This window comes from Microtus oregoni, unplaced genomic scaffold, assembly GCF_018167655.1.
Source record: "Microtus oregoni isolate MIOR12 unplaced genomic scaffold, Mior012 000023F_ref0000262, whole genome shotgun sequence".
Taxonomy (NCBI): domain Eukaryota; kingdom Metazoa; phylum Chordata; class Mammalia; order Rodentia; family Cricetidae; genus Microtus; species Microtus oregoni.
In genome coordinates this window covers 19,641,640-19,929,997 of record NW_024543082.1, presented here as the reverse complement: position 1 = coordinate 19,929,997, position 288,358 = coordinate 19,641,640, and the positions used below count along the sequence as shown (strand labels likewise).

Genomic DNA, 288,358 nt, shown 5'->3' with positions numbered 1-288,358 from the left:
CAGTAAGTGTTTTGTCAGATTCATGTGCCATGCACACACACGCAAACATGTATGCGCGCACACACACACATGCACGAATGCACACACTCACACACAGATACCAAAGGCACTCTTGTAGATTTTAAGCCATGGCTTGCAAATTAGGCACTCCCAAATTAAGTTCAGAGAGTAAACTATTTTTTTAATTGCTGCAACATTTAAACAGTGTGAGGACCCAGATTTTTGGCTTCTCTTGAAAGACTGGAATATGTGCAGCGCTGGACTCAGCAGCAATTAGCAAGAAGTGGGTAGCAGCTGCGCTGCTTAGATGGCCACCTGCTCCCCAGCTTGGTCACCTCTACCACTCTCATTTGGGTGAGCATATAACTTGTCCAAATAGGGCACTTTTGAGGGTGAAGGAGGTGCCATTTGTAATTACCTGGACCACAGGCATAAACCAGGGCTGTTGTGTCCAACAAGGACATATTACTTCCCTGTCACTTGCTTCATCTTTCTTTGTGCCCTTTTATTTAGGATTTGTCTCTTAAAATCTGGTAGCCTCATGAAGAGAGAGACGTATAAAATGAAGAATTGAAGGTTGAAAAGAAACCAAAGCTATTCCAAACAATATTTCAAATAAGCTGCAGGGCTGGTGAGATGGCTCGGGGGCTGCAGATGTGCGGGGCTGGTGAGATGGCTCAGGGGCTGCAGATGTGCAGAGTTGATGAGATGGCTCAGGGGCTTCAGATGTGCAGGGTTGATGAGATGGCTCAGGGGCTGCAGATGTGCGGGGCTGGTGAGATGACTGGGGGCTACAGATGTGCGGGGCTGGTGAGATGGCTGGGGGCTGCAGATGTTCAGGATGGTGAGATGGCTCAGGGGCTACAGATGTGCAGGTTGGTGAGATGTCTGGGGGCTGCAGATGTGCAGAGTTGATGAGATGGCTCAGGGGCTGCAGATGTGCAGGCTGGTGAGGTGACTCGGGCTGCAGATGTGCAGAGTTGATGAGATGGCTGGGGGCTGCAGATGTGCAGGCTGGTGAGATGGCTGGGGGCTGCAGATGTGCAGAGTTGATGAGATGGCGGGGGGCTGCAGATGTGCGGGGCTGGGGCTGGTGAGATGGCTGGGGGCTGCAGATGTGCGGGGCTGGTGAGATGGCTGGGGGCTGCAGATATGCAGGCTGATGAGATGGCTCAGGGGCTACAGATGTGCAGGCTGGTGAGATGGCTCAGGGGCTGCAGATGTGCGGGGCTGGTGAGATGGCTGGGGGCTGCAGATGTGCGGGGCTGGTGAGATGGCTCAGGGGCTGCAGGTGTGCAGGCTGGTGAGGTAGCTCAGGGGCTGCAGATGTGCAGGGGCGGGTGAGATGGCTCAGGGGCTGCAGATGTGCAGGGGCTGGTGAGATGGCTCAGGGGCTGCAGATGTTCAGGCTGGTGAGATGGCTGGGGGCTGCAGATGTGCAGGGGCTGGTGAGATGGCTCAGGGGCTGCAGATGTGCAGGTTGGTGAGATGGCTCAGGGGCTGCAGTTGTGCGGTGTTGATGAGATGGCTGGGGGCTGCAGATGTGCAGGTTGGTGAGATGGCTCAGGGGCTACAGATGTGCGGGGCTGGTGAGATGGCTCAGGGGCTGCAGATGTGCGGGGCTGGTGAGATGGCTGGGGGCTACAGATGTGCAGGCTGGTGAGATGGCTCAGGGGCTGCAGATGTGCAGGGGCTGGTGAGATGGCTCAGGGGCTGCAGATGTGCAGGTTGGTGAGATGGCTCAGGGGCTGCAGAGGCTTGCTACCAAATCTGATGATTCGAGTTTGAGCCCTGGAACCCATGCGGTGGAAGGAGCGAGCCAACTCCACTAGCTGTTCCCTGTGACCTGCACACTCCCACTGTGTGGTCTGTGGATGTGCAGCACACACCCACAGTAAAATAGCTAAATGAAATGAACACCAATTCCACCAAACCTATGAAGAATAGCGTACTCACTCAGAGCTGCTCCGTTTTAAATGTGACCTTCTAGGCTCCCTATGTATAGGTCAGGGATGCACACAGCACTGCCAGTTTTAATAAGCTGAAAGCCCATAGTGACAAGCACGACTAATCAAACTGCAGAGAACAGCCTGTTTCTAATCAGGGAAGCACAGGATGGACACTCAAATGCATTTCTCAGTTAGCTTCATGTTGCCTCCATGGGGGGAAATCCCCGATAAGACAGTTGCTTCACATTCTAGCCTACAGCCTTTGATGGTCTTTGAACTTCTTATTAAATGTCTTTAATTATATTTAGTATCGGCTTTAAAATGTTTTCTCTTTACTTAGCTAGAAAACAAAATATCCCTGTCCCCTCCCCAAATGCATAAGAAACCTCAGCTCCTATTGATCACTTGAAATAGTCAGGGTTATTGTTGCTGTGATGAAACACCGTGACCAAAAAGCAAGTTGGGGAGGAAAAGGTTTATTAGGCTAACACTTCCACAGCACTGCTCACCACTGAAGAAAGTCAGGACAGGAAAACTCAAATGGGAGAATCCTAGAGGCAGGAGCTGACGCAGAGGCCATGGTGGGGTGCCATTTGCTGGCTTGCTTAGCCTGCTTGCTTATAGAACCCAGGACCACCAGGCCAGGGGTGGCCCCATCCACAATGGGCTGACAATAGGCCGAGCTCTCCCCAATCAGTAATTAATTAAGACAATGACTTACAGCCAGATCTTATGGATGCATTTTCTCAATTAAGGTTCCCTTCTTTCAGATAACTCATTTGTTGGTTGACAAAAGTCCAGCCAGCAAACCTCTGCATTAATCTGAGTAATTCACAGCTTCAGACCCTTTCAGCCATCTTCAGGATGTGACTAGTTTCGAGCTGTGCAGGGCTGTGGGACCGGCAGCTGTTGACTGACAAGTCATGTTGAACACCCGTAGGCATCGCATGGTAATGTGGACACATCTGCCAGACCATCTGTAGGCATCGCATGGTACTGTGGACACATCTGCCAGGCCACCTGTAGGCATCACATGGTACTGTGGACACATCTGTCAGGCCACCTGTAGGCATCACATGGTACTGTGGACACATCTGTCAGGCCACCTGTAGGCATCGCAATGGACTGTGGACACATCTGCCAGGCCACCTGTAGGCATCGCATGGTACTGTGGACACATCTGCCAGGCCACCTGTAGGCATCACATGGTACTGTGGACACATCTGTCAGGCCACCTGTAGGCATTGCAATGGACTGTGGACACATCTGTCAGGCCACCTGTAGGTATCACAGGGTACTGTGGACACATCTGTCAGGCCACCTGTAGGCATCGCATGGTACTGTGGACACATCTGTCAGGCCACCTGTAGGCATCACATGGTACTGTGGACACATCTGTCAGGCCACCTGTAGGCATCGCAATGGACTGTGGACACATCTGCCAGGCCACCTGTAGGCACTGCATGGTACTGTGGACACATCTGTCAGGCCACCTGTAGGCATCACATGGTACTGTGGACACATCTGTCAGGCCACCTGTAGGCATCGCAATGGACTGTGGACACATCTGCCAGGCCACCTGTAGGCACTGCATGGTACTGTGGACACATCTGCCAGGCCACCTGTAGGCATCGCATGGTACTGTGGACACATCTGCCAGGCCAACTCTCCCACTGCGATAGTTCCATCGCTTCTTTTGTTGACTCTCTCAGTATCCTCAACTCCGAAACCAGTCAAAATAAAATGGAGGAAGAGATGGAGAGAAAGATATTGAGACAGGCTCTTGCTATGTGGGTCAGGCTGGTCTTGAACTCGTCTTCCTTCCCTGTCTCCGAAGTGTTGGACTCACAGGCAGGTGCCAGAACTCAGAACTAAGAATTTGCTACAAAGATGAATAGTTGTGCTTTACTCTGGGAAGCGAGACTTTAACCCGGCAGTTGAGAAGCAACAATTTCTGGAAGACTTTCAGGCAAGCCCAAACCACCCTTCTACTGAACCTTGGTTTACAACATGGGGAGAACAGCCCCTCCCAGGCATACTTCTAGGGTCACTGAGCTACGCAATGCTCCAAAGGGGCCACTACGGTGACTCAGGGAGTAAAGGCACTTGCCCAAGTCTGAGTCTGAGTCCTAGAATCTACAAGGTGGAAGGAGAGAGCGCCTGAGAGCTGTCCTCGCCACACGAGTTAGGACATATTTGGAAACACACACAGGCAGGGATCGACAACTGCTCCAGAGACTGTGCTGAACATCTGTTACTGTGTGAAGTAGCATGGCCTGAGGGCCACCAGTCATGTAACGTAGAGAGGCCGGTAAAGTATATTGAGTAACGTTCCTTCAAATCCAACATGGAAATTTCTTTAGATACTAAATGATAAAATCTGGAGCAAGTTTTTTTCCCACGAGAAAACTTTAGGACAGTCCCTGTACCATGGAAATTTAATACTTTAGTAAATTTACTCCCACTAACAAAAAAATCAACACATAGTGGAGGCTTTTTGTTTTTTTTTTTTAATTAAAAATGTTTATTGGCTATTGCCCTTAATACATTTAAAACATAAAAGAATTTTTTCAAATGTGCTAATAAGAAAAAGATCCAGGGACCTGGACAATGTTTAACAGAATTTTCAGTGTTTTGGGCATAAATAAAACTCATAAATTTATATGGATTCTTGGATATTTACTAGTAATCCTTCAATAATGGGTTTGGCATTGACCAAGAATACAAACACAAACAAGTACAAAATACATTCAATAGCGATCACTGAGAACACAAACTGTCTCCATAGTATCCTTTGCATTCATGAGAAGTCATCATACCACTAAATGGAAAAACCAAGTTGAGTTTCTAACACATAAGAATACAATTAACTACATAATTATTACATACAATGTTCAGTAATGCCCATTATAAAATTGAAGCCAATAAAATATAAGAAATGCATTTCTTGTATCTTCAAAAAAAGATTTTAAATTGTTATTTTTATAAAAATTACATGTATATACATGTTTTGAGTATTCTATAGAAAAACTGATAAACATAGAAAAGCACACACACACAACAACAACAAATAAACAAAAACCCTGTCATGATACCAACAAAACTATAGAATCAAGAGAACCCAGGAAGGACAACCAGACTCAGATCCTGCAGCTGCCAACCACCAACTCTGCAAACCACAGACCAAACTTCCTGATGCATTAAAAAAAAAAAAAAAAACAACTCCAGTCACTTCCCACCCAGCACGCCTTGGTGCAGGGGCTCCCAGACTGCCAGCCTAAAGAAAGATTTCATCTGGGAAACAGAGCAAGTACTTGGAAAATGAGCGTCAATGTTGACCAGGAGAAGGACTAAGCAAAGCTGGTTCCATCTGTAGGAGAAATCACTCTGGGAGAGAAGACTAGGAAGTCAATGTGAAACAGTCAACTGAGAAGAAGAGAGGCTCTATGTACTCTGCTGAATTCTGGAGGGGGCATGGTCAAGGCTTGCAGTAAGAATTCAAATTACAGCTTCCCCAGAGATGGATAGGACTAGATTTGGAAAATTCCTTTCATGATATCCTTCCATTTCCTCAGAAATACCCAAACAACATGCAGAATGAAGGCTACTTTCAATGTTTGTGAACCAGTGCTGGTCCTCAAAGTCATGAAGAATTCCAAACAGAGATCATGTTCAAGACAAAGTCTGCCTGGATTATTTGACTCTGATGATTTACAACCAGAATGTCTTGCCATGTTTTTAAACAAGGAAAAGTTGACCCTGGAGGAGACATTCTGCTTTACTAAATCAAAACATGCTGAAGTTAAACTGAACCCTAAAAAGAAGATTCTAGAGATTCTCCCTAAAACCGTGTCTGCATTTGCCCAAAAGTCCCTGAGAGCATGAGGAGAAACAAAAACCCCCTGTTCGAATCAGTCAGGTTTCTCTCCAGGCCCCAGCTGTGCCTCTCCCCCACCCATCTCAGCAGTTCCTAGACCCTCACCATCCTTTCAAAACTCTCTCACATCTAATGCCTTGTCTTCAACTAAACAAATCTCTATCTACTTGTGGAATAAGCTGAGAAAGTTTTAAAGTCATGGTTCATATCATTCTGGTCCACTGAGGTCTCCAGCAGGCCTTCCTCCGCACCGCCATGGGCAGTCCGAGGCAGGTGCTCTTCATTCCCGCCATCAACACTGAAAGCTCAGGTCTTGGATTCTTTGTTCTCCCATTCTCAAGACATCTGTCTGCGGATGAGTTCTTTCAACTGTACCAGAGTGTCACTTTTTAGTGCTTCCCGGATGGAGCAGAAAAATCTGAAGTAGTGTTCAAAGTTGTGCATCATGAGCAGGACGCCGGCCAGGAGCTCGTTGGTCACCAGCAGATGGTGGATGTATGCGCGAGTGTGATTCTTACAGCAGTAACAGGAGCACCCGCTCACGAGCGGGCTGAAGTCTTCCTGGTACCTGAGAAAGACAGAATCCAGAAGTGAAGAGACTAAGAAATTGACAACTAAGGTCTGGGTAGCCAGGGATACACAGAGAAAGCATGTCTCGAAAAAACAAACAAAAAAAGGAAATCTACAACCCAGGCTACTTACTCCACTGGAGAGATGGCTAAGGTAAAAATAGTCTCGCTGGGTACCCGCTCAAGGCGTGCTCTGACAGACACAACCTTACAAGTCTGCAGCCTGAGACAGTCACAATAGTCACTCATCAGTGCAAAGGCACGTGGTGTTCGGGCAGAGGATGCTCCACTCATGGGCACTAGTGTCAGCAGCCACCACATCCACCGGTTTAGCCAGTCTCTGCCTCTTCTCTTGGCAATGACCATTCTGACTACCCTTTTACAGATGCAGACGACTGCTGCGTATTTAGGAGGGCTCTGGTGGAATCCCTTGCCTAAAGGCTTGAGTCTGGCCTCTATAACTCAACTGGGCATGCTGTTTACTATCCAGCTATGCACGTGTTTCTCATTCATTAACCAAAGATACTAACAGTCCACCTCCTGGAACTGTGAGGTTATTAAAGGAGCTAATACAGCAAAAAGGATCGAACCCTGATATTACACTTGTTACCTAAATATTATACTTAGGTAACACTAAATATTAGACTTCTGTTACCTTTCATTGCCTACTAAGGTACATGACTTTTCCAAGATAATATAATCAAATGCATTAGTAGGTATTTGTCCCCAAAACTTTAACCTAGCACCGAAAATAAGCATATATATCACCCTAACATTTATATGAAAGACAATAGTCTTGGCTACTTTAAAGAAAATATTAAAAGATATAGATGTTATCACTTCAGACCCACAATCATGAAATAGGATATAAACAGGATGTACGAATTTTACAATCTTTCCGTTATTAGATAACCATGAAAAGTCAGAGCTCCTAAAACATCTTCTTATATAAATCAAACACACTAGTGCTATGCTCACAGAGCAACCACGTTCTGAGGCTGGTGACTACCACTTTTAGTCAAATGTTAAGTTACAAGACAACTCAATTCCATTCCTTTTGTTTTTAAGACAAGATTTCCTACATAGTTCCAGCTGGCCCAGAATTTGCTCAATAGATCAAGGCTGGTCTCAAACTTAGAGCTCCATCTGCCTCTTCCAACATGCTGGATTAGAGGTGAACCCACCATGACCCTCCTCGGTTCATTCTTCACTGATAGCTGATTTAGAACCTGTATATAGTCAAGGGGACTTGAGCTCTTTCCAATGTACAAGCTACACTGTGTCTGACTCTCAATCCTCATTTTGCTCCGCTGTTACTTAAAGTAATCAGAATAGGAAAAAAAAAAAAATCAAGCAATGGATTCAGCTTCTTTCAGACAGCTTTTCTAAAGCAATAGTTATCTAGCTTAGTGTTCTGACAAGACAAAGTACCCGAAGTCATCTGCAGAGGAAAAATGGTTTTCTGGAACCATATTTGAGAAGGCCTAAGTAATGTCCAACTATAAATATTTTACGAAGTCATAAACTGAAAAGGGAACAGTTACATAAACTTAAGACCGTCCGAAACTAAAAAGTCAGAAATCAAAACCTAAACTTCAAAAAATTTCTTACTTTTTCTCTTTCAGATTAATTTCAAATGATGTCATTTCTTGGTTGCACCCAGCTGCTTCAATTTTCTTTATTTGATCCAAGCATTTTATTTCTTCTTGGATTCCATTTTGCTGCAATACTGAAGAGAAACCAATAAAAAGTCTTGAACGATCAGATAAGAAGTGCACACTGGAAAAATTTTAATCTAGTTATAATTTCACAACCTTTGACCCTATAACTCCATTCTTAGAATTATCTAAGGAAATCACCTAAGAAAAAACAAACAGCAGTACATTCCTGGATGGCCAAGGACTATTATCTACACCATCAAGACAACGAAGATATCTGAAAAGTCCAAGCTAATCATGGATCCAAGTATGTGATATATAATCTTGTCATAAAGGAATGATTTTAAAAAGAAAAGCGGTGGGGGGTATCCCTATGACTTATCACGATGGATTTGTGACAGCACACAGTCCAAGCAGATTAACGTAGAACACGGCTTTAGTTTACGTCTTCTGTTTGGGACCTCTGGCCTTCCAAGGAACCCACAGTACCCTTGAGCTCCTTGCTTAATGGAGGAGCATGTCCTTCAACTTCAACAGAAATCCAGCTCGCTCCAACACAGGAAGTAGAGAAGAGGTAAGCAGGAAAGCAATGAGAGCAATCCGTGAGGGTCCAGATAGCCAGATGGTTCTAGAATAATTTTAGTAAACCGAGACGAGCACTGAGCACAAAAATGCTATGGGATGGGATTGTTCACACCAACTGTGTGCTGAGATGGGAACACAATAAAGCTCTGGCATTTTGGAAAATCCTGGTCACTTAGGGGAAAAGCTGGCAACTTTCTTTAAACTCTTCGCTAGGTAAAATTCCACAGATTTTATAGTATACGCAGACACAAATAGGATTAAAGGGTTGAAAATAAAGTAAGAGGGAGAAAAGGAAGCTGGAGGGGACTGTGCAGGCCACTCATCCCTGAAGACAGGCTTCAGGGCAGCAGCCCATGGCCCATGACTGGGTGGGTCCTCTTCCCTACCATGTGCATCAGGATCTGAAATTGCTTGTCTTGACTTTGAAATAACAATAAAAGAAAACGGCAGCACTTCAAAGAAATATGAGCAGAAGAAAGCAGCTTTCAGATCTCAGAGAAGCAAAGGTGACACGAGCAGCCCATGACAGTGAGATCCCTGGGAGTTAATTGCATGGGGCTTGCAGGAGGGAGACAAGAAATCTTTCGTGGATAAAAAAATAAATTAACTTTTCCTAAGCTGCTCAAAGGTTTCCTTTCCTTAGATTTTCATTACGATTTACCCTGAATTTTTTTCCCCCGAGCTGTGAACAAAGGAGGTCTTGTTTTTGCAGACCACAAAAGTCCTATCTATATTGATGACCTACACGTGTAGTATTAAGTGCCTTGCCCTAGGTGCCAATATCTCAGGGAACACAAGGAAAAAAAAAAATCAAGATGGACCTTTATGAAAGGCTGGTGCTATGTGTACATATTTGTGACTTGGGCCAAAAAGTCATGGGAAATGGGAGAAAGCTAAGAGTGAGGTGAATGTCAAAGACCCACATGTCTCTTCAGGATTCAGCTGGCAATCAAAGGTGAAAGTCAGGGCACAACCCCGCTCAGTCACTTGATATGGAAAAAAACTCTCAAACAGGTCCACTCCTCTTTCAATACAATCGAGCACTTCGTCGGGCCGGCTGACTCCGCAGATGAGCCTGGAAAGACAGTTGGGACAACAACGTAAGTCAATGGCCACGAAGAAATCAGAAAACGCTACCACATCAACGGGGCGTATGAAAAACAGCAGCCAAACTCAAGCTCAGGGTGGCAGGGACATGGCTGTGTTGCTTTAGGCAGTTCCTTTACACCCTGTTCTCTGGCTCTTCATTATAAAGAGCTCCACGAAACCATCATGAGGCCCAAGGAGGCAGTGGAAAAGCAAACAGTATCATTTCTAACTCTTTCCACTCCCATCTTTCTGGTCCACCTCCCTGGCCACAGACTGAACTTTACCCCCCATCTAAACACTGCATAGATACTTTTAAAAGAATATAATTTGTTTTATTTCTCCATTTTTGAGTGTATTTTACAAATTCATTTAACAGCTCCTCTTGTTCTCAGGATTTCAGCACTCACACCAGGATCTAAGACTTTCTTTGTATTTTCTTTGCTAACGAAAAGTCCGCACTGGGAAATGAAATGGTATCTTCTAAGGGAAGGGCTACGGCAGTTTGGGAGCATGAATAATTTTCAAGAGGGTTTGGACAGGAAGGCAAGGCTCGGAGAAGCGTGAGATCAGGACTGGCTAGCTGCAACTACTCCTCTTGTTAAAGTTTGTTTTTCTGCCCACAGACCTTTCCATGAATCAGGGCAGAGAAGCTTTTAGACTTTCTGATTTCTTAGAAGAGTTTTTAACAATGCGTTTATGTAATACTAAGCAAGCAGAACCCTTCTATGTATGCCAGCTTTCCTGAATACAGCCTCCTTCCAGTCCTGTGAGGCTTTAGAACTCCACTCCAACTGAAGCTGGCATTTTACACACTTACAGAAAAACAATCCCAGCTTTCAAATTCAGAAAGAGACATCTGTGAAGACTTAGCACAACAAAGTGCAGAAAATGACTAGAAAAGCTCACGCTGAGCTATTCATCTGTAGCAGGGAAGGGGGGGATGCTAAAAACTGGGGCGCGCATGTGTGTGTGCCTGAATGTGTGTGTGTCTGTATATGCACACGATGGCTGTGAGAACGTGTTCTAGGGAATCTTCACACCCAAGTACACAGGTATCAGTCACTAAGCTGTCTCTATGATGCAGGCACACAATTATATTAGGCTCTCAAAAAGTACTAAGATTACACATGTCCTGTTTAATAGCCTTGAAAATTAAATAGCATCTCAGAGCCAAATTTCCCAATATATCACTGGTTAAAAAGCAAGAATATTCACATTAAGGATATAAGACTAAACAGAAAACTTTTTAAAACTGACATATAAAATTGTATGTATTTTTCACAAACAATGTATTTTGGAATTTGTAGACATGAAATGGGTCAATCTAGCCAAATAACAAATCTCATACAATTACTGTTTTCCTGGTGACAATACTTAATTCATCAGACTACACAACAAACCCATGGCATTTACCCCTCTGATTTAGCTGGAAGTACATATCCTTTGGGCAGCATCTTACCCACCTCCATGCTCCTGCTCGCCCCCACCTCTGAGAGCTCAACTTCAAGGAGAGGGACATTTTCAGACCCGACAAGAGTGAGGTCACACACAGGCGCCCTCTTTCTGAGCCTGCTTTATTTCATCCAATGTCATGACCTTTAGGGTCACCTATGGTTTTTGGTTTTGGCGTCTGTATATTTAATAAAGCAGGAAAATGCAGGCTATAGCTCAGCTGGTCAAGTGCTTGGCTAACATTCACAAAGCTCTGGGCTCCATCCCCAGCGCCGGAGCAATGGCACACGCCTGTAATCCCAGCACTCGGGAGGCAGAGGTCAGAAGATTCATAGCAAGTTTGAGGCCAGCCTGGACTACACAAGATTCCACAGAAGTAAAAATAAATACATTAAGAAAATTTAGGTACTAGTATGGCATCAGCTGCTCTGAAATCCAGACTAGCCTCTCATCTCTGTTACCACTGCAGTATTCAAAAGAACCAACCCTATGAGCTTCATCAATTCAAAAAACAAAACACCACCACTCACTGCTTGCCACAAAAGCAGAAACTTCTCGAAGGTCCTTACTAACAGAGCATATCCTCATGCGACTAAGCATACGGACTTCAACATGCCTTGACTTAAACGAGAATGGCACATGACTTTACACCTGTCTCCAGGTACCATGTCACAACAAATAAAAAGGAGTGTCTGTATTTGCCTCAAGGATGAGAGGACACAGAATGAGAGACACATTTGTTCTCGGTTATAATAATCAAACTCATCTCATGCCAATTCTCCCTGAAACCAGGAGAGCAGCTTCGAAGAAAACTGCCCAGCTGGCCGAGAATAAGACAGGAAGAACCAAGACATGGAAAGCGCCCTGTGTAGACCACATCACACCGTCACCAGCACCCCTGTCACCTCTCACGAGGCTGGCCTACATCCTAACCCAGCACTGGCCTTGGTTTGTCCTCTGGCAGCTCTGCAGTGACTGACGACAGCAAGTGCAGCCTGGTTTCTGTGACTGTTGGATTCCCTTGAAAGCCGTCCAGAAGGAAGCCCCCCACAGGCCGCTTGGCTGTCTCTCGTGCGGACCTCAACCTCTCTTCCATCACATCTCCACCTTCAATCACTCCAATGATCACACTTTTCTGAAGGACCTGAGAGAAGAAAGAATTGAACGCCTTTAACCATTACAAGAACCCAAGACCTGTTTGCGTGAATTTTTCATCGAAGTCCAACAGACAGAAGAAAGAGGTCTTTGAAAGTACTATAGATGTGCACTCTAAGAACCTTTAGGGCTCTAATGAACACACTGTAAAAAGAGGTTTTGCTAGCAGCCAGGCAACAGCTAAGAGTCCTGTGGGAGGGCTGCTCTACCACTGCCGCCACCATTGGACACTATAACCTATAAGACCCACTCCGCTGCCCAAACCCACCCAGCCCATCATCACCTGGACAACCACCCCTACCAAGATCAGCAGCCCCTAAAGGCACAAGCACCACCCATATCATTTGGAAGAAAAGCAGTCTCCCTGCAAACAGCCCTCTCCAGCAACATCAGCAGACCCTATTGGCACCTGTGCCACCCACACCAGATAGAACAGGCACAGGCAAAACCCACACCAGTTGGAAGAACAGACCCCATAGGCACAAGTAAAGCCCACACTAGCCAGAAGAACTGAAATACATGCTACAACTAGGCATCCAAACCCTCACAAACCTCAGCTGAGACAACCTACTCAACCGGACAACTAGCCAATTCCCGGAACCCATGGCCATTCAGTACAAAGACAATAAAGAACAAAAGACCATCTAATAAAGACATCACAAGAATCAACACCCATACCTATAATTATCCCAAACTCAGATGGGTAAACAGCAGTGTAAGAATACATCCAATAACATCAAGAGCAATACGGCACTATCAGAACCTAGTGGTTCAACAACAGCAGGATCTGAACATCCCAATGCAGATGAAGCAGAAAATGACCTTAAAAATAGCTTTATGAGATGATAGAGGCCCTTAAAAGGAAATGAAAAATTCTCTTAAAGAAGTGGGAGGAAAAGACAAAAAAAAAAAATTGGAAATCAGTAAATCCTTTAAGAAACCCCAAAACAAAAAAACAAAGAAACAAACAAGTGAAGGAAGCAGTTCAAGACTTGAAACTTGAAATAGAGGCAATCAAGAAAACACAAACTGAGGGAATTCTGGAAATGGAAAATCTGAGTAAGAGAACAGGACTTAGAGATGCAAACATAACCAACAGAATACAAGAAGTGGAAGAGAGGAACTCAGGGTTGAAGATACAATAGAGAAAATCTTAAATTCAACAAATTCTTAACATAAATCTGGGACACCATGAACAGAACAAACCTAAGAATAATAGGGACAGAAGAAAGAGACAAAGTCCAGCTCAAAGACACAGAAAATATATTCAACAAATCATAGAAGAAAACTTTCCCAACCTAAAGGACATGCCTATAAAGATACAAGAAGCTTACAGAATACCAAATAGACTGAACAACAACAAAAAAGTCCCCCTCGCCACAAAATAATCAAAGCACTAAACATGCAGAATAAAGAAAGAATACTAAGTGCTATAAAGGAAAAATGCCAAGTAACATATAAACACAGACCTATCAGAATTAGACCCAACTTCTCAATGGAGACCAAAAACCAGAAGGTCCTAGAGAGATGTTTTGCAGACACTAAGAGACCACAGATGCCAGACTACTACAGCCAACAAAACTTTCAATCACCATAGATGGAAAAAACAAGATTCTGCCAGACAAAAAATTAACAGAGAAGTAAGGGATCTAATGGATGTTATGACTCAAATGGACTTAACAGATATCTATAGACCACTTCGCCCAAACACAAAAGAATATATGGCACCTCATGGAACTGTCTCTAAAATTAACCACAGAAGCTGGGCAGTGGTGGTGCACGCCTTTAATCCCAGCACTCGGGAGACAGAGGCAGGCGGATCTCTGTGAGTTCGAGGCCAGCCTGGTCTACAAGAGCTAGTTCCAGGACAGGAACCAAAAACTACGGAGAAACCCTGTCTCGAAAAAAATCAAAAATAAATAAATAAATAAATAAATAAATAAATAAATAAAATAAATAAACCAGAGTCAGTCACAAAGCAAATCTCAACAAATACAAAATAATCTCCTGTATTTTATTGGATTACCAAGGCTTAAAGTTAGAATTCAATAGCAACATTAACTGCAGAAAGCCTACAAACTCATGTGGTGCAGGACAATTCTGTATTCTGTCAATTATGCTTTAAATAAATGCTGATTGGCCAGTAGCCAGGTAGAAAGTTTAGGTGGGACAACCAGACAGGAAGTAGAGGTGGGGCAATGAAAACAGGAGAATTCTGGGAAGGAGGAAGCCCTTTCTTCCCCAGTCCTGTCTAGACACTGAAGAAGCAGGATGTGACCTACCCCACTGCAAAAGGTACCGAGCCATTTGGCTAACATAGATAAAAATAATGGGTTAATATAAGTTATAAGAGGTAATAAGAAGCCTGAGCTAATGGGCCAATCAGTTTATAACTTATATAGACTTCTGTGTAATTTCTTTGGGGCTTACCGGCTGGACAGAAACCCAACAACTCACGGAAACTGAAAAACGCTCAATTGAATCACCACTGGGTCAAGGAAGAAATAAAGAAAGAAACCATAGACTTCCTAGAATTCAAAAATGAAGGCACAACATACCCAAACTTATGGGACACAATGAAAGCATTGTTAAGAAGGAAGCTCAAAACACTAAGTTCCGCATAAAGAAGCTGGAGAAATCTCATACTATTGGTTTAGCAGCCACCTGAAAGCTCTAGAACAAAAAGAAGCAGACTCACCCACGAGGAGCAGACAAGAGGAAACAAGCTGAGGGCAGAAATCGATAAAATAGAAACAAAGAACAATACAAATAATCAATGAAACAAAGTGTTGATTCTTTGAGAAAAATCACCAAGACAGACAAACCCTTGTGCAAACTAACCAAAAGGCAGAGAATATCCAAATTAAGAAGACAAAACAAAACAAAAAAATCAGAAATGAAAATGGGGACATAACAGACATTGTGGAAATCCAGAGACTCATTAGGTCATACTTCAAAACCCTGTACTCTACAAAATTGGACAATTTTCTGGATACCACATACCAAAATTAAATCAAGACCAGATAAACAATTTAAGTAGACCTATAACTCCTAAGGAAAAAAAAGTTATTAAAAAAGTCTCCTAATCAAAAAAAGCCTGACTAATTCAGTAGATGCTGGGCAGAATGCCACCACTTCCTTTTTCCGCTTCCATAGCAGATAAAGCTAAAAGACAACTCCCTTCCTGTAGCCCTGGGTTTTATTTATTTTAGTACACCCATCCTAGGGATTATCTGAGAAATAAAAAAAAATGGCCAAAACAGAACGTGGCAGAGCTTCAGTACTGAATGGTATAAAGAAGAAGATTCATAGCCAGGCAGTGGTGGCACACACGTTTAATCCCAAGCATTTGGGAAGCAGAGGCAGGCGAATCTCTGAGTTCAAAGTCAGACTGGTTTACAGAACATGTTCCAGGATAGTCAGGGCTACACAGAGAAACCTTATCTCAAAAGACAAAAAGAAACAAAAAATAATCAAGCAAACAACCACCACCAACAACAAAAGAAAGAGCATGATCCAGAAAGGAATCCCAAGAAAAGATGTTTGCATGCACAGAGCAGACGGTGGACAGGCCTGCCCCTTCACACCACTACCACAGTTTTGTGTAGGAATCTCCTGTTCATGGACACGAGCAGTTTGGCTGTGTACTTACTGTACTGTTTAAAATGGAACACTTAAGAAAGGAGGCACTATTAGCAATGTCAAGACATGAGCACTCAGGATACAGAAAGGTCAGAAAGGTGCCCAACACTTACTGGCCCTGACTTCTGCCTCACGTCCCACGTGCTGAGTGCTGGCAACAGGAATGAGCACCAAGTCGGCCTGATCAGTCCCTTTGCTTCCCTGCCTCCTTCGCCAGCTCACTAACCGTGCTCACAAATGCTGCAATTTACTGGTACAGCCTCATCTTTATCAGCTCGTCACAACACTTCACTACGGGCTCACGGTATGTCAGACGCTCTGTGATACGATACAGATACAAAACCAGCATGCAAAAGCAGAGTTTATGGAAACTATAGCTTAATAAAAGCAAATGCGTAAAGAAACTGGTGTGGTATGGTATGGTTGGGCTACAGCACAGCACACGCGTATTAAAGGGGTAACAAAGGATGATGGGAGGTTCCCGGAAGAGTCAGGGAAGTTCCATAAATTGGTGAGTGAATAAATGGACCTGGTGGAAGCCAGAGAGGGACTATGCCTGGAGATGAAAGGATAATCCCAGGGAAGATAGGTGGCCCAAAGTGAAACAGCGAATGCTTCAAGGAACTGAAGTCATTCCTAGAGAGCAGACGGCCAGTCACAGGGTACATAGTCATGAGCAGACGGCCATCACAGGGTACACAGTCATGAGCAGACGGCCATCACAGGGTACACAGTCATGAGCAGACGGTCATCACAGGGTACATAGTCATGATGAGCAGACGGCCATCACAGGGTACATAGTCATGATGAGCAGACGGCCATCACAGGGTACATAGTCATGATGAGCAGACGGTCATCACAGGGTACATAGTCATGAGCAGACGGCCATCACAGGGTACATAGTCCATGATGAGCAGGGCAGGTGACAGCAGACAGTGAGAAGTGAAGAAACACTGGATTCCTTAGCAAAGGAGGCAGTGGCTCATCCGTGCTTTACACAGGCATCTTCTGGAAAGCAAAGATGAAGACCAGACAGAAACGAGAGCAGAAGCAGCTAAAACAGCTCAGAGGTAACCACGAACCCAAGAGACGGGTACAACAGCAGGTGTGAGAAGGGACAGATCTGAGGCGTGTTTACAGAGACAGGAGGAAGGAGGTAGACAACCGGTCAGTAACGTGCATGATCAGTAAATCTAAAGTGTAAACTCCTAGGCCGAGGAACTTGGTGAATGCCATAGGCCAAGCTAAGTATTGAGGGTGACTAGGTCTGAGGAAACGAGACCAGGAGTCCAGCTGCCCAGACCTGAACATTCTAATGCAACTCAGCTACAGTCCAGGATGTATGGAGTTATAACTCTCACGGCGAGTAGAAGGAAACTGACAGTATATACATGTTCAAAACTGCTCACCAAATAATGAAAACCAAGGGAAGGCAGTTTGGGGACAATGTATGGCACAGTGAAAAGAACCCACCATGGAATCCTGGAGAAGGAACTTCCCAGGATCAGCAAAGAAAAACAGGAAAGAGACAAAAAAGTGAGCAGGGAAGCAGGCGGAGAACAGCTAAGGCGCAAAGATGCAGAAGGGAGGCGAGCGTTTCCAGAGCAGCTAGCGGGCGGCCTCACCTCAGACTCTTCCTGTAGTTGCAAACAGCTGTCCAGGAACTGAAGGGACCGGTCCACAGACTTCCTGGCCCTTTTTATGGAAGTTGCTTCTGCAAAAGATGCCTCGCCATCTGAGAGGCACTGGAACCAGTCCGGCTGCAGGGCCTCCTGAATGGCCATGAACTTGGAAACGGTCATTTCCACTCGACCTCCAAAACCCCACACAGACACAGACTGCGTGGAGCAAGAGATGAGGAATTACCAAGAGTAACATGAACATAAAAAGGAACCAGGAAAGCGGGACATGGCGATTCCTAACAGCTGCAGAGAGGAGACAACTCAGGACCCTGGACAGGTGAGTAAGAGATTCACCACACTTTTTCTAAGGACTTATGGCCCTGAGAACATCTTTCAGTGGTCAAGCAATCCAACTCCTGAACTATCCCCAGAGACTTCTTCACCACGCCTCTCTGGTGCAGTTCTCCCTATCTCCTCCCCCGACTCAAGCCCACGGAACTAGACTCTGAGGCCTTCCAAACTCCCACCACAGTCTATTTTAGCTTCCTAGCTTCCTCCTACCTCCCTGTCTGGCTAAGATATTCTGTATGCATCCTCGAGGGAACAGAGTTTTCATATTCCCTCCGCTAATGCATGCACTTTAGATGTCCTGGACACAATTCATGGTTCCCTCCTCTAAGCTCCTGCAGCAATTTATATCTACACGAATAAAACATATCATTTTAAACAAGTTCTAATTAAAAATCAGAAGCTCAATTGAAAACAGTATTCATGCCAAGTGGTAGTAGCAATACACTTTAACCTCCATACTTGGGAGGCAGAGGCAGACAGATCTCTGAAGCATTAATTTAATTAATCTTATCAATAAAAACCAGGAGTCAGAAATTGGGATTAAAAACCTGAAAGATCAAAGAGGCAGATGAACAGCCACCAGCTACTTCCTACCTCTTGTTTCTCATCCAAAAGGGTTGAGATCGTGTCTCTCTCTCCAGTCCTCCAAACCTCTACGGTCGGCTGGAGGCTGGCTCCACCCTCTCTGACTCTAAGCAAACTTTATGTGTCAGAATACAATCAAAATATCACAATAGATCTCTGTGAGTTCAAGGCCAGTCTGCTCTACATACAGCCTAAGATAGAGAGAAACCCTGTCTCGAAAGGAAAAAACAAACCACACCACACCAAACCAAAAGCCAGCCTTGAAAATGAAAATACATCAGGAGGAAGTGACTGTGGTTGCCAGGCAGTGGTGAGCACTGAGCCTGGCCCAATGTTGTATGAAGGCGTGGGGCAAACAGAGCTTCAGATACCATTCTCCACTCGCTACAACCTCTGACTAGAGATCCAGCCTTTCAATCCTGATCTACCAGCAGCAGTACTGACCGAGGCTCCATGCTACAGGGTACACCTTCATAACTCACCGGCAACTCTCCTGCTCTTCCCGGAGTGAAAGAATCACACGCACAACGTCACATCCAAAGACTGCATTACTCTCCTCTCAGCAATTTCCCATTTGGCAGGTACTTGACCTTCTTCTACTCTCTAAGCCAGTGGTTCTCAACCTTCCTAATGCTGTAACCCTTTCATACAGTTCCTCATGTTAATGGTATCCCCCAACCATAAAATTATTTTTGTTGCTACTTCGTAAGTGTCATTTTGCTACTGTTACGAATCGTAATGCAGATATCTGATATGCGACCCCTGTGGAAGGGTTGTTTGAGGCCCACAGGCTGAGGACCACTGCTCTCAGTGTTCCCAACACAGAAATGCTGAGGATCTGTTGCCCAACTTAACTCATCTTCAAGCAGCCCTCCTCAGTCTTTCTAAACCCTCACACTCTGTTAAATCCTGACCACATACAGAGGGCATGAAGGAATCGTGGAGCATTTGAGGTCCCGGGGACCAGGCTGAGAACGTACCTTATTTGTTACATAACCAGATGGGCCGGGGCTGACTGGATCGTGCAGGGAGCAGTAGAAGAGAGATTCTGGCATGCCTGTGTAGACACAAAAAGACCCATTCAGAGTGCTGTGGGAAAAAGCTTTCTGGCATGCCAGCACATGCTGGTAGATGAAGCAACTCTAATCTCATCGAACAGCTGGAACCTCATCTTGGATTTATAGAAGGCCTGGGAAAGGAAGAAAATTATTTGAGACCTTCCAACCCAAAAGAATTAAATGTAAAGATCCACACGATACAAACATGACACAAACCTAGAAATACACAAGAGAAAATTCAATTGAGAAATGGCATCCATGACACTGGAATGTGGACAAGCCTATAAGGCATTCCCTGATCACTGACTGATGTTGGAGGACCCAGCTCACTGTGGTAGTGCCATCACAGGCTAAACGAGCCATGCCGATCAAGCAAGCAAGCAGTGCTTGTCTGGGACCTCTGCTTCAGTAAAATATAAAATGGAGATGGGTTAATTCTAGATGTAAGAGTTAGCTAGCAATATGCTTAAGTAATTAGCCAAGCAGTAATCAATTAATATAGTTTCTGTGTGGTTATTTTGGGAGTCTGGGTGGCTGGGAACACACAAATGGCCTCATACAACAGCCACCTGTAACTCAGGCTCCAGGGGATCTAACATGGTCTTCTGACTTCTAAGGCCAGTAAGCTTGCACGTGGTGCACACACACACATGCAGACAAAACATCCAGACACATAAAATACTTTTAAAAAAATGATTAGTAAACCATGGATACTTAAATTCATATGGTACTCCACATTTCCCATAGGATTTCACTTAAAAAAGGAGAAAGAAACAAATTTAAAAAGTTAACAGCCCCGGCGGTGTCCCACCTCATTTGCTAAGCTTCAGTCATTACGATGATCTCTGGCAAGTGCACGCGAGCCATGGGCAGTAGACTCTGAAGCTTGCTGTTTTTGCTCTTTACTCCTGGCTCTTTTGGGGCGGGCCCATCACCCAGCTCCCACATAATCACACAGAATCTTATTCTTACTTACAAATGCCCAGCCTTTGTTTGGCTTGTTTCTAACAAGCTTCTCTTATATCTTAAATTATCCCATCTATCTTTTGCCTCTGGGCTTTTATCTTTCTCTATTTCTGTACACCTTACTTTCACCCATACTCCATGGCTGGCTGGGTGGCTGGCTACCTACATTTTTCTCTCCTTATTCTCTTGCTGCTCCTTCTTCCAGATTGTTCCTCCTATTTGTTCTCTGCCTGCCAGCCCCGCCTCACTGTTGGCCATTCAGCTCTTTATTAGACCATCAGGTGTTTTAGACAGGCAAAGAATCACAGCTTCACAGAGTTAAACAAAAGCTGGTGATTGCAACTGTTCTCAGCTTATGGAGACTGAGATTTCAGAACCCCCTCTTCTGAGCGATCAAGGCACCATGAAGCTTCCTTCTAAAGAGAAGATGGATGACCAAGGATACAGGAGCCATTTACTTAACAAAGCCTAGATGTTGGGGGAACTAAGGAGAAAGTGGTCCACAGAAGACCCGGTTCCACAGCTGCTACAACTAAGGTTTTCCTCAAACTAAATAAATGGGCACACACATCTGCACATAAAGTTCTACTTCCGGAACAAAAGATACTAACCCATCAGAACACATGAATGAGGCTCATGCAGGAGCTCTGGAGTGTATGTATCCTATGGTCTGTGCTCTGGAGTGTATGTATCCTATGGTCTGTGCTCTAGTGAGCTCTGGAGTGTATGTATCCTATGGTCTGTGCTCTAGTGTGCTCTGGAGTGTATGTATCCTATGGTCTGTGCTCTAGTGTGCTCTGGAGTGTATGTATCCTATGGTCTGTGCTCTAGTGTGCTCTGGAGTCTATGTATCCTATGCTCTGTGCTCTAGTCTTTGGAGCATTGGCCCCACCCATTTACCGTAACCACTGGCTAACACCTAATCCAACCAGACACCTCCTTATCTTCTTCAAGAATTCTTTATTCTGACCCCTTTCTTATGTACCCAGAGCAGGTTATATGCCCCCTGTGATCTGTTATAATATATGTATATAACCCTGACTCTACAAAGCATTAAGAATCATGTGTTTTCCACTGAACCTTCAATCCCCAATGCTTCGCCAAAGACAATTATTTAAAAAGAAGAACATGTATGAGTCACAGTTAAGTCAGCAGGACCAACAAACTCCAAACTGACACATCACAAATCACATATACACGTGATTTAAATAGTCGTTACCTATAAAGCTTCCGACTCCTTTTTTATATTCTGCCAAGACCTCATGATGTTCTGCTCTGTAAGAAAAACAGAAAAATGCACAGCATAGCAATGGAAATGGATCACTCTTTAGCTACTCTGTACAGCACCAAAAACTCTCTCTTCTCCTCACCCAAATAAACTACACGACAGTGAATGCCACCCTCAACAACAAAACACATCGCTTTTCAAGATGTGCAACCAGCAGGGCTGGGTTAGTTAGTTAAAATGAAGGTATACAATTTGCCAGGGGTACAAAAGAAACATAGACAAAACAACTGCTTCAGAACATCTGGATTTCCTTCCATTTTCTTGTCCTTTTAAAATCACTATTAACACAATAACTCAGTCACTTGTCATACAACAGTTTCAATTAAACAGTTTTTCTGATTTCATCTTTAAAATCTATAAACTATGCATGTGAGAAAAAAGAAGAAAGAAAAGAAACCTTCCTCTCTGCTGCATCTAAGGGCTGGATACCTGAATGATTAGGTTCAGCACTCACAAGGTTGACAGTGTGAGCTGGACCATGGCTGGGACCCCATGGATATTATGCAGTGTGTGATGTGTCAGGTGTGGGGCAGAGCCAGTCCTGGTATAGAGAAGACAGCCTGGAATGTCCACTGTGCAGTCCCCTGCTTTGCCCAGGTTTTGTATTTTTCCTAGACGGCAGCCATTAACGACTTTGACGAGACTCAGCTTCATCTTTAGGGATTCTTCCAGGTTCTGAGAAGAAATCAGCATTAAATTTAGAAGGCAATTCTTGGCATCGAAAGGCTAAGTACTTTGCAAAGAAAGCAATATGCACATAAATGAATGGCTGCGTGTCTGTTACCTCCAGCTCACATCTTTCTGTCTGATCAGGATCAGGACAAGGTGTAAAAAAGGACCAGGATTCTTTCTCCAAAGTCCCATAACAAAATGGTAACAGTAAGTTTGACACGCATTAACATTTCATTTGTATTTTAATAAACAGAGCTTGCCTGAAGATCGGAGAGACAAACAGCCCCACTGGTCAGCCTTACAGACCAGGCAGTGAAAGTACACACCTTTAATCCCAGGAGCCACACTAGCAGCCACAGTGCATGGGCGGGCGGTGCACGCCTTTAATCCCAGTACAAAACGGAGGAGGCAGCTCTCAGCCTCAGTCTCATTCTGAGACTCCTGGAGGCAGGACCGCCATTTCAGACTGAGGCAGAGTAAGAGCCAGTGACTGGCTGCTTTTTTTCTGGTCTTCAGGTTGAACTCCAATATCTATCTGAGTTTTTATTAATCATGCTTCATTTTATTAACTGTCTATGAGTGTGTGTGTGTGCGTGCTTGCACATGTGCACGTGCTTTTGTAGAAGCTGATGAAACAAAGCAAATGAAAGGCCTGAAATAGAAATTAGCCTGGCGGTGGTGATGCATTCCTTTAATCCAGACACTCGGGAGGCAGAGGCAGGAGGATCTCTGTGAGTTCGAGGCCAGCCTGGTCTACAGAACTAGTTCATGGCAGGCTCCAGAGCCACACAGAAACCCTGTCTTGAAAAACCAAAACCAAACAAACAGACAAAAGAAAAGAAAAAGAAAGGTTAATTGTCAAAGAAAGGCACGTGAGGTCACTCTGCCTTGAAAACATGCAAGGGAGGACCATACTCTTTAGAGCACATGTTACTTACTAATTTGAACCACATTTCTTTCTCCAACTTGAGAAAATATTAAGCAATATTTTTCCCTTCTATTAGTGTTGTTCAATAAAAAAGATTCCAAAACAGTATAATGAATATACATCATAGACTGACCAGCATAAAGTAACAGATTATCTGCAAAGTGGGATTGTATTCCAGTTCGTTCATATCAAGATGAGAAACCATGTGAGCATGTAAGTGATCTATGAGTGATTTCATAATGGGAAAGGTAAAACTTTTTAAGAAAAAAATACAGATACTCTTTCTAACTTCTATAGATACACCAAGAGGATTTGAAAAAAACAACAGAAAACATTATTTATAGCATGTTGTTAAATAATTAGTACTCAGTGTGAAAAGTTATGAGCTTTTAAGATGCACAGGAGGGCTAGGGAGATGGATGGCTCAGTGGGTAAAGGTGCTTTCTGCCAAGTTTGCCAACCTAGGTTTAATCTCCCTTGTAAAGGGGGAAGAACAGAACTTACTCTACAGAGTTGACCTTTGACCTCCACATATGTGTCACAGCACCTACACACAGACAAGCACACACTTTTTAAAATTTAAATGTCACTGGACATATCAACATTTTATAAACACTACATTTCATCACTACTTGTCATTTGGAGCAGGCCAAGATTGTGTGCATTTGACTGTATGAGGCCAGCAAGGAACCCCAACTCCCCAGGATCCACCTGTTCAGCACCCCAGTGGGGAGCTACATACAGGTGCATAATGGCCATGTCAGGCATTTCCATGGGTGCTGGAGACCCAAACCCAGGTCCTCATGCTTGCAGAGCAAACACACACTGATTCATCTTCTCAGCCCTATATGGCATTGAGATGCAGTTTAAAACACCAGCCCTCTGAAGACAGCCACCAGTTCTTAGACGCAGAGATTGACTTTTGTGTGATACAGTTCTTTAGCTGGGATGGTTAAACTTACAAGAAAATAGAATATGATTTCAAAAAGGTAACTGCATATTGTCAGTGAGTCTGCTTTGTGATGATGGATGGAATATGGAGAAATCTAAGGACAAACCAGTTGTGGTGGTGAAAGCCCAGTCCCAGATGCAAGCTGAGGCAGGGGATAGTGACTCCATGGCTCTGTGGGTTCCACGGTGAGAGCCCGTCTCCAGAAATAAAAAGGAGCAGAGCACTGGTGGCACAAGTCTTTAATCCTAGCGCTCGGGAGGCAGAGGCAGGCGGATCGCTGTGAGTTCGAGGCCAGCCTGGTCTACAAGAGCTAGTTCCAGGACAGGCTCCAAAAACTAGAGAGAAACCCTGTCTTGAAAAACAACAACAACAAAAGAAACAAAATAGAAAAAGAAACAAAAATGAAAAAAAGACAGCACTATTTTATCACATTTATTCGCGCGTGCGTGTGTGTATACATGCAAGTACATGAACACATGCAAATGTATACTACAGCTCAGTGTGGACATTAGTGCATAGCCTGAAGAACTCAGTTCCTCCTTCTACCACGCAGGGTCTCAAAAATCAAACTCAGGTCATAGGTACGCTTTGGCAAGCACCTTTACGCACTGAACCATATTACTGGCCCTAGAAAATGCACCTTAGCCAGAAATCAACATTTAAAACACAAACAGATTTATTTTCAGAGCTAGAAGAAGCAATACTTCCTATCTTCATTCACTGTCCAATATTAGATATGTTTTCCTAATTGTAACATTTTTATATACAAGTCTTTATTATGAATTAATGCATATAATATAGACATAAATATACACTGACGTATATGGGTTTTGATTTTTGACCTCTTTTTGTTTGTCTTAAATAATGTACCAATGACCGGGCTATGGCAGCTGCTGAGAAGAAACAGCTCCCATGCATAAATCACAGGATTTCTCTGGCCCGTTGTATCCACAAGAAAGCTGTACCTACACAACAGCCTCCAGCAACTACAAGGCATAGTTTTTAAAACACAATTTGGGAGTGACATAAACCAGTAACACAAACAAAGTTGACGATGCAGACTAATGTCTCCACAACACCAAGCGGTTCTACTGGCTTTATCACCGTCCCCTCCCTTTGCACTCACTGTGAATCTCTTCTGTTGCCGGTTTTGTCTTTTTCCTCTCACTCCCACAGATAAAGTTTCTGGAGGTCTTTCGGAGGAACCCTGAGCCTGTAGGGAAACTGACAACACCCTGCCCTAGCAACTGCTAGTTAGTGCCATTCTCCTGCATCTGTCAGGAGAGAAAGAATTTTTAAATGCCTCTTGAATAGATTGTCTTTATGGAAAGATGTCCCAAATTTGGTAACTGAATGCAGCAAGCTCAGATAGATGATCAGACTTCGGGGAGGGGGCATATTTCCTTCATCATCTCCATACAGCGTCAACATTTACACATGTGCAGAAACCAACTATGAAGGACCTCCATCTTCTCCATACAGCGTCAACAGTTATACATGTACAGAAACAAACTATGAAGGACCTCCATCTTCTCCATACAGCGTCAACAGTTACACATGTACAGAAACAAACTGTGAAGGACCTCCATCTTCCATACAGCGTCAACAGTTATACAAGCACAGAAACCAACTATGAAGGACTTCTGAACAACATGACGCACTGCACTGACTCACAGATGATGGATGCTATAATATTCTAAATACTTCAAATTTTTACACTATTTGGTAGGGGGAGAAATATACTGACAATTCTAAACTTTATTAGGTACACGTGTTAAGTCTGGAAATAGTCATCAAGGAAATGAATGACAGAATATACAATATCCAAACATGTTTGAAAGGAATCCAGAAGTTTAAAGAAAATTTCAATTATCCCATGAAGGTTAAAAAAAAGCATATCAAAAATAGAAAATGCGGGGCTGGGGCATCGGTTCAGTGGTTCGGAGCACTTGTTATCTGTGCAGAGGACCCAATGCCACTTATAAGCCTGTAACTGCAGTTCCAGCTGGGTTTCTTTTTCTCATTTGAGGGTGCCATGCATGCTTGTGATGCACATACATGTGTGCAGGCAAAAAGAGTCACACACAGAAAATAAAAGTAACTCTAAAAAAGAAAAGAAAAAATATCCAGCAGAAAGTGGTGGCACACGTCTTTAATCCCAGCACCTGAGAAACAGAGAGGCTGTCAAATCTCTGCGAGTTTCAGGCCAGACAGGGATACATAATGAGACGCTGTCTGGGGGGAGGGGAGGGCAAATGGTAAGTCTGAATGTTATTGATCACAACAAAGCTAGACTAATCTCATCCATCAAAAGGCCTAACATCAGCAGTAGCTACATTTATTAGGTATTTACTGTTGTGCTTTATACATTAACTCCATTAACCCTCATACCATATCCAACAGAGCCTATTCTCTCCGGCCTCCTATAAATTAGTTAAGTGACGTTAACAAAGTCACTGTCACGGTTTGAATAAGAATGGCCCCTATAGGCTCACACATTTGAATGCTTCGTCACCAGGGAGTAGCCCTATCTGCAAGGATTAGGAATGAGGTGGGGTGTGGCTGGAGGGAGTACGTCACTGGGGGTGTGCTCTGAGGTTCCAAAGCCCTCAGCTACTGCTGCAGTGTGCCTGCTATGATGTAAATGGTTTAAAACTCTCAAACTGTAGGCTTTCTTTTGTAAAAGCTTCTTTGGTTATGGTGTCTCTTCACAACAATAGAACACCGACGAAGGTAGTTACCAGAGCTGGTCCTGAAACTACAGAAGTCTCCTTATAGAGACCATAACATAGGCTTAGGAGAAACTCAATTTGTCAAGCAGCACATGAAACGTTTCCATCTTAACTGTGATATTACCCATTTTGCTACAGTGTTATTGCTTTTTCCTATCTCCCTCCTTCACCTCTAATCCATTATCCCAGTCTCTATAGCAATGGTTCTCAACCTGTGGGTTGTGACCCCTGGGGGGGGGAGGGGCAAATGACTCACAGGGATTGCCTAAGACCATCAGAAAACACAGATATTTACATTATGTTTCATTGAAGTAACAAAATTAGTTAAGAAGTAGCAACAAAAAAAATTGATAATTGGGGGTCATCACAACGTGGGGAACTGTGTAAAGGGTCTCAGCATTAGGATGGTTGAGAACCACACTGCCCTATAGCCTTTCTAAATGGACACATACTATATTATGGTCACCTCTCTGAACTCGGCATTTCTTTCAGGAAAAGATGGGCAGCTCTCCCAAAGAACAGCCATGAAACTAACTCTTCCAAATGACCCGCTGTTGTGACAGAGTAAGGTCTCCATGTCACACACCTGTTCAGCCACCTTCTTTCCTCTGTTAGAGGACAGAAGCTAGGATATAGGGGCACGGCCTTCCTTAGCATATTCCCAAGTTAAAGTTTGGTTTACATTTCCTGGTACAATGTCTGCACACACTGATTTTTCAATCATTACCATACTCCCAGGGTGTAGGTTCTATAGGACCCAGCCTAGACAAGCTCTATATAGAGGTCTGAGTCTCAGTAGCTTACCCCAAGGCAATACCTGAGACAACAAACTGAGTCTACCCAGGCACCACCCTGGAAGAGAACATCCAAAGGGAATTCCTAATGTTCCAACATCTGTTGGAACACACCCATTGCTTTTCACCAAGACACTGCTAGACAAATGTCAGAATATCAGGGGTCTAAACGTTAGAAATCCCTCACCCCCTACCACTATAAAAACCCAACTCTAACTGAGCTTGGGGCTCTCCGATCCCTCCAATACGTTGGACACACGGAGAGACCGAGTTTGCAAACTTGTGTAAGAATAAAAGCTCTTTGTTTTTACATACAGGACTCAGTATCCTGGTTGGTTTTGGGGGGGGGGGTTCCATTTTTGTTAGCAGTAAACTCAATGGCCAACAAGTAGCTGGGTCCAAATCTCCAGTTCTAAATTTCTGACCCGCCTGGAAAGTACATACACCTTCAGTGAACTGTTCCTCACAACATCCAGGCTTGGCTATTGAGGTTCAGTTTTCTCTTAGTTCCGTTAGCCATCATTGGAGCTTTAGACCTTACTGTTTTTATGCCTTCTCAAGTACCTGGTAAATTCAGAAAAACTTCCGGCTGAGCAGCTCACCCTCGGACAGGGACCGGGAGAAAAGAGGCCCCTTTCTCTCTAAGATGTGTATGTCCGGCAATCTCACTGAGGAGACTCGGAGCGGGCGGAAGCCTAGACCAACAGGAAATCAGGAAATAACAAGGTGGGAGTAAGACGGAAATGCAAGCAAGAAAATGAGTGCGACTCACCCGCTCTCATTAAGGAAAAGAGACACTCACCCGTGGATTACAACACTCCGTACCGCCAGGACCCTTAAACTCCTTGCCGGAGATAACACGTGTTCCGCTCGCTGTGATAACACGTGTTCCGCTCGCACAGCTCGCGGTCCACTGAACCACCGCCTCTGATGCAGAACCAATCAGAATGTTCTGTGTCATCACCAAGCGCCACACATAGGCAAAGGCCCTGCTAAAGCAAACCCAGCGAGACCCACCGATGCCATGGTAACTGGGGCAATGAGAGCTGCGCGCGCAATGCCTCCTGGGAGGAGTAGTTCCAGAATGTCCGACCCTTGTCTAACTGGTAGGTGGTGGAACTACAACTCCCAGCGCCACCCAAATGCAGCCTGTGACGAGGAGCAGTTGTCATTGTTGTGGCCTAAGTCTAGGCCTGAACTTGAAAATATACTGCTGGCGTCCCAAGAAAGGTCTTCAAAGAAGAAAATGGAGCTGAGTCGCTGGAAACGGCTTTCAAGGAAGCTGAATGCCAAGGTGATCCCAATCGGAAGCTTTGAGAAACACGGGTCGGCCCTAGGCGTCACACTGTCCTGAAAGCCTGCCGCTTCCCTCCCAGCGGTTTCTCACTCTTATCCTTACCTGGCCTTGCCTGACCTGGAGCCTGCACAGCTTTGAGAGTGTGGTTTTAGGAGCCTTAGGGTCTGTGTACTCTGGTGGGCAAAAACCTGTAAGGATTGTTCCCATCTAAGCGGAGAGGTCTACTAGTGCCCATTAGGGTAAGGGAAATTTGCCCCTCATCCTTACCTCCACTAGCAGTTTTAGGAAATTTTCTGCACATTTCTTCCCCTCCCTTTCAAATCTTAGGTAAGGGAATTTTGAAAGGAAGAAAACAAGTCACATTAAGTTCACTGCTGTTATCCCTTATACCCCCCCCCTTCCAGTTTTACATCAGACATCTAAAATGAACCCAGAATTCCAAGTGGTTTTATCTCAGTTCTTTATCCATATGGTTATTTCTAAATTCCACCAGCGTTCAGCGATAGATCCTTCCTTTATCTGTTACCTCTTCTGTACACTAGTTCCTAAAGACACACACACTCAAAATCTGACAAAAGCGGTTTTAAACTTGGAACAGACAAAAGTGACGTGCAAAGTCACAGCCATACCAAGTGCGCTTTCCAGAATACCTTTTTAACAGTCACAAAAATAAGTGCTTTAGGTGTAAATGAGAGCATTGAGACGGAGAGGCGTCAGCTTCCAGCTGCAGAGCAGCTTCACCAGCTGTTTTTACCCCTCAGTTACCGTTTCCTGTAAAAAGAAAGACAACCCTCGAGATGTGTGGCTTTTGTGGGGGCCCGGGGCAGCCATTCTTGTGGGCTCTTCTAAATATAGAAACAGTGTACACAGGGTACCTTCCACTTAGTGAAAATCGTGTTCCTGATGCTAAAGGGCAGAGGCCAGAGCATTCGAGAGTGAGAACTGAGGCCGCTTCACCTGCAAAGTAGCAGTTGCGTGATAGTGGCCCAAAATAGCTTCTGAATATAGATTTGATGATGAAAGGTAAAAAATTGGGGACAACTTAGAACTACAAAAAGAGGGATTTTTTTCTTCTTTTTTTTTTTGCTGATAGTGCTCATTATTACTGTCTAGAGGATAAAGGAAGTAAAAACACAAGAGCGCCTTGAAATTCAGCTGTGTTTGAATAGGATCGGTTCGCTCTTTGTTGCAGTGGCAGTTACGCAGCAGAATAGCTGCATTATTGTGTGTAAGGTGAGCTGAAGGCGGAGTGTTAGGGAAATGAAAGCGACCATCATGCCTTTCCTACCAACTTCCACGTGCCAGTTACTTTGCTCTCCCATCATTTTTATTTTCAAATACCTGATTTTTTTTTCAAAGCAAATAACTCTGTTTGCTCAATGATTATTAGAGAGAGAGAGTTCTGTAAGCTTCTGGGAGTCACAGAGGATACAGAGGAGGATCCATGAGGCCTGATTTTTTGTTTCAAATTAATATTTCATCTGGGTAGAGATCATTTTCTTCATTATATGCTTGGTGCAAGTGTACAAGTTGAGTGATATAATCCTGTTTTACACCCCCACTCCTTTTAGACCAAATGTCATCTCAGTTGTAGGAAGTACAGGAAGGCATCTGGATACTTGTGCAAAGAGGAAAGAAATTACCACAGTCTTTAAGCAGAAAATGACTCAGGTGAATTAACCAGTGTTAGTATGGGTTTCACGAGGAGTGGTACATGTAGCATTTCTGCATCTTGACTCTTAGCATTGGAGAACTCAAAAATACAATGCTGATGCCTAGACTGTTGATCAGTTACGGTTCAAGGTGGGTTACACAAGAGTAACACAGATGTCCTGGACAAGACTTCCTGTTTCTCCTGCGTGGTTCAGTGTGCTCTCATTGCTAGTTGGTGCTGAACTTGCCAATGGAAAGTTTGGAGGAAGGGATGAAGGATATGTTTCCTCGTGTGTTAGTGGGAAGGATGTTGACAAAGCGGTTGCTGCGCATTAATACTTTGTTTCTATTCTCTGCAGTCTGCATTTGACACCGACAGTGTGGAACACTGGGTTAAGGTAAGGCTTTTCACAATCAGAACAGAGAGATGCGAGAGTCGGACATAAGGACAGATCTCCAGTGTTCATGTGCGTGCCTGTTGTTATCCCACATGATTGTGTATGTTACCCCAATTCTATATTTTTAACATCTTTTATTATTCCGTTGGTTTTCATGAGAGAGCTTAAGTAGAAATGACGAGAAAACACATAGTCTTACCTTTCATCTGGCATGCCCATCTCATAAAGAGGCCAAAGGAGTAAGAAAAGAGAGGCCTTGGGAGAGAATGCTGTAGCCTTCTTCAGACACGAGGAAGACTATTCTGTAGTTACTTTAATATGGGGACCCATTGGCAAGAGCAACATGGCTATCACCAGAATTCTCTAAAGTCTAGAACAATCCAAAAGTGGAGTGAGAGTTTTTATAAAGAGACATGTTCTCCATCGCTAGAGTATTGGAGTACAGTGCTATGTTGTTTGTATTTTAGTAAAATACATCTTGCCTGAAGACCATAGGCAAAGCTAAAGCCACTAGAGGCCAGGCGATGGTGGTGCACACCTTTAATCCCAGCACTCAGGAGGCAGAGGCAGGTGGATCTCTGTGATTCTGAGGCCAGTCTGGTCTACAGAGCAAGTTCTAGGACAGACTCCAAACCTACACAGAGAAACCCTGTCTTGCAAAAACAAAAACAAAAAAACCATAGGGAATATAAAATGAGAGGAGAGAGAGGTTTAGTCTGCTTAGTCTGCAGTTGCCCAGCCTTGTTAGAGGTAAGATTTCTCTGGTGGCTTGGCTGCTTTGCTTTTCTGGTTTTCGGGTTGAACCCCAATATCTCACTCTGGCTTGTTATTATTCGTGCTACATTGGAGTAAACTCTAAAATTTCACTTAATGTTCAGCTAATAAAGAATATGTTTGGGCATCCATTGAGAGGGAGTTGGTTTAGATAACTCCCATAGAAACTGAAACTGTTATTATACATGACTTCCTGACCGATGACATCCTCCAGTCATGAGATGTTTGTTTTTAATTTAGGTGCTATTTGAATTAACAGTGCCTTTAAAACACTTCAGGGGTACACCCCTCAGTGCCAGCCTAGCAGTTCGCTGTAATCAGTTTATTTGTGTAGCACATGGTTCAAAATCATGTAATATTTTCCAGAGAATATTCTGTCTTAGTTGACAGGCATTGTGGGCATCAGGCAAGATAGATCCCAGGCTACCTGTACTTTGCTTTTAGCTATTTATTCATTTTGTTACTATTTGTTAAGTGCCTACCAAATACAAGCTCAGTGTATTGTGTACTAGTGCTAAAATGAGACACAGACCAGAGTCTATAGCCCAGCGGTGCCTGAAAAACCTACTTAGAGCTGGTAAGAGACCTAAAGATATAAGGGAAGCATATGGTGGGAGGCATTAATGTCGATGGGGCTAGGGGACTTCCTGACCACTGCAGAAGCTCTGTCTCAAAAGACAGCCAAAGTAGATTGCATCATGAGTGCCAGCCTCTGGAAGACCACTTAACCTCTAGTAAACCTAGCTTGCCTCTCAGTGTCCAGGGTCCTAGTACTGAGTTCCTGCAGGGCTCAATCACACGCCTACTTACCACTTCTTTCAGAGGGGGAGATTTAATGAGAACTCAAGGATAAAATTCCATTTTGTCTTGTTTCAATGATTGTTCTCCTTCATATAGCTGTCAGCAATCTGGACTCGGATTTTTATCATTTCCCTAAATCGTCTGCACTGGCTTTTCCTCCATCCTGCCTTCAAATCTCCCATCTTGAAAAATCAATAAGTTCTTATTTGACCCTGCAGTCTTTTCTGATTGTAGAATGATTTTATTTTCTTATCCAGATATATAATGTGAGCTCTGGGCTTTTATATTTTCGTTATTCTCTCCTGTCATAATTATTATTGCTTAGTCTCGCTTCTTATTCAGTCAGCAGTAACACACACACTCCATTTATTTCACTTTCCATTCCACAAACTGCTACCAGAAATGACTTCCTGACCAAATCCAGTCACCGTGGGCAGCTGTCAAATGTCTCTAGTCTAATTTGATAGAGCTGTGGCATCTGTTTTAGACACCCTCTAGTCCACTCTCTTTGTTCATTGGACTGTTTTCTCTGGATTCTCCTTTTACCTCTCTGTTTTACCTTTCTGATTTTACTCCATAATATATCACATCTCTGGATATACCCTGGATAGTCGCAGTCTTTCCTCCTAAACCCCCCAAATCCACTTGAGTGGCCCACCCTTTTCAACACAGCTGAGAATTCGTTCAGGGGAAAGATGAAGATAGAGAAAGGCCTCTCTTTAGAACAGCAAAGGAAGGTTTCCCAGTTGTCTCATGGATTTAGCTGAAGCAAGTAACCATAATTTTTTTTATGATACAAAGAAAATTGGTAGATTAAATGGATCCAAGCTTGAGAATCACCACTGCGAAAGTGAAGGGACGGGGGTTTGGGAATAAGACAGTAGCTTAATGTTCACATGAGTAGGAAGGAAAAGACGGTACTCCTTGAAGCCCCTGTGTATGAAGGAGAGAATGAAAGACTTGCTTGGGTCCAGTTTCAGCATTGAGGAATGAAACGTGGAAACAGGATGACGATGTTGGCGGGTGGTTAACAGCGTTTATTTGGTTCAGTAATGAAACATCCTGTCAGCATGGTTCAGGTTAAGTGGGCTGCCAAAGCAGAATTATGGGAAGTGCTGTGGTCCAGCAGACCTTGAGACTGAGATGTTGATGAGCATCCACAGAGATGAAGAAATCATGGGGAATCGGGCAGGTGCTTGGCTAGCACTAAATGTGGTGGTACTCTGTGATTTATAATTCATCTTTAGCCTGTCTGGCTCATCTTACTCCAGTACATCCTCCTGCTTGACTGACCTTCCTAAACACGTGTTCTGTGTGCTATCGGATACTGTCTCCTCCAGGTGGGCATCTGAGGTCCTCTGTCAATCAGACTGTGTCAGTTTATCTGAAACAGCCCATGTACTGCACTCTGCATCCCTCCTCTCCCCCAGGTCTTTCTCCTTCCCCTCCATCAAGCAGGTCTTCCCTGTGCTTTGCTACTTGCTGATGCCTCAGCCTCGAATGTCTGCTACCTCTGAGACATGATCTAGATCCTCTCCGTACAACTCAGCTTCAGTTGCCCACACCCTCACCCCGTCCTCGAATTATGTTATGTACACATTTATTAATAAAACACAAAACACTTGATTTTATAAAGAGTGACTTTTAAAAGAACTGGCACTTTCTAAACTATATAAAACATAGGCAGATGAGGATACGTTAAGCTCCTGTTTGTATCATCTGGTCTTAAGGAAATGAAATAGTATTTTGTAAAGGAACTTTTATGGAACATAGCTTTTAACTAATAGCCTTCTTTTTAGGACTGGAAAGATGGCTCAGTCATTTAAGCGTTTGTCTTATAAGCATGGGACCCTGAGTTAGGTTGCCAGAATCCATGTAAAAGACCAGACGTGGTGGTGGTTTAATTCCAGCTAGGGAAGCAGAGACAGGTGGATCCCAGGGGCCCCCATCCAGCAGAGCCTAATTGGTGGCTCCAATCCAGTGAATGAAGAACAGTACTCAAGGTCGTCCTCTGTCCTGCACATAGGTGCACACACACCTACGCTCACACACACAACACACACAGCCTATTTTCGGATCACCCTGTCTTATTTGAACTTTCTAATAATGAACCGTTTGTGTCTGTCTCCCTTAGCATTCACTGGGTCGCTGGGGACAGAACTAGTCTCCCACCGGGACACACTGAAAGGGCAGGAGTAAGTGGACACAAACGAGTGAAACGCGCTCCAGACCCCTCTTAGCTCTTATGCATTCATTCTGGGGTAAAAAGATAATATTTAAGACAAAGTACTTAAAACACTATTCCAATCCTTAGTATTGTCTAGTGAGTATTTTAAATGCTTCTTTAAAACATTTCTTTTTACTGAGTTGCCATTTCCAGACCCTTTTCAAAGTATCAAGACTAGTTTTCTCCTATTTCCCGATCTCACTACTGTCTTCTAATAAGAACCCGGAGAGATGGCTCATGGGGTGAAGAAGGCACTTGCCGCCAAGCCCTAACCACCTGAGTTTGATTCCTGGGACCCCATTGTGAAAGGAGAGAACTGACTTGTGCAAGTGATCCTTTGCCATCCATCCACACATAAATAGAAATGAAATGTATGTAATAAAGTTTCCTCCAAAAGCATGTCATTTGATTATCTCTTGGATTCATAGTCTAGAGAATTAAATCAAGTCTAAAAATCTCTTGTTTCTTTTTCTTTTATAGGTGTTCATTTAAAAATTAAAGTTAATAACTTTATCTGTGTTTCTTTTGCATGAGTGCATATGCAAGCATAAACAGTATATATAAAGTCATTTTTCTGCTGAGCCTTGGTGGCGCACACCTTTAATCTCAGCACTCTGGAGGCAGAGGCAGGCGGATCTTTGTGAGTTCAAGGCCAGCTTGGTCTTCAGAGCAAGTTCCAGGACTGGCTCCATAGCTCCTGGGAAACCCTGTCTGAAAAAAAAGTCATTTTTTTAGAAGTTAAGGGTAGGCCTATGTCAATGTAATCATAATCAATGCCATAACATAAATTCAGATAACCCATGGCCTCTGAGAATTAACATGGGGGAGCAGTCTCTATAGTGAGGCCTGGTGTCTCCCAACTCAGCTCTGATGAGATCATGTTATTCTGTCTTATAGCACTCCTGTGCCCACTTCCTGTGCCCAGATTTTATCTTTGACTTTTAAACTTTACTTCTCTGCTGACATCCAAACCTGACACAGGCAACGCGAGAATTAGGTAGCTCATCCTATAGCAAGTTTTTGCAAAGTTGTCACCAAGCTTTCTACCAAGGGCACGAGGCAAAGTCATTTCAAAATAGGTCAGGAGCACTATAAACACAGTAGTGCAGCATCTTTGAGTAAATCTCTAAGCCACCTCTTCCTTTACTAAGTATTTCCTGTACAATGACCGAGTCCCAGCAAGACTCTGGTTGCTAGGGCTTCTGTGTGAAGAGGAACAATCCTGATGATGCTCTGTTTGGAGGCTGCACGAGAGAGAGAGAGAGAGAGAGAGAGAGAGAGAGAGAGAGAGAGATGACTGCAGTGTGGTTGACACAAAGGGAGCTGGTGAAATGCAGAGCCCACAAAGGGGTAGGGGCTCAGGACGTTGAAGCACACTGTAAGAACTTGTCCTAGTGCTAATGGAAATATCGAAGAGTTTGGGATATGGCTTTCATGAGAAAGCGACCAGTTCCTACTGTAAAGGCTGTTGCAGAAAAGCCGTTAGGAAACTGTCACTCCTCAATGGAGCTGAGAGCTGTGGAGGTGCTGTGAAGGGGCAGTTTGTAAATGTGAAACGTTTCAAACATGTATGAGGAGGGAGGGAAGGAAGGAGAGAGGAAGAGCATGGAAGAGAGAGAAATGGGCAGAGAGATGAAAGAGAGAAAGAGAGGCAGAGAGACTGACTTCAGGTTAAGGAAGACTCCAAAGTTTTCACCTGAAGAACTAACTGATCATGAGTTGTCATTTACCAGTGCCAGTCTGAAGAGTGTGCGCTCAGGAAGAACTCCGGAATGCAGCTCTGTGCGGACACAGATACAGGCTTTGCCTTTGAAGTAAAATGTTCCCTGCTCTATCCAAAGTCACGATGCTTTGCTCAGCTCCTCATTCCCTTACCTGATCCCATGAATCGGGTCATGCTTTTATTAAACCCTTGTTGAGTTAGAACAGTCTGGATGACTACAGTGGTACCTGTCTATCTCAGTTTTATTGAACCTGTGACTTGCCTAATACACAGTGGCGACCCCTTTTAGCCATAGTAATCTGAGGCTTCAGCCTGTGGTTCCCAGTGGCACAGAAATTGATATCACATGTTTGCTCGGAATTAAGTATTCAGGTTTCAGGATCCCATTGCCTATGCCTTAAACAAAAGTTACCCAAAGGGGATCAGAGAGGTAATAGGAATGTGATCAAAGTATGTTACATATGTATAAATGTGTCATAATGGAACCACTATTTTGGACAATTAATACATGCTAATAAAAATAAAGTTTTATTATTGTGCGTGTGTGTGTGTGTAGGCAGATGTACATGTGTGCGTGTGTGTAGGTAGATGTACGTGTGTGTGTGTAGGCAGATGTACGTGTGTGTGTGTAGGCAGATGTATGTGTGTGTGTGTGTGTGTAGGCAGATGTACATGTGTGTGTGTGTAGGCAGATGTACATGCGTGTGTGTGTGTGGGCAGATGTACGTGTGTGTGTGTGTGTAGGCAGATGTACATGTGTGCGTGTGTGTAGGCAGATGTACGTGTGTGTGTGTGTAGGCAGATGTATGTGTGTGTGTGTGTGTAGGCAGATGTACATGTGTGTGTGTGTAGGCAGATGTACATGCGTGTGTGTGTGTGGGCAGATGTACATGTGTGTGTGTGTAGGCAGATGTACGTGTGTGTGTGTAGGCAGATGTACATGTGTGTGTAGGTATACACATACAGTGGTACATGTGTGAAGGTCGGTTCTCTCCTGCCACCTTGTGGGGTCTGGGGATGAAGCTCAGGTTGTTGCCTGCACGCTAGCACCTCTCATCAGCCCTGTTTTCCACTTACCTAAGCCTAAACGACATTCTTGTAAACATCAGGAATGCTGGCTAGAACTTGATGAACTGCTGCATTTAAGTCAACATTACAGACAAAACTAAAATACTGCCTAGTGTTCCAACAAAAATGGGAAAATTAAAGAATCATACTAGCTGCTAGAAAAGCAGCTTCTCAAATTCTTTAGCCCTAAACAAGGTTACTATCATTTAATGGATTTATTTCTTTTCCTTTTTTCCTGTTATTTTTAAGAGAGTGGAGAAAGCATCGGAATTTGCCCTTTCAAATGAATATTTTACCAGAAATGCAGATTTACCTGGAATGCTTTGGCGACACACAGTAGATCTGGGGACATGTGAGCAAGCAGAGTATCATGATGACGTCTATGAAGAAGGTGAGGGGATGCATTTGCTGGTGTGATGTTAGCAATTCTTAGAGCATAGCTCGGCACTCACTGAAAAACATGGAGTGAAGGCTGCTCTCACCCGCATTCTTAGCTCCTAACCTTTGTTTCTCTACTGCCCTGAAGCTGATTCTGAAGTTAGCTCCATTACTATATGTAAGACTCTCTCTCTCTCTCTGTGTGTGTGTGTGTGTGTGTGTGTCTGTCTGTCTGTCTGTCTGCCTGCCCACATACTAGTGTCTGCATGTTTATGAAGATGCCAGAGGAAGCCAGGGGCATCAGGTTCCCTGGAGCTGGAGACCCAGGTGGTTACGAGCTGCCTGGTATGGGTGCTAGGAAGTGAGCTTGGATCCCTTGCAAGAGCAATCTATACTTCTCTTAGCCATCTCCCCAGCCCCACAAGGCTGTATTTAAAGCCCACTTTGTTTTCTAAATCTGTAGCAGCCACTGGCAGAGGTAGTTTGATATACTAGTTAACTTGTGAGTGGTGTAAGGTGTTGGTCCTACGGCACAGATGGTAGCATGTTAATTTAATCTGGTTTTCTACTAGTGTATAGACATCAAGTTTATAAACCAATTTAATTCCTTGTAAAGAGGCTCTAAAAACATTTTAACTTTCTTATCTCCTCAAAGTTCCCTTTATTTGGGGACAGGAACTTCAGCATTTTGATTACTGAATTACTGAAGAACTAAGTACCACCTAGGAATTCAAGGGACTGGGTGGAACCTGCAAAGGAGACTGGAAGGAGAGCCTCCAGGGAAGGGGGAAGTCAAAGGTCTGTGCCCTGCAAGCCAGCTTCTGTTTGGATTATTTACATCCCCAATTATTTCATTATCTCTTCATTTATTCCATGCATGCACATTGAAGTCTTGCTCCACGACATTAGGCACTAGAAGATTTTATTATGAACAAGGAAAGTAAAGCTGTGCTTTCGTGGAGTACGCACTCTAGTGTAGGAATGAAGAGAATGAAAAGCAAATTATCAGGTAGTAGTCTATTCAGAGCATCCCAGATAGAGGGCAAGGGGGTGTGAAGAGCTTAAAGTACAGACAAGCTTGGAGTACATGAGGAGCTGAAGGAAAGCCCTTGAGGCTGGTGCTTCCAGTAGACATGAGCATAAAGGAATGAGCAGGAGATACATCACATAGGTCATGATAGGTCTTAATAAGTTCTGGGAAAGAACTTAGATTTTATTCTGATTTTAATAGGAGGGGACAGAAGTATAAGGGGCCTGTGATTTATAGGGAAGCTGTTGGAGGGGTTTGGGTGAAAAGGTGATGTGGAATGTCTTCCTGTATGCTGTGGATATGTGCTGCTCTCATTGCTTGATAAATAAAGCTGGTTTGGCCTGTAGCAAGGCAAGATAGGGGTAGGTAGAAATCCAATCAGAGATAGAGAAGAAGGACAGAGTCTGGGAGATGCTGCCAGCCATCTGCCGAGGAAGCAAGACATGTAGAAAATGAGGTAACAAGTGACAAGCTACATGACAAAGCACAGGTAAGAAATATCGGTTAATTTAAATGTAAGAGCTAGCTAGTAATAAGCCTGAGCAATCGGCCCAACTTTTATAACTAATATAAGCCTTTGAGTGTTTATTTGGAAACTGGCAGGCAGGAGAGAAACCTCCATATACAAAAAGTGATAATGACTAGTCTCAAGTAGTTGGTAATTCCAGCAGTAGAGGAAATCTATGCTTTAAGAGTCTTGCTCACCCCACCTTCCACCCAGTAACCATACACGATACACTTTAAGAGCCCTCAGAAACCTTACAGTTGAAGGAAATATTGTCTTACTCCATTCCCCAAGCTTTCTAGCCCATGGACTTTTTTTTTGGTGGGGAGAGGTATTTTATCCCTATAACACCTACTGTCCCAAGAAACTACTAGTCCATACCAACCTGTGCTGTTTTATGGGCTGAGCACACTTTACAAAGGTTTGTTTTTGTTCTTTTCTCATTAGCTCAATTAATATTCTACCATAACTAGTGCTCTGGGGAGCACACTGTGAAAATCTCTGCTTTTTTACTCACCCTCCCCAACAGTGTAAGGAACTGTATAGTATAACGTCCAAAGGAAGTGCTCTTTACACTGTATAGTATAACGTCCAAAGGAAGTGCACTTTACACTGTATAGTATAACGTCCAAAGGAAGTGCTCTTTACACTGTATAGTATAACGTCCAAAGGAAGTGCTCTTTACACTGTATAGTATAACGTCCAAAGGAAGTGCTCTTTACACTGTATAGTATAACGTCCAAAGGAAGTGCTCTTTACACTGTATAGTATAACGTCCAAAGGAAGTGCACTTTACACTGCATAGTATAACGTCCAAAGGAAGTGCTCTTTACACTGTATAGTATAACGTCCAAAGGAAGTGCTCTTTACAGTAAGTGGCGTTAGTAGACACAGTTGTTTTACATTCTAATTATGCAATAAAGTGCAACTTGTTGTACATGGGTTAATAATTGTCAGCTCCCTTTCTATGCCTTCTTGTATCATATTTGTTATACTTCATTTCTACTGCTGTCCTCCCCAGGTACCTTCCAGGACCCTTAGTGGATGCCTGAGATTGTAGATAATGCCAAGCCCTAGAGTTGTTTGATATACTTACATAGTCATGGTAAAATTTACTTCATAAATTAATCACAATAAGAGATTGATAACAAAATAATAAAACCAAACAATTATAATAAGCAGTAGACTTATGTGCATATCATCTCTCTTCAAGTATCTTCTTATACTGTACTCCCACTGTTCTTGTGATGATGTGCTGACATGGTACCTGAGCGGTGTGATGCGGTGAGGTGAATGACCAAAGCATTAGGCTGTTACCTGAGGGTTCCTTGGACACTGTCACTACATTATCACGCCAGGCAATCAGTCTAACAAATGAGGTGACAACTAATCTGTTTTAACTGATGACAAAGAGTGTGACTGGTGTGGATGCCGGACAAAGGAACGACTCACATCCCAGGTGGAATGGCATAGACAGAACTTACTTTACTGCGCTAGTAAACTAAATGCAACTCAGAACTTAGGAACTATTTCTGGATTTTCCATGTGATGGTTGTGGACTTTAGTTGACTTAGGTAACTAAAACTGGAAAATGGAACTACAGATAAAGGGCCACTATTATCATTTGTTTTCTTCTATTTTTATCTATACTAAACATTTTTACATCTGTTATTATATAGAAATGCCTAATTACATCAGAACTCTGAGATAATAGTAACAGTGGTGGAGGTAACACTAAAGGAGACGTTTTCCTCCTTTGAAATGCCCATGCCGTAGACTGGGGAAGAGCTTTTTGATAATGATAAAAATGATAAAAATAATGTAAAATAGTGTGAACATTTTCTCCTGCATCTACATGTAATTTTCTTTCTTTCATTTATTTTTTTGTTTGTTTTTTTATTCTTGCATGAGTTTATGAGTACCACATGGCATGTGACTACCAGCAGAGGCCAGGTCTGTCTCCTGGAACTGGAGTTACAGATGGTTGTGAGCTGGCCTGTAGTCCTGAGAACTGACTCAGATCCTCTGTGACAGCAGCAAGTTCTTGTGACCTCTGAGCCATCTCTGCAGCCCCCTGCGAAGATTTTCATAATGCCACAGAAATGGGAGCTGGCTTTCAACACACGACACTCTGACTTTCCTTTGAGCTCGGGGTCTCTCCTTGCTCTTCAGCTTCCCTGGTTCTACCTTACCTCATCAACTTCTAAAACATTGATTTCCTGGGTTTTTATCGTTTTTAGCTCTTCTCTATCTGCTTTCTCCATCTGATAATATCATCCTGTCCTGAGACTTCAGACATCATCTGTATGCTTATAACTCTCATTCGGTTCTTCAGTTTGGACCCATTCCATGAAATCTCAAGTATTGCCACCAGTATCAACTTGACCTTCCAATTTGGTTATCTCATGAACATCTCACACCTGATATCACAAAGTCTTCCCCCAAACCTGCTGCTTCTTTGTCCTTCACGCTTCTCAGTAAATGTATCTCTATTCTTCCAGTTAAGCTAAGCACTCTGAAGATTTCTCTTCCTTCATTCCCTGTTTATCAGCAAATCATATCAACTTCATCTCAATATTTTCTAGACTGTAGCCATGTTTAATTGCTCTACTGTGAAACCAAACCATTATCACCTCTTTACAGTCTATAGTACTCATCTCCTTAGCTAACATCTTCTTTGCTTACCCCATACCGTCTATTTTAACAGAGAAGTCAAAGTGATCCTCTTAAAATGCATCGCTTTTTGCCCTGGAAAGATTCCCAGCACCCGAATGACAGCTGACAACCGCCTGTAGCTCCAGCTCTAGGGCGTCTGACTCTAGGGTACTCTTCTCACCTCTGAAGGCATCAGGCACTTAGACAGCGCACAGACACACATGCTGGCAAAACCCTCATACTTAAAAATAAAGAAAATTTAAAAATAAATAAATTTAAAAACAAAACAAAAATCAGGCTTGGTAGCACACATCTTTAATCCTAGTACTACAGGGGCAGAGGCAGATGGGTCTCTGTGAGTTCAAGGTCAGCATGGTCTAAATAGTGAATTTCAGGTCAGCCAGAGCTACACAGTGAGGTCCTGTCTCAAAAGGGGAGAGGGGTGCTTTTTACTCACAACCCTCCTGCACTTCTCATGCTTTAGAGTAGCAGACAAAGTACCTCTAAATAGAAGGGTTTCAGCTTCAAGACTTCTGACATTTGGGGACAGATTATTTTTGCTATGTGGAAGCTATCTTGTGAGCAGGGTGTTTAGCAGCTTCCTAGTCTCAACACACTGGATACTGTCGTCACTTGCCCTCTTTGTGACAACCAGAAATGACTGTATTTCAGATGAGGGTTAAGATCACCCTCACTGATCAGCACTGCACTCAGCACAGTGGTCACCTCCTCCATCTCATCTGTCCAGCCCTCCTTTGTGCAGCCACACTGCCCTGCTAGTGACTTTTCCAGCCCTCTAGACACTCATGAAGTAGGACCTTTGACCGTGCTCTCCCCCTGCATGGTGCAATATTTCCTTATATATCAGCATGGCTCACTCCCTCTTTTGCTCAGGTATCTTCTTTTTGGCCACCCAACTTAAAACTACAACAATCAGTCTCCATTTCTTGGTTCCTTGCGTTGTCTTTATCTTGTTGGTTTTGTCATTTCCCCTGATCAGACTGTTAGCTTCATGTTGGTAACATTTCCTCTGGTCAGACTGTTAGCTTCATGTTGGTAACATTTCCCCTGATCAGACTGTTAGCTTCATGTTGGTAACATTTCCTCTGATCAGACTGTTAGCTTCATGTTGGTGACATTTCCAGTAATCGGACTGTTAGCTTCATGTTGGTGACATTTCCTCTGGTCAGACTGTTAGCTTCATGTTGGTAACATTTCCCCTGATCAGACTGTTAGCTTCATGTTGGTAACATTTCCTCTGATCAGACTGTTAGCTTCATGTTGGTGACATTTCCAGTAATCGGACTGTTAGCTTCATGTTGGTGACATTTCCTCTGGTCAGACTGTTAGCTTCATGTTGGTAACATTTCCCCTGATCAGACTGTTAGCTTCATGTTGGTAACATTTCCTCTGATCAGACTGTTAGCTTCATGTTGGTGACATTTCCAGTAATCGGACTGTTAGCTTCATGTTGGTGACATTTCCTCTGGTCAGACTGTTAGCTTCATGTTGGTAACATTTCCCCTGATCAGACTGTTAGCTTCATGTTGGTAACATTTCCTCTGATCAGACTGTTAGCTTCATGTTGGTAACATTTCCTCTGATCAGACTGTTAGCTTCATGTTGGTGACATTTCCAGTAATCGGACTGTTAGCTTCATATTGGTGACATTTCCCCTGATCAGACTGTTGGCTTCATGTTGGTGACATTTCCCTTGATTGGACTGTTAGCTTCATGTTGGTGACATTTTCCCTGATCGGACTGTTAGCTTCATGTTGGTAACATTTCTTTTTCCTGTTTTGTTCCTTATTCTATTCATTATGCCTTGTCACATAATGGATGTTGAGGTGATAATGACGGAATGGATGAATAAATGGAAACAGCAATAGAGGAACCTGTAAGTCACTGAAACTATGAAAAACTAAAAGATGTTTTTGTTCTATTGATAGCTCAGGAGCTCGTCAATGACTGGTTAGACAATAAACTTAAGCAAGAGTTAGCAAGTGATGGAGAAGGGGAGAACACTGTGCCAAGCAGCCCTCCTGTGCCCGATGCCCATGGCCATCTGAAGTATGACAAGTTTGATGGTAAGAACTTATCTGGTTCTTCTAAGCTTTAACATCTAATGAATGTTCCTAAAAAATGTTATTTATTGTTTTAAATAATAAATAATACATTTGGCTCATGTATGTTTTGTTTATCTTTGTGAGTTTAATTTTTCTTGATTGGGTATAAATCTTCTTTGCTATATCCCTAGTAAGTTCCTATTGCTTTTTAAAATTAAAATATTCTATTATTTATAATTTTGCCTATGAATTTATATAGCAATTAAAAGTGTCTCTTGCCCATATATCATTAGATAACTATTTACTCTGTCAGAGAAGACACTTAAATATTCACATATCATTTTATAATTATAAAAATGCTACTTATGTTTTGATTCATTTTCACATATAAAAGAGGCTATTTCTCTTCTTGGGATTTTTCCTTTCTTTTCTTCTTTTGTACAAATTGTCAGACAAATGAAATAACGGACTCATAAGGGGGTTCTCTATTGTACATTAAGGTTTAGGGTGGTTTTTTTTATTTTATTTTTGTTTTCCTATGAGGATGGATTTGTGGAGGACAGCTATCCACACCTGATTCAGAGCCTTGCTGAAACAAGCTCGTGGCATTGCTGTTGTTAGGACTCTATAAAAATCCCAGCTAGGGAATCATAGTCATGAGCTCGGAAAGCTAGAAGAATACTTTAATTTCACCTCGTCTAACAGTCAGTGTCTGCAGTCAGTAGGCAAACACACACTAACCCTACAGTGATTGCTACTTCACTAATGTTCAAATGGCTTAAAGTTAAGACTGGCCATGCCTGGCCTGGGTAAGGGTGTGGGGGAACTGGGACACTGTCACAGGACTGGTGGGATGTAGAATTGCATTCCACTTTGGATGGCAGTTTGATAATTTCTTTAAAAGTTTAGTCTGTACACATCATAACCTGTACCCACAGTATAGCTATTCTATCTCAGCTAGTTGAAGAAAATGGATAAAAACCAGGCCTAAAGGCTACCATACGCTAGGGTAAGAGCTGTACTTCTGAGCTATAGCCTGGGGTCAGTTGAGGGTTGATTTTAAGCAGGAGAGTTTTGAGGTTGTTTAGGTTTTAGATCTGACTATGAAGAGGTTCTTAGTGACTTGGCTGAAAGCATTTCCTGATGAAGGTGCATGCTGAGGGCCACACTCATCAACTGGCATTGCTACTTCGTACTTGTCAATACAACTTTGTATTTTTCAGAATTTTTATGTAAATACGAATATTATTTTTTAATTCCCTTTTGCTGTTCTTTACTCCTAGACTTATGTGGCTATTTGGAGGAAGAAGAGGAGAGTGCCACTGCTCAGCAATTTATAGAGCATCTGCTCCATAAAGAGGTGCTGGATTCTGAGATGGTGGAGGAGCTCGGAAGGGAGGAAAACCAAGGCAAGAGGCGGCAGAAGGACCCTCGTCTTACCATGGAGATGAGACATAAGCAGGTGGGAGGGAAAACAAAATTAAAATGGATAACAGGAAGCAGTCTTTGTGTAACACATTTAATAAGCTTAAATAAAGACTTGGGCTTTATTATGAAAAGGGTGCCATCTGTGGTTTGGTAAGGAAGAATAAAAATAAAATATAAGAACTTCAGAAGAAAAATAATTCTCATAAACTGAGAGTAGGAAACAATTTATTTAAGAAATAACCAAAATTAGAGTAATTGATTTTGACCAGTTGAGTGCTGAACTAAACTTTATTAGTGTGAACGTGGCACTCCGATTATAAATATGTAGATTGCATTTGCTCCAATTTGGTCTTTGAATGGTGACATTAATATATTATCATGAATATTCTGCTGGATATTATAAGGATAATTCTTTTCTAGACAACTAAAATTCACTCATTTTGTGATTATAATTTGAAAAGGAGGACAGATCTGAATTAAATCTAGTTCAGCTGTTTTGAATTGGAAAGGCATATGGGAACTTTCCTTCCTCCCAAAGGACTAGTAGGTAATAGAGGAAAAGGCAGTCTCCATGCCTTGCAAAGGAGTTTTGGGAACTCAGAATGACCCTGGCTTTGCCATATGACCAGGATCAAGACTGAATTCGCACTATTACCTATAGATGTGTGGGCTCTCTTTTTACATAACTAGATTTCTGATTACACATTTTGAAAATTCACTGTTTTAAACCATTAAAGTATGGGAATGTTGGAAAAATAGGGAGAAGTAGGAACCTGGTTTGACAGAAGGGATGAGAGAAAGTTCAGTAAGACATATGCCTATTGCCTGTAAGTCTCAGAAAGCTAGAGGGTGAAAAGGGGTAAAGTTAAGAGGAGAGCCAGGAGCTGAAGGATTAGTGTTGAGAAGGATGAATGTGCTTGTTTAGAATTATCCACAAAGGTCTTGCTTTTGGCTTCCAGATGTGACATACTGAAATAAAGACAGAAATGAGTGGAGCCCTGCAGTGTTCTTTAGGGCACTGGATTACTGTTCTGTCCCGCAGAGTGTGGCTACCATAATGGATCATTGTTCTTTCCTAAAAGATTGCTAAAGTGCAGAGTCTAGGGGGAAGTAATCTTATATATACACAGGACAAACTTGAAAATGGGACATCATTTCTAAATAAGAATCCAAAGCTGGAGCTCTGACCCTTCCATTGCGCTCAGCTTTTCCATCACACAGGTCACCCCAGATGCTGAGAGTCCTCTTCATCTGACTATTTGTATGGGTTTTCACCCAGGAAGCAAATAAATTACCTTATTTTTCAATAAACAGTGGGGTTCTGGGTGAGAATGTTGCAAACTGATTGTATTCTGAACTTCAAAATGTGTGTGTCCTATTTCCCTGTCCATTCTACTTGTGGTTTTTCTAAGGTAAAAGAAAATCGCTTACGGCGCGAGAAGCAGCTGGAGTTGCAGAGAAGGGAGAATGCCGTGAAGAAAGCAGCCTTCCTGGAGGCTCAGTGTCTAGTGCAGGAAGAGAAGAGAAGGAAGGCTCTGCTGGCCAAGAAAGAGAAGGAAGAGGTCCAGAGAGAGATGGTAAAGCTGCGCAGGGAGATACTGGAGAGAAGACGCACGGTGGGGGACGCATGGAAAGCGTAAGCCAGTGTGATGAGCATTGTGGAGGATGTACTCTCAAGTGTTAAAAATGTTCTAACATTGCAAACACTGCACACAGAAGAGGAGAACACCTCCTGCTCCACCATCGTAACAAATCCCTTTCATTTTTCCATGTTTCCTCCTGGTTATGATCTCCTTACATATTTAATTATAGTCATCAAGTACATTTAATTTGTCATTTTGCTGTACCAAACAGGCCTAGAGTCCTGAATGTATGTACTATCCCCCTGGATTGCTGGACCATACCATATGCTGGCCCTGTCCTATACTGAATGTATGTACTATCCCCCTGGATTGCTGGACCATACCATATGCTGGCCCTGTCCTATACTGAATGTATGTACTATCCCCCTGGATTGCTGGACCATACCATATGCTGGCCCTGTCCTATACTGAATGTATGTACTATCCCCCTGGATTGCTGGACCATACCATATGCTGGCCCTGTCCTATACTGAATGTATGTACTATCCCCCTGGATTGCTGGACCATACCATATGCTGGCCCTGTCCTATACTGAATGTATGTACTATCCCCCTGGATTGCTGGACCATACCATATGCTGGCCCTGTCCTATACTGAATGTATGTACTATCCCCCTGGATTGCTGGACCATAATATATGCTGGCCCTGTCCTATACTGCTAAGCACTTTGGCTATCTAAAATGTTTTGCCAACAGAGCTTGAAAGATGGCTCAGTAGTTAAAAGCACTTACTGTTTTTCTGGAAGACCTGAGTTCTCCTAGAAATCACAACCACCTGTTGACATTAGCACCAGGGAATCTGATGCCCTCTTCTGGCCTCCACAAGCCCTGCACTTATTCATAAATCCACACACAGACTCACACACAAACACATGATTAAAAACAAAATAAATCATTTAAAAACTTACCAATATAATAATGCAATGAACATCTTTATTCCTAGAACATTGTCATTCCTTTTAATTACATATAGAATATTTAATACATAATATATAATATATATGTGCATATATATATATATATATTTTTTTTTTCCAAAGCATGGATTCTCTATGTAGCCTTGGCTGTCCTGGAACTTGCTGTATAGACCAGGCTGGCCTCGAACTCATGCTGATTCACCTGCCTCTGCCTCCCAAGTGCTGGGGTTAAAGGTCTGTGCCACAACTGCCTGGACTAAATTATATTTTTTAGGATAAATTCTTATGACTGTAATTAGTGGGTTAAATGGTATAGATCTCTTGAAACATTGACAAATTATTTGGAAAGTTAGTTGTACTTGTTTATGGTGTCACCAGCTGTGGGCCAGTTTAACACACTCTTCTCTATACTGGGAAGTTTTTTGTTTCTTTTTTTTTTTTTTCCATGCTTAATAGGCAACCCTGCAACTGGTTTGTTCTTCTCTGGTTGCATAAGACTTTAAAGGTGAAACATATTTCCTTATTCCTTTTGTGTGGTTAGTAATCGCCCCCTGTGCTGCTGTGACTTGCACTAGGGTCTTATTTTCTAATGATCATAACAAGTGATTGGCTTACTGAAAAAGAAGAAGACTATCTGACATAAGAGGAAAATGACAATAGCCCTCACAGGAGGTAGTATGTTATCCATCCTCATGCAGAAAATGGGCTTCACAGGTGAAGTAACTGACATATTTATTCTGAGAAATAGCATTGATACCCGAACTGCAGGACCCTTCCAGCAGCGTGACTCAAGTGTCTGACTCCTCAGACTGAGCCAGAAAGTCCTATTAGGTAATCCTTCCCGCTCCCCGCCCCATCAGCCCGCACAGCACCCCTGCCCCCCTCCTCCCCCCCGTGTTCTTGATTGCTCTCATTCTGCCCAGTTTCAAACAGCTCAGCAGTGGACGTGTGCTCTACCCCCTCAAGTGCCGGGCTCAGGCCTCCTCCAAATGCTGCTCTCTGCAGAAAGCAATCACGGGTGTTTTAGTGAGGTCAACCCTGCTCTTCAGATTGCTGCTGAGCCTTGGAAAACAAGCCCCATTTGATGGTAGCGGGATCCTCTGTCCCGTTCACAGCGGGCACTCAGCACTGTTCACTGGGCAGTCAGTTCCTGTCAGAGCTAAGTCCTGCCCGTGGTTGTAGTGACACAGACAGTGTACTAGGTGGATGGACTGACGTGAACTTTCCAGATATCAATTTGGCAATAAATAACAAGAGTCATCAAGTGGTATTTCCCTTTGACACGGGACTTCCAGCGCTAGGGAAACTGCCTTAAGAACTGACCAGAAATGTGAAGATTTTTATACCATAATAACTAAAACAGCATAATTTATAGTTATAAACAAATGCTTCAGAATTATTAGATAATGATTGTACAGTGAAGCTGGATTGGCATGTTCTTGTTTATTTCTGGGTGGAAATATAAATGGCTCTTCTACCTCTCCAACTTGCACAATTAAGCAGATACTGTTTCCATGATAGATACATATCCTGATGTTATTTTAAAACTCGGACCCCTGTTCTGGAACTATTGTGTGTTTATTTATTGACTTGTGGTATTTGCTGTCTCACCAAAGGCCTTGCCTTTGCAATCTGCTATTCCATCCCAAGTCCTAGAACTGCATTTCTCTAATGCCCTCCATGACATGACTAGACCCATCCAATATAACATTATTCCAGCACTAGTATTTTGGGAAGATTCAGTAAGATTTTATTGTTGATAGGTGTTTCCTTTTTTCTTATTTGTAAGTTATCCTGAATCTTCTTTACTGCATAAAGTATCTCCTTTAACGATTTATTAATTACAAAAGGAACAAACAATAGCTTTGGCGATAAAGAGATGGCTCAGCAGTAAAGTGTACTTGTTGGTCTTCCAGAAGACTGGAGTTCAGTTCCCAGTACCCACATTAGAGTGCTCCATAACGAGAGGAGCTGGTGCCTTCATGAGGCCTTTAAGGGCACCTGCACACATGTGGCCTACACTCACACAGATACATAAATAAAAATACTTGTGAAAGTAACAAAACAATAGACTTACACTGGATAATCAGTAAAACAGGCTGGTATCAGCAATAAGACATAATATTGTGTGATACATGAAAATGAACGATACAGTGTCTGGATTCTGGATTCTTCTCTACTTGAATTTCTACATTTGTAAAGTTCCTGAAAGTCTAGGTGATTACCTGACTAGGTGATTCCAAGCTGATATGGGTTTCCACACCATGTGCTCCACATCATTAATGGTGCATGCTTTATGTGTATAATCTGTAACTGACTCCAATAAAAAGATAACATTGGGAGCTGGGGGTAGCTCAGTTGGTAGAATGCTTACCTAACATGCACAAAGCCCTGGTTTGATCCCCAGTTCTGCATAAAAGTAATGGCACACGCCTGTCACTCCCCATTTGGAGGAAGGAGGATCAGGAGTTCAAGGACAGCCAGGGCTACGTGAGACGACCTCAAAAAAAAAAAAAAAAAACCAGGCAGGTCTCCAAGCACACTTGAGCTGGTAACTGAAGGACAATGGCCTGTGGGAGGAAAGAGGATGGAGGTCGGAAGATTCTCTAGATTCTCTTCTCTCCTTAGTAATTTAGATTCTATTAAATCTGAAAAAGTCCATCATAGGAATCTCATTCCTTTTTTTACTTAAGGATTCATTTAGCACTCTAATAAGAACAGATGGGGCTGGGGAGAAGGATCTGGGGGAAAAGTACATTTCACAAGCTTGCCAACTTGAGTTCAATCCCCAGAACCAACTAAAGACCCAGTGCTGTTAGAAGTTGTTCTGGATCCCATAGAAAGAGACCACCACTCCAACTGAAGTGTCTGGGCAAGACTTTAATTTTGGTCAAGAAAAAGGGTTTGTCTATTTGGAAAAGTGGACACACTGATCAGGAAGCACATTTGGATTTTACTCTAACTCAGGTGGTGGCTAATTTCCCCCACTGACCAGGGTCCAGCCTCACAATTGTATTCAGTCAGCTCGTCTAAAGAGAGGAGAGGGAGAGGAGCTGCTGCTCAGAGGAGGAAGGGTCCCTGCTTTAGACCAGCAAATTCCTACCAGGGGGTCTTTTTGTAAACAAAGGTTTACTGGATAGGGGGGATAAAACATTTGTAAAAAAAAAATCTTACCAAGTGGGGGATGTGTAAAAAGATTTTAATTCCTTGTCCTAAATAAAAAGTTTGATAGTATTTGATAGAAAGGACTCATATTTGATATTTCTAATCCCAGCACTCCTACAGCAAGATGAGTAGCAAAGACAGGACAGATACCCTGAATAGGAAGTGCAGTGGCAGAAACAAGAGACACTCTGCCTCAAAACACAGTGGAAGAGAACCAGCTCCCCCAAAGTTGTTTTCTGATCCTCCACCTCCCTCTGTCTCTGGGTGTCTGTCTCTCTCTCTCTCTCTCTCTCTCTCTCTCTCTCTCTCTCTCTCACACACACACACACACACACACACACACACACACACACAAACACACTCACTAAGTTTTTTAGAAGGAAAAAGAAAACTTCTGTCTACATTACAGAGTACTTTATAGGTACCGACAAACTGATTATTGTATAGATCAGTAGTAATGTCAATAAAAATGCCTCATTAAAGCATCTACTGGGCTGTTTGTCAAAGTACTTAATAAGTTTATTTTGTTTATATTATATGTTACAAAATAACAAACTAAATTTTTTTTGATTCACCTTACTCTGGAATATTCAGTATGCATTCATTCCAGTACAGTAGGCTATAATTACTTATTACTAACTGTAATAACTATTTTAAAAATTATTACTAATAGAGAAAAAAAGAGACAAGAAGATTCTCAGCGGGATCCAGAAGAAAAATTGGTGGAAAGTGCTCATGTTTATCTGGATGAAGAAGAAGTTGCAAAAGAAAGAAAAAGAAAGATGAGAGAGATCCTTATCCAGACTTTCAAAGAAAATCTCCAGGTGAGAATTACAGCGCCTCTCCTTCAGTGGCCTGGAGCATGAACAACAGGGTGCTCCCTCAGAGATGGAGTGAAGTCCGCTGGGTATGGTGAGTCATGCCTGTCATCCCATCTCTTGTGAGACTGAGGCAGAAGGATTGCTACAAGTTCTAGGCCAGCTTGGGCTACATAGTGAATTCAAGTATAGTTGGAGCTCCATGGTGAGACCATATCTCAAAAAAGCTAGCTAGCTAGATAGATAGATAGATATATAGACAAACAGACAGACAGACAGACAGACAGACAAAGTCCTTGAGATTTATCTTAAATACCTAAACCAGCCCCACCATTTGTTCCCGTCTGCCTGCTGACCTGGCCCACTGGTCAGTGCATCAGGTCCCTATTGTGAGATGTTCTGCTAAGCTGTAGAAGTGTTGGGTGACTGAGAGCTGTGCTTGGTATTCCTTCTGGATAACATCTTTGAAATGGCTTTTTTCCCCTTTCTTGATTTTGAGACAGGGTTTCTCTGTGTAACAGCCTGGCTGTCCTGGAACTCACTTTGTAGACCAGGCTGGCCTCGAGCTCCCAGAGACCCAAGTGCTGGGATTAAAGGCATACTGGAATAACTTTTAACTACTGCCCTTTGGCTCTTTCTGAGCAGTGGGTTTCTGCTTGGACAGTCTTAAGGACACTTATGTCTGCATTATGCAAATGTCACAAGAACAACTCTGTCACGTGCCCTTTAGTATCTGAAATCCAAACATGATGATAACTTGTGTCCATTCTCTCACTAATGACAGATCTACTTTTTATTTTTCCTTTGTTTTACTTTCTTTAGAAGTATTTTTATTGAAACAAAAACTAATGATTTCTCAAAGCTTTTAAATTTTTATTTTTATTTCCAAAGAGCTAGTATAGTAAGTAGATGGTTGAATAATCTATTCAAGGAAGGTTACTTAGCTCAACTTAATGAGACCTATGTCCTTTGCACCTATAACTAACTTTATATTGACAAATACGTATGTTCTATATCAGTTACTTTAGAATCATGTGACCAAAATACCTGACAGGAAAAATGATGTGAAGAAGAAAAGCTTCGCTTTGGGCGATGGTTTCAGAGGGCTCACTCCATGATCCTGGGCATTAAAGTAGAACATCATGGCAGCAGGAGCATTGGGTAGAGGACAGCTATTTACATCACAGAAGACAGGAAACAGCCAGCCTCAAAACGGCTAGAGCTGTGCCCTCAATATCTTGCCCTACTGACTTATTTCTCCATCTAGGGCCCCACTTCCAAATTTCCAGAACCTCCCAAAATAGCGCCACCAGCTGTGGACCAGACATTCAGAACACGAGCCTCTGGGGGCATCAGACTCAAACCGTAACAGCTTCTCAGGTTATTTAAGCAGCTTTTTCGATGAAGGGCAATTGATCAAAGTATGAATTAGGGATTATAGCATTTCATATAAAATGAATTACTTGGCAGATTTGTAAATGAGATGGTTGGATGAGAAAAGATAAATATGTATATTTTCTAGCCTCACAACACCTACATTAGGGCTCCAGGCATTGCTAAAATTCATGAAAGTTAATAGAATGAATACATAAATGAGTGGATTTAACAGGAGAAAAGAGAGTAGGAAGATGCTGAGGGAGCTTGACAAATGTAGGAACAGACTTAATAAGGTCCTTAAAATCAATAAAAGAATTTGTGATATGGATAACTAAGATAAAAGGAAAAAGGTAGTCAACATGAGTTATTAAAAGATGAACATATTTTATGGTGACATCCTTGATTGATGGGAAGGAAGTTATCATTATTCCAATATTTAAAATTTAATCAAAGTTTTAATTTACGAAGTAGAAGGAAATGTTGAGAGTTAGGACTAGCATGTGAGAAAGATTAACAGGGACTCTTAGGTTCTGCGTCCTTCAAGAGATACGTGTGATTAGTGTATGCTTCTAGAACAACAGTAAAGATTGCTAAGAAAAAGTAGGAAATGGGCTAAGCACAGTGCCTCACACCTGACCCAGCACTTGGGAAGCAGGGGCATCCCTGGGGTGTAAAGCCAGCCTTGTGTACATATTGAGTTTTGGACAGCCAGGGCTACACACACACACACACACACACACACACACACACACACCCCACACACACACGAAGAGAGGTCTGGAGAGATGGCCCTGTGATTAAGAGCACATAGACTACCCTACCAGAGGACTCAGCTTCAGTTCTCGGTACCCACATGGTGGCCCACAACTGTCTGTAACTCCTCTTTCAGGGGATCCCACACCGTCTTCTGGCCTCCACAGGCACAGGCATGTAAGTGTTGTATAGATATATACTCATACCATAAAATAATAAGAGAAAATAGGAAAAGAACTGATATTCAGGGTATCTTGAGATGGCACAAGGGAGGCATGCCAGCATAAGATATGTGTTCTTTAAAATTTTAATTTAAAATTTACAGTGGATTCTATTCTACAGTTTTTTTAAAAAAAATCCCGGCAGGTGGTGGTAGCGTACACCTTTAATCCCTGCACTTGGGAGGCAGAGGTGGGTGGATCACTTAGGAGGCAGAGGCAGGTAGAGCTCTGTGAGTTCAGGCCAACTTGGTGTACAGAATGAGCCAGGGCTATTACACAGAGAAACCCTGTCTCAAAAAAAAATCCTATGTGTTGTATATATAATAAATATATTTTAGATGGAACTAGAGAGTTAACAATGAAACTAATGTCCCACCTAAATCTGATTGCTTTGTTTAAAAAGGATGTGTCAGTGTATTTAGAAGGTAAGAGTGACGACACTTGAATGAATGGTCCTTGTTTTGCCACAGATTTTTTTTCTCATACATTATTGTTTAAGGTTCTGTATTGAAGGCTGATTTCAGTGTATAGAAAAGTTATAAAAATTACCTAGATAGTTTGAATCCCCACCATCAGACCTTTCCAGTGTTGAACAAATCTAGTGGTCAGTTAGAAAGTTGTTTCCCCTGAGAGAGACCCTGTTAGAACATCACCTACATGGTGTATGCAATTACTGATTTTATATACAGTCTATTGACTTGTTGTTCAGTCCTTCTTTGCTATAATGTAGTTCGAGCATTGCTAATCCAAGAGCTGGGTGTTATGGGGCACACATATGTTCTCAGCACTGGGAAGGCAGGGTAGGAGAATCAGGAAGTCAAGGCCATTTTTTTGATACGTGCTACGTTAGAGGCCAACCTGAACTGTGTAAACTGTCTCCTAAACAATTATAGGAGCAAATCTAACTACAGTACAATATTTGTGTATTTTTTTTACTTTTAGCCTTACAGTTTTCAGTCAAAATACTTTTTTTTCCAATATTGTTTACGTTCTTCTCTTCCCCTCAGTGTGGCTGCATTATTTATGATGATACGGGTCTTGAACCTCTAACTTGGTATTTCTGCAGTGTGTTCTGAAACACAGTAAACACAATCTACCATCCTGACTCCTCATACTTTTACATAGACGTGGCTGGAAATAGGATAGCATTTTTTAAAAATTTATTTATTTATTTAAGATTTCTGCCTCCTCCCACCACCGCCTCCCATTTCCCTCCCCCTCCTCCAATCAAGTCCCCCTCCCTCGTCAGCCCAAAGAGCAATCAGGGTTCCCTGCCCTGTGGGAAGTCCAAGGACCACCCACCTCCATGCAGGTCTAGTAAGGTGAGGATCCAAACTGCCTAGGCTCCCACAAAGCCAGTACGTGTAGTAGGATCAAAAACCCATTGCCATTGTTCTTGAGTTCTCAGTAGTCCTCATTGTCCACTATGTTCAGCGAGTCCGGTTTTATCCCAGGCTTTTTCAGGCCCAGGCCAGCTGGCCTTTAGGATAGCTTTTTGTTAAATTCCAGGACAGGTCTGGTTTAAAGGAGCCCAAAGCTGCTTTCACCAGCCGCGAGATGAACAAGAGGAAATGTCCTTTGACTCGCATCAGGGCAAGATAACAGGCTGTGTATTCAGCATATTTCACAACACAGACCTGATAGAAATATTCATATAGAATATTATCATGGGGTGCAGAAATAACTTAGCTATTAAGAATACTGGCTGCTCTTCCAGAGGATCTGGGTTCAATTCCTAGCACCCACATGACAGCTCACAACTCTCTGTTAACTCCAGTTCCAGGGGATCTGACACTCTCACACCAATACACATAAAATAAATAAGTTATTTTTTTTTAAAAAAAAGAATATTATTGAGAAGACTTTAAGGAATCTCTTTCTAGGAGTCGCTCCAGTCTAGGTCTCCATCATTGTTTATGCTTTGATTCTGGATTTTAGTTGTACCTCTAAATTCTTAACATTTCATCTTAAGCCATTTAGTTAGTTAGTTAGTTAGTTAGTTAGTCAGTCTTGGGGTTTTTTGCTGACTGGCAGCTCGCTATGTAACCCAAGCTGGGCTCAGACCCAAAGCAGCCCACTTGCCTTGGCTGTCCCGGGGCTGGTGGGCCAGAAAACTGATAGACTTGTGTGAGACTCTGCCCCCCACCCATCTCAGTGCACACATTCAAGTATGGCGGCCCTCATGTCATTCCTCCCAGTCTCCTCAGCTTCCCCCTCATTCTGTCAGCAGCTTGTTTTTGGACAGCGACTTTCCAGTAGAGTCAATCCTATTTTCTCTTTGATCTGGCAGCGAAATCTCTTAGGGAGATTGAGCAATTCATGTGTCGTAGCTAATTAGCAGAAACAACATGGGATTAACTATGAAATCTTAACACTGTTTGGAAAGTGCCTTCTTAATTCTCTATTCTGAAATACATTTTTGTTTAATATGATTAGCAACTCTGTGATCCCTTCTGCTTGGGAAGGTGGCAGAAAACAATGGAGCATGGGGTGATATTAGCCTAAATCTGTGTTCTCTGGGGAGAAGGTTTGGATGTGTGTATTTGGTGAGGTTTTTCTGCTAGAGGGTAAGATAGTAATGACCCACAGGAATTGTTTTTAATATTATGCCTGTGGTGTAGAGCTTTCCAAAAATCCCCCCTAAACTAGACCAAGAAGACATGGTAATGGGGGGGGTGGGAGACCTTGCTTTTTTTTTCCTGGCAGGATGCTGGAAACTGTAGTTAAGTAGAACCTCATTTGTGCAGTATGGTTCCTTTCCAAAGATCTTACTGTTATCAGAATGCCCACAGAGCACAAAAACAGCCACTGTCCTCTGTAGTGTCAGGGGAGGGGGCCTCTTTGCAGATCAGCTATAGAGAAAGAGAGATGCCAAAGCGTGCGTGAAGCATGTGGAGATTGGTGAAACCCTGCCCCCAGGCTTATTGCCAAAGGCACTGTGTGGGCTACATTTGCTAAGGTGTTGGAGACATGTATGCATTACTTTTATAGAGTGAATTTTACAGAAAATTTCCCACTAAAATTTTTATCAGTTTCGGCACAGAGTTTTCTTGTCATTTTTTCCTCATCTCACCCCACAAGCAACCCAACTGCCCATTTTCATGAGTGAACTGGAGCATAGAGCAGTATTTGATCCTTAAAAGTGCTATAGGCCCAGAGAGAGGTTCCTGTTCATCAGCAATGTTTGTTCTCAGTGCTAGATCTTGAACCAAGGCCTCATGCAGTTTCGGCAGGTACTCCAGCAACACCTGTTCTTCAATATGTTTGGTTTTGTTGTTGCTTGTTTTATTTTCTGAAAAGAATATATTAATTAGAATCTATATCCAGTAACTGACGGAAGCAGATGCAGTGATCCACAGCTGAGCACTGGGCTGAGCTCCTGGAGTTCAGGTAAAGAGAAGAAGGAGGGATCATATGAGCAAGGGGTCAAGAGCATGATGGGAAAACCACAGAGACAGCTGACCTGAGCTAGTGGGAGCTCACACACTATGGACTGACAGCGGGGAACCTGCATGAGACTGAACTAGACCCTCTGAATGTGGGTGACAGTCATGCGGCCTGATCTGTTGAGGGGGGCCCTGGGAGTCACCAGGACCTATCCCAGGTGCATGAACTAGCTTTTTGGAACCTATTTCCTATGGTGGGATCCCTTGCTCAGTCTTGATACAGGAGGGAGGGGGCTTAGTCCTGCCTCACGTTGGTATCCCAGACCTTGTTGACTCCCCAAGGAAGGCCTTATCTTCTCTGAGGAGTGGATAGGGGATAGAAAAGGGAAGGGGGCTGGAGAAGTAGAGGGAGGTAGAACTGGGGTTGGTATGAAAAAATGAAAAGCAAATTTTTTAAATAAAAAATATGGAAAAAATTAAAGAGAAAGCCTATGCCATAAGTCCAGGCCAGTCTCTAAAAATTTACAGAGTAGAATAATTTTTTAAACACTAGGCATTTCTGGTGAATATTTATAAAAATCTCCTGTGGGTGAGGACAATGACATCTCTCGTCTTATTGTTGGGCCACCCTGGAGCTGAAACAAGCATTTGCCTGATGTACTCTGAGATAAGATGTGTTCTTAGCATCATTTATGTGTGTGAGCGCCAGGTCTGGAGGACATGAAGCAGAAAAAAGGGGTTGGTGGGGGATGAGAGCATCTCAAAGGAAAAGAGAAGGCCATGAAAAGGGGCGATCAGTCTCTCCTAAAGATATGGTGGGATTCTGAAATGTAGTCCAAGCTCTGCTGGGAAAGGAGCCCTGTCCTGGAGTGCTCAGGCTGTAAGCTACACCGTGTAAGACTAACCAATTGTTTCCTGAAAATATTTCTTCTGGACCAATGCAGAATAACAGCTCAATAAGTACAGTATTGTTGATTGGACTTCTTAACAGCATGAAGAATTTACCACACATCCATATGTCACCTATACATTCTGACACATTTATGGGTAAAATGCTCCGGTGTCTGCGTCTGGCATTTATGTTTAAACTCTGCAGGTGGGGAAAAGGTGCAGGAAGACAGACGGAGCCCTTGATTGGCAACAGTGTTGATAAGTTGTAAAGCCGAGTGAAGGTTTATTCTTCCGCTGTGCTTGTGGATATGCTTGTTAAATTTCTGAAAATAAGTTTAGGAGAAGAAAGAATGAGGTTGAATATAGAAATGTCTCCTGGTAGAGGTGTTCCGACTTTAGGCCTCTGGAGTTTTTCGTGGCACCTGACAGCTTGCTCTTCTCTGAATGGTGGGGGATGAAGAGACAGGAGTGGGTCATCCCAGGAGTCAAGGCTGTGCCGCCCACTGCAGACTGACCTCACTGTGGTAAAGATCCTTTTCCAAGCCCCAGGTTCTTTGTGCCTCCCATGTGCTTTTTCCTACAAACAGCCATCTCTGAAGGAAAAGAAGGCCTGGAAGATTTCTTCCAGTTGCAGAGTGGAATGTCTGTTCCTTTCACAGTGGGAGCAGAAAGGAGTCCCTAGGGCGTTCATGGGCGAGCAGCCTTCTTCCTAACATTCGACCTCAGCCAAGGCCCCTAGCCGACTGGCCGACTGGCCGCACCACAGTTAGCTCCATTCAGCAACAATAAATTGTAAACTTGTTGACATTTTCGTCCTCTTTACAATTCATTGTTTATTTTTCCATGACAGAGAATTTTGATGCAATTATCACCGAGCTTTCTGACAAAAGGGGAATAGCTGAAGAATTTTGATGAGTTACCCACTTCATTAATCAGAACAAGCATCTCTGGTGACAGGGTTAGAATTACAATGAAGATTAGATAGCAAATTGCTGTTCCACCTAGTGTCAATCATCCGCAGTGACAGCAGTGTGATTACACTTCAGGGAAGAGCTTTTCTTGCCAACAGAGCGAGGGCAACTGCAGTGCAGGTAATAGATTTAGCGGGGTGGGCTGTCATTTCTTCTCCGAGTGGAGTCGTTAGAAACCAAATGCTGTCTTGTGGAAGATTTTAAGGGGAAGACAGCACTGCGCTTTAAAACTTCCTCTCACATCACAGCATTGTATTTGGAAAATCATTACAGATGCATACTTAGGTACAGCTCATCCCCACAGTGCTTTACCATACCAAGCCGATCACTGCAGCTTGATAGAGATGGTAGGAGCTAGGGGAGAATGTGTGATTATAGTTGGAATTCATCGGCAAGAAAAGTCAGATACAGAGACGAGTGCAGTAAGGAGATAAAGAGGGGCCACGTTGGCTACATGGCTAGTTAAGTTTGAATTCTCCTGGCTTAAACAGAATGCACTATGCACTCCTCTTCCAACTCGGATGTGCTTCTAAATAGCTCTCGTTACAAAGAGCAAAAGGCTAGGGCACCATTGTAGTGCTAACCATCGGTTCTCAACCTGTGGGTCACAACCCCTTTGAGGGTGGCCTCAGATATTTACATGACAGTCTATAACAGTGGCAAATTACAGTTATTGTTTTAAAAATAATATGGTTTATGGTTGGGGCTCACCACAACATGAGGATCTGTACTGAAGGGTCACAGAATTAGGACGCTTGAGAACCACTGTTCTAGACTGTGAACTGATCAGGAGAAGCAGGCAATTTCCTGGGGCTACAGAGGGCGACCTCTGATCCTCATTGTCACCTTGCCTGGATTTAGAATCACCTAGGAGACACACCTAGGCAAAAGTGCTCCGTGAGGTTTAAGGGAGAGGGAAGAGCCATCCATGGATTGTCCCAAGCAAATCAAAAGGAGAAAGCCAGCTTAGACAGCATTCATTCCTCCCTGCCTCCTGACTGTGGGCACAGTGTGGCTGGATGCCCCAACTGCACCTACTGCTTGGCCACTGTAGCTGTCGTCCTTTCCCTGCCATGGTAGATGTGCCCTCGGACCAGGGCCCAAGTAAACCCTCTCTTAAATTGCTTTTGCCAAGAATATTGTCACAGCAATAAGAAAAGTGACTAACATCAGAGTGGAGGGAACAAACAGATGTGGGAGTGTGCCACTTGTCCTTCCAAGTCAGACGAGAGTACCAGGGTTTTCTTCATGCAGGTTCGTCAGACTCGTGTTTACCTAAATAGTGTTTGCTATGGATCAAGAATAGCTAAACAGCTATCCTCAATTCATTCTTTATTTTTAATCTAAATTTTAATGAGATTGCTTTTGAGCAAGCAGGGGGGGAAACCCAGTAGCAAATTTATTTCAGTAAAGCAGTGTTCCAGGAGTCTGTCACTGGGCTATTGTTAACTTCTGCATAATGGGGCCCACACCAGACTTTTAAAACCCACCCTTTGCTCCCAGGGTCTTAACCCTGGGACTTTAAAGGAGCATACTGACTATAGAGTTTAGAAACTCCAGCTTTGCTCTCCTAAATTCAGTAAGTTTCTAGCAAATGCTGTTGTACTGTGGTAAGCTGTGTGTTGTTTGCTTTCGATTCAAAGCAGAGAATGTGCCTTCCACTGTTGGGATAGACTAATTACCTAATAGATTAGAGTCACCAGGATGCCAAAATGTTTGAGTTTTGGCCTTGGAATTAACACTAATGCTTTACTTTGTGAATTTAATCATCCAGCATTAGTCTACTTAAGTTTTAATTTGATGAGGTGGCTCATAAGAATACTTACAATTTTGATTTTATCATAATCTAAGAATTAATAAATAGTATGTGTAGAACAGTAAAGGACTAGTAGTATAGCCTAGTTGTATGTCGTTTGCTTATGTGCACAGAATCAATAAACAAATGAGTAAATGAACAGTTAAAAGTGTAATGGTACACAGAAGTTACTGTGAACTTTATGATGAGAGAGATAAAAATGCAAGGACGTGGGCTGGAAAGATGGTCAGCAGTTGAGAGCACTGACTGCTCTTCCACAGGACCCAGGTTAGACTGTAGCACCCACATGGTGCCTCACAACCATCTGTAACTCCAGTTCCAGGAGATCCAGTACCCCCTTCTGGCCTCCAAGGACACCAGGCACTCAAGTGGTACACAGGCTTACATATGCAGGCAAAACATCCATGCACATTGAACTTGTACTTTCAGAGGACCAGCATTTGTTCCCAGTATCCACATGATGGCTTTCCATGATCCTTAAATCCTGTCTCAGGGAATCCATGGTCCTCTTCTGAGCTCCATGGACACCAGGCACCCTCGTCATGCACATACATGCAGGCACAACACTCATACACAGAAAAATTGAATAAATAAATTTAAAAAGGCATTTAAGATGCTGTATTCTATAAGCTAGAGAAGGAAATAACAACGGGAAAGAAAAAAAAGCAAACCTCCATCCTGACAGCCTAGTGTACCCAATCACAGGTGAAGGTGAATCTTGTATCCAGCAAGTCTCTCCTTTCCCTCTTCTACCTCCTTTCTTTCCTCATCTTGTGCCTCCCCGGTGTATCTGAGTTGAGATTCTACAAAATGTGCCCTCATTTGAAGTGATAAAAAAGGGAATAAATAAGGGCTTTGTTTAGGTTGTTTGTGGTTTCTCTTGATGAAATATTATAATACTATATGTTATCTAAATGGGAATGTAACTATATCCTATAAGAAAAAATGGTTCTGGCCAAGTAGCATATTTCCAAGAAGTCTAGCATATGCTTCTTTATATTTTTATTGGTCTTTTAAACTTTTTATTTATTGTGTGTGTACATGATGTATTTAGGTGGGCATACACTTAAAAGTCCTGGTTAGTTCGTTGTCAGTCTGACACAGTTGAAGAACTGCCTCCATAGATGGCCTGTGGGCATGTCTGTGAGACATTTTCTTGATTGCTGACAGATGTAGGAGGGCCCACCCTGCTATGGGTGGTACCATCCCTAGGTAAGTGTGCCTGGGCAGTATAAGAAAGGCAGCTGAATGGGAACCTGGATGGAAGCCAGTGGCAGCATCCCTCCGTGTCCTCCGCTTCAGTTCCTACGTCCAGGCTCCTGCATCACGTTCCTGCGCTGGCTTCCCTCAGTGATGGACTGTAACTCATAAACCAAATAAGCCCTTCCTTCCTCTAAGCTGCTTTCAGTCTTGGCATTTGTCACAGCAACAGAGAACAAACTAGCACTGTGAAGTCAGTTCTCTCCTCTGGGGGTTCTAGAAGGACTCAGGTTGTCAGGCTTGCGGGACAACCAGCTGAGGCATCTCACTAGCCCCAGGCTTTTATTTCTGTTTCCTGTTTCCCTATAACCTTCCAAAAGTAGAGAATATTTCTTCAACAACTTTGTTTAGAGTTCCCAAACTGAAACACAGTGGCAGGTGTTTAGTAAATGTTGAAATAGTATCCCTTAAGTATTTTTACAAATAAGGAAGCAGTGAATTAGGCTAAAGTCTTTGAAATCCATCCTTCTCATAAAAGCCTCGTCCTGTGATGTTACTTTCTGTTTGATCTCACGCTTAGCTCTCCTGTCAGGTTTGTCATTCCCAGGAAAGGGTACTGTTCCCTTCTCTCCGGAGTGCCCCGTCTCGTGGGGATCAGTAAACTTGAGATTCCGATAATGTGTAGTGAGCGCCTTGGTGGAAGAATGCCCGGAATACAGTGTGAGGAGCGCCTAGAGTTAGCCATAGGACTGTCCCTGGGAAGTAAGTGCTGAAGTGGACAGAGAAGGACACAGTGTGGTTTGTGCTGAGACCGGGAGGTGGCAGGAGACTGATCTAGAAAGAAGAGAATGTTTTTATGAAGATCTAGTATATAGACAAGGCCTGAGTGCAGTGGTTTTCTCCTTAGGCCTGGATCACAAGTAAAGTATGTCTGGGGACTTGGTTAGGGCATAATTTGCTATTGGCTGCATAGGTACGTGGTAGCCTGGGCATCTCTAGGCCTTCTCCTCAAAACCCCAATCACATGATTAGGGGTAGCCCACGTAGGGTTGTCATTTTTAGCTCTCTTGTTTTCAAGGAACAGAGGCCCCATTCTGTTCCACTGAGAACTCATGAAGGACGTGAGTGCTGCTCAAAACAGGATTGAACTAAAGGCTGACTTACTATTTGAAGCTCCAAGACATCCTAGCGGGGCAGGTCATGTTGGAATCAGCTCTGTCAAGCTCCTCAAGGCCTCTAGTTCATGTCTAAGATTTGACCTGCTATCTCAGTTTACCACAGGACCAGTGCCTTGTAATGAGAATTAAATATTTAGTTTAACTCACGAAGCTTTGGGTGCCCCAGATGCCTGCTTAGATAGTTATCATTCCTCTAAGCATGAAAGAGCTGAGCTTCGTTCCATTCCTTCCGAATCACAGGTCGCAGATTTGTTCAGAGAAGTGTGGTGGGAAAATCTGAGGACAGGGCTGTCAATGTTGCATAGTTGAAACACAAAAGCTGATTGGTGGTGGTTTTCCAAATGTTTCCACTTCAGTGTCAAAAACGGTATTTCTCTGCCTGGCACAAGCTGATTCTGGATCATAGGATAAAGCTGGGGAAAGCTGGGACCCTGTCTGACTGGAAGCTTCAACTGAAGGTCCTGCGAGCCTGGAGAGACCATGCACGATCTCAGAAGCTGAAGCGGGAGACCCAAGCCTTGGAAAATGACCTTAGGGAAGAGAACAGGTACATTATATAGACCCTGGCGTGCTTACCAGGGCATCTTCCCTCGGAAGAGCCTGGAAGCCAACTCCAGAAAGGCTGCCCACGAGAACCAGCTATGATCCAGTGATCTGTTCTCCCGTGCTACCCCAGCTAGAGAGACTTCACTGAGAACTAGAAGCAGAGCGGGTATGGGATGCAAATGCACTGACGGAGCTTGCTCCCTTTCGTAGAGGAGAGACTGGGCTTCCATTGCTGAGGAACAGCGCCGCACCTTGTACCATCTCACAGTTCTGAGGCGGGAGTTGGTGTGTATGCCAATGATCCTCATTGATGGAGTCGCTGTCTGCACATAGAATGCTAATTAAGGACGCAGGGAACATCCATCTGGGAGGGCTAACCTGCCAAGAGTGGTTCCTCCCACAGTGCTGCCTTTTGTTCCACACCTTATTTAGAGGTTTCTGGCGCTTTTATATCAAGTCCCTCTTTGCTGGTGCTGTCTCACACAGACTTCATTGTCAAATGAAGCTTTTTTTTTTAAATTTCATCATCTTAAAATTAAATACATTTTCTGCTTCATTTCCAAGTTTAACCTTGCATGGTGTGTGTGTGTGTGTGTGTGTGAGTGTGTGTGTGTGTGTGTGTGTGTGTGTGTGATTTTTGTTTTGTTGTTGCTTAGTAATGCTGGCTGTTGAACCCAGGGCTTTTCATATTTTCCTACCGGGCTCCACACCCTCAGCCCATCACCTTTTTATTCTAAAATCAATGTCACTGAAGTAGAAGGAAGCGTTATGTTCTTATGTGTAATCATCACTGACAACTCTGTCATTCATTCCAGGATGAGGAATTCAGTGAATGGTGTGTGGAAGAGTTGCTCCATTGAAAGCATAGCTGATAAGCCCGCTGATAGGTGGTATCAGACCCTGGGAGGGCACATAGGCATCTGGCACATGGTCCGCTGTCCTCAAATAACTCAGCTCTGTGAGAAAAGCAGTATCTAAAGACAGTGCAGGTGCTCAGCATATTGTACAGCAGGGAATGTGTTCCCTTCTGCTGCGAAGAACGCGACAGAGGGAAATGTCGCTGTCCGGGTAGATGCCTCAGATCGTGTAGACCAGGCTTCATCAGGATGGATGTGGAGCCATCTGGGTTGGCTGGAGATAAACGCCAATGTGACCTTGCTTGTTTGCTTGTTCTCCCTCTATAGTCCTTTGCTTTTACTCTGTGTGCTTGTGTGTGAGCTCACACGCGTACATATGTGCCACATGTATGCAGAAGCCCGTAGAAGTCCTAAGAGGCCATCAGATCCCCGGGAACTGGAGCTACAGGTGATTGTGAGCCTCCATGGCAGTTCCGGGATCTGAACTTGGATCCTCTGAAAGGGCAGCTAGTGCTCTTATCTCTTGACCCTCTCTTGCCCCCATGAAAAGCTTTATATGCTGGGACAAAGTGTTAGTTGGTTTAAGTGTTAGTTGGTTTTAAGGTGAATTTCTAAGCTTTCCAATCAGGAGGATAACCCGTTTGGATCATACAGTGGGGTGCATCTCCAGTGAAAGGGCCAGTGGAGAAGACTCTGCTTTAATCTGTTTCCAGAATCCCAGGGCCTAGTGCTTGGTGTAAGGAGCTGTGAAACCGAATGATGGGCGTTTGCTGGGTAAAGAATGCAAACTGGAGACCGTGTAAGGGCACAGGGTGGAAAGCGCAGTGTTAAAGCTGCCTGTAAGACTTGCATGCCAGAAGAAAAATCTGGAGAACTCAGGATTCCATTCCAGTTAAATAGTTCAAATAGTAAAGGCACTAAATGGATATTTTATAATAGTATAATGTGCCATTCTTTTTAAGATCTCAGAACCTTTAGTTTGATATCTGAATTATTTTCAGGTACCTATTTTTAAATGTTCAGAATGGGTCCTAAAATTTGTTTCACTGCTGAAGTTAGACAATATTTAACTTATAATACTTTTTTTTTTACTATAAAGCTTTAGAACAACACATATCCTAGAGCAGGATGGCACCTTAGGATCGTCTGATCCAGGCCCTCATTCCATGAATGAGGAAGAGAAAGCCCTGAGATTAGAAGTGACTGTCACAGAGCCAGGTGGAGCAAGTGGGTGCTGCTGAAACCACTTGTCTGATATTCCCATGTGAGCTGAATCCCCATCCCTGGTTTCTGCACCCACAGTGGTTTTGTTCGCTGAGGTTTCTCCTCACGGTCTGCTCCCCTGCAGGACCCGGCCTTGTGGGCTTTCTTCTGTTCTTCCCACTCCTCTCTAAAGTAACAGCAAATCCCTGTGTTCTCATTCATAATTTAGTAACCTCCTTCTTCCCAGGCCTATGCACAGTCTCACCTCCACTCCAAAGGTTCATCCACTTAGCCTACAAATGCATCTTGCTTTTCCTACTAGGAATTGTGGTCGTTCTATTTCCATCTTCCTCTTTTCTTTCAGAAGTAGTGATGGTGTTGGGTGTGATGGTGCATGCCTATAATCCTAGCATTTGGGAGGGCAAGGGCAGGGTGATGTGGAGTTGGAAGTCACTCTTAGCATATAGCCAGTTTGAGGTCAACCTGGGTTACATGAGACCTAGTCCCAAAAAAATTAAATTAAAAAAAAAGGTTATTGTGACTAATGGCTTCACTAAATTTCCATATAATACCATACTATAGTTTCAGCATCGTAAACATTTCTGGACTCGTTTGCTTAGGCAATGCCATAGAACTCTATTACAGACACCTTTGATGTGGTGGCAATGAAATTTTAACAGTGTCAATTTCCATAGCAGCTACACTTTCACAGGTTGGCTTCGTGTCCACTACTCCTTATAGTTCCAGGCAGCTCTGCAGAAAAATGGGAATAAGCAGGGTTTGAGTTCCGTGTCATCTGCTGGCTCTTCGGCCCTGTTCTCCTGCTCTCTCTGGACTTTTCTAGGAAGCACCTGCCCTAGGATGTCCCAGCCACCGTCCACATGTCCTGGGCTGCCATCTTCACAGCGGTCCTCTGGCTCTGCCTGGAACATGCCTTAATCTCTCCTGTCAGTTCCCAAGCCCCCCACTTCTTTTCTCCTATAGCCCTTGATCGTCTGTAATTCTTCATTTCTGAGTTCAGCCTTCTGTGGGCAGTCCTATACAGAGCAGTTCTGTCAATTATGTTCAGTCGCCTTCGCGTCTGTGCTTGCCCGGGTTCCCTGGTGAGTGGCCGGAAGCCACGTGGCATCTGTATCTGGGGAAGCCCCTAAACAGGATCTGTCAGAGGACCAGACTCGCATTGCCTGGTTCACTTGAAAAACTCCCTTAATAGCAGGGCGGTGGTGGTGCACGCCTTTAATCCCAGCACTCGGGAGGCAGAGGCAGGTGGATCTCTGTGAGTTTGAGGCCAGCCTGGTCTACAGAGCTAGGTCCAGGACAGGCTCCAAAACCACAGAGAAACCCTGTCTCAAAAAACCAAAAAAAAAAAAAAAAAAAAAAAAAAAAGAAAAACTCCCTTAAACAAAACTGTCTTCTATCCCGTTTCCCTGGGGGCTACCTAGTGCATTATTGGACGCATTAGCGTGCTCTTGCCTGTTCCTGCTGAAGCTGCTCATCCCAAATGCAGCGGCTCCTGTCACTGCTGTTCTGTTCTGCATCAGGTCTCGGCACTTAGTCAGATCACTGGCATGCAGTTATTTATCCTCACCCATTTCCTTCTGAAAAATTCAGGACACAGGGCCAGGGAAATGGCCCAGGCAGTAAAGGCACTTGCCATCCAGCCTGGAGACCGGAGGTCATCCCTAGAACCCACACTGTGGAAGGAGAACTGACTCCTGCCAAGTTTTCCTCTGACCTCCACACGCTCATTGGAACCCCCAGCAAGAAAAGAATGCAAACATTAAGAAGCAGTTTAGATATCCAATAGTCTTGCTGTGAGATAGCATTATTACTCTTATCTATGGATTTCATTCTATATTTTGTTTTATTTATTTAAGGTAACAAAAGAAAAAAGAGGTAGGCAGGGCAGCGTTCTCAGCGCCATTCCTGAGGACAAATCGGCAGCTCAGAGACCTTCGGCACTTGCCCACTATCCAAGGTCTGCTTGAAGTTCTCCTGACTTTGAGGCTCTACGTTACACACCTCTCACTAAAAGCACTATTAGAGGTGTTGATCCTGGACAACACAGTTCATACTTGAATTCCTATTTAAGTCGTTCCTGTTCTGTGCTCTTAGGGCCTTTAGAGACAGCCTTTCTTTGCAGGCAGTTATGTAATTATGATGATCAATTTCTATGTTCTTGCTAGAAGTGTTCTGATTTAGCTCACGAGCATATTGGGACAGGCTGTTTTCCATAAGGCACTCTGTCCTTCCTTGTCGTTCCTGGGAACTATGTCTCGAGCCTTTTCTTCAGGTGGATTTACCTAAGCGATTGCATCTCACTGCGGTTTTAGGAAAACGAGGTGATTTCATAAGAAAGGGAGGCAACCACCTCCCTTTCAGAACTAGCTATATTTTTAGTGCAATCTTTTAAAAAAATATGGAAGTTGGTTCATATGGGACATTGTCACTATGCCAGAACGAAGTGCAGAGCAGCAGGCATGGAAACAGACTTTCTGGTTTCTGTGTCTGTTTTCTGCCCTTCCACCTTAGCTCACAAATACGGAAGTCCTGCCTGCACTCCAGATCTCCTGTGCAGCCATCATAGATGGCTCTCAGCACTGGAAAAAGTGTGCCTTTCTTCTCTCTTTCTCACCTTCTTGGTCTCGATGGAGTTCCAGAGATGGTTTCCCTGTGGCTTTTGTAGTATCTAAAGAATTGAACTGATGGCCAACGGCCCAGTGCTGCTTTGGGCTGTTTATACTGTAAAAATAATGTTAGCACACCAGGTGCCTCTCACACCCACCCTTCTTGAAAAGATTGATGTAAGCTGGATTTCACATTAGTCAGCCTCACCAGCAAGCATCTTCTGCCCTAAAATTTATGAATTTTGCTCCCTGGAGAAAGCTACAGGTTTGTGTTGTCTCCCTACTTAGTCTTTGCAGCTTTCCCTGCAATTTAGCTTACTGCCTCTTCTAAAAATTGTATCAAGTCAGTCTCGTTAGATACTTATTTATTTCCATTATAGTAAAATACATACATGTTTATTATGACTTATAATATGCTTTTATTATAGAAACTATCTGCCAGCCACCAAGTATTTGTCAGCCATCATCAACTTAATAATCAACCATTATAAAGATCAATTAAATATAATGACATATGCTGTCGGAAAGTGTCCTGGACACTCTCCTGCCGCTGCAGCAGAATAGCATAGGCCAAATAACTTTAGAACTATAGAAGTGTATTTGGTTCCTAGTTCTGGGACTTAGAAGCTCAGAGCACACACAGTACTGGCATGACAAGGGCAAGCAAGCACACACTGGACAGACGGGAGGTGGGGTTCTCACCCTTTTCATCGGTAACCCGTCTCCATAACAACAGCATCAGTCTGCTCCTAGGGGCACAGCCTTTATGACCTGATCAGCCGTTTTCAGGTTGTGACTGGTAGAACACTAGAACACCTGCTACGGCCCCCAGCTCCTTAGTTAACTTTCCAGGGCCCCGCCTCTTCCTGTTGTCAAAGTAGAAGTTAAGGCTCCACATTCTTAGGTGTGTTGAAACCATGGCAGCTGAGGTGCTTGTATCTCAGGGCTGGGTTAGAACAGAAATAGCCATGCGTTTCTGGTAGCAGGGGGAATACTATTTGGAGAAACCTTGTTTCCTATATAGATATCAGAAACAAAATACACACACACATTCATTTGAGTTTACATATAAGTTTCAATATTGTTACAGTGTAACATTTTTCACTGTAGGTAACCAGAGAAGGTCATGTAAACATTTTTAAAAACTATAGAAATGGGGCTGGAGAGATGACTCGGCAGTTAAAAGTACTTAATGCTCTTGCAAAGGACCTGGATTCAGTTTGGGGCACCCTGGTGTGAGGTGGGTGGGTCATATCCTTCTCTAATTACAGCTCCAGAGGGATCTGACGTCCTCTTCTGGCATCTGTGGGTACTGCATGCATGCATATGGTCCAAATATGTATTTACATGCAGACAAAACAGTCATATACAAAAGTAAACAAGTCATTGCCGGGCAGTGGTAGCACATGCCTTTAATCCCAGCACTTGGGTGGCAGAAGCAGGTGGATCTCTGGGAGTTCGAGGCCAGCCTGGTCTACAAGAACTAGTTCCAGGACAGGAACCAAAAACTACAGAGAAACCCTGTCTCGAAAATCCAAAAAATAAAAAAGTAAAAACAAAAGTAAACAAGTCTTATTTTTTATCTCTAGAAATCTAGAAATGTTCTCCCTATGCACTGATTTAAATCATTATGATTTTCTTGATAGTACTTCAGAGTGTATGTATAATGTTTAATATGAAGAGCTATGCAAACAGTGCTGTGGAGAACTCAGTTATGTTTACAAGATAAAATCAATAAGGCAAATAAGCAATATTGGATTTTGTCTCCAAATGGACACTTGATGCCACATAATCAATCATATAATAAGTTCCAAAGTCACAGTGATGCCCATCTCCCAATACATAAATACAAGAAATCTCTAGGCTTGAATCCAGCGTGCGTGTGTGCGTGTGTGTGTGTGTGTGTGTGTGTGTGTGTGTGTGTGTGTGTGTTGTGCACGCAGATGTGGTGTTTACATGTGTGCAGATGGAGGCCCAAGGTCACTTCAGTGTCTTCTGTATGAAGTCAGGGTCTCTTTCTGAAGCTGGCACTCTTCTAGTCTGGCTCACCAGTTCGCTCTAAGGATTCCGCCTTCCCATTTTCTGCGTTTTGAGATTACAGAGAGGCCGCCACACCTACCTGGTGTCTGTGTGGCCTCTGGGGACCTGAACTCCAGTCCACACACTCATGTAGCCAATGCCTTACTTGCAGAGCCTTCTCCTCAGCCCCAAGACTTGAATTCTTAACCAACTTCCACCATGATGTCTCCTGGGATTGACTCCTATGGCGAAATCAATAATGTCTACTCCCAACTCTAGCAGCCAGGGTCACTAATGTTTACAAAGGTCACAGGAGCCCGGAGGAACTCTTTCTTAGGTGATGAATGAGCTCTGAGAGCTGGAGCCTGGCCTGTGCCCTCACATGTGCCTAGTGCTTCAGGGCTTTGACGAATGCAAGCTCGGCCGTGACTTTCTCCCCGTGCAGGTCCTTAACAAGATCATCTTCAGGATTTGACGTAGACTTTGATAAGTCTTTTCTGCTGTTTGTTTATTTGTATTTTTGGAACAGGGTTTCTCTGTGTAACAGCCCTGGCTGTCCTGGAACTTGCTCTGTATACCAGGCTGGCCTCAAACCCACAGAGATCCACCTCCCTCTGCCTTCCAAGTATTAGGATTAAAGACATGCACCACCACGCCCAGTGATAAGTTCTAATTATTGGCTTCACTAAGTGATATGACTAGTCTATGGAGTTTTCTCCTAACCTACCTGCCTTAGATTTCCACCTGTCTGAATATGTTTCCCCAACGCATCCTTCTTTTCAATAGTTACATGTATATATACTATAAATCAGTATGTCTTATTGGGAAGTTAGAATGAATAATACAACCACTTTTTCTTCTTAAAGGTATATGCTGAGCTATTGATGCCTTTGATTAGAGTCCACTCTGAGGAATGTAAAGTAATTCTATTTAGTTTACTATAACATGACAAGATGGAGCATTTCAGGAACTTCTTTGGTCTTATGTTTCATTTGTATTATCAGCTAACACTATACATGGCTTCTTCTTCTTCTTTTTTTAACGGACATACTTTGTCTCTTAGAAAACAGCAGCTGGCCACCGAGTTTAACCGGAAACAACTTATCCGATACTGCTTTGCTGAATGGCAGCGTTGGCATGGTTCAGAAGTTAGAAAGAGGGAGCTGGCACTAGCCAAGGAGCAAACTCGGAAGAAAATGGAAGAGCTGCTGAAGGCAGCCTCCCTCGGGAAACTCAATTCCAATGGGTCATCGGGTATCCATTGTCTTGCAGAGACAACAGCCGAGGTGGACCTGCCAGTGGGAAGTGGAGAGGTACATTGTTCCCTTTGTTTGGGCTTCATGTTTGTTATGGGTTTGCATCTGAGCTTTGCACTTTCATGGCAGCTGGCATGAGAGTGCCCTGTCTAAGCTATGCAGAGGTTAGGGCTGCTACAGTGCACAAAGCTTATGCACAGCCATGCAGGCTGTGATTATTTCCTTGACCGGAATATTTTTTTTTAATAGTCATACGTCAGTATTGGGCTAGCCGGAAGTTGCTAAGGACATGATAGAGAAGGGATTTGGAACAGGTAAGTGAAAGGCCTTTGGAAAGAGAGGGGTAAAGCTTGCTGACAACTTTTGAGCCCCCATTTGTTCTTCACACATTTCCTTTTTGGATAAGCTTGTGATATAATGTATTCTTAACTTTTATTTTTCTAATAAGAAAGTTGTTCATACTAATTGTGACAATTTGATAGGAGAAAAATCACCAAGAATTTTTTTTTTTTTTTTAAATCAAGCGGTGATGGTATGTACCTGTAACTGCAATCTCCAAGTCAGTCTGGGCTGTTTAGTGAGTTCAAGGCCAGTCTCAATAAATAACCACATCTATTATTCCATTATCTGGAGGTAACAGGAAGTACAGTTATCTATTCTTTTCTCTATTGAGGCATGTATAAATTTCTTATTGTTAATATTTTATTTAGCTTTAAATTCCACTCAACTAGGTCACTGAAGAAGTCCAGCCTGCCATAACCAGGAAAAGGAAGGCTTGTCGGTTTTTTGCTTGTGAGACCTGGTCTCTTACAGTACAGCCTGGCCTAAGATGCACTGCAGCAAAGGCTGGCCTTGACCTCCTGACCTACCTCCTAAAATGCACTAGCAAAGGCTGGCCTTGACCTCCTGACCTACCTCCTAAGATGCACTGCAGCAAAGGCTGGCCTTGACCTCCTGACCCACCTCCGCTTCCCAAGTGTTGGTATTATGCAAGGTTGTTCTATGGGGTTTGTTTGGTTTGGTTTTTTTTTTTAATATGAATGTAACTATTTTATTTTCTTATAAACATCTTTTGGATTTGGTAAATAGAACATGGACATTTTATATTACTAAATATATCTTAGCCATAGTTCTTCTTTAAGAGTAGCTCTCAGAGCTAGACCTACTAATCAGAATTTCTGGGAATGGGGCAGCAGTAATTTCAGTTCTGCAGGTGAATTCAGTACCCACCCTGGTTATGGACCGCAGCTCTCTGCTGTCATTTTGTAATGCAAACATGACATTGTATGGTGAACCTAAGTTAGAAGTAGTTAACTCATAGGTGGCTGAAATTTAACTTATTTTCAGTTTGTCGTTATTTCAAACAGTGTTTCACTGGACATCCCGTTAGTAACTAGTCTTTACATATATACATAATGCTTTTCTTAGAGTGAGTATTTTAAGACAGAATATATATTCTATTTTTATCCTATGTTTTTTATCATTTGCATTTTTATTGCTAGTGAAGTTAAGCATTTTTATATTGCTGTATATACATAAAGATATGGCTATAGAAAGATAGGCATAAGTAAGTCACCTTTGTTCCTTTTTCTACTAGTGGACGTGTCTCTTTATTCATAGGAGTTCTTTAGACTTTTAGGAATATTGATACTTTTGTTATTATGTGTGCTGAAGACGGTTTTTCTCCTGGTCATCTGCCTTTCCGGTTTGGTTGGAGTTTGGTGTTGTGCCTAGCTGTTCATTTCTTATGAGGTCACTCCTAGCAGTTTGTCTTCCTCTGTTGCACTTGTCTTGTTAGAAAGCCTTAGGAGAGGATCCTCTGCCTCCACCCTGTGCGAAGTGCTGCTAAGTGCTTAACTCAGGCACATAAAATTAAATTGGGCACCTGAGGGGCTCAGCCTTGCCTTATACCCTGATTGCTCTGAGCAAGCAGGATGGCTTCCATTTAAGGTACTCTCCGCAAAGAAGGAGCCCAAGAATGCTTATTGGGGCTTATGTAACATCCTGGGCCCTTCCCCCAGGCATTTTATCTACCTTCATATTAGCTAGATAATTTCATCTCTATTGAGACCCAGAAAAGATTTATATCTTAAGAAATAGCTGAATGGAACCCTTTTTTCTTATCAAGTTCTACTGTTGTTAACTTTAAATGAAAAAAGTCAGCAAAAATACCTTTCCTGTGTAAAACAAAAAAAAATGCTGTATAATATACATATATTTCTATGTATATATGTGCATATATATATTTCAGAAAAAGCCTCCAAGTTCCAAACTAAAGAAGAAAAAGTTTTATCAAGAAAATAATTTTGTGAAAAAAAAATAGAACAAAAGAAAACAAGGGACTAAAATAGGCCTTAGAGTTCACGGAATAACTCCATCTTTTCTGGGATGTACAGTAAAACACGAGCAAATTAAATGCCTTAAAAGATCTCGAAATTATCAGTTAGCTGGTAGGTAATTTCCTCTGAGTAGACCGGGCTGTGCAGTTCTTTTCCAGCAAGTACAAACTGTACCATTAGGCTTTTGTTTCATTCTCCTGTTGTTACCTTCAGAAGTTGCCATGATCCAAAAGAAGCTTTGGTGCTGTACTCAAGGCTTTTATGCAGTCTTGCTGGGCTAATAAGGGGTCATTACCACAAGGTTTAAAAGCACCTAACACATCTACCCTGCTTGATGCTAAATTACATAAGCAGGGTTCTCATGAATAAACGTCCACTGACATTTCTAAAATAAAAGGTTATTTTTAAAGTCTTTAGCATGTCAGGGTTTCCATGGATCACATCTCTCACGTCAACTGAGTCTTAGAAAGCAGTTCCATCATCACGAGCAGTGCTTCTGAGTCCCTGAGGATGGTACCCGTTAGTGCTGAAGGCTTCTAACACGGGACAGCCCATGGCTTTCCCTGCCATTGCGCATGGTATAATTGTAGCTGATCACATCACGGACTCAAACATTCTAACTTGACATGAATTTTGGCCAGAATAAGTTTTGCCGTTAGGAATGCTTCTTTCCTTCCCCCTGGGTAATGTCATTGAGCATGAGTCCTGCCTATAAATGAAGTTTACATCTTTGAAAGGTATTAGGTTGTATGCTAATACAAGGTATTTAGATAAAGCTGTTCTTATGTAGAGCAGATATTTGCTTAGCCCTGGCTTTCCACAAACCTCCCCCAAACAGATAGTTGGGAAAGAACTGGAGATTAGCCTCAAAATCAGAACTAGGGTTGAAATTTGTATTCTATTTAAGGATGAATTTAGTAGAGATGGAACAGGCCTTGAAAGAACAGATCTGTTGCATCTTAAGAAATAACTGAAAGTAACCTTTTTTTCTTACCAAGTTCTTACTGTTATTACCTTTAAATGAAAAGGTCAGCAAAAAGTATTTTTTCTGTGCAAAACCAAAATTTGCAATATAATAAACTTACATACATAAATTTAGAGTTAAGAATACATATATACATGCATACATATGTTTAGCCTTACGACATACATACATATATACAGACATGTTTAGACCTAAGAGAAAGCCTCTAAGTATCTGAAGTGAAAAAGAAAATTTTCAAACATTCTTGAAGAAAAAAATATATCCTGTGCCATAAAAAAGGTCAGATTTCTGTAAATTTTAGTGTCAGTTTTACATTTAAAAAGTTATATATTGTAAGAAATAAACTTGTCTAGTTACAAAATGAACTTGAGAAAATCCTAAGAGGATGTTGGACATGGCACTACATGCCCATATAGTAAAGCACTTTAGCAAGGGGAAGCAAGAGGGTCATTAGCTCAAGGCCAGCCTGAGCTACTCGAAGTACTCTCCCATAAAAGCCAAAGGACTCTTCCAGCTCATTGTAGATGCCTTGGCCCATGACAACAGCCCCCACAGCTCTGCCCACATTCCACTCGTGATGGGGAGCCCAGCATGCATTCTCAGTGGCTTACAGCACTACACTCGTGGTGTCTGAGATACCCAGACATAGATAGCAGGGCATCTCTACCTGAGGTGTAGCACACTTGTGCCATTGAACAGAACAACACTAATGAGACCAAGCCAGGATCTCAGCTCATAAGTTTGAGTTAGAATATTACCGTTTTCCTCAGGTCACCATCATGCCCACTTGGTGGGAAAAGCCACCCGTGGTGAGCAGGAGTTGTATGCGGAGCCATTCCCCAGGAAGAACAACCGAGGGTGATATTAAGGGTCCCCTCCCAGATGTCTGTGGGAGCACACCTGGCACACAGCAGCCCAAGACTCCAGATGCTAAGACTGCTAAACAGCCCAGTAGCCATGAAAAGCCTGGGACCACTAGCCAGGAAGCAGAGCCTGTTTGTGAGGGGCCTTCCCACCGTCGCCATGTCTACCAGCAACAGCTGATTGAGAAGCAAAAGAAGAAACTCAAGGAGCAGCAGAAGCTCATTCAGCAGCTGAAGGAAGAACAGCGGTTGGCTGAGGCCCGGTGGGCAGCTGAGCGTGCCACAGCAGTCACAAAAGCACAGAGTCGCCTTCTGTCCAGTCCCAGAGGAGCGGAGGAGCCGCCAGGAACCTGCCAGAAGCTTCTGAAGTAGGTCGGCAGTCTCAGAGCACCCCCTGAACTTGCTAGAGGGGGTTTCCTTTGAGAAAGAGAGGCTGCTGAGTATCTTTGCTTGGCTCTTACTCTTCTATGTCTTTATGTGGTCTGTCCACTCAGAAAGCCAAGAAGCCTCATGGATTCTGACTTGCCCGTGTGAGGTGTCCATAGGTATTTAAAGCAGAGGGCTGCCTAGATGGATACACTGTATAGTGAGCACTGGGAGGTAGCTGCCTTTGGGAGAGGAACTTTGTAACTGTGTAGGGAAAGAGAAGAATGCTTGTTCTAACTCGATTCCTGAGTTTCTGATTATGCTTAGTGCTCAGAAGCCAGGGCAGACAACATGGACCCCATGGACCAGCCACAGGGCTGGATAATTTCCTCGCTTGATCGAAGTAAAATTTTGTACCTCCAGGCTTGGAATAGGAGTTCTACATTGCCTCAAAGTCTCTTAAGACAATTTCAGGTGTGCCTGAGTCATACTTTGGCGTGTGATGAAGGTCATTAGATCAGAAGATGAGGGTGGGGTCTTTCTTATGCCGACTCAAGTCTGGGTATAGCACTTCATCCTTAACTCAGAGTTCAGGTGAACTTTGTATAGCGTTTTGGGTTCCTTGGATGCGAAGACTTTGAAGGAAGCCAATTATCGATTTAAATTGTTTTTCTTTTCTTTTTCTCCGTATTTTCTTCCAGTTCATCTGTTCTCTCCCCAAGGTGTGAAGACAGTAGGACTGATTCCAGAAATTCTCTTTCTGCATCCAAAAGGAACCTGGCAGCACCCCATCCCTTACTGAAAGGTAAGGCGGTCCTGGTGGCTTTCATGATGGTGGCCTTTTCCGCTGGAGTAATGTCGGAGCATTTGTCTGGGACTGCAAGCTTCCAGCTCATGGGCTTTGAGATGTGGTAAAGCCTTCTGAAAACCTAAGCTCTATCACATGGGGGAAATGGAATGCACAGGGAGCCTCTACTACTCTCCTCCTCCCTTTCCCTTTTGCCAACCCTGGTGGCTTCCCCAGCTAACACATGTGTGTGTTTGTGCACGCGCTTACACACATAAACACACAGAGTATGGGGAGCACACCATTTTTCTCTAATTTGAGATCTGTATTGTGGAAAATGGAGGGATTACTCAATTGAAAACTCTGAGTAGCAACTAAGGCTAAACATCAATAAAGTTCATCTGCCATTATACTCCATCAGTGCCAAAATACTGAAGAGTTCATAGCAATTCAAGTCAAGTTATGCTGTCATTTTATGGTGCATTATCTTAATGGTAGCATTTTGGTAATGAGATATATAAACCAGATAGTTTAATTTGATGGCATTTTAGGTGCACATGGAATTCTTTGTTTAAAGACTAAATAGTGCTTTGGGAGTAGAGGCATTCCTCAGGACCCACCTAGTAGTTCTGCTAGTTGATTTTATCACATAGCTGCCCTACACACACACACACACACACACACACACACACACACATACACACACACACATACACACACACACACACATACACACACATACACACACATACACACACACACACATACACACACACGTTCACACACACACACATACACACACACATACACACAGTGGGGAGTATTTTGACAATTACATTGAGTTTTTTTAAGTTATGGCAAAATTGCCACGCTAGCAAGAAGTAATGGCATCTGAGATACGTAGTAGTCAGTTCCTGTCAATGAAGAGACTGGCTGGCTGCGTATCAGATGTCTGTCTGCAGGACAGCAGCTGTTGCTGGTTGCCTACTACTTAGGCTGATCTGGAGATGTCCAGTTCATTGTGATAAGTTTTTGAAATTATTGTTTGATCAATGACTTAGTTATTTTAGAATCCCAGTCTGTTTTTCAAGTAGACTTTAATGATTCAGTCTAGAAAAGATGGGGGAGATGAATTGCCGAGACGCTGCTTCTCGGGCTCTTTACTTTAATCCTCCGTCTATTTCTGCCTCCTGTGCCACCACCACTAGTCCTTTGTGGCAAAGCAGACACTTAATATCCGTAAGAAATAGCTTGGTGAGTTTTTTGTTTATTAATTCTTAAAACTTGGCTTAAATTTTCTTCTCTGTAACACGACCCAAGGAACTGGAAGTAACCATTGGCTGGCTTTGCGTGCAAAACTCAGTCTCCTGCTGCCCATGCCCCCGCCTGCGCCAGCCCCGGCTGATTATAGTCATATTATCAGACCATCTTGCACATTTGTTTCTTTTGGATCGATATTTAATAAACTGTCAAGAACAGGAGTCTGACACTCAAATTCATTCTGATGCCAGTTCTCCAAATGCCTGGTTCACTTCCATTTCCGGCCCATCTGGGTGCCTGGGTCTTAAAACTACTTTGAAATGTATTCACCCTGACCCCAACTTTAGGTTTTCTTGTTGTTGTGCACACACATGCACAGCGGCTTCAGAACAATGCGAGCCTCACTTAAAGTGAGAGTGAAGGGATTTCTCTACTCTCTAAGTACTTGTTAGCTGTAGTTACATTTTTCTTTGTTCATCAGCGATATACAAAAATTATGACTTCTGAGTTTCATATACTAGAAGTCCACCATCCAGGAATATTGTCTTATTTCAACCAATAGAAATATATTCTAAAGTAATATGAAACCAAAAATGTAATGAATGTGTAACTTGTTCATCATTGCTGATGTTAGATCTTTAACCTGTTGAGTTCAATCAGCTCCATATGTCAGGATGTTCAATTACAAGAAAGCTCTAATGATAACTCTGATTGGGACTAGAATATGGAGACATTTTACAGAGTGCTTCATACGTTTTTTATATTGGACGATGTTACTATTTTTCAGCCATGGAAGAGAGAGCAATTCAACGAGCTGAACGTAGGCGGATCTTGGCAGAAAAGAAGAAAAAACAAGAAGAAGACAAATTGGTAATAAATTCAGGATGCAAACTGAGGCAAGAAAAGTGATTTGTTCAGATTTCAAAAACTGGGACCTTGCTTGTCCATGCCTCCTAAGATAGTAGAGTTAGAACAACCTCAGAAAGGCTGGAGGCCTGCCCCTTTGAATTCAGTGTTAGAAAATTAGGGAGGTTGTATGTAGCATCATTGGCAGAACAGAACGGAAATGTTACAGAAGTGAATAACAGCTAGCAGACTGGAAGGGTCACAGATAACCACAGTTAGTACACTGTAGATAGATGTCTGACCCACTGACTTCGTGAAAAACGGTCATCTTCCAAAGTCTGACCTACTGTCAGAAGGAAAGTCTGCATCTACAAGAAAAACTTAACAATTCTGTTTGGAGTGGGCTAAGCAGACATCACCACACCATACTTCTGTTTCACAAGTGAAAGTAAGAACTGAAAATAGTCATTTTATCCTGAAAGCAGAGTGGCCATATTCATGTACAGTGTCCCCTTCGGCAGAAGAAGGTCCCTTTTAGAGAGACCCCTAAGTTACAGGGAATGTTGAGTGTTCCCCTCCTGCTACAAACGCATAGTCCAGGGGCAGGCCTGGCTCCTGATAGGTACTTGACTGCCTCACCACAGAAGACTTTCCTTTCCCACTCAGGAAGGGTTCTCGGTTTTCTTATCTCATTCAGGCTCAGTTAAAGGCCCAAGAGGAAGAACGCCAGAAGAAGGATGCAGAAGAAAAGCAAGCTCAGCTGGAGAGAAAACGAGAGGAAAAGAGACTGAAGACAATGGTTAGTAGTCTTTCTGAAGTCTGTAGGCAGCTGCCTCTGTTGGGGCTGACTGCTAGTGATCCGGTGGCTCCGTCTCCTCACTTGTGCGCTGGCCATGGGGTACTTAGGCATAGGATGCGCTCAGCAGATGTGGTGAGTGAATAGAGCAATGAGCGATTAGAAGGAAATGTGCTTCAGGGGACTTGGAAAGCAAGCTGTTAGATGCTGGCTGAGAAGCATCTAACCTCTGGAGGAAAGCAAGCTGTTAGATGCTGGCTGAGAAGCATCTAACCTCTGGAGGAAACATAGCAGAGTATTTGCTGTGTTGGTGGCACACAGAATAAAAAGTCAGGAAGTCACATGAGGCAAACTCCACAAAGATTTTTGAGACAGTAGAAGCATTTCCATTCCTTGCTAAATCAACATAAGAAATCTCTAAAAGCAGCTGTTTCTCCCCTTAAAAACTGGGGAGCTATTCTAAAACACATTCCCCAACGTGTGTTATACTCCATGGCATCCCAGTCGCTCCTGAAATAGCAGGCCGCTTTGAGAAAGTATAAATTCGGTAGTCAAATGGTTTTGGAAAATGCTGTTTAAGATAAACAAAGTTCCTTAATTAGTTGACTTCCCAAAACTTTTGACATCCTACCAGACATGAGTCTCCAGAAAAGAGACACAATATGCCAAAGTCAATAGACAAATCTGACTACAGACCACCTTTTATAAAGCACCCCGTGACATGCCACAAAACAATTTGAGGCCATACTACTGCAAAACAACAAAATAACTGTAAAAAACCATACTGTGTAACAGATGTGTCTCTCATAGCTGCTCACTGTAGAAAACTTGAGAAATACAAAGGAGAGAAAAAAATATCCGAGCTCAGCACTAAGAATTAACTCCTCTTTATTTTAACATCTTGGCGTCTCCACACTGGGCCTTTTTCTGTGTGCATCTCTTTGTTAATAGACTGCTCATTGTCTGCCTGTAGGTATAGATAGCTCTGTTAATAGACTGATCAGTCTGCCTGTAGGTATAGATAGCTGTAAACTGTTGTCTTTTTCTTCTTTAGACTCTACCATCAGTATATCCAGAATTCTTTGGGGCTTCCTAATTTATATAGTGATGTTCTTTTAAAAATCTTTATTTTGGATTAATGCAGATTTACAAAATAATTGTAAGGAGAGTATCGGCTGTGTCTTTCTTGTCTAATGCTACCCAATATCACCATGAAGTATTCATTAGCAGTCAGAGTGAACACATTACTGCAGACATTGTTTTTCCAAGAGTATTCAAGAACTACTTTGGGACAGAGGCGCAGCAGCGGCGGCGCCAGACGCACAGAGGCGCAGCGGCAGCGGCGCCAGACGCACAGAGGCGCAGCGGCGGCGGCGCCAGAAGCGGCTGGCGCAGCGGCGGCAGCACGGCGGCGGCGCCAGACACGGCTGAGCAGCGGCCAGACCCAAGCGGCTGGGACAGGCCTGCAATAAGGAGAGCAGATCGCCCTACTACAATTGAATCAAAGAGGTAGGCCTTTGGTTGGCCAGGTCACTGGCACAAGGGGAGCCTGGTCCTGTCCTGAAGATCCGTCGGAGGGGTGAGAGGGTTCTTGGCCTGCAGCAGGAACCACGAAAGAGAGTGAGGGCATTTTGTAAGCTGAGCCCTTGGCCAGCAGGGAAACCTGATCCGGTTTCTAAAGGATCCATTGGATAGGATCAATAGGAGGAGATGGGCAGGCGCCAAGGCAAGAACTCACCCAATAATCCGAAAAACAACATGAAAACATCAGAACCCAATGATCTTACAACAGAAGTATTTGAACAACCTAACACAGAAGAAGTGGAAAAAATCGACTTTATGAAGATAATAGAGTCCCTTAAACAACATGTAAAAAATGCCCTTATAGAAATGGATGAGAAGTATAACAAAAAGTTTGAAGAAATGAGTAAATACGTACATGATACCCTGGGAAACCAAGAAAAAACCATCAAACAGGTAATGGAAACAGTTCAAGAATTGAAAACTGAAATGAAGGCAAAGAAGAAAATACAAACTGAGGACCAGCTGGATATGGAAAATCTAGGCCAACGAGCAGAGTCTACAGAAACAAGCATAATCAATAGAATACAAGAGCTAGAAGAAAGACTCTCAGATGCTGAGGACACCATAGAGAAAATAAACGAACAGATCAAAGAAAACAGCAAAGCCAACAAATTCTCAACACAAAACATTCAGGAACTATGGGACACAATAAAAAAACCAAACCTAAGAATAATAGGAATAGAAGAAGGAGAAGAGTCACAGCTCAAAGGCTCAGAAAATATTTTCAACAAAATTATGGAAGAAAACTTTCCCAACTTAAAGAAAGATATTCATTTAAATATTCAAGAAGCATACAGAACACCAAACAGACTGGATCAAAGAAAAACATCTCCTCGCCATATAATAATCAAAACACAAAATATACAGGTTAAAGAAAGAATATTAAGAGCTGCAAAAGAAAAAGGGCAAGTAACTTATAAAGGTAAACCGATCAGACTTACACCTGACTTCTCGATGGAAACTATGAAAGCCAGAAGGTCCTGGATAGAGGTTCTGCAGAAGCTAAGAGACCATGGATGCAAACCCAAATTACTATACCCAGCCAAGCTATCGTTCACTATCAACGGAGAAAACAAGACATTCCAGGATAAGAACAAATTTAAACAATACGTAGCCACAAATCCAGCCCTACAGAAAGTAATAGAAGGAAAATCGCAACCCAAGGAATCCAACACTGCCAACACTGCCTACAATAACCCAGGCATCTAATGACCCTTCACGAGCACATCTCAAAGAAAGGAGACACACAATCTCTACTACCAAAAGCAATAAGAATAACCGGAGTAAACAACCACTGGTCATTAATATCACTTAATATTAATGGGCTCAATTCACCTATAAAAAGGCACAGGCTAAAAGATTGGATACGAAAACAGGATCCAACATTCTGCTGTTTGCAAGAAACACATCTCAACCACAAAGACAGGCACCTACTCAGAGTAAAGGGTTGGGAAAAGGTGTTTCAAGCAAATGGTCCTAAGAAAAAAGCAGGTGTGGCCATACTAATTTCTAACAAAACTGACTTCAAACTAAAATCAATCAGAAGAGACCGAGACGGTCACTTTATACTCATAACAGGAACAATTCATCAGGAGGACGTCTCAATCCTGAATATATACGCCCCCAATATAAAAGCACCTACTTATGTAAAAGAAATATTACTAGAACTCAAGGCAGACATCAAACCACACACACTAGTAGTAGGAGACTTCAACACACCTCTCTCTCCAAGGGACAGGTCAATCAGACAGAAACCTAATAGAGAATTAAGAGAATTATTGGAGGTAATGAAGCAAATGGACTTAACAGACATATATAGAACATTCCACCCAAATAGGAAAGAATATACCTTCTTCTCTGCAGCTCATGGAACCTTCTCAAAAATTGACCACATACTCGGAAACAAAGGAAACCTCCACAGATACAAAAAAATATCAGTGTCCACCTGTGTCTTATCAGATCATCACGGATTAAAGTTAGAAGGCAACAACCACGCTGCCCCCAAAAAACCGACAAACTCATGGAAACTGAACAGTCAACTACTGAACCACACCTGGGTCAAGGAAGAAATCAAGAAAGAAATTAAAGTCTTCCTTGAATTTATTGAAAATAAAGGGACAACATACTCAAACCTATGGGACACAATGAAAGCAGTGCTAAGAGGAAAGTTCATAGCACTAAGTGCCCACTTAAAGAAAACGGAGAATGCATACATTGGGGACTTAAAAACACACCTGAAAGCTCTAGAAAAAAAAGAAGCAGACGCGCCCAGGAGAAGTAGAAGACTGGAAATAATAAAACTGAGGGCTGAAATCAACAAAATAGAAACACAGAAAACAGTCCAAAGAATCAATGAAACAAAAAGCTGGTTCTTGGAGAAAATCAACAAGATCGACAAACCCCTATCCAAACTAATTAAACGATAGAGAGAGAACACGCAAATAAATAAGATCAGAAATGAAAAGGGGGACATAACCACAGACACAGAGGAAATTCAGAGAATCATTAGATCTTACTACAAAAGCCTGTATGCCACAAAACTGGAAAATACAAAAGAAATGGACATTTTTTTAAATAAGTATCATATACCAAAGCTAAACCAAGACCAGGTGAATGATCTAAATAGACCGGTTTCTCGCGAAGAATTAGAAATGGTTATCAAAAATCTCCCTTCGAAAAAAAGCCCAGGACCAGATGGTTTCAATGCAGAATTCTACCAGAATTTCCAAGAAGAATTAATACCTATACTCCTTAAGGTATTTCACAATATAGAATCAGAAGAGTCATTACCAAATTCCTTTTATGAAGCTACAGTTACCCTGATACCAAAACCACAAAAAGACCCAACCAAGAAAGAGAATTACAGACCGATCTCACTCATGAACATCGACGCAAAAATCTTCAATAAAATACTGGCAAACCGAATCCAAGAACACATAAGAAAAATTATCCATTATGATCAAGTAGGCTTCATCCCAGAGATGCAGGGCTGGTTCAACATACGCAAATCTATCAATGTAATCCACCATATAAATAAACTGAAAGAAAAAAACCATATGATCATTTCACTAGATGCGGAAAAAGCATTCGACAAAATTCAACACCCCTTTATGATAAAGGTCTTGGAGAGAATAGGGATACAAGGGTCCTACCTAAATATAATAAAAGCTATTTACAGCAAGCCAACAGCTAACATTAAATTAAACGGAGAAAAACTCAAAGCCATCCCACTAAAATCAGGAACACGACAAGGATGTCCACTCTCGCCATACCTCTTCAATATAGTGCTTGAAATTCTAGCAATAGCAATAAGACAACATAAGGAGATCAAGGGGATTCGTATTGGAAAGGAAGAAGTTAAGCTTTCGTTATTTGCAGATGATATGATAGTGTACATAAGCGACCCCAAAAATTCTACCAAAGAACTCCTACAGCTGATAAACAGCTTTAGTAACGTGGCAGGATACAAGATCAACTCCAAAAAATCAGTTGCCTTCCTATACACCAAGGATAAGGAAGCAGAGAGGGAAATCAGAGAAGCATCACCTATCACGATAGCCACAAATAGCATAAAATACCTTGGGGTAACCCTGACCAAGGAAGTGAAAGATCTACTTGACAAGAACTATAAGTCTTTGAAGAAAGAAATTGAAGAAGACACCAGAAAATGGAAAGACCTCCCTTGCTCTTGGATTGGGAGGACCAACATAGTAAAAATGGCATTTCTACCAAAAGCAATCTATAGATTCAATGCAATCCCCATCAAAATCCCATCAAAATTCTTCACAGATCTGGAGAAGACAATAATCAACTTTATATGGAAAAACAAAAAACCCAGGATAGCCAAAACAATCTTATACAATAAAGGTTTGTCTGGAGGCATTACCATCCCTGACTTCAAACTCTATTACAGAGCTACAGTATTGAAAACAGCTTGGTATTGGCATAAAAACAGAGAAGTCGACCAATGGAATCGAATAGAAGACCCTGACATTAACCCACAAACCTATGAACACCTGATCTTCGATAAAGGAGCTAAAAGTATACAATGGAAAAAAGAGAGCATCTTCAACAAATGGTGCTGGCAAAACTGGATGTCAATCTGTAGAAGAATGAAAATAGATCCATATCTATCACCATGCACAAAACTCAAATCCAAATGGATTAAAGACCTCAATATCAGTCCGAACACACTGAACCTGATAGAAGAGAAAGTGGGAAGTACTCTACAGCACATGGGCACAGGAGACCACTTCCTATGTATAACCCCAGCAGCACAGACACTAAGGGCATCATTGAATAAATGGGACTTCCTGAGGCTGAGAAGCTTCTGTAAAGCAAAGGACACTGTCACTAAGACAAAAAGACAACCCACTGACTGGGAGAAGATCTTCACCAACCCTGCAACTGACAAAGGTTTGATCTCCAAAATATATAAAGAACTCAAGAAACTAGACCGTAAAAGGCTAATCAACCCAATTATAAAATGGGGCACTGATCTGAACAGAGAATTCTCAACAGAAGAACTTCAAATGGCCAAAAGACACTTAAGGTCATGCTCAACTTCCTTAGCGATCAGGGAAATGCAAATCAAGACAACTTTAAGATACCACCTTACACCTGTCAGAATGGCTAAAATAAAAAACACCAATGATAGCCTTTGCTGGAGAGGTTGTGGAGAAAGGGGTACACTCACCCATTGCTGGTGGGAATGCAAACTTGTGCAACCACTCTGGAAAGCAGTGTTTCGGTTTCTCAGGAAATTCGGGATCAACCTACCCCTGGATCCAGCAATACCACTCTTGGGAATATACCCAAGAGAGGCCCTATCATACAACAAAAGTATATGCTCAACTATGTTCATGGCAGCATTGTTTGTAATAGCCAGAACCTGGAAACAACCTAGATGCCCTTCAACGGAAGAATGGATGAAGAAAGTATGGAATATATACATATTAGAGTATTACTCAGCAGTAAAAAACAAGGACTTCTTGAATTTTGCATACAAATGGATGGAAATAGAAAACACTATCCTGAGTGAGGGAAGCCGGACCCAAAAAGAGGAACATGGGATGTACTCACTCATATTTGGTTTCTAGCCATAAATAAAGGACATTGAGCCTATAATTCATGTTCCTAGAGAAGCTAAATAAGGTGAATCCAAAGACAAACACATAGGCATCCTCAGGAATATTAACCTTCATCAGGCGATGAAAGGAGACAGAGACAGAGACCCACACGGGAGCACCGGACAGAAATCTCAAGGTCCAAATCAGGAACAGAAGGAGACGGAGCACGAGCAAGGAACTCAGGACCACGAGGGGTGCACCCACACACTAAGACAATGGGGATGTTCTATTGGGATCTCACCAAGGCCAGCTGGCCTAGGTCTGAAAAAGCATGGGATAAATCCGGACTAGCTGAACATAGCGGACAATGAGGAATACTGAGAATTCAAGAACAATTGCAGTGGGTTTTTGATCCTACTGCACGTACTGGCTTTGTGGGAGCCTAGGCAGTTTGAATGCTCACCTTACGAGACCTGGATAGAGGTGGGCAGTCCTTGGGCTTCCCACAGGTCAGGGAACCCTGATTGCTCTTCGAGCAGATGAGGGGGGGGGACTTGATCGGGGGAGGGGGAGGGAAATGGGAAGCGGTTGTGGGGACGAGGCAGAAATCCTTAATAAATAAATAAATTAAAAAAAAAAAAGAACTACTTTGGGATGTCACATCCCTGTCTTGTTCCCTTAGTGTGCTCTGGGCTGTGACAGTTTCTGTCTTTCCTCATTTGTCCTGATTTTTCTGAAGATTTCAGAAACGTCCCTCCATGTGTGTGTGGCATTTTTCTGACAATTACTCTTCACTGGTGGCTTTCTGTGGTGACACTTGGTCCTTCTTAAACACGTGGCAGTGTTGTACACGAGCCCAGATGAAGCCTATCTTTTGATGGCTACTTGATGACCTGAGTTAGCCGCAGTGCCTAAGAGGTCTCATTACTGAGTTCCCAGTTGTTCCTCCTCTTCACACTCTATCCTCTGAAAGAGATTTGTTAAAGGCAGAGAGAGGGAACAGTTCAGTTCCATCCCCTCCCTAGAGCGAATACTAGGAACTCTGTAAATCAAACTGGCTGCTTCCTTCATTTATTTATTCAGTCATCATGTATATAACTATGGATTCATGTATATTTATTTTGTACTTTGGATGATGAAAAATACTGTTATTAACTTTATTGTTTAAATTACGGTTTGATTGGCTTTGGGAGCTCTTTGAGGCTGGCTCCTGGTTAGGTATGCCTCCATTCTTCTGTGCTTTCTGGATACCTTACTCTCTGGAGCTTTTCCTCTCATATTTTCACTGCCAAGCCCCAGAAGCAGACATTTTTTCTAAGATGCTTTAGTTCTATGTGGTATCTGGAAAAGAAGGTCTGGGCACTGAGCACTGAGTTACTCCTGGAACGTTCCTGATTCTGGAATGTTGGAAGACAGGGACAGATGATATACATACATGCATGCATGCATGCATACATACATAATGCCATGCATATACAACTGACTATAACCATTTCCTCATATCTAATTAAAGTGAACTCATACAAATGTCTCCAGCTCTAATCCAGGACCAGAGAATTTATTACAGCCATCCATCTTGTTTGCTTACAAATGTCCTCTCTGACAATCTGAACCTTAACTCCAGTCTGTTCAAATGTATATGATTTGTTATAATGAGTTCAGGGGTAGCCTAAACTCTGTCTCAAAATCTGCTTCAGATCTATTCATTCATTTGGGACCTTTAAACTGTGGATGTTATGTTTCCTGTGGCTTATTATATGTTGTCATCCTTGAGTATTCCTTATATATTCAATTAATTGAGAATTTTTATTATAAAAGGATGTCGAATTTTATCTAATTGTTTTCCATCTATTGAGATGATTATGGAATAATAATAATATTTACTGATGTGTATAGATTGAACTGTCCTTTCATTCCTAGAATAAAGTTTACTTGATTGTGGTATATGATACTTCCTTGAACTTGGTCTGCTACTGTTTTGTTGAAGATTTAAAAGGTGATATTCATCAGGAATTTTGACAATATTTTCCATTCTTGCATCACCTTTGATTTGGTTTAGACTAAGGCTGGCCTCACAAAATGAGTTTGAAAGTGTTTTTTTCCTCTTCAGCATTCTGGAAGAAAGTTGGTCATGGTGTTTACCAGAACAGAAAGCAAACTATAAGTATCTGATGTGGAATCTCTCTGCTAGCAAACATTTTTGTTATTTTAAAGCTATTAACATAAGAGTGACATTGACATAATTGAATTAAATATTCTGTCTCCAACTGTGGTACTTGCCCTCCCTTTCTCTCTTTGCCTTTCTTCTCTGATTTTAATAAGCATCTTTATGATCCTACCTTATCTCCTCTACTGAGGGACTTACTTTTCTTTTAAGATTATTTTTAGTGTTATCTAGAGTTTAATAATCTCCATCCACCTGCAAATCACGTACTTCCTGTATCATCCGAGAGCCTTACATTCTTGGATTTCGTGGCGTTTCTCCCGCCAGGTTACTGCTGTCGTGTGTGTCGTATTTTCTTGTATTCTGCTGCGAATACTAGTGCTTTGCTGAACTGACTTACACACTTGTCTCCTTGTGGTATTAGTGACAGGACTGTTGGGTTTTGCTTTCCATATCTAGTGTTCTTTATTTCTTTGTACAGATCTGAATTCTAATCTTTGTCGTACATTTATGAATTTTAACAGTCTGTGGGGCAGGGCTTCTGGCAGCAGAGTCCTTCAGCATCTAAGCTGCTTCCATCCTTCCAGAGAGCCTCAGTCCTGTGTCCTTACAGGACCTTTTCTCTGGTGCAGGTTCATGAGGGTGGAGTATCTTAGGACACTTTTCCTGTGGGGTCATCTACTCCTCCTTCTTATGTAACTCATCCACTGGCATAGGACACTTTTCCTGTGGGGTCATCTACTCCTCCTTCTTATGTAACTCATCCACTGGCATGGGTCGTCGACTGGCACATTAGAGTTAGAGTTTCAGCATAAGGACTTGGGTCTTTAACAGTGGACCAGAGGAGTTTCTTCAAGACTGCCTCATGCTTACCTTCTTGAATACGATTCGTCCAGATGTGGTTTATTTGTTAGGTTGCTTGCCTTGCTTAGTAGTTTTAAGCTTCTTCGATATAGTTTTGTGTTTTTTCAAAAAATTTAAAAATGCTTTTACACATTGTTCTTCAAATATTCCAGCTGCCTCTCTTGATTCTCCTTCTGGATTCCCAGTCATGCAGGTGTATTTTTTCAGCTGTACAGTTTTTCACTTTGCAACTTCACAGTTACTATGACTTCCTTGCTCATATTTTCAGGTCGCCCGGCTCTTCTTCAGCTATTTCATCTAGTCATTGCTAACTGAAGGCCTCTTCATTTCTGTCACCTCGTTTTTAACGTCTGTTTTGAACCTTAGGATTTTCATGGCTCCTGCATTTACCTACCTGACATTGAATGATGTCCACCTTTTCCACTGGAGTCTCTAACACTGTCCACGTTATTTAAAATTCTGATAGCGTCATCATCTTTGTCATATCCGTGTCTTGTTCTGGTGATTGTTTTATCTTTCCAGAAATTATTCTTATCTTTTGGCATATTGTTGTTGAAAGCCAGACATTTGCTTAGAGCAACAAAAACTTAAGTATGTAGGGCTTTATTGTGGAGATCTGTGTTAATCTAGGCAGGAATCAGGCTTTGTTTGATGTTTGTTGTTGCTGTGGTTACTACCATTGGCTTTTGTTGTTGCTATGGACACCAGAGACTTCACTTTTTCAGTGCCTTTGGTTTTGGGTCTTCACTTTGTGCTGCTCTGCAGAGGCCATGTCCTTTCCAGGTCCTCCCACTTTGTAACAGTGTTTGTAAGTAGATGCTGAGGTGGGGGTGGGGGAAGCAGGCCCTCTGGCTCTGGAGTTTCTGCTCCTGCTGTACACGTTGAGCTGTCATTGTCACCTCACTTCCCTCCTTGCTCTGTGACTGAAGACCTTCCTCCTTTCCCTGCAGCGGCGGCGGTGGTTGCTTGAGGGAAGGGATCTCATCTGGTAGCCTTCCCAAAGTGCCCTCCCTAGCTACAGTGGAGGCTCCCCACTGTTCTCAGGTGCTCCCTGCTCCCTGCGGAGAGAGTTTCATTCTCAGAGGAAGAATGCTCTGGGCTGCTGTGCAGTAAAAAGCACTGGCTGCTCTTCCAGAGGACCCAGGGTTCAATTCCAGCACCCACATGGCAGCTCACAACTGTCTGTAACTTCAGTTCCAAGAAATCCAACACCCTCAATTGCAGGCAAAACACCAATGCACATAAAAATAAAAGTAAATAAAGTAAAAAACAAAGAATGCTCTGGCAGATTTCGGCCTGTTGCTCCTCTCTCCTCTCTCCCAGCCAGACTGTGTGAAATGTGAAAACATTTGGGGTTCAGAGGGGAAGTGAACACAAGACTGGGACCACTCTCAGGAGCCTTACCCTTTGCCCAGTGCTCACCCTCAATCCAAGCACTTCACCAAAATTTCAACTCTAGCAACTCAGTACCTGGTAATTTTTGCATTCTCAGGTAAGCAGACACTTCGATGCCTCCTTAATAGTGACTGTCCCCCCAGTTTGGGGGACAATTACATGCCTCAGATCAATTCACAAAAAGACATTAGCTCTGTTCTCTGTCCAGCTTTATTCTTGTTGGAAGCAAAATGCTTGAACAGATGAAAAATGGCTGAAAAGAAGTTTACTGGCCAGAAGAGTGTTTTATCTCACTGTACCAAGCCCAAACCTTTCCTTTTTAGAAATGCCAGCCCATAGCGACAGACACAAAGCCTTTTCATGTAGACCAGCTTCCATTCACTCCGGAACCACCTAAATCTGAGATCGGTGCATTTGCAGAGAGGCTGTGATGGAGCCTTCCGTGAGAGTGATTTCAGCTCTAGAGCACATGTGTCCGGTGTCTCCTTTGCCTTCTGTGTGAGCATGCTGTGCACAGTGTGCTTGCCCACTTGTTTGTCACGTGGTCTTACTACTTTTGAGGCATCATCTTCTGCACAACAGCTCCTGGCTTCCTTGTAGACTTCCTAAAGCTGACCCAGATACACAGCCTCCAAGGCCATGGTGATGCTATTCCTATAGACAACAAAAACTTGGTGGCATTCCTGAACCAGTACCTGCTGTGACTTCTCTGTCAATTGCACATGGCTGGCTGTCCTTGAAGGAAATGTGGTTTAACTTCTTTTAGTTGGCAGAGTTTTTCTGCTCATTGAATTTATCAGCAGACCGTCCAGCAGAGGTACCGTATTTTCTAATTAGATGAGCAATCCTACTATTGCTATGACAGATTGATTCAGGGACAATCACATATATTTCTCTGCATACAAAATGTAATATAAGATAAGCCCAGTCATGTGTGTGGAAAAGGACATGTGCCTTAGTTTGGTTTTGTATTGCTATGATAAAGACCATAACCAAAAGCAGCTTGGGGAAGAAGAGTTTGCTTGACTCATGGGTTACAGACCATTATTAGGGAAGCCAAGGCAGGAACCAAAGCAGAGATAATGGAGGACTGCCGCTTACTGGCATGCTCCTCATTGCGTGCTCACCCTGCTTTCTTATGTACCACCAGGACCACTTGCCCAGGGGTGGCCCTGCCCACAGTGAGATGTGCCCTCCCATGTTGTGGAATATTATTTTTACTAGGCAAATCTGTGTTACATTTGTTTATTCTGCAAAACGTTACTTTAACTGTATAAAGGTGTGTTACTTTAACTGTATAAAGGTGTGTTACTTTAACTGTATAAAGGTGTGTTACTTTAACTGTATAAAGGTGTGTTACTTTAACTGTATAAAGGTGTGTTACTTTAACTGTATAAAGGTGTGTTACTTTAACTGTATAAAGGTGTGTTACTTTAACTGTATAAAGGTGTGTTACTTTAACTGTATAAAGGTGTGTTACTTTAACTGTATAAAGGTGTGTTACTTTAACTGTATAAAGGTGTGTTACTTTAACTGTATAAAGGTGTGTTACTTTAACTGTATAAAGGTGTGTTACTTTAACTGTATAAAGGTGTGTTACTTTAACTGCATAAAGGTGTGTTACTTTAACTGCATAAAGGTGTGTTACTTTAACTGCATAAAGGTGTGTTACTTTAACTGCATAAAGGTGTGTTACTTTAACTGCATAAAGGTGTGTTACTTTAACTGCATAAAGGTGTGTTACTTTAACTGTATAAAGGTGTGTTACTTTAACTGTATAAAGGTGTGTTACTTTAACTGTATAAAGGTGTGTTACTTTAACTGTATAAAGGTGTGTTACTTTAACTGTATAAAGGTGTGTTACTTTAACTGTATAAAGGTGTGTTACTTTAACTGTATAAAGGTGTGTTACTTTAACTGTATAAAGGTGTGTTACTTTAACTGTATAAAGGTGTGTTACTTTAACTGTATAAAGGTGTGTTACTTTAACTGTATAAAGGTGTGTTACTTTAACTGTATAAAGGTGTGTTACTTTAACTGTATAAAGGTGTGTTACTTTAACTGTATAAAGGTGTGTTACTTTAACTGTATAAAGGTGTGTTACTTTAACTGTATAAAGGTGTGTTACTTTAACTGTATAAAGGTGTGTTACTTTAACTGTATAAAGGTGTGTTACTTTAACTGTATAAAGGTGTGTTACTTTAACTGTATAAAGGTGTGTTACTTTAACTGTATAAAGGTGTGTTACTTTAACTGTATAAAGGTGTGTTACTTTAACTGTATAAAGGTGTGTTACTTTAACTGTATAAAGGTGTGTTACTTTAACTGTATAAAGGTGTGTTACTTTAACTGTATAAAGGTGTGTTACTTTAACTGTATAAAGGTGTGTTACTTTAACTGTATAAAGGTGTGTTACTTTAACTGTATAAAGGTGTGTTACTTTAACTGTATAAAGGTGTGTTACTTTAACTGTATAAAGGTGTGTTACTTTAACTGTATAAAGGTGTGTTACTTTAACTGTATAAAGGTGTGTTACTTTAACTGTATAAAGGTGTGTTACTTTAACTGTATAAAGGTGTGTTACTTTAACTGTATAAAGGTGTGTTACTTTTATTTATGCTGCATTTTTTCACCTTGACTGCCTAAGGCACCTGATTGGTCTAATAAAGAGCTGAATGACCAATAGCTAGGCAGAAGAGGGATAGGTGAGGCTGGTGGGCATAGAGAGTAAATAGGAAGAGAAATCTAGAAAGAAAAAGAGAAATGAGAGGAGGAGGAGGAGGAGAGAACAAGGGACCCCCCAACACCCCCCAGAGCAAGAAGCCAGGCATCCACAGCCAGCAGATGCCAGGAGCAGTGAAAGTAAGATAGATAGATAGATAGATAGATAAGATAGATAAGATAGAAAGAAAACTTAGAAGCCCTGAGGCAAAAGGTAGATGAAGAGAAACGGGTCAATTTAAGTTAAAAGAACTAGCCAGATGAGAACTAAGTGAAGGCTGAGCGTTGTGTCATGATTTGGGAGCTGGTTGGTGGCCCAAAAGAAAAAGTGGTACTCTCGCACCTCTATTCAAGACAATGTGCCACTGACTTGCCTACAGACAATCTGATAGAGACATTTTCTCAGCGGAGGGTCCTCTTCCCAGATATCTCTAGCTAGTGTCAAGTTGGCAAAAGACTGATCAAGACAATGTGTAATGTTAAGCTTTAGGACAAGGGAAGTCTTCAGGGAAAAGACCATGATAAAATAAAATATCTTCTTATGTGCTAGTCTTTGCTCTGGGTGTTGGAACAGAGCAGTAAGGACAGACATCATCCCTGCGTTTAGAAACCACCTATGCCGTTTGAAAAAGAGGTAATGGGGTCAACACCTAAAGAAGTAGGCAGGGGAGAGTCGTGCGGGAAACAAAATGGGAAAACTCTTCTGAGCAGATGGTATTTGAGCTGCTGGACACAGAGGAGGCCTCCGCAAGACACACAAATGCATGTCAGATACCTGTTAGGCACACACAGCTGACAGAAGCTTGACCATCAGGACGGGAATATGGAATCTAGAAATTTCAAGTATGTCGGTGTTTTTCACACTCTGGAAGTGACTAGAATCAATCTGGCAGGGGCATTGTCTGGACAGAGATGAAAGCTCAGGGCCACAGCCAGAGGACCCAGGAGAATCTACAGTCACAACACTGAGAAATGTGTTTGTGTGAGGGGAGGAGTAGGGGACCCAACAAAGTGTGACTGAGCACAGTTCTGAAGGAGACAAGTGACTCTTTAATTTAGAAACATAGGCATCGTTCATGGCCTGGTCGAGAGCGCCTTCTGTGGAGACTTGGGATTTTCCAGTGAAATGAGGCTAGGTGAGGAATAGAGGGTGTATTGAATCCCGTGGGTCAAAGGGACTTTTGTTAGTGCTTATATTTTGGTTTTATTTGCTTTTATTTAAATTGACATATTTAGCATGTTTCTGTTTTGATTCCCATGATCCAGTGTGAAGATATTAGTGTCAGACGGTGTTGAGTGCCCTATACTTCCTGTAACATACTTGTGATCCTTGATCTTTCTCTCAAGACATAGTGGATGATACAGATAAACATTTAGATGAGACATTGTTTTCGGACATCATTGGTATTTATGCAAAATATAATTTAAATCAGAAAGAAACTCATATTTAATATTGCTTCTTAACCCAAGGGAACTATGTGCTCTTTAAAACCCTTGTGTAGATCCCCAATGTAAATGCTTTCTCAAAGCAGAATCGTACCATGTCAGTGTCTCAGCCGAGTGCATGCAGCTGCCATCCACTTCCTGTACAAAGAAGTGGAAGATAAATGTGAGTGTATGCAAGTGGGTTCTTTAGACCGAGTCCAAGGGCTTCTCCAGAGGGCGGAAATCAGGCTCTGGTGTCCATCTGCAAGCCACCATTGGTGCAGGAACAGTTCCCTCCATGTGGAAACACCCCATTTCTGTCTCCTCGTTTATTCTTTTTTTTAAGATTTATTTATTTATTTATCATGTGTACAACATTCTGCCTCCATGTATGCCCGCACGCCAGAGGAGGGTGCCAGATCTCATTACAGATGGTTGTGAGCTACCATGTGGTTGCTGGGAACTGAACTCAGGACCTTTGGAAGAGCAGCCAGTGCTCTTAACCTCTGAGCCATCTCTCCAGCCCTCCTCGTTTATTCTTTACCCTCCTTTTACTACTCATGAAGAAATGCTTGTCTATGGTTTTTATATCTGCCTTCCATTCAAGAAGGATCTTGAGTGTCTGAAATAAAGACTATAAAGGTTATTTTGATGTAATGTCCTAAAGAATGTGGACATTTTGTTTTTAGGAGCTTGTAGATGTGTGATTGAATTGGAAGATGAGAACACTCCCCGTTCCGTCTTAGAAATACTCCGATTCTGTTTCTCTCTTTCCCTCTCTCTTCCCCTTCCCTCCCTGCTGCTTCTTGCAGAAGGCTCAGGCACACAAAGTAGCTTGTTGAATCAACCTTTTTACCACTGTCCTTTTTATGACATGAAATTAGGGAATGAAAAAGGAACTTGAATGCTGTCGGATTTCTGCCCCACAAGTGACGACTGTGAGGCAGTCTGCAGTCTGCCCGCAAAGCTCTGCCTTGCTATATTTCAGGAGACTTTTCTCTTCCACCTCCACCTCAGGCTGCTTTTACTAAAAGAAAATAGATAGATAAGGGTATCTGTAGAGTGACCATTGCGTTCCTATCGTCTTTCTCAGGCACACCACTCACAGGTGTATGCCTTCTGTGAGAAGCACAAGGTGTCTTTTGTCTCAGGCAACCACCAGGGGTAGTTAATCTTTCTACTCGGGACAGAAGGCTGTTTGATGATGATAAATACTTTTAGCTTATATCTGGACTTACTGTTCACTTAGGAAGGAAAAACAACTCGGTGCTAAGAATACTCTTCTAGACTTCCAGTGGGGTTGTCATTTGACCATCATTATTTATATACAAGGCTCTACGTCATAACTCTAGTAAAGGTGTACATTGCTGGGTTTTCTGTAGTAATAAGGGAAAATTCCTGATTTTTCTCTTGACTTTTTAGTAATGAGGGGAGTAAAGCTCATTTCTATGAACATTATTGAATAAACCTAAGAATACATAGATTGACATAGAGCACACAACCAACTTTTTCTAATCCTTTTAGCAATATTCTTTAAATGTTTGTTTGTTTAGGCACACATACGTGCATTCACCCATGAGTGCGTGCATGCATGTGTGTGTATATGTGTTCCAGAGTTCTAGTATAATAACCAGCACACTATTTTATTAGTGGTTATGTGTTAAACTCATTGACTTTTTAGTTAAATAAAATTCTTCAGATTTTTTTAATCATGGAACTTTTCGCTTCTTTTTTTTTCCCCCAGAAAGAACTAGAGAAACTGAAGAGAATGAAGAGAAATCAAGAGCTGGAAGCAGTAGCCAAAGATCACTATGAAAAGGTCTTGCTAAGGAAGAAAGGCCTGGAGCCCTGGAAGAGGCTGAGAATGCACAGCAAGGAAAGCATGGAGGTACGCCATCCTCTCATACCCCAAACCGGAAAGCAGACCTTTCGCGGATACATGCTTTCGCCTAGAGAGTGGTTAGTGCTTTTAAAGAGCCAGAGAAATGCCAGGTGTTGGGTGGTGCACACCTTTAATCCCAGCACTCGGAGGCAGAGACAAGCAGATCTCTGAATTTGAGGCCAGCCTCGTCTACAGAGCGATTTCCAGGACAGGCTCCAAAGCTACACAGAGAAACCCTGTCTCACAAAAACAAAATGAAACAAAACAAAAAGCAGAAAGATAACTGGTTTGAGTACGTACATTTCTGTTTTCAGTAAGAGTTTGATTTGGTTATCTAGATACTTGTAATTTAAGGGGTTTTGGGAACTAGGGTGGTTTTATTAGAGATCACCACTGCAGGAGGAATAGAGGCGACTCAGTTTTAGCATGGTTTACAGCAGAAAGTGGGAAGTGGCTGGATCCCTATGATAAAGTCCATAGACAACCCCGAAATCTCAGTCCGTTACAATTCATGCTCAATTCTCAGGAGTCTGCAGGCCAGTATAGGTTCTGTCCCAGTCTCTCCCTAGTCCTGCGCACTGGATCTGGAGCTACTTGGGTTGTGCCTTCCGCCTAGCAATTAACGAGCCGATGGACCAGCCCTGTTGTGAACCGCTGCTGTCCATCACCAGGACTTGGCTCTGGAACCCTTGCTTTCAAGGTCCTCATGACCCCCATCACGACTGAGCACAGACTGTACAGTAGGTCATGAGTAAAATTTATTGCAAAATAAAATAGAGGACACCCTCCCAGGGGTGGGAGTCTACAGTGGCCAGAAAGACCACACTGTCCCACTTCAGTTTAAGGCAGGTATTCAATTTCTAAAGGCTATAAAAAAATACCTAAATACACATATACATAATGAAAATAGAATAAATAATAGATAACTTTTTTTATTAGTGACAGTCTGCTCGTTTGGAATGTCATGTCTCTTTCCAGGGCAGAAGTTATGTTCAAATCCCATTCTTCATTCTTTTGAGTGATAATCAGCCCCATAGCTCTAGGCCATGGATTTATAAACTGCTCATTATGACGTGAAGGTTCATTCCCAGTGTCCTCCAGGCTGCTAATTTAACTAGCTACTAACACTGCCCACTAGTGTTTCAATGAACAGAGCACAGTCACATGGCCAGGCTCAAGGTCACTAAGAAGGAATGAAGCTCCATCTACTCCACTGGGAGGTTCTGTAAAATTACATTGCGAAGAGTACATAATGCTATTACAGAGAACAGCAATCTGCTCTGCCACAGGGATCCCTGAAATCCAACACCAATGAAATGTCTCAAATTCCCCTGACAAATTTGCCCAGGACTTAGAACAGGGCATTCAAGTCAATGATCAAGAAGTTCAAAACAGATGGAATGTTAGTCTGCATTTGGCTGCCAGGGCTGCGTATGTCATATAGAGTCCCCTGTGATGACCGCTCTGGCCAGTAAATACCACTTCGAGGAGATCTGCTTGGATGAAACAGGTTCCCAGTGCTGGGTGACTAGATGAGACCTGGGAAACGTGTCACTGTCTATAGAGGTCTCTTCTCCTGTCAAAGGAACACAACAGTCTCTCTTTTACACATAAAAGCTAAGTTATATGTATTTATACTCCCGGCCACTTAAATTGGTAAGACATTAAAATATTCATCATGTTATTTTTGAATCAATGGTTTGTGGTTTATTGATAATGTCTAAATTTCAATCCTGGTGACAGTTCATTCTATAACACTAATTGAAAGCATCGGCATTTCCTCATTAGACATGGTTAAGTACATAGTAAAGAGCCGTCTGGAATTGCTGTCCAGGTTCCAGGAGAGCAAACTAAGAGCACTGCCAGCCCCCAGGCCAGGGTTAGTGGACATCAAGTGATGTCGTGGAAGCTGCTTATTCCATTTCCATAACCAGCGAATGCCTGCGACCTCCAGGGAGTCAGCACCCTGTGAATCTGTGACCTCCACAGAACAAGGCCAGTAGACTATAGGCAACTCAAGATTATTATATACAATCCACATAACTATCTATACCTGCTATGTACTATCATTTCCTAGCTGTGTATGTTCCCTTAAGTGATTTAAAATTTAAGGAATGGTGTTCCTCTTTTCATTCAAACATTTTCCAGGTAGCAGAAGAACATTACTCTTCGGCTCTTCAACGAAAATGCCTGCTCACTTGGTTCCAGTACAGCCAGGAAGCTCTGGCTGTGAGAACAGCCCAGGCTGATCAGCTGTATTCCCATCTACTGTGTAGAAGAGTCCTCCGAAGCTGGTTCCAGGTATGGACACAGGGAAAGGACTTTAAATGCATCTCCTTGAGCCATGTGAGATGACACATGCTTATGATCTCAGCACTTGGGAAGCTGAGGCAGGAGGACCACCATTAATTCAGGGCTAGTCTAGAGTATATAGTAAGACCTTGCCTCAGAAAATCAAAACTAAGTAAATACATCTCCTTGCTCAACTCCCCGATAAAGAAACTGAATAGCCTTCATAATGCCAGTCACTTTGGTTTTCCAAAAAGAGTCACAAATCCAGTTCATTCCTTTAAAATGTTGTCAACTTTGGTTAGTATTAAATCCCAAGCACATGATGCTTTTCCCATAAAGTCTATGTGTTTATATTATAACGAATCCTTACTTCATCTTTTGTGTTTTATAGTCCTTGGGTTGTTTGTTTGTTTTTGTTTTGGTCACATAGTACTTAGGTTGATTTTTAAACCTCTAATCAATCTTACACCCGTTTATACCCCTGAATTGCTGTTATTGTTATAGTACACTGCAGAAGATATTATTTTGGGCCTTATTATCTTTCAGCCTTTTACATCTTTTACTGTTTCACTTTATATGTTGTTTTGGTTCTCTCCCATTTGTTTTTGCTTGTTTGCTTGTTTTGTTTTTTACTTACTGTACTTGTCCACTGATACTATATTTCTCTCATCTTTAACTGTGTCTTCACCCACTAGTATGTCGATGATCTGGAGAAAGAAGTAAGAAAACTCTGTGCCCACTTACTGCAGAAGAAGGTTTTCAGGGCCTGGTTGACCATGGTCAGGGAGATGAAGATCGAATCCCAGAGGAAACTTGAGATTGCAGCAGAACACTGTGACAGGTAAGGCTTGGCACTTGTGCCCACTGACTCTCCAGCTACCTGTACCATATTCTACTGCTGCTGTAAAAAGCTGAGGTGGAGGCTGCGAGAGCTGGGCCCTCCCAACTCACAGGCAAGAATAGCACCAGAAATCAACCGTAAAATTACGAGGAAGCCTGTCCTAGCCACCTAGGGCTGGCAGGGACCGAATGTGAGCATCATGGGACATATCTGGACATATGTGTTCCTTATTAGTCACACAGTTTCATTTTCTAGGGATTTTTTAATGTGTATGATACAAATGTGTGAGTACCACATGCATGCATGGTGGCCACAGAGGTCAGAAGAGGGCATCGGATCTAGAGTGTTGTGAGCCACCATGTGGGTGCTAGAAACCAAGCACGAGCCCTCTGCAAGAGCAACAAGTACCCTTAACACAGAGTTTTGTGTTTTAGTTTGACTTTTTAAACATTGTGAAATACAGCACAAATTTAAGTGTGTAATCCATACAGAGGCAGTAATTACTAGACACCCGTGTCACAACTGAGGTCAAAGTTGAACATCACTGTCCCACAGGCCCCTTCCTCATCACAAGTCCCTCCTCCAGCTAAGGACATTTGTACAGTGACAGAGCATGTAGTCCCTCCTAAGCACGTAGCCTGTGACTCCATGGGATAGCTTCTCCTTGTTTTGAATTGTGTGTGTAAATGTATTATTAGTTAATGTTTAAAATACAATTAAGTCTTATTTGTGGAGAAATAATGTAATCCACACAAATATAAACAAGTGTGTATGTGTTCTCTGACTAGAACTTCCCTAGGCATTTGTACGTTCTGAGATTGGACAGGAAAACCCTTTCTGATGGTCAGGTGTCACTCCTGGGAAGCAGTTAGTGTAGTGTGCATTTGCAGCAGCCCCTCTGAGACATGGAGGCTTGTGGGGTGTGGAGTCACCCTCTCCTCCCGGCCTCACATTTATTTTTGGATGGTTTGTTTTCTCTGTGTATATGCATATCTCTTGCACAGCTTGTACACCAGGACATCCACTCCTAGCAAAAACTGTTTGTTCTTGGAATCAGTGGGCAGGGAATAGACTAACAAGTGTGTTATAATTTGGTCCAAATAAAGAGAACTATGCAATAACTGACAGTGTCCAAGGGACTTAGCTTTGAATACATGTGTCTGCTGCAGAGGAAGGCTAGGATTCAGTGTGTGACTCTGGATTCATAACCTTTGAATCTTCTGTCATAGGGCTGAGATGGCATTTACCTAGTGGGTAAAGGTGCCTGCCACCAAGCCTGATGACCCCAGTTCACTGTGGGTCCTTTAACCTACAGTCATAGTGTGGCGTGTGCACACCCATTTACATACATACACACAACACATGATAAATAAATAAAACCTTTAAAATGAGTAAGAACAGAATTTGCCTTCAGGGCTGCTGTGAGGACCAAACAAGGAAACAGTAATGTATTAATGCAGGGCTCAGCCCAATCCCAGCGGGTTGATCCAAGTTCCGTGCCTGTGGATGTGGATCCTGCCTCAGTTGTCTCTCTCGGCCTGAGAATTCATTTGGGGTTTTCACAGGCCATGTCTTATGATCACTGTAATGACCCCGGGGGAACAGCGTACGCCGCATGTACAAATAACACACAGCAGGCAGCTCCCTGGACTCCGCACAGGGTTTTCTCGCTCTAAGTCACCCTGCTCTTTATACATCTGCCCTCTCATTTTCCTTTGTCACTGCCATGTGTAAGCTGTGAGACAGGACAGCAAGACAGTGCTCCTTTTCAGGGTCTGGAGTGTGAAGACTCTGCAGTCAACAGGAAACGAAGCTCGCCTGCTAGGACTGTGTCTCTCCCACTTTGTTCCTTGTTTCTGGCTCCTCTGTTTCTGCCCCACTGACCTCGTACTCTGCCCCTCAGAGGCAAAGTTCACCTCAGCTTTTGGGCACAGTCTCATCCTTGGCGCCATTCAGCTCTGCCCAGGTGGCACCCACTGCCCAGCAGCCTGCTCAGTATATCTAGCCATTTCTGTGCTCTGTTTATTTCCCTAGAGCAAGCAGAGATTTCCGGAGAGCAGAATAGGAAGAGCCAAAGTCTAAGAGTCAGAAATCCTGGAGTATAGTTAGGAGGGAGGTGGGCCCTAGAGGCGACCACGGGAATCTCCGGTGGGCTGAGTGGGTAGACACTGAATGCAGGGAAGCAGCTCTGCTCATCGGGACCTCCTTGTTTTAAAAGTAATCTTTTTGCCAACAAAAGCCAACATTATCTAAAACATCAGTCAACCAACAGCCATAGAATTAATGACTGAGGTGCATTCTGGGGCTTCGTTAGCTGGCCAAGAGACCAGAGCAAATATCACTGCCTCAAGGTTTACAAACAGCCGCAACCCTGTGCCTGTGTTCCAACTGTAATTGTGCGACTCCTCGCCTTCCCTCAAGGCCTGCATTCTCCAGTTCAGAGGCAGTGCCTTTCAACACCTCGGGTGTTCCTCCCTCACTGTCCCTTCCCACAGCGCTGACTCTGACAGGCTAGCTGCTTAAATGGGCAGGCATTAGGCCTCACCCCAGCATGCCCAGTGCAGAGCTGGTGTAGGCACTGGTCAGTCCCCAAAAGGCAACATGCTTCCCAAGGACAGCACTGTTTCAGCATGTGCCTGCCCCCATCACCATCTTTCCATACTTGGTATTTAGCATATTTTTTTCTCAACTGAATTAGAGATGCTTTCTGTTGTAGATGGGGGTGCACTTACCAGGCAAGCTTTAAATTAGGCCTCAGTGCCCTAAATTAGCTCTTCCGGATAGAGTTTACCTTGATGGCTGTCTGCCCACCCATCACAACTCCTGGTCCAGGTTGGTCAGTGACAGGCTGTGAGCAGATGAACCAAGAGGTCCCAAAGCCTGCACTGTCAGCACGGGGCTCTGTGCAAATGGCAACTGATTACAGTTATCCCCGTCCATCCTCCTTTAATACACTGTGTACTGTTGGAATTCCCATTGATTTCCACCTCTCCTTTAATAGCACTCTGTACTGTTGGAATTCCCATTGATTTCCACCTCTCCCCTTTTCTCCTTAAAGGAAGCTTCTCAGTGTCATGCTTCAGACATGGAAGGCATTTGTAAAATTTACCAAAGAAGAAAGGGTGAAAGAGGAACGGCGAGACCAACTTCGTCGGAAGGTGGCTGACATCCTTCCAGACTTCCAGATACTGACACCATTGTGACAGCTGTGTACCAATAGCTACGTGCTTGTCCTCAAGGAAGTCTTTGGTGCCAGGATCCATGAAGGTTATCTCCACCCACCCACACACCTACCTGAATCTGGTTTACTTTCTAGAATGTATAGGCCAGCGGGATTATCTCGGGAAATTGTTCTTGATCTTTCCTGGGTTGTTAGGCAGCTGTCTATCACAGTGGGGTCATCCAAAGGAGCAGTCTAGAGCACTACTGTTCTGTGTATTTTATATATTTTTAGTATAATAAAGTTTAAAAAAGATGAGGGTTTGTCTGCCTGGACTTGTGAAGAAAGATGTGTCCTTATCACTTACTGTGAGGTGCTGGTTAAGTGGAAGACTGGATGGAAACAGAAAGCAGAGAGGACCTAGAAAAGAAGGGAGGGGCAGCCTATGTTCTATGACCACAGCATGAGTGACAAGTGCCCGACAGAGCCCAGCCTACCCAATGGCACACACAGTTAAAAGGTACTCTACACAGCTGCAGCGCAGCACAGCGGCCCATCCTGAGTTCAGAGCATCTAGGACGCCCAAGCACCTTGCTGAGCATGTCGGAAACTCCAAACGCTAATAACAGCTCCAGCGAGGACCACCCAGCCCCTCATCAAAATGCCTAGCCATGCTCCCAACTGCAGCTTCTAAGTAATCCATCTGCTTTGTCTGCTTGGCCTGGCAACTTAGACTGAATTCAAAGAATGTTCTAATATTTAGGATTCTATAAAGATTGATCAAATGTTCCCTTCTGTGAACTTTTTTACACAGAATCATCTGCTAGGAATTTTTCCCATTATAAAACATATCTTTATTATGACAAATTCAAACAGTCTACAAACGCGCACAGTAAAATGAGAAAGATGGTGGTGCTCAGGACATCTGAACTGGTAGACTAGTGAGCGTGCTTGATTCAGCATCGTCCTGAAGCTACCTAGCCGCAGTGCAGTGCAGACTCTGGTCCTTTTGTCATGAAAGATGTGGAGGGTGGGCTGAGAGACAACAGAACGGCAGAACCGCAACCCAGCCACACACCTTCTTCTTTAACATCACCATGCGGCTGTCATCCAAAAACACAAGTACTTTGAAGACCAATGGCCACAAGAAAAATGGGACTGAAGTCATATTTATTCTCATTCCATCTAAACCACTGTTTATAATTATAGCACAATCATGAAAACAACTAAACACAAATCAAAGCCACACACAAATATTAATTTAATGACAAGCCTGCAGAAAAGGCTGAGTTCTTTCAATAAACATGCCCTAAGTAAGTCATATAAAGTTAAGTTTTCCATCTTAAACTTTATCTGGCTTCACCCCCAACACCAACCAGAAATGGCTTCTCTGGGACACATATTTTGACTAGGCCACAGTACCAGCTTATAGACCCTTCTGCAAGGATCAGACTCCTGACGGGCCATGATGAAGATATGGTCTGAAACATGACTGCTAACTGCTGCCTTTATAAACAGTATCTGATCTACAGAACCAGGGAGGAAAAGAGGAAGGTGAAGTTCAGGGTCAGCGAAGGACCACGGGTGGGGACGAAGTTGTCAGGAGGTCATGCAGCTTAGGGTTTTCTTAAGGCAAACCATTTCAGGACACACCAAGAATCACCAACTGTTTCTGTAAAGAAAGCACTTTATTTCCTTTTAAACAACTTGTCACAGGACTTTATTTTGCACAAATGGCAGTGTTTAGTAAAACATTTAAAAGGCTTTGCTTCTGAGCTGAGGTGGCAGGCCGTGGACACAGGCACAAAAGAAGTGCAGCTGTCCCCTCAGCCTCCAGCCTGTTGATGGGCCATCCATATTAAATATTGAATTTAATGTTAAATTCATTCCCGGATTTCTCTTAGTCTAACATCAGATCCTGAAATTAGATCAGATGCAAAGGTCCCTGAGCCCTAACAAATCATCATCAAATCACCAGCCCCTGGCACCATGAACGGAGCTTGTCAATGGCTTTGCCTGAAAAAAATCCAAGTTCTACTTGGATCATTAGAACAAACCATCTCTGGTTTTAAAGCTTTGCCTTTTAGATATGAATTTCTAAAGGTGAACTGTGCCCCAAGAAGGCTCAAGCCCAGTGTAGAGCAAGGCTGCTTCGCTCACCATTCCCCGCTGTCCCACAGTGGATGCTCAGAGCCAGCTCCAGTGCAGCAGGACATGGGGAGTTCCATGTGGTGCTCAGTTTAGTTAACATGGTTTTCACTCTTGCCTACACGACCTCTGCGTGTTTAAACTGCTGCTAAGCAGACCAGATTCCAAGCAGGTGCCTCCAGCGCAAGTCACATCCACTACTTGTCTGGAAGAAGGTCTCATTTTTAAAAAGTATGGCTAACAGAAAGTGAAGTCACAGAAGCCCACTCAGCTGCTTTAAAGAGATGGGCGAGTGCACAGAACGTTTCTTCTAAACTTTGAGGGTGAAGCTCTGCGTCTACAGCTTTTTGCTTCTGTCGGTTGAGCTTTCTATAAAAAGCAGATGTCCTACCAAAGGAAGTAAGTCTGTTGGGCAGATATCAGCATTACACAGGCTCTTACTGGCGTTGTGTTTTCTGGCAGTGGAAGGTTCTGGTATACAAAGTTTCCTCTTGCTAAAAATATTAGAAGTATCAAGGACTATTGCATAAGAGAAGTTTTCAGCATCTTCCTTCTAGGTAGACGGCAAGCAATGCGTTCACCAAAGGAAAGCGCCACTGGGAGAGCAGAGGTTTACAATCTCCTAGACAGCCATGTGGCTGAAGAAATAGACAGCACTGTCCCTGAAATACATCTAGGGCTTCATTTTAGTGGAGAATACCAATGTCTACAACAGAATCCCACCAACAAGTGGCAATCATAAGAAAGCTCAAAAGTCTAGGAATATATGCTGATGGGGGAAGAGTCTTCTGTTTTGTGTTAATTTCATTGGTTAAATAAAGAGACTGCCTTGGCCCATTTGATAGGCCAACCCTTAGGTGGGTGGAGTAAAAAGAACAGAATGCTGACAGAAAGAAGCTGAGTCAAGGAGTCGCCATGATTCTCCTACCGGACACAGACGCAGGTTAAGATCTTCCCTGGTAAGACACCTCGTGGTGTTACAGGGATATTAGAAATGGGTTAGATCAATATGTAAGAGCTAGCCAATAAGAGGCTGGAACTAATGGGCCAGGCAGTGTTTAAAAGAATACAGTTTCTGTGTAATTATTCCGGGGCATAAGCTAGTCATGTGGGCGGCCGGGTGCCGGGGATGCAGCCCCGCTGCTCCTATTACTACAATATGCCAAAGCTACCCTGGGGCCTAGCGGAAGCTGCTTATAGACAGCCCCTGGTGTAATGTCTTCTAAAAACAAGCCCTTCAGAAGGCTGAGTATGTATTTCCTGCTTTCCCTCTATGAAGCAACAAAGCCAAGGCAAATTTAAGGTCTCACAAATGACCTTTGATCTTTGGGATCCCAGAACAGTATGTGTGTAAAAACCAAACACATCAAGAGGGAGTTTTCCTCATATTAATCTCCCATCTCTGCCAGAAAGACGGCCCATTCTGCAGGAACATACAGTCTTTCCTATGTTCCAGCTCAGCATCGAGAGTTAGGAAGAGCAGTCAGGTGTCCACTGTCAGAAAGTGAACAAACCCAGTTCTTCTCTCCTAGACACTTTCAGTAGGGAAGAGTGAATGGGAAGGCTGAAAGATCCACAAAACAAGGATCTTCTCACAGGGCTGACTTTCTGAAACCCTCCCATCAGTTCACCAGGAACTTAAACTCGGGGCTAGAGAGGTGACTCAGCAGTTAGCAGCACAGGCTGCTCTTCCGGAGGAGCCAAGTTTAGTTCTCAGCACCCACAGCAGGCAGATCACAGATGCGTGTAACTCCAGCTCTAAGAGAGCTCTCTGGCCTTCACACACACACACACACACACACACACACACACACACACACACAAGAAAATCTAAAAAGAAAACCTAAGCATCTTCATTTCATTCCAGTGAGCCAAAGAGCCGAAAATGAGTCCTCCCAACAGCAGGCGGGGAACTGGCCCTTGATGGCAAACTGAGGAAGGCAGTGGTCATCCCCACTCTCCCAGTGACGGGTCTTGCTGCAGCACTCACCATCACATCTGCACTGCTGCTGGAAACGAGGCAGGCTACAAATACTGACTATATGATTTCTATAAATGTTGGCAGCAGCCAGACATTCAGAGTTGGCTATATACCTGGCATTCAAGAGACATGAAAACTACCAATTTCTGCCCACATAGACTGTCTGACATTACTACCATCTCTCTTACCTAAAACCCACACAGAAATTAGTTGTATCCAAGCCAACTTTCATTCTAAATGAGTGTCTGACTCTATGCCAGGGACAGGCATCGCTGAAGAAACTGCAAACACCCCCAGGCTCTCTCTAGTGAACCCCAGTAGAATATGGAGTCTAGTGTTCGTTAACAATAGATCTCTGGGGAGAGCAATGACAACCCTGGATGAATATGTGGCGCCTGTCTTCAGGAGAGCCCTGGCTAGTGGCGACTCTAAGGGTGGCCCCTGCTGCAAAGGACAGGGCTAATCCAGAGGTGGTGGTATTTCCTCTCAACGCTCACAAGCAGGCACAAAAGGGAAAATGCAGCACTGTTTCCCATCTCTGAGCAACAAGGCCAAGGCAAATTTAAGGTCTCAGAAATTATCTTTGATCTGGGATCCCAGAACAGTACATGTGTAAAAACCAAAGACGTCAAGAAGGAGCAGAAAGACAGCGCATTCTGCGGGAACACACAGTCTTTCCTACGTTACAGCTCTGGGACACAGAGGAGCAGCGCAGCGTCGGGAGTTAGGAAGAGCAGTCAGGTGTCCATTGTCAGAAAGCGCACATACCGGTTCTTCTCTCCTAGACACTTTCAGTAGGGAAGGGGGAGCAAGCAGCAATGTGGATGTGGGAAGCTGTCAGTCACCCCAAGAGCTCATGCCAGGCGCATGTTCCCATTGTGTGCTATAAACCTACAGCACTAGATATACATGAATAATAAAAAATCAAGCCCTTGATATTAATCAGCCTCCCTAGGCAGGAGGGGGTAGCATGTTCTCCCAGGACAGTCTCCTCCCGTCCAGCCACCATCACCCACCAGTGTGCTAGCACCTCACCAGGTGAAATGGGAAGGAGGAAAGAAATTAATGTTTGTTAGCATTAGAGTAAATCTAAAATGATCCATCAGCAAACACTCGTCACTTAAACTGCTGCCCACTGCACACAGCGTAGATAGTAAGACGAGATGACCAGCATCGAGCCTCTTGTCACCCCCGGTCCTGAGGAGAAAGGTCTGTCACTAAGAACTTCTATAACTGTACACACCGATTGTCTTAATAATATTGGCTTCAATGTTCTGATCTACAGGCTGCTTCACGGCCTTCCTCAGATGGCCCTCATGGCTGCTCCAGGAGGTAGCTAGGCAGCAGAGGCCCCCATCAGAGGAACCTGAGACTCGGGAAAGCCGCTCTACCAAGGGGTCATATGGCTCTTAAGAACTGAGAGGAGGACTAGGAACTATCCTATGAACACTCCTCCTCAGATGAACAGGCAGAAACTCCTTCTACTGGCCTGTGCCTGAGTAATGCACATCCCTGACAGCTTCTGGTGACTGAGTCAGAAGGTGACCGGAAAGGAACGGCTCTACGCCTGCAGCTTCAGTATCAATATCCCTTAAGTTATGAAGTCAGAGGAAATGACCTTTTCTTCAGTCCTGTCTTCAAACCTGAGCACGGCCCTACACGTCTGAGAAGACGGTGATGAAGATGAACCCTTCGTGGATACCGAAGTGTGAAATGGACAGGACAGAGAAAGGAGTATCCCTCAGGCTGCACGGAAGGCACTTCAGACAATGTCCTCAGCAGGGGCGTGGGCAGTGTGTGCGCCCAGGGTGGAGAACTGGTACCAATTGCGCAGGAAGCCCCTGTTGTACTGGCCTGTGTCCACGATGAGCCCACAGAGGAGCCGGCGGCCCGTCTTCTGCCGAAGGGCCTGCTGGACTTCCCTCTCGGTCACATTGTAGCTGATGTTTATCAACTGGATGAGGAAGATGTAGGCCATGCCAGCGGTGATGATCACGGAGTACCACACACAGGTGAAGGACAGAGCCGAGCTGTGTTGGAGAAGGAAGCCTTTCTGAACATCTGTACTCTTTAGTAAGGACCTGAGCATCCTCTCCTCTGATTAGAGGATATCACAGTAGCTTCAGAATACCAATGCCCAGTTGAACCTTTTAGATTTTCCTTTGGATTCTTAGTACATAGTTTCCCAGCATGTTATATTTAGCAAAGGCTGTTTCATTATACTTTGTAGCACTTGTTCAATAAATGAGCAATTCCTAAGCTGTGTCTAACTCAGGAGGAAATAGAGGTTCCAGGAGGTCATTACTGCTGTGCTCTAGGAAGTTGGAGAAAGAAATCTAAGAACAGGGCTATGTTCTGTCTACAGTCTAGCGCTAACTGAGTACTACAAGGACAACTCTCAACATTAACAGCCCTTTATGTATATGTAGGAGCCAGGCTGGAGCTATGGCACAGGGTTTCAGAGTGCTTGCTGCGCTTCCAGAAAACATGAGGTCAGTTCCCAGCACCCTAGTAAGTTAGCTCAAACCACCTGTGACTCTGGTTCTAGGGACTTGTATGCCCCCTTCTGGCCTCTGGGAGCAGCCACATATACTTGACATTTGTAAATTAAATAAAAAATTTCAAAAATAAAAAAAGAGCTATAGGAACCTAATATTTCAAACTAAATCACACAGGGCAGGAAAACATCTTCAAGGCTCATTCACAAACTATGGGCTGGGGGCTGTCTCTCAGAATAATCAAAGATCAGGCCATGTTCATTTACACATGCACGGTGAAGAGTTAGCTGGGAAGAAACCACAGACTCTTCATGTGTGAAGTTAAACAGGACCTCACAGATTACAAATCTGAAAGTTCACCATGAGCTGAGGGGACAGCAATCACCACATAAAGTGGGGTGAGACATAATGGTGGGACTGGGCACCTCCTTCACCCCACGAAGCAAACAGACACTTTGCATTACTTATCACCCTTGTGTTGGCCAAGAATTTCAGAGTGACTATCCATATGTCTAAAGTATAAAGTTACCACAAGGAGAGAGGGTTAATAATCTCTCTAAAATACCTGCAATGTCCAAACCTAGAGTAGGGAGCTCTGATCTCTGCAAAGACTAATGAGGACTAACAACACACAGGGTGTCTGGGTAGCAGAAGCAGAAGCTGCTCTGAGAACAAGGAGTGAGAAGGAAGAAAAGAACCAAACCAGAGGCCATAGAGCGCCCATGCTGAGGGAAGGGGGAAGGAACAAACAGTATGGGCAAGGAGCACCCTTGGTGTGGGGGGATGGGAGTGATGAGACATTCTTGGTGTGTGGGGGGAACACTGTTGGGGGGGGCAAGAGCACCCTTCATGTGTGGGGGTGGGAGGAGCAGGACACACATGAGCATGGAAATCTGCAGTTTATAAATGGGTTCCCACCTAATGATGCCTGGGGAACCTTGACCTAGAAAACACAGTAATCATGAGTGGTGAACAAACCATGAGAGGTTAGAGAGAAGAGAAAGGTTACAGAGATATGAGCAACTCTCCAAAGGATCCAGCTGCGACCTCAGGCACACAGGAACTTCTCAGCTGCGGGAGTTCCTGGTAAAGCCAAAGCCTGTTTGTTTGCCTGTTGAGACAGGGTCTCTCTATGTGGCCCTGGCTGTCTTGGAATGTGATTTGTAGAACAAGCTGTCCTTGAACTCTGAGATATGCACCTGCTTCAGCACCCCAAGTGCTCGGATTAAAGGTATATGCCATCAATGATGCTTCTGACATTATCCCAGAACACACCCATCACCACTGCACAGCTTTGATTGCAATTTTAGGGATGTCCAGCATCTCCAAAGCCTGCCCTATGCTTGACTGAAAACAGCTAACTTAAGAGCAAATAATGGTCTGTTTCTGGCAACAATTATTTCTTCCTCACTGACCCTCTTAACAGAATGTTCCATAACTTACCTGTAATTTGCGTAAACTCCAGGACAGTAGAAGAGGGCTGTAAAGAGGCTTCTGTCCCTACAAATGGTGTTCAAGGTCAGCGATATCCCGTACACCGAAGTGAGCAAGAAGATCAAAAGGGCAAGTATAAATGCTTGATGATTTGATTCTCCAACGCAGCTGTTTATCCTCAAAACAGCAGAGGGGGAAAACACATTTGAAAATGTCTCATATAACCCACACGATATACAAGAAAGCCTTTAAAATAGAGACAGTAGGACGTTCAGTTATGAAACCCTAAGTCATCTTAGGTTTCAGTTTAGGGAAATAAAACCCTGTCTGCTGTGTGACAAAGTCTTATATTCTCTATGGAAAAGTAGAACCATTATCCCTTAGTCTGAAGCCATGACTAATCAAAAAAGCAGAACCCAGCTAGCAAATCTACCCATCTAAATATAGTGCTTATACATACATAAACATGCATAGGCACATATGGGTTTTTATGTAGTACTGGGGGTTGAACCTGGTTCACTGTGCGTATTAGGCAAACACTCTACCATTGGGCTGTACCCCTAAGCCCTGATCCTAAATATTAATAAGTGAGGTCGATCACCCAGATATGAGGAAAGTTGAGACTAAGCAGTATGAAAACTTTAAAGGTGCAGTCAGAAACACTGCACAAAACTGGAAACTGTTCACTGTGCATGAGAGCAACAAAAGGACTCGGTGCAGTTAAAACTGTGCACAGCATGGAGAACAGGATATTAGGAAGCAGGTCGGGTTAAAAAAAAAAAAGGCCCTATGTCATGGCCTCTGTGAAGGCAGGGTACACAGGTCAGCTCTCTTCTGCCCAAGCATCCCAGGATGCTCAGTGGCCAGAGGTTTCAGATTCTACAAACGAGGACCTAGAAATGGCCAACACACTTGCATGCACAAGCACCCATTGGGGATAAATGAAAAGTTCATGTGTTAAACTAAAAACAACCCTTTACACCTAAAGACAAGTCCCAGAAAAGAGGTGTCCCTGTCCTAAGGCCATGCACTTGGCCATTTCAATGCCCCCCTAACCCCCAACCCCCCCACCCCCCGCATTTCCGGCGCTCACTCTCTCCGTTCTCTGCAGGCCTAAGGTGTAGTTCCTTAGACAGAGCCCCTGAGAGCAGCACAGGCGCACACCTGCTGCTGACAGCATTCAGAGCTGAGTCCTGCTTGCTCCCTTCAGCTCAGCATCACCCAGAGGGGCCTGTTGCCACCAGCCAGCTTGAAGGTACAAAACAAAGTCTATCTCCGGGCAGAAAACCAATTAAGGGATATCTGATAAGACCTCAACTACAATGGTGTATGGCAATCCCTGTTTGCAAAAAAAATGATTAAGGGTGTACAGCCAGAAAACAGTAGTCACCTGGAAACAGGAACCACGTGTGCTCATAGGCGAGCATGTACGTGTGTACACTTACGTGTGGAAACAGAGGTTGATGTTGGTGTCTTCCTCAAACATTCTCCACCATATTTTTTGAGTCAGGGTCTCTCATGGAACCAACAACTTGCTAATCCAGCTAGACGGGATGGCCTGCAAGCCCCAGTGATCTTCCTGCCTCTGCCTTCCCAGTGCTGGGATTGAAAGCACATGGCCTTTGTATTCGGATGCTGAGGGACCCCGGGTCCTCATGCTTGCATAGCAAGGATTCTACGAACTTAGCCATCTCCACAGCCCCTGATAAATTATTCTTCTTTTTTCAATCCACCAAAAAAAAAAAAAAAAAAAAAAAAACTGGAAGGAAAAGGGGGAGGGTGGGGAGCCACTCCCAAAGTTTTTCTGCTCATCCCTTCAGGAAATTGAAGGGACTAAATCTGTGAAACTCAGGAACCTGGTGACTAAGCGGGAACATCCTCACAGCCTACAAATATCTACAAGGTGTAAAACTGGGGAAAGAGACGTTTCAGGACAGCACAGAGGAAGATCAAATATGGGTAGCCTATGAACTTATTTTCAGAGCTTCCAGATTTTTCCAACATACCAGACACAATGATGATCCATTCTCCTTACACAGATGCCACATATCCGGCAGTGCCATGCCCGGGCGGGCCGTACTAGCTGACACTTGGCACACCAGTCCTCCTTCACCTTGGCAGGGCTGTCAAGTGCCACCCTGGAGGAGCCTTTAATATCATCCTTCAGCGTGCGGTTGTTGAGGCTCCCTGAGGGATCTGTTCCAGGGAACCCTTTGGTCTTCTCTTGCCCTTTTTTGATCAGGCATTCGATTTGGCTGTTGCTGGGGCATTTGTCACTGCAAGCTGGATTGCTGAGGTAGCCTGGATCCTTCTTGGCTCGGTACAAGGCTAAGAGTATTAGGAATAACCCGAAGGTAAGGAGAGCCAGCTGGGTGGGCCCTACCCGCCCTTTGGGGACCACTTCCCGCAGGAACACATAGTACATGTAACCCAGTGAGAATAGTCCAAGGCTGAGGAAAAACAGTGTCTGCTCTTTCCTTCTGTGAGTGAGGTAGTAGTACCAGAGCGCCAGCACGGGAAGGGAGGTCAGAACCACCACCCCCAGCAGGAAATGCCAGGAAGCCACGTGAAGGAAAACTGGCAAAAGCACGAGTGGAGGGACGATGCTAATATTAACTTTTCTGGCTCCTCTAAGCCAAGGAATTCGGAGGCGATCAGAAATTGTATCTGTGATTCTTTCGCAAGTCTCTGGCCGCATTGATTTACAGGTAAGCCATCTATTCAGAGAGAGCAGAACAATGTGCTTCACAGGGATTTGGTGAATTAAAAACTACAGGGCCCCAGATGTCAAACAGCAGCATAAATGATAGAACACTAAAAGCCAACATTTCATTCCCTCGCTGCTAAGCCAAGCTTTTCAGATTCAAGTATCATTTTTTTTGAATAGGAAGATGATGTTTATAACTGTAACAACCAGCATTCTTCCTTAAATACACAGGTATATGCACATATTCCACACAAATGTCTAGACCTGAGTGGGTAGGCAGACACTCAAATGAATCTTTTTGTAAAAGTTGACAGTGAAAATTCAAAAAGTATTACATAAGTGGCAGTGCTCTTCCAATGAACTTGGAAAAGCCCAGGGGACGGACACCAAAGGGGCCTAGCGGAACGGTGTGGTCTGTACTTAGCCTGGTCAGCTGGTAAAGAAGGAAGGCGCTGTTGCAGCCAAGAGAAACGGATGCAGCTCAAAGCCTGCCCTGCGCCCCGGAGGAGCCAGGCTGTGACAGACAGGTGGCCACATAAGCAGGGACTAAAAAGAACTGTGTCTGCTGACTCTGCACAGCTAGGCAGGCTGCTGTTTAAATGCTCCACTTTTAAAACCTAATCCTCAACACATGAGCACGAGGTGATGAGGCTGGTGGGCATGGTGGCTCACACCTTTATTTACAGGTGCATGAAGGCCTGAGGCAGGAGGATTACTGATCCCGGCAACTTAAGGTCAGAGTCAACAATACAGTGAGGCCTTCAGGGGGGTGGTCTTGTAAGAGGTGATTTGGTCATGACAGGAGTCCTCATGAATGGGATTAGACCCTTTATAAAGGAGGCCAAAGGAGCCTATTGATTTCACCGCATGAAGACGTGGCACGAACACACCATGTATGAAGCAGATGGCTTCGTGTCCTAGAGTTTTGTGGAAGGGTAATGGGACTAAATATTGATAGAAACCTCTAATCAAAGTGTCCAGGGTTTCTGCACAGTTTCTCTTGGATGCTTATGTTCATATGAGAGGCTGGGAGGTGGCTCGGTGGGCAAAGCGCTTGCCATACAAACATGAGGACATGGGTTTAGATTCCCGGTCCCTGTGTAAAAAGGCAGGTGTGATGGTATGTGTTTGTAACCCCAGCACTAAGGAGGTGGACCTCCAGAGTTTACTGGCTATACACTCTATCCAGTCAGTGAGCTCCAGATTCAGTGAAGAAAACTTGTTTCAGAAATTAGGGTGGTGGATCTATAGCATAAGACATCTGACACATCTTCTTTCAGCTACACATAAATACATATACAAGCAATAATTAATAATAATAATAATGGTGACTTTAGGGGCTAATAAGGGTAACTTCAGTTGACAAAGTATTTGCATGACAGCAAGAGGGCTGAGTTTGCATCCCCAGCACCCATGTGAAAATCTGGACAAGGGGCTAGCAAGATGACCCAGCGGATAAGGGTGCTTGCCACCATGGCAGATGACTTGAGTTATGCTGTGAATACCATTGGTTTGGGGCCTGCGATAGGGTAGAACAGAGCTAGGCAGGGAAAACTAAACTGAATGCTGGGAGAAGGCAGAGTTGAGAGAAGCCATGCAGCCACTGCCAGAGACAGACATGCTGTAACCTTGCCGGTAAGTCACGAGCCTCATGGTAAAATATAAAATAATGGAAATGGGTTAAATTAAGATGTAAAAGCTAGCCAACAAGAAGTTAGATCTAATAGGCCAGTGATTTAATTAATACAGTTTCTATGGGGTTATTTCGGGAGTCTGGGCAGCCGGGAAAAACACAAGCGACCTCCATACTACAAGGGTCCACAGGGTAGAAGGAGAAAACCAACTCTGGCAGGTTGTCTTCTGACCTATGCATAAAAACCATGGGACATACATTGGCTATACAAGCACATACATTATAAAAACAGAGAGGCATGGTTGTGTGAGCTTATATTCCTAGTGCTGCTGGGCAGGCAGCTGCAGACAGGAGATTCCTGGAGATTGCTGGTCAGCTAGTCTGGCCAACTGAGGAAGCCTAGGCTCAGTGAGAGGCACAGTCTGAAAAAATACAGCAGAAAAACAACTCAGAAAGACACCTGACACCAACCACTGTCCACAAGGAGCCCACACGTGTACATCCACATACAACACATGACCTTACAGACATCATGTTTACAACCAGGCAGTGGTGGCACATGAGAGGCAGGACAGTCTCTGTGAGTTCGAGGCCAGCCTGGTCTACAGAGCAAGTTCCAAGACAGCCACGGCTACACAGAGAAACCCTGTCTTGGAAATGTCTCAGAAAACCAACAGACAAAACCAAAGCAAAAGACACAATGTAAAACCAAAGGGCAAACGGCACCTCAAGATCTGGAAAGTTCTCAGCCTTCTTAGCTTGTTTATACAATAACAACTGTGGGGGCTGGAAAGATGGCTCAGTGGTTAGGAGCACCGACTGCTCTTCTAGAGGACCCTGGTTCAGTTCCCAGCACCCACATGGCAGCTCACAATAACAGCTGGGAAAGCCTGTGTGAAAAGAGTCCATCATCAGATGACAATGGCTCAGCCCTGTGCTGTTAATCAAGACAATGGGAGGATGACCCTTAAAGCAGTTGAGACTGCGGTTGTATTCCTATCATAAGCTTAGAATGCTTGGGCCTTGAGGGCACCATGGTTTGAGAGCAAGTGGCTCAGAACACCCCTGAAATCTCAGGGCTCACTGGTAGTCACATAAAGTCTCTGCTTCCTACAGTCTGGTGTAGTGTCTTACAGAAACCCCAGGTGTGGTTCCTGAAAAGCCAGGTACAGTGGAGATTGCAGCGGCCACTACTTTCAAGGACACCAATGGTAAACTTGGGTGGCATCGTATGTTCCCAATTCTACAGCCTCACAGAATACAGGAGTTGTGGGGACATGGTTATATGCATATAAGTGTCAAAGAATGTTCCAGAGTGCATCAAGGCCAAGGCTAAGAAGTGCCACAGAGTGGAGTCACCCCACAAAGTCCTCACTAGGGTGTTGTCTTGTGTACTCATGGGCCTGGGACCACGGCACAGAACCTCACTAGGCAATGCCTGGTAAAGCTGCAGGCTAATAACTGACCAAGACCCCAGAATGGTGGACCTAGCAGCACACCATCCCTGTGCAGGAACGAGACTCTGACCCATGAGAACTGAGTCGTGAGCTGCACCCACAGGAGCCCAACTTTCAGATCTGTGTGTCTGGAAGGTAGGCTTATAGTTAAGACTTGCGTTGTTACACAGAAAAACCCTGTCTCCAAAAAAACAAACAGAAAAAGACTTGTCATTTGCCCTGTGGGAATGGGACCTGTCCTCCCCTTTTTCTTTCCCATTTCCCATTTCTCATTTTTTGCCATGGAAATGTCTTTTCAATGAATGTTTCACTATTGTGTTTTCAAAGTACGTAACTGTTATTTCTTCTCTGTTTATGTGTACATGTGTTTTGCCTGCATGTATATATGTGTATCGTGTGTGCCTCGTGACCACTGAGGTCAGAGGAGGTGTTGGATCCCTTGGGACTGGAATTATAGGCAGCTGTAAGCTGTCATGTGTATAGTGGGAATTGAACCTTGGTCCTCTGCAGCAGCAGGAAGTGCTCTTTGCCTCCCTTCTGCCCACAGCCTGTTACCCACAGGCCTGAAGCTGAAGGACACTGTATGGGTTAGACAGTGCCACTCAGACCACTGTCCAGACTTAACATGTCTATGCCGACACTTGCACAATTAAACATTTGAGGCTGTTGGGATGTAAGGAACGTCTTTTGATTGTAAAGATACTCATTGGTGGGACCAGAGGTAGACTGCTAAGATTTAAATATTTGTGGCCCACTAAAGTTCATTTAGTTCAAACCTAATCCACATCTTATTATAGGATCTTATTAAGAGGCAGGGCTCTTAGGAAGTGATGAAGTCAACAGGGTGGAGCAGGAATGAGATTAACATCCACACAAAAGATCAAGGCAGGCAGGTCATCCATCCCTTTTGCCATGTGGGGATGTAGCAAGATGATGCCATCTATGAGGAAGAGGGTTCACACCAGATACTAAATCTGCCAGCACCTTTGACCTTGGATTTCTCCACCTCCAGAACTGCAGGCTTCCTCATCTACCATCTGTACCCACTCTGGAGGATTTGGTCGCAGCAGCCTAAGTGGACTAAGACAAGCAAGAACGTTAAGGTAGGTTATGCAAAAATAACTTTAGACAGTTCTTTTGAGCAGGTCTGAACCGTAAAGTGAGTGGGAAATGATGACCTGGAGTCACAGAGCAGCAGGGTCAGGGGAAAGCGGGAAGCACAGCTGTCTCCAGGCCTCGAGGGCCAGAAGAGACCAAGAGTCAGCAAAGTTAATGGAGAAGCCACAGCCCTGAGTGACAGTTTCTCCAGCCATTAGTGCAAAGTGCTCTATTTTCTCAGTATGGATTTCAGACTAAGTCTAAAGAAGCTATATTTAAGGCTACCTATTTAAAAAGACTATAGAAAAAGACAAGGAACAATTATAAAGAGGTTATGGGCTTAAGAGTGAAGCTTGACAGGAGAGTGCTGTGGTCCCCAGGGAGAGCGTTTTCATGGCTAGACTAACAACCTACAGTGACTCTGTAACCAAAAGGGGCTGCTTCTGGGAAAAGTGTGTCCCCAACACCCCTCTTCCTCGCACATCATGCTTTCCATAAGTAGACGTTTAAAAATAAAGATTTAGAAAAAAAAATGGTGAAAACCAGTTCACTGTCGCTCGATACAAAATGGTTTTCACTAACGCTAAAAAGTCTCCCTCTAGATAGCAAGTTCCATCGATGAGATCCTGGTGAAGGTAAAGGCCAAAGATAAGACAACAGTACAGACAAGATGGTATTGTTGCTTACATAAAACAGTCCTCTCTGTGGGGCATACATGACCTTTCTCCCTGGAAACAAGGGGTGAACCAAGAGCAGAAAACAATCTTTCAACCTCCAAGACCCACGTGACCTAGCGGGAATGATGCCTTTCATGGGCTCCGCTAAGACCACTGGAAATGTAACAACTTCCTGGATTGTTCATTTAAACTTGCAGTTGGGCTGGTTTGTGCTCTTTATTTAACACATTTAATTTGCCTACTCTCCCTTGTTCTGCGTGTTCTCCCCATGCTCATCCTGTAAGAAGAAAACTGTTCAAGTCCTCGAGAACTGAACTGGACAGCCGTGGACTGCTACCTACCTCATTTTTACAAAATCCTCACACGACATCAAAAACTATTCTCTATTTTCGATCCTTTGGAATAGAACCAAGAGCAAATTCTAGCACTCTGGAAGGCAACCCTGAAAGAATACACGGTACATCTCAACAGCAGCAGTTGGGTCAGCATCTGAAAACTGTATGCTTACCTGTCACAGCCTTCATCGAGGTCTTGACAATCACACAAACAAGCAGCCACGTGGTTCTTTTCCCCATTTCGATCAATATACTCACAGCAGCACAGGGGCTCCAACTCAGGTTCTTCGGTTTTCTTTTTTTTTACTGGCTTCATACTGCCCTTCAGTGTTTGCACCTGTCACCATGAGCCATCAGAAGCTCTCAGAAGGCAAAGGCGGCAACAACTCAACTCACATCCTGTAAACACATCCTCGCTTGTGATTAACGCCAACGCCTGAGCAATAAAAAAATGAAAAGAAAGGGGGGGAGGGGTCCTGTTTCCATCAGGTTTTCCCGGCTCCGCGTGGCCTGAAAGAGGGCTCCTTGACTCCTGGGGCTCTGAGTGTCTTCACCTCCCTTCCTAGCCCAGAAGCACCTGGGTACCAACCGTTCCCATGGCGACAGCCGACCACGCGGCCCGGGACAGCAGGGCTAGGGCGGCCCAGTTCACCTGCGGGTGCCGGCTGGGTAGAGCCGGGCGGTCCCCACCCCGAGGCTGTGCGCCGTGGAAACTCACCCTCGCAGGTGCAGGCAGCGACGCCTCGGCGCTTCAACCATCCACCCGCCCCGGGCTGCCAGGAGTCCCCGGCAGCCCCGAGGTCTCCGTCCAGCCCACTCTAAACCAGCGCTCCGAGGGCGTGGGCGGGCCTGGAGAATGACCTTGGCTGAGAAGTTACCTGCCCTCCGACGGAGGCGGGGACCGGGAGGAGGACCGGCTCCTCTGGGCGCGGCAGCGTCTGGGACCCAGCACCGCCGGCTCGGGCGTGCAGGGTGGAGTCGCCCACCTGTCTGCACCGCCGGTGTGCGCGCGCCTGCCTTGCGATCCAGTCGCCCCCGGCCGCCGCTCCGCAGGTCGGCGCGCGCTTCCGGGTGCCCCGCCCCCGGCGCCGGGATCCCGCCGCCCCGCACGTGCGCCGCCTGCCCACGAGGCCCCTCCCCCGCCGCGCTCCGGGCCACCCCGCACCTGCGCCGGGCCCTCGGGGTGCAGCCGGGCTAAGGGATGGGACCTAGGCATTTGCGCGCTGCGGGAGTTGGCCGGCCACCAGCCGTCCTCCTGCGCCCGCAACAGGCGTTGGGTTCGATCTGCACCGCCGTGTTCTGGGGTGCCACCCCACTAGTCGCCCACCTCCCTTTAGGCCAGCTGCTGCTCCCAAGTCCCGGCTTATCCAACTTGCTCAGGCTCTTGAGTCCTGGAGGTTGGGTCTGCATTCCAGTCAGGCCTCTCTGGTACTTCTGCTTCAGTAGTGTGCATATTTGCAATGAAATTGCCCAGAGAGTCCTCTTTGGGTTTTATAGCTGCACAAATCAGTGAGAACTGTGGGCCTACCTCAGGCTTTCTAGGTTTGGTTTTTAAGCAGAAGCAGAAGAAAAATTACAACTTAGATATTTTGGGTTTTATTGAAGTCAGACTACATAACATTCAGATTTATTAAGTCTGCATACATATTTAGTCTTTTATCTACAAAGTAACGTTGGTAATCCTTGAGGTATATTATAAAGTAGTTTGAGAGAAACCACAAAAAAACATTCACTTCGACGGTTAACATTTTTCTAAATTTAACCATTTCAGATTTCTGATCCAGTCACTCCTGCTCTCAGCGAGAAACTTTGTATGTCCTTAACAAAAGCGAACAAAACGAACAGGAGTTACCACTCTGCACCCCCTCCAGGTAGATTAGTTGGGGTTCATCCAGAGAAACCCACTTCCCTCCAGTCCGTATTTTCTTTTTTTTTTTTAACAGGCATATCAAAAACTGTTGTCAGCAATGCCATTTGACTTTGGTGACATATTGCACTAAAGGTAATGGTTGTTCAAATAATAAGAATATATGTGCCAGGCAGTGGAGGCTCACACCTTTAATCCCAGTACTCGGGAGGCAGAGGCAGGCAGATCTCTGTGAGTTCGAGGCCAGCCTGGTCTACAATAGTGAGTTCTAGGACAGCCAGAGCTGTTGAGAAGCCCTGTCTAATATATATACGAAGAAAGGCCTCTAGAGAACAAAACAATTATGTCCTAGACTTTTCCTAAATCCTGGGGATTGGAGCTGATGTCAGGTCACAACGTCATGATTTTCACAAACCCCTTGTGCTGAGGCAACTGCCTGAGCAGCTTTCCTGAAATCCCGAGTTTGTGCCTCTCAACTTCAGCCAGTGTGCAAGGACCCCACAGTCTTTATTGTAGCCCAGCGTGTAACTTGCCAACGACACAGCCTACACACATGTGTAGAGAATGAAACTATATAGCAGCTACTGAAAAAGGATGGATTATTTTCAACCAGGTGGGTCACTTCCATCATCGGGCCCTGCTAGGCTGAATCCAAGCATAGTTCATGGATTCATTTGCTCTTTCATGAAATGCCCAGATTTTATCATAATCTTCTGGCTTCTAAAACTAAAAATAGTTCACTCTGAGGTATCCTACACCTCATCTCTGGTACATATAAGATTGTGTGTGTGTGTGTGTGTGTGTGTTCCTTCATTAAGATACAACATGGCCCATGAATCTTTCAGACAACACAGAGTTTCAAAGGGTTTGACCACTGACCCTGCATGCCAAATCAATGAAGAGACTGTAGCATTTAAAGATACAAACTTGGAATGTTTGTGCCTAAAAAAAAAAAAAATGTTTCTGTAGCTTTTGGGGCTCTTAAACTCAGTGATGAACACAACTCACAGACCACTGGGCACACAGGGCCTCTGTGCTAACAGATAAATTTAGAAGGTCAAGTTACAAGCCTCAGCATAGGAAAAAATGCCGCCGTGCCCAGGGTGTCTCCCTTCCCTTTTGTGTCACAGATTTCAATTCCAAAATATATTTCATGGTTCACTGGAGAAATTCACAGCTTAAAAATATCTATAAGAAGTGAAAAGATAGAGTCTTAAGGCTATTGGAGAGAAACCACTTGGTAAGTGTTATTTAAATAAGGCTTTCCTAGTAGAAATCCAGACATAAAATATCAGAACTGTTCTCGTGACAGTGACAGCCTCCATCCTCGGTCCCTTCCAGGTCCAGGTGTCCGATTTCCGCAGCTCGGCGCTAGCTCTCCACAGCCGCCCCAGTCTTGTTCTTGTTTAGTAAATCGAAGGTCTTCTGAAGCATAACGAGTGAGCTCTTCAGCTGCAAACAACATGACCAAAAATTCAGACTGCAATTTTTACTGCTACTTCACTCCAAAGGTTTTTTCTTTATGTTGATGCTCAAATAGAACTTGACCATCCAGTACCTGATTCTGCTGCATGAACAGGTGCCGGAGGGTCTCGTTGTGTGTATTTGCTCTTACTCTTTTGGCTCTTTTTGGTCTGACTTTTGGGGGGTCCCACCACCCAGCTCCCAAATCCCACACAGAGGCTTAGTCCTAGTTTTGAGTGCCTGGCCTTCGCTTGACTTGTTTCTTACCAGTTTTTCTTAAATTATCCCGGGCTACGTTTTGCCTCTGGGCTTTTTCCTTTTCTTCTGTGTATCTTATTTTCACTCTGACCGCAAGGCTGCCTATATGGGTGAGTGGCCCCTGATGTCCTCCTCCTTCTCCTTGTGCTCTTGTTGTGCTGTCTTTCTTCCCAGGTGTCTCCTCCTATTTATTCTCTGCCTGCCAACCCCGCCTACCCTTTCTCCTGCCTGGCTATCGGCCATTCAGCTCTTTATTGAACCATCAGGTGTTTTAGACAGGTGAAGAATCAGAGCTTCACGGAGTCAAACAAATGCCTCATTAACAAGAGTAACACACCTTAAAATAATTTTCCATAATGAGGGCAGTTCTTTCGAGAAAGTCTGTCTTACTATCTAAAGGGAACGCCTTGGTTTCCTAGAGGTTTCTCAAGGCTCAGTGGTCTCTTCACACTCCCCTCAACACCTCGAGCCCTGCGGCTAAGCCATCTAGCATCCTCTCCACAGTCCTAAAACTTCCCCATACCACCGACCCCATAGAAGTTTCCCGAAGACCCTGTCTCTGAACTCCGGGATCACTATCCTACCTCAGATTTCCATCCTCCTTTTAAAAACAAAAATTGACTTCTCTGATAAAATTAAAAGCAACATGAGACCAAGAAACATATCTTATTCCTTACTGTATTCGCTCATGTGTTCATTCAACAAACCTGGTGTGTCTGTTTCATGCTGGACACAATGCTAAGTGTGGAGTGCATAATGCTGAGCCAAGATGTTCCTAGACCTAGCCACGAAGAGCACAGGGGTTCAGCACAGCACGATTTATAGATGGGGTTATTGAGAAAGAAGGAAAGTTTCCCTTCTTTACAAGGCATGGTCATCCACCGAGAGGAAAGCATGAGAGAGAAGTGAGAATGATGAGGAGGCAGGGGAGAGTTACTAAGCAACCATAGAGAAGGTCCATCTAAAGACAGCCCAGCTGAGGACCTGCCCATTCACACCCCTGAGGACTGGCCTACCTGTTCCAACATCACTATGGAATCTTGGAGCACTCCTTTTAAACGGTGAGCCTGATCTTTGTTCTTTTGAATATTTTCTGTTCTTGAGAACCTATCAGCGACTAAACTGGAAGAGAAAAAAAATTCTAAAAATGGTGAAAATAGCTGCTGACCTTATTTATAGAAATTATTGTGTCCCATGGATTGCAAACAAAGCACATCAAAGCTGCCACCACCACAAAAAAATAAAATAAAAAGTAAAATAAAACTAAGCACGTGTGACTATAAGATATAGCAGACCAGAATTCCTAAAATTAAATTTCCAGTGACAAAGAAACAGGTGGCAACAACAGGCAGGGCTGGGGAGGGGAACTTACTTTAAAGATCTCTCTTCGTGGAGGTGAAGCCGGTAGAAGGACTGAGCGGCATGTTCTATCTTTGACAACTTCAGAAACAGCGTCACGTTCAGCAGAACTAGCAACAGCAAACTGAGCAGAACCAATGACAGCTCGTTAACCCGCACTGAGCTGCACTGCAGGCTGCAGAGGCGGCCGGGCACCCAGGTGGTAGAGGCAGGAGGATCTACTGTGATTCAAGACCACAGACAACCTGGGCTACAAAGCCAGACCCCGCCTCCTCCTCCACCTCCCCAAATGAAGAAAATAAACAATATATATGCCAAAGCTCCCAACTCTATATGATCTAGGTGATTTTCTAGTTATTTAAATCGTCCCCATTTCGTTCTATAAAATAATTATCTTCAAGTATTCCATGGCTATGTAATGGGATAGCGATGGAACCGACTAGAGTGGTGAGAACAGCCCTTCAAGAATCTCAGCTCACAGGTCGCCTCTGACCCCCGGCCTCTCTTCTCTGCTGGAACCCAGCCAGTGCTGCGCAGCTACGGGTTTAGAATCTACCAGGTAAGCTTTCAGCGTCTATTTTTGTGTTATGTTGGCTTAAGCAATTACACACCCATAATACTGCATTTTAGAAGTGAAATGAAGATCAATATGCTGCTGATTTTAGGGACATCACAATGTTATCTTTTATTCCCAGTAGAAGCAAAAATGTGCATATATATGTATATATACATATATGCGTGTGTGCTGAATATATATTTGCATATTCAGCAAGTATATATGTATCTATATATTCAGCAAGACTTTCTTCTTGTTAATCTTGAATAAAGGAAGTACCAGATAAACCCTAATATATATTAATAATGATAAATATAAAATTTTTACATGCAAATGTAATGTTGTGTTTTTAACAGCAGACTTTCAAATTAATATAGACCTCATTACATATGTATATAAACTGGCAAGTAGTATCATATGTCTTCACTTATTTTGTTTTGTTAAAAGATTTATGTACCTCACATTGGACATATTGGGTCTGAGGGTATAGCTCAGTGGTAGAGTACTTATGTAGCATGAACAGAACCCTGGGTTTGATTCCAGAGAGCACAGAAAATTAAAAAGTATATAGATACATATGGTGTGTGAAAAACTAAAAGTAACAGGAGAATCAAATCTGTGAAATTATCATGGCACTGAAGTGATGTATGTGGACACACACATACATACATATTTCCAGATTTGAATATAAATGCATTTTTCTACAAAGTAATATAATGGTATTTGTCATTCAAAACTAAACTGATTTAATTAGAATCTGAAAACCTTTCCTAAAACTCAAAGGGAAATCTGAGAGCAGTGGTGTATGCAGGGTATCCCAGCATAAAGGAGGCTGAGGCAGGAGGATCACGAGATAGTTCAAGGGTAGCCTAGACTTCATAGTAACAAAAAACACACTAATGAGGATAACAAAGTATTTCCTGCTTGTTCTGAGATCTGTAGTAAGGAAAACAGCTAAGAGCCTCATTCCAAAATTATCACCCAGTCTGTCACTGGTCAGAACCATTTATACCATCAAGGGGACTCCCCCAAGGTCCCCATGCAGCCATGTACAATTAGAGTTCTTAGGTGTGACTTCATGGGTAGGTTCCTATAGTGTACCCCAAAGTTCTGACTAATTGCCTAATAATGTTTTTCATGCTGTGATGCTTAGATCATTCATATGTAGGGTGTGTGCTTTAAGGTTCATCACCAGCTGCTCTTCCAGGGGTTTGGTGTCCAGCACCCACATGGCTGCTCACAATTCTCTGTAACTCCAGGCCCAGGGGATCCAGCACCCTCTTCTGGCCTCCTTAGTTACCAGGCATGCACGTGATGCACAGAAGGACACGCAGGCAAATACCCATACACATAAACATAAACTTTAAAAAATTGTTAAATGTATTAAAAACTCTTGGTCACTATTCAAAGTCTACTGAATCGGCCTTTGAAATCAGGGCTGAAAATCTGCATTTTATCCCACTCTTAACTAATCCCTATTCACATAAACATGGGAACCACTGACCTAGTTAAGCAAAGTAGAAGGATTTTATGTGAATATGACCAACATGTATTTTCTTTAAATTTATGGAACTTCCCATAAAACCCCACAGAGTCCATAGAAATGAGTCAAAATGTTTTTCTTAAAAATGCTTAGTGTATATTTTATATTCCCTTAAATTTTACAATTCTGAAAAATCATACATCAAAAGCTATCACACCCAAACCTGTCAGACTGTTTCTATGAGTCAGCAACAGTCAATAGTGACCATTTCTACCCAGCAAAACACAACAAATGCAGGAGCTGTTGAGATGACACAGTGGTTAAGGACACTGACTGCTCTGTCGAGCACCAGGGTTTCGTTCCCAGCACCCACAGAACAGCTCACAACCGGCTGTAGCTCCAGTTCCAAGGGACCCATGCCCTCTTCTGCCCTCCAAAGGCACTGCACACACAGACACAGAGGAAAAGTACTAATAGACACGAAATAAGAATAAATCCTAAAAAAGAAAAAAAAAGAAAGAGAGAGAGAGAGAGAGAGAGAGAGAGAGAGAGAGAGAGAGCGGGGCTGGAGAGATGGCTAGAGGTAAGAGCACTGGCTGCTCTTCCAGAGATCAATTCCCAGCAACCATATGGTGGCTCACAACCATCTGTAATGAGATCTGGTGCCCTCTTCTGACCTGCAGACATGCATGCAGGCAGAACACTGTATATATAATAAAAAATTTTAAAAAACAAGTAAGTACAATGAATACTCACAAAATACTCATCACCACAATCAGAGCAGTGTCGCAGCTGTCCACGGTCTTTCTCTTTCCTGTAGGCGAAAGTGGGAGTGAGAACTGTGAACACTGCTGAAAGTTAATAATCATCCAAAATCAACCTGAAAAAAATATGTCATTTGTAAAGACAAAATGATTTAGGGTGAAGTCTCTGCACTTTTTATTTTTTAGACTCATGATACCCTGGGTAAAATGTGAAACAAACCTAAAAGGAGATAAGCCATGGCAGTTCTTCAAATTTGAAACATGTTACAAATTAATTTACTATGAAATTAAATAATACATAGCACATGATGTAATGCTAAGAACATTGAGCTTATCTAATATAACGCTATTCTCCTTTAAAAAAAAGTGACCAATCACTGTGACCCAAAAACTTATGTTTCAAAATTAAAAAGCTATTGATGTTAATCAGTGATTGGACACAGTTACACAAACTTAAAAGTCTAATGGGGACATGGTAATGTAGGGGACAGAGGGGCAGACAGCTTCATGGTAATGTAGGGGACAGAGGGGCTGACAGCTTCATGGTAATGTAGGGGACAGAGGGGCTGACAGCTTCATGGTAATGTAAGGGGACAGAGGGGCTGACAGCTTCAGGGCTGTGGAGGGAATAAAGTATAGGGAAAAGTCTGCGAAAACGAAAATCACGTTCCACCTCTGCAGTTTGCCTAGGCTAGCCCCGACAGTACACTCAGAGCTAAACATCAGGTATCTGTACACGTTAAGCAGGAAATAAGTAAGCTGCCCAGAGCTTGGATTTAGTGACTCATTGGTGACAGTAGCCAGCTGGACAGCACAGACAGCTGAAGGGACAGCTCTAAGCAGCCCCAACCAACTACTGTTATGAAGGGATCTGGTACAGTGCCATCAGACTTGAGATTTTATTTAAATATCCTTTTTTTTTTCCTTCCTTTTTGAGGCAGCATTTCAGTATGTAATTCTGGCTGTCCTGGAACTCACGAGGTAGACCAGCTGGCCTCAAACTCACCGAGATCTGCCTGCCTCCGTCTGAGTGCTGGAACTAAAGGCATGGACCAGTACAGTCAGCCTGAAACTTTTAAATGCTCTGTGGACCAAACAAAATACTCTACTGGCCACATGCCTGCCATGTCCCAACTCTTCCTTTAGGCTTCTACATAGCCGTCACTAAGAAACTCAGAGTATATTAAATATTATCCAAAAGGAGAGCAAGGTAGACTTCCTTAAATGACATTCTTCGTGAACAAGAGACACCTCGTGCATCCTGAGGCTAAAATCTTTTACCTGTAACATCCCCTTTGACCTCGAAGCCCACATCTATAGAAGAACGCTGGGAGGGCAGCTTAGGAACTGTTTCTGCTGTTCGATTCAAGGTCCGCCTTCTCCGTCGTAGGCTACTGAGTTTTCCAGGGTCTTCGATGGATTGATTTAACACAGACTCTTCCATTAATAAATCTGATTCTAAGGTGAAAATTTTAAAACAATAGGATAAGGAGGAAGCCTTCTCAGCTGTAAGACCTAGGCTGTGTGTGTGTGTGTGTGTGTGTGTGTGTGTGTGTGTGTCCATGCATGGGTGCATGCACAGGTTTGCTTGTTTGAGCCTTGATAATCTTTTCTAATCATATGTTAGGTTTTACAGACTAGATTCAAACTTTATTCTTAATTAAAAGCTTTGGAGACTACAATGACCCTATAATGAGGCTTCATTATTCTAGGAAGAATGTTTATCAATAAATGATGGGATCATCAGTGGAAACTCACTAGTGCTATATTAAATATTAACATAATGGCTTCAGTTATGGAAACAACAGCTCCACATACTTCCATGAGGTCATTAGAAAGCATTCCAAAATAGAGCCCAGTGTTTCCTAACCCTAAAGCGAAGAGAAACATGTAGACGTTCTAAGGTTTGCAAAGGAACATTCTGGCAAGGGGATCTTCAAACAACCTAAAAATCCCATTTTTTTTTGTCATTTATTTCAACCCTTTCCTTTCTCAGTTTTTCATCCAAATCTCATTATCCAATAGCCAAGCTCATGTTTAAGCTTCATTTTCTCTGTTGCTGATGAGAAGTTTAATAATGAAACAGTCAAAGGGAAAAGAGCTGGAGGACAAATGACCAACAAAATAAACCATGCAGCCTAAGTCGCTCAAGCTGATTGGCCTCAGCTTTTCCTTCAGTAAAATTAATTATGTTCACATATGTGTGGTGTTCCCTCATGGATTTATTAAGAATATCCCAGAACAACAGCGCATTGCTTCTCACATCATCTACCAGTACCCCCTCCACCAAATCCATAGGAACAGAGTGCCATTGCCAAGTGGGCCTACATAAGCCCAGGAAAGCTGCGGCCAAGAAGGCGGGTGTGGGCCTGGGGCTCTGCAGACGTGAGAGAGGGTGAGTGACTCCATAACCAATTTTGTAATCCCAAACTGTGGTCAGCCTCCTGCCTCCTTGCAAAGGCAAGCAGTGTGTGATCTTGAAGAAGTCACTTAACCCTACTTTGATTTCCTCTGTAGTCAAATGGGAAACACCAATCATAGCTACACCTCACAGGGCTTCTGTGAGTATGAAATGCTCACACTGTGATGTACATTTTAATTCTGTGGCGGGCATAAAACAAGCATTAAATAAGCATCGTTAGCAATAATAACTGAGATTTTAAAACCGCACAATTGACAGAGCAAGTGAGGAGCGGAAGCCACTTCCGTGAGCATCATTCCAGCCTTGTCACCTGGACCCTCCGTGTCCTAAACACGCGACCTGGACACAAACAGATGGAGCAAAACTTTACAGACCGAGCTGTTTGAAGTAGCTCTCCAGCGAACTCCAGGAATTCTTCTCAATTAAAGACTTGATAATGCCCCATGGTTGTTTCCTGTATTTCACGTCTGTGGAAACTCTAATAGGATGAGAAGAGACAGACTTTAGCCAGCAGAAGAGACCAGGTGAGTTCAGGGGAGTATGGCCATAGACTACTTTAGCTATCCCACTGCAACAAAACGTAAGGTTACATTCTGTGGAAAGCCAAAAGAATGAAATGTCATTACTATTATAAAATAAAAATTTGTTCTTCTTTTAAAACCATTGTGAGATGCTACTAACCTCATCAAATTATAATATTCTACCCTCACCAAAATAGCAATGAAAGCTTCAATAAATGCTAAGAAATTAAGTCGGCAGTAATGGCATATGCCTTTAATCCCAGCACTTGAGAGGAAGAGGCAGGTGGATCTCTATGAGTTTGAGACCAGCCAAGTCTATTGAGCAAGTTCCAGGACAGCCAGGGCTACACAGAGAAACTCTGCCTTGAAATACAAAAAGGAAGGAAGGAAGGAAGGAAGGAAGGAAGGAAGGAAGGAAGGAAGGAGAGAGGGGGAGAGAGAGAGGGAGAGGAGAGAGGGAGAGAGAAGGAGAGAGGGAAACAGGGAGGGAGAGAGAATTAAATAAATTTCTAAATGCCTGGGAGGGGTCATCAGATCTCTTGATCACACACTAGCTGAAAGTAGTTCTATTCCTTAACTCCGAGCAAAGCCTGTGACGGCCACCGCTCTTCAAGGCCGCAGCATTCTTTACTGCCCACTGCAGCTGAGTCCCTTACTGCTCACCACACCTTCCCGTGGAACTCCTGGCCCCTGTGACCCTTAGACTTGGTCATGTGACTTGTTGTGGCCAGTTCTATGGCTTTTTCTTCCTGTGGCAACTGAAGAACTCTTGTTCTAGACTGTGCAGCCCCAGAATCTCAAAGCTTTTATCAGTTTCAGTCTTAGTGAGGACTTCTACACTTCTGATCACTGCTGGACATGTAAATTAGGCAAGAAGTAAAGTTTTGTTGTGCTTGACTAAGAATTCAAGGCTAATGTTATGCAGCATACTGTGGACTACTTTAAAACATACACTTGCGATTGCTCACCTCAGCCTGCATCTCTGCTTTGCAGATCGGACGATACAGTATCTATTCAGCGTATAGAAGTAGTCGTGGTAGGGAACGTCATGTGTCAGGACTTCTGAATCTACTAAATAAAATTGTGCTTCCCGGCTTTCCTTATACAGTGTCTGCCAAAATAAGATGCAAATGCCTATTTTCAATATTTTTATGTTCTCAGCTATTTAGAACAAATATACTGAAGTTCTTAATGACAAGCTAGGACTGAATGAGAAATAAGTGGCAGAGTCTTCCTGTCTTTATTGGCTATAATGTATTTTAAGTTAAAATTAAATTGACAATTCAAATTCAATTGAATAATGCAAGGGCCACAACTCCCACATTCTCTGAAGTTTAACAGAACCAAATGTCAACGGGGGGGGGGGGGGGATGGGGGGGATAAATGATGCAACTAGACCAAACATCACTTTCCCTGAACAGGACATGGGGAGCTGTCAGGTGAACCTTTCTCATTTTAACAGCCTTCCACCTGTCCTTGAAGGAGGAAAGACTGACTGCTAAACTTATGGAAGATTCTCCTATGCCGAAAGACTGATCTCTTCATATCTGTGACAATCTCTTAAAATGGTGTGTAAGACAGGAAGTCACATTCTCTTTGCCCCAATGGAGAAAACTGCAGCAGCACCCCACCTTCAGGAGTTCATGCACTTCATATCACAAGCCTGCTGCTCAGACTGGCCAAACATGCTCTGCTCTGGGCCAGTACCGCACTAGTCCTGAAGAAGACTATGGGCTTGTACTTAGTTTTTAAAACCCTTGTTTTCCTGTGCGTCACTGCAGTTACCTAGCTCTTTGGCTTCCTCCCTGACATGATCCTATAAATTAGATTTTAGAAGTGTTTGTTTTAAAATTTTCTATTATGGTCAAGCGGTGGTGGCACACGCCTTTAATCCCAGCCCTTGGGAGGCAGAAGCAGGTGGATCTCTGTAAATTCATGGCAAGCCTGGCTGACACAGCAAGTTCTAGGCAGGTGGTCTATTTGACCAGGGGTGGGAGGGTGTGCTTTCTAGGCTTTGAAGCCCTTTCTAACCTGTGACAGTTCATCATCCCTGCCAGGTTTTGGGTGAAATTGTCTCATAAACTGTTGCCTGTGACAGGCCACATCTCTCCTGCTGCAGGCATGACCCCTCCAGAACCCTGAGAGAGTCACTCACCTGCTTCTCTGTGGCAGCAGTGTATTTCCCCGTAAGTGGATTACTGAGGACTATAGTGTAGGTCATGGTTCTCAGCTGATCGCCTCCAGACTCAACTGTCCAGGGTGTAGATACCACATCTAATCAGAGCAAACAGAGAGACTTTAAGATGAACCCAGGGTGCAGTTGGAGAATTATATAAATGTTTACAAGCAGAATCTGTCCAAGTTTTACAACCACATTAGAAAAGGAAGCATCACACACCCAAGAGTTGACCATTCACGACATGCTATAAATATAACAGGCTTAGGTGCTGTGGGACAATGGTCTTGTACTTTGTAAAGATTTGTCAGTGTGTTATTTTAATAAAACACTGATTGGCCAGTAGCCAGGCAGAAAGTATAGATGGGTCAACCAGAACAGGAGAATTCTGGGAAGAGGAAAGGCTCAGTCTGCAGTTGTCACACAGACACAGAGGAAACAAAATGAGAATGCCTCGCTGATAAAAGGTACCAAGCCACATGGCTAACACAGACAAGAATTATGGGCTAATTTAAGATGTAAGAATTAGTTAATAAAAAGCCTGAGCTAATAGGCCAACCAGTTTTAAATAATGTAGACCTCTGTGTGTTTCTTTGGGACTGAATGGCTTGGGACTGGGCAGGACAGAAACCTCTGTCAACATTTAGGCATCATTCATTCAAAAACATATATACACTAAAGCAAAGAAAACTAGCCAACAATTCACAATCCCAGAGAACCTAGACAACAATGAGGACACTAAGAGAGAAATACATAAATCTAATCTACATGGGAAGTAGAAAAAGACAAGATCTCCTGAGTAAATTGGGAGCATGGGGACCATGGGGGAGAGTTGAAAGGGGAGGGGAGCAGAGAAAAATGTATAGCTAAATAAAATCAATAATTAAATAGAAGCCATTTCTTCTTAAAAATGTATACTTAATTTTAAAGAACTTTTTCAGATTATCTGGTCATATATAAGCCTACTCCAAGAAAACACAAATAATCTACTGCTAATCAGAAATAGGATCAGCAGTGATCATTGAATCCTGTTATTGAAAGTCCATACTATTGAAATAAAGCAACCATCAAGATCTATTTTCCCATGCTTGTTACACTTGGATCTTTAGCATGCTACCAACAACGCCTACTGAATCATTATTTGCCAGAATATCCTCTGATAAGCATCATATTGGAAAAGACAGTCCTCAATACTAAAGTAAAGTTCTTTATCAGATAAAACATCAAGAATGAAATTTTGGGCTGGATAGATGGCTCAGAGATTAAGAACACTGACAGTTCTTCCAGAGGTCCTGAGCTCAATTCCCAACAACCACATGGTGGCTCACAACCACCTATGATGAGATCTGTTGCCCCCTTCTGGTGTGCAGTCAAACATGCAGACAGAACACTGTATACATAATAAATAAATGAATAAATAAATCTTGAAAAAAAGGGAATGAAATTATAAGAAAAGAACAACAGACAAAAGGATAGATACATTGTGTCATTTTTATGGAGCTAATGTAAAAATGAAAAAGACAGAAATTGCTGAATACTTTAAGAATCATTTGTTTTTGATAAACACAAACAATTTAAATGGGTGAAACTTCACACCCAACAGGGTGGCTATTATGTAATACTAGAAGTAAGGAGTGTTGATGGCTCTGTGGCATAGCAGTCTCTATGCACTGCTAGTAGGACTGTAAAACGGTACAGTTATAAAATGCAGAATGGCTGAGCCTCAAAAAAATAATAAAGTTACCCTTGGATGTAACAAACTGCCTCTAGACAACTAATATACAGAGAACAGAGTTCAAAGTGAGGACTCAAGGAGGTATCTGCATATTACTGGCCAGAGCAGTGTTTCTTTCAGAGTAGCTAACAGTTATAAACACAGAGTGTCACTAATGGATGAATGCACACACAGAATATGGTATTATATATGCATACATGGATATAATTCTGCCTTTAAAAGAGGTGGGATTCTGCTACATGTCCCTTATGGATGGATGGATTTGAAGACATAATGTTATGTGTAAAACTTCTCAGTAAAAGGCAAATGTTAGAGACTTTCATTTATATGAAGTAGCCTGAGTAGTTAAATTCATAACTATAAAAGATGGAATGGGGTTCCTTAGGGACTAGGGAGGGACAAATGGAGAGCTGTTGTTTATAGGTTCAGAGTTTCTATTTGGGTTAACAACAAAAGTCTGGAGCTGAATTGGTGATGGTCACACAATGAATGTACGGAACGCCTCTGAACTGTGTGTTGAGAAACAGCAAGCTTCATATCATGTGTGTTTCCCAACAACTTTAAAATCTGAGCCCAGGTAAGGTAAATATGGATGTTATTATACCAGTCATGCAGCTTCTCTGAAGGTTTACATTTATCTAAATGAAAAATATTATAAATTGACTTTTTAATTAGAATGATGCTATGCAACTGTAAATAGAAATCAAAGAGACTGCCAATTTAAAAGTTTCTTATTAAAATAAATTAGATCTATGGGGCTGGTGAAATGGCTCAGGAGATATTTTATTTTTTCGCCATGATAAAATACCATGACCCAAAGCCCCCAATAACATACTTCCTCCACCAAGAAGACTATACCACCTAAAATTCTACAGCCTCTGCAAACAGCACCACCAACTGGAGACCTGGTATTCAAATGCCAGTGGGGGGCATTTCTCATTCAAACCATTATAACAGGTAAAGGTACTTGGCATCAACCCTGCTAATCCAAGTTTGATTTTCTGAACCCCCGTGGTAGAAAAAGAAAACTCTCTCTCTCTCTCTCTCTCTCTCTCTCTCTCTCTCTCTCTCTCTCTCTCACACACACACACACACACACAGAGGCACTAGCACGCACACGTATGCATGCACATTGTGAAAAACTAGAAGAAAAAGAAAGAAAGACAACTTTAATTACCAGGTAGAAAGTTCTAAGAATAACTATGGATTTTAGTGACAAGCAAATTATCCTTTGGAGAAAAGCCTCTTGACTCATTCCAGGACTACCCTGTAGTGTGCCTATAACTGCCAGACTTTGAGGAAGCTGGAAGCCTTTGATCCCAAAGCTATTCATGACACCAGAGAGTGGACATAGTCATCCATGATGAAGCCAGATGGGCACTAGACAACAAATGCAGTTGTGCTTCAAGAAGCAAACTCCGCTCCATACCGTCTCTACTGACCAGCGGTGCTTCCTGGACATAAAGAGGACAGCATCCCAGCAACAACCATTGCTTAGCAACTATGGGATGAACCATTCCTGACTCTTCACAAGTATCAAGTCCTCCAGATAGAAGTGAATAGTAAAGTACAAAATGGATTCAAAAGAGATACAGTTAAGTTAAACATGAGCCACTGGGCAGAGGATGACATACACCTCCGAGACATTCCATGTTTTTAATGGAAAATAGAAAATATATTCTCAAAGTCATGAAACACAGGATATAATCACAAAGTTCCATATCAACAGAATCCCTTTGCTACTCTACTGTGGAGAAGAGCATTCATTTTTGGTCCTGGATTCGCTATCATTGATCTTACCTATGAATATATACTTGTGCTTTTGTGGATGATTCAAATAACCTAATGGTTAACAAAAATCCTTAGGTTATAGAATTGATTCACTGACCATGTCAAATGGCTTACCTTGTAAAAATGTCTACTGCTATGGTGTTCTAATTTTATATGGTTGACTTGCAGCATTAAAAAAATATTTGGAACAATTGATATAAATTCATTTTTAAACTTACTATAAACTTATTTGACCTATTTAATGAAGAAGAACTTTTATCACACGAGCAGTGAAATTCTCCTGAGAGTGTTATCAGCTCTATAAAACTATTATCTCATAAGCTATAACTTATAAACATAACTATAAAACATCATATCATAGGTACTGTGATCAAAGGGCACAGCTCCATCATTTTCACATAGGAAGCACAGAGACACTAGTACTCCAACTAAGATGGGAAACTTCTTATCTGCATCTGAAGGCAGCCTTCCCAGGCTTTACCCATCTAACCCTCATCACAGGAACCATGAGCACACTGACTTCCATGTCTCGGTCAAGCAATTACACATCATGCACGCTTTGCATCTAGTTTCTTTTGCTTAACACTGTGTCTGTGAGGCCCACTCACAGTTGTAGGTGGGGGTTCTGTGGGAACCCAAATGTGAGCCTATTCCACCTTGTCTGAAGGTCAAAAAGTTTGAGCTTTTTATAGCTCTTTCAAAGTTGTTGACAGGGCTGGAGAGATGGCTCAGTGGTTAAGAGCATTGCCTGCTCTTCCAAAGGTCCTGAGTTCAATTCCCAGCAACCAACATGGTGGCTCACAACCATCCGTAATGGGGTCTGGTGCCCTCTTCTGGCCTGCAGGCACACACACACAGACAGAACACTCTATACATAATAAATAAATAAATAAATAAATAAATAAATAAATAAATAAAATATTTAAAAAAAAAGTTGTTGACAAGTGTGGCTACAAAACAAGAAATACCGACCTGGGGTGTGGTCACTTGGTGTTCTGGACTTTAAGAGGGCCTGTAGAGGTAGATCTGCTCCACCCTGACCAAAGGTCAGAGAAGTCAAGCTTGCTTCTGCTCCTTCTTTTGAAATGGAGGTTTGACTTAGGGAGTGATTGCCTGCAGGATACTTGATCTAGGGTGTGTTCACTATCCTAAACATCTAATGCTTTGCTCAGGAATTAATGGTCTGATGTCTCAAGTGTGGAAGCAAGTAACTACTTTGGTTGTCCTTTGTGTCATGTTACAGCAGTCTTTTACTTTCTCCCCACCCCCTTCTGTGTTGGAGTATAAAAGAGTATGATAAATAAATGCAGGCAAGTTTCAGCATTCAGGATCCACTGGGTTGGCCTCCCGGTACTATCTTGTGTTTCTGTGTTTCTTTCTTATCTCTATTCCTCCCTACCTAACATTTCTAATCCCCACACCCCTACCCTGGAACAGACAAACCCGCTTGTGGCTAGGATTGCAGCAGAAGTCACCCCAAAAAGGCATTTCAAGACAGAGTTCACTGTTATTTGCATTAGTATATGGAATTCTTTAATGGAAAAATAATATAATTTTGTCACTCTATTAATGATGGATGTTTGAGATCATAAATGATGTTTCCATAATCCCAGTAATTGTCAGAGTACACACACACAATTCTGATGAGGGTGTACTTTAGATGGAAGGACAGAGACACTACAGGCCGTTTGACCAAGTGATTGCTTCAGTGTATACTCCACATGAATCCAGTTGTCACTGGAACCCTTTCCAATAGGGTCCAACTCCACTGAATGGGTACATTGATGAATAACTGCAATTTTTAAAGGGTATGAATATAACCTTAAGTAGCACTTACCTAATTAAACAATTATATTGTTCACATGTGAATTTAACTAAACATTTAAATCATAGTTTTAAAACCAACACTTTAGGGGTTGAAGAGATGGCAGTTAAGAATAGTTAAGAGTGCCAGGTGGGGGTGGTGCACGCCTTTAATCCCAACACTCAGGAGGCAGAGGCAGGCAGATCTCCGTGAGTTTGAGTCCAGCCTGGTCTACAAGAGCTAGTTCCAGGACAGGCTCCAAAGCTACAGAGAAACTCTGTCTCGAAAAACAAAAACAACAACAACAAAAACAAAAACAGTTAAGAACACTGACTGCTCTATCAGAAGACCTGGGTTCAATTCCCAGCACCCACATGGCAGCTTACAACTGTCTGTAACTTCAATTCCTAGGTACCAACACCCTCACACAGATATACATGTAGGCAAAATACCAATGCATATAAAATAAAGATAAATAAATTATTAAAAAAAAGTAAAATCAATACCTTAAAATCAAAGTGTATCTAATGCCTCCCCACAAAATCAGTCCCAAACCTCTAAGGATAATCCTCCCAAACTCATTGTTAGATAAGAACAGAAGACCAACCTATTATATTTCTAGAAGTAGTAAATCTCTGCATAAAGTGTGAGCTAGTGAAGAGCAGTTCAAACATTCTCTCAGCACTCATGTGAAAAACGCGGTTGATATAAAGTCTTCCTTGAAGATCTTTCTCCGGAATATTTTCTAGAAAAACAAAACACAAACCAGAGGAGAAGAAATTAAGAAAAGACAATTTCAATATTTGAGGGAGAACTGTGTTTTATTTTGGCCTTGATACAAAAAGTTTTTAAATGTGATTATCCTGCTTCAGAATAATAAAAATACTACAAATTGGAAGATATATATGTGCATATTCATATATATAACATAAGCATATGTGCATGACTAAATAAGACCACCATCTCCAATTATTAAAATCCAAAATACACAGAAATACTTAACTAGAATAATATTGAACTCCTTCTATAAGATACCATGCATATGAATGTTTAATATGTGATAAAAGAAATAGTAATTATCAGAGCCATTTCAAGTCATACCACCAAATACATTCGGAAGATATTAAGTAGCCAGTGATTCTATTTGCTGCGTGCACTAACTCACTGGTCCAATGATCTCACTTGGTTTACCAGACAGGTATCACCATATTCATAGTGTATTCTGTGGAGGCTCGAAAATGTGAGACTATTTCCATGTTGACCAAAAGTCAGGGAGTTGGAACTTACCTCTACTTTCTTCAAGGTTATTGTGCTTCTACCTCAAACAAAGGTCCCACCTAGTAGTTGAACAGGAGTTCTGCTCCCTCAAGGTTATTGTCAACAGGAAGAGGTATTTTTGTCGAGGTATATCCCCAACAGCATTCTCAGTGCTCTACATTACAATGGGAATAACAACTCCTCCTAAAAAAGTATTCGCCAAAGCTGAATAATGTTCAGTAGAACAGTACTTGGTCTACCTGGGAACTTGATAGTTAGGTATCTGCTGAAAATTACTGCAGCAAATGAAGTAATGTCTGTTCACCCCTTCTGATGTTCCATTAGACATCTCTCTGTCAGTGTTCCCATGGCCATCTCTCTGTCAGTGTTCCCATGGTCAGCTCTCTGTCACTATTCCCATGGTCAGCTCTCTGTCACTATTCCCATGGTCAGCTCTCTGTCAGTGTTCCCATGGTCAGCTCTCTGTCAGTGTTCCCACGGTCATCTCTCTGTCAGTGTTCCCACGGTCAGCTCTCTGTCAGTGTTCCCATGGTCAGCTCTCTGTCAGTGTTCCTGTGGTCATCTCTCTGTCAGTGTTCCCACGGTCATCTCTCTGTCACTGTTCCCATGGTCAGCTTTCTGTCAGTGTTCTCATGGTCATCTCTCTGTCAGTGTTCCCATGGTCAGCTCTCTGTCAGTGTTCCCATGGTCATCTCTCTGTCACTGTTCCCATGGTCATCTCTCTGTCAGTGTTCCCACGGTCATCTCTCTGTCAGTGTTCCCATGGTCATCTCTCTGTCAGTGTTCCCGTGGTCATCTCTCTGTCAGTGTTCCCGTGGTCATCTCTCTGTCAGTGTTCCCATGGTCAGCTGTCAGTGTTCCCATGGTCAGCTCTCTGTCAGTGTTCCCACGGTCATCTCTCTGTCAGTGTTCCCACGGTCATCTCTATGTCAGTGTTCCCGTGGTCATCTCTATGTCAGTGTTCCCGTGGTCATCTCTATGTCAGTGTTCCTGTGGTCATCTCTGTCAGTGTTCCCGTGGTCATCTCTATGTAAGTGTTCCTGTGGTCATCTCTGTTAGTGTTCCCGTGATCATCACAATGTTCCCATGGTCATCTCTATGTCAATATTCACATATGTGATCATGTCTATGTCAGTGTTCCCGTGGTCATCTCTCTGTCAGTGTTCCCACGGTCATCTCTATGTCAGTGTCAGTGTTCCCGTGGTCATCTCTATGTCAATGTTCCCGTGGTCATCTCTATGTCAGTGTTCCTGTGGTCATCTCTGTCAGTGTTCCCGTGGTCATGTCTATGTAAGTGTTCCTGTGGTCATCTCTGTTAGTGTTCCCGTGGTCATCACAGTGTTCCCATGGTCATCTCTATGTCAATATTCACATATGTGATCATGTCTATGTCAGTGTTCCCGTGGTCATCTCTATGTCAGTGTTCCTGTGGTCATCTCTGTCAGTGTTCCCGTGGTCATGTCTATGTAAGTGTTCCTGTGGTCATCTCTGTTAGTGTTCACGTGCTCATCTCAGTGTTCCCATGGTCATCTCTATGTCAATATTCACATATGTGATCATGTCTATGTCAGAAACTGTGCCAACCACCTTCCAGCATGGATCCTTCTCGGCCTTATGCAGTCCTCTGAAAGGACTTCTTCCTCTATGGGGAGAAAGGTGTGGTGGAGAGACAGCTGTCAAGATATCAAGATCAGGAATGACTGCTCTGAAATTTGAACCCACTCCAGCACACAAAAAGTGCCCTGTGTTTTATATAGCCAGAAAGAGTCTAACTGAAAAAAACTATTTTTAAAAATGGGGAAAAATGGAAAGGAAAAGAGCAGGAATCGAAGCCTGGTGCACAATGAAAATAGTGGAAATACAACACAAAATTTTACTGATCTGAGGACAGTGACTGGTTATTATTTCAAGCCTTACCCTCCACCAATACACAATAAAAAACCATGACAAGAGCTCCAAACATCAGAAACCAAACTCCAAGGGTTATCTGTGTGAAGAATCTGTCAATATTAACCTACGGGAACCAGTGTGGTTCAACAAAAGACATGGTCTACAAACCAGAAAAGCATCTAAGCTTGCCCCCACCACTATTGTTTGCTCCCTCACTATTGATTTGTGTGTAGAGAATTTACAAACGCCATGTAGATATCAATTTACCCTCTTCTTATAAAAACACTATTTATCGGCAGAACAATTCACTGAAATCTCAAAGAGCTCCTTGGGTGTAGAAATCATCCCTGAAATTAGGCAATTTGCTAAAGTTTCATAAGATAGCCTCCCTGCTAGGCTCTTGAGCTTTCACTGACACAGAAGTATTATATGTCCATGATGAAAATAACTCGAATATTCACAAAGGAAGCAAACAAAAATTCAATGGGATTTCTTCAGGAGAGTCCTTCTATCCATCCCAAAATGCTACATTGCACTTAGTTATTTTCTCTCTTTAGCCAGCTCTAATCTCAGGCTCTAATCAAGCCTTCTCAGGATTAGGCTTCTTTGCTACGTCCTTGAACCCTGGAAGAGCGCTAGCCATGTTTTTTCACATAATGACCTTCAGTCATGGCTTGCTGGTGTCCTCCCTGAAAACACTAGAGTAGTGGGCTTGAAGACTACTGAAAGTGTGAAATGCTCTTGGCTCCTGTGAATAATGCAGTTCTAACAAGGGATGCTAGAAGCAGCTCTGGCTTTTATCTAAGGGGCACATACCCTGGAAAAGACTAATGTGCCTAAGCCTTCTAGATCGCCCACATCCCCATTAAAATCTGCTGGGTTGTTTCCTTGTTTGCTTGATGATAGCCATTCTAACTGGGGTGGGACAGAATCTCAATGTAATTATTTTAGGTTGGTTGGTTTTGGAGTGGGGGTGGTGTTTGTGTTTTGTTTGTGTGTTTGTTTGAAGCAGAGTTTCTTATAGCACAAGCTGGCCTCAAACTTACTGTGGTTGAGGATGACCTTGAACTTCTGACCTTTCGGCCTCTGACTCCCTATTTGTGGGACTGCAGGCCTGTGTCACTGTGCAATGCTGGGACCAAATCCAGGGCTTGGGGGGATGTGCTAGGCAAGCCCTCTGGCAAATGAGCTCCGCTCTCTAACCCATCAATGCAGCCTCCCCAAGAGGCGTTGAAGATTTTCACGTGTATTTATTGGCCATTTGTACTTTTTTATTTGAAAAGTTGTTTTGGGTTCATTTGTTCATTTATCAACTGAATCGCTTGCTCTCTGGCTATTTAGTTTTTAAATATTTTCTGGATATTAATCGCTGTTGGATACGGAAAAGACTCTTCCTACTCTGTACGATGTCTTATCACTCTATTGATTTTCTTTTGCTGTACAAATTTTTTAAAGTTGAATGCACAGCTAATATTTTCTTTACACCTAGAAACAGTCATTTCTCTCTCTCTCTCTTTTTTTTTTTTTTTTTTTTTGGTTTTTCGAGACAGGGTTTCTCTTAAGGGGCCCGATTTTATAACTTCGAAAAGTGAGTCTCTTATTCAGAACGAAAACAGAAAGATTACACTTATGTACACTCTTCTGTACAGTATTTTCATATTTCTCCTAAGCAACATTAGGTTTTAGGTTCTGAATTATGACTGATAAAAGTATAATTTACTATAGCAGTATCAGAAATTAATAATATATTCTGCATGGAAATAAGTACATAAAATAAAGTTTCTGCTTTGGGTTACTCATTTATGAGATTCCTTTTTTTTTTTTTTTTTTTTTTTTTTTTGAGACAACGTTTCTCTGTAGCTTTGGAACCTGTCCTGGAACTAGCTCTTGTAGACCAGGCTGGCCTTGAACTCAAGAGACTCTCTCTTTGCCTCCCAAGGGCTTGGATTAAAGGCGTGCACCACCACTGCCCGGCTCATTTATGAAATTCTTGACATTTCAATTCCCTCCAAAGAACAATACCAATAATACTGCTGTAGCACAGTAAGTTGACAGGTGGTGTTCTTTAAATGAAGGAAGGACACTGCTTAACTCAGGAGCAGGGACTGGAGAGGTGGTTGCTCTTTCAGAGGATGTCAGTTTGGATCCTAGTATTCACATTGGGTAACTCACAACCAGCTCCAGGAGATCCAAGGACCCCCGTACCTCTGTGGACACCAGCAATTGCACACAAAGATAAACACAAATACACATTTTTTACAGTATCAGTTTGAAGGTAGCAGTAGAAATTATTTGGAATGAGGCAGATAAATGCAGGGGAAATAAGGTAACCCAAACTCACAACACATACTGCCAGCTGTTTTGAGAATATATAGCTATGTCCTACAAAGGTAAGGTTTGAGCTGGGGAGGGCAGACAGATTCTCTCCATGAGACAGTACCGTGATGCTCTGTTTTAATTGGTTTGTCTGGAATGGAGGATTCTAGAGAGAATCTCTATATCAAAATAATCTCGTGTTCTTTCCCCTAAATCACAGCATAAATGTGATATGAAAGGCAGGGCTGGATTTTCTTATTTTTCTGTCTGCTCAAAAACAGATCAAAGTGCTCCATTTTAGCCAGCGTGGTGGTGCAGGCATAATCCCAGCACTCAGGATAGGGTAGGAGGGTCCTGGAAGCCCGAGACTAGCCTGAGCTCTATGACCAGTTTCAGGACAGCCAGGGCTATACAAAAAGGCAGTGTCAACAAATGATGACAACAAACCTAACCCACGTTTTGTTTAAAGAGAGTTCCACCCAGCCAGCCTCCATCAATGCCCCAACCTCCTGAGTTGGTCTCCTTCATTTGGCCTTCCCTACTTCTCCCCTATTTCATCTCCTGCCAATGCCTCATTACTTTACAACCTGAGAAAAGAGACAAACATAGAGCCATCATCAGGCTCACTTGAAAGATCTGATGAGCCTGAGATCTGAAACCCATCTAGGGAAAACAGTAGGATCACCCAAATTATTATCTAATGATAATCTAGTAGGAAAAAATCACCCCTACACCTTAAGGACACTTTAGGGAAACACCATGGAAATGCTTGCTGCAGAACCAGGCACTTTCTAAAGAGGCAACAAAAACAGCACAGAGTGGCCAGGGTCCATGTGCAGTAACCACACACTATTACCTTCTGTTATTCCTAGATGGGTGTACAGCTTTCAAGTTTTAGTGTTGTTTTTCTAGGAACTCAATAACGAAGCGATGTTTTAAGGACAATTCTTAAGAGCAGATTTAATGACAGAGAAAATGATTCCTTGCTTTGTTGTCACTGGCCTGTTTGGCCACTGGGTGCCAGACTAGATCTTCCTAGAGGCCCAAGTTCAGGCAGGCAGGGCATGACTAATTCGTGCCCACACATTCTAAAGCGCAGTAGCACGAGACCTAGTAAGGCCATGCTACTCATCATTCCTGTCCTGCCTACTGTACTGATGACAAAGACCTTCATATTTTCAGGAAAGACTTCTCATGAAACCTACTGGATAATATGGCACACCACAGGTTGTGGACACGTAGAGTAGGGAGCATGGTTTGCCGGTAAGTTTGCCATAAAACATCTTTTTGTTGTTGTTATTTTATTCTCAACTATTCCCTGCCTCCTTCTTCCTCCTGCCCCACCTCCTGAGCATGCTCTGTGGAAAGAGCAAGAAGGTAGCTTTCCACAGCCAGTTAGAGTGGCCTCACCAGAAGGCAGCTCTGCTGGGCCTGACCTATGACTTTTGCCCTAAGAACTGTAAGGAATTACATTGTTCTCTGAACCACGGGAACTGAAGTATCTGTCATGGCAGCCTATGCTGCCTAATATAATGTGTAAGCGTGGAAGGAGCATACCAGGCAGGCTCACTACATGTGTCCTGTCTTATGAAGCCTAGGTACCCTCTGCAGCCCCTGCTGCTCCATGGCTGATCTCTCCTCATCCTCCTTTCCAGCTCGCTCGGCAGCCTTGTTACCTCTGGCACATCTAATGTAAGTAGATTAGCCTCTAACTTGGCCACCGTCAGTGTTAATGGTCTCTCTGACTTGTTCTTTGTGTCTTTTCCCAATTTTATTACTGTAGGGATATCAGGAAGGATGCTATTTCTTGAGCCCGTGCAACAACATAAAGAATACAATAAAAACACAGCCAGAGAACAACCCATTTGCTACCCAGAAGGCCTTTTTTTCAGTAAAGATTCTGGTTACTCAACATCAGGAGAGTCTAGCTAAATCTATTGGTCTTCTAACACCAAATGGCTTATTTTTCACATTTCATTTATTTATTGTGGGAGGGCACATGGGCCATTGCTCTTTTGCAGGGTCAAAGGACAACCTGCAGGAGTCTGTTTTCTCTTTCATCGTGTGGATTCCAAGGACTGAACTTAGCTTATTTGGTTTAGTGACAAGTCCCTTTGCCCACAGAGCCACATCACTGGCTCCGTTAGGTTATTTTTAAAAACCATGTAGTATATTATTAGCAATTTACTTTGTAAAAAAAATTCTACTACAGAATGTTCTTTAAAAGTAATATGAACCAGGTGGTGTTTGCACAAGCCTTTCATCCCAGCACTTGGGAGGCAGAGGCAAGTGGATCTCTGTGATAGCATACAGAACTAGTTCCAGGACAGCCAGGGCTACACAGAGAACCCTGTCTCAAAAAATAAAGTAAAACAAAATTAAGAATTCAATGGAAATTTATTCTATAGAGACAGTTCAGAAGTAATAATGAGAATGTGATCATGGGTCTGCCTTCAAAGTTATTTTAAAATATTTCTCAAAAATAACTGATACAGATTGAAATAATAATTTTCTAAGTAATCTTTTAAATAAAAAGAATTGCTTCTAGACATTTTATTTCCTACTGGAAGCCACACAGTAATTTAAGTTAATATTCATCTCAGAATATGTACCTGCCACTATGACTACTTGCTTTTAAATACGTGTGTGTGTGTGTGTGTGTGTGTGTGTGTGTGTGTGTGTGTAAGTATAAAGTCAGGCTTGCAGAGCCTTTGTTAAGATGTATGTTTGTTTGAAGCAGGGTGTCACTATGTGCCTGGAACTCATTACGTAGACCAGTCTAGCTTCAAACACACAGAGACTCTCCTGCCTCCACTTCCTAAATTCTGGGATTCAGTTGCACACCACCACATCCAGCAGGTATCCTTTTTTACAAAGAAGAAAGAGAAAGAAGAATTTGGGAAATCCTGGACACAGTGCTCATGACTTTAAGCCCAGCAGTGGCAGAGGCAGAAGGATCTCTGACTTCAGCAGTACTAAAAAGTAAGTTCCAGGCTGTCTGCCAGTGAGAATCTATCTCCAATAACAATTATAATAGTAATAATTTCGGAACTACTTTAGTTAAGTGAAAAGAACACAGGACTCAAGGTCTTGTCCTCAGTCCAACCTCTGTGCAGTTAACTAGCTATACGTGTTCAAACCAAAACTCTCCGTTTCTTCTTTCTCTGTGGGTATGCAGAGGTAGATTAAACACACAGACAATGGGAACATCTTACCCCAGTCAGTCTGCAGGAGCGGCATAGAGACTTTCTGTTAACAGATTTGCTTTTCACTGTTACTACTGCATAAAAGTGTAATGTGTGTGTTCATGTATGTTCGTGTGTGTGCACATGTTTGCAAGTGTCTGTGAGGTCCAGAAAACAACTTTCTGTGTGGTTCCTCGGGAGACATCCACCTTTATTTTTTGAGACAAGGTCTCATCTCTCATTGGGACCTGGAGCTTGCTGAATAGGCTAGGTTGTCTGGCCGGTGAGACCAAGGATCTGCCTGTCTCTTTGTTGTTGGGAGTACAGACCCTCACCACCACGGTCACCAAAGTTGGGTCTGTCTTGTGGACACTTGGGGTTGAACGCAACGTTGCTTGCACTGAGATATCTCACTGTGCCCCAACTCGCTATTCCCGAGAGCTTGGAATTATAAGCCAACCTAGTGGAGACTTTCAAATTCCAGGCTTTGAGAGAAATGAAGATGGGCCAGACTGACAAGAGGTTCTCCTGTGTTCCCTACACACTCATTCCTTTGCTGGGTCTCTTTAGTGCGAGGCTGCCACAATCAAATTCCCACTCTGCACACACCTAACACAAGGGTAAACATTAGAACACATGCCTGGAATTTTGTTGAGGTTTGAATTCTTTACCTTCATCAACAGAATCTGAAGTGCTGCTTTTGTCCCGAGAAAGGTACTCATTTTTATTCAAGTCCAGCGATTTGGAGGGCGCTCTACTTAACCTCTTTCCCGAAGCTAGCGAAGGGCTTTTTTTCAAAGGTTTCTCACTCTGGGGCTCTTCTTTTCCTAATCCCTAAAAGACAAACAATTTGGTTAAAAAATAAAAAAACTTATTTGAAGCTTAGGTCTTACAGTAAGAACTTTAATATTAAATACTAGGAGTAAAGGCTTAGAATGCTGCTTTTTGAAAACTATTTACAGCACTCTGTTGAGACTGACTGCTACCCTTGACATGTTAGTAGGTAATAAATGTCTTCCTCAAGTGTTCTCAGGCAGTAATGAATGGCAGATTTATGAAGAATATCATATAGAAGGAATTCAGAGGAAGTTGGAAGCAGAGGGAAAGGGGAAAAAAATAAGGAACAATCAGGTCTTTTGGTGGGCAAGGGAGAGAAGCCAAACCCAGCTTGTTTCCTTAGCCGGTGCCCACTTCTCACCTATCTCTCAAAATCAATAACTAAAATAGAAATGGAAAGAAAATAGAGAGGAGTCACCTAGGAAGCGGGGTGGTGGTGGCGGCGCACGCCTTTAATCCCAGTACTCGGGAGGCAGAGGTAGGAGGATCTCTGTGAGTTCGGGGCCAGCCTGGTCTACAGAGGTAGTTCCAGGACAGGCTCAAAAGCTACAGAGAAACCCTATCTCGAAAAAGAAAAAAAGAAAAAGAAAAAAGAAAAGATAAAGAAGTCACCTAGGAGTATGGTGGGGGAGGAGCGAGGGACTTCATAACAAACTGGTCCTACTATCGAGAGACTAAGAGATAAGAAATTAAAATATATACCAAAATATGAAACATATACTGTTTGGGCATGTTTAATAAGGACATGTCATTTTGATAGTAATTAAATGATAGACATTCAATATAAATGCTCGTGTTGTGTTATCACTCAAATAGAACTAACCATAATTAGTAAAATAAGAATATGTATTAACTATACAGAAAACTTTCTTTTTGGACTGTGTGTACGCAGATGAAAGAGCACACAAAACATATGTCCAGCTCTTTTCCTTTCTGCGCTAGGAGATGCTTACCTAGCACTGAACAGACTCAGCTCCAGGGAGGACACAGGTTTCCACTGGCCATCTGGGAAACTAGGTGGCAAGTGGGACCCAGGACACAATCACTAACGAGTTAGACTACCCTACCCAGAGAACCGGCTCTTCAAGCAGAGAGTACAGCTGAAATCACGAGGGGACTGTTTGGGAGTTCCACAGGAGAGAGCTGTTTGGCCACCCAGCAGAGCCAGGGCCGCTCCACACACGTATTTCTCCTCTGTTAACTAAGTTATACCTCCTATTATAGGATCATAGATACCTGCGTGAAAGGCAAGAAATGTTGGCATTTGGTTTATTTTATTTTATTTATTTTTATTTTTATTATTATTATTTTTTTTTTTTTTGGATTTTCGAGACAGGGTTTCTCCGTAGCTTTTGGTTCCTGTCCTGGAACTAGCTCTTGTAGACCAGGCTGGCCTCGAACTCACAGAGATCTGCCTGCCTCTGCCTCCTGAGTGCTGGGATTAAAGGCGTGCTCCACCACCGCCCGGCTTTGGCTAATTTTATAATGAGCATGTTTCCACTTGGAAAACAGCTATTTCTGACTTTTGTTATTTTCAATGTATGAAAATAAAAACAGCAGACAAAGCGAAATACAGACATTTGCTGACCTCTGAGACCCGAGAATCTCACCATCATGCACCTTGGAAAAAAGACCCAGCTTCCAGGGCTTGAAAACCTCTGTCCTGAACATCAACAAGGGTCTACTACACTCCTACGTTCTGTTCGCTATGAAGAAAACAGGCAGCTTCTTTTAGGGACAGAACTGGAGGCAAGAACCGGCAGGCTAAGGATTCCAAGAGGAGCCACAGAAGACAGGGGACGCAGGAAGGACTGAAAGACTAGAGTCTGAGAACCCTCTCCTCAAAGCTGGACTTTGGCAAATGGATCAGGGGACTGTAGGAAGCCCCCAGCTTGTTACCTCCCCTGACTAAGTGTTTCACATGTAACAATAACTTCCAGAATGGCGTCCCTCTTGCATGAGTAGATCTCTGAGTATCTATTCCCGGAAACGTTTTATAAAAGTAGGCTGATGTAGGTGTATGATGAAGGATGGTCTTCTAAAACAAGTGTAGAACTCAAGGGCTTTCTATGTGAATAAATTTTGTGCCAGTATTTTCCCAACAATTTCCCAGAGGAGATGCTAGGTGCACCCTAAGGGGGCTGGGAAAAAAAAGAACCATTGCTGACCACATTCAGGCTCACTTAACGAATGCTAGGAACTGTTCTCAGTACCTTCATAGCTACCAATTCATTTTTTTTTTCTTTTGGGGAAGGAGGTTCTTGAGACAGGGTTTCTTTGTGTAGCCTTGGCTGTTGTAGAACTAGCTCTGTGGATCAGGCTGACCTTGAACTCAGAGAGATCCACCTGCCTCTGCCTCAGTGTTGGGATAAAAGGCATGTGCCAACACCACCCAGCTTCATTTATCATTATTTTAGAAATCCTATGAGTCTCTACCCTCACTTTATAATTGAGACAACAAACGTAAGTTTAAGTTTAATTAGCTTACTTAGTACCGCGCCATTAGCAAGTGACAGCGGCAGGTTCTGAGGCCCCAGTGCCGCTCTAAAAACCTGTCACCCAGCTGCAGGCCCAAACAAGAAAAGCTGTGTTGAAGCACTCAACGCTTAGAAGATGGTCTCTAAACACCATGTTCTCCACTAAGAAAATGGCTCATCACATAAATAACATGTCTGTGGTAGAAAACGCACAAATGTGCATGGGACACACAGTTATGCCAGGAAAACGAATAAACAAACAAAAAGCATAAGAGATTACTGGCCATGTAAAAAAGACAGGAGCCCTCTGAAGGGGCTGTCACTGGCAGAGGGTCACACTGAATATCCAATAACAAGAGCAGCAATGAGCCAGGTGGGGATGGCAGTGCCTACAGCCCTAGCTCTGTGGAGAGCGAGGAAGGGGGCTCGCCGATTGATGCCAGTCTAAGGTACATGGCAAGAGCCTGTCTTAAAGAGTCAAAGTAATCATGACTGCAGGTGATGGAAACTCAATACAATTTAAAACTAATACACTTAGGGTACTTCCCAGCTAACTGAGAAGCCCAGGCACTAGCTGGACTGCCATCTTCAATGTGCTACCTAAGGAGTTTCTACTAAAAAGGAAAAAGAAAGGGTTCTCTGTGACCCGACCGCGCTCAAAGGTTCATCTCTCCCCATCCAAACCAGACTTTCTCCACCACGTGCGTTCCTTCACCGGGGGGAAGTTCTGCTGGCTACAGATTGCTGTGTCTGGTTATGTTTTTAACAGTACTATTGTCTTACTCTATGCTGGCAGGGACCTGCTGGGTGCACTGAGCAATAGCCGTCTTTGAAGAACACCACTTTCCCACATAACCTCTGCTTCTTAGAAGCATACACGCTTCCTAATATAGAGCAGCAGCCAGACATCCCAAGCTTCCCAACACTTTGAATGCATTGCATGTTTTACTGGCTCTCCTGTTATGATTACCGCATATCAGTCTCGGGTGTAGTTTTTTTGGGAGCAACATATACTGACCCTTTTTGGCGAGTTTCCATCCAGGGACTCGGTCTCTGAGACTCGGCTAACTGACTCCTGTGGAAAGCCGATGGCCTTGGAGAACTTTTCATCCCTTTCCCCAGAGTCCTCCACAATGCTTCTTCCTGGACTTCTGTAGGAAACAGCATTACAGAAGCAGAAGGTCATGTCTAGCCACACAGGCCTTGGTGCTTCTCTCTGAGGTCTTGGCTGGCCTAAATCAACTCAACAAAGAATAGGTTGTCATGCTGTAACCAGCTCCAGTTATGACAAGTGGTCCTCTTAGAGACACCAGCTGACTTTATTCTTTTTTTTTTTTTTTTTTTTTTTTTTTTGGTTTTTCGAGACAGGGTTTCTCTGTGGCTTTGGAGCCTGTCCTGGAACTAGCTCTTGTAGACCAGGCTGGTCTCGAACTCACAGAGATCCGCCTGCCTCTGCCTCCCGAGTGCTGGGATTAAAGGTGTGCGCCACCACCGCCCGGCTGCTGACTTTATTCTTGAAAATAAAACATATGCCCCTATGCAAATCCATACATTTCAGAAACCACTAAAAGTATAATGAAGCACAAAGTAGCCCCAGCCTAGCTGGTCAGTAGCACGTGCTTGTTTAAGGTCAAGTTGTAAAACCAGAGCTTCAAAGGCTTAGGGAAAAAGATGGTTTTGGTACCCGAAGACAGTCTTACAAGTCTTGCTTCTGAGGTAGTCTCTGTGAAGGTAGCCAGGCCGTCTGGGAGGCAGAAGCTGCTCACTTCTGAATAGAATGCCCTTCAGTCGGGGTGGGGGTGGGGGGAAGGATGGAACGTGGGAAAGGGAGTGGGTCCTTCCCTCTGAGATCTAGTTTGCATTTCCTCCAGCTGAGAGTCAAGCAATCAAAACTGCTGGAGAAGAGCCAGGTTTGGTCGCACACACCTTTAATTCCAGTGCTCAGGGGGCAGAGGAAGAAGGATCTCTATGAATTTAGGGTCAGTCTGGTCAACAGAACCGCTGAATTCCAGGACAGCCAGGGATACACAAATCCTATCTCAAAAAACTGACAAAAACACTCCCTGCAAAGACAGTATAGTTAGTTCTAAAGACATCTCAAACAAGGATGCTCAAACAAACCATCTACGGTAGTGAGGATGAGAATGTTTATGGCCCGAGAGTTAACTGGGCTGACAGTTCTCTCATCCCCAAATCTAAACAATACATGCATAAAGTCACACTATACTATTCCAAAAGAAAATTAAGTGAAATAAGTAAGCCAGCTCATATATTCTCACCATTGGGGATGGAGAGAAAAAAAATAAGGATCCTTGAAATAGCCCTCCATGTGAGTATAGAGATCTCAAAATCTAAGGATGATGAAAGTAAGAAAAGAGAAAAAGAAAAGAAACAGGGAAAAAAAATAATGAGACTTAAAAAAAGAATATGGAGAGCTGAGAAAATAAAGGCTTGGAACAGACTTGCTGTTTTCAGAAGAAGAGCAAGCAAGAGGGAATTGGGCATGGGGGTCCTGCTACATGTTCTTAGAAAACAGTAAACAGGAGAAGAGAATACAGGTTTACTGGTGACCTCAAATGTGTGTGAAATACTTGCTCATAATTCTTATTCTTTCCTGATTCAGAGACTACAAAATTCACAAGTTGACAGAGACCGAAAAACCACTGAATCTAACTGTCTCGTGTTCACAGATGACTAAAATGAGCATCAGAAATGTCCAAAGATCTGCCTGAGATATCTTAGCTATAAACCACAATCCAGATCCCATTGACTACAATCCAAGGTCTCTGCATTAGTAAGCTGATTTTCGACACAGTTTTGATACCCAAGACTAGTAAACTTTATGATGACATCAATGCAATGGGAAAAATTGAACTTTATGGAAAAGTAATAAAATATACATGAGCAATCATGTGAAAAAAGATTATAAAATATTGATGTAAGTTGAGACGATACAGGTTTGAGCAGCAGAAGAGAAGACTGCCCAGGGAAGGAAAGCATTTGTGCATGTATTAAGACTTTCAACACATCTGCATTATCAGATGTGGAGGGCTAGAGACATGGCTCGGCCGTTAACAGCTAGACTCAGAATCAAAACATCAAGAGCTGGTCTTTCTGTCTTGGCTTCTCTCACTAAGCAGAATGTTTGCTATGAAATTTTAATGTATTACCCTTGGGTTTTTCTTTTATTTTTTATTTTTTTAAATCTTTTTGCTATGGTCTCAATTAACATTGGATACAGCACGTTTTTATTTGTACAGTTTATAAAATGTTCACACTTCTTAATGAATGTATGTCAAAATGATCTTTCCCTACTAATTTCTTTCTCACTCTGTAGCACCACATGGCCCCTGCATTATCACTGCTCTGTCTCCACGGCACCGTCAGCTCCTTCCACTAATGTGGTCCATATTTACTGAGTGCCAAGCACATGTCACCGCATTAGCGAGTCCTCAAGGAGAAGTTATGGAACCACCCATCCCTTACACTGCTCTACTGTCTCCTGGAAGCTCCAAGACCTCACCAGCTCCTACTCCAGATCCTTAATAAAAATGATTTCTAAAATTAATCATTAAAAGTCAATCCTAAGAGTCACAGCTTCATCAAAATGCCTTCGTGTCCACTTTTGCTTGCCAATATAACAAATGATTCTCCTCTCTCCCAACTTAAACCTTACTCTGCCAACAAGGCACACTGCACCAAATGATAAATTAATAGAAACTCAGAATTAGAAGAACCTAAAATAATTCCATTTTAATGGTTCACAATACACCTTGACATTTTAAGTCACCCCACTGTACCTTGGCTGCACATTTTCTTCTATTGATAAGGACAAGTTTTCCATTTCTTCAGCATTTAAGCCCAGCTCCGTGCCATAGTTCTGCTGGAGCAGCTGCCAGAACTCCTGTCTGGTCAGGCTCTACGATAAGAGAAACATTGCATGGGTATTGGAAAATACAACAGATAACATAATAGTAATTTAAAGCACAAAGGTTAAAGTAAGGATGGCATGAACATTCAAAGTGTGGCTGTGGTAAATTTTTGGCCTATTTGTCCCCATATTTTCTGTTTTCTATAAAAATAGGTTACTGAGGGTTGGGCATATAGCTTAGTGATACAGAGCTGCGTAGCATCCACAAGGCTCTGAGCTCAATCCCCAGTGCTGCAAAAGAAAAGTTAATTGCAGTAGGGTTGCACACCTTTAATCCCAGCACTCAGGGAGGCAGAGACAGGCATATCTCTGTGAGTTCAAGGCCAGTCTGGTCTACAGAGTGAGTTTCAGGATAGCCAGGGCTGTTACACAGAAAAACCTTGTCTTGAAAACAAAACAAAAGAAAGAAAGAAAGAAAGAAAGAAAGAAAAGAAAAGAAAAAGAAAGAGATGTTAATTCTGCCCATCTGCTAAGAGTTGCTAGAGGAAAGCTGGAGAGAGGGCTCCATGGATAGGGCTGCTCTGCTGGAAGACCTGGGTTTGACTCCCAGCTCCCATGTGATGGTTCACAACTGTCTACAACTCCAGTTCCAGGGAACCTTCTGGCCATCTCAGGCAAACAAATGGTGCACAGGCCTACATGCAGGCAAAAAATTAGTAAGTAAAGAGCTGATACAAGAAATGGATACACAGATATAGACAATGTTCCTCCTGAGATGGCGCTGAACTGTGTTGTCAGGCTTGGGCTCACGCTATTCTCCAGAGCAATCAGAATGAAAAGGCACATGCCACTTAGAAAATGGTGAAAAAACAGAGTAGTTACTGGACATGTGAACTAAAATGCTGAAAGTGTTCTTTTTAGAAAAGTTAAGCTATTTATCACTTCTGGCAATTACTTATCTAAAATCCACACAACCTACGATCACCACACAGAGTTCTAGATGTCAACTCAGAATCAAAACTTCCAATTCACCATTGTATCTGCGTATTTTAAGCATTTTTAGAACTCTATACACCAGTGAGCTCTAAATTTTATTTCCCCCAAATAGAAAATGCTAGAAAACCATCTTCAGAGTACTAATTTACTTTTAATAAAGTCCAGCTTGCATACAGATGGCACCTCAGAGTTAATATCACCAAATACAACAAAGACGGCTACGTGGATCAGAGTACTGACTGCTCTGTCAGTACTCCAAAGTTCAGACCCTCGCTCTGAATTAGGCAGCTCACAAACATCTGTAATTCTTGCTCCAAAGGGATCCCCCTTCTGGACTCCCCACACACACACACACACACTAAAGAAAATTCTTTTTTTTTTTTTTTTTGGATTTTCGAGACAGGGTTTATCCGTAGCTTTTGGTTCCTGTCCTGGAACTAGCTCTTGTAGACCAGACCGGCCTCGAACTCACAGAAATCCGCCTGCCTCTGCCTCCTGAGTGCTGGGATTAAAGGCGTGCGCCACCACTGCTGGGCTAAAGAAAATTCTTAATCGTGCCAGGCGGTGGTGGCATATGCCTTTAATCCCAGCAAAGGCAGAGGCAGGTGATCTCTGTGAGTTCAAGGCCAGCCTGGTTTACAGAATGAGTTCCAGGACAGCTGGATCTACACAGAAAAACCCTGTCTCAAGAAAAAAAACAAAACAAAACAAAAAACTTAGTCACCAAGTCTAAAAAGCTCTAAGCTGTATAGCAAAACAAAAACATCATATTCTAGTAACTAACAGACTGGATTCTAGAAGTATTACATTTAATTATATGATTAAGCAAGACAAGAGAAAGCCAGCATGCTACTTGAAGCAACTGTCAACAAGATCTTTCATCCATTCCACAGCTATTTATGGGGAATGAAATGTGTGCTATAATACTAGATTCTAATGGCATAAAAAATCTCTGCATCAAGTACTTCTAATATATTTGACGTGATATAGTGCACCATTAAATAAGACACATATATTCATGTGTTGATGAACTAGTAGACTCAATAGGATAGGGAAAAGAAAAGGAAGAAAATATTACTGAGGATCAGGGTGGCCAGATGATACTCCACAGTGGAGAGGGGGCTTCTGGGTAAGATGAAGGAAAGATAGATGTGGGGAAGGAGAACTGAGAAGAGATGGGGAATAAGGTCTGTTAGAAAGCCAGAAAATCCTCTGTCAGCTGATTGGAGAAACATTTTAAAGCTAGGAGGCAGACTATAAAAGTATTTAACGGGGTCAAATGTATAAATGCCCTGAATGCAGCCCTGAGAGTCCCTACACCAACACCACTTCTGTCCCCTCTTCCAGGACCTTTCCCCCCTGCCAGCAGCTGTGCCTCCATCCTCCTTTCACTGGCTGAGCTTCATTACATTTCATGGAGCGGGCTCTTAAGAGGAAAACTGTGCTTTCAACTGCTGTCTGCTGGCCACGAGAACACTTTATAGCAATTCAGATGTTATCATCCACATTTCGAAATGTCAAGAAATATTCACCCAATAACTACAGCAAAGGAGTCGAGCTACGAAACAACAACAACCAAAAGATGAGCCTCTTTGTTTGGAGCTAATCATATCAACCCAGAGTGGGAATCTCAGTTTGGCCAACTCTAACTGAAATGACACATCCAGAAAGTGGAACATTTATAATGTTAACTATTTACTAGAACTATCTCTTTACTGGATGGAGTCATCTGAAGCAGAATATCCAGGGAAAAAAAGACAAAAGCCCATGAGTGACAGTTAAGGAACTACCGTCCTTGGTCCTAAAGGAACTTGACTTCTACCCCAGAGATTCATGTGCGGACTCTGTCTTCATAGCAATAATTCATACTTTGAATTAACTAAGTCTTCCAAAGACACCGTCTTTGAAACAGCATCATAAAGGGTGGTTAGCATTTCCAAAAGAAGACAGCACACCTCTGTTCGATTATTAACCTGTCACAAAACTTTTTTTTGAAATAACAGACATTTCTAAAGATAAAAACTAAAGCAAACAACAAATCGGTGGTGAACACTCGGCTTCCTAATTGTCAAAGAAATGCAACTTGCAGGTAAAATGCCAAAAACAAAATGCTATTTGAGTTAATTAGCAAGATAATTTCAACATACATTTAGATCCATTATGTATGTATGTAAATACATACTTGGTTAATGGAAAACAAAACAAGATTCATTCAATTCATGGTGTTGTAATTTGCTAGTTTGTTAAAAAGGTCTGTTTTCGCAAGGCTGTCCAGCTGTCACAGAAGCGTTGCTATTGACAATCACACTGTTCAAACATGCCCCGTCTCATAGTCGCAACTTTTGCAGTGTTTAGCAGCTGAACCTTGAGGGGGGAAAAATGACCTAAATGTTACACGCAAGCTGACCACGTACCTGCAAAGGATCGGCTCCGGGCTCAGCCTGCAGATACTTGAGCAAAATAAAGATGAACCAGGCAGTAATCGGATAGGACTCAGAGTCAGCAGATCAATTTCTGGCCCAGAAAACTTTGTATTCTAAGTATTCTGTGAAATCTTTATCCACGGTGGAGCTTCAAAAATTTGATAACAGCTAAGCAAAATCACTACTTCAATTTTCTATTCTGTTAGGAGGCACTTTGCCATGGAAAAGTCAAGCTGAGTACAGTGAGAAGTCTCAGCTGTTGCTTCCGGTTGCGAGCCCCAGCCCTCTTTCCTGGGAGCTGGTCGGAACGTCAGCTCAAGTCACACCTCACTCCACAGGTTCCTAAGCCACGCCTACTAGAAGAGGCTAGGTAAACAGTGTTTTATTAAAGGGACAGTTCCTAATTTCTTCCGTCTGACACACAGATTGGAGAACTGGCTGCAAATGAAAAGATCTCAGGTGTGCTCTAATGGGAAAACCTACTGCAATGTTATTTTAGTCCCACGTGATATCAGTTATGCTAAAACTTCAACTTCCCCATGACAACACTTTTGAATTTAACTCTAGAAAATCATTAATATCTGTTCCTATATCACTTTCTGACCAGTATTTCCACCAGACTCTTGCCTTGACAACTAGCACAGACCCTACACTCCTGAGTAGCACAGGAGGAACTAGCACAGACGCTACGCTGCTGAGTACCACAGGAGGAACGTCAGGGAGGAACAGGAAGGACGAGCTATTTAGGTGGAGCACTGAGCCTGTCTTTCGTCACTGACAAGTCTAAGGTGACGTCTTGCTTACTCAATTCTTCCCTTGAAAATAATTCTGGCTTTAGTTCATTCAGAATAATCTCCTGGCAGAGTTCTGGTCTATAATAAATAGGACAGAATCTCATCTACCAATTCAAATTTCTCCCAAGAAGAAATGTTTTAAATCGAAAAATCATGATTTGCCCTAATTCCTACCAATTCACTCCCTTAATTTAGTCAAGTGTACAGACAGGCCAAATGTTACTTGATGAACTACAGAGAGCATCTTTTTAGAACACTGGAGTCTTTACCAGAACGGTGCTAAAGCAGCCTACCCACTCACTGCTGTGAGTCTGATGTGCTGGCACATGCCTCTAATTCCAGCATTCGAGAAGCAGAAACAGGTAGCTCTCCCATTCTGCAGAGAACATGGTGAGTTCCAGGACAGCCAGAGCTACATAATAGAAAGACCCTATCTAAAAAACAAAATGATTCCACTTCCTTCTGTGAAGGAGGGACACTGGGGGCCAGCTTTCACTGTGAAATTTGGGTGTGTTGTCCTAGGTCCTCATTGGTTGAAACTGTAGGTTTATATACTTCCTCTGCTCACTAAATAACTGTGAGAGAGTTTATCTGTAATTGATAAACATGTACCTCTTTCACTGACTACAAAACTTCTTAGAGAAAACAAACTTACTCGTAAAGAGAACATAACTAAACTTAGTATGCTTAAAGGAGAAAATAGACCCCTATCCCCCCCCCTCCAAAAAAAAGTTGGATGCTTAAGGAAGCCCAGGATACAATGGGTAAGTAGAAGAGGCATGGACATCAAAGAGGTTCAGGGAAATAACAGAGTGAAGAGAAAAATCCAGAAAGACTGACATCCTTCCTCATGGAGAAATAGATGAAGGTGCCAATCACTGCTGAGGAGTAAGATGAGCAGGTGACTAGTAATGTGTGGTGAATGCCAGCATCCGACCACGGTGCTCAGGAGTAAGATGAACAGGTGACTAGCAATGTGTGGTGAATACCAGCATCCGACCACGGTGCTGAGGAGTAAGATGAGCAGGTGACTAGCAATGTGTGGTGAATACCAGCGTCCGACCATGGTGCTGAGGAGTAAGATGAGCAGGTGACTAGCAATGTGTGGCGAATGCCAGCATCCGACTGTGGCGCTGCCTGGCACTCGGGTCACTATGACAAAAGTGTGTGTGCTCTGAGGCTGAAGGAGTAGCCAGGTCATGGAGAGCTCGGTGTGCCAGGCTGAGCCACACGACCACACTGTGAGGCATCGCCTCATGGCTTCATGCAGAAAAGGAATGAAGTTTGAGCTGTGCTCCCAAAAGACACTTTTAAAAGTCTGCTCGACAACCCCAAGGACAGTTTAGAGTGTTAGAAGGAGCCATGTGGGCGAAGGGTAAGGACTTCGATGACAGTAGACATGACTGGCAAAGAAGATGTAAGAAACGAGGATTTGTCCAAGGATTTGTTTTGATGACTGGGCTGAAAATAGGTGAGCAGTTCTGCCAACCAAAAAGGCCGATATAGGAATCCATATTGTCTTAGTTAGGCTTTCTATTGCTGTAAAGAGACACCATTACCATGGCAAATCTTACAAAGGAAAACTTTTAATTGGAGGTGGCTTACAGTTTCCGAGGTTTAGTCCACTCTCACCATGGTGGGACATGGTAGCATGCAGACAGACATGGTGTTGGAGAAGGAACTCAGAGTTCTACACATTGAGCTGCAGGCAGCAGAAGGAGATGCTATGTGCTACACTGGGCATATGTTGAGCATAAGAGACCTCAAAGCCCACCCCCACAGTGACACACTTCTTCCAAAAGGCCACCCCTCTAATAGCCCCACTCCCTAGGGGACAAGAATTTAAAGCACGAGTCTATGGGGGCCATACCTATTCAACCACCATGTATAGTTTTACCCTTTAGGCTATCATGTAGCAAATATAATTAAAATTGCAATTTTGCTGGGTATTTTTTTAAATAAGGCAGGTTTAAATGCTGCATTTATAAGATTTAAACTACCAGGAAAGTAACTTAAGTGCCACAGGATCACCTCTGCAGAACTAGGACTGTGACATAGAGAAAACCTGTCTAGAAAAAAAATTCCACTTTCAGGGTGCACTTTTGAATTTTTTATCTTTTTGTGTTTGATGTGTGTGTTCAGCTGTGTGTGTGAGTGTGTGTGTGTGAGTGTGTGTGTGTGTGTACCACTGCATGTATATAGAGGTCAGAAGACAATCTCAGGTGAAGCCTTGCCTTATATTCCAAATGAGGCAGGGTCTCTGGTTGCCTGCTGTGTATGCTGGGCTATCTGGCCTGTGAGCTTCCAGGAATTCCCTGTCTCCATCTCTTATACTGTGATTGACACTGTGGAATCACAGACCTGTGCTACTGCGTCCTGGACACACAGTTCTGTGTCCTCCCTCGGTGAGCTCTGAGGATCCAACCTCAGGTACTCAGTAAAGAGCAGGAGCAAAGCATTTTATCCATTGATACCTCTCTCCAGCTCAAGCACTCTTAAATTCTAAGGAGAGCTGGCTTCCTGGGGCCCACAGGAAAGCTTGATTATATGTGAAATCTGCCTAACCAGCAGTAATCCTAAATCCAATGACAAAGTATAAAAGATATAACTGGGTTTTAACAACAAAACCTTTTGATTTTTCACACTTGTTATTGCTGAGAGCCATATGTATATGTTTACACATACATGTGCTCCTGGATTATTAATTCAATTATTTAAATAGTTTCTTTATACATTATTTTTAAAATAAGTTTCTTATAGTTTAAAAATGAACTAAACTCGCTGCTGCCTGTAGATCAGGATGTAAAGTTCTCAGCACCAGGGCCGTGCCTTCCTCTGTGCCGCCATGTTCCCCACCATGATGATGATGGACTAAGGCTCTGAAACTGTGAGTGTAGTCTTCACTCTTCGTCAAGAAAGCTTCTCTTTGCCATAGGTGGGAACCACTACAGAAAACTACAACCAACCAATATGCAAAGTTGTGGAGCCCAGTCCCAACGGCTACATCTACAAAACACTCACACCCAAGGCTCAGGGAACAATGCGGAAGAGGGGGCAGAAAGATCGTAAGAGTCGGAGGATCAGGGCGTTTGTTGTGAGAGGGTGTCTCCTGATAATATAGGAAGCCATACCAGTAAAGTTTCCCTAACACGACAGTCCACACGCGTGACACCCATGGCCTTGCTGAACTGCTAGAAGGAGAGCCTATGAGGCCTCAGTCCTACACAAAGAACTACAGGCCACTGAGTAAAACTGAGAGGGGGAGAGGTGGTAGAGCATTGGTTGCCCAGTGCCAAACGGTCAACCCTGAAAACATACATACAAGTAATACTCTACGGACTCAACAGGTTTTATATGGGACTTCTAAGTATATGCAAACACATATATGTATACAATAACAACTGATGAATAAGGAAGCCATCCATGGAGGAGAGTGGAAAGGATTCTTGGGAGGACTGGAAGGAAGGGAAGGGAAGGGAAGGGAAGGGAAGGGAAGGGAAGGGAGAAATGTTGAAATTAAAGTAAAGGGAGGAAATGAATTAAGTATATACTTAATTTAGGTTGAACCCTGAGGGTTCTGAAACAATTTTTCCCCTCCTTTGGATTTTCCCTTGAATAAAAGGAATTGCAATATTTTATAAATTAGGGATACTTCTTATTTAGACACTAAATCCTTACAACTCTGATAAATTCAGACACTTAGACTGTGTTTATTGAACATCCGATATATGTCATATTCAGCTTCTTACCCAAGCTGGAATGCTATAGACAGGAAGGACACATGGTTGCTATTGACTCTGACCAAAACATTGTACCTGACAGGCGGAGACTGTGTGCAGTAAGTGGAGACGGATGTCACCGGCTGTGTGGTAACACTGAGCTTTGTCACTGAATACATGACAGTGAACAAGATAGACATGGCCTTTGCCCTCTAGGTGTTTACAGCCCAAGCAAGAAGAATGAAAACCAAGAGTTGGAATTGCAGCAGGTATTATAAAGGAGAAATGCAAAATGGAAAGAAAGATGAAGGCTACTTCCGATTTATTTAGGAGACTCAGGACAAGGGATAGGAAATTAGGGAGTACAAGTTGCAGGCAGAGCAGGTTTGAAGACTAGTGCACACTCAAAAAAAGCAGAGCATTTAAGAGAAGATATTGAAACATTTGAGCCATAGCTGGAGAGGTGGGCTGGGCCCAGATTATGCAGTCCCCATGTAAACTTTTGGGGCAATAGTTATTAAACAAGAAGCTAAAATAAGTCCCCATTATCACAAAATAAAATAAAATAAAAAGTAACAAGAAACAAGCCAGTCTCAGGCATGTATTTTAAAAGCACAACTTTGGCTGTAGTATTGTTGAGGATTGGACAAACTCTCTAGAAAGGGCCATATAGTAAATGTATGCTTGGTGAGCCATATGGTTTCTCTTGCAAATGCTCAACTCTGCTAGTGTCGTGTGAAAACATAAACAAATGAGAATGGCTGCGTTCCAATAAAACTTTATTTATGGGCACCGAACTCAGAATTTCACATGACTGACAAGTATCAAGAAGTGTTATTCTTTTGTGTGGTGTGTGTGTGTGTGTGTGTGTGTGTGTGTGTGTGTGTGCGTTAGCCATTAAAAATGTAAATAAACTGGGCTTGGTGGCATTTGGGAGGCAAAGGCAGGAAGATTACAAGTTCAAGGCCAACCTGGCCTGCAAGGTGAACCACTGTCTCAAAAATCAAAAGCCGCGCGGTGGTGGCACACGCCTTTAATGCCAGCACTTGGGAGGCAGAGGCAGGCGGTTCTCTGTGAGTTCGAGACCAGCCTGGTCTACAAGAGCTAGTTCCAGGACAGGCTCCAAAACCACATAGAAACCCTGCCTCGAAAAAAAAAAATCAAACCAAAAAAGCACACGAGATAGGACTGACTCGCTGGCTCCAGTAAGGGAGATGGCCTGGTTTAAACAGGCAAATGAGCTGACAACGGAGTGGAGAAGAGCCTGGGCCTTATCCCGAGCTATAGCTGCACAATTCCTGACAAAAGCCTGAGAAAGCAAGGACTGTTTCACATCATCTGGCCCCTGAGTCCCAGAAACTCAGTGTGCTGTTTAGACGTGCTAAGCAGGGCTAAGTGCAAAGGCTGTAGAAACTGAAATGCTGTAAATCACTTCGAAATCAAGCAAGTTGACACATAAACATGTATCTAGACATTGAAGATGCTTGTCATGAGTTAATATTGAAAATACACCATCCTTCCAGAAGTAGTGTAGTAAGTCTTGAGTTGGAAAAAGAAATACTTCTATTAAAAACATTTTTTTCATCTTTCAATGAGATCTCATATATTCCAGGTTGACCTAGAATTTCCTATGTAGCTTAGGAGGACCCTGAACTTCTGATGCCCTCATATACATGTCCCCAGTGCTGAGATTACAGGGACTCAGTACCTTGTACATACCCGGAAACTACTAGCTGAGCTACACCCCAGCTCTACAGACATTCTTTTTCAAAGGCACTAGTACAGGTCTAGCTCTCTCTCTCTCTTCTGCAGATTTGACTGGAAAAGTAAATGAAACAAATGCAAAAGCTTGCTGCTTAAACATAATTAAATAAAAATGTTCTTCTATGTCAGGTAAAGTGGTGCACGCCTTTAATCCCAGCAGTCAGGAGGCAGAGGCAGGTGGATCTCTGTGAGTTTGAGGCCACCCTGGTCTACATAGTGAGTTCCAGGACAACCGGGTCTCAAAACAAGACAAAACCAAAACAAAGAACAAAATCTTTCTTCTAAATCAATTTGCTTTTACAGTTTTCTCATTCAAGAAGTAAACAAAATTCACAAATTTTTATTTAGTACTTTTTGTTTTTGTAGAGTATCACACAAGATCAAAAAATCAAGAGCCAGGTGTCATGGCACACACCTTTATCAGTACTTGGGAGGCAGAGGTAGGAGGGTCTCTGTGAGTTCTAGACCAACCTGGTCTATATAGTGAGTTCCAAGCCAGACAAAGCTATGTAGTAAGTCTCTATGTCAATTAAAAGAAAAAAAATCTAACTAATTGTGCCTTTTATCAATTTAAAAACAAAAATAAAAAAACTGAAAGCAAGTTCCAATGTTTAAGTTAGGGGTTCTATCGTTGTGATAATGTGAACATGACCAAATCAACCTGGGGAGGAAAGAGTTGATTTCATCTTACAGTCCCTGAGGTCCATCAGGGAAGAAACTTAACAGAGGAGCCTGGAAGCAGGACCTGAAGCAGAGACCACAGGAACCCTGCTCACTGGCTTGCTCCCACCGGCCTGCTCAGTACACTTTCCTACACATCCAAGGACCCACCTGTCCAGAGATGGCACTGTCCCCAGTGTGCTGGGCCTCCCAAATCAATCCTTAATCAAGAAAATCTACCCACGTATTTGCTAGAGAAATGGTTAAGAGGATTGGCTGTTCTTACAGAGGACCCAGGTTTAATTCTCAGCACCCACATGGCAGCTCACACTCATCTGTAACTCCAGTTCCAGGGCATCTGATGGCCTCTGCTAGCCTCCAAGGGCACCAGGCATGCATGTGGTATACAGACATATGTGCAGGCAAAACACCCATATGCTTAAAATAACATTTTAAAAAGATTTTAGTTAGGACACTTTTAGGTAGTATTTAAAATATAAGTTTAAACATTGTTTCTTGTCTCATTACAGAGCAGAAATGACCCCTATTATTATTAACTAAAAGGTAACGCCTACTTGACATGGAAGTAGGTGTCTAGTGCCAAAGACAAAGGTTTGACAAACTCAGGTAATATATGAAGATGGTAGTCCTCCACACATGTGAACAAAGAACACAGAAGTCATCATTCACACATCCATACACATACATACATACACACACACCTGCATAAGCACACACATGTGCACAATAAACAATCAATGTTAAATTTTTAAATGGTGTTTCACTTGTAAGTTCAGTCACTCCAGTCTTAGCGCTGGTTTTGTTTTTGCTTTCTTTCTCTTTCTTTGGTTTGTTGAGACAGGGTCTTCATAACAAACCCCAGGCTGGCCTTGAACTCTCGAATCTCCTGCTCCAGCATCCTCAGTATCAGAGACATAGCCACACACCACTTCCTCATCTCCTCTCCTTTACTCTTGGTAGATCTGGGTAAAGTCTGTTGATTTTTAATTTTTTTTCAAGAAAACTTTTCATTCTATATGATTCCAATTTACATTCTCTGTTTCATTCATTTCTGCTGCAGTGCTTATATTTCTTTGATTCTGTTTATACGAAGTTTGTTTGCTCTTCTTTTTCTAATTTCCTAAATCCAAAAGGTAGGTTGTTGATTCAAGATCAGCCTTTTAAATATATAACAAGTGTTTACGTTATAATCTCCCCTCTACACGCTGCTTTAGTGGTGTCCCATGAGATTCAGTGTAGTTTTGTTTTCATTTAGCTTGTGAAAGGGCTTTTTTAAAATTTCCCTTGTGACTTATTCTTTTCCCCAGCGGCTCTTTAGGAATGCTCCTCTTAGCTTTCACTTTCTAGTGAACCTCTGGCTCCTAATTCCATCTCACTGTAATCAGAGAATACATTTTGCATTACTTTAATCCTTTTGACTGTATTCAGGCTTGTTTTATAATCTAGTATTATGCTCTGTTCTAGAGAATATCCATATACCCTTGAGAAAAACGTCTATCTGTTGTCGTTGGATAAAACCTTCCATAGGTATCGTTTGGTCCTAATTAGCTTGTAGTGTTCTTCTGTTTACTGGGGAACTCTGTCCAGTTGTTCCCATCATTGGAAGTGGGGGTTATGCACTCAGCTTTTACTGCAAAACTGTTTATCTCTCCCTTCAATTCTGTTCGGTTTTTCTTTATATAACTTAGGGCTCTGTTACTAGGTACTTATGGACTTATAACTTAATGAATTCCAGATAACTTGGCCCGTCTACCAATACAAGTACACTCCTTGTCTGTCCACTTCAGTTTTGAAGACGACCTTGCCAGAAATGGCTTGCCAACACTGCTCTCCGTTTGCATGTAATATGATTTCCTTGTTTCACTTTCAGGATATTTGCTCTTTGAATCTATTCTGTCTCAAATACAACATATGGCTGGACTGTATATTTCTTATTCCATCAGTCTTTGGCTCTTGATTGCACTGTCTGGTTCATTTATAGTTATATGTGGATCTCTGTAATATCTAGTCAAAGACCATTTTAGGAAGTGTACTGACCAATTTTATAGCAACTTAACGCAAGCTAGAGTTATCAGAGAGGAGGGAGCCTCAATGGAAAAAAAAAATGTCTCCATAAGATCCAGTTGTAGACAAGCTAGTAGGGCATTTTCTTATTTAGTAATCAATGGGGAGAGTGCCCAGTCCATGGTGGGTGGTGTCATCCCTGGGCTGATGGTCCTGGGTTCTACAAGCAGGTGGAGCAAGCCAGTAAGCAGCACCCCTCCATGGCCTGTGCATCAGTTCTGTCTCCAGGTTCCTGGCCTGCTTGAGTTCCTGTTCTGACTTTCTTTTATACTGAATTGTGATGTGGAAGCACAGCCGAATAAGCCCGCTCCTCCCTTGTCAAGTTGTTTTGGTCATGGTGTTTTATCACAGCCCTAGAAACCCTAAGATACTAAGTGTATTTGTTTATCAAACGTGCGTGTCCCTTTATATTTCCAATATTGGCTTCTTATGTGTTATATATGTATTTATTTTCTAGTTATCATTAATGTTTCTTTTGCTATCTTTTTTTCTTAGCATCATAGGGATTCTAATTAGCACAGTAGCATAACTACTGGAGTGAGGATGGAGCTTAGTGGGACATGCAGGACATACAGGAGGCTCTGGAGTCAGCCACCACAGCCACCACAACTAGGGGGCTGGGAGGTCAGCTCAGAGGGAAAAATACCTGCTGGGCAAGTGTGAGAACCAAAGCTTGAATCCCAAACACCGTCATAAAATGCCAGAAATGTCTGCACAACTCCAGCCCTGGGAGATGGAGACAGCTTCTGGGCTTGCGGGCCAGCCAGCCTAACCAGAACAGTGAACTTCTGGAGCAGTGGTAAGATGGAAAGCGGCCAAGGAAGACATCAGACTTGCCCTCAGGTCTCTGCACACATGTGACCTCCACATGCTCATATTCATGCACTCACCACAACCCTTTTTAACAAAAACTTGTTAATTTACATTTTTATTACTTTCTTTCAAAATTCAGGTCATCAGGCTTGGTGGCAAGTGCTCAGTCCTTAAGTTCTGTAAATTTTCTTCCTTCCTTTCTTTCTTTTCTTTGTATTGGGCGAGGGGTAGGGTCTTTTTGATAGAGTCTCACTATGTAGTTCCGGCTGTCCTGGAAATTGATCTACATAACAGGCTGGCCTCAAACTCACAGAAATCTTTTTGCCTCTGTCACCTGAGTTCTAGAATTAAAGGTATGTGCCATCATATCCAACTCTTCAATTATTTTTTTTAATTTAAGAAGTAACTATTGATCTTTTGCTTAAGAGTTTGAATTGTTAGCCAGGCAGTGGTGGCGCACATCCTTTATCCTAGCACTTGGGAGGCAGAGGCAGGTGGATCTCTGTGAGTGGAGGCCAGCCTGGTCTACAGAGCTAGGACAACGGCGCTGTTAACACAGAGAAACCCTGTCTTGCAAAAACAAACAAACAAAAAAGAATTTGAATTGTTGAATTGTCATCAGAATTAGATTCACGCACATAAGAAAGGTTCTGCATAAGGTACGCAGCAGCCCTAGCGCCTGCTTACAGCATGCCCTGGAATGAACACTTACCTTATCTAATAGTACATTCTGCCACAACCTAAATATGCTTAGGTAACTTCTGTCTCTGGCACCGAAAGATGTAAAGAAAAACTATAAAGAAAAATGAGACAAATTAAGCAAAATTTAGAGGACACACACATTTGATAAACAAAATACACTTAGTGTCTTAGGTTTTCTATTATGAACCATGACCAAAGCAACTTGGGGAGGACAGAGTTTGTTGGCTTATGCTTCTGTATCACAGGTCTGTCATGAAGGTCTGTGGGGTACTGCTGACCAAAGCCGGCCGCTGACCAAAGCCGGCCGCTGACCAAAGCCGGCCGCTGACCGCACTACTGTCACTTACCTTTATGTTAAAAAGTAGATAATTGCTGCATAAATGGCATTTCTTTATAAGCCCTGCCGCACAACAGTAATATAACAAATATAGTTTCAAACACAGCGCTGTTCTTATTTTCTAGGAAGTGAGCTAAAACTAGGCAGCTGTTTATGTTCTTCATAATTTTCTCAAACTCATCTAAATAAGTGTATAGAAAGATGCATGTTTTTATTCTGAACTTTGCAATACGATGCCTCTCAATTGAGTCACATAGAAACTAAGAATACAAGCAGATAGCAGAAATGTATATATTATTGATAAAAATTTTAAATTTTGAAATTTTTTTCAAGTGTTAAAAATACTCCAAAAATATTGGCTCTCTGCACATAAAACACTCAAGTTAAACTCTGAGGCTTCGGAAGCTAGAGAAAGCAGTAGAACCTCCACCTGTAATCCTGGGTCTGTTTGCAGCCCTATATATTTCTCTACATTTAGCTATCTTTTGTAAAGTCATGTTTAAAGTTGACTTCAACGAGAAAGTGCAGCAAGGGGCATCCTTGAAGGGAGCCTCCCAGTGGGCCATCCCTTCCAGTGGCCACGCCAGTGACCACCTACCTACTACAGAGTGCTCATCTGCAGGGAGGAAGAACGCTAGTTCTGTGCTGGAGCAATTAAGGAAATTTCACACAATGATTTGGTAATTAATGTTTTCACAGACAGATTTTTCAATTCATTAAGCTTAAACCTCTCGGTATATGTTCTTTTTTGAGGGGAGGGGGCATGTCAAGACACGGTTTCTCTGTGAGTCCTGGCTGCCCCAGAACTCACTCTGTAAACCAGCTGGCCTTTAACTCAGAGATCCTTCTGCCTCTGTCCCCAGAGTGCTAGGATTATAGGCATGGGCCATCATGCCCAGTTATTGTTAGATATTCTTTGTAGAGGATACATTCTAGCAATCTCCAGACAGTACTGCACTTAAAGATTACTTGTGACTTAAAGATTACTACTGTCACTGTGTCCTTTTGGATTTTTTATTTTTTTATTTTTATTTATTTATTTATTTATTTATTTTTGGTTTTTTCGAGACAAGGTTTCTCTGTGGTTTTGGAGCCTGTCCTGGAACTAGCTCTGTAGACCAGGCTGGTCTCAAACTCACAGAGATCCGCCTGCCTCTGCCTCCCGAGTGCTGGGATTACAGGCGTGCGCCACCACCGCCTGGCCCTGGATTTTTTTACTTTAATTAGTACACAAAGAAATGGATTTCATTGTGACATGGTTATAATCATCTTTTGTCTTAGTCACCTCCTATTGTCCTTTTCATCACCCCACTGCCCTCTTTCTCCCCACAAATAGTAACCATTTAAACTTACAAGAATCTGTTATTGAACATCCTGTGTCTCCACCAGACACTGTAGCTTCAAGGACTACCAAACTCCTGGTGCTTATCAGTGTGAGACCGCTTCTTCCTGTTATTGATGTGACAAAGATAGAGAAATCCCTCACCTTTTCGCCCTCTGTGATGATCTGGATAGCATTTGGGATGAGTCGAGCAGTTTTCTCCTTGGTCATAAAGGTTATATTCTTTAAAGCAATAGAAATCTAAACACACACAAAAAATACTTTTTAAAACTGAAATTCATATTTTGAAATACCAAGTGTTACATCAATCTAATCCAGATTTGGCTGAAAGGTTTGCTTTAGGAGTTCTCTCTCTCTCTCTCTCTCTCTCTCTCTCTCTCTCCCTCTCTCTCTCTTTCTCTCCCTCTCTTACACACACACACACACACACACACACACACACGTTCTCTATGAAAACCAAGGTCAGCATTCGGACACGCTCCCTTCCGTATTCTGCCCATCAATCCCACGATCTAACATTAGGACGGTGTGAAAGACAGTGGGAGTTCAGGCTCTACATTTAAACTCTGAGAACAATGTAGACAGTCTGTCAAGTAACCATGGTTTTGGCAGTGAATCCCTTCCAACCAAACTGTAGTAAGTACAAATGGGGCTGAAGTATTGAAATTAGAAAAATACTTTACACATTTACACATGTATAAACACATTATACTCACATAAACATAGATACACAAATACATATGATTTTACTTTTGAATCATCCTACTTTTAAGAATACTGTGTATATTTCTGGCTATGCAATTATTTCTATCAACAAATCAAGTGCAAACATATCTTACTGTAGTTTCCCATCTGAAGATGTTGCTATAGGAACAGAAACACAGCCAGTTTTCTGAAAGGTACAGCCGCCCCCGAAGCAAAATATCCCTCTGAAGGGCACAAGCATAATCTATGCAGACAAAAATGAGGAAGTTATTCACAAAAATCTGACAACTGAATAAACGTTATACTACTTCGGCTCGTGGACAGTCATCTCTGTTCCCTCGTTCACTTAATCGTGCATTCAATGCTCTGTACAGTTACTTTGTTATGCACTACGCTCACTAGAAATGTTTCTTACCATTGTGGAACTTTGTAAATGAAAGGGTAGATGGAATGGTTAATATTGTCAACCTGGTAGAATCTGGAATCACCCAGGAGACAGGCCTCTGGGCGTGCCTGTGGGGGATTGTCTCAGTCAGATTAATTGAAGAAGAAAGGCCCACCCCAATGAGTGTGGGCAGTACCACTCCACAGGCTGGGGTCCCAGACTGCATAAAATGGAGAAAACTCCCTCTTTCTGATGGTTAGTGCAATGTCACAAGCCGCCTCAAATCCTGTGATGGTGACTTCCTCACCCTCACCATCATGGATTATTGAGTTAAAATGAAGCTGTTCTCCCAGTTGCTTTCGTCAGGGCTTTTTACAACAGCCACAGGAAAGCAGTCCCTCGTGGTAGGGAGCCCCTACCTGTAGGGAAGACCGGGGTGGGAGCAGACTGGCCAGTGAGCATGATCTAAAACTGTAGAGACATGATGTTTGTGCTTGTTGGGTTTTGTCAACTCAGCATAAACTGAGTCACCTGGGAGAGGGACCTTTGTCTCTGTCACTCTGGCCTGTGGAAATGTCTGTGGGCATTTCTTGATTCATGATTGAGGCGACAGGGTTTAGCTCCCTGTGAGCAGTGCTAATCCTGGGCAGGTGGTTCTGGGTTGGATAAGAAAGCAAACTGAGCAAGCCATGGGAAGTGCCTAATTTGAACCATAGGGCCAAACTAGTGACAACGCAAGATACGAAGAGTTTCTGTAAGGTGATTATGATAACTGCTACATTTTAAAACAGCAAAGGTATTTTTTTATTTTAAAATGAAAGTTGTCAGGCACAGTGGTGCACACCTTTAATCCTAGCATTCAGAAGGCAGAGGCAGATGGGTCTCTGTGAGTTTAAGGATAGCCTAACACAAGGAGTTACACGAGATTCTGCTTCAAACAAAACAAACAAAATTCAACAAAAAAGTTGAATAAGCCTCAATCTATTTAACCTTAGTTGTGTTAAAATTCTAAACAAACACTGAAAACTAAAAACTGAGCAAGGTAGTCAACACCAAACAAAAATTCCCAGTGAATCACGGCGCAGATCAGGTTGCTCACACAGTAGCAGGTATAGCCCAGTTAGACTGGGTTGAAGGTTGTCTTCATGTTCCATTGCATTGTTATCTTAACCACAGACATTTTTTATCATCCAGTGCTTCTTGGACTTCAGAAATACCTGGTTGACTGATTAACACACAGTGCCAACCCTGCCCCACAGCTCTGATAGGCCTGGAGCACGGTCAAGGGGATTGTGCCAAATGCTGTCTGTGGTGCTGGCCTTGCTGGCCTTGCTACTTAGTACTAAGTACATTGAAAGCTACATACCTGAAATACTTTAACGGAAGAATATTTGGTATGCATTGACAGACTTTTCGGTAACTTTTAAATGTGATTTCCCTGAAATGTGTGCTATCATGATAAATGGAGACCACAGTAAAATTGCTTCAAATTGTGCTAAAGAAAATAAATGAAGTATAGCAAAGGCATTACATTATATCACACACAAGAGATAAAACATTTTCTTTTAAAAAGCAAAAATCAAACATTTTTTGTACTCCCAACTTAGCTTCTTTTAAATGAGTATCTACTATAAAAGTAATCATCATTTCAGGAAGTAAAGGTCTACCTGGTCAGTTATGTTAACAGTCAGATTCACCTCGGAGGGAATAAGAAAATAATGCTTATCAAAGATGGTTGTTGGGGACTTTGTAACTTTATAAATAGTTTGTTAGAAAGCTGTTTGTAATGATGAAGAAATTAACCGAGCTCCTTAGGTCCCTTTGAAACATCTTGCTTCATTCAATCTGCTAGCGGTAACAGGATTGATTACAGCACAGTCAAGTGACTCCAACGACATCTAAAGATTTATTTTAGTAACAACAATAAAATGAATGATATAGAACGAAGCAGTAAGGGAATCCAAGAGTGAGTCAGTATCATACACATTAAATAGTATACAGATATTGGATGGAGGAGAGTCATCTTTCTATCTGTTGTTTCATTGGTTAAGTAATAAAGAAACTGCTTGGCCTCTGATAGGACAGAAAATTAGGTAGGCGGAGTAGACAGAACAGAATGCTGGGAGAAATAAGCCGAGTCAGGAGTTGCCATGATTCTCCCACCCAACACAGACACAGATTAAGATCTTCCCTGGTAAGCCACCTTGTGGTGTTACACAGATTATTAGAAATGGGTTGGATCAATATGTAAGAGCTAGCCAATAAGAGGCTGGAACTAATGGGCCAGGCAGTGTTCAAAAGACTACAGTTTCCGTGTAATTATTTCGGGGCATAAGCCATGTGGGCAGCCGGGCGCCGGAACACTGCCCACCGCTCTCACAACAGATATTTAAATAAGCTGAATGTATTCTCTGTCCTACTAGAACTTAGGCACACTGTCCATATGGGAGGCAGCAATTAGGATAATGTGCTTTTTCTTCTTCCTTTGCTTTTTCTTGCTTGTTTGTTTTAGAGACAGGGCCTCACTGTGTTGCTCTGGCTGGCCTGAAACTCATAGAGATCTGCCTTCCTATGCCTTCCAAGTGCTCAAACTAAAGGAATGTACCACAATACCCAGGTTATAAAAATAAAACAAACAAAAAAACCCTACAGTGTCAGGAAATACAGGGTTCCAAATATTCCATTTTGTTGCAATGGTCACTAAACACACAGTAATGCAGACCTTACTAGACATAAAAAAAGATTCCTTAAAACAACCTTTTAAAGATTTCTTTTATATTTGTTATTTAAATTACAAGAAAGAAAACCTTCTCCTTTTTTATTTTGTTGGCTTTTTACTTGCAACAACTAAAGAGTAAATATAAGTTGAAAAAGAGAAAAAGAAAATGATCTGCTTCTCTCTGGGCAGACAGGGAGATGGACTTTCCTTTGGTTTTTCTTAGAGTATTTTCTTCTTATGACTTGTCAGTTCTTTTCCTGATCCTTGAAGGTGATTCGAATCTTTTCAAAAAGCTAAACAGGCTTCTTGCCAGGTTCACAGCCCAGGGAAGTTTCTTCCAGGACCCAGGAGTCATCCGGGAAGCCGAAAGCCTAATTTCACTGGCTTCCTGTCACAAAACCACCGTCCGTCAAAAGATGTGTTTACCCTTCCAGTGGATCTTACCCTCTCGCTGTCCCTGCTGCCTTCCCTAATTACCAGGTAAGGTTGAGATGAATTAAATGTGACACATGGAGCTGTCAACTTGGTTTATTTCGGGACTGGTCATCTTTTCTTCTTTTTTCTCTCTCCTTTCCTCCTTCCCTCCTTCCCTTTCTTCCTTCATTTCATACAGGTTCTCATATAGCCTAGCTAGGCTGACCCCAACTCACTTTGTAGCTAACGATGACCTTGAACCCTAATCCCCTGTCTCCACCCTCCACTGCTGGAACCACAGGACTGTATGACCACAACCAGTTTATCTGGTACTAAGGACAGAACACGTGAGGTGAGCGCTCTACCCACTGAAGGCATCTTCGGCACCCAGCTGTATCTAAACTTTGGAAGCAACTAGTCAGTTCTATCTGCCTGTCTGTGTCTGTGATCTCACACACACCACCTCCTGAGTTTTGTTCTTATTTGTAGGCTTTGCTTTGTTACTGTTGTTGTTTTCAGACAGGGTCTAAGTGGCTCAAGTTGGTGGTGCACTCATTATGTGTCATAGGCCAGCCTGAAACTTGGTGTCCTCTGCCTCCAAATGCTAGACTTGCAGACATACATCACCATGGCTGGCTCACATTTTAGTTTCTGTTTAACCAATAACAAATTGCTTTTTAAGAATGTATTCTTCTAAAAAAAAAAAAAAGAATGTATTCTTCTGCCTTTGTGGAAAGGTATTCTGAATTGGCAACAGATTTTGTACTGAATTATATGTCCTCAATACAACATTATCCTGTTTATACCTCAGTCCTGTTCACCTAGATAATCAGAGCACTCAAGATAAATTTTGGACAATAACATCACCAAAAAAGAAGAATCTCCCAAACAAGTCTTTTAAAGAGTAAAAGCATGCATACCATTACTTAAAAAAAAAAAAGCAATGCATATAAGTGGTGCAAGTTGGAAGGGATATTACCTAGAGGTGTGTTTATTTCCTTCCCCTTCTACAAACATCTTTTGAGATGACAAAGACAACATTTAATCAATTAAATTTAAGGGAGTGCTGAGGGTGGGGTAGGGAGGTACATTAGTGGACTTTAGGATTGTACACGGTTTAAGAAGACAGGAAGCAGATGCCAATGAATAAACCCTCGTATAAAATAAATGGATGAAGCCTGGGTTCCAAAATGGACAAGAGAAGGCTGCATTCTCATTCCGTACCTGTGCACAGAGGTGAGTTTGCAACAGGGACAGGCAGGCAGTAACTGACTGACAGGCTCCTGAGGCAGACCTTAGCCACACTCACCTCCTCTCCAAACACTGGCAGCACCAGTCCCCCAGCTTTAATATAAGAGAAACAGAAATGGTGGGACCACATGAAAATGGTGCAGCCTTTGGTGTGTGTTAGTGTCACAGCGTAGAAGTCTCCTTTCAACAAGCAAGAATGGGAGAATGGTGTCATCCAAAGGCCGCATGTTCAAGGCTCAGTTCCCAGCCTGCGGCACTACTTAGAGGTGACAGAACCCATGAACGGGGGGGGGGGGTGTCTATTGGGAGGAAATTGGGTCACTGTGATGTGGTGGCTTCATCCACTACCCCACTACACAGACCCTGCAATAATTAACTGCTTCAACACATGCCCCAAAGCAATGGCGACATGGACCATGGATAAGAACATCTGAAACCAGGAGTTAAAGTTAATTCTTCCATTCTCTTCCAAGTTGATTATCTTGGTGTTTTGTCACTGGATAGAGGGTGGCTGTGAGACAGGTCAATCAGCATGCCTCTTTCCACTTTCCCACACACAAGAGTGCTCTTGGGTAAACGAGGTAGACGTTTCCAGAGGGAAACCACTCCAACTGTTCAGTCTCGTCCTGCATTCTCGGCCATAGACTACATAGCTCATATTCTTCCCATGTACAGTCTTCCTCACACCAGCCTAGCCTTATCCTGACACTCAGACCCAGATCATTCCAAGGCTAAAACAACTTTTTAAAAGAATTTTTATTGATATTTATTGAGCGCTACATTTTTCTCTGATCCCCTCCCTGCCTCTCCCCGCCCCCTTCAGTCCTCCCCCAAGGTTCCCATGCTCCCAATTTACTCAGGAGATCTTATCTTTTTTACTTTCTACTTCCCGTGTAGATTAGATCTATATAAGTCTCTCTTAGTTCACATTGTTGTTTAAGTTCTCTGGGATTGGTTTGTAGGCTGGCTTTCTTTGCTTTATGTTTTAAAACCACTTATGAGAGAGAACATGTGATAATTGTCTTTCTGTGTCTGGGTTACCTCACTCAAAATAATGTTTTCTAACTCTATCCATTTTCCTGCAAAATTCAAGATGTCATTATTTTTTTCTGCTCTGTAGCACTCCACTGTGTAAACGTACCACATTTTTCTTATCCATTCTTCGATCGAGGGACATTTAGGTTGTTTCCAGGTTCTGGCTATGACAAACAAAGCAGCTATGAACATAGTTGAGCACATGTCCTTATGGCACGATTGAGCATCCTTTGGATATATACCCAAAAGTGGTATTGCTGGGTCTTGAGGAATGTTGTTTCCTAATTTTCTGAGAAATCGCCACACTGACATCCAAAGAGGTTGTACCAGCTTGCATTCCCACCAGCAATGCAGAAGTGTTCCCTTTTCCCCACAACCTCTCCAGCATAAGTTGTCATCAGTGTAAAACAACTTTTAAAATATGAAAAGAAAGAAAACTTAAGTTTTTCCAATGTGTAATTTGGGTAATCTGTTACTTCAAAGTTGACTACAACTACCTGTGGAAACATCTGGGCAGACTGGATACACTTCTGACTAATAAAACCCAAGAGGCGTGGGGCTGGAGAGATGGCTGGGTGGTTAAGAGTACTCATTGTTCTTGCAGAGGACCTGGGTTCTATACCCAGTACCCAGAAAGCAATTAACCCCAATTTGAGAGGATTTTTTTAAGGAAAGGATTTATTTTAAGGTGTGTTGCTTTTATGCTGCATTTGTTAAACGCTGTGAAGCTGTGATTCTTTGCCTGTCTAAAACACCTGATGGTCTAATAAAGAGCTGAACGGCCAATAACGTGGCAGGAGCAAGGATAAGCAGGGCTGGCGGGCAGAGAGTATAAATAGAATAAAAAACAAGGAAGAGGTGGAAGAAGAGAACAGGGAGAGGAGGACACCAGTGGCCAGTCACCCAGCTACACAGCACGCCACAGAGAAAGAAGTAAGAAAAGTATTCAGAAATACAGAAAGATAAAAGCCCAGAGGTAAAAGGTAGTCAGGATAATTTAAGTGGCAAGAAACAAGCCACACTAAGGCCAGGCATTCAAGTCTAAGGATAAGCCTCTGCGTGTGATTTATTTGGGAAGCTGGGTGGTGGGACCCCCAAAAAACAAAAGTGTATAATACCAAACAGATTTGAAACCCTTTTCTGACCTCTGCTGTTTCTAAGCACACACATGGTGACATACATGCAGGTAAAACACACATACACATAAAACATAGGTTTCAATAAATTCCAATACATGCCCAATTCCTCTTTTCTTTTTTTTTTTTCTTTTCTTTTTTTGGTCTGTGTATCCCGGCTGTCTTCAAACTCACAGAAATCCACCAACCTCTGCCTCCTAAGTGCCAGGATTAAAGGTGTATACTACAACATCTGGTTCCCTTTCCCATGCCCTAGCCCCGCCCTACTCTAGCTATACTCATGGTGAGCTGGAAGAGGGTATTGATGTGCCCCTTTCTGTCCTTTTCCTACAGGTTGAATTACTGGCTCAAATGTAGTTATAGATTTTAATAAAGATTTCTTAGCTCGAGATTAGTAGAGAAAAAAAGAGAAGACTCAAATGAATATGAAGAGTAAAAAAAAAGTCATGTTAGTGCAGACACTTGGAAATTTTCAAAGAAGCTTATGGCCATGCCACCACAAATGCACTTGATTGCACAGCTAAGCAGGGCTGGACCCAGTTAGTACTTGAATGGGAAGAGTTTTCTACAGGATAACTAGAATAGCTGTAATCTTGCACTTATGCTTAAGATAAATAGACTAACAATCTAAACACAAGGACTGCATCTATCAAAGGAGGTCATAAGCCCTTAAAATAGGGCTATCAGTGTCCAGCACCAAATGTTGGTTAATTAGCATGGACGCATCTGGAAATGTTCTCATCGGTGACCCTAGTACTTTACCCATCCGTATTAGATGCTAGGCAGGGAATAACACTGGCTAAGTCAGTTTTATCAATACTAAGGGGTCAGCTAAAATATTTCAAAAACTCTCTTCTGGCATAAGTATGGAGAACAAGAGCTGAGTCGACCGTAACTTTAGGTACGACTTGGCTCCCTAGGTCATAGCTGCTGCCGCTGCCGCCGCCTCTTCTTCAGTCACTAATGACTTTCACCAAATCCAAACGACTAATTTCCAGCCCTGTATTGTAGTAATAGGAGTGGCGGGGGGCTGCGTCCCCAGCACCCCAGCCACCCGCACAGCTAGCTTATGCCCGAAATAACAACACACAAACTGTATTCATTTAAACACTGCTTGGCCCATTCTCTTCTAGGCTAATTCTCACATATTAATTTAGCCCATTTCTAATCATCTGTGTATGGCACCCCAAGGTGTGCTTACCAGGAAGATTCTAGCCTATGTCCATCCTGGGTCGGAGCTTCATCCCGGGAGCGGGGCATGGCGTCTCTCTCAGGCGTCTGCTCCCGAGAGGAGAGCTGTCGAGACTGAGCTCACTTCCTCTTCCTCCCAGCGTCCTGTTCTGCCTACTCCTCCCACCTATCTTCCAACCAATAAAATGGGCCAAGGCAGTTCCTTTATTAGCCAATGACCTTCCTCCATCACTGTATTTTCTTTATTTTTATTGTATGTGCATTGGTGTTTTACCTGCATGCATGTCTATAGGAGGGGGTCAGATCCCCTGGAAACAATTGTGAGTAGCTATGTGGGTGCTGGGAGTTGAACCCTAGGTCCTCTGAAAGAGCAGCCAATGCTCTTAAATACTGAGCTGTGTCATTTTTTGAGATAGGGTCTCTCACTGAACCTGGGGTTCATCGATTGATCTAGGAAAACTGGCCATGAGCTCCACTATTTTGCCTGTCCCTGCCCCCTTGCTGGGGTCACAGAAGGGAGAGCAATCATCACACATGGCTTTTATGTGGGCTCTAGGCTTCAGACTCAGGTCCTTGCACTTATTCAGCAAACACTTCACCATCAGAGCCATCCCTCCAGCTCCTAACCTTCTGAAACTTAAATTTTTAGAGAGCATAGAAATTACCTAAATATGCTTGGGATTCTGGAAGATTGTTGCTCCTCCATAACTGTTTAATTATTCAAGCATTTATTCATTGCAATATGGTCTCATGGATATTTATTTGATTCTTCAGGTTTTTAGCCCAAATCATTGTTATTTTGTTGCTGAAGATATCCTAACTTTGAACATCAGCAGCTGTTTCAAGTTGTTGCCTGCTTTCATTTTCTTAACCCACTGTTGGTACTGTAACAATAACATGCTTCATCCTCACTGGTCTTGAGTGTCTCAGTTAGGGTTTCTATTTCTGTGAAGAGACACCAGGACCATGGCAACTCTCATAAAGGAAACCACTTAATTGGGGCTGGCTTACAGTTTCAGAGGTTACATTATCATCATGGAGACTGACATGGGGCTGGAGAAGGAGCTAGGAGTCCTACATCTATATCAGAAGACAACAGGAGCCTGTGTACTGGGTGTAGATTGAGCGTGTGAAACCTCAAAGCCTGCCCCCCACGGTGACACACTTCCTTCAACAAGGCCACACCTCCTAATAGTGCCACTACCTCTGGGCCAAGCATTCAAACACATGAGTCGATGGGGACCATACTTATTCAAACCACCACATTGCTCCAGCAGTTTCTGCAGGAAGAGTGGTGCTTAAGAAACCGAGATATGAATTTTAGACACATTCCTTGCTACTAGAGTCTCACCAGAAAGAGACAGGAAATAGACAGCTGGAGTCATGCCTCCATAGCCATTCTACCTCCTCAGATTAAGTCACAAAGGTAAGTTTAAAATGTTTCTTTTTAAAAGAACTATATCTGTACTAAACATGCATAAAATTTTTCAGGCTACTATTCCCTAAAAACTACACATAACACCATTTACATATTATTTATATTGTGTGAGGCACTACTAGTTATCCAGAGGTGATTTAAACATTTAAAGGAATGTTCCATGTAAATGCTATACTATTTTACACAAGGGATTGAGTATCCATGGACCTTGGAAGTAAACTTCCTGGATCCAGTTTCCTGACCTATCAAAGGGCAACTTTTGGGGAATATTGTTTTAAGGTGTATTGTTTTGTTTTTGCTGCTTTTGTTTAACTCTGTGAAGACCTAAATGGCCAATAGGGAGGCAGAAGCAAGGATAGGTGGAGCTAGCAGGCAGAGTATAAATAGAAGGAAAACAAGGAGGTTCAGCTACACATCTATGGAGTAAGAGTAAGATTTACAGAAGTAAGAGAATGGGGAAAACCCAGAGGCAAAAGGCAGAGGGGCTAATACAAGTTAAGAAAAGTTGGCAAGAAATAAGCCAAGCTAAGGCCAGAGGTTTATAACTAAGAATACACTTCCATGTGATTTCTTTGGGAGCTGGGTTGCAGGCCCCCCAAAATAGCTTAAAGAGTAAGACATCACACAACAGGCAACTACTTATGGCAACCCACTCTTGATGGAATCATTGCACTCATTTAAGACATGGTTTCATCGTCATGATTAGCATTCTATCCTGGCATGTCCCCGATACACTGGTTGTTATTAAAAATTTTAAGCAACCAAGTTTCTCAACAAAGATGTGACCCATAAACACTCATGTAACCACCACCCTGATGCCATGTAACCAGTGAACACTCATGTAACCACCACCCTGATACCATGTAACCAATGAACACTCATGTAACCACCACCCTGATACCATGTAACCAATGAACACTCATGTAACCACCACCCTGATGCCATGTAACCAATGAACACTCATGTAACCACCACCCTGATGCCATGTAACCAATGAACACTCATGTAACCACCACCCTGATACCATGTAACCAATGAAAACTCATGTAACCACCACCCTGATGCCATGTAACCAATGAACACTCATGTAACCACCACCCTGATACCATGTAACCAATGAACACTCATGTAACCACCACCCTGATGCCATGTAACCAATGAACACTCATGTAACCACCACCCTGATACCATGTAACCAATGAACACTCATGTAACCACCACCCAAATCCCATACAGAACCATCCCAACACCACAAAAGTTCCTGGGTCAGCCACTCTCTCCCCTTTATATCTGAAATATCTATAGTAAACATGTTTATTGTACCAGTCAGAAAAAAATGCACACACACACACACACACTAAAAATAATGTATAAAAGACAAAACACTAGTAGCCAAATTATACAGACAGAAGGGTCACTCTTTTTCTCTGCATTTTCCTAGGTGGCTTTCCAGTTTTACAATGAGTATTTTCCACTACACAATGAAATTAATATCTTTCAAAAAGGGTACAAATCACCATGCATGGTGGTAACACACCTGTAATCCTTGTACTTGGGAGGCAGAGGCAGGAGGATAGCTCCAAGTTTAAGGCCAGCCATTCCAGGCTAACCAGGAGTACATAGCAACACCCTGCCTCAACAAAATAAAGCAAGGTCAGAGTGAAAAGGGTACATTTTAGAACTATTTCTATGAAAAGCATTTGGCTTTAAGTGGGAGGCTAGCAAGAAACATTGGAAACATAGCAAAAGAGTAATAATTGTCTTTAACAATTAACATTCCATTATAATGAAGAGACAACTACCTCTCTGTTCCCTCTAAACCCTTCCATACCCTACCACCGCTTTTCCGTCAATTTCATTTTTAAATTTTTTTATCATAGGAATATCTTTCTTCCATTGGGTGTGGTGGCAATTGTCTGTGATCATAGCACTTGGGAGGTGTGGCATTCAAAATCATCCTCAGATACACATTGAGTTTGAGACCAACCTAGGTACACCAGACCTGATTTCATTCCCCAGAAGTCATACAAATCTGGATGTGGGGTCTGGAGCAATGGCTCTGAGGTTAAGAGCACTGGCTTCTCTTCCTGAGGACCCAGGTTCGACCCCTAGCACCTACATGGTGACTCATACTCACCGGTAACTCCAGTTCTAAGGGATACAATGCCCTCTTTTGGCCTCAGATGGTGTGTGCGTACACACACACACACACACACACACACACACACACACACACCACAGCACAAGATACACATTCAGGCAAATACCTATACACACAAAAGTAATCAAGTTAAGTTCAATATTTAAATCTGAAGTTGAGTATGGTGATGTACTTGGAATCTTAGTGACAGGGAAGAAGACGGAAGGAATGCAATCAACTGGGGAGCTTCCGGTTCAGAAAGAGACCCAGTCTCAAAACACAGGGTGAACTCATTTGAAGACATTCAACATTGGCCCTGGCTTCCACACATATGTACCCTATATGCCAATGTACTTACAGATTTGTATGTACATACACAAATACACACAAGAAAGCATTTCTGTAGCAGAAATGACTAAACCTGCTACCCCAAAGCCTACTATATACAAAAACTCAATATGAACCATAACATGAATAATGGCTTATTCCTAAATGTATTCCTAGAACATTCTTATTAAATCGCTCTGTCAGTACACTTGTTGAAGAGTATATTTTTCTCAGCAGAGTTATTATATGATGAGTATCAAATCTAAATATTCCTTACAAGTCATATATGGAAGTACCAGGAGAAACCATAAGGCACACTTCTTCTTCGTACATAGTATCTCTGAGGTCAGAAATCACTGTTCCCCTACCTAGACTTGGCTTAGCTTGTCTAACTGTAAACAGGACACGGCTTTCTTTACAAAACTATAAGTAATGGTGGGACATTTCCTTAAGGTAGTCCCTCCCGCACGAAGCCCTAGCCATCTCTCCGTATGGTCGTTTGTTGTGCTTTTCTGCATCTGGGGGGCTCTGAGTACCTGCTATCAGTTTCTCGGAGTCGGGCAGGTGTGTGAACTGCTGTTTGTACTCTTCATTCCTGTCTTTATAGGTGGAACTCGAGATCTGAAACAATAAAAAGATTAGATTTCTGTTTACTTCCACTTGAAATAGCTTAGAAAACACATTCAGAGTGAAACTTAAAAATCGTTTACTTTCTGTCAACATTATGTCCTTATACAAAAGGAGCACAAACATTTCCAGAGTCATCGGTGCAATAGTTCTGCGAATGCAGGACAGGCCATGCATGCAATCTGGCAGCTGTGTTGACAGAGGAGGTGGGGCTGATGTGGAGAAAGCAGAAAAGCTGTGTTTGAAGTAAAAGGGAAAACCCTAAAGTCATCTGGGCAGACTGAGGGTACGGTCCTAACTGGAATGATCCAAGTGGAGATTAGCAAGGGCCTTGGTGGAGAGATCTAGAAGGAAATGAGGCCATGTGGGCTTGACACTGTCCTGACCAAACAGCAGCAGATCTGAGCAGATGCCAGAGATGGCCTGAGCCACCCACACATTCCTGCCTAGTGACATGAGAGATATGAGAAGCCATAGAAACTGGGACAATTGAGAAGAACTTGAACTTTGACCACATTACCCAATTACACACAGGCCTGCCAGTAGAAGGAAAGACTTTCTGGGCCTTTGTATCTGAGCTCACCATTTAGTAAGCACTGACCAATACATAGGGCAACTCCTAGAAAGTCAGCCTTAAACAGAAAAGAAAATCACTGATAAATACCACAGAGATATTCATTCCCACACACCATAGGACAAACCCAGATTTACACTGAGTTCTTAAGTAAACACAATCAACAATGACAAGTCTTTGGGCAGGAAGAATGCAATCAGAATCCAGAATGCTTCTGAGGCAGATGAGTAGGGCAGAGAGCAAGGCCCAGAAGGCCTCACGCACAGCCTTACTAAACTCATGTGGAAAAGGCGCTCTGGAAAGGAGAAATGCTGGACTCCTCAGCTGAGACGGACCAGAAGTGGTTCACACCACCGATACAAGCACAGTGCAGAGGCCTCCAGAGTCTCCGCAGACAATCCAGGGCTTGCACTGCTACTAAATCTCACCCCAAATGGTGGGTGTATATACATATATACATGTACACACATACATATATAATATAATATAACACACACCACATGGAATTCTATGTAGAACTACACGCAGCAAATTATACACAGAAAAGCGTGGTCCCTTTGTGAAACAGTACCTTCAAACCTGCCCCAGCCTGCCTTCTCCTTCTGAAGCTCATCTTTCTTTAAATTCTCTTGCTTTGTTTGCTACTATCTAACCATCTCTGGTGAATTCTTTGTAGCAGGCCTCAAGAACTGAACCTGGAGATAACCTTCTTATCTCCACTATCACTAACACTATCAGAATTATCCAACTGGCAATAAAGATTATAAAACAGGAGGAGCAGCAGGAAAGAGAAAGTCAGCACGCAATAAAACAATCTTTGATGGTTGTGGGCATTGGATTTAAGAGTTTAGGACCTCAAAGAAATGATCAACCAACTGTTTAAAGAACTAACGAAAACCATGTTTGATGAATTTAGGGGTTTTCCTAGCTTCAGCCGCCAGCTGGACAGCTTAGAGGCACCTGAGAAGAAAGCCTCAGCTGAGGTATGGCCGAGATGAAATTGGCCTGTGGGCACGTCTGTGAAGGATTAGTTTGATGATGAATTGATGCAGGAGAGCCGAATCCACTGTGGGCAGCGCTGCTCCCAGTCAGGTGGCCCCGTGGTTCTAAGCTAAGCTGAGCCTGAGCCAGAGGGCAGGGCAGCAAACTGCTTTTCATGGTCTCTGCTTTGAGCTCCTGCTTGAGTTCCTGACCTCAATGATAAACCTGAAAGTAGAAGTCAAATAAAGCCTTCTGTCCCAAAGCCGTTTTTTGGTCATGGTGTCACAGTGACAGAAAACTAGAGCAGGGGTAAAGGTCCTTGTCTCTAAGCCTGGTGACCTGAGCTCAATAGCCAGGACCCAGAAGGTGGGAGGAGAAAACAGAGTCCCACAGATTGTCCTCTGGCCTCCACATACAAGCTTACACACACACACACACACACACACACACACACACACACAATCATGCACACACATGTACAACTTAAAATATTTAAGTGTGTGTAATTTTAAAATCAAAATTAAAATAATAGTCTAAAATTTTTGACAAAGAAATAAAAAATGGAGCACAGAGGAGCAAATATAATAGAAACATGAGCAACAGACAATAAAATGTCTATTTTAAGTCTAACTATATCCTATGTATTAGTATAATCAGACTACATAACAGAGGTTAGGATGAAAGGGGGAAAAGTAAAGGCCTAGAATGATCTAAATGCCATGGTCAAGAACTCAGAAGAGGAAAAATACATTTTTAAGTTAAAAAAAATAGTAACAAAAAGAATAATTTTTTTATTGAAACACACATACAAAAAAAAACAATAGGACATATAAATGAGGAAGAGATCATTCTTTTAATGCACCCAACTAAATGGACAGACTTCTATCAAGACTGATGAAGAAAAGCAAAGAGAGAGAGAATATATGAATTATTAATTATTAAAAATAGGATAACACTGTAGACACTACAGAGCTCAAAGGAAATAAGGGGAAATCTACATACCCCTATAATATATAAATATATCACCTTGGAGGAACTCCTGGTTCCCCAAAATATACCAACTACTACAACTCACTCATTATGAAATAGTTCATTTAAGTTGGCCCACAACCTACAAGGAAATTGAATATATAATTTCAAATTTCCCAAAACAGAAATCTCTAGTCCTACTTGGTTTCACTGGAGAAATCGTCAATGTTTAAAAACTCAGTCCCAGCTCTGCACAATCCTTCCAAATATTAAATTAGAAAAGAGCAAATCTCAATTCCTTGTGTGAAGCAAGTATTACTCTAATATCAAAACTGATAAGAAATATTACAAAGACAGAAAATGATAGAAAAATAGCCTCAGGAGTACAGATGCAAAAACCCTTAAAGTGTGAACAAATACCCTTCGGCGATATGAAAAAAAATGAGTAATACAGCATGACCCAGGGACCCATGACTGCCTTAATAGGCAAAAGTTTATCAATGTGATCCACGGTATTAATCAGATAAAAAGAAGAAAAACATCTTAGCTTTCACTTGATGCGGAGCTAATGTGTGAAAACAGTCCAGTGCCAGCTCGTCCCTACAAAAAGCCAACCCACCCCAAGGCGTCAATACAAAGGAACTTCCTCAACTTGAAATAAAACACTGTAAGGGTAAAAACATGAATTGAGATTTGTTCTTTTTAAATCTAAAATGTTGGAAAGATTATGCAGAACTAGAACTTCATTTTTAAATATTTTAAGATTTCTCAGTGAAACCATCAAGGCTTTACCAAGTGTACTGGGGTGTTGGTGTGTGCGCAAGCACACACACACACACACAGAGGCAAGTTAATTTCCAGGGTTGGGGATATAGTTTCATGATACAGCATTTGCTTAGTTTATACAATGACCTGGGTTCGATGCCCAGCACTAAACAAACAACACCCCTGACTCTCCAACACCGTAGTGTGTGAGAGAGTGCTCCCGAGTGCTCTGGTACTGTTGACAGGGAGTGGGTTAATTACAAGACAGTTGAGTTTTTACAAAGCTCATTTGCTCTCCTGTCCTTCTGCGTGGCCACAGGCTGACACAGAGACAAGCCTGATGCAGCATAAACAAGCAGAAACCCACACTGCAGTCTCAATAACCACAGACCCTCAGCCTGCAGACCCTGCTAACTTCTGAAACTGAGTCTTACTGTTTTCTTTATTCTTTTCATAAATGAGCTTATCCATGGTCTCATTATAGCTACACAAATAAAACTTTTTTTCTTATGATGATTTCTTATTAGACAAGTTTCTACCCAAAAGATTTTTATACAATTATTTTGATCTTATTCTTTTCCCCTCCCCAACTCTTTTTCTAATCCTTTCTACTTTCCTACCCACCCAACTTAACGTTTTTTCTCTCTCAAAAAACAAACAAACCTAAAAGAAAGTCAAACAAAGAAACAAAAAACAAACAGACAGACAAGTACCAAAACGAAACTAAATAAAACGAAAAGAGCACAAAAAAAACATGGAGTCAGTGTTTTTGTATCAGAACCCCCAAACCTTACTTAGCACAACTGACTCCATGATGGAAGAATGATGGAGGAGTTACTTTCATTTAATAAAGAAACTGCCTTGGCCCATTTGATAGGCCAACCCTTAGGTGGGTGGAGTAAACAGAACAGAATGCTGGGAGAAAGAAGCCGAGTCAGTCAGTCACCATGATTCTCCCACTCCAGAGAGACGCAGGTTAAGATCTTCCCTGGTAAGCCACCTCGTGGGCTACACAGATTATTAGGAATGGGTTAGATCAATATGTAAGAGCTAGTCAATAAGAGGCTAGAACTAATGGGCCAAGAGTGTTTAAATGAATACAGTTTCCGTGTAATTATTTCAGGTCAAGCTAGCTGTGCAGGAGCTGGGCGGCCAGAACGTAGTTTGCTGCTCCATATCTTCAACAGAAGAATATCATACAAGCCATAAAACTCAGCATGCAGACAGCACCACCTGCCAAAATTAAAACAAAGACCTAATCCACCAAAGTCCACGGTTCTGGGGCAGTCTCTAAAAAACTACCCTTGCCTTCTGGCTTCTGTAGGTCTACTTCTGGCTGACTGCTCTTGCTAACTGAAGTGTGTCGACCCAGGACAGGGTGTTTACGCTTAGAAGCTCACCCTAAGGAAGGCTAGGAGACACTAGGATCCCAACACCCTAAGGAAGACTCAGAGACACACTGGGACCCCCAACACCCTAAGGAAGACTCAGAGACACACTGGGATCCCCGACACCCCAAGGAAACCCCTGTCTGAGTAGTCTTCTCTGGCAGGTACTCCACAAAAGTTTTGTGGGGCCGACTATGTCTGGGCACAGGGCCTGCTCTGGAGTGTGGTTGAAATGCGCAGTGACACTCCATTAGTGAAAACTGATTTTTTTTTTCTTTTCCAAGCCCTCAAAAGATATTTTTTAATGGTAATGTGGGCATCCTTAAGGAGATAAGGTTTTAATGAGTTATGAATGCTTCCTCTCCTGGTCCTTTATTTCTTTGGACAACTACGTGTCTAATTTAACACTGGAAGATCAGAACCAAACTCTAAAAGCCAGTGTGCCAGTCAGGTTTCTGCCAGTAAATTTGCAGGGAAGAGGGTAAGACATGGTTTCTACCCAGCCCTGGCTGTCCTGGAACTCACTCTGTACACCAGGCTGGCCTCGAACTCACAGAGATCTGCCTGCCTCTGCCTCTTGAGTACTGGGATTAAAGGTGTGAGCCACCACACCTAGCCACTTATTTTTAATTATTGGAAGAGGAGTATGTATACCTAAGTGTAGGTACCAATGGATTTCCTGAAGCTGGAAAACCATCCCCTTTGCTCCTCAAATGATTCTGTTCTCTCTCTCTCCTGCCTCCATCATTAGGGTCTTTTCAATGCAGCTGCTTGGGCCTCTTAGCTTATGTTACTTCTTCTTCCCTTTGATTTTCTGTGTTTGTTGATTTCTTTTATTGTTTTCATAGCTTTAGCACTACCTAATATAACATGATGCATTTGTTTATCTGTAAAATAGCCATCTCGCACTCCAACTGTAACCTCTAAGGTGGTTGGGGTACCATCTGGTTCATTTAGAGCATGATACATATCAAAGACACTCGAATGAATGAACAAGAGCATCTTTGCCGGCGTTCATTTGCTGTGTACATTAGCCGCTTCTGGTATAATGACTCTGCCGTTACATATGCCAACTTAACATACTCCTTAAGTTGTTCTTTGGAAGGTTCGCTGAGCCTCCTGATTTTCAAATCCCTTGTTCATCTTCCATGTCCATTCCATCTTCTGAAACTCCCTTTGATGTCTGGTACATGTCCATTGTCCCGTAATGTCTACAGCTGCTCTCTTTGTCAGTGATACAATCTGAGTAATACACATAGTTCGACTCTTTCTTCAGCTTCGATTTCCCACTTCACCATTCGATCATTATTTCTGTGAACATGTGTTTTCCATATAGCCCTTGGATTTGTTGGTTTTCAAATCTGACTAGTGCTTGAAAATATATTACCCATTTATGTTTTTATCTCTTTCTATTAAGTCCTTACTTGGAGATTCATTTTTTCAGGTCTGCATAGCAAATCTAATGCTGTCCACCGAGCTACAATCTCCTCTACTACTCCATAGCTGTAGCCTATAAGTTTTGGAATCCCAGTATGTCATTTATCAATTTTCCTCCTGCTCACTTGTAGAGTATTATACTCAATTCCCAAACTCTTGGGCAAAACTCACTCCCACCTCCACCTAAGCCCAGTTTTAGCTAGACAAGTTTCTTTGTTTTCAGTTTGAAGATGCAGATTTCCTTTCTTGCCAACGTTTCACAAAGAGATATATACTAACATAGAAAACAGCTAAGGAAGACACCCAACATCAACCTGTGGCCTTCACACCTGTATACCCAAGTGTGTGCATCCACACACATATTCATATACCAAACACACACATGCTCACACACAGTTTACAACACTGTACTCAGAATTTCTAGACAGTTTTATTAAAATATTTATTTACGTTAAACATCCCCCTCCTATTGCAAGAAATTTTAATTCCTGTTAAATGTAAAAAATACTAGAAGATACCTCAATTTATAAAATAGTGCTCTATGTGTGTATACATACTTATATATATTTTCTATTTAAAAATTACTATATATATATATATAGTAATTTTCAAATAGAAGTAACTTTCTTTTTTTTTTCCCCTTTTTTTCTTGTTTTGGTTTTTCAAGGCTGGGTTTCTCTGTGTAACAGCCCTGGTTGTTCTGGAACTCTCTTTGTAGACCAGCCTGGCCTTGAACTCGCTGAGAGCTACCTGTCTCTGCCTCCCCAGTGCTGGGATTAAAGGTGTTCACCACCAGCACCCAGTTTAGAATTAAGTTTCTTAAAAACTATGAAACTGAAAGGCAACTTCATTCTGTTTTTAGGCCATCGAGTAAAACATAGCGTAGACTTTATAGGTTTGCATGAACATGGGCTGTGCTTGCCCTGGCACATAGGTGACTGAAGGGCAGCTTTTCCCCAAACTCGCCAAAGTACATCACAAACACACTAATTAATCCTGTGGGGCCACTTTTGACAAAATATATAGCACACCATTAGCTACTCCTATGTGTGCCAAATACACCAGAGCTGCGCTAAGTCTCAGCCCCACTCTTTAGTAGCAGTCCTTAGCTGTGAGAATTCTGAGCACAACCACAAGTCAGGCATGACAGAACTGAGCCTTGTGGCCCCTGAGACAATCAAGAATACACTGGACTGAGACCTAGAAGCTGCTTTCAAGTGTCTTCTATACTAGTTATCATCTGAATATTTCAAGTATTTCAAGATGCAAAGGTTTTTATTCTTAAATGTTTTAGAGCAAAAAGAAAGACATAATTTGAATTCTAAGCACTTTTTAAATTCTCCTGCTTCATCTTTTTCCTGTTTCTCTTTCTAAATCAAATATCCAGTATTTACATCTCCTCTATTCTATGGATATATTTAGGATTATTAAAATCGCAGTTGTTTAAAAAAATATATAGACTTTAATTTTAGTTACAAATTTCAGAAAATAATTTTTTTCATTTTTAAAATAAAACCATCAATTAGACCAGTTAATAAGAAAATGATTATGCACAGGTGAAAAACATTTTCAAAGGGAAACTTAATGAAATATTGAAGTAAGAAAGGATGGTCAATGATCAACACCATATCCAAGAACTATTGTATCTTACAACCGGTTAAATTATGTCATCTTCCATGCGCACAGCACAAAATCCCAGAGGCCCCTTCCTACTCCCACTAGTGTCTAGAAGTGCACAGCACTAGGAGCTAACTAAACAAACAGACCAGCCGCAGATCTGTCTGTTTGTCCTCTGTGATTTCTAACCCACATAGGATACACCATTATTTTAGTTCGTAAGGAAAAGTTAAACTATTTCATTCCTTTTGCCATATACCTTTCCCTAACAGGTAAAAGACAAAAAGCATAAATATTTATTTGCCCATTAACTTCATTTTCAATCTCATTTGTTATCATTTTTTGTTTCATTGGGTATAAAAGTCAACAATAAAAGTCATTTCTCATATTCTAGGATTAAACATTGTGATTTCCAAGAACAAATAAAGAAATACATATAAGAGTCCTAGCTTTAATAGCTAGAGTTAAGTAGGAAACCTGGAGCGGTGGCTCTCGCTGTCGACTATGGAGACTTAATCACACTGGTACCCTGCATCGGAACAATCTTACAAGAAAAGACAACCATTAGCCCCTCTGTTTAACTGTGTGCCTCTGACTGACCTAAGACACACCAGTGTTGTCAGTTATGACTCAATATCTGTTTACAACTGAAGTTGCATCCTAGGTCTACATCCCAGATCACCTACAGCCTCTCTCCAATGTCCTTCCCACCTAATTAATCTTACATCACACTCACATCACATGCCCTCTCAGTTCAGTACTGTAGGACAACAGCCTGCATGAATTATTCTACATTTCTGATTTTCCTTAGCTCTTGAAACATCAAATTGTAAGAAGTTTGGGACCTGTTTACCAGACACCTTCTTGGAGCTGTCAGGGTAATGACAACAGGTCCTCCCATGGGTAGGAAGGGTGCCAGCTAGCCTGTCTCCCTGGAGATCAGCTGTAGTGCTGCATCCCCTATGGGCCTGAGGGGTGGAATCAGAACTGTAGATGAGGGAAAGCTATGCTGCAGGGCTCAGGGCCGTCCACTTCTCCAGGGCTGGAGACACAGTACAGTCTTAGACAGTGAGAGCACAGAGCTGGCTGGGGGTGGGATGTAGCACAGCGGGAGAGCATTTACTTAGCATTTGAAAGTCTCTGAGTTAGATTCAAAAGGAGGAAGTGAGGGAGCTAGAGAAAAAGTGTTTAAGAGCACTGGCTGCTCTTCCAGAGGTCCTGAGTTCAATTCCCAACAACCACATGGTGCCTCACAACCATCTGTAATGAGGATCTGATGCCCTCTTCTGGCACACAGATATACATGCAGACAGAGAACTCAAAATAAATAAATAAATGAATGAAAAAAAAGAGGAAATGAGGGAGGGACCAAGAGACTAAAAAAAAATCTTAGTCTTGCTGGGGAGAGACATCTTTGAACCTTCAGTGTGTGTTTTCCAGAGCAGTCTCTTATACTAGTTCACTGTAGTTAGAAAGCCAACAGCAAACCAGAATACATTTGGATTTTCTAGCCCATACTTCTTGGCCCTATGTTTGGTTCCTTTACAATTCATCCATTCCTTTATTAATTAAGCAATCCTGTTGATTCGAGTTATGGCACTCAGTGGTAGACCCCTGACCTAATCTAGGTTTTACTTCCATCCCTGAAAATAAATAAATAAAATAAACTCATTAGAGGTGTTTTTTTTTTTTTTTTTGACAGGGTTTCTCTGTAGCTTTGGAGCCTGTCCTGGAACTAGCTCTTGTAGACCAGGCTGGCCTCAGACTCACAGAGATCCATCTGCCTCTGCCTCCTGAGTGCTGGGATTAAAGGCGCTACCACTGCCCAGCTAGAGATGTATTTTTAAAGAGAGACAAATGTAACTTTCATAAAGTAAACAGACACAGATCCGGATTCTTTGAGTCTGAAATGGCCCTGACGTTCTTGATTCTGGTTAAATAACAGGTCATGTGCCTCGTGGTCTTCCTCACGTTGAGTTTAAATTCTGTGGGTTCCACCTTCTTACAGTATTATATTAATATAATATATTATATAATTATATATAATGAAGATCAGAAAAGAAACCAACATGATAGAGTCCATGGTAGAAACAGAGGGATTTAAGATGATTGGGAATAATCTCTTTCTGGCTTCTTTAAACGTCCTTTCTCTTGGTTACGGTACGGTTGTGCGTTGCACAAGTTTTTTCAACGGCGGATTATTTGTAGACTATACACACTGCAGTGGTTTCATGAGAATACAGGGACCTAAAAATTCTCATCTCCTGGTAATATTACAGCAGTCTTAATGCCACAGTGCAATACCCTGCTCTCCTCTCTGTGGCAAGGCTACTACTGCAAACAGGCCTGCTGAGCTGCCCGCTGTATGAAGATATGGCATGCATATATGTGGACGGTGCATCATAATTGAACGGGATAAGGACGCTACATCATGTGGGCCTCTGTTAGGCCACTTCATGCTGGCTGCACAGCTACCATTGCTTTTCTTAGAATGTGGGTCAGCACTAAAAAGTTGTTTGGTTATACAGACCGTGGCCTTTCAATTAGGCAGCCCACGTGACTATGCTACTTGGGTGTCTGCTGGCGTTCCTTGCTGCTTGATATTATTATCAAATAGTTACAACATCTTCAATGATCTAGTCAACTTATGTAAGCTTATTAAAATGTGGCAAGAGCACACTGAAAAACCTTCAGGTGAAGATATGAAGAATTATTATATTCCTAGCTATGCCAACCCAAACTCCGGTTAACCTGGACAGGGGCTTTTATGCTTATTTCTCTGTTCTGGAATGTTCTGGTGTCTGGGTAAGGAATCTCTAGAAAAGTCTCTAAAATCCCCGAGATGTTATTTTGATCTTTAAGTTCATTCTACATGAATTTACACAAAAATTCCTAAAACCATGTATAATTAGCTTAAGAACCTAACCTGAGCCAGTGAAGACCTTTAATACTTTAAACCTGTGCTCTTCAGACTTTTAAATCTGTAAATCATCTGGACAACTCATGAAAATAAAGATTTCAATCCAGTGATTGGACCCAAGATGCTTCATTTTCTGCACATAGTAGAGTCGGTTCTGCTGTCCCTCCACACATGTGAAGCACAAGCATTCACTGCACACACATTCCCCCCTTTATTTCTAGACCCCTTTTTCTTTTTATTTATTTTTTTATTAATTTTTTATTGAAAAAAAAATTCTGCCTCCTCCCAGCCTCCCACTCCTCTCCCCATCTCCCCACTCCTCTCCCCCTCCCCCCACTCCTCTTCCCCTCCCTCTCCAGTCTGAAGAGCAGTCAGGGTTCCCTGCCCTGTGGAAAGTCCAAAGTCCTCCCCCCTCCATCCTGGTCTAGGAAGGTGAACATCCAAACTGGCTAGGCTCCCACAAAGCCAGAACATGAAGTAGGATCAAAACCCAGTGCCATTGTCCTTGGCTTCTCATCAGCCCTCATTGTTCGCCATGTTCAGAGAGTCCGGTTTTATCCCATGCTTTTTCAGTCACAGTCCAGCTGGCCTTGGTGAGCTCCCAATAGATCAGCCCCACTGTCTCCGTGGGTGGGTGCACCCCTTGTGGTCCTGACTTCTTTGCTCATGTTCTCCCTCCTTCTGCTCCTCATTGGGACATTGGGAGCTCAGTCTGGTGCTCCAGTGTGTAGACCCCTTTTTCTTAAAAAATAATTTATTATTGTTTCATGCGCATTTGTGTTTGCCTGCATATATGTCTGTGTGAGGGTGTCAAATCCCCTGGAACTGGAGTTCCAGACAGTTTTGAGCCACCATGTGGGTGCTGGGAATTGAACCCGGATGCTCTGGAAGAGCAACCAGTGCTATTAACCACTGAGGCATCTCTCCAGTCCCCTTTTATTCTGTTGCTCTTTTGATTTTCCGTTGTTATTCCTTCTCTTGCTTTAAGTCATCCAAGGGTCACCATGGCTGTCTAACTCTGGAGATAGCTATGAATTCTTAACATAATCCGTAACATAAACCATAAAAATAAGGCTTAGGTGGACATTATACAGAGAGTGGGAGACCGTAGAGTAATTGGGAGGTCTCCATCAAATCCACCCCTCAGAGATCAGGGGAGAGCTATGAACCCTGAAGAAGGGAAGGCAGAAAGTATGTTTGAGTCAGAGGGGTTGGAGCACAACAAGAAAAGAAGGCCCCATAAATCACCCTGATCAAAATGTTCAGTCTCACAGAGACTGAAGCAGCCACACAGGCCCTGCGTGGGTCTGCACCAGCTCCTCTGTGTATCTACTGTGGCTTCTAGTTTAGTGTTCTTATGGGACTCCTGAGTGTGCGAACAAGCAGGTCTCTGACTCGTGGGCCTTCTCTTGGGCTCTTTTCCTTCTGTTAGTTGTCTTGTTCAACGTTGCTGTGATCATTGTTGCTTTATCTTATTACATTTTATCTTGTTCTATTTTATTATCATTCCTTAGAAGCAATTATTTTCTAATGAAAGAAGGGAAGTGGATCCAGATGGGAGGACAGGGGAGAGGAACTAGAAAGAGTGGAGGGAGAGGAAACCATAAACCGGATATATTATATGAGAAAAATCTGTTTTCAATAAGAGGGAAGAGAAATAGGAGGAAAAAAACAGACGTCCAGGGCTAGCCCTTGCTGCATGGTAAATAGGAGGCCAGCCTAGGCTCTACAGGATGCTAGCTCTTCAAAAATAAAAGGTTTTAAATGGTATGTATTTTTTCTAAGTGACCAAGAATGATACAACTGCTCTAAGTGACATGTTTAGTTGCTGCTATTTTAGTGTATTTCTTAGCAATTACATGTTTTCCTTAGGTTATAGCTCAACAAAAATTAAAAATAAGCCTATGTTGTTAAGTGTCTTAGTAGGAAGTAACAGCTTGCTGACTGTGTGAAGAGTCAACACCACCCATGTGCTGGCCGTTAATTACAAAGAGGATGGCAGCCTGTGTACCAATCTTCAGAACCTGCTAAAACACCATGTCCTTTTTAAGTCTATCCTCAAGGATACAGAATATCCAAGAAGTCGGGTTTCCGATAAACCAAGGCTGGGACTACCGGTGCCGTGCAGCGCCTGTTAAACCCACTTCCAGTTGTGAGGCATTATATTTCTATCCAATACCAGAATCCTCACAGGAAATGCCGGCTTTAGAAGGAGGTCCATTAAAATAACAAATGTCAGCAGTCACACCGGGACAGACGTGTACTTCTCGAAGACTCTACAATCTCAGTGCGCCCACAGGGAAGTCGTAGTCTCTGTTTATGTGGGGAAACTGGAAGGATAGCAGAGTTACACTTCAAATGGATCTGAAGCTCCTAACTTAAAAACCCATCTTCTAGCCATTACACACTGCCGAGCGTTCCTTGTTCAGCCGCCTTTGCCACAGGAACTGAGTCCTTAAGTGAAAATTACATAAAATAGCTTGTTTCTCAGTAAGACTTAGAAACAGTTTATGCAATGCGGCTGATAACACTAAGTACAATCCAATTGTGTGGCAGTGTTTTCTCAAGGAAACCGAAACGAACCATCGCACACCATCAATCAGACAACAGCGCCTTTTAGTGGCCATATGAAAAAACAACGAGAAATGTCCTTGGGTCTCTAAAGTCACAACATCTAAAATCTAGACGCTAATCATGAAGGATTATATAAACTGTTGGGGAATTAAAGAGAATTTGTAGTCAAGATTAAAGACCCTACCCAGAAGCTCCAGTCACCGCTCCAATTATGTGTGCTCGGTCCTTGCTTTTTGGTCGACACTGTATTATTCTCATCCACAACAGGGCTAGGATTTTCCTCAGTCTCTTCCTGTAGCTCCGTGGCAAGGCTTGAATCTCCTTCATTTACTACCTGCAAATAAATGACAACAATTTATTTATTGACAAATGATATTTTGAAAGAAAAGCATGTTCCAAATACATAAATTACTTTTAAAATTCATGTATTTATTTTATTTGTTGTTGTTGTTGCTGCTGTTTCAAGATAGGGTTTCTCTACATAACAGTTCTGGCTGTCCTGGAACTCACAGAGATCAGCCTGCCTTTACCTCCTAAACGTTGTGTTTAAAGGTATGTGCCAACACTGCCCAGCTAAAGTTCATTTAATTTAAGCTTTCTGTCTAAAAATATTTGTGTGTGTGTGCAAGTGTGTGTAAGTGTACGCCATGAGTGCAAGTCAAGTTAGAAAACAACTCCCACGGGTCAGTTCTCTGCGTCCATCATGCGTGTCCCAGGGATTGAACTCACATCGCCAGGCTTGAGGGTAACCACGTTTACCCACTAAATCATCCCACCAGTCCCATAAGTAAATTTCTAAAGAAAAAAGTATCAAGCACTTAGAAGATGGAAATCAGGGATGAAGAGATAGCTTAGTTGACACAGTGCTTCCTGAACAAGAATGAGGACCTGGGCTAAAACCCCCAGCACCTACGTAGAAGTTGGGCATGTGCCTGGTGCCGAAAGGGGGTGCAACAGTGGCCAGTAAACCTTGTTGAATTGGTGAGCTCTGTGTTCAATGAGAGAGCTTTACCAAAAAATAACATGGGGAGTGACTAAGGCAGACACGCCACATGGACGCTTACACGTATGCACGCACCAGGAACACATGTATGCACACAAAGACAGAAACTAATGTTTTACTTCCACCATTCACCATTCATACATGTAGCAAGTATCTTCCAACCACAGCCATTTGCTAGGTAGGTTAGCTGGTACTAGAAACAGGAAAATAAGAAAAACAAAGTTCTTAGCCTCCCGAGGTTCATGGTCTGGGGAACGATAAGAAAACAATTTTAGAAGACAATGTAATGGGAGAATGACCACTTTGGAGAAATATCTGTAAAGCCCAGCAGGGTCTAATTCTAGGAATAGACTACAACCTAGCAACTTAATATGCACGTGAAACCAAGGATGCCTTTAATGATAACAGAGTAGAAACCTCATCACCATTGATATAGAAATTAGAGAAAAGTTGGATTTATAAAAATATTGATGTTAAAATTAATGAATCCTGTGTCTTGAGCAGGCCCGAGGCTTCAGTTTGGAGGACTCAAAGAAATGATTTATGCTTTGTGAAGGAAATGGCACCACTGGGTGGCTGCTCATGGAAGAGCTGCAATTAGAGGGAGGTGGGGAAGATGATGGTCAGCAGGCACTAGAGAGATTGTGACACGCCAGGCCCCGTGAACATCGCACGCCAGGCCCCAAGAACATCGCACGCCAGGCCCCGTGAACATTGCACGCCAGACCTGTGAACATCGCACGCCAGGCCCCAAGAACATCGCACACCAGACCCCGTGAACATTGCACGCCAGACCTGTGAACATTGCACGCCAGGCCCCGTGAACATTGCACGCCAGACCTGTGAACATCGCACGCCAGGCCCCAAGAACATTGCACGCCAGACCTGTGAACATCGCACGCCAGGCCCCGTGATCATCGCACGCCAGGCCCCAAGAACTTCTCACGCCAGGCCCCGTGAACATTGCACGCCAGACCTGTGAACATCGCACGCCAGACCTGTGAACATCGCACGCCAGGCCCCGCGAACATCACCACTGTTTCCTGCTATCTTTGCCTCTGCTTGAAAGACCCTCCAAGAGTGTCTTTCCTCTGGGGAGACCCTTCCCAAGGAACAGCGAGACCACTTGTACGGATGCAAACAGCAAGAGGTTTATTCAGATACACAGGTACCTGGGCCGACAAAGTCTCTAGGAGGACTTGTTCACCTTTAGGTCGGGGTAATGGGTTTATATATGTTTTGGGGAGCAAAAAGCGCGGTACAGAAGCGAGAAGCATAGTTACAGGGTTTTCATTGGTCAGTTTGAATGTGGCCGAGTTCAGGTCGGGACGAGGTCTCTAGTTCCCGAGAATTCAGACATGGGCTGCCTTGGCTCTTATCTAGGGCAGACTTCACTGTTCCTCCCCGCCTGGGACAGACGGTGCCTAGCCATATTTTCGGTATTCCCGTTCCTCCCCCGGCCCAGCCACAGGTGTCTCTAGCTCGTTTTGGCAGCTTTTAAACTGCCCTTTGTTCAAACCCTGAATATTCAGTACAAGCCTTGTAAAATGACGTTACTGGGTGCTAAGTCGTTTAATAAGCTGGGCGGGGGGGTCTTTTATGCTATAACAAGACTGTTCCTTGGGGTTATGGGGAAAAGCACACAGGGCACCAGGCAGTGGATCAGAGGAGGAAGTCAACTCAATTTAAGCTTGGGATTTCAAACCCTATGATGTTACCATGGAAGACCCTCATCCTGGTGATTCTGATCTGTGGTTCTCTGGAGGAAGAGATTCATAAACCACAATAAGGTAAAAGAGACATCTACATTAAATACATCTGCCACAAAGGGAAGGGACGGACAAACCTGAATACGAGGAGAAGAAACAAACAAAAGGCCATAATTTGACGTAGTTAGAAATACAGTATTTATTAAAAACAGCTTTTATAGGATTCCATCTTCTCCTGAACTTTCCGTTTGTCCAGTTTCTTTCCTTTTTTTAAATTTAAACAAATTTATCTATTTGTTTAGTTCACATGTGTGTCTGTGCACTGTGCGCATGCCTGGTGCCCTCAGATCTCCTAGAACTGTTTATGAGCCCCCATGTGGGTGCTGAGAATTGAACCCCTGTCCTCTATAAGACCAGCAACCACTGAGCCGTCTCTCCGGCTCTGTCCTTAAAATAACTTGACAAAAAGGTTGACTTCTTTGCCTCTATAACTCAGAAGTTGAAGTTCGGAATTCGCCATCTACTGAAATACACCCACTGGCAAATCTTCGTGCCTTTAATCACGGTGTTTGGGGAGTTGCTCAACACAAAACAAACAACAAAGGTTATCGGGCGAGCTTCCTTCTGACTTTGGCCATCAAAATCGCTGCCCTGGGCTGGTGAGTGGTTCCGCAGATAAGGACATTTCGTTGCTAAACCTAAGAACTTCAGTTCGATACCCGTGTGGTGGCAGGAGAGAAGGCAACTGTCCAGGTTGTCCTCTGCCATGCATGCACCATGGCAAGAGCATGCTCACACACACAGCGAATAAACAAATAAATTGCGCCTTCTTTCAATTCTTAACGGGTCTAGTCCAGTGTAGCCATTCACAGACGTGCCCAGAACCTTGTCTCTTTGGCATTTTAGATCCGGTCAAGTTGATGTTCAGTATCAGCCATAACACCATCAAATGCTGACTCTCAAGGCAAGATCCAACCAAGCCAAATCTAGGCTTTGTGGCACAACTAGTACTAGAGGCCCTGGCCTCTCCTGCCCTCACTGCTCACACAGAGGCCATACAGTACTGGAAAGTCACTCCTCTCTTGGGCCTTCTGTCTTCCGGAGAAGTAACTTGGGTCCAACTGAGGGGATGGCAGCAGGCTTTGGACACTTTCCAAACAGCATCAGGCAACCCTGCCCTAAGAGCTGGAGCTCTGTGGAGGACTATCGCTTTCTCCCTTAACCAGATGGGCCCTTGGTAAAGGGCAGGCTCTAAGGGTTTGCCAACTGACTTAAGACCAGGAAGTGGTCTTAACACTATGTGGAAATGCTCTGGCTAGCAGCTGGCTGCACCTGTACATTTTACAGAGTCTCAGGCCACTGCCTGAGCGTGGCCCTTCTGGAGTGAGCAGTTTTGCTGATCTCCAAAGTATAAAGCAAGGTCACACACAAGTCTGTGTATACTAAACCTATACTAAACCTACAAGGCCTCTCCAATCACTCCTGACCCTCTTCAGAGTTCTAGATTTACCCATCGTGCCCAAGGCTTTGCTCATCAAAATAGGACTCTGAACTCTTGAGCAAGTTGTCCATGGAACTCGATAAAGAAGGCCTGTGCCCATTCCTGTGGCGTGGGATAGTCACACAAAGCACCCCTGCTCAACTACAGACACCGTCGCTGCGATCCCTTTCTGTCGCCTCAGTATGAAGTCACTCTTCACCTTGTTCTGGGAAGGCCTTCTGTGTCCTTTCTCCAGAGACCACAATTACCTCAGTAATAGACACATCATTTCACACCTGTAAAACCTGAGCCTGGCGTCACGCCCTCACGCTCAACCTTGACTCCTTAACTCCTCAGAGGTGTCATATTCTTCCCACCACACTCGGCCTGCTGACAGAACAGAGTTCACCTGCGTCCTATTTCATAGTAATGTTTGTGAACTGTCCCCTTTGGTGTGCTGAAATACTTCCCTAAAAATATTTACACGCAACCCCCATGATGCTCTGAGGACAGCGTTGAGCAACCCGAGAACCTTTTACCCTGCAACAGAAGGCTTTCACCTTAAAGACCAATAATCAGCTTCTTCCATATGTCAGAGAAGGTAGTAAACAAACGGCAATGTTAGTCGAAACCAAAAAGTTGGCTGAGAGCCTGGGATTTGAACTCTGTGAGTCTTTTTAACCGAGGGCGGATAGCGAAGGGAAACTGGCAAAAGGGATCCCAAGTCAAAATCACAGTGGAACCAGACTCACTGGGGTCTGGTGCTGAGACATCTGGATTGGAACATTTCGGGGACCAAATTCAAGCTCTTAACGCTCGGTTCCCTCCCGTCGCCCAGCCGGGAACAGGCTCGCGGGAGACACAGAAAACCGTTGCCTTGGTAACAACTTTTCGAATTAAGCCAAAGAGTACGGGGTGGGGGGCGGCGGAGGGAAAAAGAGGAATTAATTATCATAATCGGCGTGGGTTCACACAGCCATGCCGCGGAAACTGTCGGCGAAGCCACCTCTCGGGAACCTGCCCCTCGAGGCCGCTTACCTGGCGGGCAGTCAGAGCGCCCTCCATCGCCTCACGCTCCCGCGGAACCCCGCACGCTCGCCCCTGAGAGCCCCGGCCGGGAGAGGGCCGGCCAGGCGCGTGCCCGGCGCGCGCCCCCGGCTCCGGCCCTCGGAATCCCATCTCCATCCAGTGCTTCAGTTAGAGTGCTTAGCGTCCTCTGGTGGCAATTAGTGACTATTGCCTCTGGCGAAGTCCTTAACAGTTATTGCTAGCCAGGATGTCAACCACACTGTAGTAGGGATCAGCGATGAGCCTCAACTCCTGGCACAGACTCCTGCATCTGCCGTGAACGGCAGAGGGGTATTACTCTTTGCTGGGACCGGAATTTCAGTTTGGGAAGGAGAGAGTGTCCTGCAGATAGAATATGGAATATCCATCTCCAATATGGATATACTTCTCTATGTCACTGTATGCTTAAAAAACGAACACTCTAGGCGGGACACCATACACAGGCCTCTCAACCAAGCAGTAGGGAGGCAGGAAGGCCATGAATTGGAGAGTAACTTGTGCCACATTGAAGTTCAAGGCCTATCAGACCTGGCCTCACAAGAAAAGAGAAAACAAACAAAAAACTAGAAATCCTCTGATAAAATTTTATGTTTCGCTTTTATACCTATAAAACGCATCAGGCAAGCACCCATGAGTACTGGAAGAGACAGAACTAGATAGGTCAAGCCCTGTGGAGCGGCACAGCCTGGCTTCTAGCTTTGCCATATGATATGCAAAACACCAGACGGTTGGAAGGTTCCGTCCTTGAGAGAATCAGAGTTCATTTCCCAGAACCCTCCTCAGGCAACTCAGCCTCCTGTAACTCAAGCTCCATGGCATCCTCTGGCTTCTACCAGCACTGCACTCAAGTGTATAGGTGTGTGTGTGTGTGTGTGTGTGTGTGTGTGTGCACGCGCGCGCACACACACACACACACACACCACAATCACTTTAAAAATCAATGTAAAAAAATGAAACAATGAAACATTGGTGTGGGAAGTCCTTCTGTATATGTGTTGTTTTTATTGGTTAATAAAGAAGCTGCTTTTGGCCAATGGCTTTACAGAATATAGCCAGGCTGGAAGAGATATAAAGAGAGTAGGCAGATTCAGTGAGAAGTCAAGGAGCTCCACCAGAGACAGATGCCAGGGATGGAACTTTACCTAGAAAGCCACAGCCATGTGGTGATACACAGATTAATGGAGATGGGTTAGTTTAGGATATAACAGCTGGCTAAAAATATGCTTAAGCTATTGGCCAAACAGTATTGCAAGTAATATAGTTTCTGTGTAGTTATTGCCAGACCAGGTGGGACAGAAACCTCCGCCAACAGGACTTGAAAGTCTTGTCTTAGTTACTGAAAAAACTATTACGGAAAGAGAAAAAGAAGGAGCGAAGAGGGAGGGGAGCACAAGCGGGGACCAGAGTTCTTCAGTCTGAGCCAGGTACCGTGGCACATGCCAGCAATCATAGCACTAAGGAGGTAAAGGTAGCAAGATTGGGAGTTCAAGGCCAGCTTCAGCTGGGCTTTGCTACAGAATGAGTTTGAGGTCAGTCCAGCTACATGAGACTCTGATTCAAAAGCAGCAGCCCTCCAAGGAGCAGAAGAAAAGAGGAGCGTGAACTGTGAGCTGGCAGATGGCTGTAACAGGAGAAGCCGGCTCAGGTAGTTTTCAGGCGTGGAATTCAAAGCTGGGCTTTTGAGAAAGAACGAAGGAAAGAAAAAGAAGTGCCCTTCCCATGGCTTTGGCGCTCCTCTGGAGACTATCACTGCACGACACATCACGTAAAATCATAGATTCTGGAAGCGAGAATAGTCATTCACTATCTCTCGTGGCTCCATTGGTCAGAGACATAGAAATAGCACAAGTGGAAAATTCTGGCTCATGGTCTATCACAAGTCTGCTCTAGGTAATCATGTGACACTCTGGTCCTCAGGCCGCCTGGCTGAGCTTGGGGCATTCATGTCCAAAGAGCCTTACTTACAGTACTGGCAGCCTGGTATTGACTATTGGTCAGGGGCCTCGGTGCCTCTCTGCTAGGACTTCTCCACAGGACAGCTTGAGTCCTCATGTTGTGGCCGTGCTTTTCCTCAGGACGTATGATCTGAGAGACAGGTGAAAGTGACAATGACCTAACTTTAGAAGCTGCACATTGTTGCCCTGCATTCTAGTCAGGCTTTGTATCACCAGCAGGGTGACAGGGTGACTGGATATGAGCCCAGCTACCTCGGGTGACACGGGGAGAAAAAACCTGAGCGGCCTGCTGAGAGAGCAAGATCCTCAGAGGAAAGTCAGGCTCAGGGAGTTCAGAGAATTTCATAGGAAATACAGAGAACTTGGAATGAAGGGGATTGTGTTAATGTCTCATCTTGAGTTCTGTAGAACACTAAGGGCAGAGGTTGGGATTGGGGGCAGGAATGTAAAGACATGAGTGTGCACTGCCGGGACCACACACCATCGTGGGACTTCCCACTTACCGTCTCCCAGAGACCCTCCGGCCGCACTGATACTCTACACGCTGTAATTTCACTCTTACCTAAGTGGCAGTTCCCTGACGTGTGCTTTCTAGCTTATATTTCATTTTGTGACTAGTTTTAAGGAGTTTAAACATTTCACATTTTTTTTATTTGTTTTTATGATACAGGGCCCCTGAAGTCCTGGAAATCTTTCTGTCTTTCCTCCCAAGCACTGGGATTACAGGTGTGCCCCACCACACCTGGCTTCAAAACTCCTTACTAATCAATGTGATTAGCTTAGTTCAAAGTTCTCAAGAAATATCACCAATAATTTTTAGTCACATATTTTTAGTTCTGCTACCTCATCAAAAGTGAGTAAATACATGGGGCTGGAGGGATCATTTACAAGTTAAGTGCCTGAACGTGGAAGCTTCCAGTGGTCTCTAATCCCAATTCCAGAGCATCCAACGCCTTCCTCTGGCCTCCAAGGGCACCAGGCACACATGTGGTGCACATACATACATGAGGGCAAAACATTCATATACATGAAGATGAATCACTTTTTAAAAGTGAGAGAATGCAGTCTGGACATTGTTTAATCTTTTTCCTAAGATGTGCCAAATTTAAAGGACAAGGAAAGGTAAAAGCAAGGGGATTTTCTAAGCTGTGAAGCAATGAGACAAGTAGCGACGGATTCATACAACTGAGAAAGCCAAGTCCCAAACTGAGCAGCGGGAAAGCGGAGGGCCCAGCTGATTTGCACCAGAGTCCTCAAAAGCCAGAGAAACAGCTTCGCTAACGTCCTCAGAAACTGGAGACAAATGAGAAGAGTACCCCAGGTCATCTGCTCTCCCCAGGCTCCTGGTAAACTCTACTTTTCATATGTACAATGTCGCCTTAAATCACTACTTACCCTCCTTGAGAAACAAAGCATTGAGAAACTGTTTATTCAGAAACAAGTAAAAGCAGCATGTGGAATGCAGACAATGGAAAATAGAGGCAGAATGATGAAGAGAGCTGCCAAGGGGATGCTGAAGCCAGTTTCCAGATCGGGCAGTGTGGATTGGTTATGGAGGTGACCAGTTCCGACGGGAACACGGCCGCCCAAGAGAGAACCCAGATGAGCGGATCTTCTCCCTTCACGTTCCGCTTCGCCCCACAGATTGCTTCCCTCGGTTGTTCCTGAAAGCTGCAGGAGGCCGTATAAGCTTTAGAAGCAGCAAACATCAGACAGTCCATCCTCGGACTGTATTTTTTGCCAGATATGCACCTTTTTCTCAGTCGCTCCAAATACCAGTACCTTGGGCCTGCCAGGACAACCTCAGGCCTTCACACCGACGTTTGTAGCTGGAAGCTGTTCTTTGTCTCACCCAAACCCACTGGACCAGTTTCTCTCCTGCTTGCTGGTCTCTGCAGCCACTTCTTAAATAATCATTCTGAGGCTTAATTATAATTGCTTGGATGATGGCTTGGGCTTCTTACTGGCTAGCTGTACACATAAACCAATCCATTTCTAGTGATCTGTGTTTCACCATGTGCCATGTGGATTACCGGTAATACATGTCCAGTGGGTACTAGCATCTCCCCGAAGGTGCCTTCTTTCTCCCTGTCTCTTGTCTTGGATTTCCCACCTAGTTATATTCTCCGCTGCCCACAGACCAATGGTAATAAAACAGATTCACAGCATACAGAGGGGCATCCCACATCAGACCTTCTTGGAAAGACACTCACGAACCCTCAAGCAACTGAAGTTAAATCACGACCCTCAGGCACTGGGACTTGTATTTTCTTTGAAAGCCTTCCTATGATAGTGGCGACATCCGCCTTTTTTATACAGTAATATTGGTGCTTGGTATATAGTTCTTTTCCCTTTTTTTAAAAAAAACATGAATATATTTAGAGGCACATGTGTGGATGATCTAGCTTTAAAACAACTACTGACTAATACAAAGTGATGTTTATATTTTGGGGAAAGAAAATGAAAGCAATTGGGTAAGAAACAATTGTTACACCAATGTTCTATTTCTCAAACCGAGTAATGGGTTCCTACACTGTGTTTTAAAAAATATTTGTGTAAATATCATATTTTCTACTTTGTATGATATATATCATACATTAAACAAAGTAAACAATAAACGCAATGGTCTTTCAATTTAGATATTGCTTAGAGCTGTTTTGTTCTCTTTTCATTTGTTTGTTTTGAGGCAAAGTTTCACCATGTAGCTCTGATTGGCCTAGAACTTTCTATGTAGACTTAGCTGTTCTCCGATTCAGAGATTCACATAGTCTCCCAAGTGCTAGTACTAAAGGCGTGCACCATCATCCTTGGGCTAGACAGTGCTTGTTGGATATCGGCTGACAAAGTTTTATTATGATCTGGAATTAGCCAGAACTTATTCATAACCTGATAGGAAAGGGCCAAGGAAGAAAGGAGGCTTGAGAGAGGTTGGGTAGACAATGAGGCAAGTTTTCCTGGGGCAGAGGCATCAGCACCACTGGACAGAATTTAGAATGCTGAGATAAGGTAGCGTGAAGCTGGTTAGTATTTGAGTAAGAAGAAAAAGGAAAAAACAAACAAACAAACGCAAGCCTTAGAGTTCCTAGGTCACTTGCTCCAGGTTCCTCGATCCATGTTTCATTAAACCGTGAATTATTTAAACCCATCCCAAGCCAGTTTCTAAACTGAGATGCCTTATGCTATCTAATGCCGCACTATGACATCTGCTACTAAATACACAGGTGCAGCTGCCTTGACCCGCCGCTTCTTCCAGCTCTCTCCTATCCTATTGCCTCAGAGGTTTCGATGAAGCTTTTAAGAATTGCTTTACTATTGCAAAGATATAAGCTAATGTTTCCCAATAAACTATCAATGGTATAATTAGTGTTGAAATTTTTTTCTAATTTTATTTATTTGAAAATTTCATACACGTGTACAATGTATCTTGAGCATATCTATCCCTCCCTCCAGCTTCCAGTGTCCTCCAGGATGCCCTTACCTAACCCATCACAACCCCCTCCTAACTTCATGTCCTATTTATTTCAGCTCACTGAGTACAATTAGTGCTGCCTGTATTCACATGGGTGTGGGCTCATCCACTGGGCTGTGGGGAACCAACTAGCGGCCACATCCCCAAAGGAAAGTGACTCTCCCTTCTCCAGCAGCCAGCAGCTGCAAATAACTCCTTTATTCGAGACTCTTCCTAGAGAGTAGCCATCTTCAGAAGCCATGCGATCTATTTCATTGGCTCTAATGGGTAGTACTTAATAAAAATCTCTAGAGAGACCATCAGCAATTTAGCAGCTAATTCATAGGTAAACGCTAATTCTGCCTAAGGAGGATAAGAATAGAAATTGTGTCCACAAGAGTAGGAAGATGGCTTTGTGGGTAAAGTGCTTGCTGTACAAACGTGAGGACCTGAACCCACCTAAGATGCAGCAATACCTGCCTGGAGTCCCAGCACAGGATGGAACAGGAAGAGCTTCGGGCTTGCTGCTTAGCAGGTCCAGCTGAGTGAGTGAGCTTCAGTCCCTTGGAAGATCCTGGCTTAGCAATTAAGATGGAGAATGATGGAGGAACATAGCTATGTTAACAGCTCTATCCTCCACAGCCTCATGCATAGACACATGCACCCAGACACACACACACATGCACACACACACTCACACACAGAGACACACACATGCACACACAATACACCGACAGACATGCACACCCCCACAGACACACACCCGCACTAACAGACACACATACAGACACACTCACACATACTCTCACACAGACACACACATGCACACACACATACAACCAAAGATGCACATACACACATGCACACACACAAACTCACACAGACACAAAACACATGAGAGAGAAATTGTGGTTAGTATGATTGTAAACCTGTGCTAAAAACATATGAAATATGAAATGCATGTTAACTATGTTTGTCGAAAAGGGAGAAGAGAATACAAATGCATATGAGAATCTTACTTGGGTACATCTAAAAATAAACACAACCTAGAAAACAGAATCTAGCTGTGAGTTAAATTCTAGAACAGAATAGAAACTGGATAGCATTGAGTAGAAAAATGATTTGCTGGGCCTGGTAGTGCACAACTTTAATCCCCACACTCAGAAGGCAGAGGCAGGTAGATCTCTGTGTGTTTGAGGCCAGCCTGGTCTACAGAGCAAGTTCCAGTACAGCCAGGACTACGTAGAGAGAAATCCTGTCTCAGAAAAACAAAAAAAAGAGAGTGCTGTGGGATAATCGTTTTGTATGCTGTAAATATGTATTCCTCTCATGGGTTAATGTAGAAGCTGCTTTGGCCTATAGCCAGGCAGAATAAAGCCAGGTGGGAAAGCCAAACTGAAGATACAGGGTGAAAGAAGGGCAGAGTGGGGGTGGGGAGAGAGACGCGAGCCAGCCACCCAAGGAACAAGATGCTAACAGACTGGTAAAGCCATGGCCATGAGGCAATACATAGATTAATAGAAATGGGTTAATTTAAATCTAAGAGCTAGTTAGTAATAAGCCTGAACTATAGGCCAAACATTCTGTAATTATTTAAAAGCAGCTGCGGGGCGGGGTGGAACAGAGAAACTTCTATTTACAAAAGAGGACTAGGTTCAAATCCCATCACTCAAAAGGTGGCTCACAACCATCTGTATCTTCAGTTCCGGGGGGGGGGGGTGCAATGCCGTCTTTGGCCTCTGCAGGGCCTGCACTTATGTGGTGCACAGCATGCATGCAAGGAAGATGCCCCCACACATAAATTTATACTGAAGGGGAAAGTTCAAGTGAACATCGTTTGGTTCCTGATGGGGAAATACTGTGCTCCTTTGGTGGTGGTTGGGGGGTGATGCTAGAGATTAAGACAGAGCCTTGTGCGTGCTAAGTGACTGCTCTGCCACTGAACCACATCCTCAGTCCTAAAGTCCACACTGCTTCAAATCCCTTGAAGGCCTTCTATTCGTGAGCACGTCTCAGTATAGGCTGCTGTTCTGACCCCAGGCCACAGAACTGGGCAACCCTACAGCTGTTTCTGCTCAGCGACAATATCTATGGAGGACAGAACAGCCTCAGTTTTGTCAGCCAGAGTCGGGCCTCCAACAGAGAGGGCTGTGAAGTGACATCAGGAAGAGCCTTCTCAGGGGACACAAGAGTGAGAAAACAGGAGAGAATAGTGGACATACCCAAAGTTTAGCCTCAGCCAGATCCCACAGGAGGTCTGGAGCCTGAAGACCACCATAAACTGTCACCCTGAGGCAGGAGGGTTGGTATCCTGGAGGCACAGAGGCTTCCCCTCGTTGCCCAGTGTGGTGGTTCCCATGGGCCAAGGGCCCACTTCAGTGTTGGGAGTCTGGAACTGTCCATTTCCAGGTGGCTCAGTGAGGGGCCAAGGCTAGCTCTCCAACAGAGACTACTGCACATCAGATTTTGTGGATTGGTTTTTCTCTTTCCTTTTGCCCTCTTTATCATTTACTTGGGTTTATATTTTGACTCAACTATTTTTAATACTACTCATTAATAAATTAAAAATAAACCCAACTTCTGATTATTTAAATGTCTCTTCATTTTGAATCTTGGGTCATTGCTATTCAAAATACTTCTCAAAAGCAAAATTAAAAGATTAAACTATTTTCAATAAAAGTAAGCAAATATCTTCAATATATGTATGGTGTGTAGGTGTTTTTGCTAAAAGGGCTTTTCTGTAAAGTGTGCGTGGAGACAAAATCTGTCCAGGGCTCATTAACTTGGTTGTGAGGCATTAGCTGTCCCATACCCCGGAACTCTGTTCAGGGTATCCTTACGTCTGCTTCATTTTGAGATATGTTCTTACTCTGTAGCACTAGACAACCAGCAACTTGCCATGTAACAGCATCGGAGGGAGAATGGGTGACCCTTCAATATTCATCTCCCCTTCATGCTATGATTTTATTGCATATCAAATGGAACTCCCGGACATGCTACTCAATGACGGCAGTGTTTGTGTGTGTATGTATGTGTGTGTGTGCACATCTTTCTCTGTGTATGTCCCTATTAGTGTGTATGTATGTGTGGGTTTGTGTCTGTGTGCATGTATCTGTGTTTTGTGTATCAATGTGTGTCCATTTGTGTATATGTCTTTGTGCGTGTGCACGCACATGTGTGTGTGTGTAGGATGGAACCCAGGTCCTCTTACAAAGTGACCAGGAACTCTGAGAATTAACTAAATCCCCAGCCCTCTAATGTTTCAGTTTAAAATAAAATGGTCCCACACTAGCCCAGAATGGAGTATAATAAAGGTTTATTTAATAGGGGGTGAACTCACAGAAAGGGTAGCAATACACAGTCCTCTGCGTGCACTGGGAACTGGAACTGAATCCAGCAGCCAAGAGGTCCGCACACGCTTTTCATCTGCATTTATAATACACGAGACTACGCCCAAAGCAGGCCGGGATCTTAGAGGCTATTGGCTGAAGGAGTTCCCACAACACTCCAACACCTAGTTTGTTAAATATTTGTAGATTTGGTTGCTATTATTTTTAGACAGACTTACCAAGGAGCAAGACTGCCCTTGAACTTGTGATTTTCCTTTCTCAGCCTCCAGAGTGTGGGTATTACCAACATGTGCCACCACAACCAGCTTGATCATTTTCCTCTTTATTATCCAGAAATAAAATTGACAATTTAGGTACACGTTTTATTAAAAAAAAAAGGTAACATTTAGCTCAAATATAAGAAAAGTGTTGTGAAATATGTAATTAAATATGTAAATGTGCAAGCATTTCTTGCTGTGATGACATCATGACCAAGGCAACTTATAAGTGCAGATGTTTATTGGGGCTCAAGTTTCGAGGGTTGCAATCCATGATCACCATGGTAGCGGACATGGCAGCAGGCAGGCGTGCACGGTGCAGGGGCACTAGCTGAGTGCTTACATCCTAACCCTAAGTCACTAGGCAGGGAGAGCTAGCTGGGAATGGCAAGGACTTTTGAAACCTCAAAACTGCCCCTGGTAATACATCTCCAAAAGGCCACACACCCTAATCCTTCCCAAGCAGTTTTAACAACTAGGGATTGGTATTCCTTGTTGTGCGCTACAGGGTCTCAGATCGTGCAGGCTGGCTTGAACTACCTCTATAGCTGAGTCCAATGTTGAATATCACCTTTTGCTTTCACTCCCAAGTGCGGAGATAACCGACATGACACAATGTCATGCTGTCATTTTCTACAAGAGTTCAAGTAGACTGCCACTGAATCTGGGGTGAGTACGACTTAATACAGGTGATAGGGTTCATGCTACACTTCCTTTGGGCAGAGCAGGAGCAGCCGGGGCAGGGGTGCATTTGCAGCTGCATTTGTTAGTTCCTACTAAGGACCTCTACATTCTGGGGATCTGTTCAATCCTAATTTAAAATTCTCCCAAACCTGTGTGAATGATGCTCAACGCTTACCTAGTGACAGAATTTTATCACTTTGACTAACAACCACATGATTCAAATATCAAGAAAAACAATCTTAGCTTTGAAGTACCCTGTCTGAGTGTTGCAGTTGCTACAAAGAAACACCATGACCCAAAAGCAAGTTGGGGAGCACAGGGTTTATTGGGCTTGCACTTCCACATTGTAGTCCATCATGGAAGGAAGTCAGGACAGGAACTAAAACAGGGCAGGAACCTGGAAGCAGGAATTGATGCAGAGACCATGCAAGGGCGCTACTTACTGGCTTGCTTCCCATGGCCTGCTTAGCCTGCTCTCCTATAGAACCCAGAGCCACCAGTCAAGGTTTGGCACCACCCACAATGGGCTGAACTTGCCCCATATCTATCAGTAATTAAGAAAAGGCCTAACAGCGGGATCTTATGGAGGCATTTTCTCAACTGAGGCTTCCTTCTTTTGGGTAACTCTAGCTCATGTCAAGTTGACATAAAAACTAACCAGGACATAGCTACATCTGTAGTTTTTATGATTTCTATTTGTGTGTGTATGCACACACTGTTCCTCCAGAAGCCAAAAGAGGGCACTGGATCCCTGGAGCTGGAGTCACAGGCCACTGTGAGCTGTTGGACCTGGGTGCTTCGAACCAAATTCTGGTCTGCAAGAGCAGCAAGGCCTCTTAACTGTTAAGACATTTCTCTAACTCCACATCTGAAACTGGGGTCAGTATTCACCTGACAGTCTTTTAAATACGTACTCAGTGTTGTCTTATATCTTAACTGATGCTGATATAGTTAATCTGGCTTTTAGTTTACACGTACCTCTTGCTTTAATTCGTGTTTGTGGCCTCCTTTCACGACTCTGGGACTATTCTCTTATGATTTCCGTAATCTGGGAACTAAGAGATAAGGAACAACAGAACTGGCCACTTCAGGATGAACCTCCCACTCTGGCAATATTTACCCCAGAGCTGCCACCGAAACTGGCCACACTTTAAGTCAGGCTGCTGATGCTCGCAGAACTCTCTTCTCATCCTGCCTCCGCGCCCCTTCCTTTCTGAATTGTTGATTCCTATTGAGCAACTTGTACCCCAATTTCCATTTTAGTATTTGCACCAAAGAGCCAGCCTGCAATGTAACACGCGGGAAACACAGCACTAAATCACTTTTTAAGGGACTTCAACAAAGGGGGTTCATAAAGACTTTAAAATAAAGTGCACGATTTGAAAATAAAGCCTGTGAGTATGGTTTTATGTGATTGAAGGCAATTTAGAGCTTTTACACAAGGTGTCCCAAAACTCTTAGTGCAATTTTAAGTCATCAAGTAAATGCTAAATGTACTAGTTATTTGGGACCCATAAAAACAGAAGAGCTATTCAGATGATGGTTAAAATCTGAACTAAAAATCATCACGATAGAGTAAAGAAAAAGGAATTTTAAATCCTGGACAAATTTTTAAAATGGGATTAAATTATACCCCGTGTAATTATATTCATGAACTAAGCCTTCAGAATTGCATCCTTTTGATCGTTTTTTAAAATCTGCTTCTAGAGACGTGTGCAGAAGAGGAACTGCTCGTCCATAAGTGTATTCCCGAAACAATCACGGAATCGTTTGAAATCCGTAGGTATAACAACACTGCTCAACTTTCATGATTTAGGAAAGCTCTGTCCCATTGCCAGACTGTTTTGTATCTGAGCCAACCCATGTGACTCAGCACAGAACTGTTGGGCACGCGTACCAAGGAATGTCAAGATAAATGGCAAAAATTGTACGATACTGAGACTGTGATAAAACTAGCGAACGTTTGAGAGCATATTTATTTCCATTTAAGTCTCTTGTGTTAGCCTTTATAGCTAAGTACTGAAGCTACGCATCCTCCCCAGACTTGGCCCCCTGTAAGAATTACCAGGGAGGTGTATTAAGATAGATTCTTCTATTCCTTCTGGAGCTGAAAGACACCCCCGCCCCAGCTGGTTTAGAGTGGGGCCTAGGTTGTTAACGTCATACTATATGCCTCTTATCTTTGGACGACCAGGAAAACATCTAATGAAAGCATATACTTAAGACACTAACCCTGTTTTTAACAATCCATCCTTACTTTGAGTGCTGAAGGACACACTCATAAGCCTGTACTACTGCAGACTAGATAACTCAGCAGGCCACAGCTGTGTGGTCTGGCCGGCTTCACTCTGTCCCATATATATATGCTATCAGTTCTTTCTCTAGAGAACTCTAACTAATAACACCTTCAGGGTTGGTTAACCTTGGTTACCAGTCTAACTAGATCGCAAATCCACAAGACACACTCAACAAGAGATTTTTCTGTATTACATTAACTGATCTGGGCAGTACCTTCCAGTGTTGACCCAGGAATGAGGAAGCCCAAGGGAAAAAGATGTTTGCTTTTTTCCATGCAAGTAATCTATAAATTAAAACATTCATGTTATGCAGGCAAATTCATCTACTCTTCTGCTGCCACTGCCACTGTGGCTACCATTCTTCACTGACATCAGAATTCAGTCTCCTTGGCTTCCAACGTGACTGAAGACTAGTCTTGAGCAATCCTCTGGACCTTCATCAACAGACTATGATGCTAAGGCTGCAGCCTGTGGACTGAGCAGCTACCATATTCTAGGTATATCCAGTGTAAGACATTTTTAGGCTATCAGTGTGTATTTTATAAGCCAAGCCAGTAACCTCCTTTTACCTGTGTTCTGTTCCCCTGGAGAACCCTGACTAACATGCAAGTTGAGAGATACCTGTATTAGTGAAGCGCATTTCATGATGTGTCTGTGAGCCAATTCTAGAGATGGTTAGTATACCAACTAAGAGGGAAGGCCAGTCTTAAATGTGGTTGGTTGGCATCATCCAATAGGCAGGAGGAAGCCAGCTAATGCAAACTCCTCTCTTCCTGAATGTCTGTACTGCTGCCATCACCCACAGATGCCGACTCCAGCTTCTCCAGCCTTCTCACATGGACTCTCAAGGAAACACCTCGGCTGTCAGCCTTGGCCTGGGGGTTGTTTCATCAGTCATTCTTGTACCGAGTACTGCTGAACAGGCAGATGGCTACTGTGACCATGCAAACCAATCTAGTCACTCCCACATATACACATCGAGATAACATATTGGAGAGCAACAATGGATGTTGGTAAATTGCTATATTAGGTCTAAAGTTATTTACATTGCAAACTGCAAGACTTAGTTCAAATTGAACAAAAATGGAATGAGTTCCATGGATCACCTCTAATTTTGAAAAAACACTCACTTGGTCAGTGGTCAGAATGGGATAAGATTCTGTAAGCTGTACTTCCCACCTACCGAGTGATATGACTGTAGGCTACTGTGAATGCCACAATCCAAACTCATGATGCAGTAATCTATAAAGTGAAACATTTTCAAAAGGACATATTGTAACACTAAGTCAAAATATAAGGTGGAATGTTTTCTAAGAGATCTTGTGCTCCCCCAAAAAAGGAAAGTAAAGTTAATTTAAATCCACTTTTTATTTTTCATAGACTTTAATAATTATACATTACTCTTGACATAAAGACAGTGAAATCTTAAGGATAAGGAGACAATTTATATAGCCTCTTCTATTCGTTGTTCAGGATGGAAGTTTCCAAAGGGTGTAGGTGTGAGATTTAACACTGGAAAAATACTATGAAACTTGTTTAACTGGCTGCACTCAGGACCAGGCACAGCACAATAAATAGAACTGCATAATCTTTTAAAAAGATCGCTGTATTTTAACCTAGCCTTACTAAAGAAACACTATCAGTGAACAATCCAAAACTCTACAATGTGGATAAAAGGAAAGTTACAGTGGAAATCTGAGCAACATTTCTCTAGTTTCTTTGCACTCATACATCAACATTCTTAAAAGGAGGATAATGCACATGGCAAATCCAGGACAACAAAGCCAAACTTGGTCAAGTAGTTTCTTTGGATCATTCACTCTGGTCACAAGCCTAGTTTGCTGGTAGGTGTAAGTAGAAAGGTTTTGAGATCTTTTTCATTTCCAATAGTCAGGGTCTCTGGATATGAAGTCACATTGGAAGCAAACTGATTAAGCAGCACCATTAATCCACATGTCAACAAGTCATTGCATAATCGGTATCTGTCAACATCGTTTAACAGTCTTTAAAACATTGCATGGAAAAAGACCCTTCCTGAACAGCAGTCCACTGTGTAAAGACATGCACTACGCAAGGATTTACACATTATGTACGTCTATCCAAAAGACCAAAAGAAATGTACCACCTAATAATTTAAATAACATACTCAGGCTTAAAATAAATACTTTGTTATTACACTTGTGTACTTGAGAGTGTCAGACATATTGAGTACCCTTCCCCCTCTTGAAGAGGAAGCATGGTGCTAGCAATATCAGCCAGAGAGTGAACAGGGGCTAGCTCTCCAAGTTCTCAGAAATGTGCCTCATTGTGCAAACATGGAAACTATTATTGAAACATACTGAAACAGTGAGACAGAATTGATTTTTTTTCTCTTTTTTATGACCCAGTTTTTGTTACCAGTTAAATACAAGAATAATTCATCTAGTCACAGAATGGAAACTATCATGCTGCTATGACCACAGATATGTTGAGAAGCTCTCTGAGCAGTGAATAAAAAACATAAAAGTAATATTTCTGCAATTGGTAGACTCACTGTTTTTAGAATTTCAACAAGCAAACAAACATGACACATGTACCTTGTAAGAATGCCACTCTGGCCCCAAGAATCACTACAGCACAGCTGTTCTTAAAGGGGCAAATGCCTGTAATCACTATTATGTTTCTTTGTGGCATTCCACTTCCCACTGCCACTCTGAGAAGCTTGTCCACCTAAGTTTGAGGAAAAGAACAGCTATGATGTGGATCATATTTTCAATGATTTTTAAATTGTACTTAAAAAAAATATTCTTAATAATTGAGTATATAAAAGTCCTTGATATTGAATTTCTCTTAGTGAAATAAAATATACTTTAACAAGATGATGTTAATTTAAGTCTGACCACCTGACTCTATTTTTCTTTCTGTCACATTTTCAGAGGGAACTGAATTATCTGTTAAGCTCAGCCTTGCAAATGCCTGTTATAAAGACAAAATAGTTCCCAAGTACCCCATAAACACTCCTGATTGATAATGGGGGAAGCTATGTATAATTGGAACATTAATCTTTTATGTTTTTAAATGGAAATATTTCTTACAAAATGGTTACACAATAAAACACAGAGCTGCAAGCGGTCTGGCCACAAACGCAGAGCCGTTCCCTAAGTACCCATCCACGGGTACCGAGATCTGGCCTTCCACTTCCAGTAGAGTCCATGAGCGGTCCTGTTTACACTTTAGTGGAGATGAGGGAAGGGGTGGCCACCTTCAGACACATTTACAGTAGTGCAGCCATTGTGTGCCATGAGAACGCATTCACCAATTCAGATAAAGGTCAGGGAGCCCCTTCAAACACTGGCACATAGGAATGTTTGTTTTGTAAGACCTACCAAAGAAACAGCAAGACAAATGAGAACACACAGAGGCACTAGTCTCAAAGCTGCACAATATGGAAGCAAAGGATTTGAGATGAAAAATTCAGGAAAATATACACATAGCTTGCTGAGACAGAGGAGAGAGACCACAGTTCTAATCTTCGAGGCTACGGAATGCATTCTGCATGTCTTCAAGAAGTTGTGCGTAGTCCGCCTTGATCTTTGCCTCACCATCTTTCACTGGATCCTGAAAAAGAAAATAATACAAATTCAATTTACCTATGGGAAACAATTTTTTTTTTTTTTTTTCGAGACAGGGTTTCTCTGTGGTTTTGGAGCCTGTCCTGGAACTAGCTCTTCTAGACCAGGCTGGTCTCGAACTCACAGAGATCCGCCTGCCCCTGCCTCCCAAGTGGGGAAACAATTTTCAAGATGCAATTCATATGGAATACCAGGTCAGGTTGAGGTACACTGATGAATCACAGGTAGGAGTCAAAACTACCCCATTTTCTTTTACAGTGGAAATGTGCAAATGGACTAAAATAAAACAAAACTGATTATTTCAGTTTTGAATTTTGCCTGCTGCTGACACTCAGTGCTCAAACCTCAGCAGCGTGTCCATCAGTGGAAATCCTGTAGCATCACACATAAGCGGGTGTTAACTCAGTGGATTTCCTGTGGAAGGCTGGAGCATCACAGTAAGTCAATACAGCACATCTAACTCAATCCAGGTCATCAGGCTTAGGAGCAAGTACCATTACCCACTAGGCCATTTTGTGGCCTCCAGGTCTGTGTTTCTGTAGTATAAATATATCCAGAGCATCATTTTCAATGGGTGAGTAATACATATGCTTAATATCATGACTTAGAAATAATGCAATGTAATCCAATTCATCAACTACTTATAAAAACACTCATATATGTGGGTTTCTACTGGAAAGTTCACTGAACTGGTTAAGCTTTGCTATGAGAACGTGGAGTCTAGGCAAGATAATAGATACTTTAGTAAATTAACTCCATCTAGCCTGGAAGTCACTCTAAACTGCCTAGTCGCTAAGACAGGGAGAAAAGGCATTAGGATTTATTTTAGACATGATACACTATTATGTTTTAAATGTGTGTGGTGTGCCTGAGTATATATTGGTATGTACCTTCCTCCATCATTGGTACATCATTTGTGTGCCAGAGCCCTTAGGGGTCACGAAAGATGCCACATCCTCAGAGTTTCACGAGTGTGATACATCACGTGGTGCTGGGGAGCAAACCCAGGCCCTCTTCAAGAGCAGTCAGTGCTCTTGACTGGTGAGCCAACTCGCCAGCACTACAACCTTTATCACTGGGATTCCATTACTTGGAAGACTGTTTTGGTTTTATACAACCTAAGCATTGTAAAATGAAAAATGCAAATTTCAGGAACTTAGAGATGGCCCAGCAGTTAAAGACTTGCTGTTTTTCCAGGAGCCAAGTTTAGTTCCCAGCACCCACACTGTGCACATGCACAAACTCCAGGTAATCCAACACCTACTTATGGCTTCCACAGGTACCTGCACACATGTGGCACACAGATGTAAAGTGAAGTAAACCTTAAAAAAGAAAAACGCAAATTTCATATCTCAGGTTTGGAACTCAAATAGGGCAGGAAGAAAAAGTGAGGGAGGGAAGGAGGAAGGTTGGCTTCTCTCTAACAAAGGCTACAGCAGAAAGAAACTGTACCTTAAATTTCATGGAGGAAAGTTTATAGAGGATCTCCCCCATGTGCTCACGGATAATGGACCATGTGATTTTATTGTCACTCTGGGCAGTGGTCTCAACAGCTCTACGGGCCATGTCATAAAAGGAAATCATGTTGGACAGCATCCCCACTGTCTTATAGAATGGACAGAACCTGGGGAAAATGAACAAAAGGGCAGTTAGCAAAAACAACCTACAACGCAAACTCACACTTTTATCAAATGAAACTCTACGAATTACCAGTCATTGGTGTCTTTGCACATATATTCTGCCTCTAATATTAAACAGAACACAGTGAGGCAGCACAGCCACACTCTAATGGCTTGGCAGTCTGTTTTGGTACAAGCAGTTAAATGTGTGACTCGAGTGGGAAAGCAACTGAGTTGTCAAGACTCCCTGTGATCAGAGATGAGGTTTAATGAGAAACAGGAAAGCAGAGAATTGCAAAGTTCCGAAGTTACCCTGTCTCCCCCTACCCCGTTCTCTTCTCACTGTGCTGAACTGAGTCTTGGGTATGCCAAGTAAGCTACCCCCAATCTTCAGTGCCCTTTAGTATATTCAGTATTATCTACATATACCTTTACTTGTTTTTGTTTGTTTGTTTTTGGAGACAGGGTTTCTCTGTAGCTTTGGGGCCTGTCCTGGAACTAGCTCTTATAGACCAGGCTGGCCTTGAACTCACAGAGATCCACCAGCCTCTGCCTCCCGAGTGCTGGGATTAAAGATGTGCACCACCACCATCCGGCCTATCTATACCTTTAAAAAGCATAGACACACGGATGTGTGTGCACAGATACACACATGCACACACACACAAGCAAATGCTCAATTCCATGTATTTTAATACAGTCTTTCTGAAGAATTCTGCCCCTCTTTTCTTTATATGGTGGTTCATTCAGGACAGATCAGAGTTCTTTTTTTTTTTTTTAAAGATTTATTTATTTATTATGTATACAACATTCTGCCTCTGCCCACATGCCAGAGGAGGGCACCAGATGTCAGTACAGATGGTTGTGAGCCACCATGTGGTTGCTGGGAATTGAACTCAGGACCTCTGGAAGAGCAGCCAGTGCTCTTAACCTCTGAGCCATCTCTCCAGCCCCAGATCAGAGTTCTGATGCTGACATACTGACTTATTTTTTATGTTCACTCCATTCTGATCACTCCTACTTGTTCAGTTTTCACCTTTTCCAGGACAGAGTCTCTTCTGTCTACCACTGTGTGCACCACACTAGCTTCTGCAGGCCCTGACAGCATTCGCCTCATTATCAGGGGTCCATTCTGATCACTCCTACTTGTTCAGTTTTCACCTTTTCCAGGACAGAGTCTCTTCTGTCTACCACTGTGTGCACCACACTAGCTTCTGCAGGCCCTGACAGCATTCACCTCATTATCAGGGGAGTAAGACATGGATGTGTGCTACTGTCCTTGGCTTTGTGTGCATTTGGAGGGCTTGGAATCAGGTACACTGAGCCACTTCCCTAGCTCTTTCTGGTCTTTTATGGAGTCAAATATGATTTAAGAGAGAGAAGGTTAGCTTAAGACACACGGCTCAAATTCTCAATGTGGAAAAGAAACAGGCTGTCTAACCAAGAATAGCACTAGTAGAGAGTGAAAACAAGCAGGCACTGGGCAGGGGTGGGAGAAGGTAGGACGGGATCTCAACAAGATCTTCTGTAGCAAGAAGCTTGGGGTCCTGGGGAAATTAGACAGGGGTAGCACAAAATGAATACTTTGGCAAAGACAGGAGAAAGCAGCAGGAAAGAAAGATGAGGCAGGGGATGCTCCCCAGGTCTGGCACAAAGCCATAACTCAGTCTAATTATAGACATTTGTGTGCGTGAAAACAGCAGAATTTGACTAACAAGCAAACTGTGATGCATGGGCACATTAGATATCTGCTATAAACATAGAGAACAAGCAATATACTGAGTCAGAATGTACATGTATGAGCAAGTTTTCAATGTGCAGGCAGCTTCTTTGCCAAAATACAACACAAAGTCTTCAAATGTCTATAACTCCAAGATCTGACACCTTCACACATGCAGGTAAAACACCAATGCACATAAAACAAACAAAAATACATTAAAAAAGAGGAAATTAGGCCTGGTGTGGTGGTACATACTTTTAAATCCCAGCACTCTGGAGATAGAGACAGTCAGATCTCTGAGAGTTAGAGGCCAGACTGTTCTACAGAGTGAGTTCCAGGACAGCCAGGGCTATACAAAGAAACCTTGTCTAAGGGAGAAGAGGGGAGGAAAATTAGCACAGCATACCTGTCGTAAGGAGTGTACCCATTTTGCTGTAGGAAGTCATCTTTGATAAGTTTTGCTACCTCCAGAGTGATTTTATCTGTCTCTGCTAAAGAAGCCTAGAAAACAAAAGGATACTTTCGGAAATTTCATCCCATTGGTGGGATCAATGACAACAAAATCAATTAGCAAGCAGGCACCAACACACACTTACTTATCACTAATAAATTCTTGATTTTTAACAGTGGTAAAACAGTACATGATATAAAATTAGCATCCAGAGTGACTCATGCCTATGATGTCCGTACTTGGCCAGCTGAAGCATAGGACTGTGAGTCCCATCCCTAGGCCGGATGGCAGACTGAGTTTCAGGCAGGTCTGAATTGCACTTCTTGAGGTTCTTCAGTAGTGCAAAGCACCATCACAGTCAAACACTTGATCTTGTACACTTGAAACTCTAAGCCCACAAGGTGCCCTATTTCAGACAGCTGATAAAAGTAGAACCATACAGTCGGGCGGTGGTGGCGCACGCCTTTAATCCCAGCACTTGGGAGGCAGAGGCAGGCGGATCTCTGGGAGTTCGAGGCCAGCCTGGTCTACAAGACGTAGAACCATACACTATTTGTGTATTTCATTTACAATGTCCTCATTCATCTATGTTGTAGCAGTGACTAAGGGATCTGTCTCTTGTTCACCAAGAGGTGGACACCTGAACCACTTTTACTCTTGGCCACATGGATAATACTCCTATGAACATGAGTATGCAAGATTTCTAATTTTTAAAAAACCATTATTTTATGTGTATGAGTGCTTTGCCTGCATGTATGTATGTGTGTTATGTGTGTACCTGACTCCCAGGGGTCAGAAAGCACTGATATCTTGGAACTGGAGTTATGAGTTATGGATAGTTATGAACGGATCTGAACCCTGCAAGAACAAGTGCTCTTAACAGTTGAGTCATCTCACTAGCACTGATTATTCTTTAAAAGCACCAATGTGGCCAGGCGGAGGTGGCGGCGCATGCCTTTAATCCCAGCACTCGGGAGGCAGAGGCAGGCGGATCTCTGTGAGTTCGAGGCCAGTCTGGTCTATAAGAGCTAGTTCCAGGACAGGAACCAAAAGCTACGGCGAAACCCTGTCTCGAAAAAAAAAAAAAAAAAGCACCAATGTGTATGTGTGAGCACTGTGGGTGCTGGGATTAAAGGCATGTGCCACACACCACCTCCTGGCCCCATACCCATTTTTTAAAAAGTACTTTTTTACATCCTACCTTGACTCTATTATTTGAATTCAGCTTTTAAGCTTGTTTGACAGAAATCTACAAAGTCCATAGAGTTGCTCTGTTAACATTACAGGACGTTTAGAACAATGATGGATAGTTAAGCATTTGCTTATCTGAGTGTTGCTTTCTTGGTAAGCAAGCTAAGTTACAGAGCTCTTCAACCTGTAAGTACCACTGCCCCAAATGTCCTGCTGTTAGCAACCACCTGGCCAGCCACAAGATAATACCATTTTTGCTGGGATCACTAACAGGAGGAAAAAGGGACAAATCCAGGAAGTTCCAGGCACTCTGGGTGATCAAATCTTTCAGAGCCTTCTTAAACAAACAAACATATCTCTTTCATCTCTATTTCATTCTTCAACCACACTTAAATATTAAGCTTGATATGTTTTTGTTTTAAATTATGAAATCACCCATATTTTGTTTTGTGAAAATACTTCTCATTATTTAAAATTCTCTAGTGTTTCTGACTGCTAATTTTAAGATCTACCATGCTGTTCTAGGATACATAACCACTTCTTTCAACTCTGGCAATTTCATTCTGTGTGCACATCCTCTATTCTTTATATCTACCTTTGCCCTGGTAGAGGAGCCTGGACTTTCATCTACTTTCTACTACTATAAATCCTAAGGACTCAAGGCACCCGGCAAATTCTGTCTACAGTGGCCACTCCAAATGATATACCTACCAATAGTACACCCGTCCTGGAGCCCACACTACCTGACAAATGATATACCTACCAACAGTATACCCGTCCTGGAGCCCACACTACCTGACAAATGATATACCTACCAACAGTATACCCGTCCTGGAGCCCACACTACCTGACAACAACCAGCTGGACAATTCTTGTACTCAAACTAGTGTGGACTGGTATGTCATTGCTGTTTGAAGGATTGCCTACAGGTTTGTAATATTTCGGTTTTCTTTTCTCATCTGTCTGCTCTACCCTTTGGTTACAATTTAAAAAGTAGACCATCAATTTTATTTACTGAAAACTTCCTTTAAAACTTACTACATTTTATTTCATGTGTATGTTTGCCTGCATATATGTCTGTTGTACCAACATGTACCAGGTGTCCACAGAGGCCAGAAGAAAGTATCTGATTCCTCAATCAAGAGTTACACTTAGGAACGGCCATGCGAGTGCTGGGAACCTCTGAAAGAAGAGCAAGTGCTCTTAACCACTGAGTTCTCTCTCCAGCTCTACTGCTGTTGTTATGCTCAAAGAAAATCTAAGAAGTTCTTTTCTAATCCTAGATAACAAAAGGTTTTTTTAAGATTTCTTTTCTTTTCTTTTCTTTTTTTTTTAAAGATTTATTTATTAATTATGTAAAGTATTCTGCCTGCATGTCTGCTGCAGGCCAGAAGAGGGCACCAGATCTCATTACAGATGGTTGTAGCCATCTTGTGGTTGCTGAGAATTGTACTCAGGACCTCTGGAAGAGCAGTCAGTGCTCTTAACCTCTGAGATGACAATTTTCTTATGTCATCCTTCAGGATTTCCATATTCAACTGAACACAGTGATAGTAAGCATTCACTCAAGACAGAGTTTCCGTGTGTAGCCTGGAACTCACTCTGTAGATCAGGCTGGCCTCGAACTCAAGAGATCCGCCTGCCACTGATTCTTGAGTGCTGGGATTAAAGGCGTGCACCACCACTGCCCAGGAAGCATTCTAGTCTTAATCTTGATTTAAAAAAGAAATGCATATGAAATTTCTCCATTCTCTATTAAGTAAAACATTCCCCCATGTTTTAGTATATTCTTTGTATTTTCATTTATCTGTGTGTAGCATGTGACTGTGCACATGTACATGCCCATGTGGAAGCCAGAGGACATTGTGTTTCTTCCTCTATTACTCTCCCTTATTCTCTTGAGACAGGGTCTCTCATTAATTTAGAAGCTTGCCACTTTGGCTAGGTGAGCTAGCTGGTGAGCGTCTCAAATCTGTCTGTCCCAGCCCCTCAATGTCCGGATTATAAGTGTGTGCAGCCATACTTGTTTTTTTGCATGGGTGTTGGAAGTTGAACTTTAGTGCTCATGTTTGTACAGCATGTGCGTTTGCACAACACACACCCACTGAACTATCTCCCCGGCTTTTTTTCTCTTCATTTATTTTAGCTTTTATTCATGTGCATGTGTGTGAGCACATGTGCAGTTCTGTATGTGTGTGAACACATGCAGAGGTCAGAAGATGGCATGACAGGCAGTGGTGAGAGGCCCAGCATGGGCGCTGGACTGTACCCAGGTCCTCTGTGAGAGCAGCAAGTATTCTTAACCACCAGTACAGCCTTCCTGTCATCATTTTCTATTTAAGATAAGGTCTTGCTATATTGCCTGGGCTACTATCAAACTCCAGGGCTCAAATACCTTTTCTGTTCTGTGACCCCAGTGGCTGTAAAATAGAGGCACACATTAGCATGTAGAGCTTTGCATATTTCTTTTTACAGAGTTAAAAATTCTATTCCTTATGAACCTTCATCTGGCGAGGGATGGAGATAGAGACAGAGACCCACATTGGAGCACTGGACTAAGCTCTCAAAGCCCAGATGAGGTGCAGAAGGAGGGAGAACATGAGCAAGGAAGTCAGGACCGCGAGGGGTGTGTCCACCCACGGAGACCGTGGGACTGATCTAATGGGAGCTCACCAAGGCCAACTGGACTGGGTCTGAACGAGCATGTGATCAAACTGGACTCTCTGAATGTGGCTGACAATGAGGGCTGACTGAGAAGCCAATGATAATGACACTGAATTTTGATCCTACTACATGTACTGGCTTTTTGGGAGCCTATGCTGTTTGGATGCTCACCTTCCTAGACCTGGATGGAGTGGGGAGGGGGGAGCTTGGACTTCCCACAAGGCAGGGAACCCTGACTGCTCTTAGGACTGGAGAGCAAGAGGGAAGGGGAGTGGGGGAAGGAGGAGAGAAATGGGAGGATGGGAGGAGGTGGAAATTTTAAATAAATAAATAAATTCTATTCCTTGTTTTGTAAGAGATTTCTAAATTTGTAATAGTAAACATCAAATATCTTTTTACTTATGGGTTGAGATATCATTTTCCTATTACATTATTTATACTGTTACGATATATTATGTTTTGTGTATGAATGTATATGTTTGTGCGTGTGTGTGTACATGTGTGTACAATTTTGCATGTGTGCATGCGGAAGCCAGGGGCTGATATTGGGTGTCTCCCTCAATTGTTTTCCTCTTTAATTTTACTCTCACTGAATTTGAGATTTACCAGTAGAAAGGTGGCCCAACAAGCCCCAGGGACCCTCCTGTCCCTGCCTCCGCAATGCTGGAATTGTAGGTACACACGTCACACCTGGCTTTTCCATGGGTGATGGGGATCTGAACTCAGTGCCTGTGATTTTTGCTCAGCAGGCACTTTACTGAGTCATCGCCCCTGTTCCTAACGATACGTTTTCTGTGCCACATTTGCTAAACGTTGCTTGTTTACGATGGGACTGTATTTGTAATGCCCTACTAGGTTTAAGAAGTGAATATTTAATATTTTTATCAATATTCATAAACAAAATGTTGTTCTCAAATTGTCTTTATCTGGCTTTGCAGGCCAATTTCTTGCTCCTTTGAGAGGATCACAATACTCTATAAATACTAGATGTGTAATATAAGCTATAGATGTTAGCTATCTAATAATATTATCCTTTGTTATAAAAATTAGGAGGCTATTTTAACAATACAATATAAATAACAGGCCTTCGCATAGTGGCACACATCATTAATCCCAGTACTTAGGAGGTAAGAGACATAAGGATTATGGGTGTGAAGCTCACCTGAGCTACATAGGAATAATCTATCTAAAGAGTGGGGAGGAATAAGTCCGGGTTAGTCCTGTGTGTAACCTGAGAAATCATTCACATGTGAGATTTAATGACTATGTGTATTTACAATATCTTCCTTTGGAATATCTAGATATAGGCTATAGAATATAAGTCACTTATTGAAGGTCACATTGGTAATTATTAGAGGAACTAGAATCTGATCCTATTCCCAGTTCTAGTGCTCCTACAAAAATGATGTTAACTGGCCCTAATTTTATATTGAATTTGATTGGTGATGGGTGTCTTGTTTTCACCTGTCATGAACTCAGAACCATGCTAAATGCTATATGGAATTTTAAAGGTTTAATTAGTTTAAAAGGTACTTCACATTTAAAATTTTTGCTTGTTTAGAGACATGATCTCATACTCGCAGCCCACAATAACCTGGAACTTACTCAGTAAAGCAAACTGGCCTCATAATTGTGGCACTTCTCCCTACCTCAGGCTCTGAGCACTGAGATTAGCCAGGAGCCATTAGTACCAGCCAGGCAAGCACCTGCATACCTAAGTGTCAGCAACTGTTATAACACTCCAGTGCAGCCCCCGTTCTAACTCACCTTCCCCACAAGCTGTACAATTTCTGCCAGGTCCTCTTCTTCCTGCAGAATCTCCTTAGCTTTGGTCCTCAGAGGAACAAACTCTGTGAAGTGTTTGTCATAGTACTCGTCCAAGGCACGCATGTACTTGCTGTAGCTGATGAGCCAGTTGACGGAGGGGAAGTGCTTGCGTTGAGCTAGTTTTTTATCTAAGCCCCAGAACACCTGATTTAAAAAAAGGGAAATTAACTTTTCTTTTACAAAGCGTCCCCAATAAGCACCTTTTAACTCCTGAGCCAATTACATATAATATTAGCATATATAAATATAATATTCATATGTGCGAATATGAATATAAATATACAAATAAAATGTGCAAAAACCAAACTTAACTAAAAGACACATTTCTCCATTTTCCAGGTGGGTAATATCTACAGATCAAGCCTATCGCAAATGTGATAGTAAAAAGAAGATGGGTGCAATTAAAGATTATTAGGATAGCAGAAGAACAAGAAAGGCTGATTGAGATGGAACAGACATTTACCTTGAATAAAATTCTTAAAATGTTCTGATGAATTTAAGTCCCTATCATAGTGAGTCAATTAAATATTTGACATTCATTTTTGAGGCCAAATTCTCAGATACTTTATGGACTGATAACTTTGTTCCAATTCCCCCAAACAATTTAAAATCCAAAATTTAGCAAATATTAAATACTTTATAACTATAGAACTAGTCTCTATTGTTTCACCTGATACTGGCAGAAATGGAGAAAGATTTTTCCTACATAAAGATGTACTCACGAACATATTAACATTGTTTTACTAGAGCTCTGATTCACAGTCAGCTTTTATTTAGGCTTCTTTAATGACTAGCTATCCAGTAAAATTTATGCCTTGACTCAAGTAAACAACCATCTAGGCAGAAACCACATTTTCCAAGCTTGCTCTCAAGATGTAGAAGACTACTAGACTAGGTAACGGCAGAGCAATGAGAATGGAGTCGGTTGAAGATGCCCATTTTCTGATGGGTCCATCTGCCTCCGACTATACTGTGATACAGTATAGTCTTTGGGCCTACTTAGTTCTCTAGTTAGAGAAAATTTTGTTACCTGGATGCATTTCCAGACTTCTGTTGTTTATTATAGACTGTTAAGAACTAAGAAAAAACAGAATGCACTAAACTTTCACAATATTAAGGATGCTACTAAAACATTTTATTGCTACCAATTCTTTAGTGACTAAATTAAATATCTGCTGATCACTTAGTTAAATTACAGCTGCAGTATGGCAGAGGGGGAAAGACATACCTGAACAATACCCAGAGTAGCAGATGTGACTGGATCAGAAAAATCACCACCAGGCGGAGAAACTCTAGATTAAAAACAAAATACAATCATTAGAAATGTTTATGACTGGGCGATGGTGGCATGCCCTTGTAATCCCAGCACTCAGGGGCAGAGGCAAAAAGATCTCTGTGAGTTCGAGGCCAGCCTGGTTTACAGTGAGTTCTGGGACAGCCAGGGCTGTTATATAGAGAAATTCTATTTTGAAACCCTCCATCAAATGTTCATGAAAAATATATATTTGAAAATCAGACAAAGACATTGAAACATTTATAAAAATGATATATGAACATCAACCTTTTTGGTTTGCTTGTTCTGCTTTGTTGAAACAGGGTTCAACCTTCCTGTCCTAAAACTAACTCTGTAGACTAAGCTGGCCTTAAACTCAGAAATCTGCCTGCCTCTGCCTCCCAGTGCTGGGATTAAAGGTGTGTGCCATACGACCTGGCAGAACATCAACTTTTTAAAAAAGTTTGTTTTTGTTGCTAGAAATGGAATCTAAAGCTTCACGCCTAAGCACGTAAGCAAGATGCACATTATACCCAAGCTTTGTTTTAAAAAAAGACAAACAGGCAAAACAAAACAAAAAAACAAACAGTTTTTGTGAATGCAGATTTGCAGAGGGGGGTGTATGTGTAGCACCAGTACCAGGGAACACACACGGCGGTTCGGGGACAACCCTGCGTTCAGTCTTTGCCTTCTCCCTTGCTTGAGACCGTTTTTGTTTGCCATTGTATATACCATCTTAAAGGTTTCTGGTGATTCTCCTCTCTCTGCCTCCCATATTGCTATAGGGGTGACGGGATTAAAGCTTCCTACTAGCCAGGCATAGTGGTGCACACCTTTAATCCCAGCATTTGGGAGGCAGAAGCAGGCGGAATTTGAGGCCAGCCTGGTCTAAGTCAGAGCTACACAAAGAAACCCTGTCTTGAAAAAACAAATGAACAAAAGAGCACCCTATTACACCCTATTTTAAGTGGGCTCTGGGAAGTCAATGTGGTAAACATTTAGCCCAGTGAGCCATTCCCCAGTTCCCAGCATTAATGTTTGCATATGTATAAAACATTAGAAGTAAATGGAAAGAAAGATCTTGCTGAAAATAAGAATGACAATCATCGAATATCATCTAGTATGAGAAATAAGACAGTCATTTATTGTAATTAGTTTTATATTCTAATCAACAAGATGAAATAGTAAAGTCTGAGAACAAAGTATGGCTTTATGTGGTAATCATAAATCTGTATTTTGTCTTTAGCATGATATAACTTCATCCTAACATGTCTGCAATTTTTAAAGTTACTCCTAGGATATACTAAATGAGGGAAGTCACACCAATGACCCAAAGGTACAGAGTCCTTGTAAAGAGCTCGTGAATCTACACTCCCAGAGGAAGGTAAACATACTCTCCTCCCTTGCCTGGCTCCTGTGGGCGCAGCTGGGTGTGTCCGTTCAGCCCAGTGGATAACTGCAGCCATTGTTTCTTGGGAGCCACCAACCTTCATTTTTGAGATAGTCTCTCACTGGGCCTGGCCAGCAAACTCCAGGGGTCTACTTGTTTCCACTCCCTACCTCGTTTTGGGATTTGAAGGACATGCTGATATGCCTAGCTTTTTTTCCTTTTTAATGTAGCTTCTCAGGCTCGGCCTCAGGTTCGCATGCTGATGTGGTCAACACTTTCCTGACTGATCAATTGTCCTAGCCCCTCTCTTTAAAATAAACAACTTCCTTTTCTTTAGAGAAGTAAACAGCATAAGCTGGGCATGGTGGTACATGTCTGCATCCTAGAACTTGGTAGGCAAAGATAAGACAGCTAGTCCCAGGCCACCCTGGGCTACTAGTAAGCCCATGTCTCCACTGAAAAAATAAACAAATAAAGAAACAAACAGTTTGGCTGCTTACGCTCCTACAATGCTGACACTTCCTTCTCTTTCAGGGTTCCCGAGACATTTCACTCTGCCTGCTCTTTCATAGAAAGAGGCAAGCCGGGCACCAAGATATGCAGGATAGCCACTATCTGAAAGACAAAAGGGGAAGTTTAAAAGGGAGTTCTAAGCTAGCCCCTAAAATTCTACCAGTGACAACAACATGAGACTTACCTGCCGGCATTTCTGCTAAGCGACCAGAGATTTCTCTGAGGGCCTCGGCCCATCTAGAGGTAGAGTCGGCCATCATACTGACGTGGTAGCCCATGTCACGGAAATATTCTGATAGTGTAATTCCTAAATTGAGAAGAAGATGTTGAGTTACCCTGCCAGAATACAAACAAGTGACTGTTTTGTCCCTAAGAACTTTAAAACAGTGGGCATATTAAGTATCTGGTTAGCCATTTCCAAGTTTGTTCTTCTAGGCATACAGCTTAGCCACATTTCTAAGCATCTTCTCCATTTAGCTAATACCACGTAACAGACCTCAATTTAACAGAATGTTATTAAAAATTCTGTTCCACAGACAGGCAGGTTATGCATTTTTCTAAACTTGCCAAAGCCCTCAGAGCATGTGCTGAAGACCAAGGGGTCACTTTTGGCCCAGACTTCAGCACAGAATGAGAAGGGGTACCCCAGCCACTAGAAACAGCATCTACTATGGTGAATAACTGTAATTTGAGGACTTTTTGGTGCCACAGCCAACCCTTCTCTGCACAGTCTAGAAACCAGGAAAAGGATTTATGCCCCGCTCTAACTGCAATAAATTTCCAAGCCCGACTTGTCTGCACCACACATCAGTCACACCTATTTAACTAAGCTTGTCGACACGAGGAATACCACAAGTCTCCAAATCCCTCATGCGTAGACGCAACCCTGCCTTATAAAGTAAGATACAAAGAAGTTTCTGGATTTTTGCTGTTATTTGTCTTAGCCAAAACTTTCCAATTCTAATCTATTAAGATGGAATAAAGCCTAACCTATATATTTACATATATTAAGAAAATAAAATACATATAAATGATTTCCAAAAATATATACTACATGCAACTCTAACGTAACAGAAATGTACAGCTATGGTTATATTGTCAGTGTTTCCAAACCTAATGCATTTGTTTTAGCAAGAAATGCTACCCCCCAAAACCCAAAAATCAAACCAAACCAAAAAAGCTCAAATAACCAAAGAGAAAACATTGCTACAAATCAACACTTACTATGTACCACAGTGTACCAGTCAGAATAAAAGCACTAAGCACAATACAAAATAGTTTCAGAACAAGTCTTTAAGAAATGTTAATTATTAATATTTAAGCTTAAAAACACATCAGCTATCCAACCTAATGTTTAGAACAGAGTTTTTATATAAACACAGATGTGTTTTAGGTCTGTGATGAAATGTTAGCAATACTTCTATGTTTATATTAGATACTTCTAGAAAAGATAAACAGACACAAGTAATGAAGGCCTCTTTCATGACCTACATATGGATTCACTGCCTTCAAAGAAAAACCAAAAATAAAACAACCAACAACTCAGATGAGGTAAAGGGGTTTGGACTTTTGCATGGGGTGGGATGTCAAAAAAAAAAAAAAAAAACACAAAAAAAACAAAAAAAAAACAATTTTAGATTTAGAAAAAAAGCAGTATCTTTATTGATCAAAAAGCTTTCATAAATCAATATGAAAGATAACATCCAAATGGAAAACTGACAGCAGGCAGAGCTTTTACATGGGTAACATACATGGGACAAGAGGTTAGTTCATGTTACATTACAGACTGACTAGGGTGTAATAAAGCAACAATTGGTAAAATGTCAATCATCATGTCCAAGATCAAAAACACTGATAACAGCTTAAGCTGGAGAGGTTGTGGGGTTAAGGGAACACTCCTGCATTGCTGGTGGGAGTACAAACTTGTACAGCCGCTTTGGGAAACGGTATGGCGATTTCTCAGAAAATTAGGAAACAACCTACCTCAAGACCCAGCAATACCACTTTTGGGTATATATCCAAAGGATGCTCAATCATACCACAGGGACATTGCTCAACTATGATCAAAGCAGCATTATTTGTAATAGCCAGTACCCGAAACAACCTAAATACTTCTTGACCAAAGAATGGGTAAGGAAAACGTGGTACATTTATACAATGGAGTACTACACAGTGGAAAAAATAATAATAACATCTTGAAATTTTCAGGCAAATGGATGGATCTAGAAAACATCATATTGGGTGAGGTAACCCAGACCCAGAAAGACAAATGTCATATGTATTCACTCATAAGTGACTTTTAGACATAAAGCAAAGAAAAACCAGCCTACAGGGCACAACCCCATAGAAACTAGACAGCAAAGAGGACCCTAAGAGAGACATACATGGATCTAAATAGGAAGGAGAAAAAGACAAGGTCTCCTGAGTAAACTGAGAGCACAAGGCCCTGGATGTGCTGAACAACAGCAAAAGGTGGGGTGGGGGTGCAGGGGAGAACAGGGGATAAAGAAGATGATGATGCCACCCAGGTCAGTAGGGAAGGCTAGGAAGAAGAGGGGGTAAGGAAGACAACAATGCCATCCAGGTTACAACCATCGTACAACCATCTTATGTCTGGAGAGATGGCTTACTCAAAGATTAGGAACTTGCACTGCCGTTGCAGAAGACCTGAGTTCTGCCCACAGGACTTAGCTGGGTAGCTCACAACTGCCAGTAACTCTAGTTCTAGGGAATCTCACACTTTTCCTCTGTCCTCTGAGCATAAACACACATGTGATACATACACATAAAAATCTTAAAAAAATTTTTATACTCACTTATTTTCATGATACATATAGTAAATAATTTAGATATTAAAAGCTAGCAATGATTAGATGGGAGTTTTCTAGGATGAAGTTGTAAAAAAAAGCAAAGGAAAAAAATGGGTGCTAGTGTTTTAAATGAGCTGTTAAGTTCTTTTATTTCAGCTCCTAACTCACCAGTGTAAATAGAGGCTTCTCTTGCAGCTACAGGCATATTGGAGGTGTTGGCCACCAGTGCTGTCCTCTTCATGATTGACTCTACTTTACCATCAACTTCCATAGTGAGCTGAGGGTATGAAATCCATTAGTGATTCCCCCAGTTTCTAAGTATAACATTTCAACATTCCAATCCCCCCTCCCTTTAAAAAGTTATAACTTGTTCATGTTTAATCCTTTCAGTCAGAATTCCCAAAGAACATCCCCCATCATGCCAACCCTCTTCCCTGGCCCACAGTGCTGTTTGGGAAATGGACAATTACAAGTGAACAAAGGAAATTCATTACTTCGTGAAAAAGGAAATGTTACCACAGTAACCTAGATCACAAAGCCCATGTAAAGCTTAGACAATTAAATGTTTGGTTTCTTTTTTAGACACTGTCTCACGTAGTCCAGGCTAACCCTGAACTACTGACCCTCTTGGCTCTGCCTCCCAAAGTGCAGGAATTACAAGCATGTGCCACCAAACCCAGCTAAATATAAATGCCTTATTGTTTTATCCTTCTTATCTTTCTCTTATGTGAGAACAAAGATGAGAAACTTTTAGGTGTTTAACTCCAAAGAATTCATTTCCTTTTTCTTTAAATATACAAATTAGTCACGAATATTAATTTAAAATTCTTCCAAAGCATCTTGAAAACTGAAAGCACTGTTCTTTACCCAGCATAAAACTATTAATTGCCAATGACAGTTGATGAGCCATTATTTTCTCTAGTGGATTATTTGAAGTTTTCTAGAGACAGACCTCGGGGAAGTCCCGCAGAACTTCGGACATCTCGTTTCCTCTTTCACCACATCCTACATAGATGATCACGTCGCTGTTGGAGTACTTGGACAGAGACTGTGAAATCACTGTCTTTCCACAGCCAAAAGCACCTGGGATAGCAGTAGTTCCTCCCTGAACACACCTAAAAGACGACAACAACAACAACAAAGAGATGGACGTGGTAGGTCACGCCTGTAGCCCAAGCATTTGGAAGGCTGAGGTAGTAGGTGACCCATGACTGGAGGCTAGCTTGATTCACACATCGTGCAGAGTGAGACACTGTCTCAAAAACAACAGGGTAGCAAATTAGCAAATATTTTATCATGGTTAAACATCTCTATCATTTACAGTAGATGGAAAGTGAAAATGTATTCTATAAGGCACCCGAGGAAGAGCTATATGAAAACAGCAAGGTAACAAAATAGCACTGACGACATTCATGCTTATACAAGTCACATAAAGGCAACATGCGGATTAAAACTATAAATAATATTTGCAGCATATTTCCTGAGGGGGTAGAAAAGGCCTAGGAAATTTGTATCTTAAAATAAAGTTAATATAGTCAGAAGAAATAATAAGGTCATCCTAAAAGAGGTATGATATGGGATGAGAAAAAGCCTAAGAAATACTGAAGCATACAGGAGTTGTGAGCAGGTGAGAGCCGGGGTTTCATGGTAAGGCAACAAATACTCAAAAGTCGTGAGAAACTAAAAATACTGAACTTCTTTCCTATTTTTTTTTTTTTTTTTGGTGTGTGTTTTTTTGGATAGTGCTTCTCTGTATAGCTCTGGCTGTACTAGAACTCTATAGACCAGGCTGGCCTATAACTCACAGAGATCTGTTTGCCACTGCCTCCCTGAGTGCTGAGATTAAAGACACGTGCCACCACCCCAAGCTTGAAATTTCTTTCTTAACTTGATCAAGTGTGGGGACAATGATGACACGAGTGAGACCAGTTCACGGGGACAGCAATGCTAAGGGCAGGGGAGGAACTGCACAGCTCGTGAGGTGAGTGGTGGTACCCAGTGTTTTCTTTCCAATTTGGCCATGAAGATGCAGGGAAAGTAGTCAACAGAACAGGATAAACACGGTAAAGCACACCTTTTCCTCCTCTTCCCTTCCTTTCTTTTTCACTAAATTGGATACTTATACAAAAAGGCAGAAGAGGGAGAGGTCCTTGGGGAGCCAAGAGATGTGATCAACTCCAAAAGGGGAAAGGAGGAAGATACAGACAGGAATGTGCACTAAGGGCTCATGGTGGGAAACAGAAGGAGCCACAGTGAAGGAGGAAGGGAAAGGAGGAGGAATGGAGTTGAATACTTGAAAAGCTGCTGAGAGCAGCAGAGGACCACAAGCAGGGACAGAAGGACTGCCGCACAGCAGAGTGTGCAGAAATCCATTACTACGGATCATCTGGTCTCTCTCAGTGTCTGTGCAAAGCACAGGGAACAGTGGACTGACTCATAGCTGGATTACTCTAGGTGAGTCTGACAGAATACACAGCTTTTCTACACTACTAGGAACTACTAATAAAAATCAGTCTGTGGAGTCTAATCTGAATAATGAAGGATATGGAGTCAGGAAGAAACGACTAGAAAGAAAGAGTCAGAGGACAGAGCTCATCATGGGAAAGTAATAGTAAGAGTGCCGAGAGGGCTAGGGACTTGGGTCAGTGGCAGAGTGCCTAAGTCACCGTGATTACCACTATTTTAAAAAATAAGTTTAGTGATGTGAGGTTGAGGGAGAAACCAGTCTTTTCTGGAAACTAAATGGTGAAGGCATTGTAAAGAGCACAGCAGAATACAGAGAAGCCTCATATCTAGCAAAGGAAACAGAAAAAGAGCACACTATACATTACTATTGTTGGCAGCATACAGAGCCCATTGGATTTTAGAAATTAACAATCAATAGAAAGCCAATCTATTAATTCTAGGAAGGATAGTTAGACACTTTGCCAGAGTCTTCAGGAAATTTTATTTTTCAGTAAGTTTTTAAAAATAATGCTATTTGTGACTGTGGAGTCTTAAGTATTGGCAAGAGAGGTACCTAATTCACCATTGTTACCCTGGCCTAGATAAAACCTATCACAGTATCAAATACAGAGAACTCATTTCTGCAATGATTATGAAAAGACAGTTACATACAGTAAGTATTTGAGGGCAAATGGGGGAACATATCTGATGTGGGAAGGTCATTTGTCAATCTGTTGTTTCATTGGTTAATCAATAAAGAAAACTGCTTGATCTGATAGGTCAGAAAATTAGGTAGGTGGAGTAGACAGAACAGAATGCTGGGAAGAAGGGAAGTGACCTCAGACGCCATGCCTCTCCTCTCCAGGGCAGACGCGATGAAGCTCCAGCCCAAGATGGACGTACACTAGAATCCTTTCTGGTAAGCTATTGCCTCATAGTGCTACACAGATTATTAGAAATGGGTTAGCCGAGATGTGAGAGTTAGCCAAGAAGAGGCTGAAACTAATGGACCAGGCAGTGTTTAAAAGAATACAGTTTCCGTGTTATTATTTGGGGGCATAAGCTAGCCCGGTGGCCGGGAGCCGGGTGGCAGGAACGCAGCCCGCTGCTCCTTTCTACACATATTAAACTTACGGAAAAAGGGCATCAAGAACTCTCTGGCCAGTAAGCAAAGGATGGTTGGCTGGTAGCTTTTCAGTGACAGGCCGAACCTGACGCACAGGCCATACTTGGACCATGCTAAACTTCTCCTTCACACCTTCAAATTCAAGCTCCAGGACGACATCCTGTAAAAAACAAAAACAGTAGAATTTTTTCTACTAAATCTGTGAACGGTTATCCCAAAACGTGAGCAGCCCCAGTTCCTCTTGTGGACAAGAAGGGAGATGTACACTTTCTATTATGTGTCTTACATACGGCCATGCTTTTTATCCTAGGTGTACTACTAGTTCATTGATTAATAAAAGAAGTGTGGTAAAGGTTTTTGGAAAGGAGCACATGACACAGTAAGCAGCTACATAAATTGTAACTGCGAATAGCATTAGTTAATGACTAAAGCTGTTTTGGGCCTACTGCAGTGCAGAATAGGACAAGGTGAGAATTCCAAGCAGATAGAGGAGGAGAGAGTAAGCAGAGTCAGAGGGAAGCCATGTAGCCTCCTCAGGAGATAGATACTGGGCATGGGACAGAACCTTACCAGGTAGGCCATAACCACGTGGCAATATACAGATTAACAGGAATGGTTAATTTAAGATATAACAGCTATGGGTTCACCTTCTTATTTAGCTTCTCTAGGATCATGGATTATAGGCTCAATGTCCTTTATTTATGGTTAGAATCCACTTATGGATGGGGGAGGACCTTGGACTTCCCACAGGGCAGGGAACCCTGACTGCTCTCTGGACTGGAGAGGGAGGGGGGAGGGGATGGGGGGAGGGGGAGGGAAATGGGAGGAGGTGGAAATTTTTTAAGTAAAAATAAATTAATTAATTAATTAAAAAAAGATGTAACAGCTAGCCAATTAGAAGCATGAGCTAATAGGCCAAGCAGTGTTGTAATAATACAGTTCCTGTGTGATTATTTTGGGTCTAGGTGGCCAGGAAACGAACAAGCAGCCTCCGCCTATAGCACACGTCTTTAATCCTAGCACTAGAGAGGCAGAAGCAGGCAGATCTCTGAGTTTGAGGCCAACCTGCTCTACAGAAAAAGTTCCAGAACATCTAGAGCTAGACAGAGAAACCCTATCTTGAAAAACCAAAAACCAAACCAAATCAACCCAAAATTTAATGTTAACTTTTATTAATATATTTAAAAAAGTGATAATATGATAGCATCTATGAACACTGAGACTGTTTAAATTATTCTCAAATAATTCCAAATTTCAGGAGAAACTTGTAGCTTGCTTAACACATGAAGGGTCTGTTCTACAGCAATTCCTCTACTGGGAATGAGCGAATCTCTTAAGCTAGGGAACAACTCCAGAAAGCTGTCTCAGAATACCAAACCAATGCATGTCCCTGTATGCTGTAAAGCACACACTTATTTTTGGCAAGCAGTTTTTGAAGAACTGGTTATTTGCATTTTACTACGGGGTTATTAGATGTTATCATGGTCTTCTCAATAAATTATCTTCAGATTCAAAGACTGCTGAGTCTATTGTATCTGACATTACATGACATAAATAAAATTAATAAACTAAGTCATATATGGTGCACTGGTACAGGATATTTGATTGTGCTGTGAAACTCCAAGACAATGTTAATAAATGAACCTGGGATAAGAGGGTAGAGTCAGTGACTAGTTGACAAAAATGAGCCAGGGGGCCCAGGATACGGATAGATGGACACAGGAAGGAGGAGGAAGGGACTTCAGAGTTTCACAAGTCTTTTGGGTTTGGGATGGTGTGGAGAGTTTCATCCTCTTGCTGGGCTGGCTGGTTGCTTCTTGGCTTCTCTGACTTAGCAGGTTTTCATCCCAACATCCCAAGTCCTTATTTGTTTTTTGCGGGGTGTGTGTGTGTGTGTGTGTGTGTGTGTGTGTGTGTGTGTGTCGGTTTTTCAAGACAGAGTTTCTCTGTAGCTTTGAGGCCTGTCCTGGAACTTTCTCTGTAGACCAGGTTGGCCTTGAACTCACAGAGATCTGCCAGCCTCTGTTTCTGCTGGGATTAAAGGCGTGTGCCAACACTGCCTGTCTCAAGTCCTTATTTGTAAAAAGAACAACTTAGATAAAACAATAGCCACTCTGGTTGCCTGGGGGGACCTGAAAACCCAACAGGCCTTGTGGGCAGGGGGGTAAGACTGTGGGCTGTGGAGCAGAGAGAGTAGTTAAAATATCAGTAGGCTGAGGTGTGGTCGCTAAGCAGAAATAAAGCAATAGTGCACTTAAAGTAATAATTCACACAATCTATTACATAATTATGTCACTACTAATTGACAGTTAAAATCAAAGTTCATTCTAATCCTAATGAATATGAGATTTAGGCAAATCCATCAGTCAAAAAGATAGGAAAATGTCATACTTCTTTTATAAAAGGTACATTCTGTTTCTTGTATTCTCAAGTCCAGGTCAAAACAAAATCACTCTTAAAAGTGTATATAGCTCAGTGGTAGAGTGATTACTTAGCATATGCAAGGCTCAATTTATTCCCTACCATTATAAAAATAAGGAAAGTAAATGAATAAATAAACAAATAAAAAACCTTAAATTATTAGAAATATTTTAATGGTTTTAGGGAACGGAACTGCTGGTAACTGCCATATATAAACAAGTTGCTGTGCAGGACAAAACCCAAGTAGTACTTACAGAGGCGTCATAATGCCCAGGCGGTGCGATGTAAGTCACACTTCCTCTGTTGCGTGGGGGTAACATGATTTTGTGTTTGATGAGTGAGTTCTCATTGACAATACCGTAAATATCCCCACCAGTGATATGACTACCAACCTAAGGAACAAATGCATTCACTTTTTAATACTTGAATAAAATAAGTAGACTTACCCTAACTTTTGCATTTGCCTAACATAAATAAAGCATTAGTCTATGCACAATAAGTGCATTAAAAATTGGACAGTACATCCACGGTTTATACTTAAGTAGACTAAAAGTATAAAATAGATTACTAAATACACATTTCAGTCTTTCACCAACTTTAGGAATTCCTGGTTATACAGACATACCCGTAGATTTTTGCTAGGTGTAAACTCCCATTTGATATCTCTGCTAAGAGCAGACACATTTACTCCTCTGGGAATGTAGATACTTTGGGTCTGATTGCTGATATCTGACAGGGGTCTCTGAATACCATCAAAAATGGCTCCCATGATGCCAGGACCAAGCTCTACTGAGAGAGGCTTCCCAGTGCGGAGTACAGGGTCTCCAACAGAGACACCAGCTAGAAACAGCAGTTGAGGAAAATGTAAAACAGCGTTGGAAGATACTATTAACAAATGTAACTATTTAAAAGGGGCATGGCATTTAAGGAGATAATATATAAGTTCCCAAGGTTTTCCATAGACTTGATATTTCAGTAATAGTTTACAGTGTCTAAGAACAAAACCTATGATCATATCCAAAGAGTTTAATAAGTGTGTATATCCTAACAACTGATATCAATAAAAGAATAATGAGTAAACTGGAAACAAAAAGAATTAATTTTGTTGCTAAATAACCACAATTCTATTTTTTTTTATTTTTTTTAGTTTTTCGAGACAGGGTTTGTCTGTGGCTTTGGAGCCTGTCCTGGAACTAGCTCTGTAGACCAAGCTGGTCTCGAACTCACAGAGATCCGCCTGCCTCTGCCTCCCGAGTGCTAGGATTAAAGGCGTGCGCCACAATTGCCTGGCAACCACAATTCTAATGATGAGAAAGGTGTATGTATTTTTTGGATACTGTAGGACTTTCAGTAAGACTGGAAACCTACAACCTTGGATTTTAAGACTGGTGACCACCAAAAGCTCAGCCTTGTAAACATTCATGATGTCAGTGACAAGAATATAATGCAACGGAATACTGTAAGCGGCTAGTCATGTCTGATGAAGTATCTGAATGTTCCTGTGTGAGCCTCGAAACGTCCTGGGCACTGCTGAGTCTACCTACTGCAGTTTTCAAGTGCCTCTGCAGTTTAGGAGTCACAGGCTGAAGAAGAGAAGCAAAAGCATTTCCTTCCTGCTGCACTGTGAACATACCACTGCAGAACAGCAGTCTTCTATAAAGAATAGTGATACTTCGACAAAAAATAAAAATTTTGAGAGCTAAGATGATTTAGAAAGCGAAGAGTCTAAAGTTGAGCACCGAAAGTGAATTGTCCTTGTTTTATAGCATTTGTTGACAGTACAACTAATAAAACTTTCACTGAGAATAATTTAGAAAAATCTCTCAAAAAATGGTTACACTGTAACATTTTTTTAAAAAAAGACTATAAATCATCAAATGTATACTATTGATTACAGAATCATGATAATCCTATATGCTGGAATTATATGTAGCTATAAAAAAGGAGTAAGAACATCTATGAATTATAGTAGAAGGGTCTCTAAAACATGTATTTTCATTATCAGTACCTGATATGAATTTTATTAAATCTATGAGTTCAAAGAATTGTAGGCCCTAACAAAGAATTTCTCAAAAAAGTATTCCTTTCTCTAGATCACATCATTAACATTTTTCCATGATCTCAGTTTTTAAAGTGCTTGCAATCATGAGGATCTGTATCCAATCTCATGCATCCATGTTAAAAAGTACATTCAATCTCAGCTCGGATAGGCAGACTCGGATTCTTGGGGCTGGAGAGCCAGCAAGTCTAATCTACTTGGCAAGCTCCATGCAAAATGAGCTCTTGTCTCAAAAAAATGTTGGGTGGCACATGAGGTTACCTTCTGGTCTTCAGCCCATGTGTCCTCACACGCATGCGTACTGCACACACACGAACACACAGAGACTTCAATTCCTTCGTAGATGATTCTGTTTTACATCAGCACCAACTACTCCTACAGGGAAGCTAGCTATTTCCAAGCATCCTTGTTAGAAGAGCAAGAAAACCAAATCTGCTTAAAACCCCAAGGACTTAAAGCTGACCTTGAGAATTAAGTTAAAAGATATATGACTTTCCAAAGAGCAACTCTCTATGAGGCTTACAGAAAATTACAGAATATTTCTCTACATTTTTATTAAAAAATGTTTCTAGCATTGGTTTATCATGTGTGCGTGTGAGTGCAGGCATGGAAGAATAGGAAGCGTTGTACCCTCAGTTTTCTCCTTCCACCTTTGCACGAGTTCCAGGGTTCAGACATCTTGTTGGATTTGGCGTCAAGCATCTTTACATGCTCCACTATCTTATCAGCCCCTCCTCTATTTTCACAGAAAATTGGAAATAGGGATTATGCATAAGTCAATATAGTAGCGACCCAATAGCAAGGACTTCTTAGTGCTAAAGCTGTAATATATTATTCATTAAAGACTGAAAACAGTGAAATGCTTTATATTTATTATTATTTTTTTTAGTTTCCCCCAACTTTATTTTTATTTGTTATTTATTTATTTATTTATTTTTAATTTATTTATTTATTAAGGACTTCTGCCTCCTCCCCGCAACCGCTTCCCATTTCCCTCCCCCTCCCCCGATCAAATTCCCCTCCCTCATCTGCTCGAAGAGCAATCAGGGTTCCCTGACCTGTGGGAAGCCCAAGGACTGCCCACCTCCATCCAGGTTTAGTAAGGTGAGGATCCAAACTGCCTAGGCTCCCCCAAAGCCAGTACATTCAGTAGGATCAAAAACCCACTGCGATAGTTCTTGAGTTCTCAGTATTCCTCATTGTCCGCTATGTTCAGCTAGTCCGGATTTATCCCATGCTTTTTCAGACCTAGGCCAGCTGGCCTTGGTGAGTTCCCGATAGAACATCCCCATTGTCTCAGTGTGTGGGTGCACCCCTCGTGGTCCTGAGTTCCTTGCTCGTGCTCCGTCTCCTTCTGCTCCTGATTTGGACCTTGAGATTTCTGTCCGGTGCTCCCATGTGGGTCTCTGTCTCTGTCTCCTTTCATCGCCTGATGAAGGTTAATATTCATGAGGATGCCTATGTGTTTGTCTTTGGATTCACCTTCTTATTTAGCTTCTCTAGGAACATGAATTATAAGCTCAATGTCCTTTATTTATGGCTAGAAACCAAATATGAGTGAGTACATCCCATGTTCCTCTTTTGGGGTCTGGCTTACCTCACTCAGGATAGTGTTTTCTATTTCCATCATTTGTATGCAAAATTCAAGAAGTCCTTGTTTTTTACTGCTGAGTAATACTCTAATATGTATATATTCCATACTTTCTTCATCCATTCTTCCGTTGAAGGGCATCTAGGTTGTTTCCAGGTTCTGGCTATTACAAACAATGCTGCCATGAACATAGTTGAGCATATACTTTTGTTGTATCATAGGGCCTCTCTTGGGTATATTCCCAAGAGTGGTATTGCTGGACCCAGGGGTAGGTTGATCCCGAATTTCCTGAGAAACCGAAACACTGCTTTCCAGAGTGGTTGCACAAGTTTGCATTCCCACCAGCAATGGATGAGGGTACCCCTTTCTCCACAACCTCTCCAGCAAAGGCTATCATTGGTGTTTTTTATTTTAGCCATTCTGACAGGTGTAAGATGGTATCTTAAAGTTGTCTTGATTTGCATTTCCCTGATCGCTAAGGAAGTTGAGCATGACCTTAAGTGTCTTTTGGCCATTTGAAGTTCTTCTGTTGAGAATTCTCTGTTCAGCTCAATGCCCCATTTTATAATTGGGTTGATTAGCCTTTTACGGTCTAGTTTCTTGATTTCTTTATATATTTTGGAGATCAGACCTTTGTCAGTTGCGGGGTTGGTGAAAATCTTCTCCCAGTAAGTGGGTTGCCTTTTTGTCTTAGTGACAGTGTCCTTTGCTTTACAGAAGCTTCTCAGCCTCAGGAGGTCCCATTTATTCAATGATGCCCTTAATGTCTGTGCTTCTGGGGTTATACATAGGAAGTGGTCTCCTGTGCCCATGTGCTGTAGGGTACTTCCCACTTTCTCTTCTATCAGGTTCAGTGTGTTCGGACTGATATTGAGGTCTTCAATCCATTTTTTTAAAAAAATCATGACTAGGTAATTTTAACTACATAAGCCAATATTATTATTTCATTTACGCTTTCCTCTACAATATAAAATCTTCTAAATAAATTTGCAACTGTACTTCCTGAAGTTTGTGACAGCAGACGTTAAGAGCAATGACAATTCCGAACACGATTCCGGTTTCTTGAGCAAGAGCACAATCCCCAGTAGCTCTTTCTTGAGTATTTATGATGTGTGCATCACTCATGCATTCTCATTGCTATTACTGCTTCTACTTTTGCCTTAAACTCTTAAACCCCGACACACAGAAAGCGGCAGGAAACCAAACAGAAAAAGGATACAAGTTTCTTCATACACCTGAATGGTAGCCATGTCGCCTTCCAATCGAATAATCTCTCCAACCAGCTCGCTGTGACCCACTCTCACCAGCTCATACATAGCTGCACCCGCCATGTCACAGGCTGTAACCACTGTAAAGAACAAGAGACTGGTGACCCAAAGTTCTGTGAATAATTACAAATAATTTCAGTATCCAATAAATCTGGTAGCACGCCTTCTCATTTATTCATAAGGAAGAACTTCCACTATGGAGTAATCTTTACGGTTTCACATAAAGACATACTTTTAGTAAGTGATACAGAGAAGACAAACTTTTAGGCTAAGGTCATTGATCAATGCAACACAAAAGCAAACCAGCTTAAGCACTTTAAGTCTCAAACGAAAGCGCTTACCTCACAGTACCGCAGTACATCCTGAACAACCCATGTTACTTTATACATGCGACTAAGGCTTTAGAAACCATAAACAAACAAACAAACAAGCAAACACCTTACACTGGAATTAAGAGCTTCAGAATGTCATACAGTAAATAGTCTATTGTGCTGTTATCCCATGACAGATAACAATAAAGCAAGACTTTTGCTTGTCATTACTTTAAATCAGTGATTCTACAGTTTCCTTAGATGTGAACCTTTAGAACCTTTAACAAACTGTTAATTTAAGGATTAAAGAATTTTATCCATAGCCAGATGGTACACATCTGCAACCTTAGCACTTGGGAAGCAGAGCCACGATCAGGATATGGATATGTATATATGTATGTATGTATATAGCAAGTTCAAGGCCAGTCCAGGTTATTTGAAATCTGCCCCACATGTGCATAATTAATTCCTTTTATTAAAGAATAGGATGTTTATAACCAGCCTCCACCACTGTATAAACTTTCAGTTAAGAAAGGACCACTATTTTCAACTCACAAGCAGGAGCCAGAATTAGAATTTGCTACTATTTTGGACCATGCTGTCTAGCAAACAAAAATTATTTTTCTGAAAGGAAGAGAAGGGTGCCCCATTTGTAGAAATGCATAAGAACGAGCCCATTTTTAATACTTCGCCTGCAATACAACTGATTACAGCTATGTGATAGGGATTGCTGCGGTGGAAAAGAATAAATGCTAATTAACTTGTTCTAGAAAACTGAAGATCTATTAGTTTCCTATTTACTTCTGTATATACAATATAAGAAGGATTAAAATGTCTGGAAATATCAGATAGTGAATTTAAAAATCCTATTTCATAAATCCCAAAGGATATCATTTTTCTGTTACAGTGGTTCTCAACTTGTGGGTCACAACTCTTTTGGTCACATATCAGACATCCTGCATATCAGATATTTACAGTGAAATTCATAACAGTAGCAAAATTACAATTATGAAGGGGCAATGGAATAATTTTATGGTTGGGTCACCACACGAGGAACTGTATTAAAGGGTAACAGTGTTAGGAAGGTTGAGAACCACTGTTCTATTAAGAAGTACTTAGGAATTAAAAACAACGAAATGTGTACTCTTTACTTGCCAATGAGCCTATGCTCATTAAATTCTTGGAGAGAAGAAAGTGGGGCACACGAATTAGGTCTTCATTTGCGAAACACCAAAAAGCTGTCATCACGTTCACTGTGATAAGAAGACAATAACTACGGCGTGAGAGGAAAGATGAATTTTTATGTCACTAACAAAATTAGCAATGAGCAGTTGTACCCAGGGAACTGCAAGTCACATCTGTTAGTGGGATATTCAACAAAAAAATGAATACTAAAGTAAGATGATTATTTTAAAATACAAAGTTTGACCAAATGGATATATACAAAATTTAAAAGTACTTTCTATTTTCAGTATCAGGCCATCAGACTTCTTTCTTTCTAGTAGTCAGTTGTGAGATATACCTGCAATAGTCATTCAGATCGATGTATAAACACAAAGAAGACATGCTAATATTACCAAGAAACGCTCTGAAGGTCATTATAGAGATCAACTGAACATTTATTATACATCAAGGTACTGTGTATTAAACGTTACAAACCTTAAAGCTTTTTAAATTTCAAATTTAACAACAACAACAACAAATTGAAGCTATGTTTCCCTAACAAGCATGGTACCTCAAAGCTGGATCTCAATGACAGACCACCGATGCATGTGATTAGTGCCTGAGGAAACACCATGATGGCTACACCCCTTCATAGTCACTACAAGATTTAAAGTAGCAACCCATCTCTGTGGGTCAGTAGGAACTTGTTTCTCCCCACTGCCCTTGGAAAGACCTGGGAAAGATGCTACTCGCAGGGAGGCATCCTTCCTCTTAGATGACTGTATTACTTACCAGGCCCTGAGACTCCATGTACATAACCAAATGTGCTTTCTTTATCTTCATCACGTATTTTAGGTAGCTTGGAGAAATCCATTGTACTAATTTACCTAAGACAAAAAAGCAAAGTAAATCAGAATTACAAACTCTAAAACAAAATAATTAGCATAGATGGTATATATTCTGTTCCAGAATGAAATGTAACATAAAATTCACAAAATTTAGTTAAAAGGACCCCACCACTATATTATAATAACCACGTTACATTTTTACATCTCATACTCCACAGAAAATACTAAAAATGTCTATTGATTTAGTTAGCCCTTTATGCCCATATGCCCACCCATTGTTTCCCTAACTTCCTCTCTAATTACTTGGAATCATCACATAAAACTCTGTGGAAGGCCTTTGTCTAAAGAGTTTTTCTGCTAGGTTTCCTCCTTTAGGGCTCTATTCAAATGCCATCTTTTTCAATTGTATCTAAGCATCTATTTCAATTGTAACCTTCCCTTTATTTTTTCAATGCTTTATCCATTTTTAAAAATCCTATGAGTGTTTTGCCTTAATGTGTGTATGTGTACAAAATGCATACCTGGTGCCTACAGACAGGCCAGAAAAGGGTGCTGGATCTCCTGGAATTGGAGTTATGGCTGTTGTGAATCACTGTGCAGGGGCTAGGAACCGTCCAGGACTTCTGCAAGAGAAACACCTTTGTAACCACTTAGTCCCCATCTTTGTTTGTTTATTTATTTATTTATTTATTTAATCATAACACTTGTTATGGAACAAACTGTTTTACATTCAAATCTATCTTTAAGAATGTCTGGGGAGTCGGGTGGTGCCGGCACACACCTTTATTCCAGCACTTGGGAGGCAGAAGCAGGAGGATCTCTTTGAGTTCGAGGCCAGCCTGGTCTACAAGAGCTAGATCCAGGACAGCTAAAGCTGTTACACAGAAAAACAAACAATCGAAAAAAAAAAAAAAAACAAAAACAAAAAAACCCAGAAAAAGAAATGCCTGGGGAGGAGGGTGGCATTTTTCCTTTTTTTTTTTTTGTTTTAGTAGAACACAGAACCACTAAGAATATTTAGTTCAGGACCTGGGAAAATGGCTTGGTTATTAAGAGCACTTGATTTTTCAGAGGACCCAGGTTCAGTTCCCAGCATCCATATCACAGCTCACAACTGTCGCTAACTCCAGGTCTGGGGGGAGAGGAGGTGACATCCTATTTTGGCTTCCACAGGCACCAGGCATGCACAGGATACACATACATGCAAGCAAACATTTATACTCATAAAAACAAAAATAAATAAATATTTATAAAAAATTATAAATATAACTATAAAAATAAATAAATAAATCTTAAAAAAAGAAAATGTAGTTTAATCTCTCTCTACCTTTAGATGTAGAATCTAAAAACTTCAAGGGAAACCGCCTGTGTCTAAACACAGGCTAGAAACCTGGCTGGGTGGCCCACACTAGTATTCCTGGCACTTGGGAAGCAGAGTCAGGAGGTCTGTCACGAGGTTTGAAGATAGCCTGGTTTATCAAGAAAGCTCTGGACCCGTCTGTGCTACAGAGAGAGATCCTGACTAAAAACAACAAAGGACACATAAAACAATACCAGAAAGGAAAATTGGTGATGGATTCTGGCGTTGAAAGTTTATTTTGGGGCTGCTGATTTAACTTAATAATTATTAATGATTATATTACAGCAATAAAAAAATACTTAGAAGTGTGAATGCTAAATAATCCCCTCCAATCAACCACAAAATAAAGTGCTATATCATATACATTTAGTAAATGTTCAAAGACTACGATGTTTAGTGAAGGCATTTTGAAGGTCAGGTAGTATGTGTACAAACTAGACAAGGGTGAGTGGCAAAGGCATTCCAGATGGGACAACAAGAGAAGAATGGAAATAAAAGATTCAGGAACAGCATAATAGACCAGTCTGGCTGGTGGAAAACCTTAACTTACGTCAGGGCAACAATAGGGATTAAGTATGCAGAGATACACGATACTAATTTATGGGTCTCTACCAGAATGTCAAGAAAACAAATGCACTCATGCTGTTGCTCTAACACAGTAAATCAGGGGAGAGGCTTGAATGGCATTGGACTTCGGTGTACTGTGGCAAAGCTAGAGAATAAAAGCTGCAGCTAAAACACGTGACTATGTTCAGGGTACTTTTACTGGTCACCCAGCTGTACTACACAGAAAACTGACTTCAGTTTTCAAGGTCTAAACACTGTATTGGACTATATTCTACCATAGAGAATATGGGTAAAGTGCAGACCAATATGGATAAAGCACATAAAACAACAAAGGTAGCCAGAAAACAAGTTCTGAGAGCGCTGAGTCCAGAGAGAAAGAACACTGGCAGGAAAACCAAGGCCTGAGCTTTGTTGACATGGCAACACCAAGGAGGGATTTTCAGTATTTTTGGAGATGCTAGATGATCACAGTTATACCACACACTTTTTTATTATTTATTTATTTTTGGTTTTTCAAGACAGGGTTTCTTTGTAGCTTTGGAACCTGTCCTGGAACTAGCTATTGTAGACAAGGCTAACCTCGAACTCGCAAAGATCAGCCTGCCTCTGCCTCCTGAGTGCTGGGATTAAAGGCGTGCGCCACCACTGCCCGGCTAAAGGGTTTTTTGTGTTTGTTTGCTTTTTTTTTTTTTTTTTTGAGACAGGGTTTCTCTGTAGCTTTGGAACCTGTCCTGGAACTAGCTCTTGCAGACGAGGGTGGCCTCGAACTCACAGAGATCTGCCTGTCTCTGCCCCCTAAATGCTGGGATTAAAGGTGTGCACCACCACTGCCTGGTCAATTTGTAATCTTTTAGCTGTGTGGAGCCTACAGGTAAATCTTGGGTGTTATTTCTCAGGAGTGTCTGCCTTGCCTTTGAGAAAGAGTCTCGCTTGGACTTGGGCTTGCAGATTTGCTCAGGCTAGCCAGCCAGTGAGGCCTAGGTATCCACCAGTCTCAGCCTCCAGGAAGCACAGCTGACTTAGTGGGTGGGTGCTGAGGACTGAACTCACATCCCAATCCATGAGCCACAAGCACTTTACGGATTAAGTTATCTTCCCAGTCCCGAGAACAACAAGGCTTCCTAGAAAATACCAGATGATGGGAGAAAAGACAAAGAAAAAACCCTAAAGATAATATATATAGTTAGGATAGAGGTTGTCAAAATCTTCAAACCAAGAGGAGGATGGAAAGATAGCTTAGCTAAGAGTTTTTGCTGCTCTTACAAAGGATCAGATAACAACCATGATCAGGCAGTCACAACTGCCTGCAACTCCAGCTCAGGAGGATCTGATATCCTCTTTTGGCCTCTACAGTTAGCCTCATACAAACAAATATACACATAAAAATTCTTCAGGGGCTAGAAAGATGGCTCAGTGGTTAAGATAGTTTACTGCTCTTGCAGAGGAGCTAAGTTCAGTTCCCAGCACCCACACGGTAATTCACAACTGTCTCTATGAGCAGTTCCAGGCGATCCATTGTCAGGTGATCTCTGTGGGGTCTCGTATGGATGTGATGCGCATGCACACATATTCAGATGCACACACATATATGCATTCAGACGGGCACACATATATGCACACCTTCAGCAAGTAGACATGTTAGTGAGGTCATCGGCCAGGCTAAGTTCTTCCCCAGTGCGGGTATTCCCTGTACATTGCTTGTGACACATGATCATCCGCCCAGTAAAGGGGAGACAGCATGGGACCTTGAGTCAGCTGACTCGGGATCACATTTAGGTTCCTCTAATATGCTGCAGGAAAACTGAGACAAATCAAAATCTCTTATCTTTAACTGAAAAAACAAAAATTACACTACCAATTATCTAAGAATTGTGATTTAATTACAGATTTGGTCAAATGTTCCTTGTGAAATGAGAAATGCTCACAAACATTCCCTTAGTAATGCTACTTTAATAAAATCTCAATTTTCAAAAGCCCATTTACTTCCAGAAATGCCTTCTTTCACAGTGGGTATGTCTGTGCTCCCACCCAGGTGCCTTCTGTTGTTCCTTGCTCCAAGGCAGTCTTTTATGGTCCCTCACTCCTTGGGCTAGCCTTCCCGAAAGTATTTTATCGTATTTGTATTGACTGCTTCCCAACTGGAGCACTAGAAATAAAAACACTTTAAATACTGAGTAAGAACAAAAGATTATTACTTCGGGTGATCTGGACACGTCTGTCTTTGTTTTGCGGGGCAGAGACCAAGGCTTTGAGTCAAAAAGACTGAGCTTAAATTTTTAAATTGTGGCATTGGGAAAATCAAATTCTTTGATTATCCTGTTGACACCAACAGGACTGAGGTAAGATACCTCACTGGTCTGCCTGAGGGAAAAGGGATATGAAGAGGAACTAATTTAATGTTATTATTCTAAGCCAAGATTGCCTTGTTTCTAAAAGGTTTAATGTTTAATGTAGCAGCAGCAGCTGCTTTCCCTTTTTAAATAAGTTTTTTTTTTTAATGCTACATGTTTGTATGTGTCCAGGTGCCAGTGAATGCAGGGGTGGGGTGAGGTGGGGTGGATGAATGTTTGGTCTGCATGTATGTATGTGTACCACATGCATGCCTGATGCTAAAAGAGGTCAGAAGAAGGCATCAGAGCCCCTGCAACTAGGGTTACAGATGGTTGTGAGCCACTACGTGAGTGCTGAAACCAAATCCAGGTCTTCTGCAATAGCAACAAATGCTTTTATCCTAGGAAGCATCTTTCCAGGCTCCGAAATGTATTCTTACCTTTCTATTATTTAAGCAAACTAATTACCTGGCTAGTTTTTTAAAAATTATACTGTGCAATATCATAATTTTATTTACTGAACAAAATGTACTATTAGCATCGATGATATGCCAGCTGCTGTACTACAGAAGAAAATATGTCGTGATATACAAATTTCCTTTTGTCATCCTTTAATCCTCTTCTGGCATGCTGAGAAAAAAGCCAGCCAGGCAGTTAAAATAAGATGTGTGTGCTCTCAGAAGCAGCACAGGCTGATTTTAGAAGATTGCAGAGGGAAGACGTGTGAAGTGGAGCTTAAAGGAGGGAAAGCTGAAACTCAAAAGACATCAGACTACACTTTGGAGTCACTCTGGTGACAAAGAGGCGTCAGGCTACACAGGAGAGAAAAGGCATCAGAGTACACAGCAGTGTTCTCCAGTAGACAGCTCAAGTCTCCCGGGTGCAGAAAGGCCTTCAAAGGTCTTCATGAGGCCAAGCAGTATCTCTTGTAATTTTTAAACTAGATAATTAAAGTCTCAGTCATATATGAAAGATGATTAATGGAAAGAAATCAAATGGATTTGTTCATTAGTCAGCTGTCTTGTGGGTTTATCAGTCAGCTGGATAAGTATAGTCACAATGGGAATTTTGGGACCTATCCTTTTAAACTTCTTTTTGTTGTTGTTGTTTTAAACATTCGAGGCACATTCTAGGCATCAGAAGCAATAACATTAAGATAAAAAGATAGTGATCCCAGTGCTCCTGAGGCAGGGGCAGGTGAGTTCAAGGTTAGCCTGGTTTACACAGTGAGTTCCAGGGCAGCCACAGAGAAACCCTGTCTTGTAAAAACAAAACCAACAAAGGTTAGCAAGAGACTCAAAAGCCCAAGTGACACACTACAAATTTACCTCTAGACAACTTGTCACCAGATGCACATCTTTGCTTTGACATTTTTCCTTTTTTCTTTCTTTTTTTTTTAAAAATATTTATTTATTATGTATACAATATTCTGTCTGTGTGTATCCCTGCAGGCCAGAAGAGGGCACCAGATCTCATTACAGATGGTTGTGAGCCACCATGTGGTTGCTGGGAATTGAACTTAGGACCTCTGGAAGAGCAGGCAATGCTCTTAACCTCTGAGCCATCTCTCCAGCCCTCCTTTTTTCTTTTGAGACAGTGTTTCCCTGTGTAGCCCTTGCTGTCCTGGAACTCACTGTGTAGACTAGGCAGGCCTGGAACTCATAAACACTCAGTTGAAAGAAAATACCCAGCCTGGTCCACAGAGTGAGTTCCAAGACAGACAAGGCAACACAGAGAAACGCTGTCGCAATAAACAAACAAACAAACAAATAAATAAAATTTAAAAAAAGGAAAATAAATGCAGGATTTGAACCTGGGCAGCTGGCCTCTAACTCTATGCCTCTTATGCTCTTTACGTATTTATACTCTTCTGCACCCTTAATTTACTATGCTGATTTCTAGTACTTGCATTGAAACAATTATATTTGATAAAGACAATATAATATTCTCTACCTCATTGTGACAGTTACATCGGAGTATCTCACAAGCTCTCTCTTCTCAGATCTATAATTTTGTGAATTCTACATCAGCTCTGCCAAAACAACATTTTCTATTAGTAATACAAAGGAGTTTAAGGAAACTGAAAATTTTTATTAGGTAGACATATTACAGAGATTTGATAAGTGAACACAATTGAGCATGTAGTAGTTTGATAACACTGTTTTACAGCATAGCAACTATTTCTTGATATCTATAAAAACAGTCAAAATAAAAAGTGCCCACTAATTTTTTTTTTTCAACTACACAGGGTTTCTCTGTGTAATATTCCTGGCTATCCTGAAACCAGGCTGGCCTCACTGAACTCACTGAGATCCTCCTGTCTTGCCTCTCAAATGCTGGGATTAAAGGCATGTGTTATGGCCTGTGTCCACCGCAGGCTGGAGAGGTGGTGGGCAGTTAGAGCAGTCTGCTCTTGTAGTGGGGTCTATTTCTGTGCCAGCAACCCTCAACGTGACTCACAACCCTGTAACTCCACTTCGTGGGGTTCCAATGCCTCCAGTCTCCTGAACATGCACCTTGGGCACCCACATACATGTGCACAAGGCCACACACACACACACACACACACACACACACACAATTAAAAATAAAAAATGTTAAACAACCTTCTAAAGTATTTTCAGGGGGAAAATTAAGAGTGATATTATAACCTTATCCCAAGTCTTTACAGTAGAAGGTGCAAATACACTATGATTTGATGCTGCATGAGACTCCGTTTATATAGTTATCCCTACCGGGGATGTGACAGGGATACAGCACTAGCTAAGCAGGTTAGAGTTCCTGGGCTAGAGCTCCAGACATCCCACCCAGAGTCAGGAAGAAAATGTGGCATACACAGCTACATTCAAACAAAAACCAACTCAACGATTACATTAAAATTTATCCTGAGCTACTGGATTCCTACTTAAGGATAAAAAGCAACTATAATTTACAACTAAGATACCCTTAATTATAAATTATAGTCCCCACCATATTTGCGAAAAATGAAACAGAAAAGAATCTGTTGTAGAAAAGGAACAACCCAGAAGGCAGCAGAGGCAGTCATCTGACAGTGAGTCACCAGTCTCTCCCCACCAGCACTGCGGAACACCAGAAGCTGCCTTCCCACCTCCACCTCACAGCACACGCCAAACTGCCACGGTTAGTGTGCTGTACCTAGGAATGTCTTTTTCCTAGAACCCATCTCTTCTACTACCATAGTTTGGGCTAGAGACAAGAAGGTACATAACAGATAATACTAACGTTCCAAGGCAAATCACATACAAATCTGACTCACTTCACTAACACTGAAGTGTTATTTAATATTTGAAAAAAGAACATAGTAATTCATTAAAAACAATTTTTGGAAAGCACAGAGGTTTTTGGTTATTTTGTTTATAAAAAATCATTAGATTTCAACCAAATACTTTAGTTTCTTTGATAATTAATTGTATGCATCCCAAGGTATACAGTGTGACAGGTCAATACGGGTATGCAGGATGTAACAATCACATCAGGATATGTATGTAGGTGTCCACTGCGCCATTTCTTATTTACTGATTTACTTTAAAGACAGGGTTTCATTGTGTGTACCGCTCATCTTGGTTTCGAATTTATAATTCCACTGTCTCTGCCTCCTGACTGATGTGACTATAGGCACGTGCCACCTAGTCTGACCTTACTTACATCTCTTTATTTTTATCAGCAATTTTCCTGCATAGAGAAAGGCACCCTAACTTGTTTAATATTTTTATGCTTGCTCAAAGTTAATTCCAATTAAAAACTTTACTTTGGTCATTTCTAATGCAAAATACTACTGCAAACTAGTCATGCTGTAAGTACCACCCTATGGCGGTGGTGGCGGCAGCAGTGCACGCCTTTAATCCCAGCAGAGGCAGGCGGAACTCAGTGAGATGGAGGCCAGCCTGAATGGGTTCCAGAACAGCAAAGAAAAAAAAACACCCCCCGCCAAAAGCAGTAAAAGACAAAGAAATGCTATATGACAGATTTATTTCACTATGCATACCTAGACTCCTTTTCCTGTCAATAAAACCTAAACCCAAATTTCCTTCAAATTTTGGGAATTCTATCATTTCAGTTGCTTGTTTGGGAATAGTCTGACCAATAAAAAGCAAGGAAAATCTTGTAGGAGTTTCTGAGAGCAATTTCTCTTCTCTTTTAGAAAAACACTGCCCAGGAGAAACCACACCATCCTTTGGAAGCTTGATAATCTGCACAGGATGTATGAAATGTAGCAACAGTCTGGGACTTTGACACAGTTAATTTGGGCAGTCAGGGCCACCTTGCTACAAATGAAAATATAGAAGGACAAAGGTTCTAGGTCCTTGTCTTTATGGATCCACTCAATTGGTCAAAATAACAGTAAAACAGAATGATTCAGGAATAAATATTTTACATGTATACACATTTTGTCATACCATAAAAAAATGAACGGAAGGTAAACTCAAGGTCACTAGTAAAATAGCTCATGAAAATTACTAAAAATACTAAGGGAATGTATAGACAAAGCTGGGAGTCAAAGAGTAGAGAAGCACAAGAAAATTACAGGAGGCAAGCAGGTTTAATGGAACAAGATAACATGATGACACACAGTGCATGCCTACTTACACACCCTCTACACACACACACACACACACACACACACACACACTTCAGTCTTGTAGCAAAACAAAAGCATTTCTGAAAATGAAGACATAAGCTGTGAACAGAATCAATTTTACCAGTTAAATGGGTTCAAGCTTAGTTGTTAGCCTTGCCCACAATTATTTTTAAAGTATTTCTAGAAATGGTTATAAATTCTTTTTATCTTTGCATATTGCAAATATAGCCACATGGACTTAAATTATGCACAGCTAAAAAGTATTATGTACTATTTTAGGACAATGGAGATTTAATGTGGCAAATCACTTGAAGACCTACCTTAGCAGGTTCTGAATTAATGGCCAAAAGAATAACCCATAATCATTACAAAGAAGCAATTTGAATTTATTACTAAGGAACACGGGAAGCAATTTAGTAATGTGCAGCTAAGCCCTTAAAGCGATTTCATTTCTGTTGCTATGCTAGAACACCCTGACAAAGGCACCTGAGGGAGGAAAGGGCTTATTAGGCTTACAATTCTGTCATCATCGAGGAGACATCAAGGCAGAAACTCGAGCAACTAGTCAAATTACATTCATAATAAAGGAGGAGGGTTACTCATGTGGCTGGCTTGCGTGTATTTACCTAGCTTTCTCTTGTCTTACACAATTCAGAACCTGTTTCAGGGAACTGTGCGGCCAACAATTGTCTACTTTAATTAACAATAAAGACGATCTCCCATTGTCTTCCTACTGCCAACCTGATCTAGATAAGTTCTCATTAGGAAGGACCATAGTCCCAGTGATTTTAGGTTGTGTCAAGTCGATAGTTAAAACTAACCAGCACAGTGTCTAATATGGATAAAAGAATCTCTACAACCTAAATTGAAAAACACAGCTATGGTAAAAAGTCCACAGACATTTTTCAATTCAGTGAGCAAGAAATAGCATTTCTAATGGTTTGCCCAAGTATATTTCAATTAGTAACACCTACAGTTTACTTATTAAGTTGGCCATGAGTCGAGAAAGACTTGGTCATTCATAGAGGTTTTAAATGGTGTGGTTTGCTAAGGAATTAACGTGGTACTTGCAATAAGTCTCCAAAACTGCTATTGTGCAGCACTAAATTAACCATTACTGTAATTATAAATCTGTAAAACAAATCAAGGTTGGTAGCACACTTCTGTAATTCTTGAATTAGGAAAATGAGGCAGGAGCTCAAGTTTAAGGCTAGCCTGGGCTATATAGAGAGATCCTAGCTCAAGAAACTAAAAAGCAGCAGTGAGATGGCTCAGAGCAGAGGGGCTTCTGTCTTCAAACTTGAGGACCTGAGTTCAATCCTCCCATGAGCTGCCCTCTAATGTCCACATACTTGCTGGGACCCGCATGCACCAACCACCCATACACATGTGAGTGCTGGACTGTAACTACCAGGAAAAGAGGCACCTGCTTTTGTCCTAAAGCAGTCGAGCTGCTCACTCGGGACACAAACACCTAGTATTATTTAGTTTCAGTCTTGACTGGGACATGAGTAAAACAGGAACTCCTTCCTATTTACAGAATGGAAACCAATAGCCCTTAGAAATGCAGCTCGGCCCAATGCCCAGTGTCCAGGATTGTTAAATCAGCACTTCCCTGGGCGAAAGCTGAAGCCAAATATTATCACTGAATGACTTCTGAAATAAAGTATTATTAAGCATCTTAAAATATTAGGAAAGTTCCTTTTATTAAGTATATTAGCTTACTAAAAATTTAAATGTTATATTTTTATCAATAATTTACTGGTTTAAACTATTAACCATAACACAAATAATTCTATAATAAATGCACAGAGTGTAAAGTCTATTATGTGGGCTAGTATTATTTAAAAACTTATAGTCAACTCAAAAAGGCTATACATAGAGGGACAAATGAAGAAATGACTTTTGACAGAGTTCAGTAGAGAACTATTACCTCTTCAACAGGTGACAGTAGAATAAAAGGGTATGCACATACAAAAACAAAGCCACTACCAAAGCTCTTCAGTCCATACCTGCACTAGATAATAACCAACTTAAGCTGAGTACAGTGGTGCTGGCCTTTAACCCCAGCACTCGGAAGGCAGAGGCAGGCGGATGTCTGTGAGCTGGGGACCAGCCTGGTCTACAGAACAAGTTCCAGGACAACCAGGGTTATACAGAGAAAAACCAAAACAAACAAAAAACCAAAACTAAACATACAAAAAACAACTGAAAATGGATAGTAGACCTAAATGTCAAACCTGTTACTACAAAATGCATCTTTTGAGCCTGAATTAGTTAGATTTAATTTAACATAAACAAATAGCAAATCGACAAACTGGATTTTAGAAAAGTAAAAAATTTTACTTCTCAAAAAAATATTATTAGAATAAAAGAGAAATTGCCGTGAGGAAATATTTATAAAGCAAAACTGTAATACCTTAATATATTTTTAGAAAAGCAATGTTTTTTCTTTCATATATTTATTTTCTAATTTTTTTCTTTATGATTTTTCCATTAAAATATTTTTCTTCATTCAACATATCTTTTGCTTATGGTTTCCCTCCCCCAATCCCTCCAAACTTCTCCCCTCTTCCTCACCCACTCTTAATAATCCTGAATAAGAAGGCAATGTAGGTTGGTGAGATAGCATAGCAGATATAAGAATCTGCCTTCAAGTCCAAGTCTGATGACCTAATTTTAGTCCTGGGACACACACGATGGAAAGGGAGAATTTACTCCCCAAAGTTGTTTTGACCCCCCCAACATAGACTGAGACATACACATGCATACAAATTTTTAAAAGTGTTATTTAAAAGGCATTCCAATTAAAAGAAGCAAAAGACTTAAACATATTAATATACACACTGACACAAATGGCGAATAACTTAAATACTTTTAAAGATATCTATCACTTAGAAAGTACAAATTAAAACCATGATGCTTATAAGAATGGCTAAAACATTAAGACTCACCAAGGTAGTATTAGTAAGGATTTGAAACAGGAACTTGCATTTAATGCTGGTAATAAGTCAGGCATCGTGGTACACACCTCAGCCCTTCATATTCCCAGTACAATGTCTTAGGAACGATGAGATCATGTTTAAAACAAATACAAACACACATCAACGAACAATAGCATGTTCTGTAAATGTATATTCAATCCCTGGCTGAGACCTGAGCAGATTCAGAGCTTTAAATTGCTGGTCTGGCTGACGTGATGGTGCATGTCTTTAATTCTAGCACTCAGGAGGTAGAGGCAGGTGGATATCTGAGTTCTAAGACAGCCAGGGTTACACCGAGAAACCCTGTCTTGGAAAAATGAACAAACATAAAACCACCCCCCGCCCCCCAAAAAAGAAGAGAGAGTTTCTGCTTTGGATCACATCAAAGAATTTGGTGCCAAACAGTCTCTTAGATTCTTAAAACATGCTACATCTCAAAAAATTTAAGGAGTTTGAAATGAATATGAATGATGCTAAATATTTATTATAGCACTTTCTTATGTAGGGATTGGGATGCCCATTTATATGGAGACTAGGGGCCGGTGAGAAGGCTCAGGTCTTGCCAACCTAGTAGTAACCTGGGTTAGATTCTCAGATCCTACATAAATGTGGAAGGAAAGAATCAACTCCATAAAGTTGTCCTCTGACTTTCACAAACCACCCCGCGTCTCAAACATACACTTTGTAAAAAATATAAAGACTAAATAACTTGTGATAGAATTTGTATGCTCAATGGCATTAAAACAGTCATATCTGGAAAGATAGTCCCTGTGTTCAAATCCTGAATTCTACTGCTTATCAGCTTTAGTTATATTATTGAATATTTAACCATCACATGCATAATTTTCCTCATTTGGAAAATGGGGATAAAAATAGGCATCACCTTAGCAGGTTGTGGTGAGGCTCCCATGGGTAATTAAAGGATTAAGAAGAAGGCCTTGCCACTTGTGGTGGCACATACTGGTAGGATCTGCTGAGGAGGCAGAGGCAGATGGATCCAAAAAGGGCCTGGACCAGAAACCATCTCCCAGCAATGTTTCATATGACAATGATGATTCATAGAGTAATTAAGTACTCAACTGGCATTTAAATGGAAGCTTTGTGAGAAGTCTCCAGGATAACACTGTTAAGTGAAAAGATTGATGCTCAGAATACTATTCAAAGACTACCATGTATGGACAAATATATGGGGATGGAGGGCTAGGAAAAGACAATAGAAATATCTTAATATGAAATTTTCACCATGCTTATACACATATTACCCATTTAATTTAAAAGTATAGAAGATTTTGTTATACCATTCATGATACAGAACACACACACACACACACTTAACAAAATAAAATTTTACTGCCTAACAAAAAATTATGTAATAAAAAAGAAAATAAAGCAGTGGCATGAGGTATATTTTAAGTTAGAGACAAATTCATCTCCCAACCATCTGCCATTTCCTATAATGGTATTAAACAATGTATCAACTTCTAATTCTTAGACAAGAATTGAAATCAAGTTGTGTGCAATGCATTGCATCTTTAAACCCAGCATTTGGAGAATGATGCAATAGGACTCCAGTTTGAGGGCACTTGGGTAACACATCTATACTGTCTCAAAATAAATAAACAAATAAAACCAAGTACTAATTGACTGCAAATAGTTTAAACTTTGCTTTCTAAAGGCTTCAATTTTTCTTTTTATTCATGTGTCTGTGTGGGAGTATGTGCATGTGTGTGGCAGGGCTGTAAAGGGCAGAAAAGGATCAGAGTCCCTGATCTGGAGTTACAGGCAGTCATAACCTACCCAACGTGGGTGCTGGGGACTGAATACAGGGATCTGTAGTACTGATGCATGCCTCCGACCAAATCCCCCACAATTTGCTTTATTTGAAGATTTCTTAAAGAAAAAGTACGTCTTTCAATTTGGTGGACAGTGGACTTCTCTTACAGTGACTGTGTCACAGGATTAAGTCAGGTGGCAGAAACTCCACTTGTGCAATACGCTCTATATCTCCAAGGCATAAAACATTCTGGAGCATTTAAACCAACACCAAAAGAGCATGGCAATTTGACCCTTATCTGCTAATATCTATCTCTTTTTTTGGTACATTTGCATGATAATTTCTTATTAGGTGTTCAATGGTTACCACAAATAAAATTAATAATTTATGGAGTTACAAGGATAATTCATTCACTTCCTTCTACAATATCTAAGACAAAAAAATTTCAAGTAACTTTCATGCCTAGCCACTACAGAAACTATTTTTCATCTTGCTATTTCTTCTTTAGCCTACCTGATCTTTAGCTTCTTTTTTAAAATGTAAATAGTTCTGTTTTTACTACTTCCAGAAACGCTGTGTTCATTGTAAAAAAATGGAAACGACATAATGGAATGTTTATCTAGCCTTTCTGAGGTAACCCGAGATCTTTGATTATCATCCTTTCCTATAATTCATTGTGCATATAGACGTGTGCAAACATGTATGCATATCTTATTGTGGATACTCTCTACATCTTTGCCCTCTCCTCTTTTTCTAATTATTTCCTCCTTTCCAGTGCTGACAAGACACACAAAACACATAATGTCTCACACATGGTTTTATAAAAACAGAATCTTTTATGATATACATTTCCCTTCACTTTACTTTTATCATTAAAGATACCTGTTGGAAATCCTCTCAGGATATATTTAGAAACTCTTCCAAGTTACCAGGAGAGACTCAACACCTACTACTGAATGACATCACAACATTTTAGAATACGATTGTGCCATAATTTGCATAATACTTCTGCTATTATGCGTTCTCCTACTCCCAGGATTTGGGCACTGTCAACATCCATGCAAACACGTTCTCGCTTGCTCACTGCTGATCTTGTTTCCAAGGAAAAGATTTCACTGGAGACAATGGGAGGACTCATGCATTCCTAATACTAATACTGTCTGCTTGTTAAACAAACCAAACCAACAAAGAACAATTCATTTATCTACTAGCATTTATGAGACAGTCTTTCCCCATACATCCCTCTTAACATGGTTTACCGTTTAATTTTTAAGAGTCAGAGACATACTGTTTCACTGCTAATGTAGCAATACCTAGTAAGGTTATAGTTGTCATCACGTTAGTTAAATGGTTAGCTTTTTCTTCTGTGAACTTCTGGTCACGTGCTCTCCATGAACGGTCCTACCAGGTAGTTTTGAAATTGTAAGAATATTGATATAGTTTCATATGTCAATTTTTTCCTTTCCTAACTTGGAGGTATTTCTCCTTGGTTTATGTTCTATATAGAAATAAAATTTGACTAATATCTAAAATACCTTATTTAGATCTAAATCTTTAGATCTAACAAATGTAATTAGTTATATTTACTATAAATATGCCTCCCCTCTGCACTTAAGTATCACTCTGACACGATGGAAATTTCTTTAGACATTAGGATTTACACACACACACACAAAATCTCAGATACTCCAAGTTGACCTTGACATCAGCTTGAGGATGACCTTGAATTGCTGATCTTGCTCCCACTTCCTGATTACAGGCAGGTGCCACCATATACCTGATTTGCATGACGCTGGAGATCAAATCAGGGCTTTGTGCATGTTATGCAACCACTCAGCCCTTTACCTCTATTTCTTAAAAAAGAAAAAGTCTGTACTTACATATTTAAGCCTAAAAGTACACATACAAATAAACTACTTTGTTATAAGTAAGCCAAAGCATTTTCATTTAAGATATTCATGCAATTTTAGGATGAAAGAATTATTTGTGTTTAAATTTAAATGAGATTTAAAATTTTTTTTAGCTGGACCTAGTAGCACAGACCTGTAAAGTCACCTACTTGGGAGGATGAGGTAGGAATCTAACAAGTTCAAGATTTCCCTGTGTATGGAGCATATTCAAGGTCAGTTTGGACAACTTAGTGGAACTCTGTCTCAAGATAAAAAGTGAGACCAGGTATCAGACTTGGTGGTGTGCACCTTTAATTCCAGTAATGAAGGTGGATCTCTGTGAGTTCAAGGCCAGTCTGGTCTGCTTGGTGAGTCCCAGGACAGCCAGGGCTGTTACACAAAGAAACCCTGTATCGAAACATCCCCTCCCCAAGAAAAGAAAAAGAAATTAAAAGGAAAGCATTCTTATTGATCATATATTATTTATCAATACAAAAATGCATGAACATACACTTACTATATAGCAATTACTCTACAGTGAATTGACATTAATGTAAATATTCAATTATCTCTTAGTAAACTACTTTCCTTAAAGTAAATGAGTATTTTTGTCATGATTAAAGAAAAATATAATCAAAAGCTATATTTCAACTATTATTTTATTTACTGATAGTGCCCATTGCAAAAGCACTAATCCTTGTGAATCTCCACAGAATTAAAAAATTCTTACTCTAGTTCATGTCCATGCTGTCTTTTGTATTGCAATGTAGGAATAAAACTCTGGAAGTAGAAAAATTGTTTCCTGAAAATCAAGTCCACACATTAATGATCATAAGCATCAGAAAGTTTCTAAATATAAAAACCCACTAAACTATAGCTAACCTCCCCCCAAAAAGGCGGGGGGGGGATTATGTTGATATTTCTCAGCTCCTACTAAGCTCAGAGTCTGTTGGAACCACATATGATAACACTTGAGTCTGTAGTCCAGCGACTTGGGAAGGTAATTCCGGCTGACCAACCTTAGACCTGGGGTTTGAAAGCAGTCCGAGTAACAGCATAGCCAGTCTCAAAAAGTAAAGGTAACAAGTGGTTTTTTGAATCTAATTTTTTCATGATCGACTCATTTCAAATTCTAGTCCATTCACTGCAACACAAACCTTTTGTACAAAAACGGGGCATCAGTCACTTTGTTGGACATCTTAGGTCTCCCTAGAAGTTCAGCATATGTAAGTATAATTAGCAAAAATTTCTGCTGGTGTGGTAGCATATACCTGTAATGCCAGCACTTAGGAGGGAGATAGGAGGGTGACCATGTTCAAGGCTAGCCTTGGCCTCTGTTAAACACAACATACGCATGATCTACTTTAATAACACCCATGGGCTAGATTTAACTGTAAGGAAACTTTATTTTAAGTGCCCAAGGCCAGACAGCTAATAACAGGAAAGGCTAAAACCTAATCCCAGGTCTCTGTGATTAGGCAATCTACTCAGGTAAAATTTGAATTGTATTGTTTTACACTCACATACCATCTAGATTTAAAACCACTTTCAAATAGATTGTGTAAGGTTATCTCATTCAAACTCACAATACCCCTGGGAGGAAAGCTTCTCGGTACAGAACACTGAAACTTCCAGCATCAAGCGCACTCAAAAGGGCGCATGACCAAGACAGGACGCTGAATGAAGATCCTCTGACTTCACTGTCAAAGCGTGTATAGTTTCTGTAGAACCATATTTCCCTCATTTAGTACAACTATCTCTGCCCTCTCCTACTGAATGATAACCATAGGCCTTATCAATAAACACAACACACAGTGGAAGTAAATTGGCTACTATATTATAAAGTTCATGCAAAATCTCTTCTATCCAGTATTTGGAAATGTGCATTAAAAAGTTAATACTTAGCATACAAACCTCAGAAGGAACTACAATCTATGAGAATTAAAGTGGTTTAATTTACTTGTTAATTGCTCAACACTCTACCAGGGACCTTAGCATTTTGTTTGCTTGGACAGGGCCTCATCCATTTCAGCATTCTCGGGGAGAAAATGTAATAGAGGCACTATCCTTTTCACTGCAGGGAGTTTACAGAGGAGTACCCCAAATCATAGAAATAATCTATAAGCAAAAATAAAGGAATAGAAAATATTTACTGCGTGGTACCCTAAGGGACTGGCTGCCTTGGCTCAAAGGGGCAGAATATCTTCTCACCGATGATATTCAATAAAGACAGTGAAATTAAGACCTCACAGTGTGTGTGTGTGTGTGTGATTTTTTACATATTACTTAATGGAGGACTCATTCTCCAAACAAATGTCTTCATATAAATCTCTCTCTTCCCCTTTTTAAACATGTTCTCACTGTTCTAGCTAGCCTAGAAATCTCTTTATAGACCAGGCTGGCCTTAAAGGCATGCACCACCACACCCAGACACACACAGAAATCTCATAAACTACACAGTAGCAAAAATGCCTTCCAGCCCTCACCATCTGTGTGCATATAATGTCAAACCTTTTTCTACTTACTCCCCATTACTATTTAGTCACCAAATCCTGCTCTGAATCTTCCAGATTTCATCAGTGGTCTAAGCTACTGCTTTCATGAGTTCCCTAAAATTGGAGCAATTCATTGTGAAATAAAACTGCAGACTCATTCCATCTCTTTCCTATGAACTTCTCCTCCTCTAGTACTCAGGGCTTTTAAACTGGTTTTCTCTAGTCTATTTTGGTGCACTTGCACAGACTGGTTTGGACTTCCAAAGCACTTAGGAATTCTGTTTATTTGGTAAAATGTCACGTGGGCAGGAAAGCACACCATTTTTTCCCCTCTCCTCAAGAGATCAGGGAACCTCATTCTGGAGAAAAATAATGGCTAAAGCTGTATTTCAGGAGATGGCTCAGTCACGAAAGTGCTTGCTTTGCAGGCATAAAAATCCTGTTCGACTCCCCAGCATCCCAGGTAAAAGTGAAGTGGGTTGGTGTTTCTTTAACCTCCGTGCTCAGGGGCAAATGTGGACAGGAGGATGCCAGGGGCTTGCTGGCTGGCTAGGCTTGCTGAGTCAGTGAGCAAAGGGGTGGAGGTGGGGAAGAACAGAGGAAGACACCTCTGGCCCCCACAGGCGTGCACAAACATGCAAATAAAAATGGCAACAGGTGAATGGTTGAGCCAACTGTGGTGCCACCCATACCACAGAATAATGACGAGCAATGAAAAGGAAAGAACTGTTTAAGAGTCTGTATTTATACTTGTTATATAAACACATCGATAGCTATTGTATGGTATAGATCATAGAATGGTAAAATTGTAAATACATATACAAAAACGAATATGATTTTTCTGGGCAGTACAAGATCATCCAGATATTTTTAGTAAGAAGTATCAGGCCAGTCTTCCTATTTTGTTAAATTACTATCTTTTTGTTTTAGTTTTTAGCTCTTGTTAAAAAATAAAGATCATGCAATTTCAAAAACTTTGGGAGGGGAAAAATTCAGTCTGCCCAATCACTGTAAGATAACCATTCCATCTTTCCCCTATTTTTTTTTCTTTTTAGTACTGAGAACTGGACGCAGTCTCTCAAGCATGTGAGGAGGTAAGAACCGTGTTGCCAGTACTCTGCAGATTTTGAAAAATAGATTCTTCAATCATATTGTTTAGACCTAAGATTAACTAAAAATCTGATTTCATATAAGAAAATGTATAAGCTAGGTTATAAAAGCCAAATGTGTAGTTTTGTAAGGCCTTCCAATTTAAAACAAGGAACTTTCTAAGTTTGCGCAACAAATAAAGGAGTTTAGCCACAAACTGAAAAACATTCCTTTCCTAAGGCTCATTATTTGAGGTGAAAACATTGGCTACTACCTGTATATAAAATGGAGTACAAATGGTTGGGCAACCCTAGGCAAAATAATCCCGTATTATATACCAAGCCAGAAGGGGTCATTTGAATTTTTTTTAATGCAAAGGCTAATTGAAAAAAAACCAAGTGTTATTTCATAAATTTAAACTGGCCAAGAATTGACTGAGAGGGACAATTATCTAGGATTTAAAGAAATAAAAAAAGTCCAAAAAGGGAATGATGCCACAGGCAGAAAATACGAAGTCAGTAGTATCTAGACGTAATCTTCCTGCTTTCAAATTATAGCCAAATTAATTTGGATCAATTATGTTTTCAGCTTGATCAGTTTGTGAATAATTACTTCCCTTTCGGGAAAACCTCATCACTTTCCCATAAGCTAGCCTAGGTCTGCAGCCCAACCTGGCAACACCATCTTTCATCGTCTTCCCATTCAACTGAGACTGTCGCATTACCAAACACCATGTTCTGAAGATAGTACAACCGCCTTCTCTCCGAGACGGAAAGCTATAAGCCCCGCTCTTACCCTCCCATACTCATTCAGAGCAAGTGAACACTCACTGCACCTCTTTGCAAGGATACCCGATAAATCCCTTGGAATCACCGAGAACGCACATTCGCAGGGAAGCTCTTCAGTGACTCCGCAGTGAGGGCCGTGGCAGAGACTTTCTCTCCCAATCCTATCTCACTGGAGACGCCTCTGCCTCCAGCAGGTTTTCCTATCTTCCTGCTCAGCCGGGCGAAGGCCTTTGCCAAGGACAGAGCTTTGGGGACTGGGACCCGGAGATGGTTGCAAACCCCGAATAATGGCTAAAGCAACCCTATCACCTGAAGCCCCAAAGACTCCAAATAGGGAACCATAATGGCCGCATTCGCCCTCAACCCAGAGAAAGGTGGGCATCCTAGTCCCTCGTCAGTCAACTACGGGGACCGGCCAGGGGTCCAGGAGATCTAGAGAAAGGAGCCCCTAGCCCATGCAGGATGACAAGGGGAAAGGAGCCCCAAGCACCGCAGACCGCGGTTCACATTCCCCAGTCCCCAGTCCCCTCTCAGCCCGTCCATCGTCCCCAGGTCGCCAGTTTACCTGTCGCACCTGACCCGCCGCGGCGCGAAGTGCAGACCAGTACACAGACCGGACCCAGAGGCTCTGTCACTGAGGGAGGGGAAGTCTTCAGCTGCAAGGGGCGGGTCCGCCCTAGACAGTCATGTGACCTCAAGCTCCACCCTGCTTCTCCTCCCCAGGCACGCCGCGAGGCGCAGGCTTGAACCTTAGCGGATCGTTTGGAGGTTAATGGTTCCGCGGTCAGCGAACGAGTTATTCCCTTTTTTCACTATGACTGGATTATAAACTACAGCACAGAAAACGAGGCTGGCAAGGGTTAAAGTGCATTGCTAAGGAAGTGACGTTGAGTCACGCTCTAAGGGCCGGAAGTGGCGATGGAGTCCCGCCTCTCTCCGTCCCGAGTTAAAAATCCTGGCTGGAAGGCTTAAGTCTATCACGTGACTTTTTTTTTTTTAATATGGCTTGGCTGCTGGAGGTTCGCCAAGTTATCCGGGCCGTTCGTTACCTTTTGATTTTAAAAACACATTTACTGCAGGTCTCCACAGACTTTCTGACATTAAGAAGAATCCATTTTATAAAACCCTATTAGGCGACAAGAGCGTTTGAAGGTCACTGGAGACCCGAGGAGGGAGGGGGGGGGAGGTTGGAAAGGGGGGGCGGGAAAGACTGAACTCGCCGGTTTGCGGAGAGGGAAGGGTGGAGAGATCCGGATTTTACCGCCGGAGCCGACCGGGCGAGCTCGGCGGGAGTGTCGCAAAGGGTGGGCGGAGCCAGCCCTCCGGAGGCCCATCCCTGGCCCAGAGGGGAAGTCCGGGGGGGGGGGGGGGGGCGCGGCACGGAACACTGCGGCTGCGCGCGACACGGCGGCCGCGCCGGCGCGCTGAGGGGGCGGGGTGAAAGGTCACAGCGCGGCGGCGGGTCTGGCTGGCGGCAGCTGCGGGCGGGAGCCGAGTGTCCCGTGTGCACGTGTGGCGGAGCGGCGGCAGCAGCGCGGCGGCGGACCTTCCCGCGTCTCCCCGGAGCTTCGGGGCCCGGCTTGGCTTCCGTGGCCTCCTCGGCGCCCTTTCCCTCCGCCGAGAGGCGGGCGTGTGGGGTCGAGTGGCCTGAGCGCAGGGCGCGGAGTGCTCCAGGCGGCGAGGACGACGGCGTTGGTCGCGGCTGTAACGACGGCCTCAGCAGGCGGGGAAGATGAAAGGGTGAGGAAGGGAGAAGGGCAGCAGGCGGGGGCCCGGCGGGCAGGGGAGAGGGACGGAGGCCGGCGGACCGGGAGAGCGCTGCCTGCGAGGAGAGACTCGCGCCAAGACCGGGCCTCCAGTGGGGACTTCGCCAGGCTCCTCGGTCACTCGGCTTCGGGAGGGGGCGGAGGCTTAGGCCGGCTGTTGGCGGGCTGCAGGGCCAGCGGAGGCAAGGGCGCGAGTCCACGAATCCAGCCCCGGGGACGAGGGTGCCCCGAGTGTGACAACGGGGAGGAGGGATCGTGGGCGCCCCGGGCCTCTTCCCGGGAGCGCACGACCGAGCCAACTCAGGTGCTGATCCGTATCCGGGCTCCACGCTGTGGCTGCGGGCTTTGACACGTTTCGGTTTTCCTTCATACTTGTGGGCTGTGCCGAACCTTCTGGAGGGAAAAGGAATTGGAATAAAGAGCGTGGGGATGAGTGTTGGGAGCTAGTGACTCAACGAGATTTGGGTTGGGTCAGAGCGAGAGGAGGAGGGAGGGAGGGAGGGGGAACGAACTCGAGCCGCGGGGACTTTGGGGTGCCAAAATGTTTAAGGAAGTATCGTGGGTCAGTAGGTGGAGCTATAGCTTCGGGAGCGTGTTTGCCCCGAGTCCGCGGAGCAGCTTTTTGCTGCTGGTTAGCAAAGTTGAGGTTTGGTCTTTTCAAATCTTGGGTAACGTTAGGAGTTGTTTTGGTTTAACTGTTCCCGTACCGATTTATAAACTGTACAGTATTAGCGCCGCGCTAACGCGTTGCAAGCCGTTTTGGAGGTTGCCTTTACAATCTTCAGAGAAAGAGATGGAAGCTTAAACATATTAAACTTTATGAAATACCGAAAGGATTTTTTTTTTCTAAGTAGGCTGAAAATTAGAACTGTTGTTTGTTAGTTGAACTGTTTGAATCAGCATCCTTTTTGGAGAACGAAATATATCATTTCTCCAAACTCGTTCTGTGTAAAATAAAGGTCATTTATCTATACGTCTTAAAACTCAAACTATTCTGAGTTTTGATTTTTAGGTCTACATATAAAATACTTTTTGCTTTAGATATTGGTTACTCAGTGTTGAATTTTTTGCATGTGTTGGAATGTTTGCGCCGCTTGAGTCACGATCCGGGACATTTGGCTAATTTTAAAAAATGTGATCCAACTATCTTTAGGAAAAGTTTTATTTTCCTAGTAGTGTATGACTTTTTTTGATGCTGTCTCTCTTTTCTTATTGATACTCAATACATATTTGTCATGTTCTGTTATAGTAATAGCAATGAAGATAATGAGTCCAAAAATGATTCTGGACGTTTAGATTAAAAAACTTGGATCTAGTTCAGTTTCTCTAGGCATAGGATGTACTCTTTCTGATACCTAATTTGACAGTAGAAATGGAGCCACACAGTGTGGTTCTTGTCAGTCTGTTTGAACTCATTATTAAGTGTACTATTAAAGTAGCTTTCTTTTACTTACTGAAGTTCTGGGACCTGAAGGAAAGCACTCAGCTGCTGATCTATAACCCCCAGCACTTTAGTTTGAGATAGGGTCTTACTATGTTGTTCAGGCCAGCCTTGAACTTGGCAACGATGTTCTTGGCCTCAGCCTTTTGAGTAGCTAGTATTGCAAACTGAGCCACCAGCACTAGCTGGTTCTGTTTATTTAAACAGATATTTACATGTAACATTATGGAGGCAGATGTCTAGAAATGAGGAACTGGACAAATTTAGACAAAACTACAGTTTAGGCCAGTAAGCATGCTCAAAATTAAGATTCCTTAAGGTTTTTATTTCTCACAATTGGGAGCTTAGAATTGTGTTCTGGACTAAACAGTTTCAAGATGTTTTTGTAGGTATAGTTCTTTAATTTTCCACAACTAACTTCTAACAAACATGAGACTTTAAATTTTCCTCTTTGTTCCTTTTAAGATACTAAAGAAATGAAATAATGGTGTAGTACAGTTCTTGTTTGTTTGAGATGTTAATGTCCTTGAGATCCAAAACTTGTACAACTGCACTGTGTTCAATGTCCTGACTTCATTAGAAAGACCTGTGCAAAGCAGTGGTCCTATTTTGTAGTTTTTGATTGAAATTTTATTTGCTAAGTTTTCCCTTTTTATTGAGCTTACCAAACACAGTTAAGTAGTTGACTCTGAAGTGGGAAACCAAAACCCTCTATGATTTAAATTTTGGGTGTTGAAACTTTAAGCTTACTATTTTAAATATTTTATTTTTTTACGGTTATTTTTATTATCAACAGCAGTAGGATATCCTGTTTATAAATAATGTATTTTTCTTATCTTTATAGTAGACAAATTTGCAGTTGATAGTTGCTATATGTTTTTATATGCATATCTGAAGTATGAGAAGTATACATTAGGCTGTTGGCTATTTCACCTGAGATTTCTTGTTTTTATGAACCAAGGGCATTATGGCTTGGATTTGTGGTCGGTAAGCTGGTTACTTTTATATGTTCTTCCTCTCTAGGGAAGAAGATATTAAGGCAGCGCAGTCAGTTATCAGTGCAATTGAAAAATAAAATGAAAGAAGGTGCAGATTAGTTCCTTTAAACAAGATGTGAATACTAAAGTGACCAAAATAAAAATGAAATGGTAGGTAGGAATAATATTAAATACAGAGCAGTGTGGTTTCTAATTGAAACTTGGTTAGATGTTACAGAGTGGAACAGAGTCTATGGCCATACCCTGAATGCGCCCGGTCTCATCTGATCTTGGAAACTAACAGATCTTGGAAACTAACAGGGTCGGGCCTGGTTTGTACTTGGATGGGAGTGGAACAGGATTCTGCAGTTAGAAATGAAACTATGTCGACATACACAGAATAATGGTTCTCTCCAATAGTGTATGGACTGGGGACAGGCCCAGAAAGTTTTCTGTATTTTTATCTAGGTGTTGATTACATAGGAAATATAAGTTTTTTTTAAAAACGGAACTGTAAAGATTTGTGACATTTTTGTGTCTGTGTCCCTCTCATCTCACTATGGACTTAGGCTGGTTGGCTCCTAACCTTCAGATCCATCTGTCTCCTCTTGAGTAGCTGTTTGCTACTGAGCCTGGTTACAGAATGAATCTTGTGTACCTATAAAACTGGTTGTCAAATCTGACTAGAAACTTGCAGTTTATATTTTGCTTTTTGTGTAAAACCAGTAATTTATGTTTTGTTGATTGAGATACTGAATTTTAACAAATACTGTGTAATGTCTCCTTTGCTATGTTGAGAGTTTTGAAATAGTGTCTGAAGTATAATCGTGTGTGTTATTTTTTTTAAAGTATACCTTCTACCTATAGAGGTATGCATATTGGTGAGTGCTGGGTGTGGTATTGCTATAAAAAACAAATAGTGGTTTGGGGATTGGGTTCATTCGGTAGCAAGCATGAAACACCAGCACCAGACATGGTGGTACACATTGTCTTCCCAACACTGAGAGGCAGAGATGAAAGTATCAATGTTCAAGGTTACACAGTAAGTTTAATGCCAGCTTGGGATACATGAGGCACTGTCTTAAAAACTTTTCTACATTTAAGAATATTTCAGGAGAATCTTTTGGGTTCGAGGCTTGCCTCGTCTACAGATCGAGTTCCAGGACAGGTGCCAAAGCTACACAGAGAAACTCTGTCTCCAGACTCGAAAGAAAGAAAGAAAGAAAGAAAGAAAGAAAGAAAGAAAGAAGATTTATTTATTTATTTATTATGTATACAGTATTCTCAGTATTCTGTCAGCATGTATGTCTGCAGGCCAGAAGAGGGCACCAGATCTCATTACAGATGGTTGTGAGCCACCGTGTGGTTGCTGGGAATCTCTTAACCGCTGAGCCATCTCTCCAGCCCAAGATTTTTTTTTTTAAAGGATCATTCAGGAGGCTAAGTGCTTACATGATTTTTCTGTTTTATCATAATAATTTACATAAATTTTGTTCTTGTTATCACAATTTGTAGCCAAGCTTTAAATTATTACATCCTAATTGTTGTCAGATAAAATCTCTTGTCAGATAAAAAACTTATTTTGTGAAGTGTTATTTTTCAAAGTCAGTAGTGCTCTTGCCAGACCAAACTAATTAATATTTAATTTTACCTTGCTCTTTTATTCTGTAGAAATCTTGATTTTTGTCCTCCAGGTGTTAACTCTAGCTTTCAATTTCATGGCATTTGAAGAGGCATATGTTTCAGGTATTCAAATAATTTTCCTTCTTGTTTTAAACCTAGTCTTCAGTAGCGAATAGGATACTTATACTAAGCTGTAGAACGCTTTTCAATTCTAAAATTGTAGTTTAAGGTACAGAATTGTAACACAGTAGTGCTGTTACTTTGCCTTCCTCTTGATTTTCTTTCAATTAGTTAAAGCACGGTGTCTAACTTACTAATAAAATATTAGTCTTGTCTGATGCAATAGTGGATAGCCACAGTTAATCATTGAGCAGTCAAAATATTTTTGTATGGCTAAATTTTTTAAGTTTAGTTTAAATTAATTTTTAAAAAAGATTTTACTTTTATGTGTATGGGTGTTTTGCCTGCATTTATGTCTGCTCCAATGAATGTGCCTGGTTTATGGAAGCTAGAAGAGGATGTTGAGCCCCTGAGACTGAAGTTATAAACTGTAGTGAGCCATCATGTGGTGCCAGGAATCTAACCCAGGTCCTCTGAAAGAATAGCCAGTGCTCTTAACTGCTGAGCCATAGTTTAAATTAAATTTTAAATGTTAGTCTTGGGGCATTTTAAAGCATATTTGACATAAACTAGATATATAGATCTGTAAATTTTGCTAAATATTAATATATATAAAATGTTTTCTGGGAGTGTTAGACTCTAAATTTGAAGTATGCTGTGAGTTGAATATGGTGAGTTTTTGTGAGCCTCTATTGGTTGCTGGGAATTGACCAGCACCTCTGGAAGAGCAGCCAGTGCTCTTAACTGTTGAGCCATCTCTCCAGCCTAAATAAAGTGAGTTTTAAAGACTTAGTATGAGCATGGCATGTTGGTAATCATCACCAGGGAGATAGAGGCAGGAGGATTGGAAATTCAAGGCTAGCTTGGACTATGTGAGGCCCAGTTTCAAATAACGAGAGACTTGGCAGGATTAAAGGTGAGGCTATTCATAAAGATAGAGAAAAGAGATAACACCTAGTGTGTAGAAGCTAAAGTTTGATCCAGTTAAACATCCTAAGATGTGCAGTCCCAATCTCCAAGGTGTATTCAATACAAAATGTCAGTAGTTATAAGATTGAGAGATCCTACTTTAAAATCTAGATGAGAAGCCCAAACCCAGCAACCAAGTGGTGTTAGGTGGAAAAGATTAAGTATAAAAGTAACGCCTAGCCAGGGCTTTTTTGATGCACTTGGGAAAAGGATCTGGGAGTTTGTGGTCATGCTCAGCTACAAAAAAACAAGTTCTGGGCCAGCTTGGGCTGCATGAAACCCTGTCTTTAAGGGGGTTGGGAACGGGGAAGACATACAAACATAGAGTACCATGTGAGGTAGGAATTTCAGTAAAGAGAAAAGTCTTTTGGATAGTTAGTATTTGTTTTAGTTATGGTTTCTGTTGTTGTGAAGAGACACCATGACCACTGCAACTCTTTTAAAGGAAAGCATTTAATTAGGGATGGGTTATAGTTCAGAGGTTTAGTCCATTATCATGATGGTGGGACATGGTGGCACACAGACAGACATGGTACTGGAGAAGGAGTTAAAGTTAAACATCTTGATCTGCGGGGGAACATAAATGTAGGCAGAGACTGTTTGTTTCCTGACTTCTCAGACCTGGATACTCACCCAGAAACTATTAATTACAACACTGTCTAGCCTTTAGCTCAGACTTATTAACTATTATATCTTAAATTAACCCATTTCTATTAATCTGTGTATCACCACGAGGCTGTGGCCTACTGGCAACCTCCTTCGGCAGTACATGGCGTCTCATTGACTCTGTCTACTCTCTCTATCTCTGTTCTGATTTCCCACCTGGCTTTATTCTGCTGTGCCATTGGCTCAAAGAGCTTTATTCATCAACCAATAAAAGCAACACATATACAGAAGGACATCCCACATCACGTAAGGAGTCTGTGTCCTACTAGCCAGGCTTATAAAATCTCAAAGCCGGCTTACACGGTGACACACTTCCTAAAAATGCTACTTCTGGGCAAAACAATCAAACACGTGAGTCTGTAGGGGCCATAGGTATTCAAACCACCATGGTTTTAAAGTGTGCTTTTGACCTTTTGTGTCATTTACTGAAGGACATGGTTTAGATTAAGATTCCCACTAGCCAAGAGGAAAAATCTAACGTCTTGAATTTTTATTGACTTCAGCCATATTTTGATCTCTTTAATATATTTGATGCTTTAATCAAGTATTCCAATTGTTTGGTGTGAGTTGACTCTTACCAGCACATATCACACACCCTTCTCTTTAACCTTAAGGAACAAAGATGATTCCTTTGAGGGACTATGATAGGACTGATCTCATTATAATAAAAATTCCTAGAAATGCTTGATTCCTAGCTTTATACTGTTTACTACGAGCATATTCTCTGTTGGAGTTTTGGTTTTATCTCTATGAAGGGAAGTGGAATGGGCCCAGTGGATTCTAAGGCACCTTCAAAATTCTGAACAAAAAATGACTAGTTAAAATTTTGTGCCAAGTTATGCTGTATCTATTGAATGAATAAGCAGGTATAGAGAGTTTGCCTGCACTTTATTTTTGCTGTGTAACTAAGTCAGGCCTTGATGCTGGGGAGCACATTTCTTGGAGAGTCTCATCTCCATCTTGTGGTCTTTCTGAATATTGCCAGTAATTTTTTTTTTTTTTTTAATTTTGAGGATGAAAGCTCGCTCAGTGGAAGCACGTGGATTTGATTTCTATACAAATAGCCGTACAGGTACATGTAGTATTTGTTGTACAGAGACACACCAAAAACAGACTTAAAAATTGGAATACTTGATAGAGTTGGAGGTTGAAAATTAAAATTTGAAAGTTTTTGTTAGGAAAGTGCTATAGTAGTTAATAGGTGAACACATTTCAGAATTCATTGAGTAACATTAAGTTCACAAGGTTCAATGATTTCAGTGGCAGCAGTTTGCCCTATAGTCTGACTAAAGTGAATGCAAGAGGTTTGTTTGTTTTTATTTTATTCTATTTGGTTTTTTGAGACAAGGTTTCTCTGTGAAACAGTCCTGACTATCCTGAAACGCACCCTGTAGACCAGACTGGCCTCAAACTCAGAGATCTTCCTGCCTCTGCCCCTGAGTGCTGCGACTAAAGATGCGTGACACCACCACCGGGCCTTAATGCTTATTTTGTCTTAGTACTTTTTATTGTTTATGCCATCCACTGTGAACAGGTTGTTAGCATAAGGGCACCTAACTGCACTTGGTTCCCAGCACCCATGTGGCGGTTCCTGGGATTTGACACCTCTATGGCCAGGAGGCTCAAATATACATACACTCACATAAATATAAATAAAAACTAATCTTAAACAGAAGGTAAAAAGAGGGTAAATGGGGCTGTGGTTGTAGCTCCTGAAAGAGCACTTACCTAGCATGACGGAGGCCCTGGGCTTGATTTCCAGCACAAGAAAAGAGTCTTCAGTGTCTGCTGGTAGTGCTGGTAGTACTAGGAATGAACTGTTGTGTGGATTTCCAGCAGGGTTTGCCTCAACAGATTTATTTTTAGTATGTAGTAAAAGTTATTTGAGCTATTAGAAATTTATGTTGTGGACTACTTTTCAAGGCAGAACAGTTTCATTATCAGGAATCTTGAGCTCTCTTTTAATTCCTTATTTTTTGAAGTCCCTAAGTACTTGTTCTGTTTTCTGAAATTCTCATGCTGAAACTGAGATGTGCTGGAATATGAATCCTTAATATCACTTACTACTGATATTGTTACTGGATCACTGTTCTCAATAAATAAAATGCGAATAATTTTTCACAATTGACTTATTTTCTGCTTATGTAAGCAAAGGAGATGGGCAGGTTTCTCCGTGCTTAGTGCTGGATTGTCTCAAGAAATAGTGTATGAATTTATATTCTCATCTTTAGTACCATTTCCTATCCCTTTGTTAATATTATCAGTCTGTTTATCAATAATAGCTATATCTACATTTTTAAACTGTAAACTAGAAGAACAGTTTTAGTATTTATTAAAGGATAATATTCTGGCCTTATTGGTTAGTGTGTACTTTTTTTGTCCCTAAATGTGTATATTTGTAGAAAAGCTCTAAGTAGAATTTTGGTTGAACATTTGACAAAATTTGCTTGTAAGTGGTAGTGTTTTAAGAATATAAAGTAATAAAAAAGGGTTGCATTTGTCAGTCATGCAAAAATGACTGGTACCCTTTTAATGGTATCTTAATGAATCAAGTTAATTATCTTTTATTGAGTACATTTTGGTTTGTTCCAGTAGCCGGATCGAATTGGGGGATGTGACACCACACAATATTAAGCAGTTGAAGAGATTGAACCAGGTCATCTTTCCAGTCAGCTATAATGATAAATTCTACAAGGATGTGCTAGAGGTTGGCGAGCTAGCAAAACTTGGTATGTCTTTCCTCCTTTTTAAAATATGAATTCTCAAACTATGTTTGTTAATACTAGAGCAACTAATACAGGCTCCTTAATTTTATAAGCAAGAGAAGTTGAAATGAAATGTTACAGATTTTTGAGCAAGATCAGTGTTGAATATATGACATTTAAAAGCAAATACTTAATGTCCTTTACAAAAAGTGTGAGTGTGTGCATGTGCAGGCGCACAGACTACATGACCACGTTTGGACATAAGAGAGCAACTTCGGGGAGTGAGTTCTAGCCTTCCACGTTGTAAGTTCCAACAGTTGAGCTTTAGGTTTCCAGGCTTGGCAGATACCTTTCTCTGCTGAGCCAACTCCCTGGCTCCGAAATGTTTTCTGTTATTTACTGTGAGCCTGTGTGTTTATCACAATTTAACTATTACAGAGAAAGCTTAACCTTCCTCGGACAATGTCAGTCTTGAGGTCATTGATATTCTCATAAGAGTAGTTGGTTAAAATCTGATGCCTATAACAACTTTTTAAGGAGCTGGTTAAATAAAATGTTATAATTTACATCTTTGTATTTTCTGTGGCAGCATATTTCAATGATATAGCTGTAGGTGCGGTGTGCTGCAGGGTGGATCATTCACAGAATCAAAAGAGACTTTACATCATGACACTAGGATGCCTTGCACCTTACCGAAGACTAGGAATAGGTAAAATTATGTGGTGTTTTGTTCTGTCAGGTGTTGGTGGAGTGTGTCTTTAATCGGATGTATCCTTGAGTGATTGAGTGAGGACAGCCAGAGCTAAACGAGAAGCCCTGTTTCAGAAAACAAACCAAAAAAAAGGGAGGGGGGAGGAAACTGGGAAGTGGATTGCGAAAAGTAAAATGAAAACCATTGCTTAGTATTCATTTGGAAGCCCATAGATTTGATTTGTTTATCGGTCTGGGATTGTTTTATTCATATATATGAATATGAGAGAAGGTCCTCTAGTGGTTTTAAACATATTTACACACTGAGAACAAAATTTGGGGACGTATGGATGTCTAGTTGTCTTCTAGTTCTGTGTCAGGTCTTAGTAAAGATGGAAAGTAGAGCTGGGTGGTGGCGGCACATGCCTTTAATCCCAGCACTTTCGGGGGGTAGGGGGCAGAGACAGTTGGATCTTCGTGAGTTTGAGGACAGCCAGGGCTACACAGAGGAAATCCTGTCTTGCGGGATGGGGGGAATTAGATGTCAAATTTCAAGGTCAACTTGTAAAGTTATTTATTTACTTATTTGTTTTTGCCTTATTGATAGGAACTAAAATGCTAAATCATGTCCTAAACATCTGTGAGAAAGATGGCACTTTTGACAACATCTATCTGTAAGTACCTAATGTTCATCTAAGTGTCTGTAAATTATCTGTTTAAATCTCTATCAAGAAACTTTGAAATCTACTCACTCATTGTATATTTGATGAAGGTATGCTTGTCCCTTGATAGCAATAGACATATAAAAGGGCTGTTCTTCTAGACAACCCTAGTTCCATTACTAGCACCCACATGGTGTCTCAAAACCATTTGTAACTCCAGTTCCAGGGAATCCTGTACCCTCCTCTGATAAATAAGTGGTACACAGGCATATTTGCAGACAGAAGTGACCACACCGATAAAATAAGTTTTAGAAAAAAACAAAGTACATTTATTTAAGTTCATAAATCCATATAAAGGGGGCATACTATTTACAGATGACCTATCCTCCCACGTTCTTTAAACTGACCTAATTTACTTAAGGGTGCCTAGACAAAAGAAAATGTTACAGAAGTTTTATTGTGTTGTATTGTTTAGGGAATGCTGAAGAATGGTGTATATGTTCCATTCAGGACAACTTAATTTTTATTATTTTTTTAATTGATTTTTATTGAGCTCAACTTTATTTTTAATTCCAGGTTGGTAAAGTGTGGGTAGAAAATTGTTGTGATGAATCATTTACGTTATAATTTGGTTTTAATTATATATAAGGGACCCTATGGTGAAACCAAGAGTCTCAGGAGGCCACAGTATAAAGATCTAAGACAACTTGTTATGGTGGCTCATGTCTTTAATCCTAGAGCTTGCTTGCGCTCAGGAGACAGAGGCAGGTGGATTCCCCTGGGTTTGAGGCCAACCTGCTCTACACATAGTGAATTTCAAGCAGCCAGGTAGAGACCCTGACTCAAAAAAAAACAACCAACCAACCAACATGCAGAGCTAAGACAGAAATCACAACAATGAATTGTTTTCATATTATGCAGAATATTATGTTCTGAAGAGTAATGAAAGAAGCTCAAGAAGATATATTTAGGCAATTGAGACTAGAGTGTATTTTTGTTGTTAATTGTTTTTAGTGTGTATATTTGTGGGGAGGGGCATGTGCATGATTACCGGTCTCCAAGGAGGCTAGAGGCATCAACAGTCTCTGGAGCTGGTTACTGGTGGTTGTGAGCTCCTTGATGGCAGTGCTGGGAACAGAATGCCGGTCCTTTGGAAATCTCATGATGGTTTAACCTTTGTTAAGTATAAGAATAAACACTGATCCTCCTAATCTTGGCCATCTGCCTTGCAAGTGGGGGAATTAGTTTAAAAGTGTAAAATAGTAACCTTTGTTAAATATTGGTCATTGTAAAGAAAATGTACAAAATGTCTGAAATTCCACCTCTAACCAATTTGAAGCTATCTCTGGTTAAAAAACTTGAAAGTTGATGAAACTGTCTTATATATGTATCTGTGTATATATACCCTGTATCTCAGGCATGTCCAGATCAGCAATGAGTCAGCGATTGACTTCTACAGGAAGTTTGGCTTTGAGATTATTGAGACAAAGAAGAACTACTATAAGAGGATAGAACCTGCAGATGCTCATGTGCTTCAGAAAAACCTCAAAGTCCCATCTGGTCAGAATGCAGAGACACAAAAGACAGACAACTGAACAAATTACAAATGAACTTTCTTGCACTTGCTTGTCGCCAAATAAAGAAAGACCCATTGATTTCCCCTCCCCCTTTTCTTCAGCTTTCCTCCCTTGTTATTCTTCCTTTCTCTCCTCTTAAAGTTTTTAATACTTTCAAGAACTCTTAAAAATGATCATGTTGGGATTGTTTTAGTTCTCTTATTTTTGTGAGGTGGTTAGGTTGAAGGCAGGAGAAGATAGGTCTGTATCCTTTCACAGTTAAGATGTCCCCAAAACTGGGAGTCAGATGATTTCAATTTTTAGCTATTTTTTTTAACATCCTGCTTTCACATTGAAGGGCAGAGCCTACAGTATTGTTTATTTCAAAAGACAAAAAGAAGCAGCAGCAATATCTTCTCTAATTCATAGACAAGCTTAGTGTATTTGTGGTACTTTGAGTTTTAAAGACTATCTGTGGGATGCTAATCCCTGACATTGCCTTCACTCTACCTTTTGTCCTTCAAGCACTCTCAGGAGTTGGACCATTGTTATCCTTGTGAGAAAATACTAAGCTTATTTAGGTTTAAAAGCAGTTTTTCTCTCTATTTGCTGATTGGTGGGGCAGTTTGTGTAGGTAGTATTAGACTTTGATCAAAGTATTTCAGTTAAACTGCTACTTAGCTGATGAGTGGGTTGCTTGTTAGCAGATGTTCTTTGTTTTGTTTTGGTTTTTTATTTTTTCCTTCCTTCCTGCTGTTAATCTTTTTACTAGAGGCATTAACTTGTAGAGTATGGGCTGGTGAAATGAACTGTTTTAATATCCCAGCTAGAAATATGGCCTTTAACTGACCTAAAGAAAATTGTTATAATTGGTTTTCTTTTGTTTTTCAGTAAGCCCAATAATAGTGTAACCTTATACATGGAGTTATGTCCTTATAAGCCAATACCCCTAAATAAACCTGAAGCAAGTGTTTTCTCTTGGACATACAAAATTACATAAAAAGTTTAGATGGACTTGTAACATTTTAATGTATTTAATATCAACTAATACAGATTGTTAAGTGTGACCATTGAGCATTGATAATATATGGAAGAATTTCTAGACAGTATTTCTGAAAATAACATTGTTATGCTATTGCTTATCTGTTGAAGAACATCCCAGATTTGCTTACACTCTGTGCCTATAATGTTGAGTTTAAAGATTTGGAATAAGAGGAATCAAGACAAATTCCTTCTATTCTTGAAACAATAGAAGTATAAAGTGTTAATACAAATATCACTGTGACCTCCAACTGACAGGTTTGGTTAAGTCCAGATCATTTTCAGGCACATTGGGAGTGGCTCTGATGGGTTGAGAATTGTAATGTGGAGACTTTTCCTCATCTCAAAGATACATGGCATTTCTTAGATTATCAATAGTCATCAGTGGCTCAAGAAATGTTCTCATTAGACTTTAGAACAGTGTAGAGTGTATGTTTCCTTTCATTTAACTTTAAAAGGAAGTTTAATACTTCCTCTTAGGAAAATTATGGTAAGGAAGTCTTATTTCCAACTAGGTTAAATGATAAAATTATCTCACAAGATGCTTATGCACATTTTATAACACTTTTAAGTTTTTATTTGAGAATGTGAAAGTACATAAAGTGGACTTCAGTAGTCTTGAGTGCCAAGAAAAATACGGGGTGTGGTTGATGGATGGATGGATGTATAGGGTAGTGAAATTGTAGAAGTACCATGCTTGTTTCTTGGGTATTGATTTCCTAGACAGTCCAAATCTAAGCCCAGAAAAAAAGTTTAGTGTTGAGCACCTTTACTTTCATGGATAAGCTTCAGCTTGCTCTTGCCAAGAGAAGAGGGCATAAATGATAGCATAATTAGTTTGAAGAAGTCAACCATTTTGTAAACTTCCAGATAGCAAAATAGATTTTGATATATAAAAGAGTTTTCTGAGATGACACTGCCTCTATTTCTATAACCATTTCACTTGGACTATCTGAGTAGTCCTATGAATGTATCCCTAAATGTGGTTATTGAATACCGAATAGCTGCCTCACAACAATTAAGTACATGTTATTTAAAGAGGAGGAACAAATAATAAAGTTTGAATTGAGTGTGTAGGCTCCCTATTATTGTTTCTTTTTCCACTCTAGTCAGTGATTTAACCTAAATTTTAAATGTATGTATAGGGTCAATTGTCCTGTATCCAAGTTGCATTACATAATTCCATCCACTTACATAAGGGGAAGATGTGGAAGAATAGAAACTGGGACTAGTCCATATGCCTGTGAGTCGGGAAATACTAAAGTAACACCCCATGTTGAGTTTGTGGTTTTTGGTTTGGGTTTATTTGTTTTGGGGTTTTTTCTTTGTTTTTAATATGTGCTAATAATTTTTGAGGTAAAATAGTAATTCTGTTAACTGGAAGATTAAAGGCTATCTCCATTTTTTCATGACAGATTGTTTTTACTGTGGGGTAAATAGGTTAAAATTATTCTGTATGCTATTTGAATTTAGGTTCTAAAGTAAAGACACTGTAGAGAAATCTATGCAATATATAATTTGTCAAGATTAATTTTCATCTGGGGAAAGGAATTCCTAAGTGTCTCCAAAGCAGGTCACTCGTTAATTGAAAGTCCTCCAAAAAGAGAACTATTGGGAAGCATGGTGTGTGGTGGTGGAACAGAAAACCTCCCTCAGTTTTTGGAGGGAATATCTTTAAAGATACTTAAGTGGCTACGTTTACTTGGTGCAGTTAAGAATTAAACTTGTCAATTTTACCGTTACTGTTACATCTGAAATAAACTTATGTGATGTTCTGGTAGTGATCTGTCTATAAATGTCATGAAGCGCATTGTGCTGGGTGTTACAGTCTGCAACTATAAGTTGTGTACTGTGACCCATACTGTTTATATTTAAGACCCAATTTAAAACTCAATAGTCCAGGTATAATCAGGGCGTGCTAATTCAGACCTTGTTTAAAAAAAAAAAGCTGGCCAACACATGGCAACGTAGCCAGACTAGCTCCACCTACAGAAGCCCCAGACCAACAAGTCTGCCTACAACAGCTATGGGGGGTGGGTGTCCAACTGAGGCCCTGACCCTCCTTTTTGAGTCTTGTCTGAGAGGGAATTTCAGCCTGGAAACATCAGAAACAAAAGAATGTGGGGCTGTTCCACACCTCAGCTTCATGCCTGTCCCATTCCTATACATACCATCCTGCCCCAGTGTATGTATTGCACCATTTGTGCCCCCTTTCCTCTTTGCATTCAAGATTATGAAGCTTTGCTGTGGGCCTTGCCTTCCCTTCCTGTTCATCTTGGTGGTATATGGGTGAGTTTAGGGGCTTTTTTTTAATCAAAAGTATCCACTTAAAAATTTATTTTAATGTGATTAACAAATGTTTAATATTTCTATATTATATAAAACAAATATATTTCTAGTCAAGATGGTCAGAATTAGCACTTGGCTTATTCCACAAGAAACATTGGATTATCTTTGCATCTTAGATACCACATCATTCCAAAATTTAGCGGTTTCAATCAACAGATTTGTCGGATCCCATAATTTCCCGATCAAGCAATGTATGATTTCTCCAGTTGGTTCTGATATAAGATCTTAATACCATCAAGTATCATCAAGGCCTGAATTTTCTTGAAGGCCTGATAATGGTCAGAGGAGCTACTTTATCTCACATGGCTTTTAGGCCTCAGTTTCTCATGTGAGTAGATTGCCTAGCCTCAAACTAAGTCTGAGCTAGGAGTCATTTGGAACATAAAATTAATATGAGACACTTGCCACTTAACAAAGCCTAATGTTGGTTTTTTTAAAAAATTATGGTTTTTGTATGTTGCATTGTGATGAAACCTTAAATCTAACATTTGGGAAGAGTTACTATTGGATAGAATATTTTGGAATTTTCTGTACTTTGAATTAGGAACTTACTGTCCTCAAGTCAAGGATATGAGTTACGAATGAATTAAACATGTTAAATAGCTATAACTTTACAACAAGATACTGACTGAAAGAATTTGTTTCTGTCAACCAAACTTCTAGAGCCTATCTATTTAGCTCCTCTGAGAAACATTGGCAACATCAGGAGTTATTTTTAAAGATTTGAGCAGTCTATACTAAGGAAAACTATCAGGTTCTCCTTGTGTCCCTTAAATGATTTCTATGAGTTTATTAATAAACACTTGCCTTTTAAGCTCTGCACAACAGTAATGGTCAATGAGGTGAGGGCTATGGCCTCTAAAGGTAAGTTTAAAAAAATGCCATGGTTTCTCTGTAGCCCTGGCCATCCTGGAACTCTTTGTAGACCAGACTGGCCTTTAATTCACAGAGATCCACCTGCTTCTGCCTCCAGAGTGTTAAGATTTGTGCGTGTGGGTGCTTGCCAAGTACTCTTAATTGTTGCACTATCTTCCTAGGCCTTTAATGTTCTGTTGTAAGTAGAACATCTTAACGACAAGTGAAGGACCCTTGGAAACAGCTGTTTGTGAGACAAGGTTTCACCTTGAACTTGCTATGTAGCTGAGGCTAGATTTGAATTCTTGATCCTATTTCTATCAACTTGGTTGGCTGAATGTTTCCTTTGCAAAAGTGAACAAAAGTTCTCATCATCAATCTTGAGTTTGTTTTAATGTTATAAAGCAATATGGAGAGAAATATTCTTTACACTGACTTTTTAACATCGCATCCAATATAAACACGCTTTAATAAGATTTAAAAGGCTGATAATTGAAAAGTCAAAAAGATTCAGGACTTAGGCATCGAAGCTATCTATGTTTTGTGGTTATGATTGTATCAAACCTAATTTGTTTCTCTAGACTGGTGTAGCTTATTCCATTTTTATCTTTAATCAGGCTACAATTTAAAAGTAGCAGACTAGCTCAAATCTGGTGGGATTTTGTTATTTAGTAGGGACCAGACTCATTAGGACTGACTTCCAGCATTTTACCACTTGGATCAGGAGAAGAGGCTGAAGCAGTAAGAGTTTGAACTTAACCCCAAATTGGGTTACATAGACCCCACTTGAGGGAGAAATCCTAATCACAATACCATCTCTAGCGGCCATAATTTAAAATTTTTTTTGTGTGTGCATGTTTGTTCCTCAAAAACGCATGAGGTCATAAGGAAGGTCCAGTTCCATATGGATATTGGGGATCAAGCCTCAGTTTCCTATAATAAATGGTAATGCTCTTAACTACTGATCTTTCCAGCTATCGTAATTATTTTGCTGTCCAATCACAAATAGCTTCCAATAGATGACTTAATTTTTTGTAACACTGGTAAGTCCTACAAGTATAACTTTCTACTTTCCACCTAGTAGCCAACCCACCTTCTGTAGTGTTCAAAAGGTCTCAGAGGCACACGTGACTTTTTTAATGTGTAGCTTAGGCCAAATTTAAAGCATGATTACTGAATTACCATCATTTCTTGGTGTGGTTTTGTAATGTGATGGTAACACACTGACTTTGGTCATGGAATTTGGTCATGGGATATACCCAAAAGTGATCTGGCTGTGACTGAAACTTAAAAGAGGGTGTGGCTCTGGCCTAGGGATACCTAGCACTAGTAAGAAGCATTTCTCCTTTTTCAGTACCAGGGATTGAACTGAGGGCCTTGCAGTGTTAGGGTACAGACTGATCTGTAAACAGCACCCCTAGGCTACCCTCAAAATTGCTAATTCTGCCTCTGCCTTTTTAACGTTACTTTGACAGATTACAGGTGGTTCTAAAGTGTTTGATGTGGGTGCTAGGAACCTGGACCTGAATCCTCTCCAAGAAGAGTAAATGCTCTTAACTGTTGAGCCATCTCTTCTCTTTCCAGCCTCTGGCCTTTTTTCCCCCCTGAGAAAAATTTACATGATCCCAGATAACACATTTTTCAAGTTTCTGTATTAAGTTACTCCTGACAGACAAGAGTTTTTTGGGTTTTTTTTCCTCAAAAATTGGAAAGATTTACGTCTACAGTGCATCATGATGGGGAAAGTATAGCTGTCTGAGGCTGATGCTCTACTTGCTTTCCCTTTTAATTTCTTCTGTCTGCCCCCCCCCCCCCCCCCAGCGCAACTAGGGACCCTGCCTCATAGGTAGTATCACATTCTGGGTAAGTCTTCCCTCTGGTTTAAAATACAGAAAACTGGAATAGATTTACTGTGAAAATACCACCACAGTATTTAGGCTTTTTGTTGTGTTGGAAGAATGAATTTTGGAGTTGAGAGCTAAAACTCCAGAAAGCAGTAGAGTTTAGCTGGGACTTCAGGTGACCATGGAGAAGGAACTGGTACTCTTTCCAGAATACTTTCGAAACCATTCATGATACATTCTAGTAGAGAAATCTGGCTGCATTCTCATGCCCAGAGAACTTCATCAGGCACAATTCAAAGCTACAGGCTATATGCTTGATAGTGGAACTTAAATTTTCAGGGAATTCCCTCATAGGTACATCTGGAGAGCAACACTGACTCTTAACTATCATGATGGGACTTTTGAATGATACAGGAATTAAAAAGACAGCCTGAAAAGCTGTAAGAGTCTGCAGCTACTATGCTTATTCATGAGATCTTGTCTGTCTTTTAATATGTAAGATTGACAAGAAGGTGAAAGCTGCTTCAGCACTTGTATACTATGTCATAGACCAATGATTAAAAACTTTAAGCATGCCGTTTGGAAAGTAAAATCAGTTTTAATTTGCAAGTGATAATGATTGAACAAAATGCTGGTGCTGTGTTTTGGAAGACTTCATTACTTCAAGTTCACATCTTACAAAGTTGAGTAAAGTTAGTGGTGTCATTGTCAACATAAACCAGGCAGTGCTACAGAGCTGAGTGTATAAATATATCTGTACTTGCATAGTCAATCTCTTTGTCAAGGCACATGAATGACCATCTCAACAATCACATAGGGAAAATGGTGTCTTCACAGTATACAATAAATAAAATACAATAAATAAAAAGGGTGTTCAATCCTCTAGTCCTAGCTACTCACAGCTGAGCAATACCAACCTGGACTTTTCAAGATGGAACAGAATTCAGGCTGTGGTACAGGTATTGCTCACGGCTCTTGCTGTAATGTATAGTGAGGGAGCAGAAAGATGAAAAATAGCAAGTTGAAAGTGCCACACAGGGCAAAGTCAAACATCTATAATTGTTAAGAGATTAGTGCCATTAAGAGAAAACCTCAGACCCTTCTCCTGAGCAAGAAGTGCTGTGTGCAAGAGCTCATCCAGCAAAGGGTCCATTTTTCAAAACTACAAATTCATCTTAAGGAAAAGACCTGGGAATGTCACCAGAGTTCCCTGCTCAAAACCGTCTAGAAAGTTTTCTCAGCATCAGTAGAGGCCAATACAACTGTGAGACAAGAGCATCTATATCTTGAGCTGTCAGCGGAGCCTGGCATGAGCATCTAAGTGGAGCTAATTTATAACTTAGGTGAAGATTTGTCATAGAAGCTTATGGCAGTTCCAGAAGGCCACTGATGATAAGCAAAGTGTGGCAGGGTCAGATTCCTGAAATGAAGCTAGGAAGCTAGGAAAAATGAAGCATGAAGCCAGGAAAGTGAAGTCTAAATAAAACCCAAGGATGTTGGAGATGCCAGGAAACACAGAATATTTGCTAATGAAAGCTGAAAAGTGGAAACAGACCAAGAGAAGAGGTTAGGTGTGCTCTAGTCAGACCTTCATACATTAAGATAGAGCATGAAGAATTGCAAATTCATTTTCAATTCCTGGGACAGATTCTACATCACGTATCCTCTTCCATATATTGCCGATTAACTTCGTAGTGTTTTAAGGATTTTCATGTTTTTATTCATAACAACCTATAATATCCTTGACCTTACTCTTGGTATTATAAAGAACGCCTCATAAAATAATCCAGGCAATCCTTCTAAGCTTTGAGTATGTAAAGCTGGTCTATATTTTTGCATCTGGATGTAGTGGTGCACCCTTTTAATTCCAGCACTCATATTCAAGATGCAGAGGCAGCTGGATCTCTGTGAGTTCAAAGACAGCCTAGTCTACACAGTGGGATCCTATCTCAACAAAAAGCCAAGACATTTGATTTTAACTAAGAATGAATGTATTGTAGTTCAGGAAGTTATGTGTACCCTGGATTTGATATTTGTCACCCATTAAACCATACATTCTTACTAAGATGGAAATCATGTAGCTGGACATATATTAGCATTTACAGTTTCATGGATGTGTTATTAGTATTACTATTATGACTCTGAGTCACACCATCTCTGCTCTTGAACTTGGGAATGACAAATCCATTCAAAAGCCAATTAAAACTCACTGCCCTGGCCCAGATGTCACAAGGAAGTGAAGAAACAAAATTCAGACTGCTTATTAGCACCAGTTTTGAAGCAACGTTAAAGGTCTATTTCATTACAGAATTTCAAAACGCGTAGTAAAAGTAAAATGGACTTGTTATTTACCTTTTTCACAAAGCAAGGTCTGCGTCCATTATGTATTTGCCATAGATGTGACTATCTTGTGAAGAGCTCATGAATCTTTCACCACCACTAGGTGGAGGACCCGACACCTGTCTCAGGCAGACTGGTTTGTGAAATGAAGCAAAACTAGAAAAAGTTAGGGACCACGGTTCAAGAGCTCCAAACGCAGCTCAGAAGAGGTCTCGGGTTCCAGATACAAGTGTCTAGTAACTTAAGTTTAGGCAATCCCCATCTCCTAAAGACACACTCCCTCCTTAGCTGGGGTTCCCTGTCATTTCTGAAAATGGTCTTCATGCTTTCTGGCAAATAAAGGACGTCAGCGAGTCTGCAGTACAAATTCCAGCAGCCTTGGGGCTGAAAGGACCTTGCACCAAAAGGGAAGTCCGGAGAGAACTGAATTCTCCACCACCGTTTCCCGCCTTCTTGATCCTTCACAGGCTAAAGGGACCGGTCTATCTCCGAAAGCCTCGGGTGCCTCCTCCTCTTCACTTTTTCCACTTGTAAGCTCACACTGACATATTCCAAAAGCTCAGTATAGAACAGGAAGCAAGGAAGTTTCTTAAAACATCGCTTCTAGCTTCTCAAAGCTTCCCCTTTAAGGAACCAGGCCTACCTCTTTCTCATTCACCTACTGGC

General features: G+C 42.2%; 6 protein-coding genes and 1 non-coding gene across 22 annotated transcripts; 2 read left to right on the top strand and 5 right to left on the bottom strand.

Annotated features, from left to right (window-relative positions):
• Window positions 1-4,461: 4,461 nt before the first annotated feature.
• On the bottom strand, window positions 4,462-28,796 carry Qtrt2 (queuine tRNA-ribosyltransferase accessory subunit 2). 4 transcript variants are annotated; one of them, XM_041673034.1, is made up of 10 exons: window positions 28,727-28,796; window positions 28,489-28,619; window positions 22,301-22,521; window positions 21,778-21,833; window positions 19,515-19,591; window positions 17,602-17,814; window positions 12,124-12,323; window positions 9,562-9,713; window positions 8,007-8,124; window positions 4,462-6,394 (listed from the first exon to the last, which is right to left on the bottom strand). In XM_041673034.1, exons 3-10 carry the CDS (start codon window positions 22,498-22,500, stop codon window positions 6,163-6,165), a joined length of 1,248 nt encoding a protein of 415 aa, XP_041528968.1. In that variant the 5' UTR covers window positions 22,501-22,521; window positions 28,489-28,619; window positions 28,727-28,796; the 3' UTR covers window positions 4,462-6,162. The 4 variants fall into 4 exon arrangements, with proteins under 4 accessions (XP_041528968.1, XP_041528969.1, XP_041528967.1 ...); XM_041673035.1 differs by having other exon boundaries at window positions 28,527-28,619; XM_041673033.1 differs by lacking the exon at window positions 28,489-28,619 and having other exon boundaries at window positions 28,727-28,769.
• Window positions 25,261-25,393, bottom strand: LOC121462097. The gene has a single exon (XR_005976268.1). It is a non-coding gene; the product is annotated as a small nucleolar RNA SNORA84 (small nucleolar RNA).
• A 309-nt stretch (window positions 28,797-29,105) lies between the features above and the next one.
• On the top strand, window positions 29,106-104,717 carry Ccdc191 (coiled-coil domain containing 191). 4 transcript variants are annotated; one of them, XM_041673090.1, is made up of 17 exons: window positions 29,106-29,218; window positions 31,234-31,272; window positions 38,115-38,256; window positions 44,383-44,520; window positions 45,783-45,961; window positions 47,340-47,563; window positions 52,325-52,475; window positions 64,619-64,809; window positions 72,578-72,827; window positions 76,865-77,325; window positions 78,025-78,128; window positions 80,158-80,240; window positions 80,914-81,015; window positions 97,979-98,122; window positions 100,265-100,417; window positions 101,104-101,249; window positions 104,308-104,717. In XM_041673090.1, the coding sequence occupies exons 1-17, from the start codon at window positions 29,171-29,173 to the stop codon at window positions 104,450-104,452; spliced, it is 2,700 nt and encodes an 899-aa protein (XP_041529024.1). In that variant the 5' UTR covers window positions 29,106-29,170; the 3' UTR covers window positions 104,453-104,717. The 4 variants fall into 4 exon arrangements, with proteins under 4 accessions (XP_041529024.1, XP_041529027.1, XP_041529026.1 ...); XM_041673092.1 differs by lacking the exon at window positions 38,115-38,256 and having other exon boundaries at window positions 29,177-29,218; XM_041673091.1 differs by lacking the exons at window positions 29,106-29,218; window positions 31,234-31,272 and having other exon boundaries at window positions 38,151-38,256; window positions 44,388-44,520.
• Window positions 104,718-107,591: 2,874 nt separating this feature from the next.
• On the bottom strand, window positions 107,592-121,483 carry Zdhhc23 (zinc finger DHHC-type palmitoyltransferase 23). Of its 4 annotated transcripts, none has more exons than XM_041673298.1 (5): window positions 121,256-121,483; window positions 120,636-120,813; window positions 114,477-115,187; window positions 112,480-112,647; window positions 107,592-110,568 (listed from the first exon to the last, which is right to left on the bottom strand). In XM_041673298.1, the coding sequence occupies exons 3-5, from the start codon at window positions 115,166-115,168 to the stop codon at window positions 110,301-110,303; spliced, it is 1,128 nt and encodes a 375-aa protein (XP_041529232.1). In that variant the 5' UTR covers window positions 115,169-115,187; window positions 120,636-120,813; window positions 121,256-121,483; the 3' UTR covers window positions 107,592-110,300. The 4 variants fall into 4 exon arrangements, with proteins under 4 accessions (XP_041529232.1, XP_041529230.1, XP_041529229.1 ...); XM_041673296.1 differs by having other exon boundaries at window positions 120,551-120,813; window positions 121,256-121,482; XM_041673295.1 differs by lacking the exon at window positions 121,256-121,483 and adding an exon at window positions 121,096-121,237 and having other exon boundaries at window positions 120,551-120,813.
• Window positions 121,484-121,957: 474 nt separating this feature from the next.
• Gramd1c (GRAM domain containing 1C) lies at window positions 121,958-201,991 on the bottom strand. 4 transcript variants are annotated; one of them, XM_041673403.1, is made up of 18 exons: window positions 201,890-201,991; window positions 196,844-196,993; window positions 183,344-183,428; window positions 170,906-171,015; window positions 170,211-170,306; window positions 168,398-168,478; window positions 154,361-154,479; window positions 151,579-151,711; window positions 147,918-148,080; window positions 139,185-139,322; window positions 133,227-133,345; window positions 132,040-132,182; window positions 130,925-131,028; window positions 129,410-129,586; window positions 128,121-128,178; window positions 125,339-125,449; window positions 124,983-125,088; window positions 121,958-123,696 (listed from the first exon to the last, which is right to left on the bottom strand). In XM_041673403.1, the coding sequence occupies exons 1-18, from the start codon at window positions 201,914-201,916 to the stop codon at window positions 123,616-123,618; spliced, it is 2,001 nt and encodes a 666-aa protein (XP_041529337.1). In that variant the 5' UTR covers window positions 201,917-201,991; the 3' UTR covers window positions 121,958-123,615. The 4 variants fall into 4 exon arrangements, with proteins under 4 accessions (XP_041529337.1, XP_041529338.1, XP_041529340.1 ...); XM_041673404.1 differs by lacking the exons at window positions 170,906-171,015; window positions 196,844-196,993; window positions 201,890-201,991 and having other exon boundaries at window positions 183,344-183,400; XM_041673406.1 differs by lacking the exons at window positions 170,211-170,306; window positions 170,906-171,015; window positions 183,344-183,428; window positions 196,844-196,993; window positions 201,890-201,991 and adding an exon at window positions 170,078-170,098.
• A 13,268-nt stretch (window positions 201,992-215,259) lies between these two features.
• Atp6v1a (ATPase H+ transporting V1 subunit A) lies at window positions 215,260-266,905 on the bottom strand. 3 transcript variants are annotated; one of them, XM_041672957.1, is made up of 16 exons: window positions 266,654-266,905; window positions 246,734-246,835; window positions 246,157-246,251; window positions 243,841-243,969; window positions 239,597-239,811; window positions 239,226-239,363; window positions 236,559-236,710; window positions 233,932-234,094; window positions 233,148-233,256; window positions 230,354-230,476; window positions 230,157-230,271; window positions 228,222-228,285; window positions 226,934-227,137; window positions 221,267-221,361; window positions 218,974-219,145; window positions 215,260-217,507 (listed from the first exon to the last, which is right to left on the bottom strand). In XM_041672957.1, the coding sequence occupies exons 3-16, from the start codon at window positions 246,236-246,238 to the stop codon at window positions 217,415-217,417; spliced, it is 1,854 nt and encodes a 617-aa protein (XP_041528891.1). In that variant the 5' UTR covers window positions 246,239-246,251; window positions 246,734-246,835; window positions 266,654-266,905; the 3' UTR covers window positions 215,260-217,414. The 3 variants fall into 3 exon arrangements, with proteins under 3 accessions (XP_041528891.1, XP_041528894.1, XP_041528892.1); XM_041672960.1 differs by having other exon boundaries at window positions 246,734-246,832; XM_041672958.1 differs by having other exon boundaries at window positions 266,663-266,905.
• A 601-nt stretch (window positions 266,906-267,506) lies between these two features.
• Window positions 267,507-281,374, top strand: Naa50 (N-alpha-acetyltransferase 50, NatE catalytic subunit). 2 transcript variants are annotated; one of them, XM_041673006.1, is made up of 5 exons: window positions 267,507-267,828; window positions 276,246-276,379; window positions 276,945-277,064; window positions 277,653-277,719; window positions 279,125-281,374. In XM_041673006.1, the coding sequence occupies exons 1-5, from the start codon at window positions 267,821-267,823 to the stop codon at window positions 279,300-279,302; spliced, it is 507 nt and encodes a 168-aa protein (XP_041528940.1). In that variant the 5' UTR covers window positions 267,507-267,820; the 3' UTR covers window positions 279,303-281,374. The 2 variants fall into 2 exon arrangements, with proteins under 2 accessions (XP_041528940.1, XP_041528939.1); XM_041673005.1 differs by having other exon boundaries at window positions 267,508-267,828; window positions 276,243-276,379.
• Window positions 281,375-288,358: the final 6,984 nt, after the last annotated feature.

Coding starts and splice junctions, on each gene's coding strand:
- Qtrt2 (XM_041673034.1), bottom strand. CDS start 22,500: ATGAAGCTGAGTCTCGTCAAAGTCGTTAATGGCTGCCGTCTAGGAAAA. Junction 12,324..17,601: donor AACTACAGGAAGAGTCTGAG/GTGAGGCCGCCC, acceptor TTCTTCTCTCAG/GTCCTTCAGAAAAGTGTGAT. Junction 8,125..9,561: donor GCTGAATCCTGAAGAGACAT/GTGGGTCTTTGA, acceptor GTTTCTCTTCAG/TATTGCAGCAAAATGGAATC.
- Ccdc191 (XM_041673090.1), top strand. CDS start 29,171: ATGGAGCTGAGTCGCTGGAAACGGCTTTCAAGGAAGCTGAATGCCAAG. Junction 44,521..45,782: donor GAAGTATGACAAGTTTGATG/GTAAGAACTTAT, acceptor CTTTACTCCTAG/ACTTATGTGGCTATTTGGAG. Junction 77,326..78,024: donor ACCTGCCAGAAGCTTCTGAA/GTAGGTCGGCAG, acceptor ATTTTCTTCCAG/TTCATCTGTTCTCTCCCCAA.
- Zdhhc23 (XM_041673296.1), bottom strand. CDS start 120,693: ATGAAGCCAGTAAAAAAAAAGAAAACCGAAGAACCTGAGTTGGAGCCC. Junction 112,648..114,476: donor ATGGATCATCATTGTGTCTG/GTATGTTGGAAA, acceptor TGCTGTTTTGAG/GATAAACAGCTGCGTTGGAG. Junction 110,569..112,479: donor GGAGTTTACGCAAATTACAG/GTAAGTTATGGA, acceptor TCTCCAACACAG/CTCGGCTCTGTCCTTCACCT.
- Gramd1c (XM_041673403.1), bottom strand. CDS start 201,916: ATGGAGGGCGCTCTGACTGCCCGCCAG. Junction 168,479..170,210: donor TCATCACAGAGGGCGAAAAG/GTGAGGGATTTC, acceptor TTTTCTTTATAG/TTTTTCTTTACATCTTTCGG. Junction 148,081..151,578: donor ATGGAAACTCGCCAAAAAGG/GTCAGTATATGT, acceptor TTTGTCTTTTAG/GGATTAGGAAAAGAAGAGCC.
- Atp6v1a (XM_041672957.1), bottom strand. CDS start 246,238: ATGGATTTCTCCAAGCTACCTAAAATACGTGATGAAGATAAAGAAAGC. Junction 239,364..239,596: donor CACCTAGCAAAAATCTACGG/GTATGTCTGTAT, acceptor TTTGTTCCTTAG/GTTGGTAGTCATATCACTGG. Junction 230,477..233,147: donor AGAAGCCTCTATTTACACTG/GTGAGTTAGGAG, acceptor TTCTCAATTTAG/GAATTACACTATCAGAATAT.
- Naa50 (XM_041673005.1), top strand. Junction 277,065..277,652: donor TTACCGAAGACTAGGAATAG/GTAAAATTATGT, acceptor CCTTATTGATAG/GAACTAAAATGCTAAATCAT. Junction 277,720..279,124: donor ACTTTTGACAACATCTATCT/GTAAGTACCTAA, acceptor CCTGTATCTCAG/GCATGTCCAGATCAGCAATG.